General features: G+C 55.2%; 21 protein-coding genes, 2 non-coding genes and 2 pseudogenes across 33 annotated transcripts; 13 read left to right on the top strand and 12 right to left on the bottom strand.

Moving 5' to 3' along the window:
- Positions 1-5,813: 5,813 nt before the first annotated feature.
- LOC138808825 (Krueppel-like factor 1) lies at positions 5,814-9,862 on the top strand. 2 transcript variants are annotated; one of them, XM_069995033.1, is made up of 3 exons: positions 5,814-5,939; positions 6,966-7,788; positions 9,337-9,862. In XM_069995033.1, the coding sequence occupies exons 1-3, from the start codon at positions 5,853-5,855 to the stop codon at positions 9,510-9,512; spliced, it is 1,086 nt and encodes a 361-aa protein (XP_069851134.1). In that variant the 5' UTR covers positions 5,814-5,852; the 3' UTR covers positions 9,513-9,862. The 2 variants fall into 2 exon arrangements, 1 of the variants encoding a protein (XP_069851134.1); XR_011366624.1 differs by lacking the exons at positions 5,814-5,939; positions 6,966-7,788 and adding an exon at positions 7,913-8,014 and having other exon boundaries at positions 9,337-9,424.
- Positions 9,863-10,631: 769 nt separating this feature from the next.
- LOC138808788 (deoxyribonuclease-2-alpha-like) lies at positions 10,632-14,794 on the top strand. The gene is made up of 6 exons (XM_069994986.1): positions 10,632-10,847; positions 10,955-11,135; positions 11,237-11,318; positions 11,784-11,948; positions 12,737-12,934; positions 13,932-14,794. Exons 1-6 carry the CDS (start codon positions 10,756-10,758, stop codon positions 14,321-14,323), a joined length of 1,110 nt encoding a protein of 369 aa, XP_069851087.1. The 5' UTR covers positions 10,632-10,755; the 3' UTR covers positions 14,324-14,794.
- Positions 14,795-14,958: 164 nt separating this feature from the next.
- LOC138808787 (microtubule-associated serine/threonine-protein kinase 1) lies at positions 14,959-47,158 on the bottom strand. 3 transcript variants are annotated; one of them, XM_069994985.1, is made up of 27 exons: positions 47,088-47,158; positions 43,024-43,052; positions 41,431-41,519; positions 40,629-40,704; positions 37,338-37,416; positions 34,971-35,131; positions 34,783-34,858; positions 34,367-34,576; positions 33,542-33,643; positions 33,303-33,435; positions 33,159-33,226; positions 28,553-28,638; positions 28,266-28,474; positions 23,685-23,823; positions 23,453-23,585; positions 23,147-23,312; positions 22,943-23,044; positions 22,681-22,803; positions 22,014-22,123; positions 21,321-21,499; positions 20,983-21,230; positions 20,476-20,682; positions 20,030-20,259; positions 18,500-18,622; positions 18,274-18,410; positions 16,698-16,885; positions 14,959-16,592 (listed from the first exon to the last, which is right to left on the bottom strand). In XM_069994985.1, the coding sequence occupies exons 1-27, from the start codon at positions 47,124-47,126 to the stop codon at positions 15,331-15,333; spliced, it is 4,704 nt and encodes a 1,567-aa protein (XP_069851086.1). In that variant the 5' UTR covers positions 47,127-47,158; the 3' UTR covers positions 14,959-15,330. The 3 variants fall into 3 exon arrangements, with proteins under 3 accessions (XP_069851086.1, XP_069851085.1, XP_069851084.1); XM_069994984.1 differs by having other exon boundaries at positions 43,024-43,055; positions 47,088-47,148; XM_069994983.1 differs by lacking the exons at positions 43,024-43,052; positions 47,088-47,158 and adding an exon at positions 42,626-42,752 and having other exon boundaries at positions 14,960-16,592.
- On the top strand, positions 46,556-54,089 carry LOC138808818 (retbindin-like). The gene is made up of 6 exons (XM_069995025.1): positions 46,556-46,615; positions 49,786-49,960; positions 51,596-51,725; positions 51,854-51,964; positions 53,215-53,311; positions 53,886-54,089. Exons 2-6 carry the CDS (start codon positions 49,792-49,794, stop codon positions 54,087-54,089), a joined length of 711 nt encoding a protein of 236 aa, XP_069851126.1. The 5' UTR covers positions 46,556-46,615; positions 49,786-49,791.
- Positions 54,090-57,519: 3,430 nt separating this feature from the next.
- LOC138808786 (ribonuclease H2 subunit A) lies at positions 57,520-63,650 on the bottom strand. Its single transcript, XM_069994982.1, has 9 exons — positions 63,594-63,650; positions 61,474-61,898; positions 61,237-61,308; positions 60,978-61,104; positions 60,768-60,855; positions 59,064-59,201; positions 58,880-58,967; positions 57,844-57,967; positions 57,520-57,722 (listed from the first exon to the last, which is right to left on the bottom strand). The coding sequence occupies exons 2-9, from the start codon at positions 61,598-61,600 to the stop codon at positions 57,584-57,586; spliced, it is 903 nt and encodes a 300-aa protein (XP_069851083.1). The 5' UTR covers positions 61,601-61,898; positions 63,594-63,650; the 3' UTR covers positions 57,520-57,583.
- On the bottom strand, positions 62,641-63,741 carry LOC138808817 (thrombospondin type-1 domain-containing protein 8-like). Its single transcript, XM_069995024.1, has 2 exons — positions 63,594-63,741; positions 62,641-62,831 (listed from the first exon to the last, which is right to left on the bottom strand). The coding sequence occupies exons 1-2, from the start codon at positions 63,739-63,741 to the stop codon at positions 62,641-62,643; spliced, it is 339 nt and encodes a 112-aa protein (XP_069851125.1).
- A 294-nt stretch (positions 63,742-64,035) lies between these two features.
- LOC138808785 (peroxiredoxin-2) lies at positions 64,036-67,979 on the top strand. Its single transcript, XM_069994981.1, has 6 exons — positions 64,036-64,139; positions 64,650-64,754; positions 64,857-65,010; positions 65,506-65,628; positions 65,739-65,869; positions 67,627-67,979. The coding sequence occupies exons 2-6, from the start codon at positions 64,652-64,654 to the stop codon at positions 67,710-67,712; spliced, it is 597 nt and encodes a 198-aa protein (XP_069851082.1). The 5' UTR covers positions 64,036-64,139; positions 64,650-64,651; the 3' UTR covers positions 67,713-67,979.
- A 3,561-nt stretch (positions 67,980-71,540) lies between these two features.
- Positions 71,541-73,427, bottom strand: LOC138808784 (transcription factor JunB). The gene has a single exon (XM_069994980.1). It carries the CDS (start codon positions 73,065-73,067, stop codon positions 72,009-72,011), a length of 1,059 nt encoding a protein of 352 aa, XP_069851081.1. The 5' UTR covers positions 73,068-73,427; the 3' UTR covers positions 71,541-72,008.
- Positions 73,428-87,730: 14,303 nt separating this feature from the next.
- Positions 87,731-100,293, top strand: LOC138808782 (protein Hook homolog 2). Of its 2 annotated transcripts, none has more exons than XM_069994977.1 (22): positions 87,731-87,860; positions 88,365-88,450; positions 88,534-88,606; positions 89,462-89,512; positions 89,601-89,733; positions 89,828-89,895; positions 91,145-91,207; positions 91,594-91,674; positions 91,773-91,933; positions 92,264-92,404; positions 93,117-93,318; positions 93,877-93,987; positions 94,081-94,168; positions 94,292-94,361; positions 97,292-97,429; positions 97,515-97,602; positions 97,806-97,840; positions 98,388-98,470; positions 98,556-98,656; positions 99,374-99,484; positions 99,556-99,627; positions 99,712-100,293. In XM_069994977.1, exons 1-22 carry the CDS (start codon positions 87,816-87,818, stop codon positions 99,862-99,864), a joined length of 2,154 nt encoding a protein of 717 aa, XP_069851078.1. In that variant the 5' UTR covers positions 87,731-87,815; the 3' UTR covers positions 99,865-100,293. The 2 variants fall into 2 exon arrangements, with proteins under 2 accessions (XP_069851078.1, XP_069851077.1); XM_069994976.1 differs by having other exon boundaries at positions 98,553-98,656; positions 99,712-100,292.
- Positions 100,294-104,303: 4,010 nt separating this feature from the next.
- LOC138808783 (bestrophin-2) lies at positions 104,304-109,973 on the bottom strand. Its single transcript, XM_069994978.1, has 9 exons — positions 109,822-109,973; positions 109,525-109,619; positions 108,025-108,258; positions 107,714-107,868; positions 107,339-107,416; positions 106,754-106,906; positions 106,562-106,642; positions 106,301-106,455; positions 104,304-105,221 (listed from the first exon to the last, which is right to left on the bottom strand). Exons 1-9 carry the CDS (start codon positions 109,971-109,973, stop codon positions 104,795-104,797), a joined length of 1,530 nt encoding a protein of 509 aa, XP_069851079.1. The 3' UTR covers positions 104,304-104,794.
- Positions 109,974-114,462: 4,489 nt separating this feature from the next.
- LOC138808780 (ATPase GET3) lies at positions 114,463-121,392 on the bottom strand. 3 transcript variants are annotated; one of them, XM_069994972.1, is made up of 8 exons: positions 121,203-121,392; positions 120,087-120,234; positions 118,649-118,720; positions 116,991-117,139; positions 116,735-116,885; positions 115,634-115,741; positions 115,335-115,532; positions 114,463-114,802 (listed from the first exon to the last, which is right to left on the bottom strand). In XM_069994972.1, the coding sequence occupies exons 1-8, from the start codon at positions 121,361-121,363 to the stop codon at positions 114,671-114,673; spliced, it is 1,119 nt and encodes a 372-aa protein (XP_069851073.1). In that variant the 5' UTR covers positions 121,364-121,392; the 3' UTR covers positions 114,463-114,670. The 3 variants fall into 3 exon arrangements, with proteins under 3 accessions (XP_069851073.1, XP_069851075.1, XP_069851074.1); XM_069994974.1 differs by lacking the exon at positions 121,203-121,392 and adding an exon at positions 121,034-121,100; XM_069994973.1 differs by lacking the exon at positions 118,649-118,720 and having other exon boundaries at positions 121,203-121,389.
- A 1,361-nt stretch (positions 121,393-122,753) lies between these two features.
- LOC138808781 (telomerase RNA component interacting RNase) lies at positions 122,754-126,768 on the top strand. The gene is made up of 3 exons (XM_069994975.1): positions 122,754-123,128; positions 126,059-126,136; positions 126,356-126,768. Exons 1-3 carry the CDS (start codon positions 122,790-122,792, stop codon positions 126,461-126,463), a joined length of 525 nt encoding a protein of 174 aa, XP_069851076.1. The 5' UTR covers positions 122,754-122,789; the 3' UTR covers positions 126,464-126,768.
- Positions 126,769-132,921: 6,153 nt separating this feature from the next.
- Positions 132,922-147,904, top strand: LOC138808778 (transportin-2). 2 transcript variants are annotated; one of them, XM_069994968.1, is made up of 25 exons: positions 132,922-133,084; positions 134,436-134,547; positions 135,661-135,736; positions 135,819-135,968; positions 137,881-137,987; positions 138,084-138,217; positions 138,314-138,395; positions 138,479-138,601; positions 138,712-138,830; positions 140,505-140,565; positions 140,652-140,817; positions 140,986-141,138; positions 141,778-142,003; positions 142,212-142,383; positions 142,723-142,809; positions 142,890-142,997; positions 143,073-143,231; positions 143,714-143,801; positions 143,989-144,087; positions 144,755-144,850; positions 145,150-145,255; positions 145,430-145,529; positions 145,605-145,679; positions 145,766-145,893; positions 145,973-147,904. In XM_069994968.1, the coding sequence occupies exons 2-24, from the start codon at positions 134,449-134,451 to the stop codon at positions 145,871-145,873; spliced, it is 2,694 nt and encodes an 897-aa protein (XP_069851069.1). In that variant the 5' UTR covers positions 132,922-133,084; positions 134,436-134,448; the 3' UTR covers positions 145,874-145,893; positions 145,973-147,904. The 2 variants fall into 2 exon arrangements, with proteins under 2 accessions (XP_069851069.1, XP_069851070.1); XM_069994969.1 differs by lacking the exons at positions 132,922-133,084; positions 134,436-134,547; positions 135,661-135,736 and having other exon boundaries at positions 135,844-135,968; positions 137,910-137,987.
- On the top strand, positions 142,061-142,130 carry LOC138808828 (small nucleolar RNA SNORD41). The gene has a single exon (XR_011366626.1). It is a non-coding gene; the product is annotated as a small nucleolar RNA SNORD41 (small nucleolar RNA).
- On the top strand, positions 143,845-143,919 carry LOC138808829 (small nucleolar RNA ZL2). Its single transcript, XR_011366627.1, has one exon. It is a non-coding gene; the product is annotated as a small nucleolar RNA ZL2 (small nucleolar RNA).
- Positions 147,905-149,847: 1,943 nt separating the features above from the next.
- Positions 149,848-157,597, top strand: LOC138808779 (F-box/WD repeat-containing protein 9-like). The gene is made up of 10 exons (XM_069994971.1): positions 149,848-150,360; positions 152,126-152,265; positions 152,346-152,474; positions 155,079-155,191; positions 155,272-155,363; positions 156,389-156,537; positions 156,642-156,755; positions 156,846-156,935; positions 157,012-157,077; positions 157,162-157,597. Exons 1-10 carry the CDS (start codon positions 149,946-149,948, stop codon positions 157,234-157,236), a joined length of 1,383 nt encoding a protein of 460 aa, XP_069851072.1. The 5' UTR covers positions 149,848-149,945; the 3' UTR covers positions 157,237-157,597.
- Positions 157,598-157,960: 363 nt separating this feature from the next.
- On the bottom strand, positions 157,961-158,270 carry LOC138808824 (putative guanine nucleotide-binding protein G(I)/G(S)/G(O) subunit gamma-14). Its single transcript, XM_069995032.1, has 2 exons — positions 158,178-158,270; positions 157,961-158,086 (listed from the first exon to the last, which is right to left on the bottom strand). The coding sequence occupies exons 1-2, from the start codon at positions 158,268-158,270 to the stop codon at positions 157,961-157,963; spliced, it is 219 nt and encodes a 72-aa protein (XP_069851133.1).
- A 2,498-nt stretch (positions 158,271-160,768) lies between these two features.
- Positions 160,769-164,813, top strand: LOC138808775 (deoxyhypusine synthase). 2 transcript variants are annotated; one of them, XM_069994965.1, is made up of 9 exons: positions 160,769-161,037; positions 161,497-161,661; positions 161,955-162,076; positions 162,155-162,251; positions 162,346-162,432; positions 162,665-162,770; positions 162,848-162,950; positions 164,469-164,531; positions 164,605-164,813. In XM_069994965.1, the coding sequence occupies exons 1-9, from the start codon at positions 160,831-160,833 to the stop codon at positions 164,744-164,746; spliced, it is 1,092 nt and encodes a 363-aa protein (XP_069851066.1). In that variant the 5' UTR covers positions 160,769-160,830; the 3' UTR covers positions 164,747-164,813. The 2 variants fall into 2 exon arrangements, with proteins under 2 accessions (XP_069851066.1, XP_069851065.1); XM_069994964.1 differs by having other exon boundaries at positions 162,848-162,951; positions 164,406-164,531.
- LOC138808776 (WD repeat domain-containing protein 83) lies at positions 164,711-173,303 on the bottom strand. 2 transcript variants are annotated; one of them, XR_011366623.1, is made up of 10 exons: positions 172,824-173,303; positions 172,614-172,734; positions 172,419-172,524; positions 171,901-171,949; positions 171,696-171,822; positions 168,125-168,192; positions 167,921-168,029; positions 167,728-167,842; positions 167,212-167,322; positions 164,909-164,984 (listed from the first exon to the last, which is right to left on the bottom strand). XR_011366623.1 is itself a non-coding variant. In XM_069994966.1 (9 exons), exons 1-9 carry the CDS (start codon positions 172,924-172,926, stop codon positions 164,835-164,837), a joined length of 948 nt encoding a protein of 315 aa, XP_069851067.1. In that variant the 5' UTR covers positions 172,927-173,224; the 3' UTR covers positions 164,711-164,834. The 2 variants fall into 2 exon arrangements, 1 of the variants encoding a protein (XP_069851067.1); XM_069994966.1 differs by lacking the exon at positions 167,212-167,322 and having other exon boundaries at positions 164,711-164,984; positions 172,824-173,224.
- LOC138808777 (PAT complex subunit Asterix) lies at positions 173,268-174,706 on the top strand. The gene is made up of 4 exons (XM_069994967.1): positions 173,268-173,371; positions 173,494-173,599; positions 174,343-174,440; positions 174,537-174,706. Exons 1-4 carry the CDS (start codon positions 173,322-173,324, stop codon positions 174,601-174,603), a joined length of 321 nt encoding a protein of 106 aa, XP_069851068.1. The 5' UTR covers positions 173,268-173,321; the 3' UTR covers positions 174,604-174,706.
- A 995-nt stretch (positions 174,707-175,701) lies between these two features.
- LOC138808774 (lysosomal alpha-mannosidase-like) lies at positions 175,702-191,995 on the top strand. 2 transcript variants are annotated; one of them, XM_069994961.1, is made up of 24 exons: positions 175,702-175,902; positions 176,772-176,874; positions 176,945-177,118; positions 177,306-177,499; positions 178,791-178,923; positions 179,478-179,623; positions 180,858-180,974; positions 182,262-182,347; positions 182,451-182,571; positions 182,993-183,071; positions 183,202-183,311; positions 183,798-183,905; positions 184,340-184,456; positions 185,368-185,553; positions 187,139-187,236; positions 187,336-187,453; positions 188,917-189,035; positions 189,115-189,216; positions 189,374-189,461; positions 189,588-189,668; positions 190,149-190,376; positions 190,936-191,091; positions 191,176-191,278; positions 191,806-191,995. In XM_069994961.1, the coding sequence occupies exons 1-24, from the start codon at positions 175,804-175,806 to the stop codon at positions 191,913-191,915; spliced, it is 2,976 nt and encodes a 991-aa protein (XP_069851062.1). In that variant the 5' UTR covers positions 175,702-175,803; the 3' UTR covers positions 191,916-191,995. The 2 variants fall into 2 exon arrangements, with proteins under 2 accessions (XP_069851062.1, XP_069851064.1); XM_069994963.1 differs by having other exon boundaries at positions 175,753-175,902; positions 182,265-182,347.
- Positions 191,996-197,818: 5,823 nt separating this feature from the next.
- Positions 197,819-204,907, bottom strand: LOC138808816 (zinc finger protein 791-like; annotated as a pseudogene).
- Positions 204,908-209,205: 4,298 nt separating this feature from the next.
- On the bottom strand, positions 209,206-227,122 carry LOC138808823 (adhesion G protein-coupled receptor E2-like). Its single transcript, XM_069995031.1, has 18 exons — positions 227,105-227,122; positions 223,702-223,935; positions 223,403-223,519; positions 222,793-222,948; positions 221,147-221,275; positions 220,629-220,675; positions 220,446-220,532; positions 219,994-220,171; positions 218,644-218,751; positions 217,763-217,977; positions 217,414-217,593; positions 215,879-216,076; positions 214,956-215,191; positions 213,767-213,833; positions 213,362-213,453; positions 212,111-212,279; positions 211,890-212,000; positions 209,206-209,561 (listed from the first exon to the last, which is right to left on the bottom strand). The coding sequence occupies exons 2-18, from the start codon at positions 223,823-223,825 to the stop codon at positions 209,553-209,555; spliced, it is 2,223 nt and encodes a 740-aa protein (XP_069851132.1). The 5' UTR covers positions 223,826-223,935; positions 227,105-227,122; the 3' UTR covers positions 209,206-209,552.
- A 5,693-nt stretch (positions 227,123-232,815) lies between these two features.
- On the bottom strand, positions 232,816-233,754 carry LOC138808814 (olfactory receptor 7G2-like). The gene has a single exon (XM_069995023.1). The coding sequence runs from the start codon at positions 233,752-233,754 to the stop codon at positions 232,816-232,818; it is 939 nt and encodes a 312-aa protein (XP_069851124.1).
- Positions 233,755-241,258: 7,504 nt separating this feature from the next.
- On the bottom strand, positions 241,259-242,227 carry LOC138808813 (olfactory receptor 7A10-like; annotated as a pseudogene).
- Between the last annotated feature and the right edge of the window lie 3,067 nt (positions 242,228-245,294).

Here is a 245,294-nt window from a genome sequence, read left to right as displayed (position 1 = left end):
AAGCGCTCTACCACTTTGAGCCACAGCACTACTTCCAGTTTTCTGTCTGGTGGTAAGAATCTGTCAGGAGATAAGAATATCATGGACTTTCCTGCCCAGTTAGCCTCAAACTTCAATCCTCATATCTCTGCCTTCTTAGTCGCTAGGATTGAAGGCATGAACCACTTGGCACCCAGTCCAAAATTGCTAGTTTTTGTGGGTTTTTTTGCTTAGTCGTGGGGCTTGAACTCAGGGCTTGTGCGCAATCACTGAGCTTTTTCACTCAAGGTTAGTGCCAGTGCCACTCAGTATGACTTTTTATCTCCACTTAACTACCAAAAAAGTTGGAAATGACTCACAGTGGTAGAGCACTAACTAGCCTTGACTACAAAAGCTTAGGGACAGTATCCAGGCCCTGAATTTAAGTCCCAGGATCAGTGTACAAACACACACACATACACACACACGTGCAGGCACACATACAAAACCAGCCAAGGCAAGAATGTCCATGAGTCTCTTGTCTGCAACTAACCTGGAAATGGAATCATGGCTCAAATGGAGGAGCACTAGCCTTGAGCACAAGCTGTAGACGCTGAGCTTAAGCCCCAGGACCAACATGAAAGCAAATAAGCAAACAAACAAAACAAAAAACCCTTAAGGAAAAAAAAAAAAGAGAAAAGACTGAGGTCATGGGTCTGTCTAGAATGCTCAAGGAGATATTCTAGTACTGTCAAAAAAAAATAATCCAGGGGCTGGGAAGGTGGCTCAGTGGTAGAGTGCTTGCCTTGCATGCATGAGGCCCTGAGTTTAATTCCTCAACACCACATAAGCAGAAAAAGCTGGAAATGGCTCTGTGGCTCAAGTGGTAGAGTGTTGGCCTTGAGCTAAAGACCTCAGGGATAGTGCCCAGGCCAAGAGTTCAGGTTCCATAACTGACAAAAAAAAATAAAATCCAGGACAGATGCCGGTGTGTCACACCTGTAATCCTAGCTACTCAGGAGGCTGAGAACTGAGGATTATGGTTTAAAGCCAGCCTAGGAAGGAACATCTGTGAGACACTGAACCACCAGAAAGCCAGAAGTGGCGCTGTGGCTCAAGTGGTAGAGTACTCACCTTGAACTGAAGAGCTCAAGCACAGTGCACAGGCCCAGAGTTCAAGCCCCATGATTGCTGGAAAAAAAATCCAAATGAAATGCCTAACCTTCTCACACAACAGAAAATCTACCACCCAGCAACTGTGCATTCAGTGCACATCTCCAGGTCAAGTCCCTTCTCCTACAGCTAGTGAGCTTTCTTTCTTTCCACTCCATCCTTTCCCCAAGAGCCTCTTCTGCTGAAGCTGGTTCCCGAGTTCTTATTTTATTTTTTAAAGGTGTTGGAGTTGTTTCTTTTTTTTTTTAAATTTTTTGGTCAGTCGTGGGCCTGAACTCTGGGCCTGTGCGTTGTCCCTCAGCTCTTCAGCTCAAGGTGAGCGCTCTACCACTTGAGCCACAGCACCTCTTCTGGCTTTTTCTGCTTATGTGGTGCTGAGGAATCAAACCCAGGGCCTCATGCATGTAAGGCAAGCACTCTACCACTGAGCCACTTTCCCAGCACCTCTATTTTATTTTTAAGAATTTATTTATTTATTTAGCCAGTCCTGGGGTTTGAACTCAGGGCCTGGGCACTGTCTTTTTACTCAAGGCTAGCCCTCTACTTACTACTTGAGCCACAGCGTACTTCAGGCTTTTTCTGTGTATGTGGTGCTGAGGAATCGAACCCAGGGCTTCATGCATGCTAAGCAAGCATTCTACCGCTAAGCCACATTCCCAGCTCTATTGTTGTTTTAGAGGTGATATACAGCAAGATTACCTTTACATATGTTAGGTAATAAGTACATTTCCTTTTGCATAGTATCATCTGTTCCTTTTCCTCTCCCATTCCTCCCTCCATCTCTGCCTACCAGTTGCATGGTTCAATTTCATTAATGTCCAGTGCAGCCAGTGGGTTCCACTGCTGCATTTTTCCACGCACTTTCCACTGATTCTGTGCCCTCTCCTGACCTTCCCTCAAATGTGCATGTGTATACCCCTTATATGAGGTAAAGAATACAGAGTCATCTGAAAAGGGAAAAATTAAGAAAAAGGTCCTTTGTTTCCATATCTTTGGAGTTTGTTTCAGTATGTATATTATTTTATATACATATGAAGAGGGGCTTGGGTATTACCTTGGTGATTTTCTCCTAAGACTATCCTCTTTTGTTCTTACTGTAGGTGAGTGTCTAAAATCCGGTATAAGCTGGGTGCTGGTGTCTCACACCTGTAATCCTAGCTACTCAGGAAGCTGAGATCTGAGGATCATGGTTCAAAGCTAGCCCGGACAGGAAAGTCCATGAGAATCTTATCTCCAATTAACCACTAGAAAACCAGAAGTCGCACTATGGCTCAAGTGGTAGAGTGCTCACCTTGAGCTAAAGAGGTCAGGGACTACACGCTGGCCCAGAGTTCAAGACCCATGACTGACAAAAAAAGAAAAAGAAAAAAAAAAGAGGAAGAATCCAGTATAATTTGTCATGTCCTGTTGCATTTTAAATCTAACTTCTGCATATCAGGGAGAACATACGCTGTGGCTTGTCTCTCTGAGAGTGACATTATTTTATCTTTCCTAATGGTGGTGTGAAATTCCATTGTATATAGGTACCACAATTTTTTTTTTTATCCATCAATTGTGCGGCATTGTGAACACTGCAGCAGTGAACATGGTGGTGCTGGTGTCCTTGTATCCTGGTTCATGGTGTTCAGGGTAGATGACCAGGAGTGGTATGACTGGGTACTAAGGAAGGTCTATGTTTAGGTTTTGTTTTGTTTTGTTTTTTTGTGGAGCTTGGGGCTTGAACTCTGGCCTGGGCGCTGTCCCTCAGCTCTTCAGCTCAAGGCTAGCGCTCTACCACTGGAGCCATAGTGCCACCTCCTGTTTCCTGGTGGTTTATTGGAGATAAGAGTCTCAGACTTTCCTGCCTGGGCTGGCTTTGAACCACAATCCTCAGATCTCAGCCTCCTGAGTAGCTAGAATTATAGGCGTGAGCCACCGGTGCCCAGCTTATGTTGAGTTTTCTGAGGAACCTCCAGACTGCTTTCCAGAGTGGTTGTATTAGTTTGCATTCCCACCAGCAGTGCAATAGGGCTCCTTTTTCCTCAGATACCCACCAGCATCTGTTGTCAGAGTTCAAATAATTGGCCAGTCTAGGGGCTGGGAAGGTGGCTCAGTGGTAGAGCGCCTGCCTTGCATGCTCGAGGCCCTGGGTTCGATTCCTCTAGCACCACATAAGCAGAAAGAAAAAAGCGGGAAGTGGCGCTATGGCTCAAGTGGTAGAGTGCTCGCCTTGAGCTGAAGAGCTGAGGGACAGCGCCCAGGCCCAGAGTTCAGGTCCCACGACCGGACCAAAAGAAAAAATAAAATATAAAAAAATAATAATTGGCCAGTCTAACTAGGGTGAGATGGAATCTCAGGGTTGTTTTGATTTGCATTTCCTTTGTGGCCAGGGATAAAGAGCATTTCCTCCCGTGTTTCGTTGCCAATTTTACCTCTTCTTCTGAGAAGTCTCTCCTTAGCTCCATTGCCCATTTAGTGACTGGTTTATTAGGTTTGGGAGGGTTGGTTTCTTGAGCTCCTTATATATATATGAATATTAGGCCTTTGATGTATTGCTGATAAAGATCTTTTCCCAATTGGTTGGCTGTCATTGTAGTTTAGTAGCTATGTCCTTAGCTGTGCCGAAACTTTTTATTTGAAGGTAATCCCATTTGTCAAATCTCTCCTATCTGCTGTGCCCCGGGCACTCTAGTCGGGAAGTGCCAGTAAGTTCTAATGTATCTCTTATTCTGTCTTGCAGTAGTTTCAGAGTTTCAGTATGATGTAGAGGTTTTTTTTTTTTGGTCCGGTCGTGGGGCCTGAACTCTGGGCCTGGGCGCTGTCCCTCAGCTCTTCAGCTCAAGGCGAGCGCTCTACCACTTGAGCCACAGCGCCACCTCCAGCTTTTTTCTTTTTTGCTTATGTGGTGTTGAGGAATCGAACCCAGGGCCTCAGGCATGCAAGGCAAGTGCTCTACCACTGAGCCACCTTCCCAGCCCTGATGTAGAGGTTTTTAATCCACTTTGAGTCGATGTGAGTTGGTGCTGGAGTTCTATGCTACTTATTGGGTATCAGATAAAAGCAAAAGCAAAAGAAAGGAACATTTACTAGGCACATGTTCCCCCAGGCCTTGTCGTACAGACAGATGCCACTCCTGACCCCTGACCTTTGTCCTCTTGCCTAGCCTGAGAACCTAACATAACCTGTGAATTGCCAATCCTACACCAGGAAGCTTCTCCCAGACCTCTGCCTCCTCTTTGAGACGTCTCCTTCCCAGCCAGTCAGTTACTTGGTGCTCATTCTCAGAGCCTGAGTGCTGCCCCTTAGCTTTTCCACTCAGGGCTAGTGCTCTACCACTTGAGCCTCAGCTCTACAAAGCTCAAGGCCAGTGTTCTACCACTTGAACCACAGTTCCACTTCTGGCTTTTTTTTTGTGTAGTTTATTGGAGATTAGAGGCTCTTGAAGTTTCCTGTGCAGACTGGCTTTGAACCACTATTGAGGATCCTCAGATCTCAGCCTCCTGAGTAGCTAGGATTACAGGCGTGAGCCACTGGTGCCTCGTTTTTTTTTTAGTTTTTTGTTTTGCCTGTCCTGGGGCTTGAACTCTGGGCCTGGGCACTGTCCCTGAGCTTCTTTTGCTCAAGCTAGAGCTCTACCACTTGAGCCACATTCCTGGCCATCAGCTCCACTTTTTGATAGTCAATTGGTAATGAGTCTAATGGACTTTACTGCCCCGGCTGCCTTTGAACCTTGAGCCTCAGACCCTCCTAAGTAGCTAGGATTACAGGCGTGAGCCGCTGGTACCTGACTTGATCTTATTTTAGCTAGTACTGGAGCTTGAACTCATAGCCTCTAGCCTGTACAGCTTGCTTGTTCATCTAGTGTTCTACCACTTGAGCCATACCTCCAGATCTGCTTTTTGGCAGATCTTTTGGAGATAGCAAATCTAGCAAGCAGCCAGGCCAGGAGCCAGAGTAAGGGTCCCCTGTAGGGCAGGTATGTCCTTTCCCTCCTAGGAGCCCCCTCATCCTGTAGGAACCTTAATTTCAACTTCATCTGCCATAGAACTCCAGGTAGGGACTAACTGCAGGAGATCCCTTCTCTCCTGGTGAGGAGGGAGAAGACTCAGGCCCTGGGACTTTACAGCCTCCCTCCCAAGCTAAGCTAATTCACACACACACTTAACTTGGAGGGACGGAGCATCGGCTGCTCTGGGCCTCCACCTGATAGTGCCCTCCAACATCTGCTGTGTTTGATAATGCTGGCAGTGAGTTCATGCCAAGTCCCACCATCCATATGGCTGTTGCTGCTTATTGAGGAGAGCGAGAGGGGCTGCAGTTGGGGGAGGGATCGGAGAATCCCACAGACCATTCCCCCATATACCCACCCCTTCCTGTTGCCCCTTCTCCAAGGAACCACCCCCTCTGAAACCTCTTGCCCTTCAAACACTCATGTCTCTTCCTATCCAGTTCTTAAGCCTTCAAGCCTTGTGCCCCCTCCTCCCGCAGCCGCTGACATCTGACTTGGCTTTGGATACAGAATCTGTCTTTAAGGCCTAGCCCCAAACAGACTAAAGTGAGGTCTGTTCTCCCCCCCTCCCCCTGAAGTTGACCCCCCCTCCCCGCCTTGCCTGGGTCTTATCAGAGGCTGTAGCCAATCATCCCAGGGCAGAGAGGAGCCCTCCAGGGGCCCACAGAGCCTCAGAGCCCACGAGGCGGTAGAAAGTGAGGAGGTCTGAGGCCCAGGGTGGGCATCGCCAGCCATGGCTGGAGCTGAGACCGCCCGGCCTTCTCTCAGCACAATGGCCACCCTGGGCCCCTTTCAGGACGGCCAGGAGGACATCCTTAAGGTAGGGCCAAGCGGGGGCCCAGGGGTGGGGACTGCTTCTTTTCTTGATTTCCTCTGATGTGGGCAAGGCTCTCGGCTGATCTATGGGTGAGGGGCTTCTAAGGGTTTGAGGCTCTAGGTGGGGCCCATTTCTGTAATAGAAAACTTGAGTTCTGGACCTGGGCATAGTGGTACAGGCTGGAATCCCAGAATGTGAGACGCGGAGGTGGGAAGAAGAGGAAGATCAGGAATTGAGGCTGGGCTGGACATTGGTGGCTCATGCCTGTCATCCTAGCTACTCAGGAGGCAGAGATCTGAGGATTGTAGTTCAAAGCCAACACTGGCAGGAAAGTCCCAGAGACTCTTATCTACAATAAACTCAAAAAAGCTGTAAGGGTGCTGTGACTCAAGTGGTAGAGCACTCGCGTTGAGCAAAAGAAGCTCAGGGACAGCACCCAGGCCCTGAGTTCAAGCCCCAGGACCAGCAAAAAAAAAAAGAAAAAAAAAAAGTTCACCTGAGCTTTACAGTTAAGATCCTGTCGCAGAAAAAAAAAAATTTCCCAAAATAAAAAATAGACATAGTATAGACCCAGGCTCGGAAGAACCAAACCAAGTTATCAGGGGCAAGGTGAATGGTAAATATTTCTCTGTGTGTGGAGGGGAGGTTCCAGGGTTTGGGAATTCACCCTGTTGGGAAGGGAGATGGGGAAGGAGATGGCTTAGGGGGGAAACTGAGTCGAGGCTTGGTGTCCCTCCCTCAACAGCCTCCCCCAAACAGCCCTGCCACCCCTTCCCCCATCCCGAATGTGGCTCTAGATAATGAGGGCTTATCTCACGTCTCCAGCCAAACTTGATGGATCTGTCTGGGGCTGTCGGAGGGGTGGGGGTGGGGGGCCCTATGGGGGAGAGATAGGCAAATGGGACCCCATTTTCTGCAGCTTTGCCAGGGTGTCCAGCAGGCACTGTCCCTGGACAGGGTACTCTCGGGATCCATGGAGGCCTAACTCCGAGTCCCTCCCCCTTCCCCCCCCCCCCGGCCCGTCCGCAGTGGTGGCGCTCCGACGAGGCACAGGACATGGGCCCGGGCCCCCCGGACCCCATGGGGCTGCCCCTTCACGCAGGCCTGAAGTCGGACGACCCTCCCGGGCAGCACCAAGACGATGAGAGGGACGCGGCCTGCACCTGGGACCTAGATCTTTTCCTCACCAACTTCCCGGGGCCCGAGCTGGGCGGGGTGCCCCGCCCCGGTGCGCCCGCGCCCGGTGAGGGCCCAGGGGGGCCGTACCCGCCTCCGCCCGAGAGTCTGGGCGCCTATGCGGGCGGCCCGGGGCTGGCGCCGGGGGTTCTGGGGCCCGAGGAGCACGCGGGGTGGGGACAGCCCGCCCCGCGACCCCCCACGCCCGACCCCTTCGTGGCCCCGGCCCCCGATCTCAAGGCGCTGCCGCTGCAGCCAGGGTACCCCGAGCCGGGCGCGAGCTCCTCGGCCAGCTACTTTGCACGCACCGGGTTCTCGGTGCCCGCGGGCCCGGGCGCGCCCTACGGGCTGCTCTCGGGGTACCCGGCGCTGTACCCGGCGGCGCCGCAGTACCAAGGGCACTTCCAGCTCTTCCGGCCTTCCCCGGGCCCCGCCGCACCCCCGTCTTTTCTGGGTTGTCTGGGACCGGGTACGATCGGCACCGGACTCGGGGGCACCGCAGCCGACCCCAGCGTGACCTCCGAAGCCGCGGTCCCCAAACGCAGCCAGCGCTCGGGGGCGCTGAAGAGGCAGGCGGCGCTCAAGGGGCAGGCGGCGCACACGTGCGAGTACCCGGGCTGCGGCAAGCGCTACACCAAGAGCTCGCACCTGAAAGCGCATCTGCGCACGCACACGGGTAAGGGGCGTGGCCTGGGGCGGAGGGGGCGTGGCCGGGGCGTGGCACCGGGCTGAGGGGCGGAGCTAATGTCCGAATCCTACTGCAAGGGGTGGAGCCAAGAGAGCCGCGGGGGCTTCTGGGACCTCACAGGGGCCAGGAACAGAGCCTAGGATCCCAACTCCGGAGTCCGGGCCCTAGAGGATTGGAAACTTCTGGGAGCCGAAGTGTCAGACCTAAGGCCAAGGTTGGGCGGAGGGGCCGAAAGCTAGACGAACGACACGAGGAGCGGTGTTCAAGCCGGGCACAAGCTTTGGAAGGAGGGTGGCTGAGGGAGCTTGTTTGTGCAGCGGAGGCCGACGTGGGGGGGGGGGGAGGCGGGGCTGGGAGGATGTGTGAAATGCCTGAGCAGATTGGTTTTCTGAGTGGCTAGCTCAGGTTGCGATCCGGAAGCACTGGCAGGCCTAGGGGAAAAGAAGGATCTAGGAGACAAAAGGATGTGGGGGAATCCAAGTCCCCAGGGCGCAGGGAGCTGGGGGCAGACGTAGCGAGGGGAGAGTTTAATCCCTGAAGATAGGTCTGGAAGAATCAGGTGGACTTCAGGGCCTCCTAGACCATGGTCAATGGTAAAGTTGGCCCCATTGGTGTGAGAACACTGGAGAAAGCAGGTGGGCACCGATGTGGCTCTATTGTAAGATAAATCATCCCAGAAGCCACATTTTAAAATACAGAATATTGGGGTCTTTATTATATAGTTAACAGGCCGCAAATACACATAACAAATACACATAACACAACTAGGAAACATGCTAAAGAGGGAAGAAATAACAAAATACCAACAAGGCAATTCAGCTTCAGTGGAGAGCAGAATTGGGAGTCCTTGATGACTGGGGACGGGACCATCACAGAAACACACGTGGCATGGCGTCCTGGCAGCTAGGTTGGTCCGGGCCTAAATAGGTCCGCCCAGAGGGCAGATCCTCAGGAAATTCCCAGCCCCAGGCACTGGACTGACAGACTCAGGAACCTATCAGCCTAGTGCCTGCCCCGCCTCCAGGGTCCGGGCACGCCCATTACCTGGGAGGCAGGTGATGGGAGGGGGGTTCCTTTTCCCAGCATGAAGACAAGATGCCAGACCCTACCATCCACCCTGTGGCCAATATGGCCCCGGGCAGACCTGAGCTCCTTAATCAGATCAGGCCTGTAATCCCAGCTACTCAGAAAGCTGAGATCCGAGGATCACCTTTGGAAACCAACCCAGGCGAGATTATTTTCCATTAACCAGCAAAACAGCAGAAGGTGGTGTGGCTCAAGTGGTAGACTGTTAGCTTGGAACAGAAAAAAGCTCCAGACAGCGACCAGGCTGAGTTTAAAACCCAGCACTGACTGGCACGCGCACACACACACACACACACACACACACACACACACACACACACACACACACACAGAGACTGATTTGGGGACCGTAATTGATGAAGGAAGTTAGAACACAGGGCTTACATACCGAGGAAAAGGACCAGGCGTGGCTCAGCCATTGGCCCTCACAGCTTCCTCGCCCCTCTCCAGGAGAGAAGCCCTATGCCTGTTCCTGGGACAACTGTGGCTGGAAGTTCGCGCGCTCGGATGAGCTGACCCGCCACTTCCGGAAGCACACAGGACAGCGCCCCTTCGGCTGCCAGTTCTGCTCCCGGGCCTTCTCGCGTTCCGATCACTTGGCCTTGCACATGAAGCGCCACTTTTGAGTCCCACCCCGGTACCCCGATACTGCCAGGGAATACCAGTGGATTCAGGCCGGGTGTTTTCAAGGACTGACCCTTGCTTGGACTTGTGGACCCACCGATCTAAGGTCATAGACAAACCTGAGGGAGTTTTCGATGGATAACGCCCCTCCCTCCTCGTCCCGAGCTACAAGCGCCAGACCACCGATAAATGGACTGAGATGGACCCTCAGCTCAGCTCACAGGCGGGGAGGGAGAGGGACGAGGCTTTCCCAGAAACCTTGGGCTCAGAGGGGATTTCATGCTGTGACCCACAGGAATTCCATATCAACTGTGAATGTGTATGGATTCTATAAATAAGCCCCTCATAAAAACTTCAGTGTTGGCCCGAGTCTGTGGGCTTAGGGGACTGGAAGCAGGGGAAAGAATGAACCCCCGGAGGTGATATTGGAGGACATACACCCTCACCTCCTAAGCCTCAGCAGCACCCCTCCCCCCATATCCACCCATCTCCAATGAGCCCCGAGCACTGCAGGCTTCGCAGGGTCCCCCCTTCAGAACACACCATCTTGTCTCAATAACTGGGGACCTCCCTTTCACTGACTGGAGAACCCAGACTTCAACCCCAAATCTGCCTCATATTCTTAACTCAGGAGTAGGTAGCCTGGGACAAAATTGAGAATTGAAAAGGTGGGGGGAAATATCGGATCATTACCACCTCTTAAGTAAACAGAGATGACAAGAATTGGACCCAGGTGGGCCCGGTGGTCCGCGCCGGTAACCCCAGCATTTGGGAAGCGGAAAAAAAAAAAAGGTTCACAATGTCCAGGTCTGCATGGACGACAAGCTAACCTGGGCGGCAAAATAAGTCCAGGGAAAGGGAAAGGGGAAAGGAGGGGCAGGGGAGAGAGGGAGAGGGGCAGGGACCGGAAGAGGGGGAGAAAAGGGGAGGGAGGAAGCAAGGGGGAAAAAAAAGGAAGGAGGGAAGATAGTATAGGGTGGGGCTTAGGAAGGCCCAATCAGAGACAGAATGGGCGTGGCCAGGCGCGGCTGTCGGGGCGGGGCAGACCGTAGGGAAGCCACGCCCACCGAGGACTCCGCCTTCGGAACCCGAGCGCTTGGTCTCCGGGGCGGAGTCTGCGCCCTGGCCGCGTCCCGGCCCAGGTTCCCAGGCGAGTTTGGGGAAGTACTCGCCCTACTGGGCCGCTCGTGACCCGGCTCCTCGGGGGCCCCGCAGCAGACCCTTCCCTGCAGCGGCACCCACAGGATGTCGCCGAGCCCTGTGCTGCTGTGCGCCCTGCTGTGGGTCCCTGCGGGGGCCCTGCGCTGTTTTGGGGACTCGGGACAGCCTGTGGACTGGTGAGCTAGGGGAGCCCCCGGGATAGCTGCGCTGCTCGCGGAACACTAGGGATTCTCTCTGTGTGTCTGTCTCTTTTATCTGCATCTGTGCCTTCTTCAACCTCCAGGTTCGTAGTGTACAAGCTGCCGGCCCATAGCGGGTCCGGGGATGCACCGGGGTGGGGGCTACGGTACAAATACCTGGACGAGAACTCGGGGGGCTGGCGCGACGGCGTGGGGTTCATCAACAGCTCCGAGGGAGCCGTGGGCCGCAGCCTGCTGCCTCTGTACCGCAATAATGCCAGCCAGGTGACCGGGTCCTGGCAGAACCTGGGGGGCGGGGACTGTTGGGTGGGACCCCAACAGAGAATGGGGGGGGGATCTTCAAGCTGCCCCTATGTTGCTCCCAGCTCGCCTTCCTGCTGTATAATGACCAGCCACCCAAATCCAGCTTGGCTAAGGATTCCACCAGCAGCCGTGGACATACCAAAGGTGAGGCTTGCATTGGGGGGAAGGCTGGAGAGGGGCTCATTTTCCAAATTAACTTTTGACCAGTGTGTGTGTGTGGGGGGGGAATAGTAGGGAGGAGTTAAGAATTGGGATCTGGCTGGGCCTGGATGGCTCACGCCTGTCATCCTAGCTACTCAGGAGGCTGAGATCTGAGGATCGCAGTTCAAAGCCAGCCCTGGCAGGAAAGTCCGTGAGACTCTTATCTCTAGTAAACCAATAGAAAACCGGAAGTGGTGCTGTGGCTCAAATGGTAGAGCACTAACCTTGAGCTGAACTGCTGAGGGACAATGCCCGAAAGTTCAAGCTCCACGACCAACAACAAAAACAAAAAAAAGGAATTGGGAACTGAAAAAGGATTTGGGAACTGAAGCTCTTCCTGGTTTCGGTTGGATTTGCTTGAGGGGGACATAATGAATAGTCCCTCTGATCTCCCATCTTTTGGCTCAGGGGTCCTTCTCATGGACCAGGAAGGGGGCTTCTGGCTGGTCCACAGTGTGCCATGCTTCCCTCCACCTGCGTCATCTGGTGCCTTCAGCTGGCCTCATAATGCCCAAAGATTTGGGCAAACTCTGATCTGTGTGTCCTTTCCTTTGGAAGAGTTCCTAAGGATCGGTGAGTAGAATCAGCAAAGCAGGGTAAGTCCCAGATTCCCAGATCAGACCTTGATTACGCCCAGATTAGGCCACACTTCATGGTGCGTGTCTGGAATCCCAGTACTTAGGAGGCTGAAGCAAGAGGATTGCATGTTTGAGGCCAGTCTGGGCTATGTAGGGAGACCCTATCTCAAAAAATCCAAAGGCAGAACCAAGTGGCTTGAGCATGTTAAGAATCGTAGTTTAAGGTCAACTTAGGCAAAAAGCTAGTGAGACCTCCCCTCTCATCTCAGTCAAAAAACCAGGCTTGATGGGGACACTTGTGATGTACTCAGAGGCTGTAGGTGGGAGGATCAAGAACTGGAGACTTTACCTGAAAAGTAGCGAAAGCACAAAAGGGCTAAAGACAGAGCTCAAGAGGTAGAGCACTTGACTAACAAACACTAGGTCCTGAGTTCAAGCCTCAAGCTGAGTGCTGGGATCTCAGGTCTGTAATCCTAGCTCAGGAGGTTGAGATCTAAGGATCTTGATTTGAAGGTAGTCCAGGGCAGGGAAGTCAGTAGGACAGTTTGAGTCACCAGCAAAATGCCAGAAGCAGAGGACCCAGGCCCTAAGTTCAAGTCTCAGGACTGGCACACAAAAAAAGGAGGGTGTGCTTGGGTAGAGCTAGTGACAGAGCAGTTAGCCCACTATTCATGTGTGAGTCTCTGGCTTAGATCCCTGGTACTCCAAAACACACAAACAACTATAAAAACCTTGCACTGGCTGCTCTCCCCTCCCCCCTTCCCCCCTCCCCTTGCCTTCCAGGCAGGCAGCTGATGTACACCTATCCCCTGGTCTTCGACCACAAGCTGGAAGACACATTTGCCCAGAAATTCCCTGACCTGGAGGCAGTCATCAATGACCACCATGTTGTCCACGAACCTTGGAACAGCAGTGTGACACTTACATCGCTGGCAGGGTCTACCTTCCAGAGCTTTGCCAAGTCTGGCAAGTTTGGAGATGGTGAGCCTAAGGTTGGGAGATGGAGAAGAGAGTTCGTTCTATGAAGGAGGGAAGTGTCTGGCATATAGACTTGGGTTCAAATATTGGTTTCTGGACTGGTCATAGTGACTCATACCTGTAATTCCAGCTACTCAGGAGGTAGAGGTAGGAAAAACTCTGTCAGAAGATAGTAAAAGGAAAAAGAAAAGGAAAAAAAAAACAAACACAAAAAACCATGAGGCCGGGCACTGGAGTCATCCTAGTTACTCAGGAGGCTAAGATCTGAGGATCGTGGCTTGAAGTCAGCCCAGGCAGAAAAGTCTGTGACACTCTGATCTCAAATAAATTACCAAAAAAAAAAAAAAAAAGCCGAAGTGGCTCTGTAGCTCAAGTGATAGATTGTTAGCCTTAAGCAAAAGATGCTCAGGGACAGTGCCCAGGCCCAGAGTGCAAGCCCCAGGACCCCGCCTCTAGTGATAAGCCTGCCTGCCTAGCAAGCCTGAGGCTGAGTTCAAACCCCAATACCATCAAAAAATATATGTTGGTTTCTGATATGTAACTTGACTAAGTCTTAGTGTACTGGCTTGAAAAGTGCGATACTGATGTTTACCTCAACACTGATGAAGTGATAAATATCAAGTATTCAGTAATGGGTGTTAATGTCATTCCAAGAATTATTGAGCATCAGGTGGCTCACATCTGTAATTCCAACCACTTGGGAGGGTGAGATCTGAGGATCAGGGTTCAAAGCCAGCCTGGGAAGGAAAGGCCAAGTGACTCTTACTTTCAATTAACCAGCAAAAAGCCAGAAGTCGAAGTGTGACTTAAGTGATAGAGTGCCAGCCTTGAGCTAAAAGGCTAAGGGACAGTGCCTAGGTAGGTAGGCCCTGAGCTTAAGCCACAGTATTGGCACACATGAAATAAAAACAGAAAAATTGCTTAGAATTGAGCTCAGAAGGCGACAGTGGCCTGGGGAATGTCTCCGGCCCAGCCCGCGCCCTCTTCCCGTCCTCTGCAGACTTGTACTCTGGTTGGTTGGCAGCGGCCCTTGGCAGTGACCTGCACGTCCAGTTCTGGCAGAACTCTCCAGGCATTTTGCCCTCCAACTGCTCTGGGACGCAGCAAATTCTGGATGTGACACAGACGGGTTTCCCAGGACCAAGTGGGCCAACCTTCAAGGCTACAGAGGACCATTCCAAATGGTGCGTGGCCCCGAAAGGGCCCTGGACCTGCATTGGTGACATGAATCGTAATCTGGGAGAGGAACATCGAGGTGGGGGCACACTCTGTGCCCAGCTACCAGCCCTCTGGAAGGCCTTCCAGCCGCTGGTCAAGGCCTGGAAACCCTGTGGAGAAGAGAACAGGGCCTGGAAACTCAGCAGCGCCAGGAAGACTCAGGAACTGGTTTAAACTTGATTGTATGTGCATGTGCGCTAGTACTGGGGGGGCTCTAACTCTAGGACTTGCTCTTCCCCCCTCCCTTTTTTTCGGTTGTTTGTGGGGCTTGAACTCAAGGCCTGGGCACTATATCAGTCTACCACTCTGGCCTAGCACTCTACCACTTGAGCCACAGCGCCACTTCTGGATTTCTGGCAATAAGAGTCTTACACTTTCCTGCCCAGGTTGACTTTGAACTGTGATCCTCAGATCTCAGCCTCTTGGGTGCGCTCAGCTGGGTGTTGTTTTTTTGTTTGTTTGTTTGTTTTTAATCAGGGCTGGCACTCAACCAGTTGAACCACATCTCCACTACCAGTTTGTTTTTTTCGTGGTTAATTGGAGATGAGTCTCACAAACTTTGTTGCCTGAGCTGGCTTCAAACCTGCATTCTCAGCCTCTGGGGGAGCTAGCATTAAAGGACTGGGCCACTAGTGCCCCGCTTGACTTTTGTGTGTGTGTGTGGATTCAACTTAATCCAGGGCCTTAGGCATGCTAAGCATGCATGGTACCACCATACTTCCAGCCAGGACTTGACTTTGACTTCTAGTTCAGCATGATCTTAATTATGTGCACTAACTTCTCTGTGCCTCAGTCTCCTTGTGTGCAAAATGAGAATAACGTGCCACTCAGGATGGTTGAGGAAGAAAAGTAAATCACTGGAGCACGCTATTAACTCTCTTCAGAGGGGAATGCTGGGACACAGACCATCTGTGTACCAATCTTCCTGGAGAAGGTGAGTGGACCATAGCAAGGTCCCACCCCTAACTCAGCTCCCCTCCTCTATGGTACCTAGCACTTGAGTTCCACTTCCCAGCCATCAAGGGAGCCTAGGGGAAGGTAGGTCGGGTGTTGCTTCTTGGCCTGGGGAACACAGGTGAGTCCTCCAAAGCTCCCACAGCACAGACGCACTTTATTTATATGTGTACATATGTATACAGGCGGCTGTACAGCACAGGACCAACGGCCTGGGCCTGCTTCTGCTATGGGCCTGGGGGTGCGGGGCTTGACGCCCCTTTTTTGGTCAGGGCTGTCGGCGTCAAAGCTTCCGCAGGGCTCCTGGAGGAGGTGAGCCCTACTTCTGGCTTAGTGCCTGGGACCGGGAGAGAAGCGGCCGGGGCTCCGGGGCCTGTGCTACCAGGTGCATTCTTGGTCGGGGCTGGGGTCGGGGTCTGGGGGTCTGGGGAGAGCTTGGGGGAAGCGGGCTTGGAGCGGGGCCCGCTCAGAGTGGTCCGCTCCTCCACCACCTCCAGCACCCAGCGCTCCCGGCCCCTCGGGGCCTCGGGTGCCAGAGGCCCCTGGGGTGCAGGTTCCTGTAACCCCTTGGAGTTCGTGCCCAGAGGCTGGGGCGTCTCGGCCTTGACTCCTGGTCGCGCGGGCTCTACGACGATGGGCACTGGGGGGGTGCCGGCCTCGCCCGAGCTGCTGCGCCGGCCCGTCTCGTGCTCCTGCACGGGGCTCAGCGCGGCCTTGGCCACGGCCCTGGCCACGCCGCCGGCGCCCTCCTCCGTCTGCACGCTCTGGTGTCGCGTGCAGCTGGGGTCCCGCTCCAGGGTCCGGCCCCCAGGAGTTGTCACCCGGGGTGGGGTGCAGGCGTCGGTGCCGCCCGGCGATTCCTTTTCCTTGCTGGACACTGGCGGCCTGGGAGCGCTGTCGGGCAGCAGCGGGTCCGTGCCCAGGCTCAGGGGCGACTCCTGGCGACCCAGGCGGCGGACGGCGACCTGTCGAGCGGCCCCTGGCCCCTCGATGGGCGGCGTCTCGCCGTCGGACTCGGCGAGGCTGTGCAGCGCCAGCTCGCCGTGGAAGTCCTTGCGGAAATCCGGGTGGCCCACCTCGAGGCTGTGTTTGCGCAGCGCGCCCTTCTTGTCGGCGCCCAGAGAGGCGCCCAGCTTCTCCGCCGACTGCACGCGCTTGAGGAGCGGCGATCGCGGGGGTTCGGCGCTCTTGGGGCGCGGGCGCACGACGGGGGGCGACGAGTGGAGCTTGGCCGGGAAGCTCTGCGTGGTGTGCGAGCTGCCCACCGTGTGGCCGGGCAGCGGCGGCGGCGACGCCTGCGTCGGGGACGGCGTGTGGGCCAGCGGCGACAGCGGGATGTTGCCGGCCGACTTGCAGCGAGCCGAGCGGTACTGGCGGTGGAGCTTGGGCGACAGCCCGTGCAGCGTGCTGGGCCGGATGTGGTGCGACGCCGACGACGCGGGCGAGTTCGGGGTGCTCGAGGCGGGCGAGCTGCTCTGGGACGAGGCGCCTGCGGGGGGGGGGGGGGGACGGCCCTCAGTGAGCACCAGGCCCGTCCCCAGCCAGCCCCGGCCCGCGTCCACCCGCCCCTCCCACCGGGGGCGGCAGAGCCCACCTAGGTAGGCGGAGTCGGGCGTGGAGCGGTAGCTGTGGGTGGGCGAGCGCGCGGGCAGCCCGTGGGTGGGCGAGCCCGGGAGGCTGTCACTGGACGACAGTGAGCGGTTCAGCGAGGACAGCGAGCGGCTGGTGTGCAGCAGGTTCGACTGCTTCGTGATCTTCCGGAAGAGCGAGCTGCGCTTCTTGCTGGTGGGGACAAAGGCAGCGCCTCCTCTGGACCAGACCCTGGAGCTCAGGCTCCTCCCACGTGTGGGCGGTAACACAGCACCTGGGCCGCCCACAGCCACGCCCCCTCGCTATAACCCGCCAATCAAAGAACTTCCCTTGGCTCAATCCTGTGGCCACGCCCACCATTCTGGCTCTTCCCCCCCCCCCCGTTTAGCCACTCCCCTCCCCACTTCTCTTGGCTTAGTCCTGCTGAGGCCCTTTTCGTTTTGACCATGCCCACATTTCTGATTCCCCTGTTTGGCCACACCCCCTGCTATAACCCACCAATCAAAGAACTTCCCTTGGCTCAGTCTTGGGAGGGCTTTTCATTTTGACACGCCCACTTGTGATTTCCCCCTCCTTGTTTAGCCACGCCCCTCATTACAACTCACCAAAGAACTTCCCTTGGCTTAGTCCTTCCGACCCGGTCCAGTTTGACCACGCCCACTGGTCTGGCCCCGCCCAACTTAGCCACTACCCTCACTCCAATCCACCGGGGAACTTCTGTAGGCTTAGTCCTGCTTGAGCCCTTTTCCGTTCCAAGCCCACATTTCTGACTTCTCTCTCTTTAGCCACGCCCCTCACTGCAAACCTACCAATCAAAGGACTGCCCTTAGCTTAGCTCTCCTGGGCTCCCTTTCCACTTTGGTCAATTTGGGCGGTTATCTCCAATTAACCACCCCCCAAAAATGGCGGAAGTAGAGCTGCGTCAAGTGGTAGCGCACCAGATGAGAGAAAAATCCAAGTGAGACCTGGAGGCCTTGAATTCAAGCCCCAGGACTGGCACAAAATAAAAACAAAACAAAAACAATACTCATCTGGCCTTACCCATAGCTACTTCATTACGTGGGTAGAAATTACAGTCATCTGTCGAATAATAGCAGACATTTCAATTAAAGAAAGGGGAGGAGTCCCATAAGATTATATAGCTCAATGATGTCACATTTGCTTTAGCACTCTGATAAAAATCACCTAAGAGCACCTTTATGAGAATAAACTTGTCATTAAGCCAAGCATGCCTGTTTTGCAGCCGGCTCAGCCTTACTTGGCATGCTTATTCCTGTGAGAAATCTCCAACAGGACAGGACCGTCTCCTGGACATCCTCCCTTCACTCTTGTGTTCACTTATCTTTCTGTCCCTATCTGCTGCCCACCTGCCCAAGATACGCCCACACTGCTTTTCGCCCATCTGGGAACCCTCCTTTGCTAGCTTCTCCAACTCTTCCAAGCCCCCTCCCCCTTTAACTGGCTTGTCCATTTGCTTTGGATCTATCTACCTCTCCTCATCCCTTCCCCTGCCCTCACCCAGAGCCATCTTTAGCCCCACACACTTATCAAGGACTGGTTTTGCTTATGGCACTGCCCACCTTTCCTGGCCCTCCTTGGCCGAGGGCCGCTTGTTCCTCCGGGCCATTTTGGCCTTGTAGCTGCTGCGCCTTGCTGGGCCAATGCGGATGGAGGTATTTTCGAAGGGTGTTGTGGTTACTGCCACCTTGTTGCCGCTCTGGGAAAAGAAGGGATGGGACACTCGGGCTGGAGACTGCTCTGGGGGCCTCTGTACCCTCACCCTGTGGTCTTCTCCCCCGGACTCACCTTAAGGATCAGCTCTACGACCTCTGGGTGCACCATACCATGCACAGGCTCTCCATTCACGTGGGTGATCAGGTCCCCAGCACACAGCCCCGCCTCTTGGGCTGGGCCCCCTTCCTCCACGTGCTGGTGAGGGAGAACCCCAAAAGAGAGCATAGTTAGGGCTGGGACGGTGGCTTGACATGCATGAGGCCCTGGGTTCCATTTCTCAGTACCACATAAGCAGAAAAAGCTGGAGTCGGGCGCTGGTGGCTCACGCCTGTAATCCTAGCTACTCAGGAGGCTGAGATCTGAGGATCGCGGTTCAAAGCCAGCCCGGGCAGGAGAGACCGTGAGACTCCTATCTCCAATAAACCACCAGAAAACCGGAAGTGGCGCTGTGACTCAGGTGGTAGAGCGCTGGCCTTGAGCTGAAGAGCTAAGGGACAGCGCCCAGGCCCAGAGTTCAGGCCTCGTGACAGACAAAAATAAAATAAATAAGAGAGAGCATAGTCAGGAGTCTGGTAATATGACATAGCTTACATACTAGGTAACCTTGTACGGCACAATCGCCTTAATAACACCTTAGGTAATTGTAAGGTCCGCTCCTGGATGGCGAGCAGACTCCACTCTCCTCACAGCAAAGTCTCCACCCAGTACCTGCGTTACCTAGGCAACTGGGACACCTGGAAGAGGTCACATCTGCATCCGCTGAGGTCACATCTGAATTTGATGTGGCCACACCTTTCCCCACCCATGCCCTACATAAGGGCTAGCCCAGGCCCAGACTCTCCCTTTTTTTTCTCTCTGTTCGTTTCTAGCTCTTGCTGCTCTTTTCTTGCTCCCTCTGTTCTATTCTAGCTCTCTCTCTGTTCTTTTCTTGCTCTCTTTCCCAGCCACGTGGAGTGCCAACCTTGCCTGGTGGCATCAGGTCTACTGAATAAACCTACCTCTTACCTGAATACCACGTGAGTGCTACTGTTCTTACCCCTCTCTCTGCTCTTTTCTCTCTCTTTCCTCTCTTCCCAGCTCTCTCTCATTCCCAGGCCTTTCCCAGCCACATGGAGTGCCACCCTTGCCTGGTCCAAGCAGGTCTACTGAATAAACCTACCCCTTATCTGAATACCACCTGCGTGCTGGTGCGGTTCTTACTCGGCCTACCTCCTTTTTAAAAACCTAACAGTAATTATCATTATTCTTTCCATTAAAGATAAGGAGGTCTTGCTCAGGCTTTTTTGGTGCCAGTTCTCGGGCTTGCACTGAGGGGAAGGCCTGGGTATTGTCCCTGAGATGTTTTTTGCCCAAGGCTGCTAGCACTCTACCATGTGAGCTACAGCTTCATATCTGGCTTTGTGTGTGTGTGCTTAATTGGAGATAAGAGTTTCATAGATTTTTCTTGCCCAGGCTGGCTTCCAACCTAGATCCTCAGACCTCAACCTCCTGAGTAGTTAAGATGATAGATTTGAGCCAGGCATCGCCCAGGTTTCTGAGTTCCAGATGGGAGCTTCTCCGATCTCCTCTCCCATTCTCCCTCCTGGGACCTTGAGTGCTCACCCAAACAATGTGGTGGACGCTGTAGACATCGGAGTCACCCATATAGACCCGGATGGCGCGCAGCGTGAAGCCATACTTCTTGCCTGAGCGTTGGATGGTGATGGGAGAGCGGAGTCCACTGACGGCCGGTGAGTAGTCCCGGCTGGGTGAGGAGTCCCGTGAGGACGGGTTGGAGGAGAGAGATCGTGGGGACATGGGACTAGCTAGTGGTGAGCTTCCATGCGGGTCCACTGCAGAAACAGAGCGCGGTCAGAGCTCAGGGCCACCCCGACAAGCTCTCCTCCTTACTTAGGTGAGGTTATCTCTTGCTCCCGCCTCCCGGGACGCTACCATTGGCTCACCGTGGAGCCAATCACTGTAGACAGGGACAGTGTAACCTTCCCATTGGCCTGTCCTGGCTCCAATGAGGGAAGCCCCGCCCCTTTTGGGTGGGGCCCAGCCATCACCTGCCGGAATCATGACGGACAGGGCTGTGGCTGAGGCCGACTTGATGACTTTCCCCCCGGTTCGGGAAGGCCGCTTCTCCATGGCGGGATCCCCGGACAGCTGTTGGTGCCGCGCCCGGCGTAGAACTAGGTCGTTGGTGGCCCTGGGGCCAGATGTGTCCCCGTCCTTCGAGGGTGGGCAGAGGTCACCTGGGCGCGGGCGCTCCGCTGCGGCCGAAAGCAGATGGATGGGTTTAGGGATCAGTCCAAGGCCAGGCTGTTCCCGCGCCCTCTCCGGATGGACAGCGAGTTTCATCACCATGAGCACGTACCCAGTACATAGACCCTGAGTTCGGGTCTATATCCCTGACCGTGGCCTGGCCTGCCTACGTAATGTTCACGATCTCAGGTTGCACCTTGCATTTATGCAACGAGATCTTGTAGGCTCATTGAAAGATGCTCCATCTCTGTGCACGGCGGGGGGCGGGGGAGGGACGGGGAGGGCCTCAGGAGGGGGCGGGCACTCACGGGCCTCCGGGTCCCCCGCGCTGGGGGTGCCTTCCCCTGGAGCTGCCTCTTTAGAGGTCCGGGCATCCAGCGAGCCTGGGGGATCAGAGCTAGGCCGGGGGGGCCTGCGCAGCCGGGCCTCATCCTCGTCCTCTTGGGGGGCGCTGAAGCGGCTGGGCTCCAGCAGCGCCGAGAAACGCCGGCGCGCGCCCAGTGGGGGACTCGCCTCCCCCTCCAGGAAACTGGCCTCCGAAGCCGAGAAGCGTTTGCTGCACGGGAAGGGCCAGGTCAGGGGCGCCGCCCCCGGAGCCGCGCCCCGAGCCTCGCCCCACCCCCAGCCCGGCTCCGCTCCCGCTCACATCTCCGGGGAGCCCCCTCTCCAGGTCTTCTCACGCAGGGTCAGGCCGCCCAGGCCCTCCCGCTTGCCCGGCACCTTCTCCTCTGGGCCCTTGGCGCTTGGCTCCCTCTTGCTGACCCCTGCTGCTGCCACGGGGGTCTTGGGTTCGTGCTGGGACAGCTGCTCCATGCTGCTGTACACCTGGCCCGAGGGGAGGTGGTGACAGAGTTCCCTCATTCCAGAGCCAATCAGCGGTCCTGCCACTTACCCACCTCCGCCTCCCTCCACCCTATCAGGGCCAGGCCCCGCCCACTTCCGGACTGGCCTCCAATAAGGTACAAGACTTCAACTCAAGCCCCGCCCACCAAGTTAGGCCTATCCTAGGCCCCGCCCCTCCCATGCCACCACCTTCCGGCTCTCCACCTGACAGCCTCTTCCCCGCTCCGGCCCAGTTCATGCCCAGTCAGCAGGGGCTGCTCGGGGTTGCGGGGCTCTGCTCCGCCCATCTGTCATCTTCACCCCTCCCACATCCTTGTGAGTCACTTGTGAGTCTTGTTTGTACCATTAGACCAAAGGCCCAAGCCACGAACCCACAGCCTGCCTCCCCTCTCCCCGTCGCTTCCCAGGCCTGAGCCTCGGGGGTGTCTGGGACTCCGGTCCCCACAAGCCCCCCAGGCCCACTTTTCCCAGCTCCCCCAGCCCAGGCCCGGCCCACCTTGCTGAAGCGCGGGGAGCAGGAGGAGAACTGGCGGATCTCCACCGGCTCCTCCTCCGTCGTGTCATCCTCGTCGTAGGAGTTCACGTGGTGATACCTGTCCGAGCGGGCTGCGGGCAGAACGGGACCCGTGACGGCGGCCCTGGTCCAGGCCCTCTGGGCAGCGCCAGCGAGGCTCAGGGCAGGCCACACCCCTGCCTCCCCTTGTTAGAATTCAGGCTCCACCCCCAGGTCTGCGTGCGTGGCTGTTTCCTCGGTCTCTGCCTATCTATCCCCAGAAAGGATCCCCCCCGCCCAGACCCCACTTACACCCCTCAGCAATCCTGAGCCAGCTTCGGCACGGCCTTGGTCCCAGCCTGGGCCGCAAGCGCAGGTCCACGGGTAGAACTCACCCCAATCCAGGCACCCCAGCTTCCCCCAGGTACTAATACTTACCTAGTTCTGAGCCTAGGCCCACCCCTAAGCAGGCCACGCCCCTCGGAAGTGCCATCACAGATCATGCCCACCAACGCCCCGCCCCCAAGAAAGCCCCTCCCACCCGTGCCCCGCCCCCAAACAACCTCAGTCTTTTCATCTCAGAGTCAGAGACAGATTCAGCCGGACCGGACCGGGAATCCCAGGCCTCACTCCCGCCCCCCCCCCGGCCCCGCCTCCTGCTCTCACTCACTGTCGAAGTAGCTGGTGTCATCTTCTGACTCTAGGTGGGGGATGAACTCAGCCTTCTGCCTCAGCAGCCCCGTCCAGTCCAGGTCGCGGAAGAAACTGTGCTGCTTCACCTCAAAGGCGCCACCTGGCGGTAAGAAAGGGTTCCAACGCCAGCGGATGGCCGGCAGCCCAAGGCCACAGCTCAAGCTGGACCTGGGGTTGGGGGGGACCAGGGGTGCATCCTGGCAAACGGAACCTCCCCAGCACTGCAGCACCCGCTTTACCTGCCCCAAGCCGGACCAGAGGGTTGGTCTGCAGGAGGCTGGATATCAGGAGCTGGGCATCTGTGGGCAGGGCCTCATCTCCCTCCGGCCACAGGATGTCATCTGCAGGGTAGAGTCGAGCCGAGGGCTCCCTTTGGTCGCCTGGGGTCCCCCAGACCTGCCCATGTCTCCATGCCACCCCTGCCCACTCGAGGGAGCACGTACCACTGATGACCTGTCCGAAGAGCTCTTCCGGGGTGTCCCCAAAGAAGGGTACGCAGCCCACCAGGAACTCGTAGAGGATGATACCCATGGCCCACCAGTCCACCGGCTTGCCGTAACCCTGGCGCAGGATGACTTCGGGTGCGATGTACTCTGGGGTCCCACAGACCTGGGGGCAGGCGGTCAGCCCACGCCCTGGCCGCAGGAGGGGCCTCGAGGGAGAGCTGTGCCACCCCCCAACCAGGCCCTGCGTCCCTGAGGCCCTGCAGGGTCACCCTGCCCTCGGTGACCCCCACGCCCGCCACACACCTGTTTATCCAGGAACTCGCGGGCATCCTTCTCGATGTGGCCTTCGTACAAGTTGGTGGTGAGACTCATGAGCCCCATCTTGGAGAGGCCGAAATCTGTGAGCTTTATATGGCCCATGGAGGTAATGAGGAGACTGCAGGGAAAACGGGGTGATCTCAGATCCCTGGGTTTCTGGGGGGAGGGAGGGAATGATGGCCCAAACAAACAAACAAAACAACAACCCAGAGCTCACTTGTCAGGCTTGAGATCGCGATGGACAATGCCATAATTGTGCAAGTACTCCAGCGCCAACACGGTCTCTGCGAAGTACATCCGGGCCATTTCCACCGGCAGTGCGCCGATGTTCTTCAGAAGCGTGGCACAGTCACCGCCTGTGGGCCAGGGTCAGACCCGAGTGGTGAGATGAGGCCCGTCAAATGTTGAACAGCGCCAACTAGCTGGGGGCCAACGTTTAACACCGGTCAATCTAGCTAGCTGCTCGGGGGGCTAAGATCTGAGGATCAAGTTTGGAGGCCAGCCCAAGCAGAAACATCACCCCCCCCCTCCAAAAAAAGAAAGAAAGAAAAGAAAAGAAGCCAGAAGTGGTGGTGTAGCTCTCAAGTGCCAGCTTTGAGCAAAATAACTAAGGGACAGCACCCAGACCCGGGGTTCAGGACCCAGTATTTGGCACACACACATGAAAATCGCACCAATGTCTTCTTCAATTGTACCCATTTTGCAGACATAGGAAAGGGAGGTCCAGAGAGGGGTCTTCCCCTTCCCAAATCTCACTTCTGAGTCTCTATCTCCTAGTATATACAATGGGCTGATTGTAGAAGCAGCTAGAAAATTCTCTAGAGATATTCTTTTTGTTGTTGTTGGTTGTGGGCCTGGGCACTGTCCCTTGGCTCTTCAGCTGAGAAGCATCACTTTCAGTTTTCTGGTGGTTAATTGGACATAAGAGTCTCTCAGATTTTCCTGCCCGGGTTGGCTTTGAACCGTAATCCTCAGACCTCAGCCTCCTGAGTAACTAGGATTACAGATATGAGCCATTGGTGCGCAAGGCTAGAGCCAAGCTGGGCACTGGTGGCTCACACCTGCAATCCCAGCTGCTAAGGAGGCTGTGATCTGAGGACAGGTTAGAAAACAGCCCAGACAAGAAAGTCCCTGAGACTCTTTATCTCTAATAAACTACCAAAAGCCAGATGTAGAGCTGTGAGTCAAGTGCCGTGCTTGGGGGGGGGGGGGGGGAGGCAGGGAAACAGGTAAGCTAGGACTCCAGTAAATGGCTAGGGGTGACTTGACTGGTTAAATAATTGTCTGGTGAAGCCTCTAGCATCATAAACACAACAACAACAACAGCGCCACACAAGCCCGCCCGCGCCCGCGCTGCTTCAACCCTGGCGGTGGCCGCTGCTGCCCTGGAAGCAGAGGAAATCCTCCAGCGTCCCTCCGGTGGGGCCTCCCCTCCCCCAGCCTCAGCTCTTCACCTGAGCTCAGGTGTGGCTTCCTCCAGTCTCTTCCATGGTTCTCACTTTAGATCCTTTGCACTGGGAGCCATATTCCCCCCCCCCACATACACACATACATACACACCCCTCACACACACATACACACATACACACCCCCTCACACACATACATACATACACACCCCTCACACACACACACACCCTCACACACATACATACATACACACTCCTCACACACACACACATACACACCCCCTCACACACACACACACACCCTCACACACATACATACATACACACCCCTCACACACATACATACATACACACCCCTCACACACACATACATACATACACACATACCCCTGACACACATACATACATACCCCTCACATACACACATACACACCCCTCACACACATACATACACACACACCCCTCACATACACACATACATACACACACCCCTCACATACATACACACCCCTCACACACACACATACATACACACCCCTCACACACACACACCCCTCACACACACACACCCCTCACACATACATACATACACACACCCCTCACACATACATACATACACACACACCCCTCACGCATACATACACACCCCTCACACATACATACATACATACCCCTCACACACATATATACATACACACCCCTCACCCACACACACACCCCTCACACACACATACACACACACCCCTCACACACACACATATACATACACACCCCTCACACACACATACACACACACCCTCACACACATACACACCCTCACACACATACATACACACACACACCTCACACATATACATACATACACACCCCTCACACACACATACACACCCCTCACACACATACACACACACACCCCACACACATACATACACACCCCTCACACACACATACACACCCCTCACACACATACATACATACACACCCCTCACACACACATACATACACACCCCTCACACACACACATACATACACACCCCTCACACACACACACCCATCACACACACACCCCTCACACATACATACATACACACACCCCTCACGCATACATACATACACACACACCCCTCACGCATACATACACACCCCTCACACATACATACATACACACCCCTCACACACATATATACATACACACCCCTCACCCACACACACACCCCTCACATACACATACACACACACCCCTCACATACACACATATACATACACACCCCTCACACACACATACTCACACACATACATACACACCCTCACACACATACATACACACCCTCACACACATACATACACACACACACCTCACACATATACATACACACACACCCCTCACACACACATACATACCCCTCACACACATACACACACACACCCCACACACATACATACACACCCCTCACACACACATACACACCCCTCACACATACATACACACCCCTCACACACACACATACATACCCCTCACACACATACATACACACCCCTCACACACATACATGCATACACACCCTCACACACATACATATATACATACATACATACACATCCCTCACACACACATACACACCCCTCACACACACATACATACACACCCCCTCACACACATACATACATACACACCCCTCACACACACACACACCCTCACACACATACATACATACACACTCCTCACACACACATACATACACACCCCTCACACACATACATACATACACACATACCCCTGACACACATACATACATACCCCTCATACACACATACACACCCCTCACATACACACATACATACACACACCCCTCACATACACACACACCCCTCACACACACATACATACACACCCCTCACACACACACATACATACACACCCTCACACACATACATATATACATACATACATACACATCCCTCACACACACACATACACACCCCTCACACAAACACATACACATCCCTCACACACATACATACACACCCCTCACATACACACCCCTCACACACATGGATACACACCCCTCACACACATACACACATACACACACACCCCTCACACACACACACACACACACTGACTCCATTTTGCCTTGTCTGGCCGCCATCCTCTGACCATCTCCTCACTAGGCGTACAGGACGGGAGGGACGAATGGAGGGATGACCATTTGGGAGAATACACACACAGACCGCGGGTGGATGTGTGGACAGACACAGGGATGAAGAATAACAGAAATAGATGAGTGGGTAAACTGGGGAATGAATTGTGGATTTACAGAAAGAGCTGAATAGATGGATAGGATCGCCAGTAGATAGATGTACAGACAGGCAGGCAGAGGAACTGATGGATAGATGACAGAAGGTAAGCAGATGAAGGATAGGTAGGTAGACCAAAGATACATGATGGATATGTGGACAGATAGAAGATAAAGAGATATATAATAAGCACTTGTAAGCTAGTAATCCTAGCTACTCATTAGGCTGAGATCTGAAGATCACGGTTTGAAGCCAGCCCTGGCAGGAAAGTCCATAAGACTCTTATCTCTAGTGAACCACCAGAAGACTGGAAGTGGCACTATGGCTCAAAGTGCAAGAGTGCTAGCCTTGAGCAAAAGAAGCTCAGGGACAGTGCCCAGGCCCTGAGTTCAAGCCCCAGGACCAACAGAAAAAAAAAGAAAGAAAGAAAGAAAGAAAGAAAATAAGAAAAAGAAAATCTGGGAAGACAAATAGGTGATAGGCAGATAGAGATAATAGATGGATGATAGGCAAATAAATAGTCAATAAATAGATGATAAATAGATATAGATAGATGATGGATGGGTGGATACGTGGAGAGGTAATAGAAGATAGATACATAGATAAATGATAGATGCATGGTTAGGTGATAGGTAGGTAGGTAGATAGTTAGCTAGCTAGATTGATAGATAGCTAGATAGATCCAGAGAGCTCCCTAGAGAGATGCATAGATCATAGACAGACAGGTAGATAGGTAGGTAGATAGATACATAGATCAGTAGATAGGCAGGTAGAGAGACAGATAGACTGCTAAATAGACAGACAGATTCAGACAGACAAACTGACAGCTAGACAGATAGATGAATAGGTAGATGACAGAGATAGGTAGGTAGAGAGACAGGTAGATAGAGACAGACAGACAATCAGACAGAGATAGAGATAGATAGCTACATAGATGAATAGGTAGATAGACAGACAGACATACTGACAGATAGATGGATAGATAGGTAGATGGATGGATGGATGGGCAGATGGATAAAGAGAGGTCAGTGACAGAAGGACAAACGGGGGTGGGTGGGTGTAGGGGGGACGCGCCCCAGCCCGCGGCCACACCTTCCACATACTCCATGACCATGCACAGGTGGCGGCGGGTCTCGAAGGAGCACAGCATGCCCACCACGAAGGGGTTCTCGGCGAAGGTGAGGATGTCGCGCTCCACGAAGGCCTGCTGGATCTGGTTGCGCAGGATCAGGTTCTGCTTGTTGATCTTCTTCATGGCGAAGCGCTGGCGGGTGTCGCGGTGCCGCACCAGGTAGACGGCGCTGCGGGGGAGCGGGCGGGACGGCGTCACGCTCCCGGCCTCCGCCGCCCTCCCCCGCCAGAGCCCCGGCGTGGCTCACCCGTAGGCGCCGTTGCTGATCAGCTTGATGGTGTCGAAGTCGCTCTCGCCGGGGGGTTTCTTGGCCTTGGACGCGCTGCTCCGGCCCTGCGCAGGGGTGGGGCGGTGGGGAGGGGAAGATGGAGACCACCTCACCCTTGTCAGCACACATTGATTGACTCCATTTACCCCCCGGGGGAAACTGAGGCGGGGGGGGGGGGTGGTCCTTCATCGAAGGACCACAGGACTGGACAGAAGAGCTTGGGTCAGGATTGAAACCCAAGACCACCTTGGAAGACCTATTCCTTTAGGAAAGTGAGCAGAAAAAACTGCAAAACGTCTGAAGCATCAGAACATATATAAAGAGTTCCGAGAAATCCAGGACAAAAGGCCTAGCTACTGAAGAGGGAAAAGCGGGCAATGCGGATGCACTAGAATGAGAACTTACCAAAAACATAGTAAAAGATAATCGATCTTTTTATTTGACACAAAGGGGAGTTACACCTACCTCCAAATACTAGGCCGTTTTATAATTAGCAGATTGACAAAAGGCTGGCAAATCCCATAGGCACAGCTATGAAAAAAAGGCTGGTGTGTGTCTGTGTGTGTGTGTGTCTGTGTAAGAGAGAGACGGCGTTGAGACTTGTACCACGGCTGCATGCTCTCACTTGAGCTTTTTGCTCAAGGCTGGTGCTCTACCACTTGAGCCACACCTTTTGCCACTTTATTGGTGACTGGCTTAAAGAAACAGGCTTAAACCTGGCAGCCAGGCTTGAGACTTAATCCCACCCTGCTTAGGGGTGTGGTGAAGGTCTGGGCTGCATCTCCAGCACACACACACAGACACACACACAAACACACACACGTAAGACAGAATTCTATACAACCAGACGGGCGCAGGTGGCTCACGCCTGTAATATTAGCTACTCAGGAGGCTGAGATATGAGGATCATGGTTCAAAACTGGCCCAGACAGGAAAGTCCATGAGACTCTTATCTCCAATAAACCACTCACAAAACCAGAAGTGGCGCTGTAGCTCAAGTGGTAGAGCGCTCACCTTGAGCTGAAGAGCTGAGGGACAGTGCTGGGCCCAGAGTTCAAGCCCCACGACTGACAAAAAAGAAAAAAGAATTCTATACAACTGCCTGAAGAAGGCACTTTGGTTTATATCAGAACCAAAAATGCATGGTGATTCTGACCAAGCAACTTTTGAATTTATGCTACTAACGTGCAACAAGAAGAAAAAAGCTTGTGTTCACTGTTCCGAGAAAGATTACAAGTAGCCATATATCCATGTATAGACAATTCGTTAATTAAACACAGAAGGACATCATGAGCAATTACTGTCACTGCTTAGTGCTGGCGTTCATGCCTGTAATCCCAGCTACTCAAGAAGCTGAGATCTGAGGATCGAGGTTTGAAACCAGACAGGGCAGACAAATCTGAGAGCCTCTTATTTCCAACTAAGCAGCAAAATGCCAGAAGTGGAGGCATGGCTTAAGTGCTAGAGCCCCAACCCTAGGTGGGAAAGCCAATTGAGAGTGCAAGGCCCTGAGTTCAAACCCCAGCACTCACACACTCACACACTCACACACACACACACACAAGGGGCAAAATGAATTATATTTGGGGGTTATAGGGCAGTTAGGGACTAAAGTAGGAGTACGATTTTTCACTATATGCCATTTTCAGAAATAATTTTGGTTAGAAAGAATATTTATTTGGTAGCTACTGAACAGAAAGATGAGGGAAATATAAACTACTGAACGTGTATGCGCCTAATCATATAACATTAAAAACATCTAATCATACCACTTCTAGGCATCTACCCTGAACAACAGGAACCAATATACAAGGACACGTGCACCTCCATGTTTATTGCAGCACTGTTCGCAATAGCTAGGATATGGAAACAACCCAGATGCCCCACCACAGATGAATGGATCCAAAAATTGTGGTATCTATACACAATGGAATATTATGCAGCCATTAGAAATGACAAAATAATGGCAATTGCAGGGAAATGAATGGAGCTAGAAGAAATCATGTTGAGCGAGGTAAGTCAAGAGCAAAGAGACAAATGGTACATGGTCTCCCTGATAAGTGGATGTTAAATCCAACATGTTAGGTGATACAACAAAATTAACAGGACTTAAGAAACAAAGAACTTCTACTCATCTGGTCGAACCATTACTAAGTAACTCCATGTTGCTGATCACATGTATGGTGTATATGTGTACACCATTATATGTTATAGACCATGATAGACAATTTGCTCCAGGAAAGTTAGAATGAGTTTGTGACTTTAAATGAGCATCATTATCCCACAATATTGTGAAATTTGGGAAATTATGTAATCACTTAACCACAATTTAAAAAAAAAACTAGAAAACAAAAACAAAAACATCTGACACAGGCCATGTCTGTGGCTCAGTGTGTGAGTGCTGTCATCGTTGAAAGAGGGCTGCTTTGACTTCCAACACTGCATTAAAAAAAAACACCAGGCACCGGTGGCTCACACCTGTCATCCTAGCTACTCAGGAGGCTAAGATCTGAGGATCATGGTTCAAAGCCAGCCTGGGCAAGAAAGGCCATGAAACTCTTATTTCCAATAAACTACCCAGAAAACCGGAAATGGCGCTGTAGCTCAAGTGGTAGAGTGCTCGCCTTGAGCTGAAGAGCTGAGGGACAGCACCCAGGCCCAGAGTTCAAGCCCCATGACCGACAAAAAAGAAAAACAAAAAACAAAACTGACCCCCTGGCACAAAACTGACAGCATTACAAAGAAACCGCTATGAGCAAGGATTCAACATACATCTCAGAGACACTATGAGATCAACCAGGAAAAGAAAAGAATAGGTAGATGGAAGGTTTAAATCACTCAAGGAAGAAGTTCAGTTGAATGAAGTTGCATAGAGTCCTACAAATAATGAGAGATAAATACCTTTGTTTTTAGAGTTTTTAGTTTTGAGTGATGTCATTCCATTACCTATTCAAAAAATTAAACAAATTGCATGTGAAGGCAGATTCCATTTTTTTTTTTTTTTACCTAGGACTGGGGATTGAACTCAGGGCCTGAAGTTTGCTAGATAGGTGCTCTCACACTCAGCCACGCCCACCACCACCACCGAGACACACCCCTCTCTAGGCCAAACCCCTTTGATGGGCCACACCCTCCCCACTGAACCATAGTGACACCACTGTGCGTTACACTTCCAGTAAGTCATGCCCACTACCACAAAGCCACCTGCCTGCCACTGAGCCTCACCTCCAGACATTGCGTGCACGTGTGTGTGTGTGTGTGTGTGTGTGTGTGTGTGTGTGCACTTGGTTTTAGAGCTTGAACTCAGGGCCCAGGTGCTGTGCCTGTCTGAACTTTTTGTGCTCAAGGCTGGCACAATACCACTTGAGCCAGAGCTCCACTTGGGGCTTTCTGGTGGTTTGTTGGACATTAGGATCTTACAGACTTTCCTGCCCAACCTAGCTTCATACTTTGATCCTGAGAGGTCAGCTAGGATTACAGGTGTGAGCAACCAACATCTGGTTTGCACTGGTTACTAAGATAAGGTATCCATTTTTATCCAGGTAGATGCCTGGACAGTGATCTTCCTATTTCTGGCTTTGTGTTGTGCTATGCTGTCAATAAACTTTTGGTCAAGAAGGGATCTTGTGTAAAGCTCTGGTAGCTCACACCTGTTAATCCTAACTACACAGGAGGCTGAGATACAATTGCAGTTCAAAGTCAGCCCCCGCAGTCTCTTATGAACATTTTTTTTTTTTTTGGGTCCAGTCATGGGGCCTGAACTCTGGGCCTGGGCGCTGTCCCTCAGCTCTTCAGCTCAAGGCTAGCACTCTACCACTTGAGCCATAGCGCCACTTCCGGCTTTTTTTCTTTTTGCTTATGTGGTGCTGAGGAATTGAACCCAGGGCCTCATGCATGCAAGGCAAGCGCTCTACCACTGAGCCACCTTCCCAGCCCTCTTATGAACATTTTTGTCCAGCTGGCTTAAACATCAGTCCTCCTGATCTCCACACTTGCTTCGCATGTACACGTCTGTGGTTCCATCTTGAGCATTGTTTAAAAAAGGAAAGGAAAGGAGCACTAGTGGCTCACACCTGTAATCCCAGGCTCAGGGACAGCGCCTAAGCCCTGAGTTCAAACCTCAGGACCGGCAAAAACAAAGAAGAAAAAAAAAGGAAAGAAAAAAAGAGCTCAAAGATAAAAAAACAAACAAACAAACAAACAAAAACAAACTATGAGTCAGTGTCTCATGCCTGTGAACCCTAGCTATTCAGGAGGCTGAGATCTGAGGATCAAGGCTCAGATCCAGCCCAGACAGATAAATCCAAGAGACTCTGGAGTGAAAAACAGTAAGGAGAGCATGAGACCCAGAGTTCAAACCCTAGTGCCAGCACGTGCGCGTGCATGCGTGTGCACACACACACACCACATTAAAAAAACACACATAAATAACAACAAAAAGAAACCTATTCCGAATCTCAGTTTACAGGTAGGGAGATGGTGGCTCAGTGTCCGGGACCAACAGAACCCCACAGCCTGAGCGGTGGAGAGCCAGGCCCTGGGTCCATGAGCAAGCCCGGTGCTGCTTCCGGGGCCCTGGCCTTACCTCAGAGAGGTCGTCCTGCTCGGGCGTGTTGGAGCCGCCACTGTCTTGCTCCTCCAGGTGCACCACATCTGGGGAGAAGGTGCCGGTGAGCGGGTGTGTCGCTGCACCTGCGCATCCCCCTCCCCAGCAGCCCCCGGCCCGCACCTGGAAACGGGTCTCGGGTGAGGCCCAGCTGGTGGATGATGTAGCGGGGGATGTCGGTCTTGACCAGGTGGCCCTCCTTGGCGTGGCCCTCAGCCGCCTCCAGCAGGTGGTAGAACTCCTCCGGATTGAATTCCTGAGGCAGGGCAGGGGGGGGAGAGGGGGTAGGATCACCACGGGCGCCGAGGGTCCCCCCACCCCTCGGGTCACTCCCTCCTGCCCCCCACGCCGAGCCGTCTCACCAGGCACTCCAACAGCCTGGCCGGGCGGGAGATGATAATGAGCAATTTCTTCACCAGCTGTGTGACAAAGGCCACCTCCAAGCTCTCCGAGCGTTCATAGGCCTGGAGTGGGAGACACAAAAGATCGAGGTTGGGCTGGGAAGGTGGCTCAGTGGTAGAGCGCTTGCCTTCCATACCTGAGGCCCTGGGTTCCATTCCTCAGCACCACATAAGCAAAAAGAAAAAAGCCAGAAGTGGTGCTGTGGCTCAAGTGGTAGAGTGCTAGCCTTGAGCTGAAGAGCTGAGGGACAGCGCCCAGGCCCAGAGTTCAGGCCCCACGACCGGACCCAAAAAAAAAAAAAAAAAGATCGAGGTTCACGGGCACGGTGGGCAGTTTGTAGAGGAGCCCTAGTGTTATTTTATAAGCAAGCAAACTGAGGCCTAGACACACAATTAAAACAACGAGGAGGCTGGGTGCCAGGGGCAGCGGCCTGCAGTTTTAGCTATACAGGAGGCTGAGATCTGAGGTTCATGGTTCGAAGCCAGCCTGGGCAGGAAAGTCCCTGAGACTCTTATCTCCAATTAATCAGCAAAAAGGTGGAAGTGGAGCTGTGGTTCCAGTGGTACAGCTGCCAGCCTTGAGCGGAGAACAAAAACCTCAGGGACGGCGGCCAGGCCCCGAGTTCAAGGCCCAGGCCAGCATGCTCACGCACGTGTGCACACACACACGCACACACTCCTGTCTCCTCCAGCAGACCTAGGGCGGGGACTGTGTCTTTCGGCGCTTGTCACCTAGCAGATGGCAGGGGGACACGGGGCACGGCTTTGGGGGCGCAGGACGCTCACGTCCTGAAGCAGCTTCTCCAGGTTCTCTTGCAGTTCGTAGAAGTAGACGGTGGTGATGAGGCCGTCTCGGGACTTGGTCAGGCAGTCCCGGGCCAGCTCAATGATCTGGTGGTGGATGAAGCTGAGCACGCCGTCGGCCAGCGGCAGCACGCTGTCAGGTTCGTAGGCGCGGGCGAAGTCCCGCAGCTTCTCCTCCATCTGTGCGGTGGCCTGGCGGGAGGCACGGACAGGGAGAGCTGCGTTGCTTGAGTCGGACACCAGGGGGCGCGCAAGGTCTGGTCCGGCTGCCAGGGGCGCGGGGGGGGGTTCTGTTCCACCACCAGGGGGCGCGCACGGGGTCCGGTCTCACCACCAGGGGGCGCGCGGGGTCGCCCCAGGCCGCGCACGCGCGCGCGGGTCCCCGCTGGGGGTCTCACCTTGGGGAAGCGCTCCTTGTACACATGGTTCATCATCACGATCTCGTTGTCGTAGGAGGACGGGGATCGGCCCGGGCTGCAGCGAGAGAAGCCCATGCTGTCTCCAGCCCGCGCTCCTGCCCCGCGGCTGGCAGGGCGGTGAGGGGTGCTGGGGCTGGGGCTGGGGGGCGTTGGGGGGCGCTTCCTACCTGAGGCTCCGCGATCGGGGCCGCACAGCCGGGGAGCGACGGCCGCCATCCTCGTCGGTGATGCTCTCCGTGCTGCCGAAGTGTTTGGACAGGAAGTGCAGCTCGTCCACCGTGGGCTGGTAAGGGAGCTGGTGCAGGCGCTCCTGGGAGGAGCAGGAGGACTGGGGGTGGGGGGATCCGAGTCAGAGCCACTGGGGAGGGGGCCCCCCAGAGCTCCAGGCCCTGGGCTGGGACAAACGGGCAGGATGAGCTCCTAGGCAGACCTAGGATGGATCTGGAGGCTTTTCCACTTTCCTGGACTCTGACTTTGTCCTTGCGGCTTGGCTCACAAGATTGGGGTTGGGTTGGGACAAATGACAAGGGACAGGCAGAAAGGGCCCCGCACGGACGTGACTAGAGGGTGATGAAACCTGAGTCAAGGCCGGGCGCCCATGGCTCACACCTGTGATCCTAGCCACTCAGGAGGCTGAGATCTGAAGGTTCAAACCCAAGTAAGGGCAGGAACGTCCATGAGGCCCTTACCTCCAATGAACCCCCAGAAAACCGGAAGTGGCGCTGTGGCTCAAGTGGTAGGGTGCTCGCCTTGAGCTGAAGAGCTCAGAGACAGTGCCCAGGCCCAGAGTTCAAGCTCCAGTATGGCACTCCATACACACACACACACACACACACACACACACACACACAGAGAGTCCTCCAAGATGAATGGCTGTGACACAAAGGTAAATCATGTGGGAGATGCTAAAAGCCACTTTCCTGTCCCTACCTGCAGTGTCTTTATTTTTATTTTTATTTATTTTTTTTGCTGGTTGTGGAGCCTGAACTCTGGGCCTGGGCGCTGTTCCTCAGCTTTTCAGCTCAAGGCTTGCGCCCTACCACTTGACCCACAGCACCACTTCTGGCTTTTTCTGCTTATGTGGTGCTGAGGAATCAAACCCAGGGCCTCGTACATGAAAGGCAAGTACTCTACCACTGAGCCACCTTCCCAGCCCCAGTGTCTTTATTTTTGCCCTTCTGAAAAGCCCTAAATAGACAAAGCTCACTATACAGCCCAAGGTGACCTTGAATTCATGATTCTCTGGCCTCAGCCTCTCAAGTGCTGGGATTACAGGCCTGTGTCACTGCACTCAGACTCACAAGAGGCCCTATTCACCTTTCCAAAAGCTGTCTGTTTTCTGTGACCCCCTGAGCATTTGCACATGCTGTCCTCTTGTACTTGACAAACTCATGCTCACCCTTTGCTTGGCTTCAATGCCTGCCTGGAGGCCCGCTCACTGACATGCCTATTCACCAGAGTCTGTATCTTCTGAACACCACACAATCAATGAACAGATGTGTGAAACCAGAGACATGGATAGAGAATGGAGAAGATGGAGAAGAAGGCTTTCTCCTCCTCCTCCTCCTCCTCCTTCTTCTTCTTCTTTTTCTTCTTCGCCTGGGAGCTGTCCCTGAGCTCTTCAGTTCAAGACAAGCACTCTACCACTTGAGCTACCGCGCCACTTCTGGTTTTCTGGTGGTTCATTGGAGATAAGAGTCTCATGGCCTTTCCTGCCCAGGCTGGCTTTGAACCGCCATCCTCAGACCTCAGTCTCCCGATTAGCTAGGATTACAGGCATGAGCCACCGGCACCTGGCTTTCCTTTTCTTTTTTTTCCAGGACTAAGATTTGAACTTGGGGGCTCACACTTGCTAGGTAAGCACTCGACAACTTGAGCCACACTCTAGCCCTTTTTGCTTTAGTTATCTTTCCAATAGGAGCTTCCTGCCCAGGCTTTCCTGTACCTAGATCTTCCTCCCCCTCCCCCAACCTCCTGAGCAGCTGGGATTACACGTGTGAGCTATCACACCTGAGGTGACAGAGAAGTTTTGAGTGACTCAAGGGGTTAGCAAATGGTTTCTAGGTAAAACCTATGAATGACCTGAACAACCTAATACCATTCTCTTTAAGAGAGTTTGAGGCCCGGTGCCCATGGCTAGATCTCAGAAGGACGAGATCTGAGGATCATGGTTCAAAGCCAGCCCAGGCAGGAAAGTCTATGAGATTCTTATCTCCAATGAACCCCCAGAAAACCGGAAGTGGTGCTGTGGCTCAAAGTGGTAGAGCACTCGCCTTGAGCAAAAAAGCAGGGGCAGCACCCAGGCTCTGAGTTCAAGTCCCACAACTGATGGGGGAGGAAGCTGAGGTTGAGTAGAACTTGTAAGATGGGTTAAAGGCAGAAATCGGGCCTTGGGGGAGGAGGAGGGGCTCCTAGGACTCTGATAGAGGAACGGATGCTGATGAAAGACAGAGAAATGCTCGGGTCACGAAGTCTAGCCTGAGTGGCCTCGAGAGCCCCCATCCCACCCAGCATCCCCTGCCCGCCACACTCACCGAGACCGTGGAGCTGGGCGTATTGGTGCCATAGCCGGAGGAGGGGAGGGAGGCCAGTGACCAGCGGCGTCCGTCTGCCCTGGAAGCCAACCAAGATGCTCAGAGGCCGCCGGGCCCCGCCCCATTTCTCAGGGTGGGAGAGACACCACCAGCCACAGCCAGGGCAGGCAGGGAGTAATGGCCCTATGTCTAGGCTCAGAGATCCCCCAAGACCCTCCAAGTGGAGCAGGTACAGAGGGAATTTTCTAGCTAGTTCTCAGGGGGTTGGCAGGAAGTTTGGTCTCCTCTGTCCCAGTCCCATGATCCTCCTCTTGTCTGCTCGCCCTTCACACCAGTCTCCAGAAGAAACCACCAGCAGCACTGGAACAGCCCACCCAGGGGGAGGGAGGTGCGGCTGGGGGGCAATAGAGCGTTTCCTCTGCGTGTGCCAGCCAACATCCACCCAAAGCCGGGCACCAGTGCTCACGCCTGTAATCATAGCTACTCAGGAGGCTGAGATCTGAGGATTGGGCATTTGAAGCCAGCCAAGCCAGGAAAGACCATGAGATTCTTTTTTTTTTTTTTGGTTGGTCATGGGGCTTGAGCTCGGGGCCTGGCGCTGTCCCTCAGCTCTTCAGCTCAAGGCAGCGCTCTACCACCTGAGCCACAGCGCCACTTCCGGCTTTTTCTGCTTATGTGGTGCTGAGGATCTGAACCCAGGGCCTCATGCATGCAAGGCAAGCACTCTACCACTGAGCCACCTTCCCAGCCCCAAGTCTGTGAGATTCTTATCCCCAGTGAACCAGCAGGGGAAAAAAAAGACAGAACTGGAGGTGTAGCTCAAGTGGTAGAGCACCAGCCTTAAGGGAAAATGCTAAGGGGCAATGCCAGTTAATCAAATCTCAGCACTGGCGCCACCAAAAGAAAAAGGAGGAGGAGAAAAGGAGGAGGAAGAGGAGGAGGAGGAAGAAGAGGAAGAGGAGGAGGCGGTGCAGCAGCAACAGCATTTAAGTAAATAAAATCCACACAACAAATCATCCCCAAGGACTCTGGAAGCCACTCTGGGGACCTCCAAGTGACAAAGCTCTTAAAGGAAGACTTTCTGGGTCTCCACCGGGAAGAGGAACCCTTCCGTCTTATGCTCACACATGGGCTACTATTCAGAGTGTCTGCTGTCATCACAGCCAACTACAGCTACACCCACTCACGTTAGCATGACCAGTGTGGCCAAGGTCTCTCTCTCTCTCTCTCTCTCTCTCTCTCTCTCTCTCTCTCTCTCTCTCTCTCTCTCTCTCTCACACACACACACACACACACACACACACACACTCCGGCATATCATTCCCCTGCAGCAATGGGCAGTCAATCACAGATGGGAAAGGAAATACACAGTGACGTCTCACACACACACACACACACACACACACACACACACACACACACACACACACACACACGCTTCCAGAGACCCAGGACTCACACCGAGGAGCGCGCGCACCACCCCGTAGCTCACTACATTCATGGGAATCCACAGCCCAAGAGTTCTCTCTGTAACTGTCACACAGACTCCCACACAGACTCACAACCTCACACTCACCCACATCCGCAAGCTGACGCGCTCCCAGGGGGGCCATGGCATGTGATCACACACACATTCATGCCCATTGGACACATGCTGGTGACATGCTGTGGACACAGTTGTAGGCACATGGCCATCACTTAGTCACCATCTCTTACACATCCACGTGGCATACAAATGGCCATGTGGACACACACACAGACCCTTACCCCCCTTATATACACACATATATATGTATATATTGTGTGCATGTGTGCACTGGTCCTGGAGCTTGAACTCAGGGCCTGCACACTGTCCCTGAGCTCTACTGATTAAGGCGGGTGCTCTACTACTTGAGCCACAGCTCCACTTTCTGGCTTTTTGGTGATTCATTGGAGAGAAGAGTCTCATGGACTTTCTTGCCCCGGCTGGTTTCAAACTTTGATCCTGAGATCTTAGTCTTCCTTCCTTCCTTCCTTCCTTTCTTTTTCTTTCTTTCTTTCTTTCTTTCTTTCTTTCTTTCTTTCTTTCTTTCTTTCTTTCTTCCTTTCTTCCTTTCTTCCTTTCTTTCTTTTTGTCAGTCATGGGGCTTGAACTCTGGGCCTGGGCACTGTCCCTGCACTCTTCAGCTCAAGGTGAGCACTCTACCTCTTGAGCCACAGTGCCACTTCCAGTTTTCTAGTGGTTTATTGGAGATCAGAGTCTCACAGACTTTTCCCAGGCTGGCATTGAACCGCGATCCTCAGCTCTCAGCCTCCTGAGTAGCTAGGATGACAGGCGTGAGCCCCCAGTGCCCGGCTGATCTCAGCCATTCTGAGTTTCTAGGATTATAGGAGGAACCATAGGTGCTTGGCTCAAAATCTTTTATTTGTCCGCTTCCCACCTCTACCCAGCTGAGCATGTCAGGCCAAATCCAGAGCCAGCCCTAGCTTCGTGTCACCCTCAAGTACCTGCAACAAATCAAGGGCACATGCCCCCTCCCAGCCCTGTCCCAGCCCGGTCTCCTCCGCCCCCACTGTCCTGTGTCCCCTCATCCCCTTCTTCAGTCTGTACAATGATCTCCACTCTGTCCTTCCTGTTTCCATTCCATGGCTTAGGACAGAGACCTGGTGTCATTCACCTCATACGTCTAGCTCCTAGCAGGCATTTGCACACCAGTTTTAGAACAAAAACAATAATAATAATAATAATAATAATAATAATAAAGACATCTCCTCTAAACCCCAATGATTCCCAGAAAGCTTCTCCAAAAACCATCAGAGAAGAACCTCTTCCCCCAATTTCACAAGGCATCCCTCACCGCCCTCCTCCCCCCTCAAAAAAAAATTCAATTCAGAACACCTTAGAACGCATGGGAAGCAAACCTGACATTCCTCCTTTGGGGACCTTGAGAAATAGCCCCAGCCACCCTCCTCCTCTTCTGCGCATGCGCACCTCATCCCTCTGCCCGTCCTGTTGCTATGGAAACTCATGGCCAGGCCCGCGGGGCTGTGCAGTGGGAGACCCTGGACCTAAAGCGCATGCTCCTTCCCAGGGCTGCAAAGAAGGTCCCGCCCCCATCCCCATCCTGGGTCAGTGATTGGCTCTGCCTTTTTATAGGCCCCCACCCCTAAATCTGGACGTTCCATCCCCTTGGGATTTTCGGGCACTCCTCGAGGCCCCGCAGGGGGCAATTAAGAAGTTGACAGATGGAGGCCCAGACGGTGGGTGGAGGGTCCAGACAGGGTTCTGGGGTCCCCTGGGGAGGGACTCACCTTCGGGATGAGGCAAATGAGAAGTGGGCAGGAGTATTGGGGGAGAAGTTTCTGGGACTGTCCAGGGGACTGCTACCTGTAATGGAAAGAAGGAGGGGGTGCTTTAGACCTGCGTCGGAGGTCCCAGAAGTAGGTTGTAGTCTAGTCCTTCCCTGAAAACAAAACAAAACAACGCCAACATAAAAACCCCCGCCAGGCACGGTGGTTCACGCCTGTAGTCCTTGCTGCTCAGGAGGTTGAGAGCTGAGACCGCGGTTCGAAGCCAGCTAGAGCGGGAAGTCCGTGAGACTCTTATCTCCAGTTACCTACTCAGAAAAAGCCGGACGTGGCGCTGGGGCTCAAGCCGTAGAGCACTAGCCTTGAGCTGAAGAGCTGAGGGACAGCGCCCAGGCCCAGAGTTCAAGACCCACGACCGACCAAAACAAAACCCAAAACAAGCAAAAGCCCCACCCTCTGCATCCGAAGGCCACGCCCCTTTGGCTGTGGCCCCGCCTCTCCAAATACTCTTAGCTCCAGAATTAGCCAAGCCCCCTCCTCGCCTTCCTGTGCGATGGGCCCGCCCTTCGACTGCGGCTCTTCCTCACTGCCCTACCCGATAACCAATCCAGCCTCTCCTACGCTCTGTCCATCAACGAGGAGTGGCCACGCCCACACGCGGAGGGCCCGCCCGCTTAGGACATGCTCCAATCACAGTCCGCCCCCTCTAGCACCGCCCCCTTTCGACCGCAGAGCCACGCCCCCGGCGGTGGCCCCGCCCCTGGAATCTGGGCCCCACCCACCAGCTCCGCGCCACCCCTCTCACCTAAGTGGCCAGGCAGCGGCGAGTGGGGCCTGGGCAGCGTGGGCGAGGTGCTGGTCAGGATGAGGCTTTTCCGGTTACTGGTGCGGCAGCTGCAGGGGAAGCGAGGGTTGGGGGGGAGGCGACAGGCCACACGGCCAGGTGAGCTCCCCAGCCTGCCCAGCCCCTCCAATCACAGCTCGTCGTCTGTCCCTGACGGTCCCTTGTAGGAACCCCAGGAGGGCTGCCTGGGGGAGGCAGCAGCGCGGCAGATAAATGTGTGCGGGGTGTGTGACACGGTCCCTGGTGGGGGAGTGACGCCGTTGTGGTCTTGTGTCCCCTGGTATGTCGTCACCCGGGGAGCCCCTTCAGTGCTGTGACGTCATCTGGGACCCTGGTGGATCGATTTGCCCAGGACTGTGTGTGACGTAGCACTTGTCTACAGGTGTCTGGCACGCGGCCCTGTGTCCGTGTGCGGCAGGCGTGCGCGTCCACGCGTGGCCTCAAGCCATCGGTGAGCTCCACGTCCTGTGCCCGGGGACGGGCCTGAGCACGCGACCACGAAGGCCTTCCCCGGGGGGCGAGGGGGCGACGGTGGACGCTGCTGTCTGTCTCGTTCGGGGGTCGGCGGGCACACCCCTGGGCAGCACGTCCCGCGTGGGGCCGCGGCCGGGGCGTGCCGGGGCCCAGTCCGCGTGCGCCCCCGGTGTATCTGGGCCAGCGGGCTGCCGTGAGCGTGCGGGCGTGACATCATGTCCTGTGTGTGGCCGCGTCCCGGGGGAGGGGGCTGGACTCGGGGTTTCAGGGCCCCCCCTTTTTGCTGCTACCTCCCGTCTCCGGCTCCAGGCGAGGGGCCCCTCCCGGCCCGCAGCCGGGCGCTCCGCCGCAGTGTCCGAGCACGCGGCGTGGGGGTGGGGGCGCCCGGCCGCGGCCATTGTTCCCAGGTGCCAAGGCCCCCCCCCCCGCCCCGTCCCCACCGCAGCCCGCGGGGCCCGCACACAAAGGCCCCGCGACGCCCCCTCCCGCGCCCGCCCTCCCCGCTGCAGCCCCCCCGCCCCCCGTCGGCCCCCCATTCATCCCCGGCCGGACTGCGCAGCGCGGACGCGGCGGGCGCGGGAGCATCGCCCCCGGCCCCGCCCTGCGGCAGCCGCGGGACCGGCGGGGGGGGGGGATCCCGCACCGCGTCCGGGGCATCTCGGGCGGGGGGATGCGGGGCTACCTCTTGGTGCGGCGGAACATACTGCCGCCGGGGAAGGAGGGCATCGAGAAATTGGAAAGCGCGGTCCAGAGAGAGTCAGACATGACCCGGCGGCGGCGACATGGTGGCAGGTGCTGCGGCGGCGGCGGCGGCGCGGGGAGTGAGCGCGGGGCGGAGGCTGGAGCCGCAGCGGCCGGGGAAGGGGAGGGCGGGGAGGCCGCGGCGGGAGGGAAGGGGGGGCGGCGGGCTGCGGCGGCGGCGGCGATGCCGGCGGCCGCCGGTGGGGGGGCGCTGCTGGGCAGCGGCGGCGCGATGCCCGCGGCCGGCCGGAGGGGGCGCTGCTGGGCGTCGCCGCGCCGGGCCCCGCCCACCCACCCCCAACGCTGGAGGAGGGGCAGACATCTGCTTCCCAGGCTCACCTGCTGCTTTTCCGGGGCAGGGGTAAATCCTTCTGAAAAGCAAAAGGGCAAAGCTCAAACACACACACACAGCCTCGAGGTCAGCGTGCGTCTGTGGTTACTGTCCACAAGGTACAGTCATCATTACCTTCACCCATTGCCCACGCATTGAGTGCTGAGGCTCCTGAGGGGAAAATGTTCCTCTCCTGACCCCAGGGGTCAGGTACACAGAAGCCCCTTTTAAGGGCTGTTCTATTGGCACCTCAAGGCCCATTGATGTAGACAAACGAGACGTTATTTGAAGAATACATTCTTGAACAACTATTGAATGCCAGATCCTAAAGACACTGTCATGTGGGGACCAACATAGAGAGGGACACACAGAGCCAAGCATGGTGATACACACCTGTAATGCCAGCCACTCAGGAGGATGAAACAGGAGGAGGTTGAGTTTGAGACAAAGCAATACAACCAACCCCTATCTCAGAACTAGAAAGACAGTCAAGCACCATTAGCTCATATTTGTCATCCTAGCTACTCAGGTCTGAAAGATCCAGGTTCAAAGCCAGCTCAAGCAGACAAATCAGATGGACTCCTACCTCCAGTCAATCAGCAAAAATGCTGGAAGTGTGGCTCAAGTGGTAGAGCACCAGCTTTGAGAGAAGAAGCAAAGGGAGAGCACAAGACCCCCCAAACTGGTGCACACACACGTGCGTGCACACACACACACACAGGAGTTAAAACAAAACTTAAAACAGTCAGAATGAAGGGACAAGCAGACACTAAGTAATAAGAGCAATGTAGAAGTGAAAGAGATACTTTCAGAGCATAACTGAAAGGCAAGAGCCAGCCTTAGGAAGATCTGTAGAGAGAACATTCTAGAAGAAGAGGGCATTCTGTGAGGGCAAATGCATTGAGCAAGGAATGGGCTTAGCTGGCTTACACATGAAGAAAGGAAGGAATAAATGGATGTGCATATCTCCACATCCCAGAAGTCCTGCCCCACTCCCAGCAGGTTTACAGTTGGGAGTGATAGATGTGGCTCAAAGCAGGCTTGAAATTGGAGCCCTGTGGTGGCCAAATGATCTTTTCTGAATAATGGCCCTGCTCATCACTGCTGGCTGTTTATGTGCCCATCTTTGAAGAACATCTTGTTCTATTGGCCAGACACTCAGAAAAAGCACTGCAGAGATCAGAAGTTAGAGTCTCAGTACTTTTCTGAGAACAGCTGTGTGGACAGAGATGCCACAAAGGGAAGGGTTGGGAAGATTTCGGTTAGAGTCTCATAAAGTCCTCCAATCAGGGGCAAATGAAGTATGTTCTAAATCGGTTCTAAGATCTCTAAAAGTAGAAAGCTTGGATTCAAAATCTGTTTTAGCCAGGCATGGTAGTGCTCTCTTGTAATCCCAGCATTTAGGAGGCAGAAATACGAGGATTGAGAGTTTGAGACAGTCTGAGCTACATACAGAGATATAGAGACACCGTGTCAAAAAAAAAATGTTTTCCTTTGTGTGTGCATGCACTCACATGTGTGTGTGCACACCAGTCCTGGGGCTTGAACTCAGGGCCTGGGCACTGCCCCTGAGCTTTCTTGCTCTACCACTTTAAGCCACAGCTCCACTTCCAACCTTTTGGTGGTTAATTGGAGATAAGAGTCTCACAAACTTTCCTGCCCCAGGTTGCTTCAAACTCTGATCCTCAGATCTCAGCCTCCTGAGTAGCCAGGATTACAGACAGGAGCCACTGACACTTGGCTCAGTTTCCCTTCCCACGACCTTAGCAAATGACCTTCTGAAATGTCATTGTCATAGCATGATATCTAGCAGTAAGACGCGCTTAAGAAATATTACGATCCTAAGAACAGAGGTTACTGTGGATAGACATGCTGAATGTGGGTCAGAACAGCCCTAAGGGGCCTCTCACGTCCATCTACAAAGGAGAGAGGTGTCCAAGCGCAGGGTCAAAAGACAGCTTTGTCTTTCAGAGCAAAACAAAACAAAACAAAACACCTTAATCAGGGGCGAGCAGCAATCCAGACCACGTTTTGCTTCTGTCTTTGTAGAACTGGAGTGAATGAATCCCTGCCTGGATCCTGAGCTCCAAGTCCCGCAATGGTCCAGGCGAAATCAAGACCTGGATTGTCTGGCCACGGAGCCCAGGGCTCCAGACCCTTGCAAGTGGATCTTGGAAGGTGAAAAGGCAGGAGCTTTCATTTTCAGGCAGGAGCTTTTTTTTTTTTTTATCACCCCAAGAAGTCTGGAGCCTCATCTGCTAGCGCCCTCAAACACTGTACAGTCGAAGAAAGCCATACACTAGAACTGCAGGAGTTTGGATCGATGCAGACAGAAGCTCTGCCCAGATCTGCAGCTGCTGCTGCTTCTCCTAGGGCTGAATCACCGAAGGCGAGAGGGCTCGGCAGCAGACAGGACATTGTCCCAGATGCACACAGGGGACCCTCTGGCCCTCCGCTGTACAGGGACGACCCCTCAGGGGAGTCTGTGCCGGGGTGCCCTGGCACCGAAGAGGTTAACTCCGTCAGAAGGGAAGAGGTGGGGGGCAGGCTCTCAGGTGGGGGGCTCCCCGGGCCCCCGGGCTGGCTGGGTGGTGAATTGGGAGGAAACTGGGCTGGGGGCGTGGTCTTGGAGCGAGAGACGGGAGTCCCGCGTGGCTCTGAGCCAATAGGAGTCGGTGCCGGCCGGGGGGCGGGGACCCAGCCCGGCGGACCCCGCCCCCTTCCCCGGACCCGAAGGCGCGGACCCAGCCCGGCGCCGCTGCGGGGCCCGGGTGCGTCTGAGCGGGCTTCTCAGCACCCATTCTCCTGACCCGGCCCCGGGAGGATGCGAATCAGCTCGGCAACCGTCTTTGCCTTCTGTCCTTCGTTTTTAGCTACTTTGCACCCACGGACCAATTTCCTCGGGTCTCCAGCCTTGGGGATGATGGGTTAGGAAAGGCCAGAGATGGGCCAGGCCTGCAGGTCAGGGTTCGGGTCCTCCTCTTCCAGGCTACAAGTGTGGGTCTATACTTGGCCTAATCTAAACTCCAGGGCTCCTAGCACGGGGCTGATCTCCCAGGAGGCCCAGAAGAGCTAGACCCCAGCCAGACCTGGGGGAGGGGGGCGGGAGGGGGGGCGAAGCATTTGCTCATCTTCCCCCTCCGAGGCGGATTTGGGGACCAGGCTCGCTCCAACGCAGACCCCTTAGAAGGGCAAAGCCAACGACACAAGCAGAAGACCCCCCTCCCCGCTTCCTGCCTCGAAGGTGGGGAGGTGCGGGGGGGGGTGAGCTGCTGATTCTCTCGGCCTCCAAAACGACCCTCAGTGACCCGCGCCGGACAGTGGATCCGCGGCTTCCTGCGCCTGCGCAGCCCGGCGACCCGCAGCTTTCTAAGGCTGCGAGGAGCTAAAAACCGCTCCCGCCCACCTGCAAGCTGGGCTGGACCTGAGGACGGAGGGCGGGTGTGTGTGTGTGCGTGTGTGTGTGTGTGCGTGTGTGCGTGTGCGTGTGTGTGTGTGTGCGTGTGTGTGCCTGTGTGTGTGTGTGTGTGTGTGGTGAAACGCCACGGGGGGGGGCACAGACTGCCTCCAGCAATAGGGACCATCCGGAGAGCCGAGCAGGTGCCCGGAGGATGCTGGGGTTGGGGTGCGGGGTCCCCCAGCCCGGGACCGGGCAGCTGGGGGGGGGCGGGGGTGAGGCCGCCGCACAAACATGTTTACGGCCCGGCGGCGCCCGCGGCCCCCGGGCCGGGAGCCCTGGGGCAGCAACTTTGCGGGGCGCCCCCCCTGCCCGCCCCCCTGCCGCCTCCCCCTGGGGCGGGGCCCGGCGCCCCTCCCGTTCTCCCGGGCTGCACCCCAGTGGCGGCCGCGGGGCCGGGGCGATGCCCGAGGGGCGGGTCCCGGCGCGGCGGGGCCCCCGCGGCCGCCGCGCTGGGGGGGGGAGGGCGCGCCCTCCAGGCGGGGCCGGCCGGGGGGGGTGAGGGGCGAGGGGGGGGCGCCCCGGCCGGCCCCGGCGCAAGTTTTCCCGCCTCCTGCCCGACCCCGCCCCGGGGCGCCGACCCCTTCCCTCCACGCCCGGCCCGGGCGCCCCGACCTGCAGCCTCCGGCGGCGGATCAGGCCCGAATCGTCCATGGCGGCGGCGGCGGCGGTGGAAGCGATTTCGGCCCCGGGGAGGGCGGCGGCGGCGGCGGCGGCGGCGGCGGGGGGGGGGGGGAGGGAGGAGGGGGGAGCGGCGGCGGGGGGCGGGGCGGAGCGGGGCGGGGCGGGGCCCCGCCGTCACCGCGTCCCGGGCGCAGGAGCCTGGCCACACACTGCCCGCACGGGAGGGAGGGGCCGGGGGGCGGGAGCGGGGGTGGAGCCTCCACCAGCACCCCTCCCCCTCCAGGGAACCAGGCTTAGCGAGAGACCCTAAAAGCAGACCCCCACACGGGGCAGGCCTCCTCACAGACCCCAGGAGCGCCCCTCGGGAGGCCATGTGGCTGACACCCTCGCGGGGGTCCCCCCAGACTCGCCCTCCCCACCCCACCGCAACCCCAGGGATGGGGTCCTCTCTCCACGCCCGGAGCTGGCCCCCGAGGAGAGACAGACGCTGAGAGGTGACATTATCTTGCTCAGTTCTCCTTCCCAATGCCTCCCCACACACACCAGACAATCCCGCAGAGAAACATTCTGTGGGTGACATCATGTTGGGGACCTGGTGGGGAGCGATCCCCCTCTCCAATGAGAACCCCCAAACACACACACACACACACACACACACACACACACATCCCAAAGCCATCTTCTCGGTTGGAGACTGTCCCCATCCATTCATCATCCAGAACACCCTTCCCTCTCCCGGGGGATATGCTCTTCCAGAGATCACATTTGCCTCCAGGAGAAGAGACCCCAGGGAAACATCCCCGAGCCTAGATCCTTCTTCCCCACAGCCCCTCTCGGCGACCCCTCCTCCCTGGAGGTCGGGATTAAAGCCCAGGCCAGCTCAGGCTATATTTGTAAGAGCGATTAGCTGGGAGCGGGGGCCAGGGGGGCGGGAGACAGCGCCAGAGAGTTCTCTCACCCCACCCCCCGTGCCGGGCTGGAGACGGTCTCAGCCGTCCCCACCCGTGTTGGCACTGGGGACACGGTAGTAGGCCTCCTCCCCCGCCCCTTCCCGCCTCTGAGATCCGGGAGGGCGAGGACCCTGGGCGAGAGCGACCCCTGCTGGGAGACCCGCGCCGGGCACGCGCCGGGGCCCGGTGTGGCCTGGAAGCTGGGGTCTCGCCATGGCCGCACCTTTGCCTGTTGTGGCCCTGTCTGGGCCTCTTCACCTCTGTGGGTGCTCATGGCTGTGTCCTGTTGGTTGGTGTCTCTTGCTGTGGGCGTTCGCCTCTGCCCCACGGCCTAGACCGGGCACCCGGGCTGCAGGAACTCGCCGTGGTGCTGGACTCGCGTGCTCCTGTCCATGGTGCTGAAAACACAGGCTAGCGTCAAGGGGAGAGGCCAGGGGGAGCTGACCCACTAGTAACCTGGTGTAGGCAAATGTGAGGTCCTGAAGGCCTTGGGTGCCTAGGCACGCAGGAGATACCCACAGAGAGACATGGACAGCGTCAACGAAGTTACTGTCCTCCTCAAAGCGTATTGAACACCTACTAACCATGGACGCGTCCTTCCAACACAGACCACACAACGAAGACACACATACAAACAAACCCTCATACAACACACACACACACACACACACACACACAGACACCCAGGAGCATCGCCCTCCTCCCTCTCTGACTCTTTGTCTCTCTGCCCACCTCTGTGGGCAGTCTGTCTCTCATCACAAGTTCAACCTAAGGACAAGCACCTGGAGAATCCCACCAGTCCCAGGTGGTCAGCTGGCACGGGGGCGTGGCCTCCAGTGGCCACGCCCATCGCTAAGCCACGACCCTTCCGCTGCTACTGTTTTCTGGATTTGATCTTTACATGTCTTGCCACCCTTAGACCCCAGTCCAGCGACAAGGTGAGAGGTAGAGGGCACGGAGGTGGGAAGGGACTAGACAGCCACATTCTGTGCTTCTCCTGCACAGGAGCCTCTAGACCACAGCTGTAGAACCCCAGCTTTCTCACACCCAAGCCTGGTCCTGAAGACCCAGCCCTGGCTGGCAGGGCCTAAGCCGATTGAGAGCTGGGAGAAGGTGACCGAGAAAAAAAGCTGTTGAGAGGGAGGGAGGAGGCTGGACAGAAAAGAGGGAGGACTTAGCAGGGGACAGAAGAGGGGACTGGAAAAGCCAGGGTGGTCCTGGAGGACTGAAGGGGTGGTGAGGGTCAGAGGGCCAGCAGAAAGAGACAGCGCGAGCTGGATTTTTGGTTTAAGCTGGGGAGAGGTAGCGCTGAGTCCTGAGAAATGGAAGGAGGGGACGTGGGTTTGTGGGGAGGGACTTCTGACTTACAGACAGGCCCTGAGCACAGCAGACTGCCTGAACTTTGAAGGTCACGTGGTCACACCTGGATTAACCACCCATCTTCTGTTTGGGGTGGACATCCCAGGCTGCCACCTGAGCTTCATAGAAAGAAACAGAGGGGCTGGGAAGGTGGCTCAGTGGTAGAGCGCTTGCCTTGCATGCAGGAGGCCCTGGGTTTGATTCCTCAGCACCACAAAAGCAGAAAAGGCCAGAAGTGGCGCTGTGGCTCAAGTGGTAGAGCGCTCACCTTGAGCTGAAGAGCTGAGGGACAGCGCCCAGGCCCAGAGTTCAGGCCCCACGACTGACAGAAAAGAAAGAAAGATAGAAACAGGGCTCCCTCCTCACCTCTTTCATCTCAGGCAGGCATGGTCGGCAGGTATCACAGTCAACCCCACAGCTTGGCCTGGACCCTGCTGCTGATCACGGCATGGATCTTACTGGGGACCTGTGGGGGGAGTCGCCCCCTTCCAGCCAGGCCTTGGGGACACTATGGGCTGGCAAGCCATCTGGGCACAGGCCAGCTGCATCTAGCAGGTGAGCATCCCAACCCTGCCCATCCCCTAACACCTAACCAGAGTTGGAATGTCCCGGAGACTGGATGTGCGGGTAGGAGGAGCCACCTCAGATATTGAGGTCTAGCCTTCAACCAGCCAGGGTTCAAAGCCCAGATTTGCCACTTCAGAGCTGTGTGGCCCTGGGCAAGTCAAGAAACTTCTCTGGGCTTCATGTGAACCAAAAAAAAAAAAAAAAGAAAAAGAAAGAAAAAAGAAAAGAAAAGGTTGAAAGAAGACTAAACTCATAGCAGTGCTATGGAGATTAAAGACATGAGCAGTTCTGTAGGTATGATATTCAAACTTGAACTCAGGGTCACCCAAATGTCAGGCAGGTGCTTTACCATTTGATCCAAACAGCTTTTATGCTCAAGTTGGCTTTGAGATGGGATCCTGAGAACGCAGACTCTTAACTAGCTAGGATTACAGGCATGAGTGACTGGCACCCAGTTTTCACTGGTTGTTTTGAAGTAGGGTCTCCCTTCCTGCCCAGGTATACACTTAGACTGAGATTCACTTATTTTAATCTTTATTATTTTTCCTTTGTCAGTCATGGGACTTGAACTCAGGACCTGGGTGCTGCCCCTGAGCTCTTTTACCCAAGGCTAGTGCTCTACCACTTTGAGCCAGAGTGCCACTTCTGGTTTTCTGGTCGTTAATTGGAGATAAGAGTCTCATGGGCCAGGCACCGGTGGCTCTCGCCTTTAATCTTAGCTTCTCTAGAGGCTGAGATCTGAGGATCGAGGTTCAAAGCCAGCCCGGGCAAGAAAGTCCGTGAAACTCTTATCTCCAATAAACCGCAAGAAAACCAGAAGTGGCACTGTAGCGCTTGCCTTGAGCTGAATTGCTGAGGGACAGTGCCCAGGCCCAGAGTTCAAGCCCCACGAACAACAACAACAACAACAACAACAAAAAGAGTCTCATGGACTTTCCTGCCTGAATTGGCTTTGAGCCACAATCCTCAGATCTCAGCCTCCTGAATAGCCAGGATTACAGGCATGAGCCATCTGACATCCAGCCTATTATTATTATTATTATTATTATTATTATTATTATTATTATTCCTATTGTAGCTAGTATGGCAGTTATGCGTCAGCAGGCCCAGCTTGAGTTTGGATCTTGCTAACTTTTGTCCCTGGTTGGCCTCGAACCAACGCCCTGCCTATCTCAGCTTTCTAAGTAACTGCAATCACAGGTGTGAGCTACTTTATATATACACTAATATCACTTATCATTTCCAGGCAGGAAACCAATAAGAAGCGATCATCCTACCTGATGATTCTTTTTTTTTTTTTTTGGGGGGGGGGGGGCCAGTTGTGGGCCTGGGCGCTGTCGCTCAGCTCTTCAGCTCAAGACTAGCACTCTACCACTTGAGCCACAGTGCCATTTCCGGCTTTTTTCTTTTTGCTTATGTGGTGCTGAGGAATCGAACCCAGGGCCTCATGCATGCAAGGCAAGCGCTCTACCACTGAGCCACCTTCCCAGCCCATACCTGATGATTCTTATACTAGAAGCTACATTTGCATCCTAAGAGAAACAATATAACCTAAAGGTTTTTGCTATTTTTTGTTTGTTTAACGTCTGGAGAGGCAGTGCAATTGTGATCTGCTTTGTTCAGGGTCCTCTCAACCTTACCTGAGGATACAAGGTAACGCGCAGGCGCCTCCGCTGCCAGGATCTTGCTGCCCCCCAGAGGTGGACACACCGGATCTATCTGACCCTGGGAGCTGCGGGGCGCCCAGCCCTGGGTGGGTACAGCGCCCCCTCGCGTTTCCTCCCTGAACTCCACCCCAGCTGCCCTGATGGGGCCAGACCCTCCTCCACCCCCACTCCCATGGATTCTGACACGTCTGGTCCTGCCTCACCCCATATCCAGATGTGAATCCTTCCTGCGACATCTCCAACGTGCCCTCCGCAACCGCTTCCGCCTGCTGCTGCTGGGGGTTCGCCAGGCCCAGCCCCTCTGCGCCGAGCTCTGCCAGGCCTGGTAGGAGAGTTGGGGCGCCGGGTGGGCGGGGCCGAGGGCAGGGTTTGAGGGTGGTGTTTGAAGGGGCGTGGCCTGCCTTCCCTAGGGTCGAGGCCTGAGGCTAATAGCTCGTCCAGGGGTCCAGGGCGTAGACTCCTTGAGTTTTTCAGTAGCAATATGGGCGCATGACCTCTGGTGGTCCTGGAGATTTTTTTTTTTTTTCTGTGCTGCTATGGAAGCTTGATCTCAGGACCTTGCACTGTCTCTAGCTTGGCTTTTTTACTCATGGTTAGGTTAGTGCTCTACTACCTGAGCCATGCCTCCAGGCCAGCATTTTGCTAGTTGATTGGAAATCAGGGTCTTTTGGCCTTTTCTGCATGGGCAGGTTTTGAACTGTATTCTGCAGCTCTCAGCCTTGTAAGTGGCTGGTCCTGTGGCTTGAACTCAGCCTGAGCTCTGTCTCTGGGCTTTTTTGCCTAAGGCTGGTGCTCTACTACTTGAACCACAGCTCCACTTCTGTCTTTTTCATTGTTCACTGGAGATAAGAGTCTTATGGTTGGGGCTGGGAAAGTGGCTCAGTGGTAGAGCGCTTGCCTTGTATGCAAGAGGCCCTGGGTTTCATTCCTCAGCACCACATAAGCAAAAAGAAAAAAAGCCGGAAGTGGCGCTGTGGCTCAAGTGGTAGAGTGCTCGCCTTGAGCTGAAGAGCTGAGGGACAGCGCCCAGGCCCAGAGTTCAGGCCCCACGACCAGACCCCCCCCCAAAAAAAAAAAAGTCTTCTGGACTTTCCTGTACAGGTTTGAATTGTGATCCTCAGATCTCCAGCCTCCTGAGTTGTTAGTGTTACAGGTATGAGATAGAAAGGCAGTAAATTTAAGGGCCTGGCCTCCAATAGGTGTTCTGAGCTCTGCAGAGATGAAATGGGCCAGGATGTACTTTGGGCAGGAAGCGCTTACTGGAGAGAGGCTTGAGCATACCCCCCCCCCACACACACAAATGAAGTCACCTACAGTGACAGATCTTCTGCTTAGCATCCCAAGGTATTGGGTACTATCCCTAGCACTCTAAATAAATAAATAATGTGGCATTATTTAAAACAGAGAAGGGAAGAGAAAAAAAACTAAAAAGGAAAAGATAGGGGGGCTGAGGCTGGCAGTCAAGCTCATGGGCAGGGCCGGCTGGGAAGGAGGAGCAGAGACTTTGGGAACAGGACTGCCACTAAGACCCAGATGTGATGCACCACGCATTTTCTCTCCACTTACGGCCCCCAGGTTCACCACCTGCAAAGCTGATCTCACCTGTGGCTCCACTTGGCTGCCGCCCTCAGAAAACAGGACCTGTGAGCCTGGCTGTCCTATCTATGGGCAGGTATGGGAGGGTGAGAAGAAACCGTGTTTTTGTTTGTTTTGTCGGTCATGGGGCTTGAACTCTGGGCATGGGCGCTGACTCTCAGCTCTTCAGCTCAAGGTGAGAGTTCCACCATTTGAGCCACAGCGCCACTTCAGATTTTCTGGTAGTTTATTGGAGATCAGAGTCTCACAGACTTTCCTGCCCTGGCTGGCTTTGAACCGGCATTCTCAGATCTCAGCCTTCTGAGTAGCTAGGATGACAGCTGTGAGCCACCACACTCATACTAACGTGCCCAGGCCTTGGAGTCACAGTTGGCATCCCGTGGCCCCTGCTCGCCCCCCTTTACCCCCCTTCGTAGCCTGGCTGGGCTCTGGGACGTGTGCAGTCTCCAAGGGCCAGCTGAAGCCAGGGTCCATCTCTATTCTGGATGGATCCACAAGGCTCAGCCCTCACGCCAGCCCCGCCCAACACGCGCTGGCCCCGCCCCAACCGCAGCAGGCCCCGCCCCAGACCACACCCCCGTGTCGGAGGCCCCGCCCCGGGAGCCGCTGGGCTCCGCCCACAGGAGCCCCAGCCCCACCCTTCTTCCTAGACCTTCGTGGACGGGATGGACCTGTGTCGCTCCGTGCTGGGCCATGTCCTGCCCGTGGCGGCTCCCGGCTCTCGCCATTGCCTCAACATCCCCACCTCCGTGCGTCCCAGACGCAGAAGGCAGGCCCGAGGCCGGCGCGCTCCAGCCTGGATTCCCGAGGCCGCGGGCAGCGGCAGCGGCAGCGGCAGCGGCGGCGCCCCCTAGCGGGCACCCGCCGCCAGCGGAGGCCGCGCGGCCGCCCCGCCCCGCCCCGCCCCGGCCCCGCCCCGCCTCATCCCTCAACGCCTTCCTGTGTAGAGTCCTGTCTGTCCTCTGGGGGAGGGCACCCCGAGAAGGGCCTCCCTCCATGTTATCTGAGAAACTCACCAACTATCACTAACTCCCCCCACCCCACCCCACAATAAAGTCACCAACTGGAGGCCATGGGAAACGATTGCCAGATGTCTGTCTTCCAATCATCAGAACCCGCGACTAACATATACTAGAGTGTGAATGGTTGATGGCCCTCACCAGAGAGCAATCCTGGCAACTCCAATACCCAGGTGTGGAGATGGGGGGGGGTTAGAGGCGGGGTCCCCCAGGGCAGGTGTGTCTCTGGGACCCAGAGCCGGCCATGAAGCTCCCTAACTTGGGTTGTAGAACACAAGCCAACCCATGGCTTTCTCTTCTGAGCAAGCGGACCCAATGTATCCTATAAAGTTCCATTTTCCTCCTCTTCTCCCAAGATAATATCCTAGGCTGGCTTGGGATTTCAGTTGGGGACACCGTGTGTGTTGCCAAGCCAGTACTGGGGCTTGAACTCAGGGCCTAGGGGCTTGTTTCTTAGCTTTTTCACTCCAGGCTGGAACCCTTCCACCTAACCTACAGCTCTACTTTCAGCTTTTCACTGGTTAGTTGGATGTAAGTACCTCACAGACTTTCCTGTGCAGGTTGGGTTTGAACTTGGATCCTCAGATCTCAGCCATCTGAGGAGCTAGGAAGATGGGAGTGCGTCCACCGGCAGCTAGCTTTGAACAGCACTGTGTGTGTGTGCTCAGTCCTGGGGCTTGAACTCAGGGGACTGGGTACTGTTCTTAAGCATTTGTACTCTGGGCGCTGTGCCTCAGTTCTTCGGCTCAAGGCGAGCGCTCTACCACTTGAGCCACAGCACCACTTCTGGTTTTCTGGTCGTTTATTAGACATAAGAGTCTCACAGACTTTCCTGCCCGGGCTGGCTTTGAACCGCCATCCTCAGATCTCAGCCTCCTGAGTAGCTAGGATCACAGGTGTGAGCTATCGGCATCTGGCTGAACATTACTTGCCCCATAACCGACTCCTGACCCCCCCCCCCCAAATGGCAAGGGTCCCTTTTGGTTCTCCACAGGAAAGCTTAGCGCATGCCCCTGTGTGCCACTGAGAAGAGTGAGGCCCGCCCTCTGCAGGGAGGGAGGAGAGAGAGGAACAAGCCGACTTCCTGCCACTCCTGATATTCCAGCCCAAACCGCCCTAAGCTTCAGGAATAGTCTACTCACAATGTTACAAACCTAGGTATCTTGTGGCTGGCTATACCCTGCAACAAAAGAAGTCATTATAGAGAGAACCCAACCATGATTCCAGGATGGCAGGGAGTCAAAACGTAACAAAAAAAAACCAACCACTACAAAGCACAAACAAAACCAGCTAGGAGAGTTAACTGAAGTTGTTACAGTATGTATCACCACCGTGTAACAAAGAGCTCCACACCTAGTTACATTATATTGACAGGGCTGAACCCACCTTTTGTGTCCTATTTCCTTCTGCAGGTCCTGCAGCTTTACCGCAGGGCCTGGCGCGCCAGCTGCTCAGGCAGCGCTCTACCACTTCAGCCACAGCGCCACTTCTGGCTTTTTTCTTTTTGCTTATGTGGTGCTGAGGAATCGAACCCAGGGCCTCAGGCAAGCAAGGCAAGCGCTCTACCCCTGAGCCACCTCCCAGCCCCATCTTTCAGCTTTTTTTTTCCTGGTTAACTGGAGGTTAAGAGTCTCAGGAAACTTTTTTGTAAGGTTGGCTGCAAAGTGCAATCCTAAGACCCCATGCGTCCTCGGCGCTAAGACTACGGGAGGGAGGCAGTGGCGCCTGCCCCGTGGCTTTGAACCTCAGTGGCGGTGGTCTGTTGGAATAGCCCAGTGCAGGGTCTGTCCCGGGGCCTGGGCATCCTCTCAGCATGGAAGTATCCTGAGGGCCAGGTGGAAGTGGGCCCCCCTCACGCCCCCCTCCCCTTAGGTCACACACTTTCACCTGTGCAGACCTGAGTGTAATCCGGTACTTGGAAGGTTGAGACAGGAGGGTTTGCTCAACCTAGGAGTTCAAGACCAGCCATGCCAACATAGTAAGAACCTGTCTTAAAAAAAAAAAAAAAGCGCCGGGCCGGGCGCTGGTGGCTCACGCCTGTAATCCTAGCTACTCAGGAGGCTGAGATCTGAGGATCGCGGTTCAAAGCCAGCCCGGGCAGGAGAGACCATGAGACTCCTATCTCCAATAAACCACCAGAAAACCGGAAGTGGCGCTGTAGCTCAAGTGGTAGAGCGCTCGCCTTGAGCTGAAGAGCTGAAGAGCTGAGGGACAGCGCCCAGGCCCAGAGTTCAAGCCCCACGGCCGACAAAAAAAAAAAAAAAAAAGCCTGGCACTGGTGACTGACTCACACCTGTCATCCTAGCTACTCCGGAGGCTGAGATGTAAGGATTCCAGTTCAAAGCCAGTCCAGACAGGAAAGTGTGTGAGACTCTTACCTCCAACTAACTGCCAGAAAACTGGAAGTGGAGCTGTGGTTCAAAGTGGTAGAGTGGGGGCTGGGAAGGTGGCTCAATGGTAGAGCGCTTGCCTTGCATGCCTGAGGCCCTGGGTTCGATTCCTCAGCACCACATAAGCAAAAAGAAAAAAGCCTGAAGTGGCGCTGTGGCTCAAGTGGTAGAGCACTAGCCTTGAGCTGAAGACCTGAGGGGCAGTGCCCAGGCCCAGAGTTCAGGCCCCACGACCAGATCCCCCCCCCCCCAAAAAAAGTGGTAGACTGGTAGCCTTGAGTGAAAAAGCTCAGAGACAGTGCCCAGGCCCCACAACTGACAAAAACAGAAGAAACATAAAACAGCCATAAAAAAACCATTAAGTCAATCGGGCAACACCCATTCTGATTTTGTTTTTTTGTTTGTGGGGCCTGAACTCTGGGCCTGGGCGCTGTTCCTCAGCTCTTCAGCTCAATCAAGGCGAGCGCTCTACCCCTTGAGCCACAGCGCCACTTCCAGTTTTCTGGTGGTTTATTGCACATAAGAGTCTCACGAGGTGGGGGGTGAGGGGTGGGGGAGACTCTCACGGACTTTTCCTGCTCTGGCTGGCTTGGAACCGCGATCCTCAGATCTCAGCCTCCTGAGTAGCTAGGATGACAGGCGTGAGCCCCGGGCGCCTGGCTTGTTACGTTTTGAGTTAGTTTACTTTAGTTCTTTTTTGCAAGGCTGCGGATGATCCCAAGGCCTCAGAGCTACCTGCGCTCTACCACTGGGCCCGCACCGCCGCTTTGCCACACCCATCGGTGTAAGCCAGGCCCCAGTCCAAACCACACACAGGCTGGGTTCCCATCCAGCATGCCCCGCCCACCTCTGCAGGAATGGCCAGTGCTACTGGCTTCTCCACAAACACCTTTAATCACAGCCAGGGGAGACTTTTCCTTTTTAACTCAGGGCTGGCTCCTACAGGTTGGTGGCTGCTTCCAGGCCCCGTTCCTGAAAGTACCGGTGGGGCCCACGGGAGCGATTTCGGGGTTCCTCCTGCAGGAAATAGGACGTGATCCTTCCAGGTCCTTCCGGAGCTGCGGCTTCTGAGTCTTCCCTGTGGAAGGGAGGGGGGACAGTGGCCGTGCTGCAGGGCTGTGGTAACTTAGAGGCTGGGCTGAGTCCTCCCCGCCCCCCCTTTCCTCCCTCCCCACAACCTTGGCAGTCTGGACTCTCACCATATCACCCCCTCAGCCTCCTTCTCTAGAATGGTCTGGGCCGTGCGCCAACTGAACCGGACAAACTGAGGGAAGCCGAACACGGGCTCTATGTGCTTCCTCAACCAGGCTTTTGTCTTGGGGTCTAGAGACAGGGGAAGGGGAGGGGAACAGGGAGCACAGTGTCAGCCCTGAGCCTTCAGGTAACAGCGTCGGCTTCTTCCTGAGTTGACCTTCCTGCCCCAGGCCCTTTGCACAGGCAGGGCCCCCTCCTTCCCATTCTGTGCCCAGCCAAATGCTATTCACTGTGCAGTTTTTGGGAAACATCCCCCTGACCCCTAAGAACAGCACACACAAAACCAGACATCAGACCACAGGCCCCTCCTGTAGAGGCAGAAAATCAAGAAGATTCCTTAAACCCTGCTGTTGGCTCTTCATTGTATTTTTCTATTGTTTACTTTTTTGACAGAGAGGTCTCCCTGTATACCCCAGGCTGGCCTTCATCTCTCCATCCTCCTGCCTCAGACTCCCTAGCAAAGATAGGTTACAAGTGTGGGCACCACACCTGGCATCACTTGTGTGTGTGTGTGTGTGTGTGTGTGTGTGTGTGTGTGTGCACGGTTCTGGGAATAAAATGTCAAGCATGCTAGACCAGTGTTCTACTACTACATAGCCATGCTCTACTGAGGATGCCCACGGTGACCACGCCCCCTGCTGAGCCACACCCCCAGATCTACCTCTCCCTTAATATACACATGGGCACCTTGGGTGTCCACTCCTCACTCAGAGACGAAGGGGTTGGAGGGGGATGGGCAGGATCCAGGCCCCACACACAGACCATGTGGCCATGATCTGGAGGTGGCCATAGCAATGTTAAAAACCTGAGAAGCCAAGAGTGGGGGTGCACACCTGTCCCCCCAGCCCTTGGGAGGCTGAGGCTGGAGGACCTTGACTTCCAGGCCGGCCTAGGCTACACAGCCAGACCCAGTCAGACCCACAGCCTCTGGAGCCTGGCAAAGCCACATTATCATCACAAAACCTGACAGCATGCCCTCACCATTGGGGTAGCCTGAGCCATAGTCAGTGTCCAAGTCTTCCAATTGTTCGAGAAACTGCCAGTGCTTCACGGCCTGGTCTCGAGCCACCTGCAGGCAGGACAGGAAATTGGGTGCTCCCTTGGCCATGGGAGCTTGGTCCACCCAGAGGATGGTGGGAGCTGGCCAGGGTCAGTGGGGCCAGACCTTGGCACAGATGCTTGCAGCGCTGACCACCGGGTAAAGGGCATCGGCCTTAGCCTTGACCGTCACATCAATCCCAGGGAAGCGTTGCTGCAACCTCGCCTGGTATGTTTCTGGCATCCCCACGGTGTCCACGAATACCTGCCATGGTGACAGAGGATTCAGTGAACAAACAGCCAGAGGGGAAAAAAACCACACAACAGGACCTAGTCTCTTAGTCTCTGCATAGGCTTCCTTCTCATTTTCCTTTTTTTTTTTTGGTGAGTGTGAGTGTAAGCATGTGTGCATGCACACACGGCCAAACTGGGGCTTGAATTCAGGGCCTAGGAGTTATCTCTTAACATTTTATCTTAAGGCTAAGCACTTAGCTGGATGCCAGTGGCTCACGCCTGTCATCCTACCTACTCAGGAGGCTGAGATATGAGGATTGCAGTTCAAAGCCAGCCTGGGCAGGAAAAATCCGTGAGACTCTTATGTCCAATAAACCACCAGAAAACCAGAAGTGGCACTGTGGCTCAAGTGGTAGAGTGCTCACCTTGAGCTGAAGAACAGCGCCCAGACCCAGTTCAAGCCACACACCGACAAACAAAAACAAGGCACTGCTAGTGTAAAGGCCCTGAGGCAGACCCAGCAGAAGCTGCAGCTGTGGTAGGGAGGAGCAGTAGGGAGGCCCCTTGGCTCGGAGTACAGAAGTGAAGTTCGTTCAGGAGCTGACTGGGGGTTAAGCACGGCCATACCTGTCTCAACAACCTTTACTTTCACAGAAACAGCAGACCACCTGACTGCCCCACCCTCTTCCCTCCGCTTAGGCCTTGAATACCCAAGCAGAGCTCTTGTTTGCTTTGCTCCTGCAGCTCTGTACTCCAGGCCAGGGCTTGGCTATCCCCTGCTCCATTCCCACTTTAATTCTCCAGTCAAATTCTCTCAAAACCACCTGTTCCTTGCCTCTGAGGGACCCAACACCATGCCGATTTCCCACATCACTTAATTTCCTTCTCCCCACTCAGACTGTGAATTTTAATTTGCACTATGATCATAAAATTAAATGTCAAGATTTACATTTCTCCAAGACCGTCTGTTGCATGGGAAGCAGAGCGAAGGAGAGGGGGCTAGAGGTGGGGGAGGACTGTGGAGGAAGCCGGGCAGGTTTCCAGTTGAGAAGCAGAGGAGGGTTGGGCTAGGACAGAGGCTTTGGGAAGATGGACAGGTATGGGATTTGTTCTGGACTTGTAGGGCTAGGCATATGGCAGCGCCAAGGGGATGGCACCCGCCTGGGAGTGGCGCTCTGGGGAGGCTGCGGCTCTCCAATTACTCAACTGGCAAATGCTATCCTTGAGCAAAAATCCTCAGGAACAGCACCAGGCCTTGAGTTCAAGCCCCATGACCAGCACCAAAAAAAAAGGGCTGGGAAGGTGGCTCAGTAGTAGAGTACTTGCCTTGCATGCATGAAGCCCTGGGTTGGATTGCTCAGCGCCAAAAAGCTAGAAGGGGCACTGTGGCTCAAGTGGTAGAGTACTAGCCTTGAGCTGAAGAGCTGAGGGGCAGCGTCCAGGGCGGGTTCAGGCCCCATGACCAACAACAACAACAAAAAGTCTGGCAGACTTCCCTCACAGGCTGGCTTTGAACCAAGATCATCACATCTGTTTCCTGAGTAGCTAGGACTACAGGCAAATAATACTCAGCTATTGTGTTTCTTGCTCAACTCACCTGTGTAACATTCACACCCTGATCCAGGGCATACTGGATTAGCCCAGCAGCGGTATCATGGGACAGAGAGTTCAGGTTGTATTTAACCCTGCAGCGAGGAACAGCATTCAGTAAATCCCACTCGAGCCACAGAGCCCAGTAGCCCGTGTGGTCTGCCCGTCCTCTCCCCAGCCCCTTCTGGGGACACACTTCCCACCCACCCCCCCTCACCGTCCAAGCATGCTGGTAGAGATGAGGTTTGGAGACAGCACGTCCAGAGCCCAGCCCACAAAGTCCCTGTCCTCTTCCATTTTGGCAAAGAGCCTTTCCCGCTCGTTCTCCGACAGGGTCTTTGAGTCTGGGAAGGGGGTTGGAGAAAAAAGGGGAGGGGATGACTGGCTCTTTCAGCTTTCTACACTTTCCCTCAATTTCCCATCTGTCACCCTGCATGTACCCAAGAACCCCATTCCCAGGTGTACACAGGGCTCACCTGCGACCTTCAGGGCCTCCAGATCCGCTAGGCGGGACAGGGGGCAATAGCAGACTGCGTAGACCATGGGGCCTGGGGGAGAAATGGGTGTCAGATTTCCAAGAAGCGGGGCAAGAAAGGGGGTGCTACCAGCGAGCCCCTGAAACGCCGCCCTGGGGCATTGCGACCACTCTTTTCGAGGCCATCACGACTCGGGTTCCCGCGCTCCCCACGCCCGCCCTGACCGTGGGGGCGCACCCAGGACAGGGCCTCGGCCCGCTTCGTCGACGCCCAGAACGCAGGGCTCCTGCCGGCACACGGCGGGCACAGCCGAGTTCAGGCGACAGCGGCCCGTATTGTCCCGCTCGAGCTCTCGGAGATCCATGCCGTCTCGGCCGCCGCCACCAGCCGCGGGATCGAAACCTGCCAGCTCAAATCCCAGCGCGCGTTTTCCGCGGGTCCGGAAGCCAGGCTGGATTCGGACCAATCAACGCGCAGGACACGCCCCCAACGCGCTCGGCGGAGCCGGGGCTGACGCAGCTGAGGCCGACTTGGTTGCCGTGAGTCCTCCTGGGAATTGTAGTTCAGGAGGTCGACTGCTGTGGGTGTGGCTTGCAGGCTGGGGAGGGCGGGGTCGTTTTGAAAGCCCCGCCCCCGAGTCTCTGGGGCTACATCTCCCAAGGCTGGTCAGGACAGAGGGAAATAAATAGAGGGGAAATTGAGACGAAGTTCACTTTTTTTCAGGGCTTAGAAGGTGGAGTGTCACCGCACTCTCAGACCACGGGTCTCCTGTCTGTCATTCGGGCTGGTACTCCCATCTCTGCCCCTACACAGCTCCTTGTATCAGCAGATTCCACTGGGACACCCCCACACCCCCCTCCAAACTTCCTTCCTTCCTCTCATCTTCCCTTTCCCCTTGATCTCTGTCTACCCTCTCTTACTCAGGGCAAGTCTCCCGTGCCCCTTTGGAGATCTGGGTCCCCACCCACCAGGCAGGCTCATTTCACCCAACTTTAAAGTCCCCTCCCTTCTCCCCCTCCCCCAACCCTTCTCCTGCTACTTCTTCTATGGACCCCTTTTGGAGCTTTCTCGTCCCTGGGCTTCACTGGGGGCTGGTCCTGTCCGTGGGTTCGTGCCCTCCTCAGAGTTCCAGTTCTTCCATCTCCCTTTGCCCATTTCCCACAGGACACCCCTCCCCCCCAGCCTTTCTCACTTTCTCCCTAGATATCAGGAGGGCTCTAGGGTGCTGACTAAGCTACACCCTCCCCCTCTAGCCTCAAGCTACATTCTCATTCTCTCCTCTCCGAAATTGTCTCTCCGCCTGACCCCACTGCCCTTCCTATCTCCTGACCCATCCCTGACCCTCTCTCTTCCTCCTAGCCTAATCAGTGCTTGGTGCTGGTCACTCACCCAGGCCTAGGGACTCTAGTGGCAGTCCATCGGTTTGCAAGATGAACAATCCTGTGGCTGGCAAGGCTTCACCTGGACCAAGTCCTCGGGACTCAGGAACACAGGGTTGGATGCTTTGCCGACCACCTCCCTGTCCCGCTCCTGTATGCCCAGATCGCAGAAACAGCGCCACTTTCCCCACGGGCCCAGAAAAGCCTCCTCTGCTTCTAGAGATGAAGACCCCAGAGGGCACAGGTGAAGACCCCCAAATAGGAAGAATATACCTCTACCCCCTTCTCCAGAGAGGCGCTGCCACCTGACACTTCCAATCTATGCCAGCCAGCCCACTTAGGAGTATGGCCTTCCTTAGCATATGTCATCTTCAGCTGACTTCACTGTGCCCCAGCGGGCACAGTGCCACCTGACCAGCAGAGCTGACAGGTGATAAATTTAAATGACTTAATTGGTATAATGAAGGCACTTGAAGCATGTGGGAATAAAAATAATAAGGACGATCATTTTTAAAAGCAGCTACAATTTTTTTTTTCTTTCAGAACTGAGGGTTAGAGTCCAGGGCCTCACACCTAGATCCTTGCTTGGGGGCTTTTGCTGGTCTTTCTGGCTGGTCTTCTTCAGCCACACCTTTTCTGACTTTTCAAGCTTAGCCACCCCGTTCGTTCTTGGCCTCTACTCTAACAAGCACCTAATCCCCCCCATTCCCCCTAGGAGTGTATGGGATTCCTACTTCCTTGTTCATGGCTTTCTCATGACCCCAGTCCCCCTTCACGGCTTGCAGGTATCTGGGTTACAAGTAACAGAGAGAAAACAACTTAAGGGATCAGTAACCAGCCCCAGGGAACGTCGTCAGTGCTGAGGTGGACAGAGTTGAGAAGGGGGAGGGGAGGTTGTATGTAGACAAATGGCCCAAATAAGAGGCCTAGAGGGACCTCTGGGCATACCCCGCCCCCCGCCCCACCGTCTGCGTTTACCCTTTTGCTGTTGCAGCCCTAGCAGCTCCCAGGTGTCACCTGTCCCGTGCTGGCCAAAGTACTGGTAGTCAGTGGAAACTTGGGCAGAGGACACCAGCGTTAGAATCACCAGCGACGGCAGCCACAGCGCCGGCGGGCTCCGGGCCATGCCGGGTTCCAACCGCCCCCGGTGCGCTCGGGGACCCAGCCAACGAGCAGAGTCTGCGGGGCCCCCGCAACACCCCCCCTCCCCCTCCCACCCCGCAGGTTCCTTCATTGATCCCCGGCCTCAGCATTCCCTCCCCCTTCCCCCCCCCCCCGCCCCGCGCTCTCACCCCCCCACCCCGCCCCTGCGCCGTGCGCAGGCGCAAAGACGCAGCCGCGCCACCCGCTCCCCCGCCCCCGCCGGCGCAGTGGACTCGTCCGCCCCGCCCACCTCCCCCCACACCCGGCGCAACGTGGTTCCGGCCGGGTATAAAAGGCTGGCGGAGCCCAGCGCGCTCGTGCAGCGAGCTCTCGGGTGTGTCCCTCGGCGCTCGTCCGCGTGTCCAGACCGGGTCCGCGCAGGTATGCACCCCCCCCCGAGTGCACCCCGATGTTGGGGCTCCCTCGCCTCGTGCATTCCCGGCGCTCTGGGGATCTCATGACGCGTCCCCTTTTGTGTTCCATCCGCCATGGTGGCCCGCTTTTGTCCTTGCGTGGGGAGGGGGGGGAAACCGAGGCCAGAGTCTCGACGCACAGGCCCGATCGCCAGGCCCCCAGCCTGCCCCCCCCGCGCCCGCCCGCCTCCCTGGGGTGCTCGCCATCTCCTCCCTCCAAACCCGGGAGCGGGAGCCCGCTGGCCACGGCGCCGGCCACGCCGCGGCCCCGGCTGGGGGGCGGGTCCCCCGCGGCCTCGCGGGCCCGGCCGGCCGGGTGCCGGGGACGCGGAGGGGGGGATCCGCCGCCCTGACTCCGGAATCGCACCCGGCCCACGGTGTGACCTTGGGAAGGGAGGACAAAGGGTCTCCTTTTCCCGCGCCTCCCTCCCCCGGCCCCGCGCCCGCGCTGACCCGGCGGGGGGGCCTCCGCTTTCAGTCATGGCCTCCGGCAACGCCTTCATCGGAAAGCCCGCCCCGGACTTCACGGCCACCGCCGTGGTGGACGGCGCCTTTAAGGAGGTCAAGCTTTCGGACTACCGAGGTGATGGATGGGCCTGGAAGGGGGGCAGCCCGGGGAGGGGGGCAGCCCGGGGAGGGGGGCAGCGGGGCACTGGGCCCTGACTTCCGGTGCATCCCTTCCCAGGGAAGTACGTGGTCCTCTTTTTCTACCCATTGGACTTCACCTTCGTGTGCCCCACGGAGATCATCGCCTTCAGCGAGCATGCCGAAGACTTCCGAAAGCTGGGTTGCGAGGTCCTGGGCGTCTCTGTCGACTCTCAGTTTACCCATCTGGCCTGGTAGGAGCCGGAGGGTGTATTTCCACCCACACACCCTAGGGCTGAACCCCGGGCCTTTCTGTCTCCCCATCTGAACAGAATGGAAACAATGACACCCACGCTTGTAAGGACAAGGACAGTAATTAGAATCTGGCGACTAAGTTGCCTTGCCTTGGAGTTGGAGATGTTTTATCTCCCTGCGCTCTCAGGAGAGAGGACTCTTCCTTTGCTTTTAGTTCATGGATGTATCGACTCTCTGAAGGGCTGGGGCTCAGGATGGAGGCAAGAGGAGGCTGGTAATTCTTAGCACAGGCTCCCTGCTTCTCGGTGGTGCTGGGGGGATTCTCCCCAGCTTCCCTGTCCCCAGCTCCTTTGGGTGGGGTGGGTGGGGCTCCTGGAGCCTGCTCTTGGTCCCCTTTATCTCTTGCCTCCAGCACCTCCACTCCAGCCATTATCATACAAAGATCCAAGGTGCAGAGGAGGTTGCCTAACTCTGTCTCCCCCCGCCCCCCCCAGGATCAACACCCCGCGGAAAGAGGGCGGCTTGGGCCCCCTGAACATCCCCCTGCTGGCTGATGTGACCAGAAGCTTGTCCCTTAATTATGGCGTGTTGAAAAAGGATGAAGGGATCGCCTACAGGTACCGTGCGGTTCCTCAGCCCAGTGTTTGGGAACCCCTGTCCCAGGATAAACCACAGAGGGTGGCAGGGGGCTGTGTTCCTCACCTCGAACCCTCCCTCGTGTCTTCAGGGGCCTCTTCATCATCGATGGCAAGGGTGTCCTTCGTCAGATCACTGTGAACGACTTACCCGTGGGGCGCTCGGTGGATGAGGCTCTGCGCCTGGTCCAGGCCTTCCAGTACACAGATGAGCACGGAGAGGGTGAGTCGTTCTGCGCATGCCTGTTCACCTCTGCTTCCTGTCAATCAAGTGGATTGACAGGAGGCTGCCTGCCCCAGTCCTTGTATGCCAGGGATAATAGAAGCCAATATAAGATTCATCTTGCATGTATGAGGCCCTGGGCTCAATTCCTCAGCACCACATAAGCAAAAAGAAAAAAGCCGGAAGTGGTGCTGTAGCTCAAGTGGTAGAGCACTAGCCTTGAGCTGAAGAGCTGAGGGACAGCGCCCAGGCCCAGAGTTCTGGAACCACGACCGGACCTAAAAAAAAAAAAAAAAGATTCATCCAAGGCCCTGATCTTCACCGCAACAGTCTAGCCTAGGGGAGACAGGTAACCCACATAGAAAGCTGGGACACTGGGCTGGGAAGGTGGCTCAGTGGGAGAGTGCTTGCCTTGCATGCATGAGGCCCTGGGTTCAATTCCTCAGCACCGCATAAGCAAAAAGAAAAAAAGCCAGAAGTGGTGCTGTGGCTTAAGTGGTAGAGTGCTAGCCTTGAGCTGAAGAGCTGAGGGACAGCACCCAGGCCCAGAGTTCAGGCCCCATAACCGATCAAGAAAGAAGAAAAAAAGAAAACTGGGACACTATGATAAAGCTCTATAAAAGCCTTATGAGATTGTGTCTCAGGCTTGAAAATATAAATGGAGCAGAGTACCTTTTTTTCAGTGTTAGGAAAGAACCAAGGCCTCACAGGTGCTAGACAAGCGAGCAACCTGGCCCCAGCCTAATCAATCTACCTTTCCTTCAGCTGGGAATGAAGGAGAAAGGAGATTAGAAGGTATTTAGAAAAACAAAAAAAGGGGGAGTGGGCTGGGAAGGTGGCTCAAGTGGTAGAGTGCTAGCCTTGAGCTGAAGAGCTGAGGGACAGTGCCCAGGCCCAGAGTTCAGGCCCCACGACCGGACCCTAAATAAATAAATAAATAAAAATAAATAAAAGGGGGGGCTCCTGGGAAGATGGCTCAGTGGTAGAGCGCTTGCCTTGCATGCATGAGGCCCTGGGTTTGATTCCTCAGCACCACATAAGCACAAAAAACAGGAAGTGGCCCTGTGGCTGAAGTGGTAGAGCGCTAGCCTTGGGCAGAAGAGCTGAGGGACAGCACCCAGGCCCAGAGTTCAGGCCCCACGACCGACAAAAAAAAAAAAAGGGCTGGGAATGTGGCTTAGTGGTAGAGTGCTGGCCTAGCATGCATGAAGTCCTGGGTTCAATTCCTCAGTACCACATAAACACAAAAAAGCCTGAAGTGGTGCTGTGGCTCAAGTGGTAGAGCACTAGCCTTGCACCAAAGAAGCTCAGAGACAGTGCTCAGGCCTGAGTTCAAGCCTCACGACAGGCAAAAAAAAAAAAAAAGTAAAAAAACACCCACTGGATAGGGGAGCAAAACATCAACTAGAAAATCCTGCTGAGTGACATGGTATGGTGGTGCATGCTTATTATCCCAGCTCTCAAGAGGTAGAGGAAGGAAGATCACAGTTTGGAGTCATCCTTAGCCACAAAATGAGGCTGTGTCTGCAAGAGAAAACCAAGGGTACAAGAGAAAGAAGGAAGGAAGGGAAGAAAAAGAGAAGAAAGGAAGGAAATAACCCCTGTAGGCATGAAAGGCTTTTTTCAGACATAACATGTTCTTGGGCCAGAACCACTTGGCTTCCCAACTTGATCTGCAACCCAATCCTGTTTTGCCTTTGTCCCCTGACTTTGACTCTGAGGCCGGAGCCTGTCATGTGTGTCCTTGTGTCTTGCAGTCTGTCCAGCTGGCTGGAAGCCCGGCAGTGATACCATCAAGCCCAATGTGGAAGACAGCAAGGAGTACTTCTCCAAACACAACTAAACTGGCAGATCTGTAGTGAGCTCTACGCTTGGGTCCCATCTGTGTCCCCATCTGGATGTCCTATGCTGGTGCAGAAAAGGGCAGACCCTGGACCCTAAAGCTCCGCTAGTCTATGAGGGAAAACTGGGAGACTAGGTTAAAGCTTCTTTCTCCCACACCGGGGGATTTGGTGAATGGTTGACCACCCCCCTACCCCCTTTTCTGGAGCTTGTGTAGCTGGGCACAGGTCTTTAGATGACCAATAAAAGTATTAGGGACAGATGTGAATCTGTTGATGTGCTTTGTCTGCCATTGCTCTATACAATCCCCCCCTCCCTCCCTGTATACACACTTCTCAGACTGACCTGGAAATTGACCCTGTGGTTACTGACCTTCACCACTAGGTGGCGACCTTACTTCATGCACCGTTCACTCCTACATCAGCTTTTCCCTTCGCCTGAGCTGCATTGGGGTTGTGAGATGGGTGCTGTTTACTTGGTACTGCTGGCCAGCACCCATTTCTTCCCATAGAACTTCCCAGGTTCAAATGTTCAAATGCCATTCAACAGCCATAAAGTTTTGTTGTTGATTTTTAGTGCTGGGCCGATGGCTTGAACTCTGGGCCTGGGTGCTGTCCCTGAGCTCTTGTGCTTAAGGCTCTACCATTTGAGCCACAGCTCCACTTCCAGGCTTTTGTGGTAGTTTATAGGAGATAAAGAGTCACTGGCTTTCATGCCCAGGCTGCCTTTGAACCTTGGTCCTTTCATCTCAGCCTTCGGAGTAGCTAGGATTACAGGTGTGAGCCACTGGCACCCAGCTTCTGAGTCTCTTGATTGGATGGGGACTAAAGACTACCACGGGCTACCTATCTGTAGCTGTGGTGGGAAGTTAAGAGTTAGGTATTACAGCAAGGCAGCTCCCAGACATTCTGATTGATGAAAGACATGTTTAAGCAAGTGGCTTTACCACTCTGGGACCCAATTTCCTTTCCACAAAACATGATTAATGTGTGTGTGTGTGTGCTCTTCAAGCACTGGGGCTTGAACTCTTGCTCACCTCTGGTGCTCAATGACTTGAGCTACACCTCCAGTCCAGCATTTTATTGGCCAATTGGATGAGTGATAAAGTCTTGGACTTTTCTTCCTTGGCTGGTTTCAAATCCTCAATCCTCTAGGCTCAAAACTCCTGAGCTGCCGGGCGCTGGTGGCTCACGCCTGTAATCCTAGCTACTCAGGAGGCTGAGATCTGAGGATTGCGGTTCAAAGCCAGCCCGGGCAGGAGAGACCGTGAGACTCCTATCTCCAATAAACCACCAGAAAACCGGAAGCGGCGCTGTAGCTCAAGTGGTAGAGCGCTCGCCTTGAGCTGAAGAGCTGAGGGACAGCGCCCAGGCCCAGAGTTCAAGCCCCACGACCGACAAAAAAAAAAAAAAAAAAAAAAAAAACTCCTGAGCTGCTAGGATTGTAAAAGTAAACCACTGCCTTCTAGCTGCTTTGTATGTATATATTTGGTGCTGACCCTGGGGTTTCAACTGAACTCAGGGCTAGGAGGCTGTCCCTGAGCATTGTTGCTCAAGGCTATCACCCTACCATTTGAGTCACAGCTGCACTTACAGCTTTTGGGTGTTTTAATGGAAGATAAGAGTCTCATGGTTTCTCCTGCCTGAGGTGGATTGGAATTGTGATCCTTAGATATTAGCCTCCAGAGTAGCTAGGATTATAGGCATGAGCCATTGGCACCCAGCTTACCTGTTGTATTATTTATTTATTGTTGGTTGTGGAGCTTGAACTTGGCCTGGGTGCTGTCCCTGAGCTTTTCAGCTCAAGGCTAGCGCTCTACCACTTTGAGCCACAGTGTCACTTCCAGTTTTCTGGTGATTCATTGGAGATAAGCATCTCAAGGGGACTTTTCTGCACTGTCTGGCTTCAAACCCATAATCCTCAGATCTCAGCCTTCTGAGTAGCTAGGACAACAGGCGTGAGCCGCCAGTGCCCAGCTTTCTTTACTTACTTATTTTAAGACAAATACTCAGTCATCTTGCCTCAGACTCCCAATGATGGTGGGATCACAGGCATGCACTACCCTGCCCTTCCACAGAGCAACTGTTAATAAGGCTACCTCTGAAGGTTATTCACACATCCCTTGGAGTTTTTGTCCCTTTCCCTATCCCTGCCCCCTATACTGGGGACCAAACCTAGGGCCTCCTGGGCCTGCTAGAGGTGTGCTCTATCTTGAGATCCATCTCTAGCTCCCTGCACCTATTTCAAATGGATGGGAAGTTTGCCAGTGCAATCTACCCCCAATCAGAGTTACCTAGACCTGTTTTTCCTCTTCCTAGCCTTTACCACTTTATCCAAATCATGTTTGTTTGTTGTCTGTTTGCCATGGTCCAGGCTGTTTCTCTGGGGGCCTAATAATCATACCGGGATTCTTGTTTTGTTGTGTTTATGGCTTGGGGGGTTTGTTTGTTTGTTTTTGAAGTGGCTCATGCTTGTAAATCCTAGCTAACCAGGAGGCTGACATCTGAGGATCGTGCTTTGAAGTCAGCCAGGGCATAAAAGTCCCTAAGACTCTTCTCCAACCAGCAAAAAGCCAGAAGCAGATGTGTGGTTCAACTGAGTGAAAAAAAACTAAGCCAGAAGTTGAGACCTAGAGGTCAAAGAAAGCACTGGCACAAACAAGGGGGGGGGGGAAGAGGGGGGGGAATCCCCCAGCCGGCCGCATCTTCCAGAATGCCGGGATTACAGGCATGCACTACCAGACTTAGCACTTTCTTTTAGGCACGTATGCACGGGCTGGCTGTTGAACACATACTTTGTCCTTGCACACACTTAGCTTATTCACTGTATCTCGGAACTACACCCAAGCCCACCCAGTATTTTATAGTCGCGCTGATGGACGTGCCTTTGATCTCCACTCCCCCGAGGAGGGGAGGGGGCCGATGCCCCGGCTCCGGGGTCGGTCCTCCAGGCTCAGATCCAGTCAGACGCCTTGGGGCCAACCAGCAGTTCCCACCTCCCGATCCCGGCCGCGGGGGCGGCGCCCAGCGACCCAGCAGCCGCCCCGGCAGGACCAGACCTGGCAGTCGCCGTGCCCGGGGCCTGGCACCGGGAGGGGAAGCTGGCAGGCGGGCGCCGCCCTTCCTGGAGGGGGCTGGGGAGGGCCGCGTCCGCAGCCACGCTCGGGCTGCAGCCGGCCTCCGCCCGGGTCAATCACACGGACCGGGTGTGGGCGCCAGCCCGCGGAGAGGCTAGGGGGTGGGTTCCCGGGGGGCCCCCCGGAGATCGCAGCCCGCCCAGGCCAGGGGCTTTCCGGGCCCAGACAGCCGCCCGCCCGGGAAAATCCCGGCCCCCTTCCCGGCGCCGAGGCCCTGCCCGGCAGAGCTAGGGTGGGTGGGGGGAGGGGGAGGGGGAGGGAGGAGATTCCCGGAATCTGCCCAGAGACCGCCGTGACGTCACTGAGCAGAATCGGCCCATATTTGGACATCGCTTCCGCTGCGTCAGCGGGGAAAGCCCCGTGGCGGACGGGGAGACTGGGCGGGGCCGCGCAGGCGCACTCCGCATCCTGCGCTGGGCAGCTTGTCGCCGAGTCCTGCCGGACCGGCCACCGTCACCGCCGCCGCCTCTGGAGCTCGGGAACGCGGTGGAGGGTGGGAGGCTTGAGCTGGATCTTAGATGCCTGGACGGGGCTGACGAAGGGCCCCCAAACAAGACCCACAAAAGCATGAACCCCACTCCGGTCCCCCCCTCCCTCCCAGCTTGGAAAAAATGACCACAAAAATTAATAAAGAACCTTTTTTTTTTTTACTTAAATAGATTCAATAAAAAGAACAACAAACGCACGCATACACACATTTTAAAATAGACTCTTGGAGAGAGCAAGTTCGTGTTTCTTTTCCACAGTACGGTGCAGGGGGCAGGTGGGGGGATGGAGAGGAGGGCAGGGGGCGGGGGTCCCCTCCCTAGGTGTCCCCGCGGGCTTGAGTACCAGGCAGCGGGGCCAGCTCCGCCGCGATCGCCCCCCTCCTCCTCCTCCTCCTCTTCTTCCCCGTTAAATACACAAATATATTATATTCAATATGAATTGAGTCTGTTTCCAACAGAAAAAAAAATTACAAAAAAATAAAACAAACGTGGAAGGGTTGGGGTTGTTGTAAACGTCGAGGTGGAAGGAGTGGGCGCAGTATGGGCAGTGTGGCCCGGGTCCAGTGTGGCTGGCGACGCCCGGGGGTCTCAGGGCCGGGGCCACGTCCTCGCCCCTCGTCCCCGGGGCGCGCGGCCGTCCAGGCCGGGGAAGGGCGGGGGGGGGGGCGCACGCTCAGAAGGCGTGTCCCTTGACCCCCAGCAGCAGCTGGCAGCCGTTGCTGACGTGGGTCATGACCTTCTGCTTGAGCTGGGCCACTTGCTCCCGCAGGACGCCGGCGGTACTCGACAGCCCCGCGTTCTCCGCCTTGAGGGTCTTCACCTTGTCCTCCAGGCGCGCGATGCGCTCCAGCTTCCGCTTCCGGCACTTGGTGGCCGCCAGCCGGTTCCGCAGCCGCTTGCGCTCCACTTTGATGCGCTCCTGGTCTTCCATGTTGATGGGGGACACGGGCGGCGTGGCGTCGCGGCTGCGGGCCTCGGGCACGGTCTGAGGTTCCTCCTTGAAGGCCGAGGCGCCGCGGCCCAAGCCCAGCTGCGCGGGGTGGCCGCCGGCGAAGGGCGGAGCGTGCGGGAGGTAGCTGATGGTGGCCGTCGGGTAGGAGCTCCCGGTCCCGACGGCGGCGGCCCCGGAGGGGGCCGAAGCCGGAGGGTAGCTGCTGAGGTTGGTGTAGACCGGAGGCGGCTCCGGGCCGCCGGCGTAGACGCCCCCGGGGCCGGCGGGGGGAGCCCCGCTGGCGCCCAGCGACACGTTGGGGGGCGTCACGTGGTTCATCTTGTGCAGATCGTCCAGGGCTTTGACGAAGCCGTCGGCGAAGCCCTCCTGCTCCTCGGTGACGCCGCCGCCGCCGCCCCCCGCGCCCCCCGCGCCGCCGCCGCCGCCGCCGCCCCCGCGGGAGTAGAAGTACTGTCCCGGGGGCGTGGGCGTCGTCGTGATCACGCCGTTACTGTTGGGGACGATCAGGCGCTCCAGCTCGGAGGAGGCGAGCTTCAGAGACGCGCCCGTGTCCGAACCCTGACCGGGAAAGTAGCTGCCGGCCGCGCCGCCCTCGGGGCCCGGGCCGCGCGCCCCGGGCGCTTTGAGCCCGCGGTACGGATCCGCCAGGTTGAGCGCCAGGCTGGGTTTCAGGAGTTTGTAGTCGTGGAGCGAGAGGCCCCCGGGGGTCCGGCCGTATCCCGCCGCCGCCGCCGCGTACGAGTCGTCGTGGTAGAAGGGCTGTTCCATTTTAGTACACATCCGGGCGGCCCGGGAGGTCTGGGGGTGGGGGTCTCCGCGGGGGGCCGCCCCGGGCCCTCGCGGCGGCGATCGGGGTCCGCGCGCCTCGGCCGGATCGTCCCCCACGCCTTCCCCGCTCGCTCCGGTCCGTCCGGTCGCGCGTTCCTCTTCCCCCCCCCGCGGGGTGGGGTGAGGGGAGGGGGGTGCTCGGTACCCACCGAGAGCGGCGGGAGCCTGGCGGGCGCGGGCGCTCGCTCGGCGGGGCCCCTCCGGTCCTCCTCGGCTGCGCTCGCGGGCTCGGCGTCGCTTCTCCCCCGACCCCTGCTGCGGCGGCGGCGGCTCCCCGGCTCCCCCCTCAGGCTCAACTCCGACGCTGGCCCGGCCGCCCTCCAGGATCCAGCCGCTCAGCCCGAGCCCCAGGCTTTTATACCGCGTGTGTCAGCTGCGGAAGTGCGCCGTGATTGGCCGGAGCGGGAGCCGGGCCCCCGCGCCCCCCTCCGGGAGCGTGGGGAAGGGGAGGAGGCGGCTCGCGTCACTGTCAGGAAGCGCGTGTCCTTGTAAACAGCGGCCACGGGCCGGGCGGCGCGGCGCGGCCGCAGGGGGAGGAGGGGCCCCGGGGACCCCGGAGGACGTGCGAGGACCGGGTTGTAGGACTTGGGGGACCAGGGGGTGTCAGGTCTGGGGCGGACCCGGAATAGCTGAGATTGGAGGGCAGGACAGACAGACGATGCACTAGAAGACATGATTCCCGCCCCCCACCTTCAAAAACAAGAAGCCAGGAAAGGAAGGTTACACAGTGAATTGGTCCAGTGGGAGATCCCCGACGCTGGGACTGACTAGGGTGGGGGGGGTGAAGGTCGGACAATTCCAGAGGGGGTCAGCGGGGGGCTGAGGGACCCTTTATCACTAGGGGTTCTCAAGAATCCAAACTGAGGGGTTCCTTCCTCAGGGGGAAAGGGCAGGAAATTTAGATTAAACAGAGAGTGCGCAGAAGTCCTGGGGTCACTGAGATAAAATATATAGGGTGGGAGGGATTGGGATGTGTCTGTGATCACCTCTAGGGAGCTACGAGGAAAATGACAGAATGACAGGAGGGTATCTAATGGGGACAGGACCGAAAAAGGGTCGGTCTGTCTGCCAGTCTGTCTCTCGGTCTCTGTCTGTGGCGGGTGACCCCCTGCTCCCCCCAGGCACCTGTAAACTCTGTCCCCTACATCAAAGGCCTCCCCGAGTCACCCTGGGCTGGCCCGATGTCGTGCCAGCTCCTGGGGCCTGGACCCAGTCGGACGGCCGGGGCGCGGTCGGTCGCCCAACCCCACTCCCTTCCTTAGAAACAGGCTGTGGAGGCAGGAAGTGTGGCAACAGCCCCGAGGGGGGGGGGGGGCCGGCCCTGTCTCCGTCACTCCGATGCGATCCTAGGGGACCGCGCGCCCCCGGCCTGAGTCCTGCGCTCGGGAAGAGAAGCCTGGGCCAGCGAGCCCAGCGGAGGGGCGCGCAGGGCCCCCGACCCCGGAGGCAGGCCTGCCAGCACCGTCCCCCCCGTCCCTCCCCTAATGGTTCCGCCCGGAGCTCCCGCAGGCGGCCGCGAAGGCCGGCCGCGCGCGGACTGTTCCATTGGGCCGCCGGAGGTGGGGGGGGATGCAGCCGGACCGGGATGCCGCCGGAGAGCGGGGCCTGGTCGCTATGGCAACAGGCAGGAGTCGGCGGGCAGGACCAGGGGCGGAGCGACACCCCCCCTCCCGGAGTTTCTCCCCAACGCCCATATTAGGGCACAGGAAGGGGTGGGACCAGCGTTTTGTCCAAGGGCCAGGAGCCTGGAGCTGCGGTAGCTGCCAGGTCCCAGGGCGCGCCCAGGCCCCCGGACGGCTAGTCTCGACCAGCCCCGGCCGCCACCCCCGGGGCCCCCACGGCGGCCTGGCCCGGCCCCGCCCAGCCGCTCTGGGGCTGCGTCTTGCCGGGTCCGCCCCGGCCCGCCCCGCCCCGCCTGGCAGGTTCCCGCCTGCCCCGGGGCCTGGGTCGGACTTCGCCCCCGGCCCGACGGGGCGAGGACGGGGCGGGCTGACGCCTCCGGGCGTCCCGGGCGGCCGGGCGGGCTGGCACGGCGATGCCCCCTTCCTGGGGCACGCTGCCCTTTCCTTTTGCCAGTGTGTCTAAGACTCCCTTCTCCCGTGTGCCCCAGGGTGTCTGGAACCCCTGCCCCGTGTGGACCCGGAGCCTCATTCCCATTTTAGTTTGGAGGTGCCATCAACCCTGCAGAGAACCTAGGCGGGCCTTTCCCCTCCCCAGGTGTTACCCTCCGCTGAGGGCCCCTCCTCCAGTCAAAAAGGCACCAGGAAAGCCAGAGGAAGCCCCTTCCCGGGGAAGAGTACTGGGTTTAAATAATGACACTAAGAAGTCGAACCTGAAGCTAGACTATAGGTGGACTTCCAAGCAGTACCTGAGCCCCTAGAACAAGAGCTGCCAGGCCCCATCTCTCCCTCGTTCTCACCCTTCCAAGGCCCCTGACCTGGCTGAGGCCCAGACAAGGGTTTTTTTTGGGGGGGGGGGAGAGGGAGTTCACCAAATGTGGGGGAGAGAAGGAAAGAGAGAGTCGAAAGAGAAACTGAGCCAAAAAGGGGGCAAGGGGAAGTCCAGCCCAGCAAGATGGGGACAAGGGGCGCGCAAGGGACCTTGAGGAAGAAGATCCCAGAAGCCTCTGGGGGCTATCCCCGTCTTTGGAGGATCTCGGTGACCCCCCCCCAGGGGGGCTCCTCCCCTTTCTTCCTTGCTCCGATGGCTCCCTTCCCCCACCCCAGTCTCGAGGGAGATTCCAGAGGCCGCTGAGTCTGGCGGGCACTGTGCCAGGCCTGTGTCTCCTGCTCATGCTAATAACTAGAACTGGCCTTGCTCGCGGGGGCGCAGCAGCGGGGGGGGGGGGGGGGGGGGGGGCAGGACAACCCGGAGGGTAGCTACCTTTGGGAAGCCATCCTGTTGGTCCCACAGGGAAGAAGCCTAAGACTGAGTCACTCATGGGACAGTTCCAGGCCGAACAAGACAGAAGTCTTAGGGAGGGTCGAGGGGGAGGGCAAAGACCTAGCAAGCCAGAATTTGGTGTGTGTGGGGGGGAGGGGGTGGATATTAAGAGATACCTAAAGCAATGAATGGGGCGATAGGCAGACAGACTGGGAGACTCAGAGACACTTAAGACGGGCTGAGAAATAGTAATTATTCTTTTAATAGCTAACACTTACATGATTCTGACCATGCACTAGACACTATTCTAAAGTGGATTGTGTAAAATAAGTTGCTGGTTGCCTGCGAAATTCCCTGCTGTTTGCAACCTCCAGTAACAAAGGAGAAACTGAGGCACGGGAAATTAATATCCCAGACCTTCGAAATATTAAAGTAGCTCATTGGAGCTGTCCACAGTTGGATGATCACAAGCAGAAGAATGGTGTTTTTTTTTTGTTTTTTTTTTTGATTTAGTCATGGGGCTTGAACTTGAGGCCAGGTGCTGTCCCTGAGGTTTTTTTTGCTGGAGGCTAGCACTTGGCTTGACCACTCTGAGTCACAGCTCCACTTCCGGTTTTCTGGTGGTTCTCTGGAGATAAGAGTCTCACAGACTTTCCTGCCGGGGCTGGCTTTGAACTGAGATCCTCAGATTTTAGCCTCCAGAATAACTAGGATGACAGCTGTGAGCCACCAGCGCCTGGCTTTTTTTTTTTTTTTAATTTCTTTTGTAGCACTGGGAATTGTACATAGAACATCACACATGCTCAGAAAGGCATTTATGCAGCACCAACTGCATACGAAGAAGATCTTTTCGGAAAGGTCTAAATTGACAGTTCTGGGAAGGGGAGACATGGAGTTGGCCCTGCTGTTGGAGAAAGGAGGGGGGAGTGTCCCCCCAAAGCCTTCAGCTTGGGTGTTTTAGCAGGGGGTGGGGAAAAGGCCAGCCAGGGAGGGCGGGGCCTGGCCCAGCTGGTAGAGCCGGCTCCAGGCCCCTGTCAGCCTCACCCTTGTGGCCTGGGCACCGCCCCCTCACGCCGCCCTGCTGGCGCCAGGCCGGCCCCAAGTGAAGGGTGTGAGGCTAGCCCCCTCCCCCTGCTTGCCCTGGGGTGCCCAGACTGGCACCTGGGTATGGCCCAGGCTCTGGGCTCCAGATCAGCACCTGGCTGGGTCAGTCTATGCCCAGCCTTTCCACCCCAGCCTGGAACTTGGGGAGAGGGGGTGGGGGAACAGGGTAAGGAGGAAGTTCATCCACCCCCACCCACAGATCTCTCTGGGGCTTTTGACTTTGGCATAAAGGGACTTCTCCTTCTTATAAATAGTCTGGTGACCCTCCTCTTCCCCCCCCCCAGCCCCACTGACTGGCGAAAGCTTCACCAGGAAGCCTGGGCTGGGGGCTGCCCGTGAGTCAGGCGATGGGCAGGCCAGGGCGAGAACTCACAAGTCACAGCGCCCAGCCTCCTCCGTCGCTGCCCTGGGTGTGGACAGGCAGGCGGCTGGGCCAGAAGCAGCTGAGAATCAATCCCAGAGGCCTTCACTGCAGACTGCTTGTCACTTCCCCCTCCTACCTTGGTGGTTTGGGGGGTCCATCACTCCTGCTCCCAGACAGGAACCTGGCTCCTTAACTTGCGATTCTTTCTCTTCACACTGACTCAGACAAGCACAGGGGGAGTTTCCCACACAGCTGCTAAAATCTCCCAGGGGGTGAGGGGGAACCCTGAAGCATCAATGAACTCCCAGATGTCCCCCTTGACAGGGATGTGATAAGAAAACAGGTCCATACCCCAGCAGGGCCTCCCGGGGGAAGTGGAGGAGCACAGGGAAGGAGGGAAGTGGAGTGTTGGGAGGGGAGAGGAAGTGGCAGGATCTCTGGGGAGGGGCAGATCCCTGTGCCCCCCCCAGCACCCCAACTTCCTGGGGGGGAGTGTGGTGGAGCCCCTTGGAAGTTGGCCTGTGACTGGCCTGTTGGGGCGTGTGGAGTGCGTGAGGTGTGTCTTGGGGCTGGTGTTTGTGTGTTGGCCCAACACTGCAAGGGGTGTGGGGCCTGCCTAGAGTGCTGTTCTGCTTTGTGTAGATTCAGAGTGTGCGTGCATGTGTGTGCGTGCAAGCGTGTGGGTCTGTAGCCTGGGCTGTGTGTGGTTTGTCTTTATGCATGGGTGTGTAGGCTGTATGGAAGAGAGAGAGAGAGAGAGAGAGAAAGAGAGATACCTGGCTAATGTGTGTGTATGTGTGTGTGGTCTGTGGTTTTGCGTGTGTGTGTGTGTGTGTGTGTGTGTGTGTGTGTGTAGTTGCTGAATAGGCTGTGTGTATGTGTGGTCTGTGGCTGATCAGTGTGTGTGTGTACAAGTGAGGCAGAGACTGATATAAAATGTGTGTATGTAGTTGCATGTGTGGCTGTATGTATGCATGTGTACATACATACAGTACCTCTATCGTGGTACCTGTGTCCCTGTGTCCCTGAATGCGAGGCTCTGGTGACCTGTGCCTCTCTGTGCTGCCATGATCATGTGACCAGACCATATCCTAAGTCCATGGTTGTGTCACTGGGGAGCAATGTCTCCCGGGGTGCCACATAAGTGATGGTGTGGTAAATTGGGGCACTCTGTCCATCTGTCTTTTGATGTAGGTCCACTTCTTGCCTCTGATTACCTTCGCCCACTGTGGAGTGTGTGTGTGTCCACCCTTGGTGTGTCAGGTGCTGTGTGTGCATGTGTCTGCACATGTCCCAAGTTGCCCAGTCGGTTTCTCTCTGACCTGGTTACCAGAAGTCTGTCTGTCTGTCTGACACATTCTCCATGTAAAGAACTGATTTGTCCCAGTCTGCCTATTTCTCACCTGTTGCTGCTTGCATGTGTTTGATTTTTGTTTGCTTTTCTGTTTTTGGTTTTGTTTTGCCAGTCCTGGGGCTTGAACTCAGGGCCTGGGCACTCTCCCTGAGCTTCTTTTGCTCAAGGCTAACCCTCTACCACCTGAGCCACAGCCCCACATCTGGCTTTTTCTGTGTATGTAGTACTGAGGAATTGAACTCAGTGCTTCATGCATGCTAGGCAAGCAGTCTACCACATTCCCAGCCCCATGTATTTTTCTTTCATTTACTTTTTGCATTGCTAGCAATCAAATCCTAAGCTCAACTTCAGTTGTATAAATTGATTATTATAAAGGCAGTGTACAGAGGGGTTAGAGTTACGTAAATACATAATTCAGGTAAAGAGGACATTTTCTTTTTTTCTTTTTTCTTTTGCTGGTCCTGGGGCTTCAACTCTGGGCTTGAGTGGTATCCCTGAGCTCCTTTTGCTCAAGCTCTATCACTTGAGCCACAGCACCACTTCCACCTTTTATTTGTGATTAATTGGAGATAAGTGTCTCACAGACTTTCCTGCCTGGGCTGGCTTTGAACCATCTCAGTCTCTTGAGTAGGTAGTATGACAGGTGTGAGCCACCAACCCTAGCAAGAATACATTTTTTTTTGGGGGGGGGAAGGGTCCAGTCGTGGGGCCTGAACTCTGGGCCTGGGTGCTGTCCCTCAGCTCTTCAGCTCAAGGCTAGCGCTCTACCACTTGAGCCACAGCGCCACTTCCGGCTTTTTTCTTTTTGCTTATGTGGTGCTGAGGAATTGAACCCAGGGCCTCAGGCATGCAAGGCAAGCGCTCTTCCACTGAGCCACCTTCCCAGCCCCAAGAATACATTTCTTTTTGGACAAGATCATCCCTCCCTCCCCTCCCGTTTTTCCTTCTTGTCTCCACCCACAATTTGTATAGTTCATTTTCCACATAGTGTCTAGTGAGTACCATTGCTATGTTTGTTCACCTTTTGCCCCTCCATTTCTGTGCCCCTGCTTACCCTCCCAAAGACAAATAAACAAGACAAAAAGGAAAAAAGAAAAACAACAGAAGAGGGGAAAGAAAACTTCTTGTTTCCATTTCCTGCAATTCACTTCCACGACTATTATACGATCAGATTCCCACAAGTTCAGCGTCTTACTGTGCACCCCGAACTCCCCTGTCTTGTTTTTGAGTGGGTTGTTCTGGTCTGGGTCCGTCATTCCCTTCCCTTGCCCAGACCCTGTCTGTGTGTCCCCTGGCTGGCGGTCCCTGTGCCAAGGTGACAGGGTGACTGTGTGCCATCGCCCCCAGTCTGGCCACTCTAGGCCTTGTTTACTCTGCCCCTGGCTGGCGTCGGCTCTGCCCAGGGAGGGGCTGACCCTCCCGTCTGTCCAGCGGATGTTCGCGAGACGCCGTCTCCTTCGGACACCCCCTCCCTGCGGCCACCCCAGGGTCAGGACCCAGGCGTCCAGGGCAGCGAGGGGGTGGGGTTCGGGTGGCGTGGGGAGGGGGGGTCCCTGTCAGAGCGCGGGAATGAGGGTGGGGGGCGGGGAAGGGACGAGCCCAACAGGTTCTGCCTCATTCCTGCCCCGCCTCTCACTTCCTGGGTGCCTGCCTGGGGCAGGGGGTGGCCACTGTGAACCCCACGGCCTCCCAGCGCCCGGGTGGGGCACGGATCACTCCCTCATGTTGTGCACCCGGACAGGATTCTCAGGTCCCAGGGACAGACAGACAGACAGCGGTAACCCCTCCCTGCCTCTCACCATGTCCAGCTCTGAGACGAAAGCATCCTAGCTACTCATCGTCGTGTCCCCAGCACAAGTCGGCTGGACATAGTCACCCACACACCCCATATTCAGATGGGAAGAGTGAGGGCAGACACAGGATTTGAACTCAGCTCTGAACGCTGTTCCCTGGGACTCCCCTCCCCCCTTCCCCTTTAGCACCTTCCCTGCTTCTGGTTCAAAAAACAAAAACGGCCCATTGTGGGGTGCACTTGGCACCCAGGCCCCCATGAGGCCAAGGGGGTACCCGCTTGTTCTGAGTCAAAATGGGCCCCTAGATGAATAAGAAAACGGCTTTAACTGTTCCCTCGCCACGGCGGGGCTCTGCCAAAACTTCCTGTGGGTTGGGGGGGGGGCGCTGGGTTCCCGGGGGGGGGGCTGCCAACTCGGACCGGTGGGAAGCGCCCGGGGGTCCCTGGGCCGCAGCCAGCGGGGTGGGGGACCCGCACCCCATCACTCCTCTCAGGCCCCGCATCTTCATTGTCCTGGCTGTCTGGTGGTGTGCGTGTGCATGCGTGTGCGTGCGTGCATGGGGGGGGTCCCTAGCGTCCGCAGCCCCCTCCTCAGGGACCTGAGTCACCCCCGAGGTGGGGGGAAGCCGAGAAGGGGTGAGTCACCGGGGTGGAGAAGCAGGAGCTGGTTTGTGGCCAGGGGACCCCCGGACTGGCCTGAGTCACGCACACCCCGGACCTGGCTGGCCTCCCCCCCTCCAGCCCCCCAAAGCCTCCTTCCTCGGGGGAGACGGGGTGGGGGAGCAGAGGGGCGGCTGGGAGGGGAGGAGGGGTGGGGGCGGGGTGCAGCCGCCCGGCCGAGCGCGGGAAGCGCTGGTTCCCATGGCAACCGGGCGTGTGGGGGGGAGGGGGTGCCATCTCCGCTCCGCAGAGGAAGGGTCCTCCCTCCCGGGGACGGCCCCTCGCCGCCACGGGGGAGCCCCCCCGGCGCTCGCTCGAGGGGCCCCAAGTTTCAGGTCGGGCAGGAAAGGGTTAACGGCAGCCCCTCGCTCGGGGTTTGGCCCGCGCGCGGCGCCCCGGCCTCGGCGGGGCTGGGCGGGGAGGCCCGGCGCGCCCCCGCCGCCGCCCCCGCGCGCGCGCACGCACGCACGCACGTACGCACGCAGCCCAGCTACCCCCCTCCGCCCTGCTTTCACACGCACTACCGCGTCGGCCTCCACGCACGCAGCGACCCCCATGGTGTCTCCACGTCACGCACGACGCACGCCCGCGCCCCCGCAGCGCGGGGAGGGGCCTCCCGGGGGAAGGGGCGCCCCACCTCCCCTCGCCGAGATGCGGGGTGCAGCCCCCCCATCCCGCACGCGCACACTGAGCCCCAAGGCTGGTGTGACCCTGACACACACATGCACACACACACCCCCTCCTGCATCCTTCCCAAGGTCACCGCAGGCTCACCGGATGCACCTGCCACGCGGGTCACCCGTAGCGTGTGCGGGGGACACAAACAGAGCCACGCACGCCCCCCCCCCCCTCCCCGGGGCCATCACAGAGCAGGGCAGAAAGTCCCGGGTCTGGATCGTCACACACACACACACACACACACACACACACACCCCTCCTTGGAGATGGTGGCCACAGAGACACGAGATAAAGGCAGAGACTTAACACAGGACACAGGAGTAGGATTCCATCACAGAAAGCCACAAGGCCACGACGGACAGCCATACTCAGATAGTCAAAGGCCCGTGGACCAGGACACATGGACCACAGAGAAAATGGGATCACAGACACACAACCCGAGGCCATATTGAAGGGCCGACTGTCACCTTCCACACCAAGAGCAACAGGGACCCCAATCCCTCCCCCCACCCCCCAGGTTTCCTAAGGAGGATGGTGAAGTAGGGAAACACACCAGCAAAAGATACAATCAGAGTAGCCAACCAAACTGCCTGACCATACAGAGATACTTGGAGAGCATGAGATTCCCGGTCACCCTAAAATGAGAGGTTATACCCAAGATGCGTGAAGCCACCCCCTCACTCCCCAGTTTTATTGAAAACATCCCTTCTTATTGTACCTAGAGGGGCACAAACTATATGATGCCAAGACATAATGGGAGCTGGGCACTGGTGGCTCACACCTGTAATCCCAGCAACTCGGGAGGCTGAGATCTGGGGATCATAGTTTGATCTTGGGCAGACAAATTTGAAACTTTGTGTGGGGGGGGGGGGGAGGGGGGCGTTGTAGAGCTTGAACTAAGGGCCTGAGCACTGTCCTTGAGCTCTTTTTGCTCAAGGGTAGTGCTCTATTACTTTGAGCCACAGCTGCACTTCCGGTTTTCTGGTGGTTCATTGGAGATAAGAGTCTTATGGACTTTCTTGCCTTGCTGCTTTCCAACAGTGATCCTCAGATCTCAGCCTCCCGAGTAGCTAGGATAACAGGCTTGAGCACCAGCACCCAGCTTTGTGAGACTATCTCCAATTAACCAGCCAAAAAAAAAGAAAAAAGAAAGAAAAGAAAAGGAAAAAAAAAAAAAGCTGTAAGTGGAATGCTTCAACCTTAATTGAAAAAGCACCCAGACCCTGAGTTCAAGCCCCAGTACTGGCACAAAACCACACCAAGGCACAAATGGACACACACACACACACACACACACACACAATCACAGACCCCTCTGAATACTCAGAGACACAGAAACAGGGGTGGAGTAGGAGAGGACTTCCAGGCAGAAGGTCAGCATTTGGGGTACAGGGGTGCTGCCAGATCCCCCAAGGTGATGGTGTGTGAGGCCTACCCAGTATTTTGAGTCAGGAGGGGAGATGGGGTGGGTACTGTCTTCCTCTTATGGGACCCTGAAGCCCCAGCCTTGATGAGTGAGTCCTTGCCCAGATGTTCAGGCTGGAGGGGCGGGCCAGGGTCCAGCTGTGGCCACAGGGAGGGTGAGTCACAGGCTTCCCAGCAACACAACCCAGGCTGGGCCCAGCTGTTCCTGGAAACAGGCAGGCGGGGGTGGGGGTCCCCAAACCAGCTAGGGGCTTCTGGCTTAGATCTGGGTAAAAGGAGGGTTCTGGTCACTCCCAAACTTTAGGACTTCCTGTATTGAAAATGGCTTTGCATCCATCCCCTAAATCTGAGGATGTGTGTATGTGCCAATACTGCGGCTTGAACTCAGGGCCTGGGTGATATCCCTGGGCATTTTTGTTCAAAGCTAGTGTTCTACCACTTCAGCCACAGCTCTACCTCTTGGCTCTTTGGTGGAAAATTGAAGATAAGAGCCTCCTGGACTTTCCTGTGCAGGCTGCCTTCCAACTACACACTTCAGATCTCAGCCTCTGAGTAGTTAGGATTACAGGCAGGAGTCACTGGCTCATGGACCTTTATTTTACTCTTCTTTTTCTTTTCTTTTTTTTTTTTTTGGCCTGTCATGGGGCTTGAATTCAGGGCCTGGGCACTGTCTCTGAGCTTCTTTGGCTCAAGGCTAGTGCTCTACCACTTGAGCCACAGTGCCACTTCAGGCTGTTTTCTGTGTATATAGTACTGAGGAATCTAACCCAGGGCTTTATGCATGCTAGGCCAGCACTCTACCACTGAGCTGGGTAGCCTCTTCATTTTACTCTTTTTTTCTTTTTCTTTTTTGGTGTTGTTGGCCTGAACTCTAGGCCTGGGCGCTATCCCTCATCTCTTCAGCTCAAGGTGAGCGCTCTACCACTTGAGCCACAGCGCCACTTCCAGTTTTTTTTTTTTTTTTTTTTTTTTTTTTTTGTCGGTCGTGGGGCTTGAACTCTGGGCCTGGGCGCTGTCCCTCAGCTCTTCAGCTCAAGGCGAGCGCTCTACCACTTGAGCTACAGCGCCACTTCCGGTTTTCTGGTGGTTTATTGGAGATAGGAGTCTCACGGTCTCTCCTGCCCGGGCTGGCTTTGAACCGCGATCCTCAGATCTCAGCCTCCTGAGTAGCTAGGATTACAGGCGTGAGCCACCAGCGCCCGGCCACTTCCAGTTTTTTAAGTAGTTTATTGGAGATAAGAGTCCCAGATGTTCCTACCCAGGATGGCTTTGAAACATGATCCTCAGATCTCAGCCTCTGAGTAGCTAGGATGACAGGGGTGAACCACTAATGCCTGGCTTTACTTTTTTTTTTTTTTTGTCGGTTGTGAGGCTTGAACTCTGGGCTTGGGCGCTGTCCCTCACCTCTTCAGCTCAAGGCAAGTGCTCTACCACTTGAGCCACAGCACCACTTCTGGTTTTCTGGTGGTTTATTGGAGATCAGAGTCTCATAGACTTTCCTGTCCCGGCTGGCTTTGCACCTGCGATCCTCAGACCTCAGCCTTCTGAGTAGCTAGGGTTACAGGCATGAGCCACCAGCTCCCAGCTTTTTTTGGGGGGGGGTCCGGTCGTGGGGCCTGAACTCTGGGCCTGGGCGCTGTCCCTCAGCTCTTCAGCTCAAGGCTAGCGCTCTACCACTTGAGCCACAGCACCACTTCCAGCTTTTTTCTTTTTGTTTATGTGGTGCTGAGGAATCGAACCCAGGGCCTCAGGCATGCAAGACAAGCGCTCTACCACTGAGCCACCTTCCCAGCCCCCAGCTTTTTATTTTACTGTTGACTCCCTGGATATCTGGGATGTCCCACCAACATCAGGACAATTTAAATTGATTCCCTTAAAATTTCCCCTAATCTTCAGAAATCTCTGTGACATGTGACACTCACTCCAAAATCTATAACTATATTTGAAGTTCCTAGCATGCTCATGCACCTCCCTTTTATTTTTTATTTGATTTTTTTGTTGGTTGTGGGGCTTGAACTCTGGGCCTGGGCGCTGTGTGCCACTTCCGGTTTTCTGGTAGTTCATTGGAGATCAGAGTCTCACAGACTTTCCTGCCCCAGCTGGCTGGCTTTGAACCATGATCCTCAGATCTCAGCCTCCTGAGTAGCTGGGATGACAGGCATGAGCCACAGGGCTTCAATCCCTTTTTCTTTCTTTCTTTCTTTTTAGTGTTGGTCCTGGGGCTTGAACTCAGGTCGTGGACAGTGTCCCTGGACTTTTTTTGTTCAAGGCTAATGCTCTGCCACTTGAGCCACAGCTCCACTTCTTGTTTGTTTGTTGGTCATTATTATTTAGTTATAGGAAGAGATTCGATCACTTGTCTTGGTCAGTGTCGTCCCTTCCATCATTCTCCCTCATTTTCTAACTGTTCCTGGTCCACCTCTCTCTGCCACCTGGGGGGGGGGAGGTTTTGTGTCCCCCTTTTGGTAGCTCCCTCTATTCTCAAGGATAGGGGAGTCAGCCGCAGCTGTTCCCACAGCGGCCAGCCGGCCAGCCGGAAGACATGCAGCCCAGTCAGGAAGCTTTGGCCCTGGTCCCCTTCTCCTCAACCCTGCCCCCTTCCCCCCAGGGGCTGGAGTCTGGAAAACAAGGCGAGGGGTGTGGGGGTGGTGGGGGTGTAATCTGCCTCCTGGGCTTTGGCCTGCGGGCGGCTGCGCCTCTGACTGGGCTGGAACCCGGCGTCTGGGGGTGGAGCCTCCGCGTCCGTGGGAAGGGAGCCAGGGGGCACGGTCACCTTGGCGACCCCACCCCGAGGCAGGGTCCCGCGAGCCAGACTCTGTGGGTTCCGGGGAGCAGCGCCCCACCTCTGCACCTTGGGCCCGCCTCTACAGCAGGACGCGCCCCTCCCTCGGGGTGCAGCTAATAACCTCTAATTACTGCACACACCCCGCCCGCCTGCCAGGGAGGGGCTCCTTAGGGGACTTTGGGGTCAAAGGGCGCGGGCTGGGGCTCTAACCCCTCTCCTGAACGCCGGGTGCACCTGCAAAACTGGGACCTGGGGGTCGTGGGGGCATTGTGGGCGCCTCCGTGTTTACGCAGCGACTGGACACAGGAAGCATCCCCGAAATGGTGGCTGGCGATTCTGTTGTTGACGCTCGTCACCCCGACCCGGGACCCGGGCGCCGGGAGCCCGGCTCGCCGCCCGGCGGGGTCTGGGTGCGGTGGGCGCGCTTCCCCCGCCCGCGGCCCGCGCGCCCCCTGGTGGGCTGCGGGGGGCCGGCAGCGTGGGCCGGCCTGGGGCTCTCAGGGGCGGGGATGGGGGCCTCGAGGGCTCAGGGAGACCTGAGTGGGGACGGATCCAGACTGCACAACTGTGCGGGTCCACTCCTGAGGAAGGCTGAGCCTTCCCGCCATCGACCACGCTCGCGCCCCGCCCCCGTGCCCCTGGGCAGGACCCCCGTGCCCCTGGGCAGGACCCCCGTGCCCCGGGGCAGGACCCCCCCCGTGCCCCGGGGCAGGACCCCCGTGCCCCTGTGCAGGACCCCCGTACCCCGGGGCAGGACCCCCCGTGCCCCGGGGCAGGACCCCCGTGCCCCTGTGCAGGACCCCCCCGTACCCCTGGGCAGGACCCCGTACCCCGGGGCAGGACCCCCCCCGTACCCCGGGGCAGGACCCCCCCGTACCCCGGGGCAGGACCCCCGTGCCCCTGGGCAGGACCCCCGTACCCCTGGGCAGGACTCCCGTACCCCTGAGCAGGACCCCCGTACCCCGGGGCAGGACTGGCAGGACTCCCCCGTACCCCTGGGCAGGACTCCCCCGTACCCCTGGGCAGGACCCCCCCGTACCCCTGGGCAGGACCCCCCCCGTACCCCTGGGCAGGACCCCCCGTACCCCGGGGCAGGACTGGCAGGACTCCCCGAGCCACTTCTACCATCGTGACCCCCCCTCACCTTCGGATTCCCCCCCCGCCCCCCCCCCACCTTCGGATTCCCCCCCCGCCCCCCCCCCACGTCCGGAGGACAGTTCGCGCCTCCCCGCACCGAGGAAGGCTCCCATCATAAGGTTAGACAGAAGTTCTCCCAGCTGCAGAACAGGACGGGAAAGTGCGTGTAACGCAGGGTGGGGCCCAGGCTCCCCTACCCCCCCCCCCCATGAGCCGCGGGGCTGGGAGTCGGGGGGCGTGGTCACCCTCTCCGTGCGCACGGCTGGGGCCAGGCTGACCCCTAGCGGCGACGTGGGTGCCTTGACCTGTGCCCGGATGGAACATGGCGGATCTGGAGACAAGAGCTGGCAGGGGGGAGCGATCACGTGTTGTGGGCGGAGCCTGTGGCCCGGGGGCGGGGCGGGGCGGCGCTCTAGGCTGAGCGGGAGGTCGGGGCAGCGGGCGCTCGCTGGTGGCGGACCCGGAGCAGCTGCGGCGCTTGGGGTTCCGTGGCCCGGGGTCGAATCGGATCCGGAGCCATGAGCGTGGACAAGGCCGAGCTATGCGCGTCTCTGCTCACCTGGGTAGGTCGGGAGGGGGCGGGGCTGGGGACAGGTGTGCACCCGTTCCTCTCGCCCTGGATCCCCCCGCCCCCCCTCCCGGCCCTCGGTCCGTTCCCTCCTTCCTGGGGCTGGAAGGAGGAAGGGAGACGTCTGGCCTGCTGGGCGGTTGGACTGTGCCCTTAGTATCTGCCCCCGTCACGTGGCAGGTGTGCGTGGACCGAGCAGGTGAGGCCCCGCCCCTCTGTGGCTGGCTCACCGTAGGGCTGGGTGGGGGGAGGACACAGGTGTGTCGGCCTGGTCACGTGGTGCCTGAAGGGCCCAGGTGACCCGTGGCCCCGCCCCGATTTGGGCGCGCTGGGTTTGTGGGGCAGAGGTGAGGTGAGGCCACGCCCCCTCCAGACCCAGGTGCGCCGCAGCCGCTCCTCCCGCAGGGCTGGCGGGCCAGCGCCTGCCCTGCCCTGGGAGAAGCATGGTGGTCCCGGGTCCCCAGATTTCCCAGTTATTCCATTCCTTTCCCTTACTCAGTTACAGACATTTCAAGTTCCGCCCCCCTGTGCCAGCCCCCAGGACCTAAGCAACGGCCTTGCTGTAGCCTATGTGCTCAACCAGATGTGAGTGAGGCTCAGGGTGTGTGTGTGGGGGGGGGTCCCAAAAGGGTCCCCCAGACAACTCATCCCACCTTCTCACCCTCCAGAGACCCCTCCTGGTTCAACGAAGCATGGCTCCAAGGCATCTGCCAGGACCCAGGTCCCAACTGGAGGCTGAAGGTGACAGGTGGACTTATGACTAAGGGCAGGGTGGTGGAGAGAGATTAGGGAAGAGCTAACTAGATGATGGTGATGGACACACAGACTTGGCCCGGAAAAGGGACACATATCTAGTGATCAGTTGCATATGGTGGCATATACTTGTAATCTCAGCTACTTGGGAGGCAGAGGCAGGAGGAGGCTCTCCAGTTTGAGCCTGGACACAAGAATGAAGATCTTGTCTCAAAACAACAAGAAGAAATAGGGCTGTGAGTCATGTGGTAGAGCACCTGTCTAGCAAGGTGAGGCCCTGATTTCAAACCCAAATAAACTGAAAGAAGAGATAGGGGCATAGCTCAAGTAGTAGAGCACTGGAAGCCCTGGACCAGCTCTCAGTATTACAGCAGCAGATGTCTGAGGAGTCATCAAAGTTTGTTCTTTCATCTATCTGTTGAACCTAGAAACTGAACACTCAAAAAGAGATAAAACATAAGTTTGCCCAGGTACTGGTGGCTCATGCCTATAATCCTAGGTGCCCAGGAGACTGAGCTCTGAGGCTTGATTGTAGCTCAAAGCCAACCTGGGGAGGAAAGTCCATGAGACTCTGTAGATCTACACTGAACCAACAAAAAGCTAGACGTGGAGCTCTGATTCCAGTGGTCTAGCTCTAACCTGGAGTCCAAAAGCTCAGGGAAAATGCCCAGGCTCTGAGTTCAAGCCCCAGTATCAACACATGCGTGTGCACACAGAGAAATGGGCCAGGCGGGATAAGATGAACAGAGAAGAAGAAATGAGATAAAAAGAATTGAGGGCAGAGAATTTGGGTCCTGGAGGGCCTCTGGACAGCTGTATGTGTAGCCTTTTGACCTTCCCCAGGTCAGCAAGTTGGAGAAGATCTTACGGAGCTTGGTGGAGTATTCCCAGGATGTGAGCAGTCCTCCAGGGTATCCCAGGGTTGGGTTGGGATAAGAAGGAGGGTCCATGAACCTGACACCTGTCTCCCCCTGGTCTGCAGGTTCTGGGACATCCCGTTTCAGAACAGCATTTTCCAGATGTGAGCCTCATCGGGGAGTTCTCAGATCCTGCCGAGCTGGGCAAGCTGCTTCAATTGGTGCTGGGCTGTGCTATCAGCTGTGAGAAAAAGCAGGGTATGAAGAGGGATAGAGGGAGAGTGATGAGGGTCCCCAGAAGATGGCTGGGGCCTTCAGTCACAATCACCTCCCCCACCCCTTTGATCCCCAGAGCATATCCAGAGAATCATGACGCTGGAGGAATCTGTTCAGCACGTAGTGATGGAAGCCATCCAGGAGGTGGGTGGGGCCACCTGTGTGGCCATCATGGAACATCTGGGGAGGGCATGTTTCTGTGCCAAAGGCAACTGGGCACAAACCCTGTCCTGGTTAAGGTCTGGGCTGTACTTGGAAGTCAGCTGGCCAGATCTCTCTGTCCTATTTTCCGGTCAACTCTAAGTCACCTCCCTGCAGGCCCAAAAGTCCTGACCTCCATCTGAGTCAGAGGCTGGAAGAACAATCTCAGGATTAGGGTTTTCTGGCAGAACTGGCCTTACCGCCAAGTGCTGGTGGCTCAGGTCTATAATCAGGAGACTGAAATTTGAGTTCAAAGCCAGCCTGGACAGGAGCATTCTTGAGACTTTTTTTTTTTTTTTTTTTGCTGGTCCTGGGCACTGTTCCTGAGCCTCTCTGTGTTCAAGCTAGCACTCTACCACTTAAGCCATAGGGCCACTTCCAGCTTTTTCTGATTGGAGATAAGAGTCTCATGACTTTCCTGCTCTTGGCTGGCTTTGAACCCTGCTTCTCATACCTCCATCTCCTGAGTAGCTAGGGTTACAGGTGTGAGCCACTGATGCCTGGCTCCTTGAGATTCTTTTTTTTTTTTTTTAAAGGAGACTTTTATTTATTTATTGTCTTCATGGGGCCTGGACTCTGGGCCTGGGTGCCGTCCCTCCGCTCTTCAGCTCAAGGCAAGTGTTATACCACTTGAGCCACAAGGCCACTGCCCACTTTTTTCTGCTTATGTGGTGCTGAGGAATCAAACCCAGGGCATCATGCATGCAAGGCAAGCGCTCTACCACTGAGCCACCTTCCCAGCCCCTCCTTGAGATTCTTATTTCCAATTAACCACCAAAAAGTGGAAGTGGAGCTCAAGTGGGTAGAGCACCAGCCTGGATTGAAAAAGCTCAAGGACATAGGGCTGGGAAGGTGGCTCAGTGGTAGAGCACTTGCCCTTGCATGCATGAGGCCCTGGGTTCGATTCCTCAGCACCACATAAGCAGAAAAGGCTGGAAGTGGCGCTGTGGCTCAAGTGGTAGAGTGCTCGCCTTGAGCTGAATTGCTGAGGGACAGCGCCCAGGCCCAGAGTTCAGGCCCCACAACTGACAAAAAAAAACAAAAAAAAAACACAAAAAAAACCCCAACAACTCAAGGATAGCTCTCAGGCTCTGAGTTCAAATCCCAGTATCCCCACCAAAAAATAAATGAATAAATTGGCCAGGGGGATGGGATGGTGGAGAGATTCACAGTGCGCCCCCTCCCCCCGCAGCTCATGACCAAAGACACCCCCGACTCCCTGTCGCCAGAATCATATGGCAACTTTGATACTCAGGTAAGAGTGTGGGGTCCCTGTTAAAGGTTTCCCACCCTTCTGCTGTTTGTCAGGACCTTCTCAGGTGGAAGGGCGTGGGTTTTCTGGGTGGTCCCGCCTTGCGGGCACGTCCCCTCACTGCACCAATCTCAGCACTGCTCTGCTTTCTGGTAGCCCCGCCTCTTCCATTAGGCTCCACCCCTCATTCTTGGCTTTAGCATAAACCTAGGCCCTGGTCTCTTACCACACCCCCAGCGTTCTAAATCATCCTTCTCCTAGTCCTCAAAGCCTCTCTGAGATCCTGGGGAGTTCCTTAGTCCCCTCTTTTCTGTCCATAGCATTCCTACCTCCCCAGTTCTCCTGGGTCCCCGATTTTCTCTCCCTGAACCCCATTGCCTTCTCCCCAGTCCCGCAGGTACTACTTTCTCAGTGAGGAGGCGGAGGAGGGGGATGAGCTTCGGCACCACTGTCTGGATCTGGAGCGGCAGGTGGGCCAAGCTAGGGAGTTCAACCCTGGCTGCTGGGGGCAGGGCTGCGCGCAGAGCCTGCGTCAGCCACCCAGCTCACCCACCTGTCCTGCCCACAGCTGGTGCTCCTGTCGGAGGAGAAGCAGAGCCTGGCGCAGGAGAACGCGGCGCTGCGGGAGCGCGTGGGGCGCGCCGAAGCGGAGGGCGCCTCTGGCCTCACTGCGAAGAAGTTGCTGCTTTTGCAGTCACAGCTGGAGCAGCTGCAGGAGGAGAACTTCAGGTGTGGTTCCTTGGAGACATGCCATGGGTAGGCAGGGCAGGGGATTAGGGGAAAGGGGTGTTCCCCCCCATTTGGGGAGGGGAGCCTGTACTGGGCCTTGAACTCAGGGCCTGGGCGCTGTCCCTCAGCTTTTTCCGCTCAAGGCTGGTGCTGCACCACATGATCCACAGCACCACTTCCAGCCTTTTGGTGGTTAACGGGGATGAGTCTCTTCTGAGAGTCATCCTAAAGCCAAGCTGGCGTTGAACTGGGATCCTCAGATGTCAGCTTCCTGAGTAGCCAGTGCCTGGCTGGCATTGTCCTTCTGTGTGCTTTCCCTGACACCTCCAGGCTGGAGAGCGGCCGGGAGGATGAGCGGCTGCGCTGTGCTGAGCTGGAGCGGGAGGTCGCGGAGCTGCAGCAGCGAAACCAGGCGCTGACCAGCCTGGCCCAGGAGGCCCAAGCCCTGAAGGATGAGATGGACGAGCTTCGGTGAGTGTGTGTGGAGGGGGGTTCCCTGAGTGCCCACCTCATAGCTCCAGCACTCATAGCTCCAGAGCACCCTCTGTAACCCTCGTATATCCAGGGGGGCCCTGCAATGCCCCCAGACTCCCCCATGTAGTCCCACACATTGCAGTACCTGTCCAGGGCCCTCGGCACTCTCCTCAGTCCTCACCATGTCACCTGATTTGGACGAAACCTCCTGGACCCATGGGACCCGACAGCACCCCAGGGTGTGCTGTTCTCTAGCACGGTACCCCTGGCCCCTCACCCCCACATTCTTCTGTAACCCTGAGGAGCACCTCATGACCCTGCAGCAACTTTTAGAAGGTGTCTCAGTGCACCTGCTAAAGACCCTTCAGCTGAGGCGGGCGTAGTAGTGCACTCCTGTAATTCTAACCCTGGCGAAGCAGGAGAATTGCCTGTTCCTGGTTTACCTAGCCTGGTCTCCAATCCATCAACCGACCAACCGACCAACCACCAGAAAACTCTAGCGCTCCTTAAGGTGTCCTCGGGAGCTCCTCAGTCCCTCTCTGGGTCCTCCCCTTGCAATCCCACAATCCTGCAGCACCCCCCCCGCCCCGCCCATTTCCACCCGTGGATCCCTGGAGAGCTTAACCATTGCTGTAATGACCTCCCCCAGCACCATCCCTGGCTGATCGGTCCCTGCATCTCGGCTGACCCCCCCACCCCTCCTCCCCAGACAGTCCTCAGAGCGCGCCGGGCAGCTGGAGGCCACGCTGAACAGCTGCCGCCGCCGCCTGGGCGAGCTGAGGGAGCTGCGGCGGCAGGTGCGGCAGCTGGAGGAACGCAACGCGGGCCACGCGGAGCGCACGCGACAGCTGGAGGACGAGCTGCGGCGGGCCGGCTCCCTGCGAGCCCAGCTCGAGGCTCAGCGGAGACAGGTGCGCGCAAGGGCTCCTGGGAGGCCCCGCCCCTAGCCAAGCCACGCCCCTAGCCAAACCACGCCCCTAGCCAAGCCACGCCCCACGCACGTCTCTACCCGTGGCTCCGCCCCGCACTGTTAAGTCCCGCCTTCACGTCACCGCCATGCCCTGCGCCCGCCCTCGCCCTCTGTGGCCAGTTGCCGTTCTGGATTGTAGGACTCTCCTCTCCAAAGTTCTTTTTTTGTCCGTCATGCGGCTTGAACTCTGGGCCTGGGCACTGTCCCCCAGCTCTTCGGCTCAAGGCGAGCGCTCTACCACTTGAGCCACAGCGCCACTTCCAGCTTTTTCTGCTTATGTGGTGCTGAGGAATCGAACCCAGGGCCTCATGCATGCGAGGCAGGCACTCTACCACTGAGCCACCTTCCCAGCCCCCTCCAAAGGTCTTGCCCCCCGGAAGTTTCCGCCGGCCCCGCCCTCTGCTGCCCTCCACTCAATGGCTACTCTTCCTTCTTTCCCATCCGTTCCTGCACTCCTTCCCCCCTCCCCCCCCCCCCCCCCCCCCCCCCCCCCGTTCAGGTTCAGGAACTGCAGGGCCAGCGGCAAGAGGAGGCCATGAAGGCTGAGAAATGGTTGTTTGAGTGCCGAAACCTGGAGGAGAAGTATGAGTCAGTGACCAAGGAGAAGGAGGTGAGGCTGGGTGCCACGGCGCAGGCTGCTCCCTGCACGTGCTAGGAGGCCAGGCCGGCCTCCCGTGGCATCTGTGGCGTCCTGTTTCTGCAGCGGCTATTGGCGGAGAGGGACTCGCTGCGGGAGGCCAATGAGGAGCTGCGCTGCGCCCAGCTGCAGCCCAGGGGCTTCACTCAGGCTGGTGAGCTGGAGGCACATGGAGACCTGCCCCTGGGGCCGAACTTGATGATCCTTTCAAAGAGAGCCCCTAAGTGCAGGGTCTGGGGGTGCATACAGACCTGAAGACTTCTCTCACATTCTCTAGATTCTTCACTGGACCCTAGACCATCTGGCCTGGAAAACTTGGCTGCTGAGATCCTGCCTGCGGAACTCAGGTATAGAAGTCACTCGGAACTCTGGACTCACCACCCCAGCTGGGGACCCCCCTCCTGCCTCCCCTCCCCAATCCATCCCCTACCTTTTGTTCTCAGTCAGGTAGCCACCTACCAATAGTAGCCTGGTTCCATGGCGTAGGCCTCAGGGGGTAGCTGGGTGGCAGTTAGGTTCACCAATTCCTAAATCTGCTCATTTCCAAATCCACCATCCATCTTCTGGTCACAAAGTAGGTCCAGCCCACCTGGCTTCATTCCACGTGCTCTAGTCCTAACCACTTTATTACTATTGTGTGTGTGTGTGTGTGTAGTAGGTATTGGGGCTTGAACTCAGGGAATAGGTGCAATTCCTTAGCTTTTCTCTTCAAGCTCCATTTCTGGCTTTTTCCTGGTCCATTGGAGACAAGAGCTTCACAGAACTTTCCTGCCTGGGCAGGCTTCAGCTTCTTGAGTCAAGCTAGGATTGTGAGCATGCACCACCAGGGCCTACCCTTCCTCCAGTCTTTATTTAAGCCCCTTCCAGGATTCAGCCCCCGTGTACATTAGCCTGGTTAACTCTCTCACCTTAATTCTTTTTCTTTTTTTTTCTTTTTTATTGTAAAGATACTATACAGAGGGTTACAGTTACATGAGTAAGGTAATGAATACACTTCCTATTGAGCATTGTTACCCCCTCCATTGTTTTCCCCCTCTATCTCTTCCCTCCCTACCTTCCCCGAGGTTCTTTTTTTTTTTTTGATTGTGATTAAGTGATTACATAATTTCCCAAATTTCACAGTCTTGTGGAATAATGATGCTCATTTAAAGTCACAAGTTCATTCTAACTTTCCTGGAGCAAATTGTCTATCACAGTCTATAATATATAACGGTGTACACACGTTATACACCATACATGTGATCAGCAGTATGGGGATATTTAGTAGTGGTTCCACCAGATGAGTGGGAGTTCTTTGTTTCTTAAGTCCTGTTAGTTTTGTCATATCACCTAACATTTTGGATTTAGCATCCACTTATCAGGGAGACCATGTACTGTTTGTCTCTTTGCTCTTGGCTTACCTCGCTCAACATGATTCCTTCTAGCTCCATCCATTTCCCTACAAATGCCATTATTTTGTCATTTCTAATGGCTGCATAATATTCCATTGTGTAGAGATACCACAATTTTTGGATCCATTCATCTGTGGTGGGGCATCTGGGTTATTTCCATATCCTAGCTATTGTGAACAGTGCTGCAATAAACATGGAGGTGCACGTGTCCTTGTATATTGGTTCCTGTTGTTCAGGGTAGATGCCTAGAAGTGGTATGACTGGGTCGTAAGGGAGGTCAATATTTAGCTTTCTGAGGACCCTCCAGACTGCTTTCCAAAGTGGTTGTATAAGTGTACATTCCCAGCAGTGTACACCAGCAGTGTAATAGGGTTCCTCTTTCTCCACATCCCCTCCAGCATTTGTCGTTGACTGATTTGTGGATGTGGGCCATTCTGACTGGGGTAAGGTGGTATCTCAGGGTTGTCTTTATTTGCATTTCCTTCACCACCAGGGATGGTGAACATTTCCTCATGTGTTTCTTTGCCATTTTTATTTCTTCATTTGAGAAGTCCCTCTTTAGTTCCCTTGCCCATTTAGTAATTGGTTTGTTAGGTTTGGAGGGATTAGTTTCTTGAGTTCCCTGTATATACAGGATGTTAACCCCTTGTCTGATATATTGCTGGTAAATATTTTTTCCCAATTAGTTGGTTGTCTTTCTAGCTTGGTTGCGATAGATTTAGCTGTGCAGAAGCTTTTTATTTTAAGGTAGTCCCATTTGTCGAGTCTCTCTCCAATTTGTTGTGACCCTGGGACTCTGTTCAGGAAGTTCCTTCCTGTGCCTATTAGTTCAAGTGTCTCTCTTACTTTGTCCTGAAGTAGTTTCAGAGATTCAGGTTTAATGTTAAGGTCTTTAATCCTTTTTTTTTTTTTTTTTTTGTCGGTCGTGGGGCTTGAACTCTGGGCCTGAGCGCTGTCCCTCAGCTCTTCAGCTCAAGGCGAGCGCTCTACCACTTGAGCTACAGCGCCACTTCCGGTTTTCTGGTGGTTTATTGGAGATAGGAGTCTCACGGTCTCTCCTGCCCAGGCTGGCTTTGAACCGCGATCCTCAGATCTCAGCCTCCTGAGTAGCTAGGATTACAGGCGTGAGCCACCAGCGCCCGGCTCTTTAATCCATTTTGAGTTGATGTTGGTGCATGGTGATAGGCTGGGGTCCACTTTTAGTTTTCTGCATGTGGCTGCCCAGTTTTCCCAGCACCAGTGGTTGAAGAGGCTGTGTTTCTTCCATTGTATGTCTTTGGCTCCTTTGTCGAATATCAGCTGGCTGTAGGCCTGTGGATTTATTTCTGGATCTTCTATTCTGTTCCATTGGTCTTCGGGTCTGTTTTTGTGCCAGTACCATGCTGTCTTTGTTATTATAGCTCTGTAGTAGAGTTTGAAGTTCGGCATGGATAGCCCTCCCATATTGTCTTTATCCCCTAGAATTGTTTTGGCTATTCTAGGTCTTTTGTTGTTCCATATGAATTTTTGGACTGTTTTCTGTATTTCAGTGATGTATGTCATTGGGATTTTAATAGGAATTGCACTGAATTTGTATATTAGTTTTGGAAGTATTACCATCCCCACCCTAATTCTTCCCATTACTGCAGCAGGTTGGGGTTCAAACCCATGCCTGCAGCCCCGCCCTTTCTTCTCTCCACCCCGCCCAGGCCCCGCCCCCTCTGCTCAGGCCCCGCCCTCAGGCAAAACCCTTGCAGGTCCTCCGTGGTGCTACTCCAAGGTCTGGCTGGGGACCCCCCCCATCCAAGGCTTCACCCTAACCCCTAGCATCACCAGCCAGCCCCGCTGCTGGCCTCGGGATGCGGGGCGCCCTGCTCACTGCGCACCCCCGGGGGTCGGGTCGGCAGGGAGACGCTCCTGCGGCTCCAGCTGGAGAACAAGCGGCTGTGCCAGCGGGAGACGGCGGACCGCGAGCGGCAGGAGGAGCTGCAGCGCCACCTGGAGGAGGCCAACCGCGCGCGCCACGGGCTGGAGACGCAGCACCGGTGAGCCAGCCAGGGCGGCCCGCCTGGGCCAGGGGGAGGTCCCGCCGCGGCCCCCCCAGGCACTGAGCCGTCCCCCACCCCGCAGGCTAAACCAGCAGCAGCTGTCTGAGCTGCGGGCCCAGGTAGATGACCTGCAGAAGGCCCTGCAGGAGCAGGGGGACAAGATCGAGGACGTGAGTGCCCATCCCCGCCCTGCCTGGCCCTCCCTCCTGACCCCCTGTAATCCTCCTCCTTCTCTCCCCTGCTGCCCGATGCCCGGTGCAGGCCATTGTGAGTACCCTCAGCCCCGGGAGGCGCCTTATCCTCTGCCTTCAGAGGGTCCGGATCTCTGGAGCCCCTCCTTGCTCACCCCCTGATGTTTCTCTTCCTCCCCCAGCCCACTCTGTTGAAGAGGAAGTTGGAGGAGCATCTGTAAGTAGCACGCTTAAAATTTATATTTTTAGTGGAGACAGAGTCTGACTCTGTAGCCCGGGCTGGCCTTGAACTCTCCATCCTATCTGCTTCAACCTTCCAAGTGCTGAGATTGTGGATGTGGCCTCCATGCCTGGTGCACAGCATCTGTTAAGATTAATCTGGGGGGGGAGGGGGAGGCTGGGAAGGTGGCTCAGTGGTAGAGCGCTTGCCTCGCATGTATGAGGCCCTGGGTTCCATTCCTCAGTTCCACATAAGCAGAAAAAGCAGGAAGTGGCGCTGTGGCTTAAGTGGTAGTGCACTGGCCTTGAGCTGAGGAACTGAGGGACAGCGCCCAGGCCCAGAGTTCAGGCCCCACAACTGTCCAAAAAAAAAAAAAAGAATAATCCTTGGGAGCTGGGTGTCAGTCGTCCTTGGGGACTAGAGGTGTGGCTCAAGTGGTAGAACATCAGCTGTGACCAAGAAAACAGCCTAGGATGGAGTCCTAAGTTCAAGTCTCCAGAACCACCATGAATGAATGAATGAATGAGTGTTCCCCCGCCCACAGGCAAAAACTGCACGAGGCCGATCTGGAATTACAGCGGAAACTAGAATACATCGAGGAGCTGGAGCCACCATCTGACAGCAACAGTAAGCGGGACTGCGCAGTAACTGGGGTTCGGGAAGCTCAGAGGGCTATGTGAAGCTCAGGGGCTTGCTGTCCCCACCCCAGCAGCAAGGCGGATTGAAGAGCTGCAGGACAGCCTGCAGAAAAAGGATGCAGACTTGAGAGCCATGGAGGAGCGGTGCCGCCGCTACGTGGACAAGGCCCGCGCGGTGAGGACACAGGATTTAACCACTGTCTTCCCACTGGCTGGCAGGATGGCGGGTGGGGGGTGGGGAGGAATCTCTGAAGGGCGTGGCCTACATACTGGGCGTGGTTTGGAGATGAGCATGGTTTAGTGGTGGAGAGTATGGCTCAAAAGTAAAATGACTGCCTGGCATGTGTGACCTCCTAGATTCCATCCCCAGCGCACACACACAGGGCCCAAGTCATCCGGGCATGATAGCACATGCCTGTAATCCCTGTACTCTGGAGACTGAGGCCAAAGAATGGACAGTTCCAAGCTAGCCTGTTATACATAGCAAGATATTAGCTAACAGCAACAGTAACAACAAAAAGATTGTCGGGTGCAGGTGGCTCATGCCTGTCATCCTAGCTACTCAGGAGGCTGAGATCTGGGGATCACAGTTCAAATCCAGCCCGGGCAGGAAAGTCTGTGAGACTCTGATCTCCAATGAACCACCAGAAAACTGGAAGTGGCGCTGTGGCTCAAGTGGTAGAGTGCTCACCTTGAGCTGAAGAGCTGAGGGAGAGCGCCCAGGCCCAGAGTTCAAGCCCTTCAACTGACAAAAGAAAAAAAGGAAGGCTGGATATGTGGTTCAAGTGGTAGAGCACTTCTCTCTCATAAATGCAAGGCCTCAGATCCAACTCTCAGTCCCTCAGGAAATGGCTGAGGTGGTGACCCTGACTGTGCTTTCTCCAAACCCTAGGTCATACAGACCCTGGAACCCAAGCCACGACCACCTGGTGGGCCACCTCCGGAACTGCACACCCTGAGGTCCCAGCTCCGAGAGCGAGACGTCCGCATCCGACACCTAGAGGTCAGTGGCCTTCCCTTCCCTTGGCCCTGTCCGCAGCACAGCCTGGGCCCTAACTCCCGCTTCTCTGACAGATGGGCTTTGACAAGAGCCGAAGTCAGAGGGAGCAGGAAGAAAAGCTGCTAATCAGTGCCTGGTACAACATGGTGAGTGCCTTTCTACCATGGTAGGCGTCTGGGAGGGGCCTCCGCACGTTTCTGGTCTCAGCCCATCGCTCCCCCTCCTTCCAGGGCATGGCCTTGCAGCAGCGAGCTGGGGAAGAGCGGGCACCTGCGCATGCCCAGTCCTTCCTGGCACAGCAACGGCTGGCCACCAACGCTCGCCGCGGACCCCTCGGGCGTCTGGCGTCTCTGAGCCTTCGAAGCCCTTCTGACAAGCACTGACAATCCTCAGGATGCCGCCACCATCTGCCCCGTCAGCTGGGCCATCCCGAGCTGCCCCGTGCTCCAGGAGGAAAAGGGCAGGTGGCGGGAACCCAATTCTTTTTAGCAAAGTGATTCCTTTTCTTAATTCCCTTCCAGTGGATGAGCTAGCTGTCTGGGGGAGAGAACTTGATTTTCTATTTGAGAATAATAAAGACTTTAAATGTACCCTGTTTGGATTCTGAGGGTTAGGGAGAGAAAGTGGGCAAGGGATTCACACCCATTGCTTTTATTATTTTAATTTTTTATTGTAAAGATACTATACAGAGGGTTACAGTTACGTGAGCAAGGTAATGAGTACACTTCCTTTTGAACATTGTTACCCCCTCCATTGTTTTCCCCCCACCCAACCTTCCCTCCCTACCTTCCCCAAGGTTCTTTTTTTTTTTTTAATTGTGATTAAGTGATTACATAATTTCCCAAATTTCACAGTCTTGTGGAATAATGATGCTCATTTAAAGTCACAAGTTCATTCTAACTTTCCTGGAGCAAATTGTCTATCACAGTCTATAACATATAACGGTGTTCACATGTTATACACCATACATGTGATCAGCAGTATGGGGATATTTAGTAGTGGTTCCACCAGATGAGTGGGAGTTCTTTGTTTCTTAAGTCCTATTAATTTTGTCATATCACCTAACATTTTGGATTTAGCATCCACTTATCAGGGAGACCATGTACCGTTTGTCTCTTTGCTCTTGGCTTACCTCGCTCAACATGATTCCTTCTAGCTCCATCCATTTCCCTACAAATGCCATTATTCTGTCATTTCTAATACACCCATTGCTTTTAAAGATAAGCAGGGCCTGGCACTACTGGTGCACACCCTAATCTTTGCTACTCAGGAGGTTGAGATCTGAGGATCAAGGTTCAAAGTTCAGAGCCAGTCCGCGCAGACAGATCCTTGAGGTTCTTACCTCCAGTTAACTAGCGATAAAGCCAGTAGTGGACAAGGAGTAGAGTCTCTGCTGTGAGCAAAAAAGCTGAGCTAGCCGGGCGCTGGTGGCTCACGCCTGTAATCCTAGCTACTCAGGAGGCTGAGATCTGAGGATCGCGGTTCAAAGCCAGCCCGGGCAGGAGAGACCGTGAGACTCCTATCTCCAATAAAACCACCAGAAAACCGGAAGTGGCGCTGTAGCTCAAGTGGTAGAGTGCTTGCCTTGAGCTGAAGAGCTAAGGGACAGCGCCCAGGCCCAGAGTTCAAGCCCCACCACTGACAAAAAAAAAAAAAAAAAAAAAGCTGAGCTAGAACTCAAAGCCCCAGTATTGGCACATGGCTCGGATTCTTACTAAGGTGTGGATGCCTGATAGTCCTGGTGTAGTGTTTGTTTGTTTGTTTTTGTCATTGTTTTTTGTTGTGTTTTTCTGAAAGATGGTTCAGAGAAAAATATCTGCTTTCATGAAGTGGAATTTTCCAATCAAGGAAGGTAGATAACAAAGTGGGAAAAATGGGTTGGGCATGGTAGATCATACCTGTAATCCTACCAATTTAGGAGATGGAGACAGGAGGATGGAGAGTATGAATCTGGCTCAGGCAAAGTTATCAAGACCTCATCTCAAAACACAAAACTATAAGAACTGGAAACGGCCAACAGCCTTGAGCAGAAGAGGCTAGATGAAAGCCTAGCACCAGCATCAAAAATAAAATAAAAAATACAGCTGGGCGCCGGTGGCTCACACCTGTCAGCCTAGCTTCGCAGGAGGCTCAGATCTGAGGATCGTGGTTCAAAGCCAGCTTGGGCAGGAAAGTCCGAGAGAATCTTTTTTTTTTTTTTTTTTTTTTTTTTGTCAGTGATGGGACTTGAACTCTGGGCCTGGGCACTGTCCCTTAGCTCTTCAGCTCAAGGCGAGCACTCTACCACTTGAGCCACAGCGCCACTTCTGGTTTTCTAGTGTTTTATTGGACATAAGAGTCTCATGGACTTTGCTGCCCAGGCTGGCTTTGAACTGTGATCCTCAGATCTCAGCCTAGCTACTCAAGCTAGGATGACAGGCGTGAGCCACCAGTGCCAACCCCTAACAGTCTTATCTCCAATAAACCACAAGAAAATTGGAAGTCATGCTGTGGCCCAAGCGGTAGAGCACTTGCCTTGAGCTGAAGAGCTGAGGGACAGCGCCCAGGCCCAGAGTTCAAGCTCCACGTATGACAAATAAATAAAGATGTAAATAAATAAAGTTGGGTGCTGGTGGCTCATGCCTATAATCCTAACTACTTAGGAGGCTGAGATCTGAGGATTGTGATTTATGGCCAGCTTGGGCAGAAATATCCATGAGAATCTTTTCTTTTTTTTTGGAGGGGCCTGGTTGTGGGGCCTGAACTCTGGGCCTGGGCGCTGTCCCTCAGCTCTTCAGCTCAAGGCTAGCACTCTACCCCTTCAGCCACAGCGCCACTTCCGGCTCTTTTCTTTTTGCTTATGTGGTGCTGAGGAATCCAACCCAGGGCCTCATGCATGCAAAGCAAGTGCTCTACCACTGAGCCACCTTCCCAGCCCCGTCCATGAGAATCTTATCTACAATTAACCCAGAAAACCAGAAGTGGAGCTGTGGTCCAGAGTGGTAGAGTGCTATCCTTGAGCAAAAAGAGCTCAGTTACAGTGCCCAGGCCCTGAGTTCAAGCCCCATGACTAACAAAAATAAAAATACCAGGATGCCAGGCGCCTGTGGCTCATGCCTGTAATCCTAGCTATTCAGGAAGCTTAGATCTGAGGATCACGGTTCAAAGCAGAAAAGTCTGTGAGACTCTTATCTTCAATAAACCACTAGAAAACCGGAAGTGGAGCTGTGGCTCAAGCAGTAGAGCGCTCGCCTTGAGCTGAAGAGCACAGGGACAGCGCCCCATGACCAACAACAACAACAAAAAGAGTTGGTCAGTGTAGGAACCTTCTCAATAAAGTTGCTTCTTTATTAACAACAACAAAAAAAAAAGAATACCAGGCACTGGTGGCTTCTGCCTGTGATTCTACCTACTCAGGAAGCTGAGATCTGAGGATCGAGATTCAAAGCCAGACAGGGCAGGAAAGTCAGTGAGACTCATCTCCAATAAACTACTCAGAAATCAGGGAGTGGTGCTGTGGCTCAAGTGGTAGTGCATTCCCCTTGAGCTGAAGAGCCAAAGGACAGGGCCCCAGGCCCTGAGTTCAAGCCCCAGGACTGACAAAAAAGTGGGATATCCATAGCTCACATCTGTAATTCTAGCTACTCAAGAAGCTGAGATCTGAGAATCAAAGTTATAAAGCCATCTCGGACAGACAAATCTTCCAGCTAACCAGAAAAAAAGCCAGAAGTGGAGTTATAGCTTAAGTGGTAGAGCAACATCTTTGAGTGAAAAAGCCAAAGGAGCTCAGGGGCCTGAGTTCAGCACTGACCGCACCCTACCCCAATCTCAGATTATTCTCTTGCTTCAAACTGATCCTCAAATCCTAGCCTCTTTAGTAGATAAGATGAGTGATCCATTTGTGCCTGGCCTCCTTTTATTCAGAAAGATTTTCAGAAGTTTGGAAGTCGTGGCTCAAGTGAAGAGTGCCTGCCTGGCAAATGTGAGGTACTGAGTTTGAACGCTGGTACTGCCAAAAGGAAAACAGGAAAGAAAATGGGAAAGAAGTGTTTACAGCACCATCAAAAAATCCTGAAAGATGGGGCTGGGAAGGTGGCTCAGTGGTAGAGTGCCTGCCTTGCATGCTCGAGGCCCTGGGTTCCATTCCTCAGCACCACATAAGCAAAAAGAAAAAAGCCGGAAGTGGCTCTGTGGCTCAAGTGGTAGAGCGCTAGCCTTGAGCTGAAGAGCTGAGGGACAGCGCCCAGGCCCAGAGTTCAGGCCCCATGACCAGAACCAAAAAAAAAAAAAAAAAAAAAAATCCTGAAAGAAGCCAGGTGCCGGTGGCTCATGCCTATCATCCTAGCTACTCAGGAGGCTGAGATCTGAGGATCACAGTTCAAAGCCAGCCTGGGCAAGAAAGTCCATGAGACTCTTATTTCCACTAGAAAACTGGAAGTGGAATTGTAGCTCAAGCAGTAGAGCACTGGCCTTGAGCTGAAGAGCACAAGGACAATGCCCAAGCCCAGAGTTCAAGCCCCATGACTGACCCCCCCCCCCAAAAAAATAAAATTCTGAAAGAGCTGGGTGCTGGGGGCTCAAGACTGGTTTTCTAGCTACTCAGGAATCTGAGATCTGGAGATTTAGTTAGAGGTCAGTTTGGGCAGAAAAGACCATGAGACTATGCCAGCAAAATACAGGACTAGAGGCATGGCTCCAATATGGTAGAGTGTCTATTTTTCAGCAGGCTCTTGGTTCAATCCCTGGTGTCTTCATAATGTCTAGGAAGAGAAGGCACACTAACAATTTGAGTAAAAAATAATTCTCTAACAGTTTATTGAGCACCTACTATAGGCCAGATACTTTGAAGCCATCATTACATTTAGTTTCTTCCTGGTAACAAGGCTCTCATGTTTCTGTTGGCTGGAAGAGCCCAGAAAGGCGACAAGTGCTGTATGGATGACTGGCAACCAGCTTTGCAAGGAAGAATCCCTGGGCTTTCCCACAGTGCTGGGTCACCCAGAAATGAAGGCGTCAAATCCGAGTGGGGGCCAGGCCCTGGTGACTCAAGCTGGCAATCCTTAGCTACTCAGGAGGCTGAGATCTGAGGATCACAGTTCAAAACCAGCCTGGTCAGGAAAGTTCTGTGAGATTCATCTCCAATTAACCATCAACAAAGCAGAAGTGGAGGTGTGGTTCAGATGATAGAGCGCTAGCCTGGAGCAAAAAACAAAAACAAAAAAGCTAGAGGACAATAGCCCTGAGTTCAAATCCCAGGACCGACACAAAAGGGATGGGTGGCAGACTTCTGCTTGCATGCAGGGTGGACGCTTGGTTCCCTGACTTGGGAGGGTCTCAGGCTAGACTCTCCTCCTCTTCTCCAATAGGGCTGGGCAGCCAGGGCGGCGCGGGTGCCCGGGGCCCAGGAATGGACACGGTAGTAAAAGCATCAGCCGCGGACCCAAGAAGAGGGCCAGGCGGCTCAGGACAAGCGGGAAGCTCGGGTTCCTGATCCCGCAGGCCGGGATCCAGCAGCGGGTCCCCGCAGCCACAATCCTGGGCCGCGCCGTCGGGGGCGCCCGCGCACGCGCAGCTGGCGGCTGTGGAGGCCTCAGACACGCAGCTGTTCTTGCGGCGGAGCAGGGACAGGCGGCGGCCCAGCAGGCCCCCGGCCGTGCCCGCGCCCGCCGGCAGGAGGCGCTGCAGGAAGTCGCCGTGCGCCTCTCCCAGGGGGCCGTCCGCGCCGTCCAGCCTCTGGAACTGCATGTCCTCCTTGGCCAGCCTACGGGGGGGAGGGTGACACGACGGGGCGGCGCTGAGGCATTGCTCCCCTGCTTCTTATTATTTTATTATTATTATATGGTGGGAGAGGGTGATTTCTTGCGATGGAACCCAGGGTCTCAAAGGCTGTTCCCATGTCCCTTGAAGGAGTCACCGGGCTGCCTCTGGCTCCACCCACTTCTCCACTCACTGATCTCACTGATCCTTTAGGTCTGCCCCCTTCCTCCCCCCTCCAGGAAGTGTGACCCCAGTCCCTATCTCACCCCGGCTCAACCTTTGCCCTGGTCACAGTTTTCAGATTGTTAGCTGCAGTATCTCTAGCTTTAGCCCTTAACTCGGTTCGTGTGTGTGTGTGTGTGTGTGTGTGTGTGTGTGTGTGTGTGTGTGTGCACGTGCGCGCTAGTCCAGGGGCAAACTTGAACTTAGGACCTGACGGCGCTGTCCTTGAGCTTTCTTCTCTCAAGGACAACGCTCTTCCACTTGAGCCACAGCGCCACCTTGGGCTGGCATGGGACTTAAGCGCCTCACAGGCTTTCCTGCCCGGGCTGGCTTCAAACCACGGTCCTCAGACTCCTGAGTAGCTAATATGACAGGCGTGAGACAGCCGCACCCGCTGCTAGTGGCTTCCATTCGGATAAACCGGCCTTAAGCCCCGCCCCGCCCCGCCTGGACCCCGCCCCGGACCCCGCCCCCGCCGGCTCAGCCCCGCCCCACCCCGGACCCCGCCCCCGCCGGCTCAGCCCCGCCCCGGACCCCGCCCCCGCCGGCTCACGCCCCGCCCCGCCCCGCCCCGGACCCTGCCCCCCGCCGGCTCCCGCCCCGGACCCCGCCCCCGCCGGCTCAGCCCCGCCCGGACCCCGCCCCCATCGGCTCCCGCCCCGCCCCGGACCCCGCCCCCGCCGGCTCAGCCCCGCCCTGACCCCGCCCCCGCCGGCTCACGCCCCGCCCCGGACCCCCGCCCCTGCCGGCTCATGCCCGGCCCTGACCCCGCCCCCATAGGCTCACGCCCCGCCCCCGCCGGCTCACGCCCCGCCCCCGCCGGCTCACGCCCCGCCCCGGACCCCGCCCCCGCCGGCTCACGCGATGTCGAAGGTGGAGCCTTGGAAGGAAGGCTGCTGCAGCAGGAAGGCTGTGGCCGCAGTGTAGGGAGCGCGAGCCTCGGCTGCATCCCAGTAGAGGTCCTTCTCCAGCATGGCCAGGTCATCGTACATCTCGTCCACCGCCAGCATCGACACCTGAGGAGGCGGACACGCGCGGGGCGGGGTGGGATGAACCCTCCCCCCCAAAGGGGGAGGGGCCAATTCAGGAAAAGGGCCTGCCAGGACGGCTTTGCCAGCTCACCTGGAAGTTGCGATCAATCAGAAAGTTCGTCTCAAAGTCGTCATCGTCCTCTCCGAAGGGGTTGATGAGCTGCTCGGCTACCTGAGTGGGAAGGAGGGAGGGTGGGCGGGAGGGAGGGACGGAGGGAGGCGGGACTGGGGAAGGTTCGCCATCTCCTCCCAGGTTCTGGCCTGGGGAGAGGTCCCCACTCACCTTGAGCCAGCCAGCATAGAAGAAAAACTGCAGTAAGGTGAATATGGGAATACACAGGTCCAGAGTGTGGTCTTTGTAGCCCTGTGCTGGGTCTAGGAACTGACGACCAATCAGGCAAGCCAGGAAGTAGCTGTATACTGCGATGGTCACCACCTGAGGGGGGAGGTGGGGGGGATGTTATGCCAGGTTAGAGTTCATCCTCTCCCGCTTCAAAAAAGCCATGGGAAGAGCAGAGCTAAGGTGGAGTTTTATTAAGTTATTCTTTGTGCCAGTTCTTAGGGCTTGAACTCAGGGCCTTGGGGCTGTCCCTTAGCTTTTTTTTTTTTTTTTCTCCTTAAAGCTGAAGCTCTACCGTTTGAGTCTGCTTCCGGCTTTTTGCTGGCTGGTTACTTAGAGATGAGTCTCACAGACTTTCCTGCCTGGGCTAGCTTCGAGCTGTGACCCTTAGAGCTCAGCCTTCTGAGCAGCTTGAGATTTTAGGTGTGAGCACTGGTGTCCAGCCAGGGGTAGTTTTTGTCGGCCCTCAGTTTCCCTTTGAGACGTGTGACACAGAGTGTAAAGGAAGGCATAGAAGAGGGAGGTTACCTGTGTGTAGACCAGGGGGATGCTAATCCAGTCATAGTGAAAGAGCATGCCACACTTGCCCCGAAACACATTCAGCTCCTGGGGGTGGACAAAGGTCATGAAGGGGCGCTGAACTATGGCCTCCTGCGGACAGTAAGTGTGGGTACTTGGATGGACGTGGGTGGTCACCTCGCGAGATGGAAGTGGGCTTCTGGGGATTCCAGGCGGAATATTTAGTGAGGGGTATCCTCCTGGAGTGAGGACATGGTGGATCTAGAGGTCGCCCGGAATTGAGCTGGGGGGTGACGAGGCAGGCTGCCCTTGACACCCTGCCGGGACACCATTTTTCCTGGGTTTTCTGCATGAATCACCGAATCACCTCCCAGCCGACCTCACCTCCAGCAGCAGCTTCAGGGCACTGTTGTCGCGGATGCGGCCCTCGCGCCGGGCTTGAGCTGCCAGGTTGGAGAACCACACGCAGGGCACCCAGTATTTGTTATAGGAAGAGTTCAGGTTCTCGAATTTCTTGCGCTCCTCGCGGGTCATAAATCCTGGAGGGGGCGTGTCTTCAGCGCTCCGCCCCTCGCCCTGGCCACGCCCACCACGGCCCCGCCTCTGTGCTGTGGCCCAACCCGCTCTACCCCTCCCAGCCGTGGCCACGCCCCCAGTCGCCCCGCCCACATCCCCGCCCCTCCCCCGGGACTCACCGGCCTCCACCACGTGGTCTATGGTGGGGAAGCGCTTGAAGACCGCGGTGCTGACCGAGCGCAGGATCAGCACGGCGGAGAGCCCCGCGTAGCGCATGAGCGTGCGCCGGTAGAGCCGACCTCGGTCGTCGCGCCCGTGCACCGTGCCCGCCACCACGCACATGAGCGCATCGGGCAACGGCATGCATAGATACTGGTTCCACCAGCGGTGCACCACCAGCGTCACGTAGAAGCCTGCGGGGGGGGGGGGAGGCAACCCGGGAAATGGGGAGAGGGGGCGCTCAGCAGAGTCACAAGGAGCTGAGGCATCCTCAGGGTCCTGGAAGAGGGACGGTGTGGGGCCATCTGAGCAGGCTGGAGGTCATCCTGACCACCTGGTCTGAGAAGTTGGTGGTCCAGCCCCGAGGTTAGTGGAGCTACTAGAGAAGGCACCTGGGGTGGAGCAGCGGATGCCTGTTTGGGAGTGAAGCCCCCGATCTGCATTTGGGCTCAATATAGGAACTCTATCAGGTAGACTCGTGCAGGCTGGTCACCCCATTTATGTGACAGGGAGGAGACTGGGGTCATGTGGAGTCTCGGGGGGTGGGATGGGAGGTCAGGGCTTGGGAAAGAAATGGCTTTCCAGCCAGGTGCTGGGAGCTTCCCTGAGAAATCTTAGTTACTCCGGAGGCTGAGCTTTTAGGATTTGCCAGTCACCGGCAGAAAAATCAGTAAGACTCTTATCTCCAATCAATCAGCAAAACTAAAATAGTAAAATAAAATAAATAAACCAAGCCAGGCACTGATGGCTAATGCCTATAATCCTAGCTACTCAGGAGACTGAAACCTCACAATGGCACTTCAAAGCCAGCTGGGGCAGGAAAGTCTGTGAGACTCTTATCACCTATTAACCACCAGCAAAGCCAAATGTGGAGCTGTGACTCAAGTGTGAGGGTGCTAGCCTTGAGTAAAAAGCTCAGGGACAGCCTCAGGATCAACACACACACACACACACACACACACACACACAAAACGAGAAGTGGAGGTAGAGCACCAGCTGTGAGCAAAAAAAGTGGAATGAGTGAGCAAAGCTCAGAATTCAAACCCCAGTACCACAGGGAGAGAACGAGAAGGGGGGGGGGTCCTGAAATGCCCTTTCAGGGTTGGCTTGAGAGAATGCATTGGATGGATTCTTACTGGAGTTTTAGGGGGTCTCTGGAATGTAGGTTCCCGGGACTGAAGATGCGATGTATTTTCGGGGGACTAATCTCATGCACACGTAAATGAGAGTAAATAGGGTGACTAGGGATAAGAGGCGGGAGGGGTGAGAAGGCTCCCCAGGAGGACAAGGGATGGATCTTAGAGGGGTACAGAGAGCTGTGAGCATCGGATTTGAGGGGTGCGTATGTCAGAGGAGCAAGGACGGGTGAGCTGTAAGTGAGGCATGAATGGGATTGGGTTGCTCAGGGACTCGGGAAGTGGGATGTGTGTGTGTAGGAGACCCCAGGGCTGCGACCGCACCGAGCACGAAGGAGACTGGAATGAGGCTGGCGTACTGGTCGCAGTAAATGACCAGTTTCTCAAAGTAGCGCTTCTGATCTTCAGCCAGCATGAAGCTGCGGGGTGGCGGGGAGGGGGGTGGAAGGGCGCAGAATTAGGGGTGCGTCCCCTCTTCCCTCCCCCGCCCCCCCCGCGGTCCCCGTCCCCTCCCCCCGGTCCGCGCGCGCCCCTCCCGCTCCGTCCCTCCCCCCCGCCCCCCGCGCCGCGCAGCCCGGTCCCCCCCACCCCCGCGCCTGCCGCCCCCACCCCCGTCCTCACCGGTAGGCGGCGCTCAAGGCCATGTAGAGGCCGAGGAAGCACAGCAGCTCCCGCCAGAGCAGCTTGTAGATGCTCCCGCGCCACAGCAGCAGCAGCTGCGAGAAGCCGCCGAAGCGCGCGTTGGCCACGCGGGCGGTGTAGGTGACGGTCATCGCGGGGCCGAGAGAGGAGCTGGGGCGGGGGGGGCTCAGGTCGTGGGGAGGGGAGGGGGTGCTGGGGACAGGTGTCCCCACCCCGCCCTGGGGACCCCGCCCAGGGCTCCCCGTCCACTCGCCCGTGCTGCTTCCCTTCTCCTTCCATCCCGGCTTTGGATTCTCCCCCTCTCCCCCGAGTCGCGGTCTGTGTCCTCAACACCCCTCGTCCAGGAAGTGGGGGTCCCCTTTCAGTCCTCCAATTCTGACAACTTTAGGTCCCAGTCCCCAGGCTCGCTCTCCCTCTCCCCCTTCCCCCCTCCCCCCCCACGTTGCCCTCCACCCCGTCCCTTTCCCCCTCACCACGCTGCCTCTCTACTCCTTGAGTCCTCGGGGCCTCCATGACCAGTTCTTGGAGCTGTGGCGTACCCCACCCCACTTTTGGCTTGCTCTCCTCTCTCTCAGCTGGTGGAAGCCCTGAGCATCTGGGTCCCCCCCCCCTCGCACCCCCAGTCTGGCCCTCGGCATCACGCTGCCCCCCTCCCCACTGCTGTCCACCTCCCCCATGGATTCCCCTCCCCCTTCTCCAGGGTCCACCATGACCCTGCCGCCCCCATCCAGCCACCCCCCCAGCCCTCCCACCCCACCCCAGGAGAAATCTTTCCTTGAACCCCATCTGTCCTTCTAAAGCTCTCCAGCCTAGGCTTCGCTCACCTGTTTGGAGGGTGACTGCTGTGGGGACACACGGGGACAGAGACTGAATGGGAGGCTGGCTCCTGGGCTGGGTGGGGCTAAAGGCAGACCCTGGGCGGGAGGGGGCTGGGAGTGGGCGTGGGCAGCCCCTCCCAGGCCCATCCCCCCCCCCCCCAGCAGAGTGGCAGCTTGATTGTTTGGAGAAGTTCCCCGCCAGTTTGTCACCAGGGACAGGAGAAGTCAGGGACGGGAGAAGACAGCCCGTCCTTTCCCAACTCCTCCGGGTCTCCCTCCCCAGTCAGCTTCCTGGCAGGTCTGAAGCTTCTGGAATTGAGAGCTTTGGGGGAGGGGGCAAGGAGAGGGAGAGGGGGAAAGGGTAGGGGGCCTTTCCTTCCCAGAAACACAGGCGGGCAGCTCAGAGAGGTGGAGTGACCCCACATTTACCTGTAATCACAGTCACAGAAAATATACATGGCAGACCCAGATAGAAATTCAGCTTCATGGGGCTGGGAAGGTGGCTCAGTGGTAGAGCGCTTGCCTTGCATGCCTGAGGCCCTGGGCTGATTCCTCAGCACCACATAAGCAAAAAGAAAAAAAGCCGGAAGTGGCGCTGTGGCTCAAGTGGTAGAGCACTAGCCTTAAGCTGAAGAGCTGAGGGACAGCGCCCAGGCCCAGAGTTCAGGCCCCAGGACAGACCAAAAAAAAAAAAAAAAATCAGCTTTACTTATCATAACAGAGGCTGTCAGAAAAACTTCCAAAGTTCAAGTCACACCTAGCCCTCTTCCCTATTCCAACAGGTAGATTATAAGGCAGAGGGACCCTGTGTGCATGCTCAGCTCAGTGACACACTTCATACAGACACATGGGGTGAGCAGAGCCCACTAAGTCCCCAGAATTACTTCACACACATTCACATTCACATACACATACAGGGCAGAATCCTGATTTCTCCAGGACAGAGATGTATTCAGGGTGTTGAAAACTCTGGGGACACCATCCTTTCTCAAGGAGGCTGAGATCTGAGAGTCAATGGTTCAAAGCCAGTCCAGGCAAGGAGTCTGTGAGACTCTTGAGTAAACCACCAAAAAGCTGTGTCTCCAGTGGTACAGCACCAGCCTTGAGTGAAAAAGCTAAAGGATCATGCCCAGGCTCTGAGTTCAAGCCTGAAATAAAACGGAGAGAGAAAAGGAGACATAGCAAAAAGGATTTGCAGGGCTGGGAATGTCTCCCTTAGTGGTAGAGTGCTTGCTTAGCATTCATGAAGCCCTGGGTTGGATTCCTCAGTACCACATACACAGAAAGAGCCAGAAGTGATGTTGTGGCTTAAGTGCTAGGTGAGCAAAAGAAGCTTAGGGACAGTGCCCAGGCTGTGAGTTTAAGGCCCATGACTAGCAAAAAAAAAAAAAAAAGAAAAGAAAAAAGGATTTGCAAGCTGGTACTCGTGACTCACGCTTGTAATCCTAGCTACTCAAGAGGCTAGATCTGAGGATCATGGTTCAAGGCCAGCTGGGGCAGGAAAATCCATGAGACTCATTTCCAATGAACCACCAGAAAACTGAAAGTGGACTGTGGCTCAAGTGGTCAAGCACTAGCCTTGAGCTGAAGAACTGAGGGACAGTGCCCAGGCCCAGAGTTCAAGCCCCAGGACTGGCAAAAAAAATTAAAAAATAAATAAAAAATATATTAAGGATGGAGCTCTGGTAGAAGGACCTGGAATTCCATCTCCAGCACTGAAAAAAAGAAAGTCATTCACACTATGAGGGACTTTGTTCCTGTAATGTCTCACCATGTACAGAAGCTCATGAAACCCACCAGCGTTTAAGGGAAGTGAACACATCACACATACCAAGCCAGCTCCTCCCCAGCTCTTCCTTCTGCTGTGTTGTATGCAAACACACCTAGACACGCACCGTCCCTCACACAGCCAGCATCGCTAGAAACACACAAACTCGGGGACAGAAGTCCTTGTCCCCACATTTGGCACGGATCCCAGACAGATGCTCACTCTTTACCGGCAACCCCAGAAAGGGGGGCACATTCTTTGGCACATATGGCATTCACATCCCCACTCTGTTTAGTAACCCAAAGACAGTCCCGTGGGAATGGGGGTGAGAAGGGCAAGGTTCAGGGGTCAGTCTGAACTTGGGGGGGGGGTGTGGTATGTGGTGCCCAAGATGTTCACGAACTCTTTGCATTTGCCCCTTGTGTGCTAAGATTGGCAGATACCTCTACTCAGCACCACCCAAGGCCCAGCAGGCCGGGACATTGTGTTCTCAGGTTGGCAGATGTTTGCCCCGCCCGGGGTAATTAGGATCCGGCTTAGACTGGCCACCCTCAGACCGGTGTCTCCGCCGTCCAGCTGCTGGGCAGCCTATAAACTCTAGAAAAGAGGGTCACCTGAGGTGGTGGCACCAGACGCAGGACCTAGACATTCTCACATCAGCTGTGTCCCCATGCTCTAGCACTTACCCTATCCTTGCTGGGGCTCACCTTCCCATTCCTGCTCATCCCCACTCTCCCAGATCCCCCCCACCCCCCACTTCCCATCTCAGACCCCCCCTTCCCGCACCAGACTGGTGGGCAGGCCGCCCTGACAACTTCACGGTTGATCATCCATCTTAACATCAAACAATAACAGTTTCTGGCAGGTCAGTGCCTGATGCTGTTGTAAAATTCCTTCACGCTTAGGGCTGTTTGTTGGTGCACAAAGTATGGAGCGCTGAGTCTCATTATCCAAATAAGCAAATAGGGAACCTGGCTCTGAACACAGATTGCTGGAACGGCTCGGATCTGGTCAGGCAGTGAGGCCGGAACCTGGGGTCCTCAGCTCTGCTGTATCCACCTCCCCCATTTGTTTATGCACACCCCAACGTGCCCACACGCGTTTGCTTGCACACACCCGCAAGCATTGCAGCGTGGAGTTGGGGGACGCGTCTAGGCTCGTGGCTGGGTTCCCCTTATACGCACACCCTGGCAAGCCCAGACTTTGGGTGTGTACACCCTGAATACCACTTCCTGAGTCATGTGTCTTCTGACCCCCCATGTCTGTACCCCTCCCCCGCCCCCCCAAAGAGCTCCAGGCCTGGAACTTGCAAAACACTCAAAGTCATGCCAGGTCTGGAGTCTGCCAGGCAGAGATGACCACGGCTGCCCAGGAGGTGGCGGGGGCGGGAGGGGGCAGGTCAAGGGGACCCCCTACGTGCCTCCCAGCTGCCTGTGCCAAGTGTCTGGTGAACCCCGTTTTCAACACTCAAGAAGCGGGAGGCACATGCTGCAGGGGGCCCCCTCTGGAAGTGGGTCCAGCCTTTGGGGTCCCTTCCAGCTGGAAGCCTCTACCATGGGGTTCCCCTAATCAGCTCCATCTTCCAAGGTCTTTGCTGGGAAGGGCAGCGGTCGGTGGGGGTGTGTGTGTGGAGGGGAGGTGGAGATTCTTAATCCCCAGTCTGGCAGGCCCAGCCTCAGCCCAGGGCGCCCACTAATTCCCAAACCAAACAGCAGGCCTTGCTGGGCCCACTGCCGGCTTAATCCGCTCCCCACCAGCCTGGGGCGGGCCAAGGGGCCTCCACATTCCCACACTCTGAGCTTCCAGCCCTCCTCCGTCCCATTTTCAGGCTTTGATGCCCCCAGCAGGGGCTACCCACTCAGAACCAGAACAAAGCGCCTCCCCCTCCCCAGACATCCTCCTTCCAAAACTGCCAGGATAAACACACACCTCTGCCAGGTCTCTGGACCCCTTTAGACGGGATGCCCTTGTGCAGTGTGCGACCATTCAACTTGCATGAAGGCACCGGCGCCTCCCGGTGTCAACAAACACAGCTGTCGAAGGTTATTTTATTGAGGAGCGAGAGACAGGGAGAGGTGGGGGCGACCGCAGGCCCCTCAGCCCCACCAGGGGGAACAGACCCCCTCTCCCCGCCTCCTATTCCCCCCATGGGTCTCCCCAGTACTATGGGGGACTTTGTGCAAACTCTGCCCCGTTTGGGGAGTGTGGGTGTGGAATGGCAGCAGCGAGGGCTGGTGCGGTGCTACTGGGCGCTGGGGGGTTTGTAGGGCTCCAGGAGGAGGGCAGAGAAGGTGTTGACCTTGTCTGACCCCCGCACCTCGTGCGGTAGCAATGGTAGCTTCACGATATGGAAGTCTTCATACAGGTCCTCCATCTGCAGTGGGGACGGAGGGCAGAAAGCAGCCACCAGGGGCAGGAGAGAAGGGCAGAAGAGGTCCACACACGGGTTAGGCTAGGAGTCCCCCAGGTTCCAGGAGAGAAGAGGGGGCCTCATAGTATCTTAGGTGGGAGTGGCCTGGTGATATGGGGACCCTTGGACTAGGCCTCCCGTTCCCCAGGGCCCCGGGAACCCCAGTCAGGCCAGAGGCTCTGAAATGGGGACAAAGGACAGGAGGGTCAGAAAGAGAGGAAAGAAATAAAAGTGCTGAGTTGCCCAGCTTGGTAGCTCATGCCTGTCATCCCAGCTACTCAGGAGCTAGGAAGATCAAGGTTTGAGGCCTGGGCAAAGAGTTCCTGAGACCCATCTCAATCAGGATGCCAGGCAGGGTGATTCACACCTTTCATTCCTACTTACATTTACAAGGGTGGCATGAATAGGAGGATCGTGTTCTGAAACCAGAACCCTCCCCCTCTCCCCCCTCAGGGTGAGATCACAGAGAAGTCTAGGCCGGGAAGGGAGGGCATACCTGGTCCAGGTATTTGGCTTGGATCTTGTGGCGGGCCTCACACATCTTGCAGGGCTTCTCGGGGTCAGGGAAGACGAGCTGGTTCACAATGATATTGTGGGTGTCAATCTTGCACTTGGCTAACTCCTGGATCAGCCGCTCCGTCTCGTACAGGGACAGGAACTCGGCGATGCACACGCAGATGAAGGTCGTCTGCTCCTGCAGGGTACCACAGAGGATGGTGAGGGATGGCCCAGCCTGGTGCCCACCCTCCCAGTGCCCATCCTCCCGCCCCCGCCCCCCACTGGGCCCCAACTCACAGGGTCTTTGAACTGTTCACTGACAGAGCGGATGACAGGTAGCGTCTCCTCTAGTTTGGAGGCCAGCTGGTCCGCGTTCATGTCTCCTAGGCCTAGCATGTTGCACATCTGAGGAGAGGGCAGAGTCCCCACTTACCTGGGGCCCAGGAAACGCTCCAGATTGAAGGGGCTCAAGAAACACAGGTGTTGGGAGCTGGGAAGGTGGCTTACGGTGGAGTGCTTGCCTGGCATGCATGAAGCCCTGGGAGTAAGTCCAAACAAACAGAAAAAGCCAGAACTGGCACAAGCAACTGGTAGGGCGCTAATGTTGAACAAAAAGCTCAGGGACAGTGCCCAGGCCCTGAGTTCAAGACCCAGGACTGGCAAACAACAACAAAAAAGTACAGGTGTGTGTGTGTGTGTGTGTGTGTGTGCGTGCGTGCGTGTGTGTATGTGTGTGTATGTGTGTGACTATCATCTCCTTGCTGGTTAAATGCAATGAGCCTGCAGGGGCTCCTGGGGCGGAGCCTTATCCCAGGGTGCCACTTTGGGTCAACTGTGGTTAAGGCCTTGGATCTCTCTCTTTTTTTTTTGGGTCCGGTCGTGAGGCCTGAACTCTGCGCCTGGGCACTGTCCCTCAGCTCTTCAGCTCAAGACTAGCGCTTTACCACTTGAGCCACAGCGCCCCTTCCGGCTTTTTTCTTTTTTGCTTATGTGGTGCTGAGGAATCGAACCCAGGGCCTCATGCATGCAAGGCAAGCGCTCTACCACTGAGCCACCTTCCCCGCCCAGACCTTGGATCTCTTGCAGCCTCAGTTTCCCCATCTATAAGCCTGGCACACATTGACATCACAGAATGGTACTGGGCACATAATAGGTGCACAGTGAGTGTCACGGTAAACAGGTAACCGGCAGGGCTACTGTGAGGCTGAGCAGGTGGCTGAGGAGGTAAAGCCACTGCCTGGGGTCGCATAGCTGGGCTGTGCAATAGAGGGCAGAAGATGAGATGAGGTCGAGTATGCGCTGTGCCCCCCATGCCTGTCACTGGACTATGTTATACATCCTTCCTGGAGTAAGAGGAGAAAGAAGGAGGAGGGAGGGGTGGGGGAGGGACCAGCCTGCCTGGGAGATGAAGGGGCTGATCTGCGTTTTGATCTGCATGAGTCGGCCCAGGCCTCGTTCCACGATGGTGGGGAAGTTGAGCAGCCTGAGCGTGTGGCCCGTGGGTGCCGTGTCAAATACCACCACGGAGAAGTTCATGCCCTTCACCAGCCTGAGGGGAGAGGAAGATGGGGCGGGAGGGGGTGGGGGGAGGGAGGTCAGGTCTGGCCTCTCCTCTGCCAGACAGCCCCCCCCACCCCCAATGGCTGGGCCTGACCTCATGACCTCAGCATAGCTCATGGCCTCGTCGATACCCGGGAAGGCGCTCATGGCCTCCTGCATCATTTTCTTGCCCATGCTCAACATGTTGTCCTCCTCGAAGAACTCGTCGGGCAGCTCAGCCACACCCAGGCTGGGGTCGATCTCCTGGGGACCCGAGGGGACCAGAGTCAGGCACCGCGCCACAGGGGGCCTGTGTCTGTCTAACCACAGGCCTGCATGAGGCCTCAGCCCTGCCTTGGGGGACACAGGTTCTGGTACAGGCTTTTACAAGCCAAGCTGAAATTTGCAAACCGGGACTAGGGCTCCAAAGGCAAACTTAAACCATCCCTGGACAGTAAGGCCCTGTTCCCAGTCTGGAAGCTGGTTCCTGAACCTCTTCCAGATCATTCTAAGGTGAGCCTTCCTTGAACACTGGATCTCCTAGTAATGCCCTCCTCCTCACACCCCATGTAACTGTGTGTGTGTGTGTAGCAGCAGTCCTGAGGCTTGAACTCGGGGCCTTGGCACTGTCCCTGAGCTTTTGTTCTCAAGGCTAGCACTGTACCACTTTGAGCCACAGCTCTAGCTCTAGATTTTTCTGGTGGTTCATTGGAGATAAGAATCTCATGGACTTTGCTGCCCAGGCTGGCTATGAACTTTGATGTTCAGATCTCAGTCTCCTGAGTAGCTGGGATGACAGGCGTGAGCCTCTCGGGCCTGGCTGGTAACCCAGGGCCTTGTGCTCTTGCTGAGCTTTTCTTGCTCAAGGCTGGCATTATACCACTTAAGCCACAGCTCCACTCCTGGCTTTTTGCTAATTGTAAATAAGAGTCTCTTGATTTGTCTGCCTGGGCTTTGAACCTGGAACCGCAGATGTCTGCCTCCCAAGTAACTAAGATTATAAACATAAGCCACTAGCACCTGGTGAGCATGGCTTTATTTTTTTGTAGGGATTGAACTCAAGGTCTTATGATTAGCCATGTACAGATTTTCTGTGTGCATTTTGCATTTTGAGATATGTTCTGAATAGCTTTGATGGAGCTGGCTTATGACTCGAGACCCTCCAACTTTTGCATCGCAAGTAAGTAGCTGGGATTATAGGTATGAGCCATCATACCCAAATTCAGCCTCAGCATTGAAACCTCCATGGGTCCCGCTATCCAATGTCTCTTGGCTGTCACCTTTATGCAGCCCACACCCCTTGGGTTGTTCCTCTAAATGCTTCTTCTTTGTGTGCTCATGAACCCCCGCCCCAGCTTCTCCCCAGCTCTGATACTGCTACAACTAGGTGCAATCATTCCTTTCTTGCTCCCCGTTCCCATACACACTTGTCAAGTCAGATGGCTCTGGGGCTCTCTTGAGAGATGCTGATCTGGTGTCTTCCTCAAACCTTGCCGTTCCACTGACTGCTGAGGCCCTGGCCTCAGTGAGAACAAAAGTCACTGGCTGCCCCCAGCCTCATCTCCATCCTGCAAATACTCCAGCTCTCCATGTCTCGGTCTGCCCCTGACCCTGGCAGAACCTCCCTTCTGGCTCTGTGCTGTACAGAGCTCTCCCTGCCTAAGGACAGTGCTCTGCCTAAATCACTGCTAACCCATTCTCATCACAATCAAATATGCTTTACCATCAGTTTTCTTAAAAATATCCTCCCAAAGCCAGACCTGGTGCACACACCTGTACTGTAGTCCTAGCTACTTGGGAGGCTGAGGTAGAAGGATAGCTTGAGCTCAGGAGTTCCAGGCCATCCTGGACAACAGAGAAAAACCTCTTGTCACTGGGCACTAGTGGCTCACGCCTGTAATCCTAGCTATTCAGGAGGCTGAGATCTGAGGATGGTGTTCTGAGGCCAGTCCAGGCAAGAAAGTCTTTAAGACTCATCTCTAATTAGGTACCAGAAAAAAGCTGGAAGTAGAGCTGTGGCTGAAACTGTAGAGCACTAGCCCTTGAGAAAAAATACCTTAGGCACAGTGTCTTAGCCCTAACTTCAAGTCCCAACACATCAGCACTAAAGGCAAAAAAAAAAGACCTCTTGTCTGGGAATCTCACTTAATGGTAAAGTGCTTGCCGAGCCTTCATGAAGCTCTGGGTTCGATTCCTCAGTTCCACATACACAGAAAAAGGCGGTGCTGTGGTTCCAGTGGTAGAGTGCTAGCCTTAAGCAGAAAAGCTCAAGGACAATGTTGAGGCCTTGAGTTCAAGCCCCAGGACGGATAAGAAAAAAAAGCCAGAAGTAGAGATGTGGCTCAAATGGTAGAGCACCAGCTTTGAGCAAAAAAGTTCAAGGATAGCACCCAGACTCTGAGTTCAAGTCAGTACCAGTGCAAAAAGAAATGAATAAAATAAATGGGGCGCCCGTGGCTCATTACTGTAATCAAAGCTACTCAGGAGGCTGAGATCTGAGAATCACGGTTCAAAGCCAGTCCAGGCGGGAAAAGCCCTAAGACTCTTATCTCCAGTTAACCACTGGACGTGCTGTGGCTCAAGTGGTAGAGTGCTGGCCTTGAAATGAAAAGATGAGGGACAGTGCCCAGGCCCAGAGTTCAAGCCTCACAACCAACAAAACAATAAAAATTAAAAAGTGTAAAAGTAAAAAAAAAAAAAAAAAAAATACGCTGGGCACCTGTGGCTCAGGTCTGTAATTCTACCTACTCAGGAAGCTGAGATCTGAGGATTGTGGTTCAAAGCTAGCCCAGACAGGAAAGTCCATGAGCTTCTTATCACCAATAAACTCTTCAAAAACTGGAAGTGGCACTATGGCTCAAAGTGGTATAGCATTATCCTTGAGCAAAACAGCTCAGGTACTCTGCCCAGGCCCAAAGAGTTCAAGTCCCATGACCAACAATAAAATAAAATAAGAATACCTTCCCAGTAAACTCAGAATCAATGCCAAGCTACTCCCAGTGGCTTGCAAGAACTCATACCATCATCTCTTCCTATTCCTCCTTAGCTTTGCATACTTTGCTTCAGTTGCTCCTTCCCATTCCTTAAATCAGTTTGTACTCATTCCTCAGAGGGCATGTTAGGAAGGGGTGAAAATAGGCCAGGACTTAATTGGTGGCTAGTGGTGTGCCCGAGCAAGAACTGTGTGTGAGCTGAGTCCTGCCTGACTTACCATGGCAAAGAGGTTGTCATAGCCTTTGACCTTGGTAGGCACCTTGGAGAACTTCTGGTCAAAAGCATCTGAGATGTTGTGGGCTGGGTCTGTGGAGATGATGAGGACACTTTCCCGCCCCTTGGAGAGCTGGACTGCTAAGCTGCAGCTGTTAGAAGGAAAGGTTGGAAAGCTGATGAGTGAGAGGTTGGGCACTGGTCCAGTTTCTATCAGAGAAACCAGAGACTTGGCTTGGCAGGTTCGGTGGGGGAGCTCTGTCAAGACATCACCTGTGATCCACAACGTGGACTAAGGGTAGGAAATAAGGTTTAGTTATTGAGGGAGCTTGGCCTGGTCCTGTTTTGCTAGGCACCCAGTGGCATAAACCATCAGGCTGTCATAGTTTACCTGTGTTCCCTTCCTCAACCAACTCTGGGCCAGGAGGTCCTCTGCTTCCTGCTAAGTTCAAGATAGTTCATGGCCCCAAGCGCGGGCGGGAATGGTACTCAAGCCTGTAACACTCGCTACTCTGGAGGCTGAGATCTAAGGATCACAGTTCAAAGCTAGCCGGGGCAGGAAAGTCTTGCCTCCAATTAGCCATCAGAAAGTCTGAAGTGAAAAAAAAAAAAAAAAAAAACCTTGAGTGAAAGAGCTAAAGGACAGCTCCCCCCCACGCCCCCGATTCTGAACTCTAGCCCTGGGACCCTCACAAAAACAAAAAGTTCACGAGGTCCTCGTGTCCAGGATAATCTGCCCCCCCCCCCCGGATCCGTTTCCCTCGGGGCGGGTGGAGAGTCTGATCACGTGCCCTCCCCTCCCCGCCCCCACGGTAGGACAGCTGGCCCTGGGGGCCCTTCCTCTCCACTCGGGGCGGACTCGGGCGCCGTGGGGCTGAGGGGGACACCTGCGTGTCCCTCGACCCCTCCCCCCGCCGGCCCCCAAAGTGCGGGATTCCCCAGGTCCCGCACCTCAGCCCCACAGCAGCGATCCGAGTCCGAGGACGGGAAGTCCTCTTGGCTACGGTTGGAACCCGGAAGACCCCCGGCTCGGCCGCCTCGGTGTCCGGCTCCGGCCTCCCCCTCGCCCAGGGTGGTACGTCCCACCCGCCGCTCCGGCTGCCGCCGCGGCCCTGCTCACCTGCAGGTGGTCTTGCCCACGCCGCCCTTGCCCCCGACAAAGATCCACTTGAGGCTGCGCTGCTCGATGATGTTGCTCAGCGTGGGCTCCAGCGGCTCCACATCAGGCGCATCCTCGAACTCGTCCGCCTCAACCCCCCACCCGGCCACTCCCGCCGCCATCTTGGAACCGGCTCACGTGACCGAGCGGAGCGCACCACGCGGCGCGCCCCCCGGGGGGGGCGGGAAGTGTGCCCCCCGCGTTCCTCCTCGAGGCCGTGGCTTCCCTCGCAGGAGAGCACAGAAACGATAGCTTCGCGCTCTCGTGTTTCCAGCGTCCACCTCGCGCACCTCTTGACTCCCTTTTTCCAGGATTCCCCCTACCTCAGGGCCGTGTTGGTACGGTCCGGATCACTCCCCTCTTCTGATTGGACGGCAAGTCTTGCAGCCCTCTTTCCATTGGTGACATCTTTTCTTACTTCCACCAATCATTTCCACGTCCCGGTAGCCGCCGTCCTCTCCTTAGCAACCAGCCAAACACCCGAGTCCGAGTTGGTTCCCCGAAGGGAGAGCCGAGATCCCGCCCGGCCTCGAGTCTGCAGGCTTCCTTTCGCGTCCATCACGTCTTCTCTAACTTGAGTCTCAACGTCGCGTGAGGTCGGCCGCCTGGGTGATTCCCCTGGCTGTGAAACATCTAGACAGGTCTCCGGGCTGACGGTGGTTTATAAGGAAACACGATTCCAGTTCTGGGCAGAGTCCACGCACTCTGGGCAGGCCCTCCATGCTGGGCAGAATTTATCCCTGTAACCATATTTCTTGTGTAAGAGGCTCGAATTCCTGAAAAGCTCCTTGCACTTGGCTTCCTGTTTGAAGGTAACTCCAAGTTCAGCGAATTTCCCTTTTGACTTGAACCCCTGACCTAGAGAAGGAATACAAGAAGCGGTGTCCCAGTTCCTCGGCGGGGTTTGCCATCTTAGAACACGTTTAACCTTCGGGGGGTGGGGAGGAACTCAACCTAGAAATATCCCTGGCTCCAGTTGCGAACCCCAGGTCGTAAAATTACCTTATTATTGGAGTCAGCTGTATTCTATTCTCAGACGCAAGTGCCTAACCTAGAATTTGTGGCCAGGGGGAGGGTGTCCCAGATTCGATGTGCCTTTTAGACCCATCAAGGAACCTGAGTTCCAATGTGTCAGTTGAATGAATATACAGCCCCAAACGGGGCACTTGCACTCACAAGGAATGTTCCTAGTGGCAGATGGGGGCTTTTAGGTAATGCTTCCAGTCCCGTGCGGGAATTCCAGTTGGGAACACCAGCTGACGGTCCCAGTCCAAGACGACAATCCCCTTCCGGAGGAACGTGTGTGTCCGCGACACGCAAACTTGAATCGGACTCGAGTTTGAGAATCCAGGGGCGGGGCATCGGGACGCCACGCCCCTCGCGTGCTTTGGCGCTCCAGCCCCGCCATTGCCCCGCCCCCTCTGCGGAGGCTTCCGGGGCTCCGACGTCTCTTCCCGGCGTGCACTGCTCCGAACCCTGACAGTCGGGCGCCAAGCGCGGGGCCGGAGTGGCCTTCCCAGAGTCCTTTGCGCGGCACCTGGCGACAAGATGGCTGCCCGAGGGAGACGGGCGGAGCCTCCAGGCCGGGAGGCGCCAGGCCCTGCGGGCGGTGGCGGGAGCCGATGGGCTGAGTCGGGGCCCGGAACGTCCCCCGAGAGCGGGGACGAGGAGGTGGGCGCCGGTTCGAGCCCGGTGTCGGGCGGCGTGAACTTGTTCGCCAACGACGGTAGCTTCCTGGAGCTGTTCAAGCGGAAGATGGAGGAGGAGCAGCGGCAGCGACAGGAGGAGCCGCCCCCGGGCCCGCCGCGACCCGACCAGCCGGCCTCCACCGCCGGGGGCCCCGGGGATCCGAAGAGGAAGGGCGGCCCGGGCCCCACGCTCAGCTTCGTAAGGAGCCGCGGGGTGGGGGCGGGCGCCGGCGCCAGGCCCCGCCTTGGCACCGGGGAAAACGGGTCCCGAGGAGGGATCGAGGGCCAGGCCCACACTCGGCCGCCATGAGGGGACCCTCCCGGGTCACCCGCTGAGGATGTGGACGCCGGGTTCCCGACGAGAGGAGGCCCGGGGTGGGGGGGGCGGGAGTGGGTACCCCATATCCTACCCGCGGGAGAACCGGAGAATCGCGCTCGGAGCCGCACTCTGGGCATAGGGAAAATCCTAGACACCAAGGTTGCATGTGTGAGTGGAACCCGGACTTGGATACTGGCGACACCCTATAAATGTGGGAAAGGGGGGCCAAGTTGAGAACCCCAAGTTGATCTACGTGTAATTAGGCTTAGACCGCTGTGTGGCCTTAGGATGTACGCTTGACTTCTGTAAACTTCACGGAACCACTGTCCGTTTATTGAGTACCTGGGTGCTCGGTCACTTATGATAGAAAGGATCGCAGTTTTGTTTTGTTTTTGTTTTCAGCTTGGGCAGGTCTACCCTTTTTCTCTTCACAAAAACAAAAACAAAAAAAGTCAATTTTTTTTCTTTTGTTCCCCCGCCCCCTTCCCCGTGAACTAATCCCTGCATTATAGCATGAACCTAAAGCAGGGGTATCTCAACTAAAGACCATCATCATCTCCTCCCCTCCCCCCACACGGCAAAGTCTGGAGACATGTTTGGGTGTTAAAACTGGAGGAGGAGTTGCTAGTGACATCTATGGGTGATGCCTAGGGACTCTGCTTGACAATGCATAGAACAACAAAGAATGATCTAGTTCAAAATGCCAGTGCCAGGTTGAGTATTTCCAGGCTGAATTAATGAGCTGTATACAGATTGTTAACCCTAAGCTTGTCTCTGATGTTGGCATCAATGTTGATATAAGAATAACAGACTGGGAAGTGGCGCTGTGGCTCAAGTGTTAGAGTGCTCGCCTTGAGCTGAAGAGCTGAGGGACAGCGCCCAGGCTCAGAGTGCAAGCCCCATGACCAAAACAAAACAAAACAAAAAAAACAACAAAAAGAGAATAACAGGCTGACTGGGCATCGGTGGCTCACGCCTGTCATCCTAACTACTCAGGAGGCTGAGATCTGAGGATCACAGTTCAAAGCCAGGCCAGGCAGGAAAGTCCATGAGACTCTTATCTCCAATAAACCATTCAGAAAACCGGAAGTGGTGCTGTGGCTCAAGTGGTGGAGTGCTCACCTTGAGCTGAAGAGCTGAGGGACAGCGCCCAGGCCCAGAGTTCAAGCCCCATGACCAAAACAAAACAAAAAAACAGTGTCCAAGCCCCGAGTTAAAGCCCCATAACTGACAAAAAAAAAAGAAAAGAAAAAAAAGAAAAACCAGACTTGGGTAGGCGAGGGTCAAGTCTGGGATTCAGCTTTGTGGTGTGGGGCAGGCCTCACTTCATCTGATAAAAATGGTGTGTGAGGATCTGAGGGTTGTGGTTTGAAGTCAGCCTGGGCAGGAAAGTGTATGAGACTCTTATTTCCAATTAGTTACCAAAAAAGCTGGAAGTGGAGCTATAGTTTAAGTGGTAAAGTGTCCAGCCCTGAGTTCAAGCCTCCCAGGTCTGGTACAAAAAAAGGGGGGGGGAGGATGTCTGGGAGCCAGGTGTTGGTGACAAATGCCTGTAATCCTAACTATTAAGGAGGTTGAGATCTGAGGATCACAGTTTGAAGAAAATCTATGAGACTCTTATCTCCAATTCACCAAAAAGCTGAAAATGGAGCTGTGGCTTAAGTAAGTGGTAGAGCACCAACCAGTCTTGAGTGAACAAAGAGGCCCTGAGTTCAAGCACCCTGGACTGGCACCAAAAAAGAAAAAAAGTCTGTGTGGACTGGAAATGTGGTTTGATGACTGCGCACTTAAAATGTGGGAAGCCATGGGTTCAATTCCCAGCACTATCAAAAGTCGGGGAGAAACCGGGCACTGGTGGCTCACGCCTGTCATCCCAGCTACTCAGGAGGCTGAGATCTGAGGATCGCAGTTCAAAGCCAGCCCAGGCAGGAAAATCCGTGAAACTCTTTATTTCCAATAAACCACCAGAAAACCGGAAGTGACGCCATAGCTCTAGTAATAGAGCCCTCGCCTTGAGCTGAAGAGCTGAGGGATAGCGCTCAGACCCAGAGTTCAAGCCCCACGACTGACCCAAAAAAAAAAAAAAGTGGGGGAGAGGGACAGGGCTGTCCTAGCAATACCTGGTTTCTATCTGGTTGAAGTGGCAGGCCCTGGCATACAGAACGTCTCCAGTCAGGGGGAGTGGAGAAGATGGTGAAAACCCAGAGTGAAGTTTTCCTGTGCCAGAAGTGTGTGTCAGGTCCCTGAGTAGATACGACGGCAGCACTAGTTGCCACTGTTGCTACTGTCCCTGTCACATTAATTGAGGGGACATTGAGGGCACACATACACACACATACATTAGCAACAAATGACAGGTTGAGGACAGGGAGTTGGTGTCCCTTGGGCAAGGTTCAGGGTGCTGACCAGTGGCTCAGTTCCACCTGGCTGTGGGAGCCTGCTCTGCCCCTCCCAGAGTCTTTCCAGGGCTATAAAATGGTTTTGAGAAGGTGCAAGACAATGACTCCTGTACTCACAGGGCTCCACATACAGTAGGTGCTCAATAAAAGGAGCTATAGCCCCCTACAGTGCCCCGGGAGGGCAGCCCAGGATCTAGGACTGCCTTGGCATGGTGGCCCCCCCGCCAGGGCAGGCGCTGAGTCGCATGTGCTCCTCTGATTGCTGCGCAGGTCGGCCGGCTGGTGGAGCTGGGCACCCCGTCGAGACGGGCCGGGCCGCCAGGCCGGGCTAGGAAGGTGTAGTGGGCCTCAGCGCCGCCCAGGGCGGGCCCGGCTCCTGTAACCCTTGCAGTCTTCTGTCCCTTCACCCAGGTGGGCAAACGCAGAGGCGGGAACAAACTAGCCCTCAAGACGGGAATAGTAGCCAAGAAGCAGAAGACGGAGGATGAGGTGAGCAGGCGGGTCAACTCTGTTCCCAGTGGGTGAGCCTCTGCCATTCCTGCCCTGTCCCTGCCCCTGCCCCGTGGCTGGTGGGCAGAATTTCCCACAAGTCTCCAGACAGCTTGGGCCCGCACGTGCTTCCCATAAACCCCAGGCCTTCCGGGGGGCCCCTGGGGATGGTTCCTGGCCCCTTAACCTCCTTGTCTTCATCTGCGCCCCCTCTCACAGGTATTAACAAATAAAGGTGACGCGTGGGCTAAGTACATGGCAGAAGTGAAAAAGTACAAAGCCCACCAGTGTGGCGACGATGATAAAACTCGGCCCCTGGTGAAATGAGCCCCCCTGAGCCACGGCCTGGGACTCTGCGATGTACATACTATTTAATGCGAGACGGCGCGGCGGCCTTCCCCAGGACTGATTCACGGAAGGAAACCGAGGGCCTTCCCGCAGCCGCGGACGATTCTCCAGGACTCTTTTTTTTTACCTTGAGCACTTGCCTCCTGAGACTTACTAGAACAGTGGTTCACTGTCCCCTCCTGCCCCCCTGCTCTCTCTGGCTCTCTCTGTCTTCCTCCTCTCGCCTTCCTCTCCTTCCCTTAGCCATCACTTCCGGGAAGTAAAGAACTCGACTTAGTGCCCGAGCTGTGTGCTTGCTTTTGTCTTCTTTACCCTGCCTGACTTCAGCCCCCTCCCCTAAGATGGGGAGGGGCACCCCATCTAACAAAGCCCGGGCCTGGCTGGGTGTGGAAGGGGGAAGAGGATCCGAATACAGAGGCACATTCTCTCCTTTGTCCTGGACTCAAATCAAGAACCATCTTTCTTCCCTGCCACTGCACCCCCACTCTGCCACCTTAGGTCTGGTCTCTTAATATTTTTGTCCAACACCTGATCTTCCTGACTATGCCCCAAGAGCCGTGATTCCAGGCTGGTTCAGTGTGATCCGATTCCATTTCGGCTATAGCTCAGAGGTGTAGTCCACTGAAAGAACACACGACGCATAAGGCTCTGGGTTTAATCCTCAGCACTCACTGCACATTCATTTCCACACATCTGCCATCTTGGCTGGGCCAGAGCTGTTACTTTGCTTATTCAGCAGATACTTAACAGCGTGTCCACTGTATGCCCACCCTGTTCTTTGTGCCATGGGGTCACAGGTGAGAACAGACTTCACTCTCCCTGCCCTTGAGGTTGGGTGCAGCTGAAGCTGTTTTGGATCAGGACTGGTAATAAGGACAGAGTGGAGGCTGGCTTGTATGGCCGGGTTTATTTCACTTGACATCCGATCGGTCCTGCGGGAGGTGAGGATGGGCGGCCCAAGTAGAAGGATTGGCCTGTGTTACACATACATGGGCAGGAGCGGCCCTGATGGGGCCTGAGAGGAAGGGCAGGCAGCTGTGGGCCTGGGAGAGGGTGGAGGTGGGTCCCTAGCCTCAGATTCTGTCCAAAGCAGTAAACCTGGTGACATCTGTAGTTCAGTGTTTGAGAGGAAGAGGCCAGCTTGGGGCTATAGACCCAAACACCAGAAACGAAACCACAAAGTGAGTTCTGAATACCTGCTTCCGTGGTGACACAGCTGCTGCCCCCAAGAGACAAAATGTCCTGCCCTTGTGTGTGTAGCTGGGGAGGAACAGCCCAGAAATGAACAGATAGACGAACATCTCCTAAGGCCACATGCCATGGTCTGACATTCCACCCACAGAGGTTCCAGATGAGAGTAGGAGGGGGTCAAATGTATGCAGATTGGGCAGGATGACCAAAGTGACAGTCATTTCAAGCCCTGAAGGAGGTGTGTCCTTGGAGAATGCCCACGTCCAGGGACAGGTGCAGACCTTAACTGAAACCCACAGTTTGCCTTCTTCCTTCACTGTTGCAACCACACATTAAGGCTAGTCTGGTTTGTTTTCCTGGAAGGCTCAAAGGTCTCTTCCTTTAGGGGAGCTGGTGGGGGGGGGGAGTCCAGGTATGATTTTGGCTTGGAGCACGGCAGTTGGGGGAGGGACCAGGGAAGCTAAGGCTGCCACCACCATCTCCTCCCCCAAGCCTTCAACAGCCGCTGGATCTTTAAAAAGAAACTAGTGAGAGAAGTAGGTCGCCCCTATAGTAGCTTGGCCTCCATTCTGGAGCTGCTAGAGACACTGCTTGTGGTACTCCCCCCGCCCTGTCAGTAACCCTGGAAAAGTAGGGCTTCGATCTTGTTTTAGTGCCTGTGAGCTGTGTGATAATCTATAATCACTTAGACATGTGTGCATGTGTGTACTGGTGCTATGGCTTTAAGTTGGAGACTGCCCCTTAGCATGTTTTTTTTCCAGTTGTGGGGCTTGAACTCTGGGTCTGGGCAGTGTCCCTCAGCTCTTCAGCTCAAGGCAAGCACTCTATCACTTGGAGTCACAGCACCACTTCCGGTTTTCTGAGTAGTTTATTGGAGATAAGAGTCTCATGGACTTTCCTGCCTGGCCTGACTTTGAACTGTGATCCTCAGATCTCAGCCTCCTGAGTAGCTAGGATGACAGGCATGAGCCACCGACGCCTGGCTCCTTAGCATTTTTGCTCAAGGCTGGTGCTCTGCCACTTGGGTCACAGCTCCACTTCTGGTTTTTTGGTGGTTAATTGGGTATGAGTCTTGGACTTGGGGCTGGGAAGGTGGCTCAGTGGTAGAGTGCTTGCCTGGTGTATATGAAGCTGTGGGTTCGATTCCTCAACACCACATAAGCAGAAAAAGCCAACAGTGCTGTGGCTCAAGTGGTAGAGCGCTAGCCTTGAGCTGAAGACCTGGGGAACAGCGCCCAGGCCCAGGCCCATGACCAACAACAACAAAAAGTCATGGACTTGCCTGTTCAGACTGGCTTCCAAATGTGATCCTCAGATCTCAGCCTCCTGAGTAGTTAGATTTTAGGAGGGAGCCATTAGTCTAGTGCCTGGCCTTTCTGTGGTTCAGGCCTTCATCTATTTTTCATCTCTTAAAGTCAAATGTTGCTCAGTGATAAGAGTTTGCCTGACACTGGTAATAATTGGGTTTGATTTTTCAGCATTACAAAAAAGAAAAACAGATGCCAGTGCCTCACAGCCGTGGCAGAAAAGTCCATGAGATTCTTATCTCCAACCAGTTAATCATCAAAAAGCCAGAAGCGGAGGTAGGACTTAAATGGTAGAGTGTCATCATTGAGCAAAAACGTTAAGGGGGAGTGTTCTGGCTCCAAGTTCAGGCCCCAGCATGGCAAAAAATGAAAGAGCATACTGATAGAACTTTGATATTGTTTGAAACTACTATTATTGCTTCTGTGGGTGGAGATGGTTTGTGTTGGAGGGCTGCGTTTTGTAGTGCTAGGGATTAGAACCTAGCGCCTCATGCCTGTTATGCAAGCGTGGTACCACTGACCTACATGTGGTTTTTTAGTTTTTTTGCTTTTATACATTGTACACTTGAACTCAGGGCTTGGGCACTGTCCCTGAGCTTTTTTTTTCTTTTTGTCTTGAGGCTTGAACTCTGGGTCTGGACACTGTCCCTCAGCTCTTCAGCTCAAGGCTAGCATTCTGCCTCTTTTTTTTTTTTTTTTTTAGATTTGGATGAGATTTATTGATCCGATTGTTTTAGAAAACCAACAGCAAAACACTGATAGCATTCTGCCTCTTGAGCCATACCACCACTTCTAGTTTTCTAGTGGTTCATGGGAAATAAGAGTCTCATGGACTGGGGCTGGGAAGGTGGCTCAGTGGTAGAGCGCTTGCGTTGCATGCCTGAGGCCCTGCGTCCGATTCCTCAGCAGCACATAAGCAAAAAGAAAAAAGCCAGAAGTGGCGCTGTGGCTCAAATGGTAGAGCGCTAGCCTTGAGCTGAAGAGCTGAGGGACAGCGCCCAGGCCCAGAGTTCAGGCCCCACAACCGGACCAAAAAAAAAAAAAAAAAAAAAAAGAGTCTCATGGACTTTCCTGCCTGGGCTGGCTTTGAACCGTGATCCTCAGATCTCAGCCTCCTGAGTAGCTAGGATTACCAGCATGTGCAACTGGCACCTGGCTTCCCTGAGCTTTTTTGCTCAAGGCTAGCACTCTACCATTTTGTGCCACAGCACCACTGATAGTTTTCTGGTGGTTTATTGGTGGTAAGGGTTTAACAGACTTTCCTTTCCGGAGCTGGCTTTGAACTGTGATCCTTAGATCTCACCTTCTCAAGTAGGATTATAGGCTTGAGCCACCACTGGAGACCTACAAGTTTTCAGCTGTATGTAATAAATATTGATTTTGAGGGGGCTGGAGGTCTGGCTCAAGTAATACAGAAACTAGCAAGCATGTAGGCCCTGAGATCACAACCCCCAGAACCTCCTCTCTGCCCCCCAAAAGAAAATACTGATTTTACTGGAGCTCAGTAGCAAGCAAGAGCCCTTCTCCCCAAAAATTAATTTTTATTGGTCAGTTGTGGGACTTGAACTCTGGGCCTGGGCACTGTCCCTTAGCTCTTCAGCTCAATGCAAGTACTCTACCACTTAAGCCACAATACCACTTCTGGTGTTTTGGTGGTTTATTGGAGATAAGAGGCTTCATGGACTTTACTGTCCAGTCAGGCTTTGAACCGCAGTCCTCAGATCTGATTCCTGAGTCGCTAGGATTACAGGCCTGAGCCACTGGCACCCTGCTGATTTTTATTTTTAGTGGGTGGATACCGAACCCAAGAATCTCTACATGCTAATAAGCAAGTGCTGTACCACTGAGCTACACTGCAGGCCCCCCACCCCAATAATTCAGTGTGAGGAGATGCAGGTAGGAAGGTTTGTAAAGAGAGCACATTTCTCTCTGATTCATTTTATCCCAGATTCAGTTGAGCACCGGCTCCCTGCATTTTGCCTGCATGCTTCCAGTTAAGTTTGCCATACTTGGGCCTCTTGTGAGAATCTCATGAGGTTTAACATTTGGAAACTGCTTTTCAGATAATAGGTTGCATGGAAAATATGAGTCAGGTGTGGTGGTTGTAGTGCATGCTTATAGTCCTGGCTACTCAGGAGGCGGAAGTGGGAGGAACGCTTCATATCGAACGAACAGATGAAGAAACTTGTTGACATCCAAATTGTGTATCTGGGAGTTTCTCTGACCAGGAGGCTCGAGAGCAATGTAGGCAATACATGGCAGCAAGAGCCACTTTGCTCTGCTGCAACTACCCAAGGCTTGCACAGGGCAGGTGAAAACTTGCCACACATCAAAAAGAAGGGTGAGGTTGGATGTGGTGGGACACGCCTATAATCCCAACTCTGGGAGGCTGAGACAGAAGGATCTCTAACCTAGCCTGGGCTAGGTAATGAGAACCTGTCTTGAAAATGAAAGAAAGAAAAGAAGGGAAGAAGGAAGGGAAGGAGGGGTTACACATATTGAATTGTCTGTTGCACATCAATGCCCGGCTGAACCAACAAGTGTATGGAATTCTCGGTTCTCCCAGTAGCACTCCAATCCAGCCTCAAGCCGACAGACCGCTCCGCTTAAAGCGATTTCAGAGCCGGCCCGGCATCTCCTTACTTTTTGATTCTCAGCCAGAGCCCCTAAGCGCGGCGGTGTGAGCGCGAGGCACCACGGGATTTGTAGTTCTGGGCTCTCAGCGCGCGCGCGCCGGGGACGGGGCGGGACTGAGGGGGAGAGGGAGCGAGCTGGTAAGCGCATGCGTACGTGGCGCCTGCACGCACGTGTGTTTTTGAGTAGCGTAGCTGGCATCGGTGAGAATCCTTGCTCCTTTTCCTGAGTCGCGGAGTCAGGCGCCAGGCCACCCTTCCCTAATCCGGGAGGCCCTAATGCCAGGGTTTCATGAGTGTCTTTGCCCACCGGAATTGGGCTGAGAAATCTGTTCCTCTTTTTTTTTTTTTTTTTTTTATGTTTTACAAGTCGGAGCCAACATTGATTTATGTCTCGCCCAGGGTCAAAAAGTCCCGCTGGGAAGTGCTGGGTTCTCCTTTGGGATTAGAGCTCCAATTGATTCAGTCAATATTGATTTAGGAAGAGACAATACAGGGAAAGGACGTGCTTGAGGCTTAAGGGTAAAGACCACGATTTTCAAAGAACAATTTGCAGATGGTCAGGTAATATTAACTTGGATTATCTCTCAAGGAGTACACTATTCTTATCCTCTTTGGGGAAATTGATCCTGGAGTAGCAGTAGGTTACCCCCTCCCCTCCAGGGTCTGCAACTCTTCCCTGAACGCTTTGCTCTCAGAGAGAAGGGAAAACCGCCCAGCTCTCTTAACATGGCTTGAGGACCATGAATTTCTTTCATCCTGACACTGCCTTCGCCTAAGTTTCCTGGACAAGGGGTTTCATCTCATCCAACTTCAGGTAAGGGAGAGGGTTAAGCCTTCGGGTGAGTTTATTAACTCATTTGTTTAAAATACCCTTGCACCTTTTTTTAAGTACTGGAAAATAACAGAAGCGGGGCCAGCTTTCTTTCCTTTGTTTCTGGCGTCTGAAGTCCACCCAGGACTTAGTCCCTCTGCACTTCTGTGGTTTGGTGGGGGGCTCCCAAGTACCCTCTCGATGGGGCAAATTCAGTCATCCACTTCCTGGGGAAGGGAAGGGGAGGGAGCGCAGCAGTTGGGCCGCCCCAGAGATTCCAGGGCCCATCACACACCACAAGTCCACACCTTCTATCAAATCCCCGGCTCCAGCCAAGAATTCTGGCCACGCCGTTGTGGGATACTGGGGAAACGAGACGCTGGGAGGACCCGCTGGCTAGAGGGGCGGCCGCTCCTCCATCACGTGACTCGGCTTGCCCGGGGCTAATGTCAGGTCGCGCGTCACGGTTGCACTTTCTGATTGGCCCAACTGGGTCAATTTGAAAGGACTACGGGGGCCGCGGCGGTTCATTTTCGGCGGCGTTCCCCCCCCTTTTTTTTTTTATTTAATTCCTTCTCTCCGGTTCCCTCCTTCCGTGCGAGTCTCAGGAGAAGCCGCCGCGCCAGGCGCCGCCGCCGCCGCCGCTCAGGGCCTGGTAAGTGGGCCTCACCCAGGATCCGGACTCGCTCGCTCCGGCTTGCGTCGACCCCCGCCGGGCTTTGGGCCTGCGCCGTGCGCGGCCCTAGCGTCGGGGCCGCGCCCGACCGGGAAAGGCCGGGAACCCCGTTGGGCCCGATCCGCGAGGCTAGGGGGCGCGGGGCGGGCGGGGGCGCGGGCGCCGGGCCGGCGGGGCGGCTGCGGTCGGGCTGGCGGGGGTACGGTGACGGCGGGGCCGGGGACCGACTGGGGGATGTCGCGACGATCGGCGTGTGCGCGGGGCCTGTGTTCGGCGGGGCTTGGTTGCATCCGAGTGGGGGAAGCCGCATGCAAGTTGAGAGGGGAGCTTCTCGGGCCCTGGTGGCGAGGGGCGTCGGGCTTCCGCCTGGAGGGCTTTGCTGGGTCTGATGTCCCAGCTTGGGGTGGGGGGGGTGGGGTTGGGCCGGGGCTAATTAGGAAAAGCTTCTGGAATGTGAGGGAGGGGATTTCCGGCTCCAGGAGGTGGGGGGCTTGGCGGAAGTCGGGTTGGGGGGAGACGCACCGATTCGACCCCTCCTCCCGAGTTACTGCCGAGTGGGGCGGGCGGAGGGTGGGAGCGGGAGAGGCTTGGTCCGTCCTGATGGGGACGGGCGGTGGGGACCAGTCCTGGGGGTGGGCTGGGGTGGGGTGGGGGGCTCTGTCCCGGGTTGGGCTGATTTCTCCTTCGGAGGCCGCGGAGACCTCTGTGGCGTTTGCTCCCAGTCCTGTTCTGGGGAGCCGCTGCTCCGCGCCTAGCTAAGCCGGGAGGACGGCATCTGGCATCCGCGGGGCCTGAAGGGCAGGTTTAGGGGAGGCGGCGGGGATGGGGATCGTGCCCGGGGACCGTGCACCCGGGGACGCGCAGGGACCAGGCTCCGATCGGGGGCAGCTGGGGTCTGGCGGAGTCTGAGAGGCCGGCTTCGGAGAAGGGGAATCTCCCCGGACTTCGCCTGCACGAGGGGGCCGGGGCGCTCGCTCGGCCTGGGGCTGCGAGGGAGGTGCAAACCTTAGGGCCGGCGGTCGAGGGCGGCGACGGCATGGACCGCCTTGGGAAGAGGGCTCCACGTTGGTTCCGATGAGGATCCGCCGGGCCGCGCCGCCGCCGTGGCCCACTTCCGAACCCCCCCCCCCCCCCCCGGCGCTCCCAAGCCCGCCACTGCGCGGCCCGGGCTGGCGCAGCCGGCGGGGACCCCGCACCCGGGCGGGCGTGGATCCACGGCCTCCGCCCGGCCGCTCCCGCCGTCCTGCGGCCACCGCTCCCTCGGGGCTCAACCCGAGTCTCACACGGAGCCCCGGAGGTGTAGCGCTGACCCCGGCCCCGGCCCCCGCAGCTCCCCTTGCGCAATGGACTGGCAGCCAGACGAACAAGGCCTGCAGCAGGTCCTGCAGCTGCTCAAAGACTCGCAGTCGCCCAACACAGCCACGCAGCGCATCGTGCAGGATGTATCCTTCCTTCCTTCCCGGACCTGGGGGAAGCCAGCAGGGCTCATTTCCTGACCCAAACCCCCTTTGTGGGAAAGGAACAGCACGAAGCCTGGGGCTGGTGTGGCTCACACCCTGCATTCCTAGTTACTCAGGATCTGGGGATTGTGGTTCCAAAGCAGCCTGGACAGACAGCAAAGTCTGGGAGACTCTTAATCTCCAGTTAACCTGCACAAAAGCCGGAAATGGAGGTGTAGCTCAAGTTGGTAGAGCAAAAGCAGCTCAGGGGCAGCGCCCAGGCCCTGAGTTCAAGCCCAAGGACCAACACCAAAAACAAAGCAGAACAAACAAACAAAAAACCCCACAACAAACCAGCATGGTCTGGAGACTTTGAATCCCTGGGTCCAGTTCCCAGAGCTGTTGCAGCCATTGTTAGGAGAAACCATGGGAACTCCTAGTACTCAAAAAGTACTTGCTACTTAACTTACCCAGTGGGGAGCTGTTGTTCTGCCCATTTAACAGATGGGAGCCTGAAGACTCAGAGAGACAAAGACCAACCAATTTAATAAAGGCAGCAGCTAGGAAACACTAGTGCCAGGGCTGGTGGTCCCTCCCACTCAGAGGTGCATTCTACTCTGTCCTGTCAGACTTGGGAAGATGCACCCCCCCCCCAGGGAAGTGGGGTGCACTTTGAGTTGGTCTTGGGTTTTGTTTAGGCTTTAAATTAAACTTGTTTGAAGTCGGGCACCAGTGGCTCATGCCTATATTCCTACTTAGGAGGCTGAGATCTGAATATTGCAGTTCAGAACCAGCCAGGACAGGAAAGTCTGTGAGACTTGTCATCCAAAAAAACAATACCAAACCCAGAAGTGGAGCTGTAGCTCCAGCAGTAGTGTGCTAGCCCAGGGAGTAGCAGCTGCCGTCTTAGAAGGCGCTGTCGGGTCCCTTAGCATTCCACTGTGATCCATGTGGGAAACCTTTCCCGATCTATGAGGGGGACTTGGGCAGAGGGCTTGGTCAGTGGGATTCTAGATTACACTGCTGCCAGATTTCACTGGTCACCAGTGGCAGCTATGAGACAGGACATCCTGCGTGGAAAGCTTTTGTCTCCCAAGTCCCTTAACAGCCTGGCAGAAACTCAAGCAACTCAACCAATTCCCCGACTTCAACAACTACCTAATCTTTGTCCTGACGAGGCTCAAATCAGAAGGTATGCCTGCCAGTCCCTGGCTCTGACCCTGCCCCGCCTCTCTTCGTGATGGACCCCTGAACCTTGGTCCTCTCTCCCCCAGATGAGCCAACCCGGTCTCTCAGTGGGCTCATCCTCAAAAACAACGTGAAAGCACATTACCAGAGCTTTCCACCACCTGTGGCTGACTTCATCAAGCAGGAGTGTCTCAACAACATCGGCGATGCCTCTTCCCTCATCCGGGCTACCATCGGTGAGAAGGGCAGTGGGGGTTGGTTCTTCAGCTTTGTCCTGGCTTAGGCAGCCGGTCAGCTGCCAGTTCAGGGTCTTGTTTGTTTGTTTCTGGTCCTGGGGCTTGAACTCAGGGCCTACGCGCTGTCCCTTAGCTTTCCCCCCCACAATTCTGGCCTTCTATCATTTGAGCCATACAACTCCACTTCCAGCTTTTTGCTGGTTAACTGGAGATGAGAGTCTCACAGACTTTCCTACTCAGGCTGACTTTGAATGGTGATCCTCAGATCTCAGCCTCCTAAGTAGCTAGAAGAGTGAGCCATTGGCACCCGGCTATGATTAATTAATTGCCAGAGTCAGAAGTGGAGCTGTATATAGCTTCCCCCTCCTCCGCCCCCCCCCTTTTTTTTTGGGTCCGGTAGTGGGGCTTGAACTCTGGGCCTGGGCGCTGTCCCTCAGCTCTTCAGCTCAAGGCTAGCGCTCTACCACTTGAGCCACAGCGCCACTTCCGGCTTTTTTCTTTTTGCTTATGTGGTGCTGGGGAATCGAACCCAGGGCCTCAGGCATGCAAGGCAAGCGCTCTACCACTGAGCCACCTTCCCAGCCCCCCCACCCCCTTTTTTTAAACTCAAGCCTTAAAAAAAAAAAAGCTAAGGGACAGTGCCAAGGACCTGCATTCAAGTCCCAGGACTGGCACAAAAAAAAAAAATAATAATAATAAATAGAAATAGTGTTTGTGCTGGATGCTTGGGCCTGACAAATGTGCTGATTTCGTAGCTTCCTGCTTGAGGCCATGGAAGGTTTTAGAGCTCATTCTAGGTGGCAGCCTCTGCTGACACATGTCCTCAGCTTCTACAGCCACAGGTTCAAAACTACTCAGAAGCAGCAACTTGTTTTGAACATGGGAAGACTTTTTCTTGTCATTACTTAGCATTAAGAAGCTCTCTAGAATCCATTTGAAGTCTATGAGAGGATGTATCCGTTTTTCTAGGAAGCACTATCGAACCGTTCCCTGGAGGACGCTTTCATAGAAGCCTCCAGGTGAATCTTAGGAGGGTGGTAGCTTTCTTTGCCATATAACTCAGGCCGACCTCAAACTCTTGATCCTCCTGCCTCAGCCTCTCCTGAGTGCTGGGATCATAGGGAGGAGGCTGGCGCTCTTTCCATAGAAGGGTGAAAAGCAGGGGAGGGTGGGTAATGTGACCACCCCTACCGGTAGGAAACACTGCCATCTTGTGGTGGTGAGTGGGATTAACAGCTCACAATGCCTCGGGAGTTTCACTAGTCTGTAAAGTCCTACCTGTAGCCACAAAGCCTTACGCAAGTTGTCCTGCCATCTCCCTGCTCTCACCTCCTGCTGTGCCTTCCCTTCACCCCCCGCTTCTCTTCCCCTCTGTGAGAGCCTGTTCAACCCCAGGGCCTTGACACTGGTCCATCCCTCTGGCTGAGATGCTCTTTCTCCAAAGTCCCTGGTCTGTTTCTCTTCTCTCAGGCCTTTCATGTGAGGGTATCAGCTGTTGAGGGCTTCTTTGTCCACCCAGTTACTCAGCCCTCAGCCTATGACCACCCTGTTCTTCTCTTCTCCTAGAACAGGGTTTGGTGTTTGGGGCTGGACTATATCCCAGGGCCTGGACAGAACTGGCTGGCTTGTGGGGCCCAGAGGATGTGTGCTGAGTCAGCGAGTGTGTCATCCCTGTGGGGTCCCCCCCACCACCACCAGTTCCCCTGTCCCCTGCCCTATCAGGGCTAGAGCGTGCCCAGCAGCCAAGTTCTTACCTTGCCCAGCTGAGGTCCTAGCCAGAGGAAGACAGGAAAAACAACATCAGCAGCAGCAAGGGGGCTGGGTGGGGTCATCTTGGGGAGGAGTGGGGAGCATGGAGGGGCAGGCAGGCCCTTGCCCAGCCTGAGGCAGCCTCCTCTCCCCGGCTGCCCAGGTATTCTTATAACCACCATCGCTTCCAAGGGTGAGCTGCAGATGTGGCCTGAGCTGCTGCCCCAGTTATGCAACCTGCTCAACTCGGAGGATTACAACACTTGTGAGGTAGGCAACAAGCTGTGGCCCCACCCTAGCAGGGGCCCGGGCCCAGAGAAGGCCTCACCCCCTGCCCCCCACATCTGTCTGCTCCGATCCACCCAGGGAGCCTTCGGAGCCCTGCAGAAGATCTGTGAAGACTCCTCCGAACTCCTGGACAGCGATGCGCTCAACAGGCCGCTCAACATCATGATCCCCAAGTTCCTGCAGTTCTTTAAGCACTGCAGCCCCAAGATCCGGTGGGTGTGGCTTCCCCAAGACAACCCAGGGGCTCCGAGCTGGAGGACAGGATTGGCGGGGGAGGGGGGCTGAGCCCCATTTCCACTCCTCACCAGGTCCCATGCCATCGCCTGTGTGAACCAGTTCATCATGGACCGAGCCCAGGCGCTGATGGATAACATTGACACCTTCATCGAGGTATGCCATCTGGCCGAGGCGGGCAGGAAGAGGGCTCCCCCAACCCGCCCTTCTTAAGTAGCTTACCCTGGCCATCCCCACAGCACCTATTCGCCCTGGCTGTGGATGACGACCCCGAGGTGCGGAAGAATGTATGCCGTGCCCTGGTGATGCTTCTAGAAGTGCGCATTGACCGGCTCATCCCCCACATGCACAGCATCATCCAGGTGTGCATGGTCAAGGTCACAGCCAAGGGCAGGAGGGGCTGGCCGAGGCGTGGGAACCTCCTGAAGCCCACCTGGACTCAGCCTCTCCCTCTCCACCTCCCCTGCCCCAGTACATGCTCCAGCGGACCCAGGACCATGACGAGAATGTGGCCCTGGAGGCCTGTGAGTTCTGGCTGACGCTGGCCGAGCAACCCATCTGCAAGGAAGTTCTGGCCTCCCATCTGGTCCAGTGAGTGGCGTCCTGACCCACCCCACCCCACCCCATGCCTGCGCCTTTCCTTTTCTGGTCACCCCTTGAGCTTGCAGAAAACCACAGTGTCAGGCGACTTTGCAAGAAGCTTTAACCGACTTTTAAAAAAAATTGGTAACTGACTGTTAGAAGTGAGCCAGATGTCAGTGGCTCACGCCTGGCATCCCAGCCACTCAGGAGGCTGAGATCTGAGGATCATGGTTCATAGCCAGCCTGGGCAGGAAAGTCTGTGGAGACTCTTATCTCCAGTAAACCACCAGAAAACCAGAAGTGGTGCTGTGGCTCAAGTGGTAGAGTGCTAGCCTTTAGCTGAAGAGCTGAGGGACAGCGCCCAGGCCCAGAGTTGAGGCCCCACCACCTAACAAAACAAAACAAAAAAAAAGAAGTGAGAGACCAACCATGGCTTCAGGCACAACTAGATCCAGGTGCCCAAAGGATATAAAAAACACATGTGTCTTAGCTTTAGCTCTGTATCTCCAGCACTGGGCTTTGTTCTCAGGTATGCTCTTCCTGGGTAATGCTAGGCCCTGGTATCCTTCCAGTGTAGGAAAGCCAAAGTAAAGACTTGTCTCTTACAGTTGCTATCTTGTGTGTGTGCCTGCCTGTGTCCTGGGGCTTAAACTCAGGGCACCTAGACACTGTCCCTGAGTTTTTCACTGAAGGCTAGTGCTCTACTAGTTGAGCTTTAGCTCCAATTCCAGCCTTTTGTTGGCTAATTGGAAATAAAGAGTCTCATGGACTTTCCTGCCCAGGCTGGCTTTGAACTTCGATCCTCAGATCTCTTGTCACCTTAGTAGCTAGGATTACAGCCGTGAGCCTCCAGGCCTTGGCTTCAACTACTGTCTAACCAAGCTCCTCACAGCTGACCCTTAACCTATTGGAATCCCTTAGCTTTTCTGAACCATTGTGGAAAATGGTGAGTGGGGCCAGAGGGAAGGAGGCTTCTGGAAAAGTGACGAGGGAACCATGTTGAAGCAGGCACAGGAGGCTCTCTGGGAATTGAACTCTAGCTTTGCAATGAAGCCGCCCTGCCTATTTGTCCGGCACTTCTCTGCCCCATGCAAGGGCCCAGAAGCTGGGCACTGGTGGCTCACGCCTGTCATCTTAGCTACTCAGGAGGCCGAGATCTGAGATTGTGGTTTGAAGCCAGCTTGGGCAGGAAAGTCCATGAGACTCTTACCTCCAAAGAACCACTAGAAAACCGGAAGTGGCACTGTGGCTTAAGTGCCACTTGCCTTGAGTTGAAGATCTCAGGGACAGACAGCCCCCAGGCCCAGAGTTCAAGCTCCAGGACCAACCAAAAATAAACAAACTAAAAAATAAGAGTTTGCATGTTTGTGCTTTCTACACGTGGTGCTAGGGAACCTGATCCTGTTCTGAAGTTGCCGTGTGTGCAGGGCTCTGAGAGTTTTCCAGTAGCCAGGCCTAGGCCAAGAACTTCTTTCCTGTGGTACAAAGAGTGGTGTGTCCCTAATCCTGACGCTTGAAACTAGGCTGGGGTAACTGCCCCCTCCCTGGGGAGATGTGGGCCCTGACACCAGTGCCCAGCACAATCTGCCCTTGCCTGGTGCTGCTGCCCAGCCTTCTTCTTTTTCTCCCCCCCTCCCATTGTATAGTCATCCCCCAATGAATAGTCATCTTCTCTCCCCATAGGTTGATCCCCACTCTTGTAAATGGGATGAAGTACTCGGAAATCGATATCATTTTGCTCAAGGTGAGTGTGTGGGGGTGGGGGTGCTGGGCACGGCTGGCCCTGGGAACCGCCTGGTGCCGAGCCGTCTTGTCTGCCCACCCTGCCAGGGCGACGTGGAAGAGGACGAGGCCGTCCCCGACAGCGAGCAGGACATCAAGCCACGCTTCCACAAGTCCCGCACGGTGACGCTGCCCCACGAAGCCGAGCGGCCCGACGGCTCCGAAGATGCGGAGGATGACGATGATGACGATGCGTTGTCCGACTGGAATCTGAGTGCGTGGCCAGCCCTGGGGCCGCCATGGTGCCCAGCCCCCCTCCCGGGGTGGGGGCGGCCGTGGGGAAGCCAGGTTGGCTGGGAGCAGATTGTGAAGATCTTCCCTGCCCTGAGACTGTCCCCCCCCCCTCCCCCCCCCCCCCCCCCCCCCCCCCGTCTCCATCCAGGGAAGTGCTCTGCGGCTGCGTTGGACGTCCTGGCCAATGTTTTCCGGGAGGAACTGCTCCCGCACCTCCTCCCCCTGCTCAAGGGCCTCCTATTCCATCCCGAATGGGTGGTCAAGGAGTCCGGCATCCTGGTGCTGGGTGCCATCGCCGAGGGTGAGTCCTGGGTCTCCCGTGTAAGGGACCCCAACCCCTGCCAGGGACTCAGCGCCCCCTGGCCAGGGGCGGCCAAGACAGCTAGGACGGTAGGGAGGTCTGGGTGAATTGCTTCGGAGCACACCGAAGACTCCAGGTTCAATTTCAGGACGGCCCAAAATACAAAGTAAATATGGTGCTACTCAGGAGCTGAGATCTGAGGATTGCAGTTCAAAGCCAGCCTGAACAGGGAAATCTGGGAGACTCTTAGTGCCAGTTATCTCCCAAAAATGCAAGAAGTGGTAGAGTGCTCACAAAAAATGATCAGGAACAGCACCCAGGCACAGAATGTGAAAATGGCTAAGAGAGTAAAGAATAAAGGAAAAGGATGAGAATATTCCCCTCTAGCTGGGCCAGGGGCTCTCCTGTGAAGCCCAGTTCATTATGCAGTGAAGATTCTGAACTAATGAATAAACAGATAAGGTAGTACCACCTGCCTTTCCTTTCCTGGGCTCTGAGTGAGTGTCTCTGGGCCAGTGATTGAACCTCAATTTCTCATCTGCCAGGAGGTGGTCTTTGCGTTCCCAGAAGGGTGCGGGTACTGTAGCTCCAGTACCCAGTCCACCTGACACCTCGTGTCCCCTCTCGGTGGCTTTTAAGGCTGTATGCAAGGCATGGTGCCCTACCTGCCCGAGCTGATCCCACACCTCATCCGGTGCCTGTCGGACAAGAAGGCCCTGGTCCGCTCCATCGCGTGCTGGACACTGAGCCGCTATGCCCACTGGGTGGTCAGCCAGCCTCCGGACATGCACCTCAAGCCTCTGATGACAGAGCTACTCAAACGCATCCTGGATGGCAACAAGAGGGTGCAGGAGGCAGCCTGCAGGTGACCCCTGACCCCTGACCTATGGCATATCCCCCCACCCCCCATTGTCCTGCCCCTCGGGAAGGGATGACTGCTGTGACTGCTGATGTGGCACTGATTTCTGTCGTATTCGTACTGGCTGATCCCGCGTGGGGCCTCTTCGCTCCCCATGGCCCAGAGCCACGCGCGCGGGTCCGCTGAGCCCTCCCTGCGTTCTCCCTCCTTCCAGTGCCTTCGCCACCCTGGAGGAGGAGGCGTGCACGGAGCTGGTGCCCTACCTCAGCTACATCCTGGACACCCTCGTCTTCGCCTTCGGCAAATACCAGCATAAGAATCTGCTCATCCTCTACGACGCCATCGGCACATTGGCTGACTCCGTGGGCCATCACCTCAACCAGCCGGTGAGGCCCTCCCGCAGCCCCCTCTGCCTCCGCCCCACGCTGGGGACAGGGTGCTGGGCACCAGAGCCCCCAACACCCCCCGCGCCCCCAGCACCCCAGCCCCCCCAGCCCCGGCTGCAGTCTAGGCCAGACAGCCTGGTGAGTGCTGTGCCAGGGGTGTGCCCAGGCCTGGGGGTGTGCCGGGTACCCATGGAGGAGAAGGACAAAAGCCTGCAGATATGGCTGTGTGGTGAGCAACCCCCCCCAACAAGGGTCCCGGACCCCACCCTCCCACCCTTCAGGGAATGGGCCAAGCCAATCAACGCCCCTTACTATGGAGCCTGACTTCTTCCTCTCCAGGAATACATCCAGAAACTGATGCCACCGCTCATCCAGAAGTGGAACGAGCTGAAGGATGAGGACAAGGACCTCTTTCCCCTGCTGGAAGTGAGCGGCCGCAGAGCCCCGCCCCTGGGGGGCCCGCCCCCATCTCTCCCTAGGCTCACCTTTCCTGCCCTTCTCCCCAGTGCCTGTCCTCCGTCGCCACTGCCCTGCAGAGTGGCTTCCTGCCCTACTGCGAGCCCGTGTACCAGCGCTGCGTCACCCTGGTGCAGAAGACACTGGCCCAGGCCATGGTGAGCACCCCTGGCTCCCCTCTCTGCCCACTTCCTCCCCCGCTCCGCTGACCTCCCCATCCATTCTGTATACAGATGTATACCCAGCACCCTGAGCAGTACGAGGCCCCCGACAAGGATTTCATGATCGTGGCACTGGATCTGCTCAGCGGCCTGGCTGAGGGCCTGGGCGGCCACGTGGAGCAGCTAGTGGCCCGGAGTAACATCATGACTCTGCTCTTCCAGTGTATGCAGGTGCGTGGGTGTTCCACGCAGGCTGCACACCATGGCTGCTAGGTACCGGTGGCTCACGCCTGTCATCCTAGCTATTCAGGAGGCTGAGATCTGAGGATAGGATTGTAGTTCAAAGGCAGCTTGGGCAGGAAAGTCCATGAAACTCTTATTTATTTCCAATAAACTACTCAGAAATGGTGCTGAGGCTTAAGTGGTAGAACACTAGCCTTGAACACAAAAGAGGCTCAGGGACAGCACCCAGGCCCTGAGTTCAAGCCCCACTACTGGCACCCACAGTTTGTGTGCACATGCATACATACATACTCGTGACCACACACAAACCACAAGGGTGCTTCAAATAGGACCCACCGTCCTCTAGAAGTCATATCACTCAAGTATAGACTGCCAGGCTAATAAATAAGCAAGTGTGTGGCCCTGGATTCAGACCTCAGGTCTATCAGAAAATGTCAAGTACTGTTTTCGGGATTTCCCTCTTGTGCCAGGACTCGATGCCTGAGGTGCGGCAGAGTTCGTTTGCTCTCCTGGGAGATCTCACCAAAGCCTGCTTCATCCATGTCAAGCCCTGTATTGGTAAGCCACCTACCTCGACCACACTGAACCCGAGCCTCGCCCTGGCCTCTCGTGATGGATACATGCCCTGGGATGACCATGACCTAACTGGGATGTATTCGTACTGTCTGATGGGGTCCCGCCCAGCCTTGCCCTGGAGCTCCAGGTGCCTAACCTTCCTGCTTAGCACCGTTTCTCTCCTGAGCAGCCGAGTTCATGCCCATCCTGGGCACCAACCTGAACCCCGAGTTCATTTCCGTCTGTAACAATGCCACCTGGGCCATCGGTGAGATCTGCATGCAAATGGGTGAGTCCCTGGCCAGTTGCCTAGGCCTTCCCCATTGGTCGGTTCATAATTTGGGGCGGAGTCTTGCTGTGACTGACAGATCTCAGGGAAGTCAGCTGATTGGCCAGAGAATGAGTGTTTTACATTGGGAGTCAAATAACTGAAAGACTTTTTTTTTGGGGGGGGGGGTCTTTTTGTCCGGCGTGGGGCTTGAACTCTGGGCTTGGGCACTGTCCCTCAGCTCTTCAGCTCAAGGCGAGTGCACTCTACCACTTGAGCCACAGCGCCACTTCCGGTTTTTTTCTAGTGGCTTATTGGAGATAAAAGTCTCACTGACTTTCCTGCCTGGGCTGGCTTTGAACAGCAATCCTCAGATCTCAGCCTCCTGAGTAGCTAGGATGACAGGCGTGAGCCACCGGCGCCCTGGTGAAAGGCCTTTTTGTGATTAGCTTCTCCAAAGAGGCAGGAGAGGAGTGGACCAGTTGATGTAGTTTGCTGAACGGCCTAATGGGATTGGTTGGGTGACTTCTGTCTCTTAAGTTAGCCCTGGGTTTTGGGCTGGGGAGTGTGGGGAAATTCCTGTGTGTCCTCTGAGTGGAACAGGAATCACATGAGGGTGGCCTCACTCCTGACGGACCCAGGAGCTTGGGGAGGCCTAGCGGGGCTCTGATTTTGACTGGTCCCTTAGGGGCAGAGATGCAACCCTATGTGCAGATGGTCCTCAACAATCTGGTGGAGATCATTAACAGGCCCAATACACCCAAGACACTGCTGGAAAACACAGGTGGGCACCAGATCTGGGCTGTCCTTTCGTGCCCTCTTCCTGGGCCCTGGGGGAAAAAAAACAAGTCTGCAGACTCCTGGCAGGGAGTTGTGGAAGGAGCCCTAGGGGAGATGCCCCCCTTGGGAGGAGACCTGGGGAGACACCAGGTGGGGGAGGCTGGGGAAGGGAAGCAGGCTGGGCCAAGCTCCGGGCCCTGGGCTGGCCCGCAAGAGCTGTTCCCTGGGGTCCATGGGGCGGGGCTCGGTGCCTCGTGCCAGAGGCCTTGCCACCTACCGTCCCGGGGCCACTCGGGGTTGCAGGTCGCCTGACGAGTCCCTCTGCCATTCCAGCCATCACCATTGGCCGCCTGGGCTACGTGTGCCCGCAGGAGGTGGCTCCTATGCTCCAGCAGTTCATCCGGCCTTGGTGGGTGTGCGGGGCCTGCTGGGACCGGGGCGGGGTGCTGGGGTGGGCGGACAGGCAGCCCTGCCCTTGCCCTCTGGGCTCTGCCCTCCCCTGCCGGGTACCCCCTGTCCCCCTCCCGCCCCCCCCTGCACACACAGCTCCAGGCCCACCCACTGACCCGCTCCCCGCCCGCAGGTGCACGTCCTTGCGGAACATCCGGGACAATGAGGAGAAGGACTCTGCGTTCCGCGGCATCTGCATGATGATCGGCGTCAACCCGGGGGGCGTGGTGCAGGTCGGGCGCCTGGGCTCCGAGGGCGGGGTGGGCGCCGGCGCGGCGCCCCCTCACCCGCCATGCGTCACGTTTCAGGACTTTATTTTCTTCTGCGACGCTGTAGCCTCTTGGGTGAGCCCGAAGGATGATCTTCGGGACATGTTTTATAAGGTGAGGCTCGGGGGGCAGGGGGGGGGGGGCGAGGCGGCGCCCCTGCGGCCGCGGGGTCAGAGGTCACCCCCCCCCCCCCCCCGCAGATCCTCCACGGCTTCAAAGACCAGGTCGGGGAGGAGAACTGGCAGCAGTTTTCGGAGCAGTTCCCGCCGCTGCTCAAGGAGAGACTGGCGGCCTTCTACGGGGTCTAGGCGAGCGTGGAGACTGCCAGGTGCGGGCAGGGCCGGGGGGCCGGGGGGCCGGGGGGCCGGGGGAAGGGTCGCGGGCCTGACTCCCCTCCCGCCCCCCAGGTTTCTGTCTGCGTCATCGTCGAAGGGATTGCTGGGAGCGCGCTGTGTCCGGAAGTCGCGGTGCCCTGGTCGAGGGGGGGTAGGGAGGCGTGCGCGGGATCCAAACCCAGAAGCCTTCCCCGTCCGTGCGTCCGTGCGTCCGTCCACCTGTCCCACGGGCCGGCCTGGCCGGCACACGGGCAGATGGGTGGGGCCGCCGCGCTAGTCCTACAAACAGGGAGGGGGGTGGGAGGTCCGGCGGGCAGGAGGCCCCGGCTCTCATGGGGGTCGTCTCAGGCCGCCCACCCGGGCCAGCCCCGTGGGAGGGAGGAACCCCGCGGGAGGCGGCGCGGGGGCGCAGGCGGGGAGGGGGGTGTCCTTGTAGAGACGCGCACACTCACGTCCACGTGCGGCCGCGCGCGGGTGGGCGCGCCGCCCCGTTTCCCCGACTGCATGGAGACAGTAGACGTAGTGAACCCGAGTTAAGCCGTTCGGCCTTCCGTGTAATCTGCACCTAGAGTATAAGAAGCTTTCGCTGTTTGGCCGGGATCGCCGGTGACTGGGGAGGGCTTGGGGGGGTTGGGGGGGCCTCGGCCGAGACCCCGGGGCGGGAGGGAGGAGGACGGCTACCTGCGGCCGCCCGTTAGCACGTGCACGCTTTGGACCTGCTCCGCATACTTCCTGCCAGCCTTGGGGCAGACTCAGATCATGTGCCCCCATCTTTATCCTCTCCAGCCAGCCACATAGGGACCATCCCCGCCGCAGGCAGGGGCCCCCGAGACCACCCCGGCCCCCTGGCTTGTGCTCACTGACCCTGGGCAGTGCGGGGCTGGGAGTTTTCCCTCCCCCCCCCCAAAGAGAGCTCGGGACAGCTCTGTCCCCGCCGCCCGCCCCCCAGGCTCTGGGGCAGCATCTTTAAGGGCGGCCTTGCTCTCCGCTCCTGGGAGTCCACCTCTAGGGTCTGGGCTGAAGGCAAGAAAGAAGCTGAGCTCAGGCTTCCAGGAGGGAAAAGGTGAATGTCCCCATCTCCACTTTGCCCCCTCTGAGACTCCGTGCTCATCACAGCCCCTAAGGATGCCACCAACACTGAGGCAGATGTCCTAGGACATAGGTCTTGGTGGAAGGGTGTCATCCGCCCCACCCCAAGGGAAGTGGGTCTGGTTATTTGAGTTGCTAGGAAAATTGAGCCCTGTAGCTCCTTTAAGATTTGTTACCCTTTTTGTTTTTCTTCCCTGCTTTCCACTTTCTAGGGGGACCCCTTGTATTTGGTGGGGGGCTTGACTGGAGTCTTTCAGCCCAAGGCCTGCTCCACTCACCCCTCCAACGCCCGACACCCCATCCCAGCCTGGCTCTTGTCTTCTGTGAGGCAGAGTCAGACCCTGCCTCGATTCCAAGGGGGCACTTAGAGCACATTCCATAGCCCAGCTAGGTGTCCCCTGTCCTCTCTCCCAAAACTCGAGCAGGTCTCTGGAAGCCATTTGTAAAAAAAGAAAAGAAAAAACCGTTTTTTAAAATACCATTTAGCTTTCTGCTAGTTCTTTGAAGCATCCTCTGTTGGGTTTTGGGGTGTGCAGGTGGGTTGGCTGATGGGATTGGTCTAACCCCCTTTCCTCCCAAGGTGAGGGGTGCCAAGCGCCACCTTCAGGAATAGGGAGCCTGATTGTTCTAGTTTTCCTTTTTCTTTCAAGAAAACTATTTAATTTTTTAATTTATTTTTGGTTGGTTTTTGCACAAGGTTTCAGCTCCTTAACCTTTCCTGCCCAGGGCTGGGGACACAGACTGGCCTTGGTCTGCCTTCATTCCCTGTTTCCCGAGTCCCTTCTTCCCTTCTTTTCCCTGAGGGCTCCCAGGTCAGTCCATTTGTTACAGTGCTGTGCTGGAGATTGGCGCCAAGGTGGCGTGAGATTCCACTTGTGTAGAACTTTGTTGAGTAAAGATGAGTTTCTTGTGACACTTTTGGTCTCCAGTTTCCTGTGTTCTTTGCTTGGCTGGTTGAGAGGTGTAGAATTGGGCCTGGGACTCTCAGAGGGATCTGTGGTATATCCCTGGAATCCCACCATTGGAGGGGCTGAGGGAAGAGGATGGTGAGTTTAGGGCAAGCTTGAGTTAGAGGGGGAATCCTGTCTCAAAAATAAAACAAAGCTGAGCGGGTGGCTCATACCTGAAATTCTAACGACTCAGAAAGTTGATATCTGAGGATCATCGTTTGTAGCCAGCCCAGGTGTAAAAGTCCATGAAACTCTTCTCCAAAAATCCAGAAGTAGAATTGTGGCTCCAGTGGTAGAGTGTTATCCCTGAGCAAATAATTTTAGGGACTGCCCAGGCCCTGAGTTGAAAAACTATATCACTAAATGAAAGTAAGTAGGGTGAGTATGCACAGATCTGGAAATAAAATTGAGCTAAGGAAGTATTATGCTTATTTTCTTATTTTCTTTCTTTTTTTTTTTTGGGGGGGGGGGTCCGGTTGTGAGGCCTGAACTCTGGGCCTGGGTGCTGTCCCTCAGCTCTTCAGCTCAAGGCTTGCTAACGCTCTACCACTTGAACTACAGCGCCACTTCCGGCCTTTTTCTTATGTGGTGCTGAGGAATCAAACCCAGGGCCTTGACCATGCAAGGCAAGTGCTCTACCACTGAGCCACCTTCTCAGCCCCTTTTCTTTTTTTTGTCGGTCATGGGGCTTGCACTCTGGGCCTGAATGTTGTCTTGTCCCTCAGCTCTTCAGCTCAAGGTGAGCGCTCTACCACTTGAGCCACTGCGCCATTTCTGGTTTTCTGAGTGGTTTTTATTGGAGATAAGATTCTCATGGACTTTCCTGCCCAAGCTGGCTTTGAACCTCGATCCTCAGAGCTCAAGCCTCCTGAGTAGCTAGGATTCCAGGTGTGAACCACCAGCGCCCGGTGGAAGTATTAGTTTTTGAGACCCCAACCCTGTGTTTTCTACCTCCCAGCCTCCTGTACTGGGGATTGAACCCAGGGCTTCCACTAGAGCCATGCAACACAGCCCCTAAAGTCCGTTTTCTTGCTTGTGAAAACTAGAAAGCCAGTGTGGAGGGGGAGATTGTGCTCAGTTGGAAGCTTTGTGAAGCCTGTGGCTATCTTCATGACTTTTCAGGGCCTGGGCACTGTCCCTGAGCTTTTTGCTTAAGGCTAGCACTCTCCCGGCTTTTTGTGTATGTGGTACTGAAGAATCGAACCAGGGCTTCACGCATGCTAGGCGAGCACTCTACCACTGAGCCACCTTCCCAGCCCCTGGAACATTTTAAAAAGGTTTATGTCCAATCAAGCACCTGAAGACCCTAAAGCGGAGCTGTGGTTCACGTGGTAAAGTCCCAGCCTTATGTGTTAAGACCCTGAGTTCAAACCCAGTCCCGACACCAACCAAAACTCGCCGGAGAAGCCAGCGATCCGGTGATTGAGGGTCATTGCCAGCCGTGATAGAATAGACCTTGAGACTCCAAATGATCCAACAGTGTTGAAGGGTGGCAGAGTAGTGCCTCGCACAGCACTGGCCCGGCGCGCACTCACACGCGCGCGCGCAGCTGCTGGTTAAATCGGGTGCGGTGGAGCATTGCTCTAATCCCAGCTGCTGCGGACGCTGGCCGAAGGACGGTAGGTTCGAGGCCAGCCAAGGGAAGCAGCTTCTGGGTGTCTTTTATAATGGGGCTTCTGGAAATGGTGCTGTGGCTCAGCTGGGAGAGTGCTAGCTTTGAGCAAAACAAGTGCCCGGGCCCTGAGTTCAAGCCCCAGGGCCGGCAAAGAAAGAAAGCCAGCAAGAAAATCGTCGTCGGCCTCCCCATGCCGGTGATACAGACGCGGGCGCCACGCGGGACGCAGTTGGATTAAAGCAGCCCGGCGCCGTCACTGACGCCCCGGCCCGCTTCGACGTCATCAGGTGGCGCCGGAAGGGCATCTCCGGAAGTAACCTCTCGCTGCCTAGGAGACGGGACGCGGGGCCGGCGGCTCAGAGGGCGGGCTGGCCGTGCCCGCCCGGTCGCCATGGAACTTTCCCCAGAGCCTGGCGATTTTCCTCGAGCCTGGGACGACGATTCGGACCCGGAGCCGGACCCGGAGCCCGATCCGGACGCGCAGGCCGAAGCCTACGTGGCCCGCGTGCTCAGCCCCCTGCAGCCCAGGGCCGCGCCCCCGTGCGCCTCGCTGCTGTCCAGGCCCGCCGCGGCCGCGGGCGCCGTGGAGCCCCGGGCCGCGGCCAAGTTCCCTCCGGTGGGAAGGCCGGGCCTGCTGAGCCTCCCTCCGGAGCTGTTACTCGAGATCTGCGCCTACCTGGACGCGCGCCTCGTGCTGCACGTCCTGTCGCGCGTGTGTCACGCGCTGCGCGACCTGGTGTGTGACCATGTCACCTGGAGGCTGCGCGCGCGGCGCCGCGTGCGCGCGCCCTACCCAGTAGTGGAAGGTGCGCGCTCCGGAGACCCGAGGACGCCCGTCCCGGTCAGGCTTGGAGGATAGGGTGGGGAGAGGTACCTAGGGAGCCATAGGCACCCACGAAAAGCAGGCTTCGTGGCTTTTGCAGCCGGGGCATGGAGGCTGAGACTTGGAGGCTCTGGTGATGCTCGCTTCTTAGTGAATCATGAAGCAGACATTTGGATCTTGAGGTCTCACCAGTTAGGGTTCCTGACCAGGATTCTCTGCTGATACCAAGGCCTTGACGCCTGTTGCAGGAAAACACTGAGACTTGATGTCTTGGGCTGTTCATGGGGCTCAGAATAAGCTCAAGAATCCTCAGGCTTTGGGTATAGCTACCTAAACCCTTTACCTCGGTAGGCATTGACTCAAGAAGGGCCCGAGGGTGGCATCCCTTCCCCTAGCTTAGGGTTTAGGGCTGATGATCACTTACTTATTCTGCTTCTGAGTTTACTGCTCCACAAGAGGGGTGGGGGAAGATGGCATAGGAAGGAGGAGAGACCTGGATTGATGTAGTTGATTTGGAGATGTTGGTTCTGATATTTGTACTCCAGGCCCTTGATGGAACATGAGCACACATAGGCTTATTGATTCCCCTAATGGAGGCAGAGGGGATTCCTCTAATCTGAAGTAGGGGTGGGAGGGGGAAGGGGAAGGGATGGGTGGTGGTCTCCTATGTCAAGGTGTATGAAGATGTCGCTATGGACAATTTGGTCAGACTTTCTTTTAATGAGTTGGATACATAAGCCAGGTGCTGGTGATTAATGCCTGTAATCCCAGCTACTCAGGACGCTGAGATCTGAGGATAAGGATTCAAAGGCAGCCCAGAAAGAAGGGCCAGGAGACTCTTACCTCCGATTAACCAATGACAGCCTCCTGAGTAGTTAGGATAACAGGCATAAGGTTCTGCTGCCTAGCTTTTTATTTCGGTTTTGAGACAGGGTATCATTAACTGTCCTGTCAGGCCTGTAACTCAAGATCCTTCTGTCTCTACCTCTAAAGTATCTAGAAAGCTGGGCACTAATAGTGCATGCCTATAATCCTAGCTACTGAGGAAGCTGACATCTGAGGATTGCAGTTCAAAGCCAGCCCAGTCAGCAAAGTCATTGAGAATTTTTTTTGGGGGGGGGCAGTCCTGGGGCTTGAACTCAGAGCGAATCGAACCCAGGGCCTTATGCATGCAGGGCAAGCACTCTACCACTGAGCCACCTTCCCAGCCCCCAGCCCTTGAGATTCTTATCTCTAACCACCAAAAAAGCCAGAAGTGGAGTTCCTTGAGCAAAAAAAAAAAAAAAAAAAAAGCTCAGGGACAGGGCTCAGGTCCTGAGTTCAAGCACCAGAAATATCACACACACACACACACACACACCTGTGTAGACACCCCTGTGCCCTCCCCATACATACAGCGTAGCTAGGATTATAGTTCTGAGCCACGGTACCCCACTAGGAGGCTGAATCGTGAGACCCCAGCCTGATGATTGAAGGCCTGAGGTTGAACCTCCTTGGCTTCCTGAAACTACCATCTGCCTGGCTTGGGTTGGGGGAATGAAGGCTGGAAAGGTGGGCTTGAGACCCAGTGTTTGGAAACAGCTGGGAGGTGAGCACAACCAGCCGAGGAGGTGGGTGAATGATTATCTCAAAGGCCAGAACCTGGGTCTACCTGGAAGAATCTAGGTGGTGCTTGCACCAAGTCTGGCAGCCAGGGGTGGGCTCAGCCAGCTGGTGCCCAAAGGGGACCCTGTGATGGTGCCCTACAGAGGAGGACTTCGACTGGCCAACAGCCTGCATTGAACTGGAGCACCACCTGGCCTGCTGGGCGGAGGATGGGCGTCGGGCTGAGTACTTCTGCCTGGCTGATGGGCACATTGCATCCATTGACTCAGTGCTGCTGCTCCAGGTGAGGCGAGCTCGTGGGGAAGGACAGGCGGAGATGGGCCAGGGCGGCCCCAGCTCCATGTCTCTTTGCTCCCCTCCCAGGGTGGGACGCTCTGTTTGTCTGGCTCTCGAGATCGCAATGTCAACCTGTGGGACCTGCGGCGGCTAGGGGAGGAGCCTAGCCGGGTCCTGGTCAAGTCCTTGGGCACAGAGAAGAACAGCACACACAAGGTGAGTGCCCACCAGGTGTGGATGGGGGAGAGGGGAGGGGGAGAGATGTGGGGTGGGAAGGTGCCAGGCTGGCCAGATTCCATTCCTGCTCAGCAGTAGCTGGTGGGACTTTGTGTGACTGCACTGGGCCCTGGTTAGGATGAGGCTGATTGGAGATGGGTCATGCGTTAATGTGAACACTCAACTTTCAGGCTTTGGCACAGTAGATGTCAATAGGCTGAGCGGGGCCAGGCATGGTGATTCTCACCCGTAATCCTAGCACTTGTGGAGACATTGGTTTGGGAGTTCCGGGCCATCCTGAATTGCATGGCCAGGTTGTGTCCCAAAAACAAGCAAAAAGAAAGAAAGAAGAAAAAAAGCTAGGCACTGGTGGCTCACACTTGTAATCTTGGCTACTCAAGAGGCTCAGATCTGTTTAAAGCTGGTCAAAGCAGGACAGTCTGTGAGACCTAAAGTGGTAGAGTGCTAGCCTTGAGCAAATAAGCTCAGGGACAGCGCCCAAGCCCTGAGTTCAACCCCATGCCTGACCACAAAAAACAAAAAAAAAAGAGTCCCTCTTGCAAGGCTGTCTTTGGGGACTAAATGGCTAGATTGCTCACAGCTGTCTATGCCAGGCAGCGCCTCCACCACTCATTAAGATGGTCCAGGGCCACTGGCGTTTGGGGTCCAAATCCCAATCTGCTACATCCTGGTTGTGTAACCTTGGGTGGGTGACTCAACCTCTCTGTGCCCCAGTTTCGTCATTTATGAAATGAGCTCTCTGTTACAGTACCATCCGTGGAGGATTTGGGGAGAAATGAGTCAGTCTACCACTCTACCACTGAGCCACCTTCCCAGCCCAAGGGCCCTTGTTTTTGGAGGGGAAGGGGGCCTTTCTGGGGATGGAACCCATGGCTTCCTGCATGCTAGGCACGCGCCCTGCCCCTGAGCTATACCCCCAGCCCAGCCCCTTTTCTTGTTTTTTTGTTTTGTTTGGTCAGTCGTGGGGCTTGAACTCTGGGCTTGGGCACTGTCCATGCACTCTTCAGCTCAAGGTGAGCGCTCTACTGCTTGAGCCACAGCGCCACTTTCGGTTTTCTAGTGGTTTATTGGAGATAGAAGAGTCTCACGGAGTTTCCTGCCCAGGCTGGCTTTGAACTGCAATCCTCAGATCTCAGCCTTCTGAGTAGCTGGGATTTCAGATGTGAGCCACCAGCGCCTGGCAGCCCTTTTGTTTTGAGATAGTGTTTCCCTCACTTTGTCTGGGATGGTCTTACTTAGTCTCATGATCTTTTTGCCTCGGCCTCCCTGGTAACTGAGATTAATGAGATTTTCTATGTGGTAGAGTGAAATTGTTACAGTGTGGAAGATTTCCCTCACTTGCACTCGGTGCACATGACAGAATTGAACAGAGACAAAAATGTGCAATGCGCAGGCGACAGCAGAGTTCATGAAACGGAAGCCGTTTCAGGTTCCTTGCTGCTGCTGCTAACTTCAATCTACAACGGCATGCTATTAAGGATTCCTGATTCCAGCATCAATAGCTCATACCTGTATACCTAGCTACTCAGAAGGCTGAGATTTGAGGATCAAGGTTCAAAGGCAGACAGGGCAAGAAAGTCTGTGAGGCTCTTATCTCCAGTTACCAGTTGGAAGTGGAGCTATGTCTCAAGTGGTTAAGCTCCAGCCTTGAACACAAAGGTCAGGAACAGCTGTGGCTCTTGAGTTCAAACCCCAGGACCAGCACATGCACACATGCGCACGCGCACACGCAAATACACACACACACACCACCAAAAATCAAACCAAAACTAAAATCAAGAATTGCCTGAAAGGGCTGGGAAGGTGGCTCAGTGGTAGAGCGCTTGCCTTGCATGCCTGAGGCCCTGGGTTCGATTCCTCAGCACTACATAAGCAAAAAGAAAAAAGCCGGAAGTGGCGCTGTGGCTCAAGTGGTAGAGCGTTAGCCTTGAGCTGAAGAGCTGAGGGACAGCGCCCAGGCCCAGAGTTCAGGCCCCACGACTGAACCCCCCCCCAAAAAAAAAAAAAAGAATTGCGTGAAAATTCTTTATTTTTTTGTTGTTTTGGTCTGCCTTGGAGCTTGAACTCAGGGCCTGGGTGCTGGCCCTCACCTTTTGTGCTCAAGGCTAGCACTCTGCCACTTTGAGCCATAGTGCCACTTCTGGTTTTTTGGTGGATCATTGGACGTTCCTACCCAGGCTGGCTCCTCAGATCTCTGCCTCCTGAATTGCTAGGATGACAGGTGTGAGCCACTAACATCTGGCTTGTCTGAGAATTCTATCATGGTATTTTTCCTTGACTTCTGAGTGTGATCAGTGGCAGAGCACTTACCATGACTACACAAGGCTCCATCCTTAAAGTAAAAACCAGTGTTACTGGTTCTGAAGTAGACAGACCCGCAGGCCTGAACCCCGTCTCAGAGACTTGGCCCTCCATTGTTTGTGTCTCTTGTGGGGTGGGACGGTCACTGGCACCTGTCAGATTTTGTGTTGGGGAAGAAAAGCTGTGTGGCTTAGGGTGAGTCTGTTTACCTGTCTGAGCCTCAGATTGCCTGCTCGACCCATGGGCGCGGGGGCTGGCGTGACGCGGTGCCCTGTCCCACAGGGCTGGGTGTGGTCGCTGGCGGCACAGGACCACCACGTGTGCTCTGGCTCCTGGGACAGCACGGTGAAGCTATGGGACATGGCGGCTGAAGGGCAGCAGTTTGGAGAGATAAAGTGTGAGGGGCGTGGGCAGGGGAGTGGGGTGGAGGGCCCTGTGTGGCCTCTGCCTCAGCGTGTGGTCTGTGTGTCCCCAGGGGCAAGGCAGCCGTGCTGTGCCTTGACTACCGCCCTGACATCTTGGTGGCCGGGACCTATGACCGGAAGGTGGCCCTCTACGACCCCCGAGGTGGGTGCGGGACACCGTGGCCCCTGACTGGCCGCCCAGCCAGTGCTCCACCCCCCACCGTGCCATGTGCGCGCAGGGCCACTCGGCCCACTGGGGGATCCTGACCCCCACTTGCCAGCCGTATGACGCCAAGCACCCTGGAGCCCCAGTTATTCCTATTATAAAATCTCGGTCATGGGCTGGCCGGGCACGTGGGCATAGTGTGCCAGAGGCCGCCGGTTCCCCCCAGCTCCTGCACGTTCCCTTCCCTCCCTCCCTCCCTCCCTGCCGGCCTTCCCTGCCTGCCTGCCTCCCTGCCTGCCTGCCTCCCTGCCTGCCTGCCTTCCGTCCGTCCTTCCTTCCTTCCTTCCTTCCTTCCTTCCTTCCTTCCTTCCTTCCTTCCTTCCCTCCTTCCTTCCTTCCTTCCTTCCCTCCTTCCCTTCCCTTCCCCTTCCCTTCCCTTCCCTTCCCTTCCCTTTTGGATGACACTGGGGTTTGAACTCGAGACCTCTGCCACTTCAGTCACACCTCCAGCCCCTCCGTCTTAGTTACTTTTCAGATAAGGTCTCATGATTTCCCCGGGCCAGCCTCTGACAGAAGTCCTCCAGCTCTAGCCTCCCCAGGAGCTGGGTTTACAGGCAGGCAAACCACCACACCTGCCTTGTGTGGTTTATCCATGTATTCCTATTCTCTGCCACCGAACGTCTGCTGAGTCATGGCTCTAGTGGCAGAGTACCTGCCTAATGTGTGCAAGGCCACGAGTTCAAAGCCTGGTACCGGAAAAAGAGAAAAAAAATAAAAATAAAAACAAGAAAGAAAGGGCACGCTGGAGCTGGAGCTGGGGTCAGGGTGGATGAGGTGCGCACCCCTGTAGTGAGAAGGCAGGAAGAAGCAGCGGTGGGGAGGCGCGGGACTGTGGATCTAGCTGGGGGAGGGGGAGGGGGAGAGGAGGGGGGGAGCTACAGGATGTAGGGTTGAGCGGCTGGGAGGTTCTGGCCGGGTAGGATGGGGGCCTCTGATGGCGCCCTCCACGCCTGCCCCCCCAGCTGGCCCAGCCCTGCTGCAGAACTGGCGGCTGCACTCGGGCGCCGTCCTGGCGCTGCTGGCCGACGACAGGCACATCATCTCCAGCAGCGAGGACCGCACGCTGGTGGTGTTCGACCGGCGGGCCAACCGTGTGCAGCAGCGGCTGCAGGTGGGACTTCCCCTCCCTCCCCTCCGCCCCGTTCCCGGGGACCCGGAGGGACCCGGGCTGCAGGCCAGGCCGCTCCAAGCCGTGTGTCTGCCTCCTGTGCACAGATGGACTCCTACCTGCTCTGCATGTCCTACCAGCAGCCCCAGCTCTGGGCCGGCGACAACCTGGGCCAGCTGCAAGTCTTCGCCAACCGCCATGGCTGCTTCCAGCGTGTCCGGGTGCCAGGACCCCAGCCCTTGCCTGTGCCCCCGGGGGCGGGGTGGCTTGGGGGTGACTTGCCTGTCCACTGACCCCCCCCTCCCCCACAGTCCTTCAACGTGGGCCATAGGTCGCACATCACAGGGATCAAACACTCTCTGGGAGCCTTGTACACCACGTCCATCGACAAGACCATCCGGGTGAGGACAGCACCCCACCCCGACCCCATCGCCCAGAGACCCCCACCTGTTCACCTCTGACCTCTGCCCCTCCCAGGTCCACGTGCCCACGGACCCGCCCTGGACCATCTGCACCCGCAGCCACCACAGAGTCCTGAATGGGGTAAGCCCCGCCCCCAGCCCCCCCCCCAGCCCCCTGCCTCCAGGCCCCCCCTGACTCCCGGATCCCCACCCCCACCCCATCCAGATTTGTGCTGAGGGCAACGTGGTGGTGGCCGCCTCGGAGGGCTCCTCGCTGGAGGTCTGGAGGCTGCAGGCCTGAGCAGGACGCCGCCGCGGCTGTTGGTGTGCACTGCCCGCCCAGGCAAGCCTGGCCTCTTCCCGGGGACCTCCCCCACTGGTGCTGCTCTGCCCTGCCCCACAGGCCTGGGCACGGGGTCCTGGGCCTGGCTCGGTGCGTCCCGTGCTGGCCCCACCTGGCCACCTCAGGCACCTGCCGCCCACCCTGCACCTTGGATGTCGTTTTGTGGAAAGGGTCTCACTGTGTAGCCAGGCTGCCTCCCGCTTGTGGCTCCTGGCCGCTGGGATGCCAGGTGGGTGCTACCGTGCCCGGCCGGGGCCCTGGTTCTGTTAGTGTTTGGAAACTCCTCTCTGGTGACAGTGAGGAGGAATAAACCTGTGGAGTGTACAGACTGGTGGCGTGTGGCTTCCTCTCCCCCGCCCCGGCCTGGGATGGGGGCCCTGGAGTGTGCCCTGGGGAACCCAGCGGAGGGACGGTGAGCAGCAGCTGCTGCCCTGTGCCCCCCAGGTGTGTGTGGGGAGGGAGAGGGTGCAGGGGAGGGGTGAGGCCTGTGCGTGTGTGCGTGCGGCTGCCCTGCCTGGGAACTGGCCAGGGTTGGGAGGGAAGGGGGTGGGGGGTCAGATCCCTTGTGCCCACAGTGGCCCTGTCCCCCCCTTACCCCCCTCTGCCCGCCCAGTCCAGGTGAGCCGCAAGGAGCAATCACGTGATGTTTATTGGAGGGTCCCCCGTTGCCAGGGAGTGGGGCTCAGAGAATGGCACAGGGCTTCTTCTCCTTGAAGGGGTTGGTGGCAGCCGGGATGCCCACCAGGAAGGGGTCACTTTTGGCCTGCTCCGTGCAGAACTGCAGCAGGTCGCGAGCTGCTTTGGACACCTGCAGACCCATCTGTCTGGTCAGCCAGGCCGCCCCCCATCCCCAAGCTGTGCCCCCTCGCCCTCCTCCCCTCCCCCCACCCTGCCCTCACCTTCACGCGGTCGATGCCCGCCTCCATCCGCAGCTGCTCCACCGCCCGGCGGGCCTGTCCAATGTCACTGCCGATTGCCACCTTGCTGGACATCTGGGGGGTTGGGGGTGGGAGGAGGCTGTGAGCAAGCCAGAGCCGCGGCCCTGCCTCCTGTGGGGGCCCAGGGTGACCAGCCGGGCTCACCTCGAACCTCCCTCTGCCGAGGACTCCTGAAGACGCCTGGCTGCCCGCTCCTCCCAGGCCGCGGCCACCCTGCTCGCTCCGGCCCCCTCCCCCACAGCCTGGCCTCTCCAACCCCCACGGAGACTTTGAAGCCAGAGCCCAGTGAAATGTCACCAGCTGCCACAGCAGAGGGGCTCCCTGCCCTAGGAGGCCCAGTGGCTGCCCTGGTGTCACGTGTCCCCTGGGTCCCCTGGGGGTTGAACAACTTGGCTGAAGAAGCAAGAACACCCAGGCCTCGCATTAACCTGCTGGGTCCCCTGTTGACCGTGCACACCCTGCTGCTGGCCCCCCCCTCTAGCCCCCCCTCCCGCCCCCCAGCCTGGGCCGGGGACCTGGCCTGCCTCTCCTCTCCCTGTGGCAGTACACACTCTCTCACCCCCCAGGAGACTAGATTCTGCTTTTAAGTCCTTGAATAAAATCTATCTTCCTGGGGCTGGGGTCTTTGGGTCAGGTCCTGGGTTCCATCCCCAGACCAGCAAAAGGAAAAAGAAACACGCCGAGCCAGGCGCCTGTGGCTCACACCTGTCCTAGCAGATTTCGGTTCAATGAACCACTCAGAAAACTGGAAGTGGTGCTGTGGCTCAAGTGGTAGAGAGCTAGCCTTAAGGGAAAACATTCAAGGATAGCAAGCCCATGATGAACCTGTCCCTTCCTTCAAGGATAGCAAGCCCATGATGAACCTGTCCCTTCCACACACACACACACACACACACACACACACACACACACACACACACACACACACACACACACACACACACACACACACACACACACACACACACACACACACACACACACACACACACACACACACACACACACACACACACACACACAGTGCTGGAGATTAATCCTGAGCCTCACTAGCATGGAGTCAACTACAGATTTTTTAGCTGAGGGTGGAGCCATTTCCTGGAAGGCAGAAGGGGCAGGGTTAGCTGGAGGGACAGTACTGGAAGGGGCAGGGTTAGCTGGAGGTTCAGTACTGGGGTTTGGGCTCAGTGCCTCATGCTTGCTAAGGCAGGTGCTTCACCATTTGAACCACCTCAGTCCTTATCAGGCAACTCAGATCTAGGTGAGGATGTCAAGAGGTTCTGATTCCAAATAAAGGAGGTACATATCCACCTTGGGGCCTTTGCATGGGTGGTTCTGTCTCCTGTGGGGGAAATTGATGTCTTTCTAGATCTTTTTTTCTTTTTTTTTTTAATTTAATTTTATTTGTGAACATACTGTACAGAGGAGTTACAATTACATGGGCAGGATAATGCGTACATTTCTTACCAAGCATTGCAGCCTCCTCCTTTGTTTACCCTTCACATCCCTTTCCAGCCTCCCCCCTCCCCTAGATCTTTTTTTCTTCTTCTGCCAGTCCTGGGGCTTGAACTCAGGGCCTGGTCACTGTCCCTGAGCTTCTTTTGCTCAAGGCTGGCGCTCTACCACTTGAGCCACAGCACTGCTTCTAGCTTTTTCTGTGTATGTGGTACTGAGGAATCAAACCCAGGGTTTCATTCATGCTAGGCAACCATTCTACCACTAAGCCACATTCCCAGCCCCTCTTCCTAGATCTTTGTATAGAGTCTTTCTCAATCATCTGCCTTGGTTCAAATGTCCCTTCCTTGTAAACTTTCCAGTCACCTGTCCCTCCAATGCACCAATCCCTCCACCCATTCCCATTCTTGTCATTGATAATCCTGATGAGATCCTCAAGGACACTTGACTTTGTTGGTAATTATTTTTACTTTTATCAGTCGTGGGGTCTGGGCGCTGTCCCTCAGCTTTTCAGCTCAAGGCTAGCGCTCTATCACTTGGGCCACAGTTCCACACTTGAGCCACACTTCCAGCTTTTTCTGCATTTTCTGCATATGTGGTGCTGAGGAATGGAACCCAGGGCCTCATGCATGCGAGGCAAGCGCTCTACCACTGAGCCACCTTCCCAGCCCCTTTTGTTGGTAATGTTCTATTCTTTCCATCAGATAACGCTCCCCGATGGCAGGGTCCCCATTCTTCCCACTAAATCTCAGGACCTAGCCCTGTCCTGAGTGTAGGACAGACTTCATGTTCTCCATGAGTCTTTCGGAAGTGGGGGAGACCTGGACCCCAGACCCGGCGGCAGGCCTCTCAGGACATGGTAGCTAAGGAAGAAGGGGCCGTGTCCTGTGTGGGGGCTGCGGGGCACCAAGAGGAATCACCACCCTGCAAAGCGGCGCCCGGCCGGCGAAGCCGGAGAAGCTTGGCTCCTCCAGGCTCCCGTGGTACGGAACCGACGCGCAGACATGGCAGCGCCCTCGGACGCTGGCGCCGGCCACGTGACCAGGGGCTTCCGGCCCGCCGCGGGCTCTGGAAGGCGCGCTTCCGGTGCGGGCAGAGGCGCGCGGGGCGGCGAGGCGCGTGCGGGGGCCGCGCGGACCCGGCCGGGAGCGCGGGGCGGATGGAGGGGCCCGCGGAAGGGAAGGCGCCCGCCGCGGCGCTGGCCGCCGTGCTGAAGCACAGCTCGGCCTTGCCGCCCGAGAGCGCCCGGGTCCGGGGCTACGACTTCAGCCGCGGCGTGGACTACCGCGCGCTTCTGCAGGCTTTCGGCACCACCGGCTTCCAGGCCACCAACTTCGGGCGCGCCGTGCAGCAAGTCAACGCCATGGTGCGGCCCGGGGGCGGGACTTCCTGCGCGAGGGGGCGTGCCCTCCGCGAGAGGCCCAATAAGGTGGAGGGGAGGCGGGGCCGGCCCTGTGGCGGGAGCGCAGTGCTGGGGACGAGTGGGGTCTAAGCGGGCGGCCGCTTCTCAGCCGGGGCGAAGCGCCGGGACATGGACGAAGCCCGGGAGGGAGCCGGGGGCGCCTCAGTCAGGAGCTCAGTCTCTTCAGTGGACTTCCAACGGGGAAGAGGACTGATGCTCTCTGATTCCCACAGGGAACCGAATTGCACGTGTGCCCTGAGGTCGCCACTAGCAAAGGGGTAGGGGCCGCAGCGGGGGCAGGCCTTGGTCTCTGTGTGTCCTTGAGTGGCTAGGACCAAGAGGTAGAATCTGACCTCGGGGACCCACCTGGGGTCCTGGGGATGGGGTCTGGGGCCAGTGCCCAAATTTGGCCTTTCTACTCAGATCGAGAAGAAGCTGGAGCCACTGGCGCAGCAGGAAGATCAGCACGCAGACCTGACTCAGAGCCGCCGCCCGCTCACCGGCTGCACCATTTTCTTGGGTTATACCTCCAACCTCATCAGTTCAGGCCTCCGGGAGACCATTCGTTACCTGGTACAGCACAGTATGGTAAGGATCGCATGGTGGCTTTGGTCCCTCACTTACTGAGCAGTGAAACTCATCGGTCATCTCCATAACATGGGGAGATAGGGCTTTTTTTCCTTTTTTGATGGACCTAGAACATGAATTCAAGACCTGGGCATTGTGTCCCTTGACTTTTTCCCTCAAGCTCGGTGCTCTGCCCCTTGGGTCACAGCTGAGCTTGGCTCTGTAGCAGGCTCCCCATGGAGGGTCATAGGTGAAGGCTGATGTTTGCAGTCCTGCCAACAATGAAGGCCAACCTCACTGCCCTGTGTCTGCAGGTGGATGTGTTGGTGACCACGGCCGGGGGTGTGGAGGAGGATTTCATCAAGTGCCTGGCCCCCACCTACTTGGGCGAGTTCAGCCTCAGGGGAAAGGAACTCCGGGAGAATGGTATCAACCGGTGAGAGCCACAAAAGGTATTGGGCAGAAGTGGGCTGAGGAGGTCCCGCAGACCGACTCCCATGTCTCCTGCCCCCAGGATTGGGAACTTGTTGGTGCCCAATGACAATTACTGCAAGTTTGAAGACTGGCTGATGCCCATCCTGGACCAGATGGTTCTGGAGCAGAACACGGAGGTGGCGCTGGCGTGTTGTATGTGTATGGGAGTGGCGCCAGAATAGTGGAGTCAGGGCAGGTGTGGACTAAAACTGTCCCCCCCCCCCCTTCTAGGGTGTGAAGTGGACGCCTTCGAAGATGATTGCCCGTCTAGGCAAGGAAATCAACAACCCGGAGTCAGTGTATTATTGGGCCCAGAAGGTGAGGGCTGGGCAAGGGCAGAGTGAACCCCAGAATCTGAAAAGTAACAAAAGCCTTTGCTTTTGCTAGGCATTCCGTGTGAGTTTGCTCACATCTTCCTCCTCTTGAGTCAGGAAGTGTTGTCACCCTAGTCCCACAGCTAGTGAAACCCTAGAGATGCCACTGGGATGGGAGCCAGGGCACCCCCTGCAGGCTCGGAGCTGCAGTCGCTGCCCGCCCTGTCCTCCCTCAGAACCACATCCCCGTGCTGAGCCCAGCGCTCACTGATGGCTCAATAGGAGACATGATCTTCTTCCACTCCTACAAGAACCCAGGCCTGGTACTGGACATCGTGGAGGGTGAGGTGCTACAGCCCCAGGGGAGTGGGGAAAGGACCCACTGAGACCAATGCCCAAGCTCAGCCTTCTCTCCACAGACCTGCGGCTCATCAACACACAGGCCATCTTTGCCAAGCGCACTGGGATGATCATCCTGGGTGGAGGTGTGGTCAAGCACCATATTGCCAACGCCAACCTCATGGTGAGTGGAGTGGTCCCTGCCCATCTTACGCCCACTGTGTAGACATGGGGTCCAAGGCATAGGCCACAGCTGTGACACATACCTGTAGTCTCAGCCGAGGAGGCTGAGGCAGGAGGATTGCTTGGGCCCAGGAGTTTGATGCCAGCCTGGGCAACATAGACCCTGAGTGTAGTGTGGACTGGATGAGCCAGGCACTGGTGGCTCACGCCTATGATCCTAGCTACTTACTAGGCTGAGATCTGGGGATAGCAGTTTGCAATCAGTCTGGGCAGAAAGAAAGTCTTAGAGACTCTTATCTTCAATTAACAGCCAGAAAGCCAGAAGTGGAGATGTGGCTCAAGTGGTAGAGCAAGAGCCTTGAGCACAAGTTTAGGGACAGTGCCCAGGACCTGAGTTCAATTCCCCCTTCTCCCTCTCCCCCGGCCAAAATAAAAAAAAGCCAGATGAGTAAGGGGCAGAAATAGGCTTCCAAGAAACTGATGTGAGCAGAGGCTTTGGGAAGGTGTGTGGTTACCTCTAGGAAGAGCTCTGGCTAAGGCCCTGGGTGACTGAAGCTGGCAGTGAACAGCTAAGCGGCTGCAGGGGGCCTGGCCAGTGCCTTGGTGTTGCTACAGGGCTTCTCTGGGGTGAAGCGCTTTGCTTTGCTGAGGTAAAAGGGGCCTCTAGCGCCCTCTGCTGGCCATGAAAGGAACAGAGAGATGGTGAAGGGATGAATGAACCAGGACCAAAGGTGGCACTGGAGGGGGTTGGGTTTGGAGGTCTTCTGCGGTAGGTAGAGCAGAGGGCTGTTCACAGAGGCGCAGTGTCCTTTAGGGTTTGATGTGTGCTTAAGACTGGGTCTCTCTCACCTGAGCCACAGCTCCACTTGTGCCTTTTTGGTGGTTAACTGGAGATAAGAACCTCAGACGGCCGGGCGCTGGTGCTCATGCCTGTAATCCTAGCTACTCAGGAGGCTGAGATCTGAGAATCACGGTTCAAAGCCAGCCCAGGCGGGAAAGTCCATGAGACTCTTATCTCCAAAAACCACCAGAAAACTGGAAGTGGCACTGTGGCTCAAGCAGTAGAGCGCTAGCCTTGAGCTGAAGAGCTGAGGGACAGCGCCCAGGCCCAGAGTTCAAGACCCAGGACCAACCTCCTCCCTCCCCCCTAAAAAAAAGATGCAACCCTGTGAGCACCTGCACACAGGCTGCAGGTGATCTCGTGCAGTTTCTAGCTTGCTTGTGGTTTGTGACTGGTCACAGATCCAACGTGGAATTTTCCACCATGGAATCTTGGCAATATCTTGGGTCTGAAGTGTTTTGGATTCTGGCAACGACCAAGGAGGACTCTTATTCCTCTAGCTGACCCTGACTCCAGCCTTGGTCAGATCTTTCCTGATGAGGGATTTGCCCCTCAGCCGACGTGCTGGTTGACCAGGCCTGCCCTGCCCTGCCCCTCCCATTCTCTCCCTCCAGAGGAACGGGGCTGACTACGCAGTATACATCAACACGGCTCAGGAGTTTGATGGCTCTGATTCGGGTGCCCGGCCTGATGAGGCTGTGTCCTGGGGCAAGATCCGGATGGATGCACAGCCGGTCAAGGTAGAAGCTGGCTTTCTGGGCCCTGGGTTTCCCCGGTCCCCTGGGTTCCCCGGCTCACCCTATCTCTCTGCAGGTCTATGCTGATGCTTCTCTGGTCTTCCCCCTGCTGGTGGCTGAGACCTTCGCCCAGAAAGCAGATGCCTTTGCCCCTGAGAAGAAGGAGGACTGAGAAGAACCAGAAGGAGCCAGGAAGGCCACGCCCCCTTATTTATTAGTTTGTACACAAGCCCCTCCCAACTCCATGGCCCACACTGTCTCTGGAATAAATGGTCGCTGTTGGTGCTTCCGTCTTGGTCCTTGGGCTCAGCCCGCCCCATCCTCCACCTCGAAGGCCTCTTCCCGCCAGCACTGGATGCTGCCCCCCATCGCTGTTAGCAGACAGGGCTCTGTGGGGTGGTATGCCAGCGACTGTACCACACCGGGACCCACAGGCAGGGCCAGCGCCAGGGCACCCTGGGGATCAAGGAGTGGTTAGCAGTGGCCAGCTATCCCCACCCTAAAGCTCTCAACCTTCAAACATGGACCAGACCAGACAGCCCCCTCCCCACCCCCGCACCCACCCCTGGGCCTGGGCACTGTCCTTACCGCTCCATTTGCACAAGGCTTGGCATTCTAACACTGGAGCCATAAAAAGCCATTTCTGGGTTAGTTGGAGATGAGAGATTTTCACAGGGGCTTTTCTGCCCCAGCTGGCTTCAAGCCTTGATCCTCAGATCTCAGCTTCCTGACTAGCTGGGATTACAAGCCTGAGCCACCAGCACCTGTCAGCAGTGCATATGTTTAATGTAGCACAATAGAGATCACAGACACAGAAGCAACAGGCCAAATGACTATGGACTGCAACTTGCAAAATTTTGAGCATATAAATATTTCTATTTTGGGCTGGGAAGGTGGCTCAGTGGTAGAGTGCTTCCCCCTTGCATGCATGAGGCCCTGGGTTCGATTCCTCAGCACCACATAAGCAGAAAAAGCTGGAAGTGGCTCTGTGGCTCAAATGGTAGAGCGCTCGCCTTGAGCTGAAGAGCTGAGGGACAGCGCCCAGGCCCAGAGTTCAAGCCCCACGACTGACAAAAAAAGCAAACAAGCAAAACTATCTTATAGATAGATTCTAAGGCATTCTGTAGGCATTCTAGAGAACCAACCACCTCATGTGATATTTACATTTTATGATAATAAAACTAGAAATTTAAGGCCCCTGGGCCCCCTCTTCTTCCCCCCCCCCCCACACCCTCGGTTGGTTGTGGGGCTTGAACTCTGGGCTTGAGCGCTATCTCAGCTCTTCTGCTCAAGGTGAATGCTCTACCACTTGAGCCACAGCGCCACTTCTGTTTTCTGATGGCCCACTGGAGACGAGAGTCTCATGGACTTTCCTGCCTGGCTTTGAACCGCGATCCTCAGATCTCAGCCTCCTGAGTAGCTGGGATGCCAGGCGGGAGCCACTGGCACTCGGCCTCTTTTCTTATTTGCAGGGCTGGTGATGGGACCCAGGGCGGTGCTTTACTAGCCAGGTGCTCTGCCGCTGAGCCACACCCCCGGGACATCCTCGCAGACACGCTCTGAACACTACTTCCTCAGCACAGCCGTGTCCCACCGTGTCTTCCCTCTGAGGCAAATCACTTGGTGGGACTCAGTCGGCAGAACAGGCTGGCGCTGGTGGCTCACGCCTTTAATCCTCCTACTCAGGAGGCTGAGATTTGAGGGTGGGGGCTCCAAGCCAGCCTGGGCATGAGAGTCTGTGACTCTTAATCGACGACCAGAAAAACCAAGTGGTGGGCTGGGAAGGTGGCTCAGTGGTTGAGCACTTGCCTTGCATGCTCGAGGCCCTGGGTTCGATTCCTCAGCACCACATAAGAAAAAAGCTGGAAGTGGCGCTGTGGCTCAAGTGGTAGAGTGCTAGCCTTGAGCTGAAGAGCTGAGGGACAGCACCCAGGCCCAGAGTTCAGGCCCCACGACCAGACCCAAAAAAAAAAAAAAAAGAAAAAAGAAAAACCAAGTGGTGCTGTGGCTCAAAATGGTAGGGCACTAACCTTGAGGGAAAAACGCTCAGGGACAGCACCCAGGCCCTGAGTTGAAGCCCACAACCAATATTAAAATGAAAGAAAAAGATGGGTGTGGGCCGGGAAGGTGGCTTAGTGGTAGAGTGCTTGCCTAGCATGCATGAAGTCCTCAGTACCACATATACATGCACACACAGAAAAAGCTGGAAGTGGTGCTGTGGCTTAAGTGGTAGAGTGCTAGCCTAAGGGCAGTGCCCAGGCCCTGAGTTCAAGCCCCAGAACTGGCAAAAAAAAAACAAGAAAAAGATGGGTGATGGTGGTTCATGCGTAATCTTAGCTACTTAGGAGGCTGAGATAGGAGGATTGTGATTCAAAGCCAGCTCCGGCAGGAAAGTACCTGTGAGACTCTTATCCCCCATGAACCACTCAAAAACTGGGAGTGGTGCAGTGACTCAAGTGGCAGAGCACCAGCCTTGAGCACAGAGACGTGAAGGACAGCCCTGAGTCAAGCCCCACAGTGAATTAAAAAACAAAAAAAAGAGGCAGAACACGGTCACTGGCCTCCAGTCCCCCCAATCCCCATGCGACTAACCTAAGCGGGGATGGCCGGTCCCCAGCCCAAGAACAGGCCGGGGCTGGCGGCCACACCTGAGGACACTCGGAGATCAATCAAGTGTGCTTACCTCTCTCTGCCATCTGCTGCCCTTGCCCAGGGGTCTCTTCTTTCTTGTGGCTCAGCCCGGTTTCGTGGTCCTATCTGACCTTCATCCGGCTGCTGCCACTTTCGCAAAGTCCTGTTCGGTACCAGGGCTTTACCTCAGGACTTTGCTTGTTCAGCTTGCTTGCTTAGTTGGCACTCTACCGCTCCAACCACACCTGCAGCCCTACTTTCTGTTGACTAATGGAAGATAAGACCTCGGGACCTTTTTACCCAGGCTGGCTTTGAACCCTGATCCTGCCAGGTCTCATCCTCCTGACTAGTTAGGATTACAGGTGTGAGCCACAGCACTGGGCTCTCAAGTCTCATGACTGGTGTATGTGCCTTGCCTCTGTGTCTCCGCATATGCTATTCCCTTTGCCTGGAATGCACTTCCGGCTCTGTCATTCCTTTTGGACCCTTTATTCACTCTCCTCAGACCCAGGGCTGGCAGGGCTGGCAGAGGGGCTGGTGGGGGGGGGGAGGGGGAGTTAAGGCTCACCTCCACCAGGTCCCAGAAGTACACCTTCCCATCCTCAGAGCAGCTGACCACGTGTGTGTCCCGCTCACTCAGGCAGCAGTCCAGCTTGTACTCTTGGTTTTTGTGACCCGTGTACCTGGGGTGGGCGGGACGAGGTCTTGGTGAGGACCCTGGGCTGAGGGAGGGGAAGGACCCCAGCACTGCGCAGACTCACTCGCCCAACAGCTCCCCGGTGTCTTTGTCCAGAAGCCGCAAGGTGGAATCCAGGCTGGACACCAGGATGCACTGCCCATCCCGGCTGAAGCAGGTGCAGGTGATGGGGCCTGGAGGGAGGGCAGGATCGAGGGGGTGAGGCTGGGGTGCCCCTGGCCACTGCGCCATCTCCCTTGTCTGTTCCCCAAGCCCGGGCCACACTCACTGCCCACATAGTCTGAGAAGAGCTGCCCCATCCTCAGGTCATAGCGCCTCACGCGGCCGTCCACGGAGCTGCAGCAAGGGTGGGCCAGAAGGCCTGGGTTAGTTCAGGCAACTGGGGTGCTCCTCTTCTAGCCCAGCATCCTGTGAGCAGGGCCGGCCCTGCTCTTCCCCTGTAGGACTGGGATTTGGAGGTTCTGGTGCGAGACTCAGGCCCATCATTACCTGTCTCCGAGGATCTACAGCCCCCCTTCCAAGCCCCTAGGGCCCTCCTCGATCCCCCTTCTACAGATCAACTGCCACAAAAGTCCACCCTGTGAGTCTACCTGCAGATCAAAGATGGCTGATCCAGGGCTGGGAAGGTGGGCTCAGTGGTAGAGTGCTTGCCTAGCATTCATGAAGCCCTGGGTTCGATTCCTCAGTACCACAGACACAGAAAAAGCTGGAAGTGGTGCTGTGGCTCAAGTGGTAGAGAGCTAGCTTGGGACAGAGCCCAGGCCCTGAGTTCAGGGCCTTTCCCAGGACTGGCACAAAAAAAAAAAAAAAAAAAAGCCGAGCTGGGTGGGGTGTAGCTTGCTTGGTGTTAATGAAGCCTCATGATCCACCCCTAGTGCTTCCCCCCAAAAACAAGTCAAACAAAACACTGCATCTGTACCAAGTGTGTAGATGTTTTCTTTGTTGCTAATGAGAATTGTCCTGTTTCTCCCTGCTGAATGCATTTCTTGATCTCGAGTGCCTGCTCTTCCCTCAGTTTTACGCTAGGTGGCACCCTCCCCAAGCTTTGAGTCTACCAACATCACAGGGCTTGGGCTCACCCCACCAACCCTACTACAACTATCTAAAGTGCTGCAAGAGAGCTTCTCTCGTGCCTTCTCCAGTTCCCTTGGTTCTTATCATCACTGCTTCAATTGCGTTAGAAGGAACTTCCCTCTCATGCCCACTGAAACTGGCCTGCTGGGGGAGTCGCTCCTGAGGAAGTTTAGATAACAGCTTAGTTTCAGTTAGGTGATGTGGAATTTCAGTGTGGTCAACGTGTGTGTGTGTGTGTGTGTGTGTGTGTGTGTGTGTGTGTGTGTGTGTGTGTGTGTGTGTGTGTGTGTGTGTGTGTGTGTGTGTGTGTGTGTGTGTGTGTGTGTGTGTGTGTGTGTGTGTGTGTGTGTGTGTGTGTGTGTGTACAGGTACTGGTGTTGTCCCTAAATTTTTTTTTGCTCAAGAGTAGCACTCTACCACTTGAGTCCCAGTTTTGACTTTTTGGTGGCTCATTGGAGGTAAGAATCTCATGGACTTTTCTGCCTGGGCTGGTTTTGACCTGTGATCCTCGATCTCAGCCTCCTGAGTAGCTAGGATGACAGTGTGAGCTGCTGGCGCTCAGGTTATCGGCTGTATTTCTTTCTTTCTTTTTTTTTTTTGGTTGTGACAAGCTGTCACTATGTAACCGGGGCGGCCTATGATTTGGGACTGACTCTCCTGCGCTAACTGTACCCCTTCTGGGGTTACAGGAAGGGGTGTAGCTCCTGGAGAGCCAGAGGCAGCTTCTTCCACTAGGAGATCTACAAAGGCCTCCTCAAATGTGCAACATTCTCACTGGGGGTTGAAGGCTGAAAGCAGACAAATGTGCAGTCCAAGGGGCAAGGTGTAGACCCAACAGCCTAGGCTAAAAACAATCAAAATGATACAATTCTGGTGGGGGGGAGGAGGTTTGGGTGCGGGGTCGGGGAGGATGGGATGGGAAGGGGAAACAAAGGAGGCTACAATGCTTGATAAGAAATGTACTCATTATCTTGCCCATGTAATTGTAATCCCTCTGTACAGTATTTTCACAATGAAAAAGAATTATAAAAAAAAAAAACAACAAAAAAAATCAAAATGAAGCAAGGTGCTGGTGATTTGAGAATCAAAGTTCAAAGCCAGTCTGGGTAGACAAATTCCAGACTCTTATCTCCAATTAACCAGCAAGAAGCTAGAAGTGGAGGTGTGGTGTGGCTCAAGTGGCAAGTGCTAGCTTTGATCAAAGAAAGCAAAGTGAATCAAAGGAGCATATTCTTAGAAGAGGAACACAAAGGCACAACGCCTAGCCCCAGCCCCTGAATACACATAAAGGAAGTTGGCCACATTGAAGTTACACATTACCAAACTGAAACTGGTATCTGAACTTCCGAAAAATCAGGAGAGGAACTATGGCCAAATTTCCCCCAGCAAGCCAGTTTCAACTGTCTGGTACAGAATTTCCTTTTTTCCCTTAACTCTTACACAAAAAGGTAGTTATGGTAAACACTTACTTCCTTTCATTTACTGAAAAAATATTTATATAAAAATTCCGGGGCCAGGCACTGGTGGCTCATGCCTGTAATAAGTGATAGAGTGCCAGCCTTGATCAAAAAAGCAAAATGAACCAAAGGAGGATATTCTTTCTTTCTTTTTTTTTTTTTTTTTGTGTCAGTTGTGGGGCCTGAACTCTGGGTCTGGGTGCTGTCCTTCAGCTCTTCAGCTCAAGGCTAGTACTTTACCACTGGAGCCACAGCGCCACTTCTGGCTTTTTCTGCTTATATGGTGCTGAGGAATTGAACCTGGGGCCTCAGGCATGCAAGGCAAGCGCTCTACCACTGAGCCACCTTCCCAGCCCCCAAAAGAAGGATATTCTTAGGAGAGAAACACAAAGGCTCAAGGTCTATGTGCATCTGAGCATATAAAAAATATTTATCAAAATGAACTCCAGGAAGTAGAAATGAGGGTTTTTCCTTTGCTGTTTCTTCTCTTTTTGTCTTTGTTTGTTTATCTGTCTTTGGGAGGGTATGGGGGGAAGCACAGAAATGAAGGGATGATGGGTGAACAAACGCAGCAGTGGCACTCAACGGACACTATGTGGAAAATGAACTACACAACCTCTGAATGGTGATTGGAAGTAAAACCTTGGAGAGAGAAAGGGAAGGGGTGAGACTCTGTCCAAAAAGAAATGTATGCCAGGCACTGGCAGCTCATACCTGTGATCCTAGCTACTCAGGAGGCTGAGATCTGAGGATTGTGGGTCCAAACCAGCTTAGGGAGGAAAGTCCATGAGACTCATTTCTCCAATTAACCACAAAAACAACGCAAGTGGTGCTGTGACTCAAAGCGGTAGAGGGCTACCCTTGAGCTGAAGAGCTCAGGGACAGTGCCTAGGCCCAGAGTTCAAGACCCCCATGACCACTCCCCCCCAAAAAAATGTACTCATTATCTAATTTATTAACTGTAACCCAGGCTTCTAGGTACACTATGCACTTCTAGGATCCCATCCATCAGTTTTATAAGATTGAAGAAAAAACAAAAACAAAAACAGTTTGGGAAACCCTGACTTTAAATCTGTTCTCTGCCAAAAATGGGGCCCAAAACTTTTTTCTTGGCTTGAACTCAGGGTCTGGAGCTTGTTAGTTAGGCCCTCCTATTTTCTGAGCCACACGACACTCTCCCATCATCCAAATTCAGGGCCTTCTGTATGCCACCACCAGCCCAGGAAAGCAAATGAGAATCTAAGCACCGAGAAGCGATTTGGTTTCCAGTGGTCCCCAGGGGTGGACAGAGGTCCTGCACCCACTCACCCTGCCAGGACCTCATGGTCTGACACCTTTACACTGGATACGCCGTCCCTGGCTTCGTCCAGCTTCTGCACGGGCTCGGGCCTCCTAGACCGGCAGTCCCAGCAGCGGATACTGGAATCAATAGAGCCTGGGAGGCCAGCATGAAGGCGGTCAGGTTGGGATGCTGGACAGCCCCCTACTTCTTCCTACCAGGCCTCAGACTTACCGGACAGGATGACTGTGGCCTCTTCATTAAACTGCACCGTGTTCACTTTCTGAGAAACAGACATTGCTACTCAATAGGAAGTAGGCGTTGGAAGACAAGGCTAAATATGGGTCCCCAGAGGCGCCGGTGGCTCATGCCTGTAATCGTAATCCTAGTTACTTCAGGAGGCTGACTTGTGGATCGGGGTTGGAGACCAGCGCCGGCAGGAAAGTCCTCGAGATTCTTATTTCCAATTAACCACCAAAATGCCGAAAGTGGGGCTGTGGCTCAAGTGGCAGATCACTAGCCTTGAGTGAAAAAGCTGAGAGCCAGCGTCCAGGCCCTGAGTTCAAGCTCCAGTACCGGCAGAAAAACCAATAAAACAACACAGGGGTCCAAGGAGTAGAGAGGGTCGCAGGTGAGAGGTTCCCCGTGACTGGCCTTGGGGACAGGGACATCTGGGGACCGCTGCAGTGGATGTCCTGGGCACCCCCCCTCCGCCACTCCCACGCTAAAGAAGGTCTCCCGCTGGCGCTTACCCCCGCGTGGCCTCTGAATTTGCGCACGACCTGCCCAGAGGCCACGTCCCACAGCACCACCGCCTTGTCCCCGCCGCCGGAGCAGAGATGGCTGTTGTCAAAGGAGCTGGAGACCAAGAAAGGGGTCAACGCCGACTTCCGATCGCCCGCAGCCTGGGCGCCCGCGTCCCGGGCGGGGCCTCGCCCCCAGCTCACCCGGCCGCGTCCAGCACTTCGTAGCCGTGACCGCTGTACGCCCGCAGCAGCGTCCCCCGCAGCGGGTTCCACAGCTTCAGGGTCTTGTCGCTGCCGCACGTCAGGCAGTAATGGCCGTCCGCTGGGGGACATCAGGGATCACCGGGCCGCGCGCCCCGGGGGCGGGGAGGGAGGGTGGGGGGCGCCTCGGGGGCAATTCGGGGAGCTCACCATTAAAGCGCACGGCTCGCACGGCCCCTTGGCCGCAGTCCAGCGTCTTCAGCCGCTTCCGAGGCAGCTCCGGGGCCCGCGGCCTCGGCTGAGGGAAAGCCATAGTGCCAGGCCCCCTCTGTCCTCGCCAAAGCGGAAAGCGAGCCCTCGGCGCCGGGGAAGGCGGCAGCCTGGCGCCGCTCAACCTCCGCGCTCGGTGTAACGTTATGACCGTTCCCCCAGGACACTTCCGGTTTCCAACATCCGGGCTCGCCACCTCAGTCACACCTCGGGGAATACCGAAGTCCGATTTCAGGCTTTCCCTCGGTTCCCATTTTCTATCCTCTATTCTACGCCTCTTGTCATTTTTCGTCCACTGGCTACGGTGTAATCCTGGCACTTGCCATAGGGAACGAAAACGAGAGGGCTTCGGGTGCTACTTTAAAAGCTGTCCCCCCGCCCGCGCCGGAAGCTGCCACTCTCCCAGCGGAAGAGGCGTGACCAGGTCGCAGTCTGGCTATGTCCACCAACAACATGTCCGACCCACGGAGGCCCAACAAAGTGCTCAGGTGAGGACGCCAGTGTCATGGCGACGGGGTTCGCGGTCGTGGGTGTGGGTCAGGGCCGGGCGAAGCGTTTGTCCATCCGGGGGGCCGGGCTCTTCCACCGGTGACCTTTGAACCTGCCGCAGGTACAAGCCTCCGCCGAGCGAGAGTAACCCGGCCCTGGACGACCCGACGCCGGACTACATGAACCTGCTGGGCATGATCTTCAGCATGTGCGGCCTCATGCTTAAGGTGGGCGGCGCCTGGGCGTTCCTGGGCGTGGCTCCGCCCCAGAATGAGGCGTGGGGGCGGGAAGGCTCGGGAGGAAGCCGGGTGACCAGGTGGTGGGGCCTGGGATTGGCTGGGGGCGGGGCTGGTGTGGACCCGACGTGGAAAGTCCCACTTTTAGGAGAAGTGGGAATTGAGGCTGAGCTGGGTTCTTGGTGACAGATTGTGCACGGATTGAGGTTTGCTTGTGTGGTGCCAAATATCTGGAATTGGGAACTGAATCCCGCAAGTCTCCACCTTCAGTTAGCCCCTCTGGGAAGCCTGCCATACCAGGCAGAAACCTGTACTTGAGCCGGACGCCTGAGGCTCACGCCTGTAATCCTACTGAGATCTGAGGATCGCGGTTCGAAGCCACCCCAGACAGGAAAGTCTGTGAGACTTCTCTCTAGTAAACTACCAGGAGAGAGAGAGAAAAAAAGCCAAATGTAGAGCTGTGGCTCAAGTGGTAAAGTGCCATGCCAGCCTTGAGCAAAAAAATCCCAGGGACAGTGCCCAGGTCTGAGTTCAAGCCCTAGGACTGTCACGCATGCATGTGTGCACTCAGGTAACCATACACACAGAGGACCCCCCCAAAAGGGATGAGACCTGAGGAAGTTCTTGGGTGAAGGGGAGCAAGGTTTCAGCTATACAAAGAAGGATCAGTGATCAGGAAGTGGCTGCTGGGGATGTGACTGACCTACTTGGCCTGTCCATCCATCTTTCCTTAGCTGAAGTGGTGCGCTTGGGTTGCCGTCTACTGCTCCTTCATCAGCTTTGCCAATTCCCGGAGCTCGGAGGACACCAAGCAGATGATGAGTAGCTTTATGTAAGGCTTGGCCAAAGAGGGAAGGGGTCCTGATTAAAGGGTGGGGGAACCCAGGCCTGTCACCCAGGACTGACTGACACCTCTTTCCTGTCTCAGGCTGTCTATCTCTGCTGTGGTGATGTCCTATCTACAGAACCCTCAGCCCATGACGCCCCCCTGGTGATGTCATCCTCAAGGGGTCACAGTGTGGACTCCCTTTATCCACCTTCCTGGCGTAGCCTTTGGCTGTCTCCACCTCTTGCCCTCAGCTGCTGCCCTAGGTATGCTCAGGGCCCCCAGCTGGATGGAGAGAACCTGGTTTTTTTTTTTCTCCTGGGGTTCCACTTCTGCTCCATTGTAGAGGGAAAAGCCTTAGGCTTACCATTTTTGCGTTCCCTGCCCTGACATGCTGTGGGGGAGACATTTCATATTTCAGAATGTATTTGTTTTCTGTGGAAAGTGTTGATAATAAAGTTTTTCACTCTGGCCGTCCTGTTGTGGCCTCTCTTCATTGGGATACTCCAGTTCCTCCACATAGGCCTGTGCGTGCGTGCGTGCGTGCGTGCGTGCGTGCGTGCGTGCGTGCGTGCGTGCGTGCGTGCGTGTGTGTGGTCCCAGGCTGAACCTTCTGGTGTTCACCTCCTTATAAGATTCGAATCTGAAGTCAGGCACCAGGGACAGGACAGTGACTCTACCTTAGGGCAGCTAATAGCCTTTCCACCTAAGGTATTAGGGCATTTTTTTGTGCCCCCAATTTCGTGCTATGCAGGTGCTCTACTACAGATCTCACCTCCATCCCTACAGTTCATTTGTTGGAGAATAATCTCTGCTAACTGCAGGTATTGATAGGAGGAGGGAAGGCGTGCGCGACTCAGGATCCTACCTGGCTAGTCCGGCCCCCCACCTGTCTATAAGATCCTGGTGTGCTTCCTAACCAGGAAGGGCTCTGGCCTCGGGCGACCGTTACCCAATGTCCCAGTTCTCAGCCCCGGCTTCTAGCCACGCTGGGCGGCTCCAGGACCCCATCCCTGACGCTGGCCGGGGCGGGGGGACGCCCAGGGTCCCCGTGTTCTGCTCGGTAGGAACGACTCCTCTCTTGGAAAAGCTGACTAGGCTCCGCCGGAAACCAAGGTCCTCCGTGGCCCAGGTCCAGCGAGATACCAAAGGCGGCTCCGCCCCAGCCGCGCTGTCCTCAACTACTGGCTAGGGAGGCGGGCTGTAGCCAGGGCGACGGCCGCGCCACGCCCACCCGTGGCCCCGCCCCCGTCGCTGATTGGCAGAGCCGGGCTCGGGGGCGGAGCGTTCCCCCGGATTTACCCGGGCCCGGGAGCCCCTCGGAGGCGGCGGCGGCGGAACTGCGGGCTCCCCGGCGCCGGCTTTCAGGATGGCCGCTGGCGGCTGCCGGAGCGCCCGGCGCCCGCCGCTCTGCTTCCTCTTCGTGTTGTTGCTGGCGGCGCCCGGCGCTCGGGCCGCGGGCTACCAGGTGAGTGGAGGACCGGGACGGAGCCCGCGTGGGGTCGCGGGGCGGGGCGGGGGGCCCGCGGTGCCGGGCGGGCGGCGGAGCCGAGGGCGGTGCGGCTGGGGCTCCGGGCTCCCGTCGCCCGGGCCCGGCGGGCGCGCGCGGGTCCTTCTGACGGAGTCTCTGCGGGGAACGCGGTGTCCCGCGAGGCCCCAGCCCCGGGGCCCCTCCGGGGCGCCTGTTGCACACCCGCCTTTCCGGCCGGATTGGAGGCGCCCCGGCCGCCGCGCCCCACCGCCCCCTGCACCTGCCTGCGGCCGCGGCGCCCTCCGCTGTCCCGCTGCTGCTCGGCCAAGAATCAGCCTTAGGGTCGTTGGTGAGAAAACGGAATCAGCAGCTGCGGCTCTCGTCGGTAATCCCGGCCACTTGGGAGGCCGAGGTCTGAGGATCGTGGTTCTGAGCCGGTCTAGACCCGAAAGTCCTTGGTTTCCATGAACCAGCAAAAAGCCGGAAGTGGAGCCGTGGCCCAAGCGGTAGAGCGCCAGCCTTGAGTAGAAAAGGCGAGCGAGCGCACAAGGCCCCAGGTTCAAGCCCGAGGACCAGCATGGGACACACCGAACCCCACGTTACATCCACGCGCAGGGCCGGCTGCGGGCGTGGCCCCGGGCGTGGACGGGGGCCGCCGGGAGGGGCGCCGGGAGTGGACCGGGGCCGCCGGGAGGGGCGCCGGGAGGGCCGCCGGGCGTGGACGGGGGCCGCCGGGAGGGGCGCCGGGAGTGGACCGGGCCTCTCCGGCTCCGAGGCCGTCGTCCTGGACCTCGGGCCTTTGCCTGTGGCCTGCCTGGCTCAGTGCTGGCGGGCCCCTGACGGCCCGTGTGTTCGGGGTCCTGCAGACATGTCCCCCGGTGAAGCCGGACATGCTGAACGTCCACCTCCTGGCCCACACGCACGATGACGTGGGCTGGCTCAAGACCGTGGACCAGTACTTCTACGGCAGTGAGTAGGGCGGGCGGCTCTCCCCCCGGGGCCCGGCCTCGGGCTCTTCCCGACGTTGCTGTGTCCACAGTCCGGAACGACATTCAGCACGCGGGCGTGCAGTACATCCTGGACTCGGTGCTCTCCGCCCTGGCGGCCGAGCCCTCCCGGCGCTTCGTCTACGTGGAGATGGCCTTCTTCTCGCGCTGGTGGCGCCAGCAGACCAACGCAACGCAGGAGATCGTGCGGGACCTGGTGCGCCAGGGTGAGTGGCCCCAGGAAGCGGAAGAGGAGGCCGAGCCGCCTCCGAGCTCTCGCAGCGCGTGCCCAGCCGTCTCCGCACCGCCACGGCCGTGCGCGTCCAGTCCCAGGCCCCCCCTTCCCAGCGGGAGCGCCCCTCTCCCCTTCCCAGACCGCGGACCCGCGCTCCTAGCCCGCGCCTCTTGGCTCAGGACGCCTGGAGTTCGCCAACGGCGGCTGGGTGATGAACGACGAGGCGGCCACCCACTACGGCGCCATCGTGGACCAGATGACCCTCGGGCTGCGCTTTCTGGAGGACACGTTCGGCAGCGACGGGCGTCCCCGCGTGGCCTGGCACATCGACCCCTTTGGCCACTCTCGGGAACAGGCCTCGCTGTTCGCTCAGGTGCAATCCTGACCTCTCTGGGCCTCACCTCTGGCCCGCACTGGCTCCTCCCCGGCCGTCAGGCCCCGCCCTTCCCCTGCCACATCCGCAGGGAGACCCTGGCCTGCTGAGCCCCCCCCCCCCCCCCCGCAGTCCTCCAGTGTCCAGTTGTTGCCTTCGCCCTCACCAGGCTGCCCAGGGGGCTGGTCACCCTCCGCCCGCCAGGACCGTGGTTGCACCTCGAGCCGCGTGGCACGCGCAGACCCGGCCTCCTTAATGGGCTGGGGTCTTGGCTGAAGCGGTGGACCGCCTGCTTAGCTGAGTTCCAGCTCAAGCAGTTCACACTCCAGTACCTCAAAAAACAAACGGCCCCATCCTGAAACCAGCTCCCATTCCTGTCCCCTGACCCACCATTCTTAGCCTTTTTTTTTTTTTTTTGGTGGTTATGGGGCTTGAACTCAGGGCTTGGACACTGTCTCTAAGCTCTTTTGCTCAAGGCTAGCACTCTACCACTATGAGCTACAGAGTGATTAATTGGAGATAAGAATCTCCTGGGGACTTTGGTGGCTTCCAATCGGGCTCCTTTGATCTTAGCCTTCTGAGTTGGTAGGATTACAGGTGTGAGCCACCAGAGCCTGGTCTCCTTTCAGCTTTAACTGAAGGGCAGGGATGGGTCTGGCCTACTCCCTCTCAGCTGCCCGGCAGAACCTTCTGGTCCTTCCGAAGCTCAGGCACCTTGCCAGATAATGTGGTGCATGCCTGCAGTCCCAGCACTCTTGAGGCTGAGGAGGATCATTGATGTGAGGCCAGCTTGGACTGTATAGCCAGATCCAATCTCAAAAAAGCAAAATGAGAACTGGGCTTTGTTCATGCCTGTAATTCTAGTTACTTGGAAGGCCTGCAGTTCTAAGCCTGCCAGGGCAAACATTACTGAAATCCACCTCAAGGAATAAATTAGGTATAGTGCTTCACATCTGTAATCTTAACTAAGAGAGAGGCAAAGGTAGTTTGAAGCCAACAGGGACAAAAAGGGAAGGGGGACTCTACCAAAAAAAGAATGCAGCATCAAAAGGGCCTGGTGGCATGGCTCAAGTGGTAGAGTGTCTGCCTGGCCAGTGCAAGGCCCTGAATTCAGAGCTCCATCCTGCAGAACCAATAAGTCTACCCTCACAAAGAACAAACTCCCAAACTGGAAGCCTCCTAAGTTTCAGTACTTAGTTTCTGTGCTCACATCCACCCTTCCCAAGGGGAACTGGGTGGTTGGAGGCTGGGCATGTATTGATTCATCCTTTCCCTCGCACCCCACTCCCAGATGGGCTTTGATGGCTTCTTCTTTGGGCGGCTTGATTACCAAGACAAACAGGTGCGGAAGGAAAAGCTAGAGATGGAGCAGTTGTGGAGGGGCAGCAGCAGCCTGAAGCCACCCACTGCTGACCTCTTCACAGGTGAGGGGCCAGCGTGGGGGCAGGGCTGTCACAGGGCCCCAAGCAAGGGAGGCTCCGGGGCTTGACTTACTGATCTGTGAATACTGTCCTAAGACCATTAATCATTAAGCGGTGTCCTGCCTCCGGAGAACTCTTTGTACTGGGGCCTGGAGGAGATTGGGATGTTTGCAATGGGAGACTGGTCTCCATCTTGACGTGGCCTGTCACCCCCAGGGACATGGGACGTGGGAGGCGGTAGGAGGGTGGTGGCCCGGACCAGCCAGGGGATGAACTGAAATCCTACGGCTAAAGGAGGCAACGCAAAAGGGGCTAGAGCTGTGACTCAAGGGGTGGAGCGGCTGCCGGGCAAGCGCGAGGCCATGGGTTCAATCCCCACAATCGTCAAAAGAAAAAAGAAATCTTCAAATGACTTGTGCCTGCGAGCCTCCATTTTCCTTCTGCAGTGGGCCTTCCTGGCGGTGAAGCCCATCCTGGGTGGTCGTGGCAGGCTTTGAGCCCAGGGCAGGTGTGGGGCATCGAGCATCTCCCTCCCCTGAACCTAGTGTGGCTTACAGGTGTGCTCCCCAACGGTTACAACCCACCGGACAATCTGTGCTGGGATATACTGTGTGTGGACGCGCCTGTGGTGGAAGACCCCCAAAGCCCAGAGTACAACGCCGACAAACTGGTCCATTACTTCCTAAAATTGGCTAAGACTCAGGTAACTCCTGCATCCAGGACTTTGGGGAGGTTGTAGAGCATACACCGAGGCCTTTCCACAGCCCAAGGGGTAGGAGGAGGGAGACCACTCACTACCACCATGGCCACCTCCTTCATGGCGTGTCTCCTTCATTAGAAGCATGGGTAAAAACAGCATGGTAGCTGGACATGGCGGTGCATGCCTATAATCCCAGGTACTTCAGAAGCAGAGATGGGAGAATCAAGGTTCAAGGCTGACCAGGGCAAAATGCTGGGACCCTATCTAAGAAAACAAGCTAAAAGCAAAAAAGGGTGGTGGTCCAAGTGGGAGTGGGCCGGGAAAGCATGAGGCCTTGAGTCTATCCCTTGTACTGATAAAATAGCAACAACAAATTTAAAAAAGTTGGGTGAGGTGGCTCATATGTAATCTTAGCTACTCAAGAAGCTGAGATATGAGGATCACAGTTCAAAGCCAGTGTAGGCAGGAAAAGACCATAAGCCAGAAGTGGAGCTGTGGCTCAAGTGCTAGAGCATCAGCCTTGAGTTCAGGCCCCTGTCCTGGCACACAAAACACATACTGAAATACCCCCAAAACATAGCACAGTAATGTAGTGGCCTTAGCTGTGTTATGGGTCCACGAGACCTACTTAAATACCACTGGTAGTGGTTGTTATTGTTATTATTATTAGTTGGTTGGGGGGCTTGAATTCAGAGCCTGGGAGCTGTCCTTGCCTGCTTTCCTCAAGGCTAGCACTCTACCACTTGAGCCACAGCTCCACTTTTGTTTTTTTTGAGTGGTTTATTGGAGATAAGAGTCTCATGGGGACTTTTCTACCCGGCTGGCTTTGAACTGAGATTCTCAGATCAGCCTCTTGAATAGCTAGGATTACAGGTGTGAGCCACCGATGCCCAACCCTCTGGCTATTTTTACTTATATATTCCTATGACCATGTGCCATATATGCACAGATATTTCTTTTGGTCGTACTGGGAATTGAACTCAGGGACTCACCCTTGGGTAAGCCCTGTACGACTTGAGCTATGCTCTCAGTCCCTTAGTTCCTCCCCTACCCGCCCTGATAGGGTCTCATGCTTTTGCCTTGATCCATGACCCTCCTACCTCTGCCTCCCAAGTAGCTGGGAATACAGGCATGTATCACCAGGCCCCACTCCCCTGTATATTCTTGGCCGTGTAGAGAACCAACTAGACATAGGAGGTCCAGGACTCTGATTTGAGGACTCCCTTCTGGTCTCCAGGGCCAGTACTACCGCACCAAGCACACGGTGATGACCATGGGCTCTGACTTCCAATATGAGAACGCCAACTTGTGGTTCAAGAACCTGGACAAGCTCATCCGTCTGGTCAACGCGGAGGTCAGTTTGCCTGCCCTGTGGTATCTGTGTGCGCATGTGTGGGAATCACCTTGCTATCCCTGGACCTTTGTAAGTGTCTAAGTTTTAGAGAAAAGGGTGGCTTTGGTTTACAGAGCTGGAGGTGCAGTGTATGATTGGATGTCCCAGTACTTCCTGAAATGGTGGGACGGACACATTTTTTGGGGGGGGGGAGGATGAAGAGGGGCTGGTTCTGGTGCTTGAACTCATTCTCATGGACTGTCTTGCTCAGGCTGGCTATGAACTAGGATCCTCAGATCTCATGTTCTTGAGTAGCTAGAACTACAAGTGTAAGCCACTGGCACCCAGTTGAGGGGTAGTGATTTTAGGCATGAAACTTGAACATTTTAGAGTTCTGGTAACCTGGGGAGAAGTCCTAGACACAGTCTTTCAAGGGTACTGAGTGGGAAGGCTGAGACTGTGGCTCACATAGTAAAATGCCTGCTTGGCTTGAGTTCAAGCCTTGGTACTGCCCTCCCTCCCCCCCAAAAAAGAATGCCTAATGATAACTGTGTATGTATATGCTTGTATTTGTGTGGATGTATTGGTATTCACTTAAAGGAATTCCTTTAAATATCTGAGCACCTGTGGTGTACACTTGAGTACAACATGAGCAGAGCAAATATCCTTTATCTCATGGAGGTTACCTTGCTTCTTCATCTCCTGCAGTTGAAAGACAGATCCCAAGTGGGGCATGGTGGTTCATACCTGTAACCTCAGCTATGGGATGTAGAGGTTGGAAGATTTCAGGAAAGTTGTTGTCCCTACCAGGCACAAAGAGTAAGAAGACCCAATCTGAAAAATAAACTAAAGCAATAAAGGATTGGGAATGTAGCTCAAGTAATAGAGCAAGCAAACCCAGGACTGCCAGAGAGAAAAATGAATAAACAAGCCTCCGTTCTGATATAGAATGAGTGCTTAGCATGCTCAATGCCCTGGATTCTAGACCCAGATCATCCCTGCCTCCCCCCCAAACAAAAAAACCCAACCCAGTTATATTTGAGCCACATCTGTAATCATAGCGACTCAGGAGGCTTAGAGCCCCAGTACTAGCATGTCTGTGCCCACGCTTACAAACACACACACCTGAATTTCAGGATTGTCTCTGGAATCCTTTAAAGATGGTAAGGTTTGGTTCCAAGCGTAGGTTCACTTTCACACCTGATCTCTAGTTTGCACCCAACACGTGTATTTAACACACTCCTGGGAGCAGCGCTGTACACACAGGCCCTACCCCGAGGCCAGAGGTTCACATCTGACTCCCTCCAGCAGCAGGTGAACGGGAGCCGCGTCCATGTTCTCTACTCCACTCCTGCTTGTTATCTCTGGGAGCTGAACAAGGCCAATCTCACCTGGTATTCGTGGGTGCTGTGGGGGTGGGCTGTGGGGGCTGGGCAGCAGGGGTGTGTGGGCAGCCCTGCGGGCCGCGCTCCTGCCCTCAGAGCCCCGGCTGTGCAGGTCGGTGAAGGAGGACGACTTCTTTCCCTACGCCGACGGCCCCCACATGTTCTGGACCGGCTATTTTTCCAGCAGGCCGGCTCTCAAACGCTACGAGCGGCTCAGCTACAACTTCCTGCAGGTGGGAGGGCGCGGGGCGCGGGGCGCGGGAGGCGAGGAGGGGCGGGGGGGGATGGGGGAGGCCGGCGGGGGGGGGCGCGGGAGGCGGGGAGGGGCGGGGGGGATGGGGGGTGGCGGGGGAAAGGGGAGGCCGGCGGGGGGGGGAGGGGGCGCGGGGGCGCGGGAGACGAGGAGGGGTGGGGGGATGGGGGGCGGGGGGAAGGGGGGCGGGGGGAGACGGGGGACGGAGGGCGGGGGGGACGAGGGGCGGGGGGATGGGGGAGGGGCGGGGGGATGGGGCCGGGGGGCGCGGGAGGCGGGGAGGGGCGGGGGGGATGGGGGGCGGGGGGGCCGGGGGCCGCGGGAGGCGGGGAGGGGTGGGGGGCGCGGGAGGCCGGCGGGGCGGTGCCCAGCATGCCCCCTCCCCCCTCCCCCCTTCCCAGGTGTGCAATCAGCTGGAGGCGCTGGCGGGCCCGGCGGCCGCCGCGGGACCGTACGGCGCGGGAAGCAGCGCGCCGCTCCGTAGGTGTCGGGCCGCCCCTGGGGTCCCTTCCCAAAGCCCCTACGAACACACCCCGGCCGTTTCGCGTCTCTCGGGGTCCGGGCGGAGAGTTCTGCCGGGCCCTCACGCTGCCCGACTTCGTGCTGGCAGAGGAGGCCATGGCCGTGCTCCAGCATCACGACGCGGTCTGCGGCACCGCGAAGCAGCACGTGACGGACGACTACGCGCGGCAGCTGGCGGCCGGCTGGGGGCCCTGCGAGGTGTGCGGGGGCGGAGCCCGGAAGAGGCGGGACCGAATCGGACCACAAATGCACGAGTGGGCGTGCCTTGGGGCGGTGGGTGGGACTTAGAAGGTCCGTGGGGGCGGGTCCTCAGCAGGTCTCATGTGTAAGTGGTGGAGCCAGTGTGGGCGTGGTTTAGCGCCTGGGAGGGCTTGTGGGGCGGGGCTTTTGAGAGGAACAGCACTGGGCGGGGCCTCAGGGGATGGGCCTGCGGGGTAAGTGGTGGAGAAGGTATGGGGCGTGGTTTAGGGTAGAGGTGGAGCCTAATGGAGCTTCTAGGGGAGGGGCCTTGAGAGGAGCAGGGGAACAGGGCGGGGCCTCAGGAGATAAGTGGAGAGGGCGTGGGGCGTGGCCTAGGGTAGCGGAGCTTACAGGGGCTGTAGGAACCCCGAGGAGCCCAGGCAGCGGGGCGGGGCTTCAGGGGGCGGAGACTCAGCTGAGGGCGGGGCTTGGCGCTTCTCCCAGGTTCTCCTGAGCAACGCGCTGTCGCGGCTGAGCGGCTTCAAGGAGGTCTTCTCGTTCTGCCGGAGCCTCAACGTCAGCGTGTGTCCCCTCAGCCAATCAGCCTCGCGCGTGAGTCAGGGAGGGGTGGGACCCCGGGAGCAAGGCCCGAGGACCCCCGGGCAGGCAGCGGAGGGCCTGGGCCTGGGGTGCAGAAGATGGGGCGGTGGCATTATTGTATTATTTGCTGTGTGTTGAGCTCTGAGCCTCACGCTCTCATTTGGCTTTTAACGCTCAAGGTTGGCTCTCTGCCACTTGGGCCACGGCTCCACTTTCAGCTTTGTTTTGGATGGTGAATTGGAGATGAGTCTCAGAGGCTTTTTCTGCCTGGGTTGGCTTCGAACCTTGATCCTTAGATCTCAGGCCTGTGTGTGTGTGTGTGTGTGTGTGTGTGTGTGTGTGTGTGTACCATCTTTAGGGGCGGTGAACCTGGAATATGTTCCCCCTGTTAGGAGGGTTTGAAGAGGATGTGATATGACCCAGGCCCTCTCCAACTTCCCCTGTAGTTCCAGGTCATCATATACAATCCCCTGGGGAGGACGGTGGACCATATGGTTCGGCTGCCGGTCAGTGAAGGCGCTTTTGCTGTCAACGATCCCGATGGCAAGACTGTGCCCAGTGCAGTAAGCCCACTCAGTGGTTATTTGGACCCTTTGGACCTCTCCCTGGGCATTCCTCCCCTGGTGCTTATGGAGTCCGCTACCTTGAATCTGTCCCCCTCTCTATATTCCTCCGTTGTCCCTTAATATCACCCCCTCCATCTTTGGAGCATCTTCCAAAGAGTAACCCATCTTTTAAATCCCCCCTCTCCCGCCCCCACCATACACACACTTGTGTGCCTGTCTGTAATCACAGCACTTAGGAGGCTGAGGCAGAAGGATTGTGTGGTCGAGGCCAATGTGGGCTACTAGTTCCTTCCTTCCTTCCTTCCTCCATCCCTCCTCCTTCCTTCCTCTTTCCCTCCCTTCCTTTTTTTTTCCCTCTCTTTCATTTTTAATTACTTTTTCTGGCCTGTCTTCTTATATAGCCAAGGTTGGCCCAGAACTTCTAACCCTCCTTTAGTCTCCAACATGCTGGGGATTACAGGTGTGACCAGCTATGTCTTCTTCCTCCCAGGAAATTGCCTTTGACTCCTGAAGTTCTCCTCCCTGACTGCTCAATCCCGATCTCAAGAGTCTTTCCTTTCTCAATGACTTCTCCCCAAGTCCTCATCTGTACCCTCCCTGTAGGCTCCCACTCCTTGGGAATCCTCCTTTTCCACCACCTCCTCCTCTACCGCCTTTTATCCTTCTTCCCTCCTTGTTCCTCCTCCCGTCTATCTGCTGCTTCATGCTGGGGATGAACCCAAGGCTTGGCATGCCAGGCAAGTGCTGTGCCACTGAGCTACACCCCCAGCCTGATTCTCTTGAAATCTTCCCCTGCCAATCATGACGCCTCGATTTCTTTTCCCCATCTACTCCTTGCCCTCCTCCCCTGTTAAGAGTTCTGCAGGTGTCGGCACAGCTTGACTTGGTTCCCTCCTCTCTCACTTAAGGTGGTGGTCCTTCCCGGCTTCTATCATCAGGAGGACCACTCAGAGCTCCTGTTTGCTGCCCGGGTGCCTGCGTTGGGCTTCAGCATCTACTCAGTAGCCCGTGTGTCCAGCCGGCACCCCGAGGCCCGCACAAAGGCTGTCAGACCCCAGATATCCCAAGGCCAGGTCTTGGTCATCAAGAATGAGGTGACGGCCTTTTGGAACCCCATTTTCTCTCCATGATTGTGTGTGTCCTTGAGTGATTTGCTGAGTGAGGTTCATCTGAACCTTTGTGTGTTTCCTGGGGCTGTTGTGAGGATCCGGTGTGGCTGTCAGTGATGTTTGATGCGTGTGGCAGAGCTGATGTCAGGCTGTTGGGGGTGTGTGTAATTTTAGGGCAGGGAGAGCTTCCTGGTAAAGTGACTTTTAAGGAAAGAGATTCCGGCTGGGGGTGTGTGCCTGGGCAATAGGTGGTAGGGTAGGTAAAGGGGGCAGTGGAGGCTTAGGGTTGTGGCTCAGAAGCAGGGGGTGTGATTCAGTAGTAGAACACTTAGCATATGTGAGGCAGGCCATGGATTCCATTCCCAGCACCCCCCCAAAAATACAAGAATACACTGTCATGGCCTTAGCATTTTTAGCTGTGTACCTTTTTACCTTCCATAAAAATTACCTAACATTATATTTTGTGATGATGATGTTAGGAAGACAAGTATAGTCATCTTTTAGTATGTTCATTTATTTTCTACTCAGGTTTTCTTTGGATTCTCTTCTCTCTTTTTTACGTGTGTGTATGTGTGTTGTTGCTTCTAGGGCTTGAACTCAGGGTCTGGGTGCTGTCCCTTCCCCTTTTCACTCAAGGGTACTGCTCTTATCACCTGAAACACAGCTCTACTTCTAGCTCTTTGGTGATTAATTGGAGATAAGAGTCTCACAGGACTTTCTTGCCCTTGCTGCCTTTGTACCTAGATCCTCAGATCTCAGTCTGCTGGAGTTTAAAATCAAGGCTTTGTGCTTGCCAAGCTGCTATCTCTAGCCCTTCACTGGTTATTTTTGAGACAGGGTCCGGAACCCACCTGGCCTGCACCTGGGCTTGGGTGCCCACTGTAGGCTTCCTGTCATACTTGCTTGACAGGTGAGCAACACCAGGCCTAGCTCCTTCCATGGTGATGGAGACTCATGGACTCTCTTTCCAGGCTAGTCTGGCACCACGATCCTTCCAGTGTCAGCATCCCCTCTAGTTTAGGATGACAGATGCTCCCTGTGTCTAGCTCTGGGTTGAAAAGGTATCTCTCAAAGGTTTCTTCCCAGACTGGCCTAGCACTGCGATCCTCCTGTTCTTAGCCTCATCAGTTGCTAGGATTATAGGTTGTGTGTGTGTGTGTGTGTGTGTGTGTGTGTGTGTGTGTTGCTAGTGATCAAACCCCAGGCCTCACACATGCTAGGCAATTACTCTACCACTGAGCTATAATCCCATCCCTGCTTCCTTTGGATTCTAAAAGAAGTAAAAATACTTCCATGGGCCCCAAGGGCCCTAATGGGCAGCTCCTGTGTGAGATGCTCAAGCTGGCCATGGCTTGGAGCAGATGAAGGCTTTGATTGGACTCAGCATGTCACAGGTGTGACATGGCTGCAGCAGGAGGAACCAGGTGTGGGGACACAGAAGTGGGGACCTGCAAGGGCCCCAGTTCATCCTGGAGAGCCATGACTAGATTGAGGATCAGGGTGAAGGAGGTTGGAGTTGCCATTGGCTCACGTGATGGACATTTCCCACTGTCCACCCTTCCCTGCTCAGTACATCCGGGCTACCTTCAACCCTGACACAGGGTTATTGATGAAGATTGAGAATATAGACCAGAAACTCGTGCTTCCTGTGGACCAAGGATTCTTTTGGTGAGGGGGGACCACTGGGCTGGGGTCACGGGCGGTGGAAGGGTTCACACAGAGCCGAGGTCCTTTATCCGACTCTGCTCTACTCTGCTCTGGCTGCAGGTACAACGCCAGTACAGGTAACAAGGAAAGCAAGCAGGCATCTGGTGCCTACATCTTCAGACCCAGCCAAAAGAGACCAATGCCCGTGAGCCGCTGGGCCCAGACACGCGTGGTGAAGGTCTGGAGACAGGGTTGATGAGTGGACATTTGGAGTTGGGAGGGGGTGGGTGTGGTGGGTGTGGTGATGTGCAAAGAGAGGGTGCAGATGCGGCGAGAGTTTACATTTCCTTAGAGATGGGGTCCGACCCAGGGGTCTTCTCTAAGGCCAGTGTTCGTAGCTGCTTGTGTAAGAGGCCAGCAGGCCAGGCTCTGGTACCTCACCCCTGTCATCCTAGCCACTCAGGAGCCTGAGGTCTGAGGGCTGCAGATTGAATCTAGTCTGGGCAGAAAAGTCCCTAAGATTTTGAACCCCCAGTAAATCAGTGAAGAGCCAGAAGTGGAGCTGTGGCCCCAGTGGTAAAAGCACCAGCCTTGAGCAAAAAAGCCAAATGAGAATGCAAGGCTCTGAGTTCAAACCCCAGTACTGGCTCAAAAAAATAGTGATTCACACCTGTAATCCTAGTTCTTCAGAAAGCTGGGATCTCAGGATTGAGGTTCACAGTCAGCCATGGCAGGCAAGTCTGTGAGATTCCTACTTCCAGTTAACCAGCAAAAAGCCAGAAGCAGCACTGTGGCTCAAGTGGTAGAGCACTAGCCTTGATCAAAAAAGCTCAGGGAGAGCACCTAGGCCCTGGGTTCAATCCCCAAGACTGGCACAATAATAAATTAAAAAATCAGCCGGGCGCCGGTAGCTCACGGCTGTCATCCTAGCTACTCAAGAGGCTGAGATCCGAGGATCACAGTTCAAAGCCAGCCTGGGCAGGAAATTCCGTGAAACTCTCATCTTCAATGAACCACTAGAAAACTGGAAGTGGCTCTGTGGCTCAAGGGTAGAGCACTTGCCTTGAATTGAAGAGCTCAGGAACAGTGCCCAGGCCCAGAGTTCAAGACCCATGACTGACAAAAGAAAAGGGAATGTGGCTTAGTGGTAGAGTGCTCGCCTAGCATGCATGAAGACCTGGGTTCAAGTACCACATGAAGAGAAAAAGCCAGAAGTGGTGCTGTGGCTCAAGTGGTAGAGTGCTGACCTTGAGCAAAAGTAGCTCAGGGACAGTGCTTATGCCGAATTCAAACCCTAGTACTGGGGGGAAAAATAAAAGAAATGGTTGTCCCAACATTTGCAGGTGTGAGGATTAGATGTAATGGTGGAAATTGGGTGAGTGGGGAGACCCAAGAGCAGTGCTTCAACAGTCCTGCCGGGTTGGTAGGAGTTGACATCTTGGGCTTAGGGCTGTATCCCCACAACTCCTGGCACAACACTTGGCTGCCATTTGTGAGGCCCTGTGTTCTATTCCCTACTTTAAATATATACACCCCCCTCAAATCTACACAGTAATATTGACTCTGGTGGGAAGAGAGGTGGCTGGTTGGTAGCATGACCTCCGACATAGGTCTCTGGGGTTCTTAGAACAGGGTGGGGAGCCTTTGCAGGGCTCTCCTGAGCTAGTGCAGGCTGACTTGCTCTCTCCCTGGTCTTTGTAGACAGCCTTAGTGCAGGAAATACACCAGAACTTTTCAGCCTGGTGTTCCCAGGTGATTCGTCTGTACCCGGGACAGCGCCACCTGGAGTTGGAGTGGACGGTGGGACCGATCCCTCATGAGTGAGTGGCCCAGGCTGGGACTGGGGTGGGGGAATAAGGGCCCCGGCCAGGCTTAACCTTGCCATCCCTTTGGGCACAGCGATGGCTGGGGGAAGGAGGTCATCAGCCGCTTTGACACCCGGCTGAACACCAAGGGCCGCTTCTACACAGACAGCAATGGCCGGGAGATCCTGGAGAGGAGGTAGGGAGGCTGGGAACCCCATGGGATGGGGGATGGGGGGAGGGGGGTGTGTTGGGCCTCCAGGGAGGTGTGGGAATTTGCTGATCACAGGAAGGAGGGAGGGAAGGAGAGAAATGGAGGAGCCCGATACCATCTTTGACCAAATCACCCGACCCAGGCGGGATTATCGACCTACTTGGAAACTGAACCAGACAGAGCCAGTGGCTGGAAACTATTATCCTGTCAACAGCCGAATTTATATCACGGTACCCGGTTCCTCATGTAATCGCCCTGCAGTGTGTGTGTGTCTCCCTGTATTCCCAGCATCTCCCTAATACTAGAGCAGACGGACAGCCCTTCATTCTCCCTTGTCCTTCACTCCTTGCCCCCAGGATGGGGCCACACAGCTGACGGTGCTCACTGACCGCTCCCAGGGGGGCAGCAGCCTGCAGGACGGCTCGCTGGAGCTCATGGTGAGTGGCTGATGGCATTCAAGACAGGCTTCTGTCCCCACATTGTCCTCCTGCTGGATCTTGGGGTATTCTGTTTTCATGTCAGTACTAGGACTTGAACTCAGGACCTTGCACTTGTGCTTGGCACTTTCCCTCAAGGCTGGTGCTCTACTACTGAATCATCCATCTGCTTTGGCTTTTTGCTAATTGGAGATGAGAATTTCTTAGGTTTTTAATGTGCAGACTGCTTCAAACCATGCATTTTCCTCTTATTTGCTTCTTTGTTTCTTTGAGACAAGGTCTCATTCTTGGCCTAGGCTAATCTAGATAGAGCTCAAGATCCTCCTGCCTCAGCTTCCTGAGTGTTGGGATTACAGGCAGGTACTACTACACACACCTTTCCTCTACTGTTTCTCTTGAAAATTCCACAAGCCTTTATTAAGTTTCTGGTCCCGAGATATCCTGGAGATGCTCACTGTGTCCTGGCCACTCTCTGCCCAGGTGCACCGGAGGCTGCTGGAGGATGATTCCCGGGGAGTCGGGGAGCCGCTGCTGGAGCTGGGGAGCGGGCAGGTGGTTCGAGGACGCCACCTTGTACTTCTGGACAGGGTGGGCAGAGCAGCTGCTGGGCACCGGCTTCTGGCTGAGGAGGTGGTCCTGGCCCCCCAAATAGTGCTGTCCTCCGGTCATGGCACCACCTACCACCCTGAGGCCATCCCTCAGACTCAGGTGAGGGGAGGCAGGGCGGGTGGAGGACTGGACTGAAGTGGGACCCCATCTGGCACTTCCAACAAGCCCGGGGGAGACCACGGGCTGCCCCGCCCCCTTGTCTCAGCCCCTTGGACCAGACCCACCCCTTTGTGTCAGCTCCACACTGCGCAGACCTCGCCCTGTGTCAGCTCATTGTCAACCCACCTAGACCCGGTACGCACCCAGCCCTGCCCACACCGCCGCAGCCTCACCTGTTACCCTCCCCTGCCCAAGGCCCCGGCTCCTCCAGGTCATGTCCGCCCCTTCCTCTGACTTGCACCTGACTCTGACCTGCACGGCGGGGGCTTATCCCAAGCGAGGACCCCGTTTTGCCAAGTGTGGCTGCATCTCCCTTCAGAGACCTGCCTGGACCTTTTGGTGGAGTCTGGGCCGTGCCTGGGCTATGCCCCGCCCACCTCTGACCAAGTCCCGCCCCCCAACACCCTTCCAACCCCGACCTGTCAGTCACACTTCTGAGGGCAGCTGAGCCCCGCCTCTCTACTGAGGCCCCGCCCTGACGTCGCCCCGCCCCCTGCAGTACTCTGGGCTGCGCAGGGAGCTGCCGCCCTCGGTGCACCTGCTGACGCTGGCCCGCTGGGGCCCAGAGACGGTGCTGCTGCGCTTGGAGCACCAGTTCGCCAAGGGAGAGGACTCCTGCCGCAACCTGAGCGCCCCTGTGACCTTGGACTTGCAGGTGAGGAGGGAGGAGGTGCGGCAGAGATGGGAATGGGGCCAGAGAGCGGCAGAGATGAAAACTGGGCCCATCTGCTTCCCGCAGAACCTGTTCTCCGCCTTCACCATCATCCACCTGCAGGAAACCACGCTGGCGGCCAACCAGCCCCGGGCCAGCGCTTCCAGGCTCAAGTGGACACCAGATACTGGTGCGGACGTAGGACCTAGCAGATCCAGGCTAGGGGTTTAAGGGTCACAAGTGTTTGGTGGCTCACGCCTTGTAATCCTAGCCACACAGGAGGCTGAGATCTGAGGATCCAGGTTCAAAGCCAGCCAGGGCAGCAAAGTCCAGGAGACTTTTTTTTTTCTAGTTACCAGCACAAAAGCCAGAAGTGGAGCGGTGGCTCAAGTAGAATACGCTAGCCCTGAGTAAAATGCTGAGGGACAGTGCCTAGGCCCTGAGCTCAAGCACTGATTACCCCTCTCCTCTAATAGGCCTTGTAGACTAGTAGTGCACCCAGGATTTAAGAGTCTGCCAGTGTGGTTCTGGGATGGTGCTTACCATCTCTGGGGTCTGTCAGGCTGTAAGAGGAGGAGCTTAAAATAGGGGAGACTGGGGGTTCCTTGGGGTGGGGTGAGGCTTAGGACATATTTGGACGGTATGGAGGTGTTCAGCCCAGAGGCAGGTGCCTAATGGGACATCCCAGACTCATCCCTTCCCTCCTGTTCATCACAGGCCCCATCGCCCACCCCACTCCGCCCGTCCTGGACCCTGCCTCAGTCACCCTGCAGCCCATGGAGATCCGAACCTTTCTGGCCCAAGTGCAATGGAAAAGGGACAGCTAGGGCTGCTGGGAGAGGGGCAGGCCTCCCTCCTCCCCCAGCTGCTTCCACTCACAAAAGCCATTAAAATGCCAATACTAAGAGCCGCGTTTGTAGTGACTATGTGTGTTGCTTTGCTGGGGGGAGCAGAATGCGTGACCCAGAAAGGGCAGCAAACAGCCTTCACCTTATGTGGGATCGGCTGATGCCTTCATCAGAACCAGGACAAGGAGAAGTAATTCCTATTAAGCGTAATAATGTAAGGCATGTGGTCAGACCATGGGGAAGAGACTAGGCAGTTACCGTCCCCAAACGGACCCTCGGGCAAGGCCAGATTCCTAAGGAAGGTGTCATCTAGTTGTCACACTACATGGGGTCTGCTGGATAAGACTCTCTGAAACATCGTGTTTTGAGATAGTCTCACTATGTAGACGAGGCTGGCCTGGAACGTGTGATTGCCCTGCTTCTGCTTCTAGAGTGCTGGGATATGGGTCCCAGAGTAGTCTGTTGTATTTGCTTGGTCTTTTTTTTTTTTTTTTTTTTGTCAGTCATGAGGCTTGAACTCTAGGCCTGGGTGCTGTCCCTCAGCTCTTTAGCTCAAGGCAAGCGCTCTACCACTTAGCACCACTTCTGGTTTTCTGGTGGTTTATTGGAGATAGGACTCTCATGGTCTTTCCTGCCTGGGCTGGCTTTGAACCATGATCCTCAGATCTCAGCCTCCTGAGTAGCTAGGAATACAGGCATGAGCCACCATCGCCCGGCCCTTTGCTTGGTCTTATTCTCACTTATGCTGTTTTTTTTTTTCCTCTCTAAATAATCTTTAAGTTGCTGTTACCATTCAACACATTTATGCTGATTCTTTGGGGTGGGTATAGCTCAGTGCTACAGCACTTACCCTGCATGTAAAAGGCCCTGGGTTTGATGCTTAGTACTGCAAACAAAACAACAACCCCCTCAAATATCCTCAAATTGAATTAAATTACATTTCAATTTGCCCATGGGTCCAACATTCTTTTAAGCTACAATTATAATTTTTTGTTGTTGTTGTTAGTCGTGGGGCATGAACTTTGGGCCTGGGTGCTGCCCCTGAGCTCTTCAGCTCAAGGCAAGTACTCTACCACTTGAGTCACAGTGCCACTTCCGGTATTTTAGTGGTTTATTGGAGATAAGAGTCTCACAGACATTCCTGCATAGTCTGGCTTTGAACCGTGATCCTCAGATCTCAGCCTCCTGAGTAGCTAGGATTACAGGTGTGAGCCACTGACACCCAGCTTGAAATATACATTCTTTTTTTTGTATGTGTGTGGGGGTCTGGTCGTGGGGCCTGAACTCTGGGCCTGGGCGCTGTCCCTCAGCTCTTCAGCTCAAGGCTAGCGCTCTACCATTGAGCCACAGCGCCACTTCTGGCTTTTTTCTTTTTTCTTATGTGGTGCTGAGGAATTGAACCCAGGGCCTCATGCATGCAAGGCAAGTGCTCTACCACTGAGCCACCTTCCCAGCCTTGAAATCTACATTCTTATAACACATCAGCACATACATGTTTAGGCGATTGCTTAGGAGTATCTACAGAATTCTCTCATTTCAAAGCATCTTTGCTAAAGTAAGAAGAAATCCAAAGATAGACTGTAGAGAGCTGCGAGAGGCCGCACCTGGAAGATGGCGCTGGCTTCCGCCCTCCGCCTTCCCGATGGCGAGTGCTCTCGTGGTAAACAACTCCTGATATGGCTAAGGCAAAGAATCTGGCTTGCTTCTGTGCACCTGAACCTATTGGCGGTTCCCACGTGGCGTATCAGGGTTGGCTACCCAGCGGGTATTTAAGGCTGTGGGGAATTCTCCCCGGGGTTGGGGTCAGAAGATTACTAAAAGGTCCTGAATAAACTGCGGAGAGAAGAGTCCGGTGTCGCGTCGTCATTACCGGCCGAGGCGGTAGCGACACGTGGTGGCCCGTACGGGGACTCAGCCACAACCCCAACGAGGACTCAGAACTCTCTGTGGTCAGGGTGGTGCACCGGTAAGTTCCCAGGTAAAAGGGGAATCCGCCACAAGAGCGGGGATAAGTCCCCAGGTAAAAGGGGAATCCGCCACAAGAGCGGGGATAAGTCCCCAGGTAAAAGGGGAATCCGCCACAAGAGCGGGGAGTAAGTTCCCAAGTAAAAGGGGAATCCGCCACAAGAGCGGGGGGATTTTTGCTCTTCTCGGTAGATAAAGAGAGAGTGAGAACCCGGGGCTAGTCAGTAGAATAGCCAAAAGTGAAAGTAAAAGCTTGTTTACCAGCTTTAAATGTTTGAAACATGGGCGCTTCTTTTTCGCACCCAATTTTTTTGGCTCTCAATGAGCTACTGCACTCAAAAAAGTTAAAAATAAAAAAGAGTACTTTAGAGAGATTTTTGAATGAATGTGACACCGTTGCCCCATGGTTCGCTGTCTCCGGAAGCCTCACGGTGGCCTCTTGGGAGAAACTAGGGAGGGACCTAGATTTTGCCTCTGAACAAGGAACGCTTAAGAGCGGAGTGAGACCAATATGGAAACTGATAAGAGGCTGTCTCGAGGACCAGCGTTGCAGTGAGGCGGTAGACAATGGTCAGGCCACCTTAGAAATGCTGCAGGAAGAAAGATCGGAAAGGGCAGACAGCGAAAAGGAGGAGAGCAGGGGGGGGTTATACCCTGATTTTGCCGAACTAGAGACCTCTGAGTCTACAGACTCAGAGGAATTACAATCAATCATAGAACAAATAGAAAAAACAAAGATAAGAAAGAGGAGGAAATGGAAGGAGAGAGAGGACCCAGATAAAGACGAATGCACGCCCTCCGTGCACCGCCCCACACCTTCGGCCCCTCCGCTCTATGCGGAGGACGCTGGAAGTGGCAGCCCCGGCTGTTCTTTCAGCCCAGGAGTGTGGAAAGCGGTCAGAACCGAGTTACATCTAGCCTGTCCACTATTTCAGGATCCACAGGGACAGCGGTATCATGAACCCTTAGATTTTAAGGTGATAAAATCTTTAGCTGAGTCTGTGCGGACATATGGAATCACAGCCTCCTTTACTGTAGCCCAGGTGGAGGCCCTAAACAGACACTGCATGACACCCGGTGATTGGAGTGGGCTCGCACGAGCTTGTTTGAGCCCAGGTCAGTATTTAGATTGGAAGGCCTTTTTGATTGAATTTGCTAGTGAAGAGGCTGCGGCCAATCAGGCTGGGGGAAACCCAGCTTGGGATAGAGATATGCTGCTTGGACAGGGGAGATTCGCCAATCAGCAGATAGGCTACCGGTCCAAGTTTATGAACAAATCAATAAAATTGGCATAAAGGCATGGAAGGCCTTACCAAATAAAGGCGAGGTGAGTGGCAATCTCACCAAAATCCTGCAGGGCTCTATGGAGCCGTTTTCGGACTTTGTTGCTCGTATGGTTGAGGCCGCTGGCAGAATTTTTGGTGACCCAGACGCAGCCATGCCATTAATTAAACAGCTTGTTTACGAGCAGTGCACTAAGGAATGCAGAGCCGCCATAACCCCATATAAGAATAGGGGACTAGAAGCATGGATGAGAGTTTGCAGTGAGCTGGGCGGACCACTAACTAATGCTGGATTAGCTGCTGCTGTGGTGCAATTAACCCAGAAGAATAGGGGCTGGGAAGGTGGCTCAGTGGTAGAGCACTTGCCTTGCATGCCTGAGGCACTGGGTTCGATTCCTCAGCACCACATAAGCAAAAAGAAATGAAAAAAGCCGGAAGTGACGCTGTGACTCAAGTGGTAGAGCGCTGGCCTTGAGCTGAAGAGCTGAGGGACAGCGCCCAGGCCCAGAGTTCAGGCCCAGGAAAAAACCTATTCAAAAAACGCTGCAAATTTGTCTAAACAGTTGTCTAGTTATCTTTTAGGTAATTGAACTGGGGAGTTCGACAGCCTGATGGAACAGCTCAGGATTGCCATCGTCGTGGTAAACTCGACCCGAGTGGATGCCGGATTGGCGGAGGGGTTATCTTCATGGATCTCCACTGCTATGATTCATCTCAAGGAGGGGGCGGGTTTGGGAGCCCTGATAGGCCTCCTGGTGTTAGCCTCCTTGGTATGTCTGTGGTGCATTTGCCAAATTAGAGGTTCTCAGCGTCGCAGTGCAGCCATGGTTATCCAAGCCTTTACAGTCATTGGAGCAGGTCAGTCCCCCTAAGCGTGGCTTGCCACCCTAAAACAATGAGCACAGATTGCAAAGCCAAAGTACTGCAGTCGAGAGGCATGAGTTTTGCCCTCGAGGAGAGCATGTTTGATTGCACACGGGTTCGATTCGCCTTTTCCCGTCCTTGTGAAAAACGAATCAATGGACAGGCTGAGTCATCCCTAGAGAAGGTACCCTCTGGGAGAAGGCTTGTATGCAGTCCTTGCAATTGCACAACAGGGATCAGACCTCTGTTCTCATCTGTGTTCTTTAAACGAAAAAGGGGGAACTGTAGAGAGCTGCGAGAGGCCGCACCTGGAAGATGGCGCCGGCTTCCGCCCTCCGCCTTCCCGATGGCGAGTGCTCTCGTGGTAAACAACTCCTGATATGGCTAAGGCAAAGAATCTGGCTTGCTTCTGTGCACCTGAACCTATTGGCGGTTCCCACGTGGCGTATCAGGGTTGGCTACCCAGCGGGTATTTAAGGCTGTGGGGAATTCTCCCCGGGGTTGGGGTCAGAAGATTACTAAAAGGTCCTGAATAAACTGCGGAGAGAAGAGTCCGGTGTCGCGTCGTCATTACCGGCCGAGGCGGTAGCGACAATAGACTTTAAGATGGAAGCAGTGATCTGGGTGCTGGTGGCTCACGCCTGTAATCCTACTCAGGAGGCTGAGATCTGAGGATTGCAGTTTGAAGCCAGCCCAGGCAGGAAAGTCTGTGAGACTTATTTCCAATGAACCAAAAAAAAAAAAAAGGGGAAGTGGCTTAAGTGGTAGAGTGCTAGCCCTGAGAAAAAGCTGCTCAGGCACATAGCCCAGGTCCTGAGTTCAAGCCCCAGGAGCAGCAAAAATAAATAAAAAAGCAGTGATAAAAATGTTTTGATTTTTGTGATGTTTCTTTCACTCAATGTTTGGAACCATCTTATATGAGTTACCTTGCATCTAGCTTCTTATATTATGTGGATCTATATGTATATATAGTGTGTAAATACAGTATATATATATATATATATATATATACACACATACATACACATATACATATATATATATATGGTTGTTGTTGGTTGTGGGGCTTGAACTCAGGGCTTGGGTGCTGTTCCTGAGCTCTTTTGGTCCAGGCTAGTGCTCTATCACTTTGAGCCACAGTGCCATTCCCAGTTTTATGCTGGTTAATTGGAGACCAGAATCTCATGGACTTTCTACCTGGGCTGACTTAGCCTCCTGACTAGCTAGGATTACAGGTGTGAGCCACTGGCGCTAGCTCTATTACTTACATTTATAGCATTTCTCCATAATGGGCATTTTCAAGTGGAAATTAAAAATGATTCCCTGCTCAGTGATCATTGTTTCTGTTTTGTGTGCAATCTCCTGTGTTTATTTAAGGATATGGACAAAATGAAGGCTTTCCCACTCTGCTTACGTGGAAAAAGTTTCTCCCCACTGTGAGTTCTGGCTTTTTCTGCTTATGTGGTGCTGAGGAATCAAGCCCAGGGCTTCATGCATGCAAGGCAAGCGCTCTACTGCTGAGCCACTTTCCCAGCCCTTGCTGGGAGTTCTTTCATGTGGTCAGAAGGAGCTTTGGAGACTGAAGGCCTTCTCCCCCATGTGAATTTTTTCTTTTTTTTTGGTCAGTCGTGGGGCCTGAACTCTGGGCCTGGGCGCTGTCCCTCAGCTCTTCAGCTCTTGAGCCACAGTGCCACTTCCAGCTTTTTTTCTTTTTGCTAATGTGGTGCTGAGGAATTGAATCCAGGGCCTCGAGCATGCAAGGCAAGTGCTCTACCACTGAGCCACCTTCCCAGCCCCCATGTGAATTCTTATGTGGCCTTGGAAGCTGGTGGGATAGATGAACGCTTTGTCACACTCCTTGCACTCATAGGGCTTCTCTCCAGTGCGTGTTCTCTCGTGGATCTGAACATGATGAGCAATTGAATGCTTTGCCACGCTGTGTACATATGTATGGCTTTTCGCCAGAGCGCCTCCTTTCATAGGTTCGAAATGCACTGAGGAACATAAAGGCTTTCCCACATTCCCCACGTTTGTGAGGTCCATCCCCAGTGTGGGTGATCACGTGTCTCCTGAAAGTTCTCCAGAGAAATGAAGGCTTTCTGTGCTGCTTGCATTCATAGGGTTTTTCTCCCGTGTGATTTCTCTCATGGATTTCCAAGCCAGGGGATAATTGAAAAGTCTTCGCACATTGTTGACATCCGTAGGGTTTCTCTCCGGTGTGGGTTAGCTAGCGCGTGGATTTGAATAGAACTGAGGCAGCTGAAGGCTTTCCCACATTCTCTGCATCCATAGGGCTTCTCTCCCTGGGGGCCCTTGCATGCACTGAAGGCTTTCCCACACTCCTGGCATTCATGGGGTGTCTCACCAGTATGAGTTGTTTTGTGGATCTGAACAGATGCAGAACCCTGGAAGGCTTTGCCACATTGTCGCCATCCATAAGGTTTCTCTCCGGTGGGAATTTGCTCATGGATGCATAGAAAACTGGGCCGAATGAAGGCCTTCCCACACGCCTCACACTTGTAAGGTGTGTCTCCACTGTGTGTGAGCATGTGGGTTGGCACGCTCGTGCAGGAGACAAAGGCTTTCCCACATTCTCCACATCCACAGGGTTTCTCTCCGGTGTGGGTTGGCACGTGGATTTGAATAGAACTGAGACAGCCGAAGGCTTTCCCACACTGCACACTCATAAGGCTTCTCCCCCGCGTGCATCCTTTGGTGAGAGCTGAGCGCCTTGCTGCAGCGCTCACAGCTGGGGCTTCGCCCGGCGTGCGCATGCTCGTGGGTCTGCCAGGGCCGCTGCTGCACAAACGCCTTCCCGCGCTGGCTGTGCTTGTAGGGCTTCTCCCGGTGTGGGCGCTCTCCTGTCTCTGAAAGGACTTGAGGAACTGAAGGCGATCCCACACTCCTTACCTGTGTACGGCTTCTCTCCACACTTAACCCCTGAGATGATCAGGTCCAGGGTGAGATCTGACGGGCCTCCTAAGGGAAGAATGGAGCTTGAAGGCTTTCCCACAGCGGTGGCATTCACATGCTGTCCCTCCCATGCTGTCCTTGGTCACATCTGGGAGTTGACTGCCAGCGCCTCCGCCTCTTTAGTCTCTCTTGGGTACAGTGTTGTGGTAAAAAAAAAAAAATGAGACACGTTCCTAATGCTTGTTTATTATTTGACAAATTTGACAAATATTAGACATTCTTCTTAGAGCTCTTGTAAAGTGGTGTACACCTGTAATCCCAGCAGTAGTATTACGAGGTCCAGGCCAGCCTGGGCCTCACGGTGAACCTCTGTTGTAAACTAAATCTCTCCAAACAACCAATCAAAACCTGATTTGTTGTTGTTTCAGTCCTAGGGCTTGAACTGTTTTTTTTTTTTTTTTTGTCAGTTGTGGGGCTTGAACTCTGGGCCTGGGCGCTGTCCCTCAGCTCTTCAGCTCAAGGTGAGCGCTCTACCACTTGAGCCACAGAGCCACAGTGCTACTTCCAGCTTTTTCTGTTTATGTGGTGCTGAGGAATCGAATCCAGGGCCTCATGCAAGCACTCTACCACTGAGCCACCTTCCCAGCCCTGAACTCAGCTTTGTCCTTTGTCGTCTTTGTGCTCAAGGCTCGCATTCTGCTACTTGAGCCACAGCATCACTTCTGGCTTTTTGCGAGTAATTTACTGGAGATAGAGTCTCAGGGATTTTCTTTCTTGGCTGGCTTTGTACCACGATTTTCAGATCTCAGCCTCTTGAGTAAGATTTCAGGCCAGAGCCATCAGCACCTAGTATGTGTGTGTGTGTGAGAATGTGTGTGTCCTCTCCTCAGATCCATGAGTTGCCAAACACTTACTGTTTTGGTTGCCATGAGTTACCCAAGATCCTCCTGCCTGAGCCCCTCAAGTGCTGGGTTACAGGTGTGCGCTACGATGTTGCCGTCACCTCATCTGCTTTTTGTGTCCGTCTATTCTTATCATTGTATGCAAGAAGCCAGGAAATCCAGTTTGTGATGAAATCTGCCTGACCACATTGTCTTGGGGTCATGGGAAATGCTGAAATTCTCCTGGCTGAATGAACTTTTCTTTTGTCGGTTGTGGGACTTGAACTCTGGGCCTTGAGGCGAGCTCTCCACGATTCTCCCGCCATCACAGGCATCTGGGGCCGCGGCCGGCCGGGTCCGGGTCGCCGCTCAGGGCCGGAATGGGACGGGAAGCGGGGTCCCGGCTACGGCCTCCGACCCGCGCCCACTGCACCCCGTGGGGCCTGAGGGGACGCGGAGAGGCCCGAGCCCGGAGCACGGCTCCCCACCAGAACCCTTCGGGGTCCCGCGTTCACCTGCCTGGTGACTTTCGGATGGGACGCCGCCTGGGTGGACCGTGGCTGAAGCCTAGAGTGATGTAACACGCGCCTTTGTGTAACTTGGCCACGCCCACGGTTCCCTTGGCGACAATGACACAATACGCACTATGGCGTACGTGGCCACGCCCTCCGTTCCCTAGGTGACCGTGAGGCCTCGGTTTCCATTGATTGACAGCTAATAAGATGCTGAGCAGGTCCGGCGCCGGTGGCTCCCGCCTGTCATCCTAGCTACTCAGGAGGATGAGATCTGAGGATCGTGGTTCAAAGCCAGCCCGGGCAGGAAAGTCTGTGAGACTCATCTCCTACGAACCACCAGAAAACTGGAAGTGGCGCTGTGGCTCAAGTGGTAGAACATTCGCCTTGAGCTGAAGAGCTGAGGGACAGCGCCCAGGCCCAGAGTTCAAGACCCACTAGACCAAAAAATAAATAAATGAAACATGCTGAGCAGAATCTGCTTCCATCCTCTTCCTGAGATGTTTCCTTTTCCCCGTCTGAGTATGAGACACCATTGTCTTCCCACAGCTTCTCGAGAACGTGAGAAGACATTTAGGCTTATTTTCTAGATGATGCCACTTCTCCATTCCCCCCCTTTCCCTCCGACAGTCACCTTGATGAAGCCCCAGTGGAGCAAGAGAATTTTCTTTGGTGCTGATTTTCATCTTGAACTCAGGACCTGGGTTCTGTCCCTGAGCCTTTTTTCCCCCTCAAGGCTGGTGCTCTGCCACTTGAGCCACATCTCCACTTCGGCAGGCTCTTTAGTGGTTAACTGGAGATGAGAATCTCATGCACTTTCCTGCCCAGGCTGTTTTTGAATATCCATCCTTGGATTTCAGCCTCTTGAGTCGCTAGGATTACAGACGTGAGCCCCACCAGCGCCAGCTTCATCATTTAGCTTTTCTATATATATATTTGGACACAGGATGTAGTGCAATATGCACATCAGGTCATCTTATCGGTAACTGTCACGGTCATTTGCAGAGTAAAGTGTCCTAAAAGGTAACAGTAATACCACCTAAAACCAGTATGATATTGCATGAATTTCCAGGGAAGACTTGAAAGAATTGTCCAAAATGAGCTGGTGCCGAGGAATGACATACATTCCCTGACAGTCAAATAGGCTTAATCGGAGTTAGCTACAGGACGGTGGCCACTAGCGGGGCTGCCTTCCCTGGATTGGCTCAGGTCACACTAAAGTCACCAGCAGTCCACCTATGCATGGCCTAGTTTCTAGGTCTCCAAGTGTATAGCAGCCTTAGATCGCCACCTAGTGTCAACGGTGCAGAATGAACTAGAGGCTCAACTAAGAGGACAGATAAAATACTCTGTGCAGGTTATATGGGTGTGTGTGTGTGTGGGGGGGGTTGTGGGGAGAAAGAGAAGGGCCTGAGCTTTTACTTTTCTTTCCAAATGTGCTTAATGCTAGAGCTCCACTACTTGAGCCACAACTCCATTTCCAGTTTGTTTGTTTTTGGTGCTTAGTCTTCCTGGGTGGCTTCTAACTGCGATTCTGAGAATCAGCCTTCTAAGTAGCTAGGATGATAGGTTTGAGCCACAGACGACTGATCTCTTCTCCTTTCTCTTCTGTTCTCTTCTCCCTTCCGCCCCAACTGAAGTAGGCATATCTCGAGTTTCGGGGGCCTAGGCCACACAGCCCGGGACAGGCCTTACGCCAGCCCTTCCCCTCGGTCCAGTGGAGCGGGGCCGGATTCACCATTCACCCTCCATTCACCGTGCATCCGTCATGGGTAACTCCAGGTGGAAAAGCCTCGAATGCTCACTCACCTGTGCTGTTCCCCGAGTTCGGTGGAAGCCGAGTCCGACCCAGAATCCTGAGTACAAGTTGTTCGACCGCGAATGTATCTGGGGGCTGAGCCCGAGGCTCCCCTTGGCGCCTCCTGCGGGCTACAGGACGGTTGCTCCGGCAACGGGGGCGGGCCCTAGCGGCTGTCCCTCAGGCCCCACCGGAAGTGGCTGTGGCTGCGTACCGGAAGGAGCGCGGAAGCGCCTCGTGGTTCCCACGGCCATTGTTGCGCATCTCGCCTGACGTCCGAACCGGAGGCGGCCGGGGTGGAGGTGGCCCGCCGTGAGCGCGGGTGCCGTGAGGGGGACGCGGGGCGGCCCGAAGACAGACGCGGTGCGTGTGGGCCTCGGCCCCCTCGGGCCCCCTCAGGTCTCTTCCGGTCCGGGGCGTCGCGGGCGCGGCCTGGCGCTGCCGGAGCCCCAGCGCCCGGGGCCCCCCGGGCTGTGTGGAGGATGGGGGGCGTCTCAGGCGGGGCTGGTGGGGTCCCCGGGCTGTGTGGAGGACGGGGGGCGTCTCAGGCGGGGCTGGTGGGGTCCCCGGACTGTGTGGAGGATGGGGGGCGTCTCAGGCGGGGCCCCCCGGGCTGTGTGGAGGATGGGGGGCGTCTCAGGCGGGGCTCGTGGGTGCCCGGGCTGTGTGGAGGACGGGGGGCGTCTCAGGTGGGGTTCGTGGGGTCCCCGGGCTGTGTGGAGGATGGGGGGCGTCTCAGGTGATTCGTGGGGTCCCCGGGCTGTGTGGAGGATGGGGGGCGTCTCAGGCGGGGTTCGTGGGGTCCCCGGGCTGTGTGGAGGATGGGGGGCGTCTCAGGCGGAGTTCGTGGGGTCCCCGGGCTGTGTGGAGGATGGGGGGCGTCTCAGGCGGGGTTCGTGGGGTCCCCGGGCTGTGTGGAGGATGGGGGGCGTCTCAGGTGGGGTTCGTGGGGTCCCCGGGCTGTGTGGAGGATGGGGGGCGTCTCAGGCGGGGCTCGTGGGGTCCCCGGGCTGTGTGGAGGATGGGGGGCGTCTCAGGCGGGGCTCGTGGGTGCCCGGGCTGTGTGGAGGATGGGGGGCGTCTCAGGCGGGGCTCGTGGGTGCCCGGGCTGTGTGGAGGACGGGGGGCGTCTCAGGTGGGGTTCGTGGGGTCCCCGGGCTGTGTGGAGGATGGGGGGCGTCTCAGGTGATTCGTGGGGTCCCCGGGCTGTGTGGAGGATGGGGGGCGTCTCAGGCGGGGTTCGTGGGGTCCCCGGGCTGTGTGGAGGATGGGGGGCGTCTCAGGCGGAGTTCGTGGGGTCCCCGGGCTGTGTGGAGGATGGGGGGCGTCTCAGGCGGGGTTCGTGGGGTCCCCGGGCTGTGTGGAGGATGGGGGGCGTCTCAGGTGGGGTTCGTGGGGTCCCCGGGCTGTGTGGAGGATGGGGGGCGTCTCAGGCGGGGCTCGTGGGGTCCCCGGGCTGTGTGGAGGATGGGGGGCGTCTCAGGCGGGGCTCGTGGGGTCCCCGGGCTGTGTGGAGGATGGGGGGCGTCTCAGGTGGGGTTCGTGGGGTCCCCGGGCTGTGTGGAGGATGGGGGGCGTCTCAGGTGATTCGTGGGGTCCCCGGGCTGTGTGGAGGATGGGGGGCGTCTCAGGCGGGGTTCGTGGGGTCCCCGGGCTGTGTGGAGGATGGGGGGCGTCTCAGGCGGAGTTCGTGGGGTCCCCGGGCTGTGTGGAGGATGGGGGGCGTCTCAGGCGGGGCTCGTGGGGTCCTCGGGCTGTGTGGAGGATGGGGGGCGTCTCAGGCGGGGCTCGTGGGGTCCCCGGGCTGTGTGGAGGATGGGGGGCGTCTCAGGCGGGGTTCGTGGGGTCCCCGGGCTGTGTGGAGGATGGGGGGCGTCTCAGGTGGGGTTCGTGGGGTCCCCGGGCTGTGTGGAGGATGGGGGGCGTCTCAGGCGGGGCTCGTGGGGTCCCCGGGCTGTGTGGAGGATGGGGGGCGTCTCAGGCGGGGCTCGTGGGGTCCCCGGGCTGTGTGGAGGATGGGGGGCGTCTCAGGCGGGGCTCGTGGGGTCCCCGGGCTGTGTGGAGGATGGGGGGCGTCTCAGGTGGTTCGTGGGGTCCCCGGGCTGTGTGGAGGATGGGGGCGTCTCAGGTGGTTCTTGGGGTCCCCGGGGCTGTGTGGAGGATGGGGGGCGTCTCAGGCGGGGCTCGTGGGGTCCCCGGGCTGTGTGGAGGATGGGGGGCGTCTCAGGTGGGGTTCGTGGGGTCCCCGGGCTGTGTGGAGGATGGGGGGCGTCTCAGGTGATTCGTGGGGTCCCCGGGCTGTGTGGAGGATGGGGGGCGTCTCAGGCGGGGCTCGTGGGGTCCCCGGGCTGTGTGGAGGATGGGGGGCGTCTCAGGCGGGGTTCGTGGGGTCCCCGGGCTGTTCGTTTCCCCCTCACGATTCATATTTTCGGGAGGTGCGGTGTGGGGTGTGACCCTGGCCCAGCCTCTCCCCGTCTGCCGCGGCTTCTTCTTGTATTGGCTCTTTTGACACGGTGAAATAGTGCAGCTTCCCCGGACCGGTGGGACTCTAACCCATAATCGACAAAAGGAGTCACCCACACTCAATAGGGCTAGGAATCAATGGCCACGGTGTCCGACCTCCACTATACCAAGACAGTGAAGAAGAGCAATAAACTCAAATAGCTCAGGGTATTTAAAGGCAAGATCCATGGGGGAAGGAAGTCATTATACTAACCGAGGCCATAAGTGACAAGGCAAAGTCCTTAACCCACATTTTCCCATCAGAGAAGCAAGGTAGTGAAAATGGCAATGACAGTCTCTATAAGCAAAGCAATGTCTCGAAGCAAAAACCACATTGCAAATTTTTTTTTTTTGTCGGTTGTGGGGGCTGAAATCTGGGCCTGGGCGCTGTCCCTCAGCTCTTCAGCTCAAGGCAAGCACCTCACCACTTGAGCCACAGTGCCACTTCTGGCTTTTTTCTGGTTATGGGGTGCTAAGGATCGAAACCAGGGCCACATGCATAGGAGGCAAGCACACTACCACTGAGCCACCCTCCCAACCCTTCCAAATTTCTTATCACAACTAAAAATCAAACCACCTTCCAGGTTTTCTGGCCCTTTCTGAGTTTCACTTTTATTTACCAAACTCTAGTAACTTGGTGTTTAACGCACTAATTTATTTCAAGCATTTATCTTTGGAATTTTTCCTTTTAATGATTATCCTGGAGTTTTTCTCTACAGGGAGATCCTGTCTTCCAAGCGTGGCCCTATTTTTACTTTGCAAATTTCAGTAAATGCTAGACTGCAGTTTGCCCCATTCCTAGGTTCTGTACCTGTTTCTCAGGTTACTTGGGACTTGTTTGTTCCAGTTACATTTCATTCTTCCTGGGTCTAATTAACACTTTAATTTAACATGGTTCTTTTTTTTTTTTTTTTTTTTTGTTGGTCCTGGGGCTTGAACTCTGGGCCTGGGCGCTGTCCCTCAGCTCTTCAGCTCAAGGCGAGCTCTCTACCATTTGAGCTACAGCGCCACTTCCGGTTTTCTGGTGGTTTATTGGAGATAGGAGTCTCACAGTCTCTCCTGCCTGGGCCAGCTTTGAACCACGATCTTCAGATCTCAGCCTCCTGAGTAGCTAGGATTACAGGCGTGAGCCACCAGCGCCCGGCTTAACATGGTTCTTACAAGCGTCTCCCCAGGTATCCCAGGCTGGCCTTGAACTTGAAATCCCTTACGTGAAGGTGCCCAGCATGCAAGGCTCCCTTCAGTCTCCTTTCTATGATGGAAAATGAATTGCTGTTTCTTCAGACCTTCCCCCATCTCTAGTCTGTGGTCTCCAGCTTGTTTTCCTTATCTCATCTTTGGACTATATTCCCAAGGATGGTCCCAAATGGTCTCCCAATCTACATTGTTCCATTGTTCTGAGTTATTATATGTCCTTGTGCTTTAGAGTCTAGGCAGGAAATGGCAGAGCTATCAAGGTTGTAGCTTGAACTCTTGTTCTGGTCGCTGTCCCTGAGTTCCTTTTGCTCAAAGCTGGTGCTCTGCCACTTGAACCACAGCTCCACTTCCAGCTTTTTCTGTGGTGATTAATTGGGATAAGAGTCTCATAGAGTTCTCCACCTGGGCTGGTTTCCAACCATGATCCTCAGATCTCAGTGGCTTGAGTAGCTAGGATTACAGATGTGAACCACTGATTCTCAGCTCTTTGTGTCTCTTTGGAGACACAATTTCATGTGCTTTTCTAGGTTTTGGCTGGCCTCAAGACTGCAATTCTGAGTCAAGTCTTTTGAGTGGCTAGGATTACAGGCATGTGCCACTGGTGCCCAGCTATGTTATGAAATTTTAAAACAGGGAAAGAGAACAAATAAGCACAACTTTAAATTGAATTACATGAGCAAAATTTCACCAGAAATATATACTTCAATGTAACAAGATGTTTAAAATTTGTCAAATAGTACTGAGTTTGGGAACAGTACTAAGAAACAGCGCATATGCATGTTGCTGTTTTGGTAATATCTCTGTGGAAACCATGTTTCAGTATCATTGATCCATTTACTTTCAGTCTTAATATGAACAAGAAGTTTTCTGATGGAATAAAAGCAAATGAATGTACAGTGTGTGGGAATTGTTTTCATGTGTCATTCATCCTTTAATAGGCAGACCTTTTCTCTTAACTCTTGCTAGCCAGATGACTATGAGGAATATGGAGAAAGCTATATAGATACAAACAATGTGGGAAAACCTTCATTACTCTCACATAAGCACCCTGCAATGTAAATGGACCTTATTAATGTAAGGTGTATTTGAAAGCTTCTGAATTTCCCAGTTCATTTCAAATAGGTTAACAAACAAAATGACATTGCAGAAAAGTCCTGTGAATGCAGACAAAATGAAAAGGTCCTTGCTTGTCTTAGTTCCTTTCAAATACGTGGCAGAGAGGCAGGGAAGGTAGCTCAGTGGTAGAGTGCTTGCCTTGCATGCATGAGGCCGTGGGTTCGATTCCTCAGCACCACATGAGCAGAAAAAAAGCTAGAAGTGGCACTGTGGCTCAAGTGGTAGAGCCCCTGCCTTGAGCTGAAGAGCTGAGGGGCAGGGCCCACGCCCAGAGTTCAGACCTCACAGCTGACAAAAAAACCGAAACAAAAAAAGTGGCAGAACCTACATGGTAGAAAAATGTTCTCACTGTAAACATTGTGGAAAAGCTTGCTTCCAGGGATGCCTGGAAGGCATGAAAGAACTCTATGGAAGGAAAGCCCTATGGACATAAACTGATAATGCCTTGAGATCTCTCAGTTACCTTCTGGTCTGTGACATCATAGTGAAGAAAAGTGCTATGAATGAAAACAATGATAGGAAAAAACACTACACTGGAGAAACACTAATATGAGCAAAGTAAGAAAGCCTTCAAAGGTCTCAGATACCTTCAAGTGCAGAAAGGAACACATAGTGAAAAGAAGTTCTTATGTATATAAACTGGTGAAACAGTTAAAACAATTTACTTCAGTCACAAGAAGCTCATTGGAACAAACACCCTATGTGTGCAAGTGATGTGGGAAAGTCTTCAGTCTCTGTTACCTTCAAGGACATGAAAGAACTCAAAGCAAAACCCTGGGAATGTGAACAAGGTGCAAAGTCCTTCATTTATCCTTGTCTTTTCAAATGCATGAAGAATCATACTGATAAGCAATGTGATAAATTCAGACTCTACACCTTCCTTCAATGACTTGAAACTATTCACATCGGAGAGAAACCTTATGAATGTAAATATTGTGGGAAAGTCTTCAGGCATCACGGTTCCATTGGCGTACATGAAAGAATTCTAGCTGGAGAAAAGCCCCATACATGTAAACAATGTAGGAAGCCTTCAGTGGCCACAGTTTGCTTGGAAGACAGGAAAAGTCATGCTGGAGAAATTCTGTGAACATAATGATCAATCCTTTCAAGTCCATATGTATTATGTGTACTTAAAAAATATGAAACATATATGAGGTTAGCAAATCATGATTAAAAAAGGACAAATGGAAATAAAATCCCTACTATGATTGAAAAACTATTATACATCTACCAACTCACTACAAAACAGCCTGAAAGTTCAGTATATTGCCATAGGAAATTGAAAAGTATATATATATATAGATATATATCTATATATATCTACCAAGTCAGTGCTTGAATTCTGAAGGCCATAGTAGAGAGAGACTACAGAAATACTATCAGCATAGCAGAAGGCAAATGTGTAAATAGAAATGTTCACCTAGCTTACAAATCATAATCAGCATATTTGAAGAACGAAAATTGTTTTTTGTTGGTCTGGGGGCTTGAACTTGAGCCCAGAATACTGTCCTTGAGGGTGCCACCCCCTCCCCCCCAAGTGGCTCACACCTGTAATCCTGGCTACTCAGGAGGCTTAGCTCTGAGGATCATGATTTGGAGCCAGTAAAAGCAAAGATAGTCCATGAGACACTTACACAAAAGCTCAAGGACAGCCAGGTGCCAGTGGCTCATGCCTGTCATCCCAGCTACTCAGGAGGCTGAGATCTGAGGATCATGGTTCAAAGCCAGCCTGGACAGGAAATTCTGAGAGACTCATCTCCAAGTGGCACTGTGGAAGTGGTAGAGCGCTAGCCTTGAGCTGAAGAGCTGGGGGACAACGCCCCAGCCCCAGAGTTCAAGCTCCACAACCAACAACAACAAAAATGAGGGGAGGGAGCAGGTTTTGAAGACTAGGCATGGGTATGAGGATGAGGAGGTGGCTATATCCACCTAGTGTCTGATGCATGGAAACACCATCGTGAGACCTGTCTTTATGTTCAGTTAACATGAGAGGAATGTCCTTGGAAGTGAATCTTTTTGGTCACAGCATCGTGGGGAGTAGAAGAGGCTTCAGTGCAGGGTGTGGCTGTGGATGAGGCTTTAGCCCGGGTGAGTTGGGTGGCAGTGGTCAGCTGTGTGCTGTGCTGGTTGAACAGCAGCAGGCACAGGACACCTGGGATTCTGCAAGGACAACGCTAGCCATGCTCCCCGTGATGCCCTTATACTGCCAACACAATGCATGTCTTCTCTGGCCTTCATTTTTATTTAAAAGTTTTGCACTGGTACTGGGGCTTGAACTCAGGGCCTGGTGCTCTTGCTTAGCTTTTTTGCTCAAGGCTGGCATTCTACCCCTTGAGTCAGCTCCACATCTGGATTTTGGTGGTTCATTAAAGATAAGAGTCTCATGGATTTTTCTTCCCTGGTCTGGCTTTGAACTGCAATCCTCAGATCTCAGCCTCCTGAGTAGCTGAGATTACAGGTGTGAGCCGCTGCTGCCTAGCTTTTCAGGATGGATTTCTTGAAACACCACAAAGTCTTCATTTTCCCTCTTAATGGCTCCAAGAGCAGCCACTCAGATTTTCCAGGAGACAGGTTGTAAGGTCTTTTTAGTTAGCCTAGAAAGAAAATATTTGAGTAAATGATATCTAAGACCATAAAATGATAGGTGACTAGAGAATGCTAACTTACAAGTTCCCTTTAAAAACAAGAAAAGAAAGATGAAATGTATCAGGTTGATTGTACTCAGGTCAAAAAGCTCACTTTGTGATTTAATTGGTTAATTTGCTTTGTTATAATACTTTCAGGATTGAGGCGGGGTCAGCAGTGTGGGGTTGTAACTCCTAGTCTAGGGGCCTGGTTCAATTATTGGAGGTGTGGCCTGAGCACCAGGGGCTTATCTAAGATGTCAGGGGCGTGGCCAAAGTGTTAGAGCCCCTGGGTAAGTCCTACCTAGCAAACATCAGACTCAGCACATTAGGACCAACACTAGATGGTGTAGGTTGTGCTTTATCACTTGAGCCACACCTTCAGACTTTTTGCTTATTTATTTGCTTTTTTTTTTTTTGTGGGTCCTGGGGCTTGAACTCTGGGCCTGGGTGCTGCCCCTCAGCTCTTCAGCTCAAGGCAAGCACTCTACCATTTGAGCCACACCACCACTTGTGGCTTTTTCTCCTTATGTGATACTGAGGAATCGAACCCAGGGCCTCATGTATGCAAGGCCAGCACTCTTCCGCTGAGCCACCTTCCCAGCCCCTGTTTATTTGCTTTTTAAAGTCTGTTTTTCCAGATAGGGTCTTGTATTTTATTTCCATGGTTGGTCTCAGACCACGATCCTCCTATCTTCTCCAGAATAGTTGAAATCACAGGTGCACACCACTATGCCTGCCTTCGTTTTTTTTTTTTGTTTTCTGTTTTGTTTTTTTTAATTATTGGGCTGGGAAGGTGGCTCAGTGATAAAGTGCTTGACTTGCATGCATGAGGCCCTGGTTCAATTCCTCAGCACTACATAGGCAGAAAAAGCCAGAAGTGGCACTGTGACTCAAGTGGTAGAGCGCTAGCCTTGAGCTGAAGAGCTGAGGGACAGCGCCCAGGCCCAGAGTTCAGGCCCCACGACTGACCAACAACAACTAAATGTTATTTATTTTGTGGTACTGGGGTTTGAACTCAAGGTTTTGGGCTCTACTCCACACCCCAGGCCTGGCTTGATTTTTGAGATCCCATCTCACTAACTTTTGCCTAGGTTGGCCTTGAACTGTGATCTTCCTGTCTGCCTCCCAAGTATCTAGTGTTACAGGGGAGGAACACCAGCTGGGGTGCAGATTAATCTCTTTGGAACTTAAATTTAGTTTAAACTTAGTGTAAAAAGTTACATACAGTATTGGGATAATATGAAATTTTGATATATTTCTTTTTTTTTTTTTTTTTGGTTGTGGGTCTTGAACTCTGGGCCTGGGCGCTGTCCCTCAGCTCTTCAGCTCAAGGTGAGTGCTCTACCACTTGAGCTACAGCGCCACTTCCAGTTTTCTGGTGGTTTATTGGAGATAGGAGTCTCACGGTCTCTCCTGCCCGGGCTGGCTTTGAACCTCGATCCTCAGATCTCAGCCTCCTGAGTAGCTAGGATTACAGGTGTGAGCCACCAGCGCCCAGCTGATATATTTCTATATAGTAAAAACTTTCAAAATTTTTCAAGCTTGCTTGCTTCCTCCCTCTCACCCTTCCTTCTTCCCTCCCTTGTTTTCCTTTTTTTTCTTTTTCTTTGTGTCATTGCTGGGGCTTGAACCCAGGGCCACACACTTGCCTAGCTTTTTTTTGCTTGTGGCTGGCACTCTACCCTCTGAGCCACACCTCCACCTCCCACCTTTTTGGTGGGCCTTTTTTTTTTTTTTAAATTTAATATCCTTGGGCATGCTGAAGCTAATATGTAGGATACTAAGGGTTGACCTATTTCTATTTCTTCTTTTATGGTCGTGGGGCCTGAACTCTGGGCCTGGGCGCTGTCCCTCAGCTCTTCAGCTCAAGGCGAGCGCTCTACCACTTGAGCCACAGCGCCACTTCCTTTTTGGTGGTTCTTTGGGGATGAAATGTCTCAAGGACTTTCCTGCCCGGGCTGACTCGGGGCCTTGATCCTCAGATCTCAGCCTCCTGAGAAGCTGGGATGACAGGCGTGAGCCCTGGCCCGGCTGTGTGGTTATTATTTCGGTTGGAGATAGGTCGTGCGTTACGCTTGGGCCGCTGTTCATGCTTTCTCCTGTGACTGGAGAGGGCGGCTCTCGGCCATTGGGTGGATGGAATCTCTTGAACTTCTGTTTGCCTGGTTTCCCCGAGCCCACGGCTCATCGGCCCCTGCCAAGCGCTCGGGCGCAGGTCTGGACCGGCGCGGATCAGCCCACTGCGGACGGGCTGGGCCGCGGCCCGGTCAGCCAGCGGGGCGCTGGGCCGCTCACCGGGGCGGGCCGGGCGGCCTCGGGCGCCGCCTGGCTGGACAGGGTGTGCGACGCGGGTTCCTCTGCCTTCTTCCCGGTCCATCGGAACCATCTGCGGTATTGATCCCGGACCTGTGGGGGGAGCGAGCTGTGGGCGCGCTGGGGGACGGGCGGGGAGGCTGACCCTGCGGGGAGGGGAGGGGAGGGGGCGAGGGGGGAGGGGAGGGGAGGGGTGGGGGCACCTGCTGGCTGAGCAGGCAGTAGACCAGGAAGAGGAAGACGCCCTGCAGGCTGTTGGCGATGGTGAACAGGTACGCCAGGACCCGCGCCGCCGCGCCCACCTGCAGGACGCCCAGGATCCACGTGCAGCCCAGGATAAAGAGCTGGGCGACTCCTTTAAATGCCAGCATCCTGGGACAGAGAGACAGAGCGCCGTGATACCACCAGAACAAACGCTCGGATGTTGTTCTGGCTGCCCTCCTCTGGCTGACTGCTCAGGCTGAGCTGGGAGGGTCACTGTCATGACGTTTCACACTGTGAGTCTCTTTCCTGGGGGGACACCTGTGGACCTGTGAAGACGCTGACGCGTGATAAAGTTCTCATGATTTCATGCGTGCCTGTGGCTCGTGCCTGTCACCCTAAGCTACTCAGAAGGCTGAGATCTGAGGATCGTGGTTCAAAGAAAGTCAGTGAGACCCTTATCTCTAACACCACGCACACACACAGACACACACAGACACAGACACACAGACACAGAGACACACACACACAGAAGAGACACACGTGCTTAAAAGGGCTGGAAGCATGGCTCAAGTGGTAGAGTACCAGCAACAAGCATGAGGCCCTGAGTTTAAACCCTTATACCATGAAAATATAAAAACAAAAGGAGAGAGCAAGACCAGATCCTTGCATTCATAAAGGTGACAGTGCATTCAAACAGTGAATCACTAAACATTGACATGCGAACTATGGGAGGGTCTGATGTGGGTTAGGATTTCTTCTTTCTGGTGGGAGGAATGGTTGGCTGGAATGGCACATGTAGGCTGGGGGGTGGGGTGGGAGGTGGAGTCACAAGCTGGGTTCAGAGATGGAGAGTACATTTTGGGGGTGTTAGCACCCTGCTGAATGCTAGTGGGATCATGAATGGAAGGGTTTTTTTTTTTTTTTTTTTTTTTTTTTTTGCTTGTGGAGCTTGAATTCAGGGCCTGAGCACTGTCCCTGAGCTCTTCCGCTCAAGGCTGGCACTCCTTTGAATCACAGCTCCGCTTCTGGTTTACTAATGGTTCATTGGAGATAAGAGTCTCATGGGGAGTTTCCTGCCGGGGCTGGCTTTGAACTGAGATCCTCATATCAGCCTCCCGAGTAGCAGGATGACAGGTGTGAAGTCACCAGTGCCCGGCACATTTGTTAACTTCGTATCCAGTCAGAGAAGGGACACCAGGGCCACACAGTGGGTTTGGCTTTGGGGAGCACACGTGTGCGGGTCATCTCACCTGGTGTCCCGGAGGGTGGACACGTCACGGCTGAGGGTGGAGAGCCTGCTCTTCACTGCCCACAGGGTCAGCAGAAAGCACACCATGTTGATCTTGAGGAGACCAGGGGAGCACCGTGAATGCCCCTTCTGTTTCTTTGTGGGCTGGGGGTGAACCCCAGGACCTCACCTACACCCCAGTCCCACCCCAGCCCCACAGGAGTGGAAGTTGAGCAATTTGATCTCCTGTCAGGCCACCCAATACCCATGGCAAATGGCAGTCTTTTCCATCTCTAGTGGAAGCATCAGAATCTGGAAGTTTCAGGAACACAACCCAACCCCGGGGCCAGCCTGCGGCATTCCCGCTCCCTGGGTGTTCGTAGCGCCCTGCCCAGATGGGTATCAGGAGGTCTGAGGAGTCACTCACAGAGATAATGGTGCAGACCGGGCCGAGGAAAGCCCACACGAAGCCCTTCTCTGTGTTCAGCCAGCAGCTGACAGAGACACAACCAACAGTGCAGATAAAACCTTCTTCCTTCTTCACTTCCTTTTTCTTTTCCCTTCCTTCCTTTATTTTTATATTATTATGATGATGATAATTATTATTTGCCAGTCCTGGGGCTTGAACTCACCGCCTGGGCACTGTCCCTGAGCTGCTTTTGCTCAAGGCTAGCACTCTACCACTTGAGCCACAGCACCACTTCTGGCTTTTTCTGTATCTGTGGTGCTGAGGAATGGAACCCAGGGCTTCATGCATGCTAGGCAAGCACTCTACCACTGCGCCACCTTCCCAGCCCCTCCTTCATTTTAAACTTCCTTTCTCATCCCTCCTTTCCTCCTCTCCCTCCTTCCCTCCTTCTCTCCCTTTTCCCTTCCTCTCCTTCATTTTTTCCTCCCTTCTTCCATCCTTTTTTCCCTTCCTTCCCTCTTTCATTCCTTTCCCTTACCTTCCCTCCCTCTTCCTCTTCTCCTCCCTCCTTCCTTTTCCCTCCCTCCCTTCCTTCCCCTTTCTTCCTCAATACTAGTGTGTCTCTTCTGTGACTTTCTGTAAAGATCCAATGGGGAAGAAAGTACACGTGGTTTATGTCCCACACATGTCACCTCTGCGAGGACTCAGTGAACCATCAAGCAGAGGTGACATCTCTCTTGGATGTCATACTTAGTTTGAGATGGCAAATAAGTCAATGGTCCTGAGATAAACATGGCCAAAGTAGAACACAGACATGTAACTCTGTGTGTGTGTGTGTGCGTGCAGTCCTGGTGCTTGAACTCAGGGCCTGGGCACTGTCCCTGAGCTGCTTTTCCTCAAGACTAGCCCTCTACCACTTGAGCCACAGCATCACTTCTGACGTTTTGGTGGATCATTGGGGCTAAGGGTCTCACTGGATTTTCCTACTCAGGCCGGCTTTAAACCACAGCCCTCAGCCCTCAGTCTCCTGAGTAGCCGGGACTACAGGCTGGGTCACCTGTGCGCAGCTCCACTGCATCTCTGCTGCACGGAATTCATCCCTACGAGCAGAATCCCTGTTTGCCCGCCAAGCTCTGGAGTAAACGCGCGGCATCCGCGTTGGTTCCGCGCGGCCGGAAGGGCTGGGGCGGGCGGTGGCGGCGCTCACCGGGCAGGCGTGCCGTAGAGCCGAGGCCGGGCCGCCGCGGCCGCGGCCACCGCGACGGCGGGGAGCCCGTAGCCCACGGGGAGCACGAGCGCTCGGAAGCCTCTGCTCCTGGCGGAGGAGTGCGGCACCGTCAGGTGGCGGGCGGCGAGGAGCAGGTGCAGCGCCTCCAGCAGCATCCAGGTGAAGGCCGCCAGGTAGAGGTAGTGCAGGGCGCCGGCGATGACGGCGCAGAGCACCTGCGGGGGGGGGGGGCACCCAGAGAACCTCGCAGGGCCCAGCGTGACCCACTGCAGACCCCCCCCGCCCTTCCCAGAGAACCTTGCAGGGCCCAGCGTGACCCACTGCAGACCCCCCCCCGCCCTTCCCAGAGAACCTTGCAGGGCCCAGCGTGACCCACTGCAGACCCCCCCCCGCCCTTCCCAGAGAACCTTGCAGGGCCCAGCGTGACCCACTGCAGACCCCCCCCCGCCCTTCCCCTCCTGTGCCCAGACTGGGGGTTGGACTCAGAGTTCTGCCGTGCTGGGCAGGTGCTGGGCAGGTGCGCTACGACTCGAGCCTCACCTCTAACCCACTCCGCTCTAGCTACGTGTGGAACACCTTTTTCTCACTTTTTAAAGCTGGCCCCGCCCAGACTGCGATCCTCCTGTGTGTGCTGCCCATCAAAGCTGCGTTACAGGCGCGCACCACCCTGCGTGCCCAGCCTCCTCTGCTGAAGTGGGGTTCTACGGACTTTCCCCCGTTTATCTGGGCTGACCTGGAATCACAGTCCCACCAAACTGCCCCCCGAGTGTCCAGGATCAGTGTGAGCCGCCATGCCGGTCTACTTTCTCAGTGCCACTTCATTTCACAGTCCAAGGCGGCAGCCTGGCTCCGGGCGCCCCTGGGCGGGGCAGGGGCTGGGGGCCGAGGGGCACGGTGGGTACCTTGGGCTCGGTGCGGTGGATGGCGGTGAGGAAGAGGAGGTGGGCGAGGAAGAGGCAGATGGAGAGCTGCAGGTGCAGGGTGGTGCTGAGGTTGCGGATGGCCCTGCACAGGAGGAAGGTGAGGGCCGCCAGGAGGAGGCAGAGCAGGGAGAGGCCGAGCCCCACCTGGGTGATGAGGGCCAGGGCGGGGTCGGCCTCCTGGGGGGGGCGGAGCAGAGGCGGTGGTCACTGCCTCCGCTTGGGGTCAGTGACCGCCTCCCACACCCAGACCCATTAGTATTTGGCTTAGCACGTTATAGAAAGAAGGGCCCAGGGAAATTTGTGAACTTGATGGCTAAGTGTGACCAGGCTTGGAGTTTACAAGAGATTCTTACTCATATTTTGCTGCAGTGAGCATTCAACACAGGGCCTGGTGCTCCTCCTAGGCAGCTGGTCTACCACCTTGGCCACGCCCCCCCAAATCATGCCCACACAGGTCCACGCCCCCTATCACAGAGCCACGCCCACCTACTGTGGAGCCCTGCCCCTTCCTCCAGCCTCACCCTCACCAGGAGCCCCGCCCCACGTCACGAGCCCCGCCCCTGCCATGAGCCCCGCCCCACATCATGAGCCCCGCCCCTGCCAAGAGCCCCGCCCCTGCCATGAGCCACACCCCTGCCATGAGCCACGCCCCACATCACGAGCCCCGCCCCTGCCATGAGCCACACCCCTGCCATGAGCCCCGCCCCTGCCATGAGCCAGGTCCCCAGCTCATTTTTGCATTGGTTAGAATTTTTAAAAAAATAATTTCATTGTTACTATGAATGTGGGGTGCAGAGGGGCTACCATTTTAGAAGCCAGGTAATGAGTGCATTTCCTTTTCTGGAATGATGTCACCCCTTCCATTACTTTCCAGCCAATTTCCCCCTCCCGTCCCTGCTCACAAGTTACATGGGTGCATTGGTTGTTTTCAAGGTCGGGTCTGCTAGGCAATCATCCTATCTGTGCTTCTCTGGGACACTGGGCATGACAGGCACACGCCCCTGTCTGTGCCCCACTATTTTGGTTCCACTTTTGCCAGGAAAACAGGCAAGGCGTGTGCCACTGAGCTCAACCATTGGTTGAGATGAAGCCTCATAACATCTTGCCTGGGCTGGCCTCGAACTGCCACCGTGGCTACCTGATTTCTCCCAGGGAAACAGAATGACAGGTTTGAGCCACTGCACCCAGCCTCAATTTTAAGTGTTACTTTTTTCTTTTTTTCTTTGCCAGTCCTGGGGCTTGAACTCAGGGCCAGGGCACTGTCCCTGAGCTTTTGTGCTCAAGGCTGGCGCTCTAGCCCTTGAGCTACAGCTCCACGTCTGCCTTTTGGTGGTTCATTGGAGAAAAGAACTTCAAGGCCTTTCCTGCTAGGCTGGCTTTGAACCATGATCCTCAGATCTCAGCCTCCTGAGCATCCAGCAGCGCGCGCGGCTCCTCCCTGCGCACTCGTTTCACTTCCACAGCTCCCTGGGTGCCGGTCTGCCGGCGACAGCGGAGGCTGCGCATGGTCTCACCTGCCTGCCATCGTGGGCCATGAGCACGGCAAAGCTGCTCAGGTGGGAGCAGCTGCAGGTGGTGCTGGAGTCTCCGGTGTCCACCGTCTCGCAGCCCGCGGTGACCCAGTGTCCATACTCACCCCGGCCACCGAGCCAGGACACGCAGAGCACCCCAGGCCGCGGCCCAGCGCTCACCGGCTGCAGGGACAGGACAGGGGCGAGAGACACGGGCTCAGAGATGAAGGCCCAGGCTGGCCTGGGAAGGGCTGGCTCTTGGGGTGGGGGGCCCCCAAAGCCAAGATGCACAACCAGGGTGTGTCCTGAACTCAGGCTCTTCCCTGCCCATCGCCCGTCCACCGGAGCTCACACGGTGGGAGAAGGTGAAGGTCACCGGGGAGCTGAGGTTCTGCGTGTCCCGGTGGCTCAGGAAGGCTGTGATGACATCGGAGAGCAGGACTGCTGTCAGGTGTGGGCCCCAGTTTGTCTCAGCAGTTGCCTCCTGTGCTGGCTCCAGGACCAGCGGAGCCTCAGCCAGCAGCTTGTCCATCTTGGGAATGGAGATGAGACCCACCATGGCGGGGCCTGTGGGCCAAACGCAAGGATGAGCTCGGGGTGCCTCCTCCTCAGATGGACCCTTCCTCCCGTGGCCTCACCCCTCTCCCATGCTCCATTAAAATTTTGTGTGCTGGTACTGGGGTTTAAACTCATTGCCTGGGCGCTGTCCCTGAGCATTGTGTGTGTGTGTGTGTGTGTGTGTGCGCGCGCGCTTGTGCTCAAGGCTAGCGCTCTATCACTTGAGCCACAGCTCCACTTCTGGCTTTTTGCTAGTTATTGGAAATAAGAGTCTTGGGCTTTCCTTCACAGGCTGGCTTTGAATCATATTCTTCAGATCTCAGCCTTCTGAGTGGCTGAGATTATAGGCATGAGCCACTGCACCTGGCTTTTAACTCTCTTTTTTTGTAGGTCATGGGGCTTGAACTCAGGGCCTGGGCTCTGTCCCTGAGCTCTTTTGCCTAAGGCTAGTGCTCTACTATTTTGAGACACAGCTTCACTTCTCATTTTTCAGTGGTTACTTGGAGATAAGAGTCTAGCAGTATTTCCTGTCAGAGCTGAATGAATCAGCTCTCCACTTCCTGAGTGGCTAGGATTACAGGCTTAAGCCACTGTCTCCCGGCTTAACTCTGTTTTTATATGACATCTTTTCCTACCAGGAGGCCTCAGTGCCATGGATACCATGCTGGCCATTACCTGGGTGACCGGGTTTCTGGGCCAGATCCCAGGTCAGCTGCATCTTTGTCTGATTCTGACTCAAGGTGACTTGCCTGTCACCTGGAACCTGCAACTCCAAGGTCAGTTCTGTGAAGATGGAAATAACACAAGCAGAGTTAGATGAGGACAAATATGTGCATGCATGTGTATACATAATGCAGATATATGATGCATATAAAGTATAATATATGTATGATGTTATATATAATGTACAGAACAATAGTATAGTCACAGAACAATAGTACAAATATTGTGTATAATGTAGGTGAGATTGTCATTTGCAAAGGCTTAAAATAATAATAGCAATTGCACAGCAAGGGTTTGACAATCTCAGGTGCAACAGACAAATTCCTCAGGACACACACACTTCCAGAACTGACACAGGAGAAAACAGAAATGTTAAAAAGACTGCTCAGACTGATCATGCCTGTAACCCCAGCTACTCAGGAAGTTGGGATCTGAGGATCTGAGGATCTGAAGTTGGAAGCCAGCTTGGGCAGGAAAATCTGTGAGATTTTTATCTCCAATTATCCGCCAAAAAGCTGGAAGTCTGTGACTGTGCCCAGGCTCTGAGTTCAAGTCTCACAACTGTGTGTGTGCACACACACACTGACCTGAATCCTTTCTAACTTTATTTCTTCACAAAAGACAGCAGGAGGGAAAAGTATTTTAACGATTCTACAAGATGTCACAAGAGCACTAATTCATGTAAACTTAATCATGCAGCTGGGTGCTGGTGGCAGAGAACAGGAGGATCATAATTTGAGGCCACCTCAGACAAGAAGTTTGTGAGGTTGTAAGAACTGTCCCAGAGAAACCCAGATTCTCAATAGAAAAAGCTGAGCCTGTCATCCTAGTTATGGTGACAAACACATAATAGGAGGATCACAGTCCAGGCAAAAAGTGAGAAGCTACTGCAGAATAAAAGGGCTGGGATCATGGCTTACTGGGAGAGCACCTGTGAGCTTAGAGCTCTGAGTTCAGCCAGGCGCCAGTGGCTCACGCCTGTCATCCCAGCTACTCAGGAGGCTGAGATCTGAGGATCATGGCTCAAAGCCAGCCTGGGCAAGGAAGTCTGTAAGACTCTTATCTTCAATTAACCACTCAGAAAACCAGAAGTGGCGCTGTGGCTCAAGTGGTAGAGCGCTCGCCTTGAGCTGAAGAGCTGAGGGACAGCGCCCAGGCCCAGAGGTCAAGCCCCACGACCAAACAACATCATCAACAACAAAACCTTAATCATGCACCAAAACCTTCAACAAACATCCTGCATTTGTTAGAGAGACTTGAGGGCCGTCAGGCACTTGTCTGTGGTGGGGGTGGGGCCCGCACCTGTGCCTGCAGGACCGAGGAAGGTGAGTGACCCCTCCGGCAGGGTCTGGCCCAGGCCTCTCAGTGTGTTTTCCAGGTCCAGGAGCAGCTGAGTGGCCACACAGTGCAGCTGTGAGCGAGGCAGGGTCTGCAGGTCCCCAGGGGTCTCCAGCAGCTCATCCAGACTCCCCAGGACGCTCTGGAGGATGGAGGGCAGAGGCAACGTGACCACAGGCCAGAGAGACAGCATGGAGAAGCTAAACCACCCGGCCACGGGCCCAGAGGCCCGAAGATAATCCAGAGCGGATGGAAGCTGTGCCCAGGTTGAGAGCAAGAGAGAAACTAGTGAGTGCACTTGGTGTATGTGCGTGTGTGTGTCTGTCTGTCCTTCCACAGGCGGCAGGACCCCGCCGCCCCGCGACCTCTTCTCTGTCAGATCGCAGCTGCCCTGGCCTTCCCCGCGCCCCGCTCACCTGGATGGCGTCCGCTGTGTCCCGGGCTGTGTGTGGCTGGAAGTCTCTGGTCAGATTCTGCATCTCCTCCAAGAAGGCGGCCAGAGCCTGGGGGGCAGAGGGGGCGCTCAGAGCCCGGCCCGCGCGGGGTGCGTGGGGCGGCCGAGGGGCCTCACCCCACCCCGGCCCCGCTGCGCCCCTCACCGGGCTGTGGATTGCGGGGGGCGCCGTCCAGGCGGGGAAGACGACCTCTGCAGGGACAGAACGGGTCTCGGTGGGCGGGGCGCTGGGAGCGGGCGGGGCGGGGCGGGGAGCGGTCGGGGCGGGGTGGGCGGGGCGGGGAGCGGGCGGGGCGGGGTGGGCGGGGCGGGGAGCGGGCGGGGCGGGGTGGGCGGGGCGGGGAGCGGGCGGGGCGGGGCGGGGAGCGGGCGGGGCGGGGCGGGGAGCGGGCGGGGCGGGGTGGGCGGGGCGGGGAGCGGGCGGGGCGGGGCGGGCGGGGCGGGGAGCGGGCGGGGCGGGGAGCGGGCGGGGCGGGGAGCGGGCGGGGCGGGGAGCGGGCGGGGCAGGGCGGGGCGGGCGGGCGGGGCGGGGTTGGGGAGAGGGCGGGGTGGGGAGGGGCGGGGCGGGCGGGGCGGTGCTGGGGAGCGGGCGGGGCGGGGCGGGGAGCGGGCGGGGTGCGGGCGGGGCGGGGAGAGGGCGGGGCGGGGGCGGGGCTCAGGCACCTGCGCACGCAGTCTTCCCTGGCAGCGGCCGCCAGCCCGGGGGGCAGCGGCACCTGTAGGACCCCACGGTGTTGACGCAGACGGCGGAGCTGTGGCACTGGTGCTGTCCGGAGCGGCACTCGTCCACCTCTGCGGAGACAGGAACGGCTCAGACCCCGTCCCCGCCCCGCGGGAATTCCAGGTGGTCAGCCAAAGCGCCGGAGGACGCGGGGCTCGGGCGGGCGCCGGTGCGCGTGCGCCGGGCCGTGGGGCGTCTGGAATCGCGTCCCATGTCAGTCATCAGCGGACTGGGACTCCAGGTCCAGCCAGGGCGCACGGGGCGTGGCCAGGCGGGCGCCGCAAAGCGAGGGGCGTGGCCAGCCGTGGACTCTCCAGCCGTGGGCGTGGCTAAGCGTGGGCGGGAAAGTCAGAGGCGTGATGAAGAGGGGCGTGGCAAAGTGTAGGTGAGCCTAACAGTGGGCGTGGCCAGACAGTGGTATCTAGCCAGTGGGTGTGGCCATTCAGGGTGTGGCTAAGCGGTGGGCGTGGCCCGTTCCCGTCCCTGGGAGTGGTGGAGTCTGCAAGCTGCGGACCTTCACACTGGGTGTGAATTTGACCAGGGAAGGTTGCCCAGATGAAGAACGGCCTCCATCCGCGTCGGCAGCCGCACTCGTACCCGCCGGCTTTGTTGAGACAAAGTGTGGAGCTGTGGCAGCTGTGGTGGCCGGAGGTGCATTCGTTCACGTCTGAGGACAAGGCGTGAGAGTCAGAGCCTGCCCGACCCTCTGGCACCGCCGCAGCCAGGCAGTCTGCCTCTCTCAGCCTCAACGGTGCCCACCTGGTCTACAGACTAAGAACCCCGGGGCGTGGCCGGCGGTGGGGCGTGGCCGGCGGTGGGGGTGTGGCCTGGTGACGGCCGCAGCTCATTGGCTGAGGTGTGAGTCATCATGACTCATTAGCTGGAGCGCTTGCCTCCCTCGCACAAGGCCCCAGCGTTCACCCTCAACTCCCTCGCACAAAAGGGGCCAAACAAAGCAAAAGACATTGTGCCTTCCAGACAGGTGGTCCAAGATGGAGCCACGCCCCACCACGTAGCTCCGCCCCTCCAACCACGCCCCCTGAAACCACGCCCACTACCCAGGCGCCCAGCACTAGCCAAGCTCTACCAGCTTAACACTGTAGTTTTAAGATCTTGACAAGATAGGTGTTTTCTCCATTATTTCTGTCTCTGTCTCTCAGCACACCATCCAAGGATCTTTTTTTTTTTTTTTTTTGGGTCCGGTCATGGGGCCTGGGCCCTGTCCCTCGGCTCTTCAGCTCAAGGCTAGCGCTCTACCACTTGAGCCACAGCGCCACTTCCGGCTTTTTTCTTTTTGCTTATGTGGTGCTGAGGAATCGAACCCAGGGCCTTGAGCATGCAAGGCAAGCGCTCTACCACTGAGCCACCTTCCCAGCCCCATCCAAGGATCTTAACACATCTCACATGTCCACGGTGTTTTCAGAGGGTGGGGTCCTGCCTGCAACTGGTCCCGTTTGCTCCTGACCTTGGCACCGCCTTGCAGCTAGACGTTTGTGCACAGGTGCGCGCGCACCTGTCCAGCCCGGCTCAAGCTCTAGGCGTTTTTACAACCATTCCTTGGTGATGGGGAGGAGGGTGGGGGTCTCACCTTGACACGTGTTCTCACTCTCGTTCCTGAATATTTTGTCCCCAGACTCGAGTGCATATCCTGGGCTGCACACGCAGTAATAGCTCCCTTCTGTGTTCTCGCAGTCTGCAAACTTCCCACAGTATGTCCTCAAAGGTGGTGCACACTCGTTGATGTCTGCAACACACAGGCCAAAGGTGTGAGTTCTCTCAGGAAGGAGACTCCCCCATCCCCAACCTGACCCCCCAGCACTGGGGCTGATCTTGCTTTTGAAAGAATCTTGGGCTGCGCTCTGAAGCCGGGCTGCACCGGGAGCAGGCCATTCCTGAAGGCTGATCAGTCAGCTCTGCCCTGAATTCTCAGGGTGACACGCAGGATTTAGGCACAGTGGACAGTGACAGGGTAGGGGATGGGCTGGAGGCTCAGCACCTCCCTCTCCTAGTCCGAGGGCAGATGGACGCACAGACTCCTGGCCACCCAGGTCCTTTCTCCACAGGAAGCCGTGCACATTGATTTCTTGTTTCTCCCCTTCTTTTCTCTCCTTCAGTGATGGACCCCAACTGTGACCCATGTCCCCCACTCTCATAGGACTAGACCCCCCCAGTGTGCCCAGCACCCCAGGCCTCTGTACCGTCACAGCTGCCGTCAGGGCTGGTGATGAGCTCCTCGACTGAACTGAATCCCGCATCACAGCGGCAGGTGTCGGCACTGAGACACTTGGAGTTCGGAGGACACCACCTGGCACAGCCTGAGGCAGGGACGGGGACCAGGTGAGGAGCCAGGGCAGGGGCGGGGCCAGCGCCATCCCGGGGGAGGGCCCAGGGGAGGGGGGAAGAGGGGGCGGCCCTGTGTCCTCCCTGGGCTGAGGGGCGCGGGGAGGACGCTGCCCCCAGCCTCCAGGTGGGGACCGAGTGCTCCCTGCAGACTCACCTCCTGCCTCCTGGGCTGCAGCTCCGCACAGACTCAGCACCGTGCACAGCACTGCAACGGAGCGGGGGAGGGGTCGGGGTGGCTTTGAGGGGTGGGGGTGCCGACCACGCTCCGAGGCTTGCATTATGTCAGCTCCAGGGTTTGTCCCATGGGCGCCTCTGCGAGCCCATGGCCACGGCACTCTTGGGGTCCCTTCAGGACAGGGACAGGGGGCCTGGCCACCCCATCCTCATTCTGCGCCACGGGCAAGGAGCAGGGTGATGCCATCTCCTTCCTGTGCCAGGGCAGGAGCAGCCCGGGCCAGGCAGTGCCTGGTCTTCAGGGAAGAACAGAGGCCCTGGACCGGGCATTTCCTCAAATTGCCACCAGCCCAGCTCCCCGTGCCTTCAGACCGCAGAGGGGAAGTTGCCATGATGGGCTGCGGAGGGGCTGTGCCCCTCTGTTCCTGATGCTGGGCCTGGGGGTGGTTGGCCCCTGCCCAGGGCAGGTCCTGTCTAGTCTCCATTCAACAGAGAGATGCAGGAAAGGGGCTGAGCAGGTGAGAAAACAGAGAGATAGACAGAGACAGAGACAGACAGACAGACAGACGGAGTAGGAGCACAGAAGGATGGGTACACTCTATAGGCACCTGGGACTTCTCCTTACCACCTCACATACTTCTTGCCTGATGTGGCCTCAAATTACGATCCTCCTGTTCTCTGCCTCCTCTGACAGGCAGCATGAATCATTGCAGCAGGACACATAATCATGTTTTAAACACTAAGGGACATGTAATATACAACTATGCCAAGCTTTGGAACATATGAATTGATTTATGGCCCCTCTCCTTGGTCCCCAGTCCCTGCCAGGAGAAATAAGAAATAAGATAATAGTGCTATTATCACCCCTATTTTACAAAGTTTTTTTTTTTGGGGGTCCAGTCGTGGGGCCTGAACTCTGGGCCTGGGTGCTGTCCCTCAGCTCTTCAAGGCTAGCGCTCTACCACTTGAGCCACAGCGCTACTTCCGGCTTTTTTTCTTTTTGCTTATGTGGTGCTAGGGAATTGAACCTAGGGCCTCATGCATGTAAGGCAAGCGCTCTACCACTGAGCCACCTTCCCAGCCCCATCACCCCTATTTTACATAGGGAAAACCAAAGCTCAAGGACAGGAGAGCTCATGAGTATCAATGTCACTGAGAAGAGACCCAGATTCTACCATTGCTCTCCATACCACCTGGCTTTCTGGGATGGTAGCTGAGTTACGGGAAAAAGTGAATTCTAATGTCTATGTCCACATGTACAGTCAAGTTCCTTTGTCCCTGTGCATGGTGCGCATACACACTTAGAATGTGCCCTAGTTGGGTGTAGCAGGGTGTGCCTCTAGTCCCTGCTGTTTGGGAGGCTGAGCCACAAGGATTGCTTGAGCTGTCTCAACAGCAAACTAAAGCAAACTAAAGCAAACACACACACACACACACACACACACACACACACACACACACACACACACACACACACACACACCTCTTGAAGAAGCTGACAGCACTAAATTTGTTTTACATTTTTACACTATTTAAAGCCTGAAGCTGGTGGCTCAGGCCTTTAATCCTAGCTACTCAGGAGGCTGAGATCTGAGGATCACGGTTCAAAGCCAGGCTGGGCAGAAAAGTCCATGAGACTCTTATCTCCAATAAACCACTCAGAAAACCAGAAGTGGCTTGGTTTGAGTGGTAGAGCACCAGCCTTGAGCTGAAAAGCTGAGAGACAGCGCCCAGACCCAGAGTTCAGGCCCCAGGACCAATAATTTTTTTTTTTTTTTTTTTTGTCGGTTGTGGGGCTTGAACTCTGGGCCTGGGCGCTGTCCCTCAGCTCTTCAGCTCAAGGTGAGCGCTCTACCACTTGAGCTACAGCGCCACTTCCGGTTTTCTGGTGGTTTATTGGAGATAGGAGTCTCACGGTCTCTCCTGCCCGGGCTGGCTTTGAACCGCGATCCTCAGATCTCAGCCTCCTGAGTAGCTAGGATTACAGGCGTGAGCCACCAGCGCCCGGCTAAATTTTTTTTTTCTACACTATTCAGTGCTGTTCAAAATGTTCCCAGCTTTGGAAAAACAGTCATGTTTTACATATCAGATAGGAAGTTATATTCATAATATACACATCAGACAGGAAGTTATATTTACACCAAGTTATATTCATAAATACCAAATATATTCATAAATACCAAGAAACAGGTTACAGCCGAAGAGACAAGTGCCTAAGATATATGCCTCAGCTGCTGACAGGCTCCTCATTGTTAAATTATTACTGTTCTCACTATTAAAGGAAATGAACACTAATCAGAATTCGCTGCAAACTGATGAGATTTTTTTTCCCCCAGAGCACAATGCATATCAATACTTCATTAAAAAAATTTTTTTTTGGTTGGTTCTGGCCTGAACTCTGGGGCTGGGCGCTGTCCCTCAGCTCTTCAGCTCAAGGCTAGCGCTCTACCACTTGAGCCACAGCGCCACTTCCGGCTTTTTTTCCTGCTTATGTGGTGCTGAAGAATTGAACCCAGGGCCTCATGCATTCAAGGCAGGCACTCTACCACTGAGCCACCTTCCTAGCCCATCAATATTTCAAAGTACATTTTTTATGCCAGTGCTAGGATTTGAACTCAGAGCCTCTCACTTCCACTTGAACTTTTCCACTCAAGGCTGGTGCTCGACCACTTGAACCACAGCTCCATTTCTGGATTTTTGTTGGCCAGTTGGAGATAAGAGTCTCATGGACTTTCCCACCTGGGTTGGGTTTGAACCACGATCCTCAGTAATCAGCCTCCAGAATAGTTGGAATGACAGGCGTGAGCCACCGGCATCTGCCTTCAGATGGCTTTTGGATTAGAGTACTAGAGGTCAAGTATCAGCTTATGTCTGGCTCAATATCTTGACACACCTTGAGGAATTCCAGCATATAGTCATCAGCAAGATGACTATAGATACTGGAAAAAAATGACTTTCTTGTTGGAGAAGTTAACATAAGAGAATGAACATCTGCCCAGCACCTATGGCTCATACTTGTAATCCTAGCTACTCAGGAGGCTGAGATCTGAGTATCCCAGTTCAAAGCCATCCTGGCAGGAAAGTCCCCATGAGACTCATCTCCAATGAACCACCAGAAAACCAGAAGTGGTGTTGTGGCTCAGGTGGTAGAGTGCTCGTCTTGAGCTGAAGCGCTGAGGGACAGCGCCTAGGCCCAGAGTTCAAGGCCTACAACTGACAGAAAAAAGAAAAAAAAAGAGTGAACATCTCAAAAAAATATAATCCCTGCTGTTTTTTTATAGAAAAGCCAGAAATCAAGTTAAAGGCTGAGAAGATTTGCAGACTGGGTACATGGTCCCCAGCTACCATTATCTGTCTCTTATCATTGTCATAATTCAACTTACCTGGGAGCAGTCTTAAATACCCCTGTCTCATGGTCCAGAAACTGGCAAGGTTGGTCATGGAGAAATCTTTGATTCTGGTCTGAATGAGCTAAAAAATGCTTCCTGTTTTAAGGAGAACTCGTGACCAAGATGGTTTAGGAAGCCACTGATCTGAATGTTTTGTTTTTTTTTGAAACCCCCTTATCTGTATGATATTCATGTTTCCGGAACTCACAGTTCCGTTTTCAAGTATTTGTTTTATATTTGAAGAAACTCTACAAAAACGCTTTTTGGGGATGGCTCCTAAAATACTTTGTTACAGGGAGTGTGAAGTTACATATTAGAATACATCTCAACATGTAGAACCATCCTACTGGATTCCAGCATCTTTGTGTGTGTGTATATGTGTATGTATATTGCTAATTAACATACTTAGCTGCTTTTCTTTTTGTCGGTCATGGGGCTTGAACTTTGGGCCTGGGCACCGTCCCTCAGATCTTCAGCTCAAAGCTAGCACTCTACCACTTGGTCCACAGAGCACCTTTGGTTTTCTGGTGGTTTACTGGAGATAAGAGTCTCATAGACTTTGCTGCCCAGGGTGGCTTTGAACCACAATCCTCAGATCTCAGCCTTTTGAGTAGCTAGGGTGACAGGTGTGAACCACCAGTGCCTGGAGTTTAAAATTTTTTTTAAACCCAATTGATTCTGAAATACAGATCCACAGAAAGTTGCAAATACAGCACCAAGAAGTCATGGGTAGCCTTCACCCAGTATTGGCCAAGGTTTCACTTAGATGAGAATAGTCCATTATCAAGAAATTGGTATAGTGCATTCATTCTGTGGCATTCTTTGTTGGTAATGGTACCAGTGCTTGAACTCAGGACCTGGGCACTGTCCCTGAGCTTTTCTCACTCAAGGCTGTCACTTTACCACTTGAGCCACAGCCCCACTTTTGGCTTTCTGGTGGTTTTTTGGAGATAAGGGTCTCATGGACTTCCCCTGCCTGGGCTGGCTTTGAACCATGCTCTTCAGATCTCAGACTCTTGAGTAGCTGGGATTACAGGTGTGAGACACTGGGCCTAGCTTTTATGCCATTACATGTCTCTTTATGGAAGAGACACCATCCCCATAGAGAACTCTTCATGCTCCTCGAGCTCCCTTCCCTTTTGGTGGTGGTGAGGGGGAGTGGGCAAAGGGACTTTAATGAAAATGTTGGAAATTTCCATGGTAGAGCTGATCTACTTGCAGTTCAAGTCTACCTTGATCACTGAGCTCTGGTGACTGAGATGTTTCTCCTCTGCTGCAGTTTTCCTGTTTGTAAATTGGGGATTGTGTGTGTCACACGCATGACAGGAGAGAAAGGAAGGCAAGGCTGGCCCAGGCCACCCCACACAGAAGCCACGATCCCGGTTGCTGGGTGATTTGTTTTTGTGTTGATCTGTTTTTCTTTTCTTCTTTTGTTCCCTCTCGCATTGTTTCATCTTACAGACAGCCTTCTTGGCTTCCCTACTCTTGATTCTTTGAAAGATCAGCAATCCACCCAGATCTGCCAGTCCCGAGCTCCTGGGATCGGGGGAGACTGAGCGCTTCATGAGGCAGCCCCTGGTAGAGGCCTACCCGGAAGTGAATCGCCTCAGAATCCGGAAACCGGAAGTCGGTGAGTGGAGTCCCTTCGGAACCGGAAGTTCTGATTTCCTGCCCCAGAAGCCAGAGAGACCAAGCTGAAATTTCCATTTCCATGCGGGATCGCCAGGAAAGTGGGAAGAGATCTCGGGAATCCAGAGCTAAGGTTTTTGTTTTTTTCTAGAAACCCTGAATGCCCAGAAAATAGCATTAAAAAAAATCAGAACCTGTGAGCAATTGAAAGAAGGCTGAGGCTGGATATGAGTTGTAGTCAGACACTGGAGGGGAAGAGGGGAGGATGATTCGGTCCAGAAGAGATCACCAGAGTGTGAGTGTGTGTGAGTGTGTGTGTGTGTGTGAGAGTGTGTGTGTGTGTTGCAGCCTGTGATGTCAGCCTTGTATTGCAGGACAGTGGGAAGAGGGTGAACTCTAGGGAGAACTATGCGGGATACTATGGAGTAGGCCTGGGAGGGTTTGGGGAGATAGGGAAGGGATGTTGACGTCAAGTAAGAAGCAAAGAGCGGGGCCAAAATTGGAATCTAAGCCATGAAGACTGAATCACTCAGCTCAGAAAGCACCACAAAGCCAGGTAGGTGGGTAGGGGTGACTGTGTGGTGGCTGCTTCGGGCCATGTTTTCAGGTGACTTCCTTCCCAGGGGATGAACTGGAACCTGTCTTCTATAGGAAGAGGGAGATGTTTTCAAGCAGGTGAAAAGAAGAGAGATTGTGGGGAAGGTGTAGACCAGAAAGACCCCTGCATCACTGTGTTTGTTGTAGTAGTTCCCAACAACACATGAATGGATAAATAAGAATGAAATAAGTACTCAGAGGCCAGTCATCCCAGCTACTCAGGAAGCTGAGATCTGAGGATCATAGTTTGAAGCCAGCCCAGTCAGAAAAGTCTGTGAGACTCTTATCTCCAATAAACACCAAAAAGAAAACTGGAAGTGGAGCTGTGGCTCAAGTGGTAGAGCATTAGCCTTGAGCAGAAAAGCTCAGGAACGGGCACACACAAAAAGAATGAGATCCTGTCCTCAGGAAAATGGATGCAATTGGAAGACATGCTATTGATCATGACAAGCCCAGCTCACAAAACCCAACATATTCCACGATATTTTTGGTGCACATCTTGCTTTTTTTGTCTGTTATGTAAGACCTAAATGAGCAGCCAGTCTCTTTCTCTGTTCTCCTTTGCATTTCCACAGAGGTATGTGAATGTATTCCTCTATGAGAATAATCAAATATGGAGTAAAATGAAAGAAAAGGACTGATTCTGACATACATAAAATGGTAGTGAGGGGAAGGTAAAATTAAGTGTAAAACAACTGTATTAAGCATTAATAGTGATATTAATAACTAAGCATATGTACATATTATATGGATAATACAATACAGAGTTTCTAATCTCATTGATGATGGCCTAGAAATGAAAGAATGTGTAAAGAATGCTTCTCTAAAATGTGGCCCATTGTAAATGTCCAGCTATTCAGGAGGCTGAGATCTGAGGATTGTGGTTCAAAGCCAGCCGAATCAGGAAATTGTGAGACTCTTTATCTCCAGTCAAATACCAAAAAAATATATCCAGTAGTGGAGCTGTGGCTCAAGTGGTAGAGCCCTAGAGTGAAAAAGCTCAGGAACAGCACCCTGGCCCTGAGTTCAAGCTCCAGGACATTCTCTCTCTCTCTGTCTCTCTGTCTCTCTGTCTCTGTCTCTGTCTCTGTCTCTGTCTCTCTCTCTCTCTCTCTCTCACACACACACACACACAAACACAAATACTAAGTCTGAAGCACACCATTTCACTTCTGACAAGGTTTTCTTTGTATTGAGTTAGGGATGCTTTTGATGGGTTAGGTGACAACATACAATACTGTTTATCTGAAGGGAAATACAGTAAGTCACCTGCTTTACAGACTTTTTAAAAACTCAGAGGAGCAAAAGACCTTGCTATGAGAGTAAATAACGAGCTTTAAGGACATATTGAGAAAACTCCACATAAAGTTCCTGGCTGGACAGAATCACTCTGAATGCACAAAGACAGAAATATTCCTTCGGGTAACATTTAAAAGGGGGATGAGTGAAACAGTCTATCTAGAAAGAATCCAAAGTTATATCTACAATGAATCTAGAAAATGTCCTCCAAATGCCGCTGAGTATAGAAAATGGGCAAATGAAAAGGAATTTCAGTGGTTCTCCATCTCACAAATCATAAACGCCCTCAGCTCACCGCAAGGTCGTCTCTTCTTCCTCAGTACCTGCAAAGTCCGTGGCCCCCGCTCTACCTGTGGGAGACGGTTTTATGCATCTCGATCCTCCTCTAATTGGGCTGCCGTTGCTGTCCGTTCCCAGCCCGGGACGACGTCCACGGCTGCGCTCAGCCTCCACGTCCCTTTGTAGCATCAGCGAGTGAATTAACCCAGCTAAGCAGTGGCCGCAGCCGCCTCTCAGCCCTGGGCCCGGCTGCGGTGGCGCTCTCTTGACCTTAGGTAAACGTCGGAGGCTTCCGTCTGTCCGCAGCTCTTCCTCGGCACCAGCTGGGCTCTCAGACTCCCCTGGGTGGGATTTCATGAGTGGAAGGTTCTGTGTGGGAAGAATTCTCCCCAATACCAGTGAAGGATGGAAGATGGCAGGGAGTGGATTAGTATTGGGTCTGGAGCAAGATGGGGTACCCCAAAGCTAGCCAGCTTGTGTGGCCCAGCCAGGGACACACTCACACTCACACGCACACTCACACACACTCACACACACACACACACACACACACACACACACACACGGACAATGGCAGAAGTGTTCACAGCACTGTGAATCTGCGCTTTAGGTTCCTTTCCCTTCTGTTCCCAGCCTGAACTTGTCATTTCCCTGGGGGAATTTACCAAGAAAGCATATTTACTTTCTTTCAGATTATCCCCAAGACAGCTAGTTAAATGTCAGTTGAATCAGGAGTTACTACTAGTCCTGCACAGATCTCATCTCCTAATGCTTTATCCCAACTCTCCATTTAAGCTTTCTCCAAAGTCTAAGATTTTTCTGGCCACTGGTGGCTCATGCCTGTAATCCCAGCTACTCAGGAGGCTGAGATCAGAGGATCGTGGTTTGAAGCCAGCCTTGGGCAGAAAAATTCATTTGATCCTTATCTCCAAGGACCAACTGAAAAGCCAGAAGTGGAGGTGTGACTCAAATGTTAGAGAGTTAGCCTTGAGCATAAAAGGTCAGGGACAGAGCATGGGCCCTGAGTTCAAGCCCCAGGACCAGCACAAAAATAAAAACAAAAACAAAAGCAGTAAATTTCCAAACCATCCCCTTGGCACTGAGATGTCAAATTGTGTGATGGAAGAAGGGCGCCGGTGGCTCACGCCTGTCATCCTAGCTACACAGGAGGCTGAGATCTGAGGATCTCAGTTCAAAGCCAGCCTGGGCAGGAAAATCCATGAGACTCCTATCTCCAGTGAACCATCAGAAAACGAAGAGGTGCTGTGGTTCTAGTAGTAGAGCGCTTGCCTTGAGCTGAAGAGCTGAGGGACAGCGCCCAGGCCCAGAGTTCAAGCCCCATGACCGACAAAAAAAAATTGAGTGATGGAACTGAGTAAGAAGGCGATGAACATGATTTCCTGAGGGTGCCATTTTCCAGGGACACTTCAGTGATTTATCTAGTTATGTGCTCATTTGAATTACAGTCGATGTCTATCAGCAAGCTGCGGGTTGCAAGGCAGGAAGATCCAACCACGGGAGCCGGCTGAATCTAGTTTATCATTTATGTATTTATTTATTTATGTTGCCGGTTGTGGGGCTTGAATTCAGGGCCTGGCAACAGTCCCTGAGCCCTTTTGCTCAAGGCTAGCACTCAACTAGTTTGAGCCACAGAACCACTTCCTCCTCCTCTTCCCCCTCCTCCTCCTCCTCCTCCATGATTAGTTGGAAATAAGAGTCTGACGGGGACTTTTCTGTCTTGGCTGGCTTCAAACAGTGATCCTCAAATCTCAGCCTCCTGAGCCACTGGCACCTAGCCTTCCCTCCCACTCCCCCAAGAACAAGGCTAAGAAGGGCTCAGTATTCCATCTCCCTGGTATTTCTCCGATTCTGAAAAACCACAGTTGATGAGATTGATGCAGTCACTGCCCAGGTGGCACCCCGGTGATGAGCTGTCTCAGGGCTCCCTTCATTTCCCTGTTCCTCAAACTGTACACAAAGGGGTTCAGCATTTGAGGGACCACGATATACATCACGGAAGCCATGGCATTTTTAGTGGGGGACGCGGTGACCTCGGAACTCATGTACACCCCGATGCCTGTCGCATAGAATAAGCACACCACGGAGAGGTGAGAGCCACAGGTGGAGAAAGCTCTGTGCCTTCCCCTCCCGCTTGGGATCCTCAGCACGGAGGTGACGATGTGACTGTAGGAGACGATGATCCCCAAGAGAGGCACACCGGCGAACAGGCTGGTCCCCAAATGCACCAGCAGGATGTTGATGGACGTGTCGGAGCAGGAGAGGCCGATGACCTGGACGAGTTCACAGAAGAAATGGGGTATTTCCACATCCGGGCCGAAAGCCAGCGGGAGCAGCAGCAGCGTGTGGAGCAGGGCGTTGCCCGTGGCGATGCCCAGGCAGAGCAGAGCCAGGAGGAGGCAGACGCGTGTGCTCATGACGATGGCATACCTCAGGGGCTGACAAATGGCCACGTAGCGGTCATAGGCCATCGCCGCCAGGAGACAGTTCTCTAGCCCGCCAAACACCAAGACAAAGCCGAGCTGGGAGAGGCATCCGGGGTAGGAGGCGCTGTGGTCCCGGGCTTGGATGTCCACCAGCATCTTGGGGATGGTGGTGGTGCTGATGCAGAGGTCTGTGATGGAGAGGGTGGAGAGGAAGAAGTACATGGGGGTGTGGAGGTGGGCGTGGGCGCCAACGGCCAGGATGATGAGCAGATTCCCCAGCACGGTGACCAGGTACACGGACAGGAAGAGGCTGAAGACCAGGGGCTGCAGTGCTGGGTCCTCGGTCAGGCCCAGCAGGAGGAATCTGGGAACGCCTGTTTGGTTTGTGGCTTCCATACCACTGCAGGATCGTAGGAGGAAGAAAAGGAGAGGTGAATGGAGCAAAAGACAGGTTTCCTCCCGAGCAAAGCTGGTGTTGCACGTGGGAGGTGTGGGTGTGAGCAGTGGGCGCCATTTTGGACTTGGATGGCACCGAGGTCTGGGGTGAGGAGCAGCGAGGGGGCTTCAGCAAACACGCCTGGACCAGCTGTCCACAGGAGAACGGACGCATTTCCACAGAGATGCTGCGGCCACACCCGGACCTTTGCAGCCTGCCTCCATCCTCCTCCACCCTCTTCCACCCTCCTCCACCCTCCTCCACCCCTCCTCCACCCTCCTCCACCCTCCTCCACCCTCCTCCACCCTCCTCCACCCTCCTCCACCCCTCCTCCACCCTCCTCCATCCTCCTCCACCCTCCTCCACCCTCCTCCATCCTCCTCCACCCTCCTCCACCCTCCTCCATCCTCCTCCACCCTTCCTCCACCTTCCTCCACCCTCCTCCACCCCTCCTCCACCCCTCCTCCATCCTCCTCCACCCCTCCTCCATCCTCCTCCACCCTCCTCCACCCTCCTCCATCCTCCTCCACCCTCCTCCACCCCGCCTCCATCCTTCCCCACCCCTCCTCCATCCCGCCTTCACAGGCCTTCCCATGCCCCAACAGCAGCGCTTGTGCGCACCCTGTGGCCAGGGACGGGATTGCAACCAGAAAGCAGGTGTGGATTGCCCTTCAGAATGAGTGCCTATTTTCAGATGAGAAAGGACTCATCACTCGGGTCTTCTGAAAACAACCGGAGCTGCCCCATGGCCACATGAAGAGACCCCAGACCCCAGGTGAACGAGTGCCTGCTGTCAGCACCATGGGCTCAAGGGGACGAGTCACAGACACAAAGTAACTTCTTTTTTTTTTTGGGTCCGGTTGTGGGGCCTGAACTCTGGGTCTGGGCGCTGTCCCTCAGCTCTTCAGCTCAAGGCGAGCACTCTACCACTTGAACCACAGCACCACTTCCGGCTTTTTTCTTTTTGCTTATGTGGTGCTGAGGAATTGAACCCAGGGCCTCAGGCATGCAAGGCAAGCGCTCTACCACTGAGCCACCTTCCCAGTCCCACAAAGTAAGTTCTTTGCTTTCTCCACTTCTTTCCCCCTTGTCCTGGGGCTTGAACTACTGACCTTGGGCTTCTTTTTGGTCAAGGCTAGCACTCTACCACTTGAGCCACAGCTCCACTTCTGGCTTTTTAGGGGGTGGTTTATTGGAGATAAGAGTCTCATGGGTTTTCCTGCGCAGGCTGGCTTTGAACCATGATCCTCAGATCTCAGCCTCCAAGTAGCTAGGATTATAGATGTGAGCCACTGGTGCCTGGCTCAGCCTCTCATTTTTTTGGAAACAGCATGTTGTTGAGGTTCATTCCGCTGTATTCATATATGTCTTTCTATAAAATACCCTTCAATTCCCTTTGTCTCCTGGTGCCTCCTCCTTTTATCCTCCTCTTCCTTCTAACTCCTTCTTAGCCCCCTTTTATATCCATATCCCATTACTATGTCAGCATCATCACCACCATCACGACTACTTTGGGTTTACATTGTACAAATGGATGAGAACGGGTGAGAGTGTCTTCGTGTGCTCAGACTTCACAGCATGGTCTCCAGAGCCATCATCTCCCTGAAAATGGCACAGTTCTGTTTCTGTGTGACTGAGCCACCGTCTATAGCTAGAGTCTTCTTCAGCCACTCTTGGTTGGGAGGGACGTGGCTGACCCACAGTCTGCCTCGACACAGCTGGATGTGGAGATAGCTTTCTCGCACAGTGATGTCACCTTCCTTCAGGTATATCCCCAGGCATGCTCAGAAAGGTCGTGAGAACGTTCCTCAAAAGATCTGAGCACCCACGAGGCTGAGATCTGAGGATCTCAGTTCAAAGTCAGGCAGGGCAGGAAACTCTGTGATACTCATCTACAGTAAACCAATAAACACAGAAAATGGAGCTGTGGCTCAAGTGATAGAGCGTCAGCCTTGAGCAAAAATGGTCAGGGGACAGCACCCAGGCCCTGAGTTCAAGCCCCAGGACTGGCATCCACGCAAAAAGAACTAGTCATCTAGCTTCTGTCTTGCTTCTCTGACTAATCTCCCCTAATGTCTCAAGACATTACAGATCCAAGCTTCCTAAATGACCAGGGGGTCTCTTAATTCCCTTACAGTTTCTTCTTGAATATGGTCCCATGCTTTCCCTTGGGAAATCTCTTCTGGAAGTTCCTAGGGGTCCTAACTTTAGGTATATCCACCTCTGCCCATTCAGTTAACAGAAGCAGGTAGAGATTTCCAAGTGGATGTGAGTGACCATTAGAAAATTCTGCCCAGAGGCTGGGCACAATCACTCACACCTATAATCCTAGCTCCTTGGGAGTCTGAGACCTGAGGATCGCTGTTCAAAGCCAGTCAAAGCAGGAAAGTCCATGAGACTCTTATCTCCAATTAACTACCAAAACCTTGGAAGGGGAGCTGTGGCTGAAGTGGTAGAGTGCTAGCCTTGAGTGAAATAGCTCAGATCTTCATGGGAAATTTTCCCTTGAAGGAAAGAGGCAATGTACAAGCAATGAACACCACACAGATGAACACAGAGGCATTAAAGTAAGCTGTGGGTTTTCAGAAGGGAGAGGCTTCTCAGGTAATACAGACTCAGATAAACAGGTGTTTTACCAGGTGTCCCTGGGGGGAACGGTCTTCCTCTCCTGGGGGAAGAGAGAGAATGTGTGTCAGCGATGATCATTTGATGTCATGTTGGACTCACTCACGCACCATGGATTTGATCAGGGGATTTCTGTTTTGTTTTGATCATGGAGCCTGAACTCTGGGCCTGAGCGCTGTCTCTCAGCTCTTCAGCTCCAGGCCACAGCTCCATTTCCGGTTTTCTAGTGGTTTATTAGAGATAAGAGTTTCCTGGCCTTTCCTGCCCAGGCTGGCTTTGAGCAACAGTCTTCAGATCTCAGCCTCCAGAGTAGCTAGGATTATAGGCGTGTGCCACCAGTGCCTGTGATTACTCTTTTTTTTTTTTAATCTTTATCTTTATTTTATTTTCTGATGTTGGTTCTGGAGCTTGAACTCAGGGCCCGGGTTCTGTCCCTGAGCTTCTTTTTGCTCAAAGCCAGCGCTCTACCACTGGAGTCACAGGTCCACTTCCAGCTCTTTTTTTTTTTTTTTTTGATAGTTCGTTGGCAATAAGTTCTATGGATTCTCCTGTTCCAGCAGATCCTTAGATCTCAGCCTCTTGAGTAGTTAGGATTACAGGCGTGAGCCACTGGTGCCTGGATGGCTGGTGGTTTATTTCTATATTAGCTGGGTGTCAGTCCAGGCAGAGAAATCCGTGAAACTCTTATCTCTGTTTAATCACCAAAAGCCAGAAGTGGAGCTGTGGCTCAAGTGGCAGAGCATTAGTCTTGAGGTCAAAAACTCAGGGACAGCTCTGAGGCCCAGTTCAAGCTCCAAGACCAACACACATGTGTGTGTGTTCACACACACACACACATACACAACTCCAAACAACCAGCCTCCAAACAACAACAACATCAAAATCCTCTCGATTTATTACCATTCTGTAAGTATTGGTGACTCCAAGGACCACCTGATTTTTGAGGCTGTACAGTAGGTCAGGTTAGGGATGAGCAGAAGAGGAGGGGCAGGGCTTTGTCAAGGTGGAGAATTCTGTCTTTTACTTTACTGTTTGATTTATAAAAGACTTGGAACCTTGGTTAATTGTCAGAGAGGTGAGGTGAGGTCATGTGCCCTTACTAATTGTAATCTCTGTGTTGGTGCTGGTTAAAAAAAATACTTGGAAACCCAGGGCTGGTGGCTCACGTCTGTATCCTAGCTACTCAGGAGGCTGAGATCTGAGGATCATGGTTCAAAGCCAGCCCGGCAGGAAAGTCCGTGAGACTTTTCTCTCCAATGAACCACCAGAAAATGATGCTGAAGAGCTGAGGGACAGTGCCCAGGCCCAGAGTTCAAGCCCCATGACTGACCAAAAAAAAATATACTTGGTAGATTTAGGAAGTCAAAGATAAGGACTAGGGAGCTCTAGGGCAAGGCTCACTGTAGCTCTTTCTCCTTCCCCAGAGTCCGCTCATAATTCCCTTTTGGAAAGTGACAGAACAAAAGCTTTTTGTATAGCCTCAAATCCAGAACTCACAAGGGAAATAAGAGGAGGAACGGACTGTTAGGGACTGACTTATGTCCATCAGTCCCCCCACTCCCAAATTCATATGCTGAAATCTTAATCTCTAACACCCCAGAGCTTGACTGTATGAGGAGAAGATTCTCCAAAAAGATAATCAGATTAGAATGTGAGTACTGAAATATGGTGTCTGGTGTCTTTACAAGAAGAGATTTGAGGCTGGGCACTGGTGGCTCACACCTGTCATCCTAGCTACTCAGGAGGCTGAGGTCTGAGGATTGAGGCTTCAAAGCCAGCCTGGGCAGGAACATCTGTGAGATTCTTATCTTCAGGTAATCACCAAAAACCTGGAAGTGGAGCTATGGCCCAAATGATAGAATGCTAGCCTTGAGTGAAAAAGCCTAGGGACAGCTCCTAGGCCCTGAGTTCAAGCCCTAGTACTGGCAAAAAAAAAAAAAAGTAGCCAGCAAATACACTCATATTCACTCAGACCCAAACCCTACAAGAGTGCTGTGCAGCAGCCATCTGGTTTGAAGAAGGACCTATTTCTTCCCTGGGTGAGAGTTGGTCAGAGGTGCTGGAGGCTTGGTGCCAAGGAGGCTAAGGCTTTGTGAAGTGAGAGACACACACAGGTGCCCAGACAGGCAAGGCGGCCATTCTCATTATCTGAAGTCTGTCCCCTCCTGTCTCCCCAGGAGAAAATCTCACCAAGCAGGAATGTCATCTTGTTCAACTACTCTGGAGAACAGTATGGAGGCTCCTCAAAAGATTAAACATAGAGCTCCTTATGACCCAGCACTTCCACTCCTGGGCATCTACCCAAAGGACCACAAACCAGGTCACACTAAAGCCAGCAGCACAATCATGTTCATTGCTGCATTGTAAACCATAGCTAAGCTATGGAATCAACCCAGACGCCCCCTCAGTGGACGAATGGTTCAAGAAAATGTTCCAAAGGAACACAAGCTTCATGGTCTCCCTCATTTGTAATAACTAGAATACATGTAGGATATTCTTAGCAGATGATCACAAGGGCTCCATACCCTATGACCATACAAAATGATGCTTATCGAAATGAACAAGAAATGGAAACAAGAGTTTTTTAAATTGTGCTGTTTGAAGTTATTTTTTCCTCCTTTGATGTATGCCCTGTTGTCACTGTTCATGGTTCCCGTACCCTTTGTCTCATATGTAAGTTTATCTGACTTGGGGAAGGGAAGGGGAAATCCCAGAAGCCATGGGACAAAGTGTGAACAGATTCAGCAGTGAGACTTGCTAGATACTCTCTTGGAAATGAACTTTACAACTTGAGGGGCCGGGGCGGGGGGGCCAGGGAAGGGAGGGAGAAAACGAGAGAGGGGGGACACCGTTCAAAAAGAAATGTGCACCTGTACATCACCTCTACAGCACAATACAATAAAATCTCACCAAGCACCAGCTCCCATTTCCCGAGCTGTGAACCAGCGTCTGGCTGCCACGGCGGATGCTCCTCACCCGGGTGCTGGTGAGCGGCTGTGTTCTTAGGACAGACGGGCACAGTGCTGGGGAGAGCAGGATTCTGTTCAGGCTGAGGCTGGGGCGGGTGGTGTCCTCGCTGGGCGGGGCTGGGGTAGGGGGACACGTGGCCACGCCCCCAGCCCTGCCAGCCGCTTGCTCACCACACCTGCTATTTTCCCTTCCTCTGTTCCCAGCAGTGCCTGTCCTTAGAGTCTGGGGAGGCCAGAGCCCTGCTCCCCTGGGCAAGGCCAGGCGTGCGACATCCAGTTCTCTGCTCAACTCTGTGTCATGCACTATGAACACACTGCACACGGTGCTTGTCCCTCCTGCCCTCCCTCCCTCCCTCCTCTTCTCTCCTTTCTCCCTCGACTTCTTCCTTCTCCCTAACTTCTCTCCCTTCTTGCTATTACACATGTGATTCTTTCTCTCTTTCCCCTCCCTCCCATCACTTCCCTCTCTGCCTCTCTCCTCTCTCTTCCTTCCTCCTCCTTTCGCTCTCTCCCTCTCTTTTCTCCCTTTGTCCCTCTCTTTCTCCCCCCTCTTTCCCTCTCTCTCCCTCTCTCCTTCCCTCCCTCTCCCCTCTTTCTCAGAAGAGCTAGATGTTGAACGCAGGGCTCCATGCTTGCTAGACACATGCTCTCCCATTTGAGTCATTCAACCAGCCCCTTTTAATCTTCTGTCTTGGTTATTTTTTTCTTTTTGAGATAGGATTTCACTGTATGCCCAAGCTAGCCTGGACTGTGAGCCTCCTATTTGTGCTTCCCCGTGTCACCGGGATGACAGGCATGAACTACCATACCCAGCAGCTGATCAAGATGGAGTCTCATGAACTTTTTTGTCTGAGATAAATAAGCCTTCGACCATGATTCCCCCAATCTCTCTCAGCCCCAAGTAACTGGGGTTATAGGTGTGAGCCACTGCACCCAACCCAACTGTTGACTGCATAATATTCTTAAGGTACACGGAGAAAAATATTCCCAACACAGCTTATGTGAATGAAATATTTTTAAAGTAAACTATAGTATACATGCTCATTCAAATAAAAATTAAAAATGGACAAAAAACCACAGGCACAGCAAGTTCTCCCATAACTTCAACAAAAGATTGTAATTTTTTGCTTAGAAGTTTTTTTTTAATTGTAAAGGTGACATACAGAGGGGTTATAGTTATGTAAGTCAGGTAATGAGTATACTTCTCTTTGCACAGAACCCTTCCCTTGTTTTCTCCCAGTTTTCCCCCTCCCACTCCTCCCTTTCCCCATAGGCTGTATAGTTCATTTCTAGTGTCTAGCGGTATCATCGCTGAATTGGTTCAACCTTTGTCCCACCACTTCTGGCTTCCCCTTCCGCTCCCCGAATCAGATAAATTTACATACAAGTCAAAAGTACAGAAATCACTAACAGTGACAAAGTGTGTGGGGGAAAAGAGTCCTAAAATGGAAAATAAAAAACTCCTTGTTTCCATTTCTTGGAGTTCATTTCAGTAAGCATCATTTTGTACGATCATATGTAGATAGCTACTGAGCCCTTTTGATCCCCTCCTAAGAACATCCTCCTTTGGTCTCACTGTGTGAATGGTTAGACTCCTGTTTAATTTATCGTGTCCAAGTGTAGTTTTTTGTCTTCTACTATCCCTTGGGTTTACTCACAGATGTATAGGCACATTGCAGTTGTTACACATGAGGGGAGCAATGCAGCCTTATGCTTCTTTGGGTTTGGCTTACTTGTTTTCCAAGCCTTTCCATTGCCTTAGGAGTGGGCGATGCCATTCTTTCTGAGAGAAGCGTAGCATTCCATTGTGTATATAAGCCACATTTTCTTCATCCATGTGTCCACTGAGGGCTTTCTTTTCCCCTTGTAGTCAGATGCCCTTTCTCACACCCAGGACCATGAGCACCTGCCTCATTTTCTTCTCAAGGAACATGGCCAGAGCCCTCTTGAGGTCCTTGTTCCTCAGGCTGTAGATGAAGGGGTTCAGCATGGGGGTGACCACCGTGTACATCACCGAGGCCGTGGTACTTGAGTGCGGGTTTTGGATTACCTCAGAACTAAAGTACACACCTAGGAGTGTGCCATAAAACAAGGAGACCACGGACAGGTGAGATGCGCAGGTGGAGAAGGCCTTGTACCTCCCCTGGGCCGTGGACATGGCCCGGATGGAGGAGACGTTTTTATAATAGGAATAAAGAATAACAACCAGGGCACTCCCACCCAGCAGCCCAGCCACACAGTACAGCGCTATGTTGTTGAGAGAAGTGTCAGAACAGAACACGTGGGCCAGCTGGTTAGGTTCACAGAAGAAGTGTGGGATTTCCAGAGCCTTGCAGAAGGACAGCCGCTGCGCCAGGAGGCTTTGTAACAAGGCGTTCAGGGCGCTCGTGACCCAGGAGCCCAGCACCAGCAGCACACAGGGCCGGGGGCTCATGATGATCACGTAGCGCAGCAGGTGACAGATGGCCACGAAGCGGTCATAGGCCATCACCGCCAACAGGAAGTTGTCCAGACCCACAAACAAAGTGAAGAAATAAATCTGGGCCACGCAGCCCGCGTAGCTGATGGCCTGGCTGTGCGTCTGGAGGTTGAGCAGCATCTTGGGGACGGTGGTGGAGGTGAAGCAGATGTCCACCAGGGACAGGTTGGAGAGGAAGAAGTACATGAGCGTGTGCAGACGGGGGTCAGAGATGGCTGCCAGGATGATGAGCAGATTGCCGAGCACGGTGAGCAGGTACATGGACAGGAAGAGGCCGTAGAGGAGGGGCTGCAGTCTGGGGTCTTCTGAAATTCCCAGAAGAAGGAATTCTACAATTTGCGAGTCATTCATTGTTCACATGTGGTTGAAGACCCCCTTCTATGGTTAGTATATGCTCATGAAAATGCTAAAAAAAAAGAGAGAGAGAAAGAGTATATAGCACAATAAAACCATGCACACTTGACCAAGATACTGCTGTGTCTATCCTACAGCCAAGACCTGAATTCTGAGGTTTTGTGTGTGAATCTGCTCCTCCCTTTGGTATCTTCGTCACGATGATTGGAGTTTTCTGCCCACCACTTAGTATCTTCCCTGGAGATGAAACATTCAACATGTTTTGTTTTGTTTTTGTTTTGTGGATCTGTGCTGGTCTCGTGGCTTGAACTCAGGGCCTGGGCACTGTCCTTGAACTTTTTTGCTCAAAGCTGGTGCTCTGTCCACTTGAGCTACAGTTCCACTTGCTTTTTCTAATTAATTGAAAGTAAGAGTTTCATGGACTTTCCTGCCTGGGCTGGCTTTGGACTGTGATCCTCAGATCTCAGCCTCCTGAGTAGCTAGGATGTCAGGCATGAGCCACGGGTGCCCAGTTGGAAGGATACATTTTTGGGCACTGTGGAAGAAATCATATTGAAACTTATAGTTTCATCCTACATATAGAGTTATATATGAATTAAAATGGACCTTGGATGCTGATCCTAATTCAAGACAACAAAATGAAATAATAGCTAATTAAAATATTCATAGGAACTGGGCACTGGTGGCTTACACTCGGATTCCTAGCTATTCAGGAGGCTGAGAGCTAAGGACAGAGTTTGAAGCCAGCCTTGGCAGGAAAGTCTGTGAGACTCTCATCTCCAGTGAATCAGCAAAAAGCTGGAAGTGGGGATGTGGCACAAGTGGTAGAGCGCTAGCCTTGAGCAAAACAGCTCAAGGACAGCACACAGGCCCTGAGTTCAAGCTCCAGGATAGGAACACACACACACACACACCACACACACACACACACACACATACACACACACACACACACACACACACACACACACACACACACACACACACACACACACACACACACACACACACCCCTCATACCCAATTTTCTGGTCTCCTGATTGCAAATAAGTTTTGCCTGGGCTCTAATTTGATAGACTTTTGTTCCCTTTGCTCAGCTGGGCTCCGCTCCCATCCCACAATGGTCCGTCCAGATCTGAGCCTTGCAGGGTTCAAAGGACACATCAGCTTCCAAACGAGAGATAGATCGCCAGCACGTGAGCCCGGTAAGATGATGCTTCTCGAAATGAGCTCCAAGAAACGGAAACGAGATTTTTTTGTACTGTGTGCAGTTCCTTTTCCTTTTCTCGTTCCTTCTCTCCATTCTGCTTTGCTCTGTCTCTGCCTTTGATTTGTGCACCCTTTGTCTTGTACATAAATGAATCTGATTGGGGGAGGGGAGGGGGCGCAGGAACGGAGGGACAGAGGGTGAACCAGCTGGGCAGCCAGACTCACGGACTGGGCTGGGAATGAACTCTCCTGCATGGGGGGGGGGAGTCGGGAGGGGAAATCAGGGAGAGAATGAGGGAGGGGTGACACTGTTCTAAAGGAAATGTGCTCATTCCCTGAACCACACAACTGTAACCCCTCTGTACATCACCTTCATAATAAAAATTTAAAAAAACACAGAAGAAAATGAAGCTGGTAAGCGGGAAGGAGTCGGGCCTCCGCTCCAGACAGGAAGGTGGGGAACGGTCAGCTCCTCTCCTGCTGCTTCTCAGTCCCACCGGCCTGGGTGGGTGAGAAAACCGTCTCGACGTGGGAATCCCATCTCTCTCTGGACGGCAGAGAGGATCTGGAGTCCGGCTCTGACAGGATGGACGAGGAAGTGAACGCACGGCTTCCCTAGCCTCGCTGCACACCCTGCCCGGGAGCCGCCATGCCCAGCCCAGCCCAGCCCGCCACGGCCCGAGGGACAGAGCCAGGCCGCGGGCTTCTCCCTCCACGCCCGCTCACGCTCACGAGGGATGTTCCCTCTCGTTACTCCAAACCCTAAGCTCCTCACCCCCCACCCCACCCCAGGGACGCTGGTCTGGGCAGAATTAAAAAAAAAGTCACGCTCATTTTATTTCCCCGGGAGACAAGATTAGAAGTGAAGGGAATTCAGGCTTGTTTATTCTTCTTGCTTCTCCCCCTCTTCTAAAACCATTGTTATTACAAAGGTGATGGGGGAGAGAGGTGACAGTTACACCAGTCAGGTCGAGGACACTTCAGACAATGTCACCTCTTCCCTCGCTCTCTCCCAGTTTTCCCCTCCTGTCCCCACCCACAAGCTGTAGAGATCATTGTCCACGCAGCGTGGCGTGAGAACCCCTGCTGCATTTGTTCACCCTCTGTCCCCCCATTCTGTGCCCTCCTCACCCCCCCCACAAGGACAGGAAAATGAACAAACGAGAGAAAAAGAAAAGGAAAACAACAACCAACTCTATTTCCTGGAGTTTCGTTGGATAAATATTGCTTTCCAGGACCAGAGGCACATGGGCATTGCGCCGAGCTCCCCCCCACCCCGCCTCCAAATGTTAGTTCCAACTTTGGCCAAAGTCTGAGTGGGGGGGCCTGGAAACTTCCCAGAATGGTCACTGTCTCCTCGTGGAGACAGATAATCACCATTTTGTAGAAAGCCATAGCACCATTACTACTGCCCCTGCTTCCCAGCAGGTAGGGGTGTAAAATCTTGGGGCACAATTTAAGAAGTGTTTTTTTTCACTTATGAAATGCATGATAATTTCCACCGGTATTTGTCAGTGTTGAATGGCCCATAGACTGAAGATAGATCTTACACAGTTTTTATTCTTTATTTTATTTTTTGTACTGGCTCTGGGGCTTGAACGCAAAGCCTGGATGTTGTCCCTGAGGGTTTTTTTTTTTTTTTGCTCAAGGCTAGTGCTGTATCACTTGAGCCACAGTTTCACGGACAGCTTTTGCTGGTTAATTGAAGATGAGGGTCTCACACATTTTCCTGCTTGAGCTGGCCTTGAACCATGACCTTCAGCTCTCAGCCTCCTGAGGAGGTACGGTACAGATGTGAGCCACCAGAGCCTGGTGGCAGCCGGGCGCTGGTGGCTCACGCCTGTAATCCTAGCTACTCAGGAGG

This window comes from Dipodomys merriami, unplaced genomic scaffold (genome assembly GCF_024711535.1).
Source record: "Dipodomys merriami isolate MVZ:Mamm:240054 unplaced genomic scaffold, mDipMer1.0.p SCAF_477, whole genome shotgun sequence".
Classification (NCBI taxonomy): domain Eukaryota; kingdom Metazoa; phylum Chordata; class Mammalia; order Rodentia; family Heteromyidae; genus Dipodomys; species Dipodomys merriami.
Note: the sequence above shows the minus strand (reverse complement) of the source record. Positions and strands in the feature narration are given on the sequence as shown.

Excerpts from the sequence above, each read along its gene's own strand:
- LOC138808825 (XM_069995033.1), top strand. The coding sequence starts at position 5,853 with ATGGCTGGAGCTGAGACCGCCCGGCCTTCTCTCAGCACAATGGCCACC. Across the intron at positions 5,940-6,965 it reads GCCAGGAGGACATCCTTAAG|TGGTGGCGCTCCGACGAGGC; the intron begins GTAGGGCCAAGC and ends GCCCGTCCGCAG. Across the intron at positions 7,789-9,336 it reads GCATCTGCGCACGCACACGG|GAGAGAAGCCCTATGCCTGT; the intron begins GTAAGGGGCGTG and ends GCCCCTCTCCAG.
- LOC138808788 (XM_069994986.1), top strand. The coding sequence starts at position 10,756 with ATGTCGCCGAGCCCTGTGCTGCTGTGCGCCCTGCTGTGGGTCCCTGCG. Across the intron at positions 11,949-12,736 it reads GGAAGAGTTCCTAAGGATCG|GCAGGCAGCTGATGTACACC; the intron begins GTGAGTAGAATC and ends CTTGCCTTCCAG. Across the intron at positions 12,935-13,931 it reads GTCTGGCAAGTTTGGAGATG|ACTTGTACTCTGGTTGGTTG; the intron begins GTGAGCCTAAGG and ends CGTCCTCTGCAG.
- LOC138808787 (XM_069994983.1), bottom strand. The coding sequence starts at position 42,708 with ATGTCTGACTCTCTCTGGACCGCGCTTTCCAATTTCTCGATGCCCTCC. Across the intron at positions 23,313-23,452 it reads GCGAGTTCCTGGATAAACAG|GTCTGTGGGACCCCAGAGTA; the intron begins GTGTGTGGCGGG and ends GCCTGCCCCCAG. Across the intron at positions 16,886-18,273 it reads GCCAAGGAGGGCCAGGAAAG|CAAGAAGCGCAGCTCGCTCT; the intron begins GTGGGCAGTGCC and ends TGTCCCCACCAG.
- LOC138808818 (XM_069995025.1), top strand. The coding sequence starts at position 49,792 with ATGGTCGGCAGGTATCACAGTCAACCCCACAGCTTGGCCTGGACCCTG. Across the intron at positions 51,965-53,214 it reads GCCGAGCTCTGCCAGGCCTG|GTTCACCACCTGCAAAGCTG; the intron begins GTAGGAGAGTTG and ends TACGGCCCCCAG. Across the intron at positions 53,312-53,885 it reads GCTGTCCTATCTATGGGCAG|ACCTTCGTGGACGGGATGGA; the intron begins GTATGGGAGGGT and ends CCTTCTTCCTAG.
- LOC138808786 (XM_069994982.1), bottom strand. The coding sequence starts at position 61,600 with ATGGATCTCCGAGAGCTCGAGCGGGACAATACGGGCCGCTGTCGCCTG. Across the intron at positions 61,105-61,236 it reads GGAGGCCCTGAAGGTCGCAG|ACTCAAAGACCCTGTCGGAG; the intron begins GTGAGCCCTGTG and ends CCCCCTTCCCAG. Across the intron at positions 57,723-57,843 it reads GAGGCTGAGGGGGTGATATG|GGAAGACTCAGAAGCCGCAG; the intron begins GTGAGAGTCCAG and ends TCCCTTCCACAG.
- LOC138808817 (XM_069995024.1), bottom strand. The coding sequence starts at position 63,741 with ATGGCCCGGAGCCCGCCGGCGCTGTGGCTGCCGTCGCTGGTGATTCTA. Across the intron at positions 62,832-63,593 it reads AGGGCTGCAACAGCAAAAGG|AAGCAGAGGAGGCTTTTCTG; the intron begins GTAAACGCAGAC and ends CTTCATCTCTAG.
- LOC138808785 (XM_069994981.1), top strand. The coding sequence starts at position 64,652 with ATGGCCTCCGGCAACGCCTTCATCGGAAAGCCCGCCCCGGACTTCACG. Across the intron at positions 64,755-64,856 it reads CAAGCTTTCGGACTACCGAG|GGAAGTACGTGGTCCTCTTT; the intron begins GTGATGGATGGG and ends ATCCCTTCCCAG. Across the intron at positions 65,629-65,738 it reads GATGAAGGGATCGCCTACAG|GGGCCTCTTCATCATCGATG; the intron begins GTACCGTGCGGT and ends TCGTGTCTTCAG.
- LOC138808784 (XM_069994980.1), bottom strand. The coding sequence starts at position 73,067 with ATGTGTACTAAAATGGAACAGCCCTTCTACCACGACGACTCGTACGCG.
- LOC138808782 (XM_069994976.1), top strand. The coding sequence starts at position 87,816 with ATGAGCGTGGACAAGGCCGAGCTATGCGCGTCTCTGCTCACCTGG. Across the intron at positions 88,451-88,533 it reads GCCTATGTGCTCAACCAGAT|AGACCCCTCCTGGTTCAACG; the intron begins GTGAGTGAGGCT and ends CTCACCCTCCAG. Across the intron at positions 97,430-97,514 it reads GGGCTGGAGACGCAGCACCG|GCTAAACCAGCAGCAGCTGT; the intron begins GTGAGCCAGCCA and ends CCCACCCCGCAG.
- LOC138808783 (XM_069994978.1), bottom strand. The coding sequence starts at position 109,973 with ATGACCGTCACCTACACCGCCCGCGTGGCCAACGCGCGCTTCGGCGGC. Across the intron at positions 108,259-109,524 it reads TCCAGTCTCCTTCGTGCTCG|GCTTCTACGTGACGCTGGTG; the intron begins GTGCGGTCGCAG and ends CCCCCCCCGCAG. Across the intron at positions 105,222-106,300 it reads GGCTCCACCTTCGACATCGC|GCTGGCCAAGGAGGACATGC; the intron begins GTGAGCCGGCGG and ends TCCCCCCCGTAG.
- LOC138808780 (XM_069994972.1), bottom strand. The coding sequence starts at position 121,363 with ATGGCGGCGGGAGTGGCCGGGTGGGGGGTTGAGGCGGACGAGTTCGAG. Across the intron at positions 120,235-121,202 it reads GTGGGCAAGACCACCTGCAG|CTGCAGCTTAGCAGTCCAGC; the intron begins GTGAGCAGGGCC and ends TCCTTCTAACAG. Across the intron at positions 115,742-116,734 it reads TCAGCCCCTTCATCTCCCAG|ATGTGCAACATGCTAGGCCT; the intron begins GCAGGCTGGTCC and ends CCCTCTCCTCAG.
- LOC138808781 (XM_069994975.1), top strand. The coding sequence starts at position 122,790 with ATGGCTGCCCGAGGGAGACGGGCGGAGCCTCCAGGCCGGGAGGCGCCA. Across the intron at positions 123,129-126,058 it reads CGGGCCCCACGCTCAGCTTC|GTGGGCAAACGCAGAGGCGG; the intron begins GTAAGGAGCCGC and ends CCCTTCACCCAG. Across the intron at positions 126,137-126,355 it reads AGCAGAAGACGGAGGATGAG|GTATTAACAAATAAAGGTGA; the intron begins GTGAGCAGGCGG and ends CCCCTCTCACAG.
- LOC138808778 (XM_069994968.1), top strand. The coding sequence starts at position 134,449 with ATGGACTGGCAGCCAGACGAACAAGGCCTGCAGCAGGTCCTGCAGCTG. Across the intron at positions 134,548-135,660 it reads CGCAGCGCATCGTGCAGGAT|AAACTCAAGCAACTCAACCA; the intron begins GTATCCTTCCTT and ends ACAGCCTGGCAG. Across the intron at positions 145,680-145,765 it reads TTCGGGACATGTTTTATAAG|ATCCTCCACGGCTTCAAAGA; the intron begins GTGAGGCTCGGG and ends CCCCCCCCGCAG.
- LOC138808779 (XM_069994971.1), top strand. The coding sequence starts at position 149,946 with ATGGAACTTTCCCCAGAGCCTGGCGATTTTCCTCGAGCCTGGGACGAC. Across the intron at positions 156,538-156,641 it reads GTGTGCAGCAGCGGCTGCAG|ATGGACTCCTACCTGCTCTG; the intron begins GTGGGACTTCCC and ends TCCTGTGCACAG. Across the intron at positions 157,078-157,161 it reads ACCACAGAGTCCTGAATGGG|ATTTGTGCTGAGGGCAACGT; the intron begins GTAAGCCCCGCC and ends CACCCCATCCAG.
- LOC138808824 (XM_069995032.1), bottom strand. The coding sequence starts at position 158,270 with ATGTCCAGCAAGGTGGCAATCGGCAGTGACATTGGACAGGCCCGCCGG. Across the intron at positions 158,087-158,177 it reads CGGGCATCGACCGCGTGAAG|GTGTCCAAAGCAGCTCGCGA; the intron begins GTGAGGGCAGGG and ends ATGGGTCTGCAG.
- LOC138808775 (XM_069994964.1), top strand. The coding sequence starts at position 160,831 with ATGGAGGGGCCCGCGGAAGGGAAGGCGCCCGCCGCGGCGCTGGCCGCC. Across the intron at positions 162,252-162,345 it reads TTCTGGAGCAGAACACGGAG|GGTGTGAAGTGGACGCCTTC; the intron begins GTGGCGCTGGCG and ends CCCCCCTTCTAG. Across the intron at positions 162,952-164,405 it reads TTGCCAACGCCAACCTCATG|AGGAACGGGGCTGACTACGC; the intron begins GTGAGTGGAGTG and ends CTCTCCCTCCAG.
- LOC138808776 (XM_069994966.1), bottom strand. The coding sequence starts at position 172,926 with ATGGCTTTCCCTCAGCCGAGGCCGCGGGCCCCGGAGCTGCCTCGGAAG. Across the intron at positions 172,735-172,823 it reads GCGAGCCGTGCGCTTTAATG|CGGACGGCCATTACTGCCTG; the intron begins GTGAGCTCCCCG and ends GATGTCCCCCAG. Across the intron at positions 168,030-168,124 it reads CTTCTCAGACTATGTGGGCA|GCCCCATCACCTGCACCTGC; the intron begins GTGAGTGTGGCC and ends CCCTCCCTCCAG.
- LOC138808777 (XM_069994967.1), top strand. The coding sequence starts at position 173,322 with ATGTCCACCAACAACATGTCCGACCCACGGAGGCCCAACAAAGTGCTC. Across the intron at positions 173,372-173,493 it reads AGGCCCAACAAAGTGCTCAG|GTACAAGCCTCCGCCGAGCG; the intron begins GTGAGGACGCCA and ends AACCTGCCGCAG. Across the intron at positions 173,600-174,342 it reads TGTGCGGCCTCATGCTTAAG|CTGAAGTGGTGCGCTTGGGT; the intron begins GTGGGCGGCGCC and ends ATCTTTCCTTAG.
- LOC138808774 (XM_069994961.1), top strand. The coding sequence starts at position 175,804 with ATGGCCGCTGGCGGCTGCCGGAGCGCCCGGCGCCCGCCGCTCTGCTTC. Across the intron at positions 176,875-176,944 it reads GGACCAGTACTTCTACGGCA|TCCGGAACGACATTCAGCAC; the intron begins GTGAGTAGGGCG and ends CTGTGTCCACAG. Across the intron at positions 189,462-189,587 it reads ACAGCCGAATTTATATCACG|GATGGGGCCACACAGCTGAC; the intron begins GTACCCGGTTCC and ends CCTTGCCCCCAG.
- LOC138808823 (XM_069995031.1), bottom strand. The coding sequence starts at position 223,825 with ATGCAAGCCTCGGAGCGTGGTCGGCACCCCCACCCCTCAAAGCCACCC. Across the intron at positions 223,520-223,701 it reads TGCAGCCCAGGAGGCAGGAG|GCTGTGCCAGGTGGTGTCCT; the intron begins GTGAGTCTGCAG and ends TCCCTGCCTCAG. Across the intron at positions 212,001-212,110 it reads ACTGCCTGCTCAGCCAGCAG|GTCCGGGATCAATACCGCAG; the intron begins GTGCCCCCACCC and ends CTCCCCCCACAG.
- LOC138808814 (XM_069995023.1), bottom strand. The coding sequence starts at position 233,754 with ATGGAAGCCACAAACCAAACAGGCGTTCCCAGATTCCTCCTGCTGGGC.